Here is a 288,358-nt window from a genome sequence, read left to right as displayed (position 1 = left end):
CGGTCTTGGCTTCAGCAATTAAAAAGAGACTTAAATATTTACAAAAGAGACAAAGAAGATGTGAGAAAAAGCAGGCAGGAAAAAATGAGAGAAAGACTTTGAAACAATAGAAATCTTCAGAAAAGGTTCTTTTCAGCCAACCTTTTATTCAGCTCATTCTTTCTACCAGCACTGAGAAAGTGTCTTGGGGTTAAATTCAACAAATACTGACCACAGAAAAGGCTGTGTATGCAAACAAGTTTCTTCAGTGAGAAGAATTTCACTCACTGTTACCAACAGCATGATGTTTCCCCCTTCAGCTGCAGCAGAGAAGCAGATGACAACAACCATTTTGACCTCACTTTCCTTTTTCACCTTTTTTTGTAATTAGTCAGAACGATACTTCACATTACTGCAGTTCAGCAGACACATGCACGAGCTACTTAAACAAGTTCTTCCAGCAAAATTCAAAATCCCCTCCACTAACCTAATTACGGACAGATTCAACAGCATTTTTCTGCACAAAATTAAGCAGAAGCTATGGGTTAAAACCCTAACATCAAGAAAAGCCAAGTGTTTTTACACACTATTTGAGAACAGGTGTTACGAACACCACTACTAAGACCTTAAAAATTCTTTGACAGAAAACAGGTAAGCTTTCAGAAAGACAAGCAGCCTCTTGAAGCATACTGAAATGCTACAGACATAGCAGAGAGATAAATGAAGAAAATGAAAATAAAAAACAGAGGAGGCACTGGCCTGGAAACCACAAGGCCTGTGAGTGTTGAGGTAAATCAGAGCCATCATGGAGAAGTGTAACACAGGAGGAAATGAGAACCATTTAAATAATATGGCAAGAGGCAAGACTGCTGAAATTTGCCAGGACCATTGGTGAACTTTAAACTCGGCTCATTGTTTGTCCACTACTGCCCTTTTCTAAGGAATTGTGCTGACAGTAAGAAAATGTAGCTGAGTATAAACTATCTTGATTTGCAGAACATCCCCAGTCTTCCACAAGAAACTTTTGTGCATGTACAAGCAGAGCAAGAAGCACTCCTTGTCCCAAATGTGACTTCCTCACTCAGCAGGCAAAGAAAGAGAGGGTGAGATGAGACACACAGAAGAAAGCGTCCCTGAAGTGCTTTCTGAGGACGCAACAGTCTCTTCACCAAAAAAACATTTTTAACACAGCTTTATATCCACTCACAAGGAGGCTGAGGCCTAAGGCCTATCCAGATATAACATGAAAAGGAGAGGGGGAAATCAAAGGCAGGGGGAAAAAGAAAGATTCTCCTGTTTAAAAAGCAGGGACCTTCTGTCTTTCAGTACGTTTCTTCGCTGGACTCCAACAGAAAAGGCATCAAGACTATGCCTAACCTATCAAATAGCATTAGACTTGCTCTGGCAGAAAAGGCTGATAAACGATAGCTCACTTTGGATGACAGCACTGCCCAATTCCCAGAACTGCACCATGAGTTTGCCTATGTAAATATTACAAAGAGCTTTTACGCATCCCTCAGCACCTATGGCTTGACAATTTCTATTCTGTACTTAATTATTCCCCAGCTTTCAGTTTTTTCTCTTTAGATCCCTGCTTCACTGAAGACCTACCTCAGTGTGCAGTTATCAACACTGCAGAGTGTAGCTTATAATCATGCACATAGTCCATTAACTGTTTTCTCCATTCTGTCACCCTTATCTCTATGAAAAATCAGTGTACAGTTATTATGTCGCACAGACTACACATTCTCCCAACTCAGACTGCACACGCAGGGAAGCAAGAGTCCTCTGCAGTCCTTGCAAGTCAGTTACTATGAGCACTCAACTAATAAAAATAATTTTTTAAAAAAAGAAGTTAAATGAACCACAAAACCATGATTATACACACATCAAAAGTCATTCAGGTGTGCATGACTGCAGACCCAACTGACACCAGTACAGACCTAGAGTTAAAAGCAATGTGTCTATTCATGTGCTCTTTGCTAGGTTTGCACCGCAGCTTCTCTGGATTTCAGGGTGAAATTAGTATTTTCACAAGGTACTTTTTCCTTCTCTTCTGCTTTATTTTCCTAGTAAACTGAAGACAGTATTGAAAATGCTCTCTAAACATTGCTCTCTTTTGGTCAACTACATACAAAAGTGTTTATTAAAAGAAATTGTTACAAGTACAGTAAAATTTATGAAGAATGGAACAAATACATTCTTACGTGATAACTGACGCAGCAATTATGAACTCAGGCTTTTGCTCTACTTCAGAGCTACTGGATATTTGTTTCCACTTTCATTTAGGAGTGTCAGTGCGCAATCTCCCACCTGATTTGCCTTCGACATGCAACAACCTCACAGCAGCTGACATTTACTTCCATGCTAAGTATGGATGCTACGTATTTCTTTCAGAAACCTCTTTACAAATATATGTTTCCAGGAACTTCCCAAAACAGCAGTTAGAAAATATATTTGCCATGTCTACAGATTTACTTAAGCCCTCCCCACACACGCCTGGGTTTGCAAACCAACTGAAAAGCAATATAACATGACTCTGTTCCAACAGTGATACACCTGCATATCTGATAGGTAAGTCTATAGACACCTGTAAATTTAGATCAGGTTTCCTGTGTTCTCCTTTCTACCTTGACAGTGCAGTTTATTAAAGCAAATGTTTCAAAATGGGGCAAGTACTTTGGATGCATCAGTGCCAACTGAGACATTGCATCTTCCCAGCAACACAGGCTTGACTTGATCAGTCCCTGTACTACTGAGTGTCACATTTCAGACCTACAGTGGGGCTAAATGACCCTCTCTGGAGTCTCCAGATGCCTGTGCTCCCACAGGCTAGCAGGCGACAGAGGGCAGGCAAGGAGCTGGCCCCAAGCAAGCCCTGAAGGGCTTCTGGCCAAGGCCCAGCTCTCAGGCTGATGCCCTCCACTGCTCCCTTCTGAACCTTGACCACCTTCCTGACTCCCAGCCCAGGTGTGAAGTGCACCTGGTAAAGCATTAACTTTGTTCTCTGTGTTAACAAAACAAGAGCTGCTTGGGTGCACCTGCTTGTGCACGGTTACTGGCATCACAAGGCCAGTATAACTAAGAAAAGACCAACTATGCTAAGGGGCAAATTCTCGGCTGGTATTGCAGTTGAGTGAAATAATACACAGTCCAACTTTCTCATGTCAGTTAGTCTTTGTTGTGGTGGATTTCTTCTCGCAATACCCGAGGTCTCTTACTCAGTTCAGTTTGCAGTCCCTGATGTTACGTGTTATCTATTAGACTTTCAAAATTAGTTTTTCTAACACTTTTGAAGCTTAAATTTTTCTGAGTTTTGTCTTTGTCCTCTTACATATAAACTGTAGCCCCATCTTCCGTGCATTCTCAAGTCCTCAGGAATCGATCTCAGTTTCAGTGCACTACCTAAGAGGTCCACGTAGTACCTGCTGACGCCTCCTGGAAAGTTAGGACTTACTTTACAGCTACCTACTTACTCTTCATGAAGCAAAACCTGCGTATCCGTATCCTTCAGCGCAAGTTGAAACAAAGCTAAACAATCAGTATAACGCAGAGACTACAGTCAAAAAAGGTGACCGTTCCTTCTCAGGTTTTCTACTGCCTCTGCATCGTGACCTGGGAGTGGGAGACATACCCACCTAGCACACAGCCAAACAGCAGCAGAACACAACAGCTAGGTACTGCCGACAACGCAGTTCCGCTACATGACCATGGAGACAATGTACAGATCCAGACCAGAAGCATGTTTAGTACTGCACAGAGATGAATTAACCATTCTTGCAAACCAGTTCTAAAGGGGGAATTAACAATTCCCATCTCCAGCACTGGAATTTATGTATCTTGTAATCACGCACAGGAAGAAAGAGCAGTTCAGGAAGCTTTTAAGAAATGCTATGGAAGATGTTCCTGCTCACTGCAGGGGTGTTGGACTAGATGACCTTTAAAGGTCCTCAACCCAAATTCTTCTATGATTCCATTCTATGATTCTACAGACTTAGCTTGTGTTTCCCAGATTAAAAACAAATTCCATTACTGAAAATACATATCTTAATAGGCCAAACTATGAGCCTTCAACTCAAATGTATTTACACCTTTAACCACAGAGACATAAAACATGGAAATCTGTCATAGATGCAAATACTTCAGAAGAAATCTAACCTTTTCTATTAAATAGATGCATGTTAAAAATTCAGTAGAGTGCAACAAATACTGTCTCTCAAGTCATCCAGGAAAAAAGCTGAAAAAATTCCAATCTGCATTAAGAACAGAGCCAGATCCTTGGCAGGAGTGCTCCTAGGCAATCAGTGCAATACACAGTCAAAAAGAAAAAAAAAAAAAGAAAAGAAAAAAAAAAGGAGCAAACATCTAAGTATCTCCATCCCACACTCTTCAAAAGGAGAAGACTAAACACTTTCACAGATGCAGAAAACAAGCAAAGAACAGTCTGTAACCAACAGGAACTCTGTAGCCTTATCTATGCCTAAAATCACATCTGATAACATCAGATACATCACTCCTGCTTGGTCTTCCAATATGGGTGACAACTCTCATTTTTGCCATGGATAACGAAGGAGAAGATATTGAACTTGGGTCAGAAGAAAGTGAGTGCGTTGGCTGGTTGGTATGGCAGGACATACATCCATGTAACTGCTTTTGTAAAAAGGACAGAATGACAAGAGTAACAAGAATGCGCATTACTAACAGTTGTAATTTCACCCTTGTTTGAAAGGCCATTGCTTAAAAGGGAGATGAAAGCCTCCAACTGTGGAATGGGGATGGAAAAAAATCAGACAGAAACCACATTCATGGTGTCAGGGGAGCTGAATCACATGGTTCGTGAAGTTTTCCATTTGGCTGAGGAATCATATTGATTTACAACACGCTCTGAAACGACCCGGTCAAAACCATTTTCATCTGCCTCCGGATAGCTCCTGGAACACGTTGTGTCAGAGGACTCCACAGCAACAGCATGCCTCCCTCACATCAGCATCAGGAACCACTATTAAACAATTCTTTTTAATTCATCTGATGCTAACAAGCATAACCCAGATCCCACTGTGATCAGCGACAGTTTCACAACCAACTCCTACAGCACCCAAATTCAACTGTCCAAGAACATGGAGTTTTAAATGTCATTAACTATTGTTAGTATAGTAATGACAATCAGCTCCTGCCAGGGCCCTGCCATGACAGATGTTATACAATTACCTCACAGCAAGTCACTGCCCAATTTGAAGGGAAGGGCAGAAATCAAAGGCAGGTGGGCATGTTTCCACCCCAGAACTGAAGGCAGCCTGGACTGGCAAAAGGAGGGGAGAAAAGGACCAAGGAAGGAAACCTGGAGGAAGGAGGAACCAGGGTATCAGGGAATAACCATGTGTGAGGGCAGGAGAGGGAAAGCAGAAAAGTTACCCAACAAAGACCGTGTGTTCATCCTTCCCTAACCAGACAGAGCACAAGAGCTGCAGCATTTCGTGACCATCATTCAGAGCACCCAGGGACTAATTAGAAAAAGAGGAGGGGGTCGGGGTGTATGTGGAAAGACAGTTTTCTAAAGGAAACATAAAAGATGCACAGCATCAGACTCGCACTCCCTGAACATGGGATATAAGCAAGAAGTACTCCTTACAGCTCTACTTGCTGTTAAACAACAAAACCACTGTGACCTATGGAACATGCACTACTGTTTTTTTTTCTAATCCTGAATAACAGAGCAATTATCTCCATTAGTTTAGATTATATTCTTTGACTGGAGTTGTTTATTTGATCATCTACTGCTGTAACCTTACATCGCAGATAAAACCTCACCACTGTAGATTATCACAGCAAGAACCTTTGCCAGACACATTTCGCAGAATCACAGACTGGCAGCAGTTGCAAGGGACCTCTGAAGATCATCTAGTCCAACCCGTCTGCTAAAGCAGGTTTCACCTAAAGCAGGTTACACAGGACTGCATTCAGGCGGGTCCTGAATATCTCCAGAGAAGGAGACTCCACAACCCCTGGTGCAGCCTGTTCCAGTGCTCTGTCACTCTCAACGTAAAGAAGTTTTGCCTCACGTCGAGGCGGAACTTCTTGTGCTCCAGTTGGCGCCCCTTGCCCCTTGTCATGTCCCTGGACACCACCGAAAAGAGTCTGACCTCATCCCCTTCTCAGTCTTCTCTTCTCCAGGCTGAAGAGCCCCAGCTCTCTCAGCCTTTCCTTAGAAGAGAGATACTCCAGTCCCCTCATCATCTTCATAGCCCTCCGCTGGACTCTCTCCATAGTTCCCTGTCTCTCTTGAACTGGGGGGCCCAGAACTGGACACAGTACTCCAGATGAGGCCTTGCCAGGGCAGAGTAGAGGGGGAGAATAACCTCCCTCGACCTGCTGGCCACACTCTTCTTAATGCACCCCAGGATATCAGCTTCTAGGCTGTTTTTTCAACCTTCTGGAGAAAGCCCAGTAACACATTACAGAACATGAATTAACAGCCAGTTGTTTCCTTGCATAGATGATTACAGAATACAAACGGAGAGCTGATCCCAAATTTTAAGCATTACCTAAAGCACTAAAAGACAATTTGTGCTTACAAAATACAAAGACACGAAAGACTAAGCCAAAGTCACCAACAGTACTGTTTCTGGTATACCGCTTTCTGCAATGACTGGATCCAAGGCCCTCTTAGTGCTCAAATGTTTATGAGCACACAAGTGGATATTCATTAAACACTATCATACATCTTCCATAGAAGTAAATTCTCACAGCATTTTCACAGTGCAAATTGTGACCCTTCTAGTTGCAGTGATGTGAAAAATAGGTATCTTAAACATCAAGGAATGTACATATACTACACAAGAAAAACAGCCAACTTCATGGAAAAAGGTCTGATACCTGGAGTTCTCTCCTTTGACTTATTTTCAAGCTGAGGAAGAGGAGCAGGATTGTTTTACCTTTGGTATTTCAGTGTATTTTAGGTTAACCATCTGTTTTCTCTCGTATTGTTTTATTTGGCCTTTCTGGGACACTTACATAGTTGTCAGGAGTATATACGCCAACACATACGCTTAGAAGAATTTCAGCAAAGCAGATCTGACTCTCAAGTGTTTTTGTACAGTGCAGTTTATGATCCAAGACAATCAAACTGAAAAAGGTTATTAGAACAACGATGCTGACTGAACATCATAAAAACAGACAACAATAAAGTCATTAAGCATGAGAGGGCTACGTCTAAGAAACAGGCCACAGGTTCTGAGAAAGCAAAGTAGGGTAGAGTTTCTCATACGCTGTCAAGAACCATTACTCGAGCACTGCAAAAACACAGTGATCGCATGAGCGACACATCTGAAGAGAAGTCTGTTCCCAGCACTGCTGCTAAGTTCTTATGGCACGACGCAAAATCATTTTCACTGTCTCTTAAAAGGAAAAAATGGATCCCTTCTCTTACTTACAGGAAGCTGGTCAAAAGTCATTATGATCTTTTCTGACTGTGCAATAGGGATTAAAAAGGGCTTCTGTTTGGGTTCTGCAATGCTATTTTAAGTACAAATAGACTGGTATTTACAAGTGTTGTTATTCATTGAAATTTACATTAGCTTCCTTCAGAAGTTGACCTGTAAAAGACTCCGTTTCTCATAGTTCTCTCCCAGACAGCTCATTACACTATGTAGTTCTATGACTTTGCTCTTCACAGTGAAAACTGTTTCCCAGATAAAGACCTCAAATTGGAGACGTGTAAAATATACTTCCCTCCCTCTCTGCCCCACCTTTTTTTTTTTTTTTTTTGTCTTGCCAGAGGAGCCATTCAAACTTACATAGTGGTGAACAAACAGGCTCTGCTGTCTAGGGAGAACTGCAGTTTAAAATAAGCTTCAAACAATTGGAATTAAATTTGTATCTTAACCACTTTTGAGACGTTTACATCTAACACTAACATAGTGCTACTTACCTACAAGCAACACAAATTTTGCTTCAAAAGGAACGTGGATCAAAATGAACTCCTAAAATACGCACAAATGCTAACACCTCTCTCGCCCTTGCTTTTTCACTTGTATCGAGATACATCCTTGGTACTGTCCCATATTATTGAAGGGAAAGCATTTAATTTCCACACCTGCCTGCTGGAGAGAATTTTACAGACTGCCTATCTTAATATGAGTTTTCAGTTTCAAGAAAAACACACACAGAACACAGATTTCACAAAACACATATCCACACTTCCCCACCCTCAAAGACGGTGCGTGCTACGGCCCCACTATGACCAGCTTTTGTCCCAAACCACACTGCCTGATCTTGTGAGTCAACCCTCAGAGCAGCCCCAAAGGCAAGAGCCTCCTTCAGAGAAGAGAGCAGTGGAACCAAACAGGCACAATGACAGTCCAAAGCTCTTTGAAAATAGTCAACTAGGTAGAAAATGCTCCTTACGAGTTATTTGGGGGTTGCAAAACCTTCAGAGTTAACAGATCTGCTAGAAAAGCAGCTCTGCCACACTGGAATACCGTCTCCCAGCAACCCCCTCTGAACTGAGGTTTTGGCTAAGTAGGAAGGTCAGCTACTGCATAACACAGTGCTGTCACATTAGAAGCGAGTTCTCAAAGAAGTGCAGCGTATTATTTATAACATATTCTATTTCAACTGCCTCAGCGTGATTTCCGCATGAAACGCTCCCACATATGGCAGCGTCACCACATTTCAAACTCCTGTGACATAAAACCAATATACGTTGTCTTTGTCATTCATGGAGGGTTTCAGTTGATGCACGTGGTTGACCTCAATTGTTTCCTAGCTCTACATGAAATGACCTGTAGGTGTACCTTACGCATGTGCTTTATGCATTTATTACTCTACAACTCAAAAAGTCTGTATCGTAGCGAAAGCATATGCTGTATTGACTAGTTCTGTAATGGTTTGAATCAGGAGGTCGCTGGGTAACTGGTAACCATGAGGACAACCACGTGACCACTTGTTGATTCAGTGTCACAGTACAAGGTGGCGATCTCAGTAAACATTCACAGTGACTTGCTTTGTCAAAGAGTGACAATTTCTGCTCGTAACAACCCCTGTTCTCAGTGATCTCCAACAGTCCACAAGCATGTACAAAGTACAGCTATAAAGTTGTTCACATTAACAGGCAAGGTGGCCAAGAATGTCACTCCAACAGGGAGCCAAGGAGGGAAATGTTCAGGAATATTGCATGTAACATACAGAATGCTCTTAAAGCCCAGTAGTTCTCATTCCAGCTGTCATCTTATGCTTCTTTCAGTAATGCTTTGGATGTCTTCTCTTACAGATGGTTTTCACTGAGTTTCACTTATCAGACCCTTAGCTAATTCAAGCAAATTATATGATCTGTTGACAGAATAGCTGTGTGTTTTATTCATTTCCACTAAAAGCTTTAATACACCAGCTCCTTCTGTCTTTCTCCATTGCTTCTTTTACTGGTAATTAATTAAATACCTTCCTTTAGAGTTAAAAAATAATTTTAAAAAACCCATGAAAGTCATTGTGTTTGGTGAACTAGGCAGCCAGGTGGTTGGGAAAAGAGAAATACTCCCATTGTAAAGGTTCAAGAGCTGAAAATACTAATGAATATATGTGGGCATAATGATTTTTAAAAGGCAATGACCAAAAAATAAACTGTTTTTGAAAATACTGTCATTTTTCTATCAGTACCATCATATTTCATTGAGCTTACCCAGGTATCTTTTTACCACACCGCTTATTTGTTTTAAACTAATATTATAAACCACATAGAACCTGAAATATGATGCCTAAGGACAAACACTGATAAGCTTTTAGAACACATGAACACTGTTTAAGAAAATTCCAGTTAAATCAGATGTTATTACTTATTTACTGAGAACTGAAAATATGCTTCACAAAGGTTCATCTTTTGCATGCCCAGGAGTGACAAAAAAAGCATCTTTGGAGTTACACGTACCAACTTCCAACTGGGATCTTGCGTGTAACCGGTTTTAACTTCTGTAACGCCCGCTGGGCTTACATTTACACCTACAAAAAGCTACTACCGAGAACACAAGGCAAACTAAAGATCAAATTCAGCTTCCAGTTCAATATAGGAGGAACCCATCTGACAGCAAAGAGAAATACCAAGATCAATATGGAACCCAAGGTCCTTATCCACAATGAAGATTCCCCCCCCCCCCCCCCCCCATTAAATAGTGCCATCTCAAGGAAGGCTGTAACTTAGCAGTACACACACAAGGAGATGGGGTTCTGGCTCCATTTAGCTCAGTGGTGTCAAAACAGCCACTGACTTCTGCAGGGGCATGACTTCAACCTCCATTTCCAAACAGACAAAACACTACATCAACAGATGGGGTGAGCAGCCGACTAGTACATGTTGTCTGCTTTCCATAATGATCCTACAGAAAAATATCCCAGAAAACATGCATGCTTCCTTAAGGTAAACTTGTCATTTCACGATCCGAATTAAAAGTTTTCAAACTGATATTCTCTGACTTTGAACACAGAGGTTTTTTCAGAATACTTAATAGGCAAAGGGCTACTGCAGAAAGCAAATTCAGGTTAGAGAAACAGATTTATGAGCAAGTTGATGTCAGAGACCAAGAAAGCTAGCTTTAAAAACGAGACAGACTAGCCACTTGAAGAACATTTACGTATGAGAGAAAACTGCAGCGGTTCTGCCTACAGCAGCCATGCTGCCATTCCTCACTGCAGAAAGGGGTTAGAGTTGTCGTGCTGTCAAATCGGGCCTTTGACTCTACAGCCGCCAACGCTCGCCAAAATCCCTCCAACATCCAAGTAAGAGTGAATCCTGGGATCACCAGGGAGTGCGAGCCATACATTTGAATCACTAAACAACCACTTGAGCTTTCAGAAGACAAAACAAACTCTAGGGAATAAAAAAAAGTGAGAAAGTCCAAGAGAGCCAGACAGTTGGAGTAGAGGCCCTAAAGGCATGCCTCATGAAGGTGCTACCTCCAAGTTTTGCTGCCCCTCCTAAGAAAGAGTAAGACAGCAGCTCAAATGCCTTTCCCAGGGAAAGAGGAAATTATGGATAGTCACTCTCCACCTGGAGACAGCCAACACAATACATGACAGACTTGGGCTTGTTTTCCACACGTGCCTAGAAAATGTCTAACAACCACCTCCTATAACACTACCTGAACCCTCCAATTCTTGATGTCTTTGCTAGAGGAAAGGCCCTGTTCCCAAAATTCATCAATACCTCTTTTCAGTCACTTAGAAAACTGTAAGTCTCACAAGAGTATGCTTCAAGACTGGAAAACAATCAGAGTTCTTCTGTTAGGTAAGAAAGACATTTAGCTCTTTTTTTTTTTTCCCCCACATGTATTTTAGTCAGTAATTTAACCTGAGTATGTGGAGCCTCTAAAAACATATATTTTCTAGCTAAAGCATTTATATAATCAGTTATATTCACGTTCTTACCCCTCCTTTTTTTTTAAATTCACAATTTGAGAAGAATATGAATGAACACTTGACAAAATTCCTCCCCATCAACAACTTGTGCACACAACTCTGACATTCTTGGAAAACAAAAGGAAGAAGTCTTTAGAAACATTTCTTATGAGTTGTTAAACTATATTCATGCAAGTACTCTGATGTTGAGAATCAGTCTTCTGAACTGGCCAACTATGGCTAGTTTAGGAAAACAAACCAGTAAGTTTGGTTTAATTTATTTCTAGTCTGTGATTACCTGTTTGTCTATGTTTTAGTGATGCTCTCTGATAACTCAGCAAAGCATTACCTGCTTCGAGGAGTTCTCTTCCTATTGACAGTTTTAATTCTTCAAGCTGACAGGCCACAACGGAAGTTTTCCATCACATGTGCTAACATTTAACACTTCCTACTGTTGCAAATACAGTAAGCTGATCTGGAACATACATTTGCTCGATATATCTAAAACTGCACATGTAATGCCACCTATTTCCCCACTAAGATTACTACTTTCTATTGGGTTGGCTGTATTTAAGAGATCTCCTAAAAAGCAAAAATTTGGCCCTCATCTAGGTCCTATTCAGGAGAAATCTCAGGCTACATTTGTGCTGGACAATCATGCAACACAAAGAGCGGGACTTCTGGAACAAAACAGAGCCAGAGACCCCACATCCCAACAACAGGCTATCTGTAAGAGGATGGTGCCCCTGGAGCCCAGCTTCTTGTTTAGTGTCTCTTTTATTCCAACTGAAGACAATAAGTGCATTCCAAGGTCGCTCTGAGATGCAAGACCAAGGTGTGGTAAGTGGGGCCCACTGAGAGAATTGTTTCAAAGTCACCCTCCACATCCCAACTTGAATGCTAACATAGACGCAGCCTCACATATGTGTACGCAACCACTCTTCAGTCCCCCTCCAGCCATCTTTAAAAGGAAGCCAAAACTCCTGCTGAGACAAGTAAAAACAACAACAGAGTCTTTAAAGTGAGCTTAATTGGTCTTGAATTAATAGCAGTTAATAAAACTATGCATACTGATCGGAAATCTAGGTGAACTTTGAGGTCTTCTGATGATAACTAAACCATTCAATACACCCAACGCCTTGCTGTCAGCTGATCCGAAATGACCATTTGCCACAGCACAAGTAATCTGCAGTTATTTTGTCATTATGTCACTAAAATGATACAATTCATGTATTCTATAAAATGTACTCAGCTCTCAACTTTTGCTTCACTTTGAGTAAATCACAGAAAAGAATGAAAAAATAAAAGATGCTCTATATTTCTCCTATTTTTCCACATGCTCTTCTACACAGAACACCGGTTTTGCAGCCTTCCGATGGAAAACAAACACTACATCTAATCATGCAATTCTTAGGCATTTCAAATAATCTACAGTCCACACTTTGCAACTAAAATAGAATGATTTTCCCATGATACAGTACCTATGACTTACAGAGAAGGAATCGGGGTGAGGCGGGGGGAGTAATATTTTTACTAATTGGTCCTTTCTAAGATCTACTTCTCCAGAACAGGTTTGATAAACACAGTATGAAAATATCACACTGAACTTAAGAGCTGCCTTAGTCTCCTATATAACATTTTAGGTAACATTCTTTGCTGGCTTTCTTATGCCTTTCAGTTGTCAGTACTTCGTGACCCTGCAAGTGAAATAATAGAAATGAAACTACACCGTAATTGTACAGCCAGCTCCCTAACAGCTGTTTTTGAGGTTCAGAAGACTCTGGTTCCAACGGCCCCATTTCCAAGCGCTTTTATACTCCATTACACCTGCAGCCAAACATGTATCAGCATATAGTACATGAACAGTAGCAGACAATCATGCCTATGATCTCTGGAGATAAAACTTACGGGAAAAAGTTCTGATTGTCATCTGTGCAAGAAGTCTCAGCAAGTAACATGATTTCCACACAACTCTACCCACTTTTAATTGGGAAGAAACACATACTAAGCTTTCAAGAGACAAAATAAAAAGATTATATGTAGGTCCAGGAAACAGTGTGATTTCATTCCTGCTACACTCTTTCCAATGACAGGGGGAGGAAGGATGAATCCTTAGCTTACTAATGTCCCTAATTTCCATCAACAGATTCCACATAATTATCTGAAGTGCCTAAAGACTTTTGATGCTGGCACTGATGCCTGTGAGAACATAACTTACTCCAATCGCCATGAAATCCAAAGACAAGCTTATAGAGTACCTATGTCTTCAGATACCTCAGTGTAGCTGTAGCCTCTCCCTCTGCCCCTTCCTCCCAAAAGATCAAGGTATTCACACAGTAACTGACAGATTTGCTCTGGGACACAAAAAGGAGTTCCTGACTATTGCATAATTTCCTCGGGCTTTTGTAAATACAAACTATGATATCTACAGAGCCCTTTATCATCTTGAATACACAAGTAATATTTAATGCATACCAGAGCGTAGGTGAGGGCTAGATAGAGTAAACATACACCTGTGTAAAGAAGTTGAGACCTGTCTGCCTGCCAAGTTCATCTGATCGTAAGACTTGCATTGCATTTCAGGCAAGTTCTCATTTATGAGAACAAAGAGAATTCACCAGTACTGCCAAAATCCATCAGCAGACCCTTGTAACCTTAGCCTGCAGCCCTCGCTTATTTTTTCAAATCTTCTACCTCATACATCTTATTTCTCACATAACTTTACTGAATCAAGTTTTTGAATGGAAGTGGTTAATAGGCAACTATATGCAACACTTCAGCCATAACAAGGCTCCTTTTGGAGAATTAACCTCCCACATCAACTTCATATACGGATAACCTGCAAAAGCCAATGTGAAATGGAGAGGAAATCAGAACCTCAGCTAACCAAGCCACACAGAGTGACCAAGCACAGCTGACAGAGGGGTTTTTTCCCCAGGCACAGTAAAGTGCAGTTTTCCAGACCGGATGTTTTTTTAATTCTCCTCCTCCTCCCACCACATGTGAGAGAAGGAAGAAACTTTTTACCCTGCTTTTTTGTTGCTTTTTTTCTTCAATTGGGTTAGGTTTTTTGTTGGTTTTTCTTTGACTAGTTTTATTCTGGTTTTGTGGTTTTTGGTGTTGTGTGGTGCTTTCTTGTTCCTTTTTTTTTTTTTGTTATTGTCATTTTGTTGTTATTGGGGATTTTTGTACAAATAGGACACACCGACTATATATCCAAAAAAGACAAACAGAAAATCATCTTCTGGCTGAGGCTGACTTCTAAGGGTCCAGATACACCAGCTGAGCTCCCACGAGCAACATCAGGCAAGAGCACTGACCCTGTTCACTGCATCTCCTAGATGTAACATCACTGTCACTGTGACATGCAGAAGTGCTGCTAACCCTTAAACAGGGGGCTAAGCTCTGCTATGGATAACGCTACAGTAAAGTAAGTATTACAAAAAGCTTTGTTAAGACCACACTCATTCAGCTTCTGTCAAGTGTTTTAGATTCTTTTCTTTCTCATCTCCCATTTCTGCAGCAACCCTGAAATCTACCTCTGAAGCATGTAATCCCACCAGGTAGCATTAACTCCTGTTGTGTTGAGGACCACCACAGCAGATAATCTCATCCTGACAATGCTGTCGCACATGTGCGGTGACTTTTGAGGTAATCCACAAAGCCTTATACAGGCTTATCTGGATGGACTGAGCAAAGTTAGTCTTACATTGACCATTTTTTTGTAAGGAATCCCAAGGATTTAATTAAATTGTTCATTGGCTCACGTTGCTATTGTCATGTGGTGCCATTGAAAGGAAGATGGGAAATCATATGGTGACTCTCTACTGTGTCTCTCATTTTTATTAGTCCAACCTGTGTGACTTGGAAGCAAGTCCCATGGCTTGCACTCCATCTCAAAAGGAGTGTGCAGGTTCTAGATACCACATACTGAACAGAGAAGCACAGAAACCATGCAAGTGCCTCACTCAGACAGGATCCTGCAACATAAGCAGTGCTTGGCAGTATTTTTAGCTTTCCAAAGAGGCAATGTTTCCTTTGGGTAGGCTAGTCTTCTCAACAAAAAGAATACACAGTCTTAGAGCCCAAGCACAACCCCTAAAAGCATACAGAATTGTCTGCAGCCCTAGTAATAACACAGGTGGCACCATCCAGATTTTTAAAAAATTAAAAAAAAACAGTTTCATAAGCGAATACCTTCGCTCTGTTGGTTCATTAGGTACACTACAGTAAAAATCAAAAATGTCTTTTGTGTGCATTTATAATTGCAGCCAACAGGTTTATGTTCTGAATCACTATTTGAAATGCATTCCCACATTGAAGAGTATTAAGAAAACATACGGGGTCTCCTGTAGACCAGCAAACTGCAGGACTGTCAGAGCTGAGGCTGAAGTTGCACACTTGATATACTTCATTATATCTAGATATGTACTGAATAGCTTTTAATAATACTTACTGTTCAAAAAAGTTTCAATACATAACCAGAGGCTGTTTTGGAGCCTTGAAATTGTATCACCACAGGAGGCCTGGGAACTTGGGAACTGAGACCAGCTGTCTTCATTTTGATGGAATGCTTACTATTTATTTTTTATTTTAATTCTAAAAGCTAACCCATAATTTGTCTTACTTTCATTTTTTAGAGCCCCACATGTAACTCGCCAGGCAGAGCACTAAAAACCTTACTAGTGCTTTCTGAATCCAAGCTCTGCTTAACACAGCTGTGGTGGGTCTCACCTCGTTGTTTCAATATCCTCTGCAACAGCAGTGTAAGGATACACAGCACAAGAGCAGAGAGGGGAACCCAACTAACTCTGACATACAAGGATATGCCTCAGATCATCAGAAAAAGGAAACAAAAAAAATCACTCCCAAAACTGCTTTGGTTTAGTAAACCAAAGGAGTTTTAAAAAGAAAAGAAAAAAGAAAAAAAAAACAACCCACAAAATTATTTGAGGCATATGAACCTATTCTAACTCTCTGTCCAGGTTTCTCAGGGTTGAGTTTCACTGGAGGAAGGGAATGTCTAGAAGAAGCTTCCAGGAGTTCCCAGACTGCACTGGAGCCAGTTTCAGGTGCTCAATGAATGCTACTGCACTGTGTCCACAAGACGGAGAAGTCTATTACTGACCTCAACTCTTCCCAGTGCCCTCCGTAGCTAAGCCCTCTATAGTAACAGAACTGGTCCTTTCCCACCCCCAGATGCACGCAGCACCCCACAGCACAGTGAGGGGACTGGAATAAATCTGCAGGGAGTTCTCAGCCAGCCCGAAGTGGTGGACTAAGCCCTGCTGCCTTGACATAAAGCCAGAAATACCTGTTAGTATAACCGACAGCTCTTTTGCGTGCTTAAAGGGTTCTGCACAACTCAGTAGTGCCCCCACCTGTAGAATGAAGAAATTATATTTCCTTCATAAGGCTCTGAAAACTACAGCCAGAAAAGGAACTACAGGAGTGAAGTGCTTCAATTAGCAATTGCTTTTTTAATGTGACAGTGAGTATGTGGAATAAGTCACAGAGCACTCCCATTTTCAAGACTCAACCATCATGGCACTGTTCCCCCCTATCTCATTTCTGCCATACCTTTAACCTTTTGTGTCCTATTTCTCCTATAGAAATGCCTAAATACCCCAAGCAGCACAGTTCCCAAGATATTTATCAGGCAGCTGAAACAACAAGGTGTTTGAAGCTTCATGAGAAAACTTGCTCATGTATGTTGTGGAACCACACTTCAGGCAGCATTTCCTCTGCAAATTCTAAGGTTTAACGAGCTAGCCATAAAAGAGTAAGTATCAATCCCAGAATTATGGGAGGGAGGGGAGTTATGCTTTTACTGCAATTAAGAAAGTTGAAGGAAAGCAGAAAAATCATTAGTGTACACCTGATCAACTTCCTCAGCAAGCAGAACCAGGAAAGACCACCACGATCACTTCCAGAATGCCCAGCGCTGCCTTTGCAGTCACTTTCATTATTTCTCTTTAACAGGAAAGGCAATCTAACAAGACAGAAATCCAGGCTCCTGCTACCCCATAAAGGCAGCAAAACCCAGCACTATTCTATCCAAACACAGCAGTAAGACCTGGATGGCCATTCTGGACTCACTTTCAGTTGTGTTATGAAGTTTAAATGGAAACAGATTGAACTTAAACCGTGAAACTCAAAGCTTCCCACCTTGTACAGCACATGGGCACAAAGCCTTCTTCGAGCAAAACTCAAGCTATTAAAAAGCCAAGGATACATGACCAGCCTTCCTTTACATTGAAGGCTGTTGATCTAACAATATTTACAAGTGGCAATTTAAACTTCAGCAACACCATCCCCCAAGCATACCTACATGAATGTGGGGGAGCAACAGACAAAGCAGGAGAGATTACCAAGTGGCCTCTGCCAGCATTATCCTGGTCAAGTAAAGCACCAGCAAGCACAGTGCACAGACAGCTTTGCTAGTGTGTACAAGCTGGCCGAGTCAGGAGGCACTGTGGCCATATTCATTACACTTTCCTATGTTAGACCAAACATATCAAGCACCCCTCCAAAACTCAGCAGGGAAACTCCAATAGCACCAATGTTAATGAGATTCTCATTATTCAAGTGATTCTCCCAACAATCAGGCTGCATCTTCTTCCCCTATTTAAAGCACACACGGGAATGAATTTCGCAAGGCAGGAATCTACAACTTCTTATGAAATAAAAATACATTTCCCTAAATGTTTCTCCCCTTGTATCCTTCAGCTCATCACTTACCTTTTGCAGACTCCTGGCAGCGTTTTCATGTGCTTTGCTTATTTAAAAAAGAAAAAACATCAACATCAACAAATTTCTAGGTTTCAAGAAATCTCTTCTAAATCAATCTTTTTCAAATGTCCCACCTGAAGTTTTCCAGCAAAATACCTCATTTTCCTATTCAAATTCATTTTTATGCTGTTAAGAAGATTGCACAGGTACTCTCAGAAATTTTTCCAGTATGATTAGCTTCCTCTCTGTCTGCCAGGGCCTGCAAAAAGTTATCTTTCAGTTCTTTTCCTACACTTGCTAGTGACCTAGGAAAAAAAAAAAGTTACAATTAATACTATTAATTATTTCCACAGACTTTGGGTTCACTGTTGGGTTAAGTGTTCTGTAAATATAAGTCCTCACCCTATCGTAACTAACTTGTTTATTGACTGTTCTGCTTCTACAAACCCTTAAGCCACTCTTCAAAATTCATCACTACTGCAAACGTATAATACACGGTTTCTTAGAAGGTGACTTCTACTAACATACATTTTCAATTATATATCCAGAATAATCTAAGCACTTATTTTATACCTCCAGAATTGTGGCCAAAGTCACGTTTAGTTAAGAACACCAAATTTTCACAGTGTACCAATATAAACTTGAAGAGATTTAACACTTTATTCTTCAGCCAGCAACTAATCAAATGAACTACCACATAATTAGACAGCTTAACGTGGTAGGGTCAATACAGTATCTGCATGCTTAAGTACAAAGCACAAAAAGATAAATCAATTTTGCACCACAAAAAATGGCTAGAAGAAAAAAAAACAACGAACACATAGTGCCCTAGAACTCAAAACAGTCATTAAAAATAGAAAACACATATCAGACGGACAAAAGCACTGAATATAGGACAAACCCTTCAACAAAGATGCAATTCTTTAAAACAATTTCTACAAGTCTCTAAGGCTAATCTAATGCCCTTCTCCATCTTCAGGGGCCGTTATGTTCACTCCAGAGTACTTTGCATGCACAAGAAAGAAGTGTAGACTTCTCAAATCCTACACTTAACTGGCTTCACTGGGAACTTTTCTCCTCTTAATGTCTGAAGTAGTGAATGCTGCCTGCGAAGTTCGCTCTCAGGCAACCCAAGGCAAACCAGTACCTCTGAGTCCAGCACAGATCTGTCTGAGAGAGGAAAAGGATTATCGTCCCCCCACTATCTCAATGTGAATGAATATTCCAACAAAAAGCAGCAGCAAGTAGCATTTGTCAATCTATGAGACAGAATAAAGCATCACTAAAGATCTTTCTATCAAGGGTATATTATATCAAGTTTCAAACAAAAGAGCACCACAAATCCTGAAAAATTCTCTTTGGTAAGTTTTTTAATACAGACATGCATGGTAATGTCCTTAAACTGAGTGAAAAGCCTGCATCTAACTTCAAAACTCTGATGTAGAACTATCAGGTCAATCTCTGCCCACTTTACCAGCTGTTATCCAGAAGTACATTAGTTTGAAGGTGTTTCAGAAGTGAATCTGCTGCATTGTAAAAAAAATAACCAAACTGAAAACTAACGTAACAGATTAAAACAACTCAATTAGATTTAAAAGATGCATAAGAAATGGAGTCCTAAATTTTCCTTTTCCTGTCCAGTTAAGAATTCTAGGTTCCTAAAGGCTTCTTTTCTTTGGCAGAAGTTAATATTAAATCAAGAGTAAATCCATGTTTGACAGCTATTCTAGCCAACTTCACTTGAAGTTTGTGGCTCCTGTTTTGAACCAGAAGAAGGGTCTGGGCGCCTGAAAGGTTATATGTTTTTATCCTCTTAAATCTTGTATCCCAACAAGATACTTCACCCTTCCTTAAAAAACTAGTCTTCCTCCATTCTTCAATCATCAGCAAAATAATCAGACTCACTTGCAGAAGACTAAGATGTATAAGACTTCTTTTTTAGTAAATACTTGTACTTCTGCACTAGAACACACTGAGATCAAACCAGCCTGAAATAGAGTTGCACAGTTTCTGAAAGACATGAGGTATGACTGGGTCACCCCATCTAGGTCAAAAATCACAGTGTTAAAACACAGAGCTAAAATATTTCAGGTGCACCACAGCTGTAACGCAGCAGCTTTTCACAATCCAGGAGGAGATTATTGTGCCTTACTTGCTGTGTTGACAGCACAGGGTCTATTTCAGCAAGTCTAACTTCTGAAACGCGCAAGACAAGAAAAGGCATCATCTGATATGCACTTACTGCGCATACACTGTTCTCAGTGACAAAGATGCTTCAACATCTACAAAATGGGGGGGAAAAAAAGTCTGGATTTGTCTAAAACAAATTCATTCTCCTATGGGCCCGCAAGAAAAAACATCAACAACGATAGTATGGTTGAATAAAACATTAGAAATGCAACACATCATGGCTGAAGTGACATAGAAGCAAGATCACTTGCAATAGAGCTTAGAATTAACTGGCTGCATTTTGTAATAAACAAGGGGGTGGGACAGAAGACCCTCCCAAAAAAACAAAGCAAAATTATTCGAGTCATATCTGAGAAATGTGTAAAACATCTGCTTATTTGGAGAAACATTTTTAGAAATATATCAACATCATTTTACCCTCACAACAGTGTCCCTAATGGCCTAAAAGTATATTAAAAAATTTCATGAGACCAGTGAGTACAGAAACAAAACATGAGATGTGTCCTCTGTATCAGACTCTTAATCTCTTTGAAATCCCCCATTTTAAGTTTCTACTATTGCTAAGCATACTATTACTGGATAAAGAATAATCAAAGGTATTGCTGTTAAACTTGAATCACAAAGAAAGCAGAAATCAGCTCAGGGTATTCTGAGGTAACCCTTTATAAATTTAGAAAACAAGAGTGTTAAAGAACAGAGAGCTTAACAGTTAAAGCCTGAATTCAAAGACTCCAAGATCTGGAAGCATCCCCCAGCATCTCAGCAACGAAGTCCTGAGGTACAGACAAGGAGCTGCTTGGTAGACCTTCCACTTCTTTAAACTGTCATGAATTTACTCCTTTGTTTCCTGCATGAATGTGTATGTTATTTCTTGGACTCTTGGTCTTTTTTCACTTCTTTGCCCCTCCGGAAGTCCTCTGCCTCCCTCGGAGATCTGTCTGTCCCCTCGGGGCTTGTCCATGCAGGAAAAGTGCACCTGTTCACCTTAAGGGAGATTTTCAACTATGGTAGTTAAAACAAAAGGTGACATGAATATTCTTAAGACTGGCTTAAACCAGGCTTTTTCTCAGTATCAAACATAATCAATTACTAACTGACCTTGCAAGGTTCTACACACATAGATTTGCACTGAACTGGTTTAAAAAAAAAAATAAAAAAAATCAGTCTGACTTTTAACAAACTATTCACACAGAACTGCAAGCTTTTGAAGAGTATGTGTGCACCGAATTGGTTTTTAAAAGTTCCAATTATACACGGTTCTCATCTGAATATGGCCACATATTCACTAGGAAGATGCAGCGTTCACAGGAACATTGTATGAGCATTTGTTATTAACTGGTCTTTGAGAATGAACGGAGATTTCTCTCCCTGCCACAGTAGCATGTACATTCTCCACATTCTAGTTTACCATCACAGCAGAAGACTGAGAAGATCAAGGGATTCCACTTTGCGGGGGTCTCCCCCCCCCCATAAATGGGCTGAAATTCTGGGGTGTGACTAGTTCCGAATTCATGATGGCCACATAAATGTTTATTCCAGCTTCCTGCCAGGCAACATGGGGGAGTTCTCAGAGCAGGAAGGCGCCACGAGGAGTTCTCTGTCACCCACTGAACACTACTCCTGTCTAATGAGGGTTACCTAACTTGCCATGACCTAAAAATTGCTGTTTAAATGATTTTTTTTTTTTTAATTACTTCCTGAAGTGTGTACTAGGTCCTCCACAAAGCTAGATTAGAAATTATATACTAGTATCGAAAACGTGCTTACAGATTACAGCAGCCCTTGAAAAGGAAAGCACAGAATGTTTCCTTATTAGCATAAATTTATGCATCTCCAGCATCACACATGTAACCATAACATTCATGCACTGTCTGAAACAACTCCTACCATTCAGTTGATGCCTCAGCATACTTACTGAAGGATACTTTAGAGTGAAAGCCCAGTTGACGAGGCAGCATTATCTCTTTACAAGGGACTCTGATGCTAACTGCAGTCACTTGTACTCATCACTGACATTTTTTCTTATCTGCACCACATGGCAGAGGCCCACACTGAGAGGAGGATGTTACTGTGCCAGGTGCTGTACAACCCTCCTGTCTTAGCGAACTTTGAAACCAAACACCCAGGCACAGAAAAGCCTGGTGGAAAAAGTAAAATACAGGACACTGTTACTATTCACATTTTTTGAAATGGGAATCAGAGACATGCAAAGATTAAGCAACATATCCAAAGACAACACAGAACGTTTCTTCAAACATGTTATTATTGTCAGCAACCTATTACATTGAATTGAATATTAATTTCTATATTAACTTCTCCCCTTCTGAAGACAGGCTTTTCCTGCATTCCTGCATGAAGAGGAAGCAGTAACAATTAGTAACGTTCCTCACTACAGTATCCTTCAACATAAGCAATACTGAAAACAAGTATTGTATTTTAGCAAAAATAGAAAGGATACTTCTCTAAAGGAACTTGTTTGTGTACAGAAACTCCTAGTGAGTGATGTTAACACTATTAACTAGAGGTTGCTGGTTTTAATTCCATAAATACCATTCTTTCTTTATGATGCTCAAACTTTCACTGATGAAACTGTACGTTTCCATGCTATCTTGTACCTTCCAAGCTGCTCTCCTCCTTCCAAGAGCTCCTAATATCTTCCACCATTCCACACACCCTTCTCACATTCCCAGGTCAGACACCTTTTGTTTGCAGCATGCTTTTTTGGTCTTCACTGATAGGTCGTTGTGAAGCAGAAAGAAGGAAAGCTCTTTTTGAACTGGGGTTAGGACTCCTTGATTCTTATTTTGACAGGCTACATTGCCTTTTTTTTTTTTTTTTTCCATTTCGTTACAGTTCCCTAGGGCTTCATTTACTTCGTTTTCCTACATCTTCTACCATGTGGCCTTTTCCTGAGAGCACTGGAGTTACAGTTGGAAACAGAAAAATGTAGTTTAACTTTTGGAGAGCCCTGCTGACCTGAAGAATGTTTTTTATCAAACTGAAATAATGGGAAGAACATCTAACAGTCACACTGAGTTATTCTCTCAAAAGTACGCTCCATGTTCCAGTTCAGCAGAAAGCCGGACTGGAATGTATATTCTCACCCAACTTCTGCAAAGCAGCTGTGTTTTGCAAACACTTGCCCCAGGATTAGTGGGGAGACAGGCATAAGAATTTAGTCCTAAAGTCTCTCCCTCATCTCAAGATACATAATTTTTATTTTGAAACATTTGATGGTTCAGCCTACCAGTGCCACGCATTTACAGCATTGTGTCCTGAGGCAGGACTATTACCTGAGCACTGTTCCAAGACATCAGATGTGTATTTTTTTTCTCCAGGAGGTATGCATACTTTAAAAAGAAGGGAGACACTACAGTACAAGACCATACCTTAGAGACCAGGGTGTAAGCCTGGGACTGGAAAGATCCAAGTTCATTATCTCACTATGTCACAAATACACCACGCAAGCTTGGCCAATGCTCAGTTTTCTCATGCCTTAGTTTCCAGTCTGAAAAGCTGGGATGACTGCTCCTCCACTTCAATACAGCCAAACGCAGTAAGGCCGCCTGTAACTCCGCAAGAGACACAGCACTTAGAAAGGAATTGGGACGCATTCGGATGCTGTAGTAACGTGGACAAATCACTCTTGTTTATGTTCAGTCACATGTAGTGGAAGCTTGGTCAACCCACTTTCCATTGGCAAGTCTTCTCTGCAAGGGTGAGAAAATGCACTGCCTCCACAGTAAAATACTACTTTCGCCAAACATCAGTGTGGTTCTGCAGTCTGCCTTGTGGAAGATGATTGTCCTGAGACCTATTAATTCATCTTCTCAGGCCTTCCTCCCTTCCCAACAGACCTAACACTGCAAGCGTACTTCCCCCTTTCAGCTAACTTACCCCAAACAGGATGCAAGGTTAAAAAAACCAACAAAACAAACAAACCACACTCATGCAAGGGTAGCAAACATCCATCAAAATCCTAGTAAAGAATAGAGAAGTAAGAACGCAGTCTCTGGCTGACCTACCACATGCAGCCAGGGTAAGATAAAGGAAGAATGAAGGCAGTATATGAGCGTTGCCAAGACCGATACACAAGGACATATGTATGGCTTATTTTCACTGCATGGTGCGATCTTTTTTTGATTTTAATGAAACAAGACACAGAGTGTTTTCAAACTGCAATGACACCAGATAGTGAGAATCATAATCCTTTGAACCATGGTTACCTGAATATACCTACAAGTTTGCCTTCATTTCTAAAATCAAAAATTAAATGGGACAAAAAGAAAAAAAAAAAAAAAAAATCTGAGTTGCTTAGGCACTTCTCCGGTACACTTTCCAGAGCTACTGCAGATTTGGCTTGTGTTGCGAAGCCCACACCTGACAAAACACCAGCACCAATATTTCAAACTGTCCAAGCTATCAGTAAAGTGGTCCTGTCATTTATCCAACATTCACCATCTGAAAAAAAAAAAAAAGTAAGTTCCTGTATCTGGTCTGGTTAAGGCCCTAGAATACACAAATTGCTGCCTGTTTAAAACAAGGGAGGGAGGAAATTCAGAGATTTTTCCTAGTGCCACTGTCAGAGCTCACCATTTATGAGAAAAGATAACTATGTCCTTCCTATATGTGGCGCCTTTTGCATCAAAGAATTGGACTTGCAGTCTTTAACTTGAGACAAAGCTCAGCTGACTTTGGGAGGCACACAAACACACAGGCCACAGCTCACGACAAGATGATGTGTTTCAGTTGGGCTCTGCGACATCTTTTTGTGCATTCCAAGTTGGACTAGCAGCAGGCCAAGCCAGTCTCCTCACATAAATCAAAGCCCTATTGTGTGGTAGACAGACAAGCAGGACTGCTCAACTCGGGTTACAGTAGGGCAGGTGAAGGGCTTTTCAAGCTCAAACAATGCTTACTAAGATTTCAAGACAACACAGCGGTTAGACTTGGTCTTACAGCTGAGAAGAAATAAACCATCAAATATTACTGAAAACACAGCATTTATTACGGCTGCCACTATGCACCCAGCCACTTTATGTGCGAGAAAAGAATAGGCAAGGTCCAAACCCAACAGGCCTACCATTAAACACAACAAACAAGTCCAACTCTGACATTAAACTACGCTTACACACAGTATGGTTTGCTGTATCAATGCTTTACATATTTTCTAGTACAGTTCATAACGTTAGGAAGAACATTCTTCTTGCATTTTGGGGGATCTGCTTGACCGTAAAAGCTGTCCCAAGGCTAGGTCTTAGCTGTTCTGATTCACTATTATTTAAAAAACAGCTTCCATTTCATCAGAACCTGTCTTTTCAACAGGCTTACAATAGAACACTGATTTTGCCCTGTACATACAAATTATTCTGTATAGAGCTGAAAGCCTGCAGTAATAACTTCCCAGATTGGAGGAAACAGTATATATACACCATTACACGTATTTGAAAGTTTAGATCCTGAAGCAGCGCTTAGCAGTTGTACGTCTACAGGTCAACCTTACAAGTAACAACCTTAAATAAAAGAGGGAAAGAAAAAAAAGAAAAAGAAAAAAAGAAAAAGTAGAGCTGGAGTTCCAAAGGAGTATCAACCTGACCCTCTAATTTGGAAAAAAAAAAAAAGTTTGCAAGAGACATCTTATCTGTGCCAAGACAACAACAGAAAGGCTTTGGAAAAGACAGAGATTAGAAACCACTCAGATAATACAGTGTGTCACCAAACAGCATTTTGTGAAGGCGTATAAGACAGTTCACTGAAAACTTGCTCCTACTCGAATCCAACAGGCAGGAATAAACAAAACACCAGGTATGTCAGAGCTGTAACATATAATATATCAAGGAGAAATTGAGATAGTTTCAGAGAAATTTAAAAAAATGTGGCTGTGCTGCTGGAAGGCTAGTGAGTATGGACAGAAAGTCATGGGGAGAGCAGCGATGCCCTGGCAACCAAGGCATATCCCAGGCCACAAAGGAAGATCCTAAACAGTAGATTCCAACTGGCAGGCACTACTCTTGGGTCCAGCTGTTTCTCTAGGTTACTCTCAGAACTGGGGTTTTTGGGAGAGAGGAGGAGAGGAGACAGTCTGTTTTGCCTGAATCCACCTGAAAACTTGCTAGCAAAAGACGACCAGAAGCATGACCAGCAACAGGCAGCATCTCAGCTTTTCTGGGCAGTCAGGAGGTTAGACAGTTCCACTTGGCTGTAGAACTGTAGAGTGATTTTCTCCAAGTGCTGCTACCAGGGCAGAGTTCAGGCGGACAGGTATTCCTTTTTCTACTAGATGACATTCCTTCAGCTGTTTGTTTTCGTTTGAGCCTCATTTAAAAAACATGTTTCTGGAGAACTCTTACCTCTAAATTACTAATATGCTGCCTCAACTTTCACCTATGTGCAATTGTTTGGCTGTGAATCTGATGATTAGGGGATTTCCTGAAGTCTAGTGATGGAGAAGGAGATTAAGAGGTCTCTGGAGACAGTGAAAAAGAAACAGGCTTTAGCCTAAACTTAAGTAAACCTACACTAACATCGGCAAGCATCTCCTAAGCAAAACTACACTACCACAGCATTTTGAACATTTCACAGGACTTTATTTGCTTACAGGTTCCAACTTCCGTGGCTCCAAACCATTTTATTTCTTAGGAGCTTGCTGATGTTTTTATCAAGATGACCTGGTTTCATAACCACTTTAGCGAAGGTGATTTAAGCTGTCAACACTAATTAATATTACACACACTCTTGCACTGGTTTACTGGTGAATTGATATTTTGTTATTGGTACTATGAAGAAAAAAGAAACCACTAACATAAGGGATAAAATCCAAACACAGTATTGAAAACTGCTGTGTACTGAAAAACCAAAAGACCTGACCTCAAAGTTCCCCCCTCCTCCTCACTTTCAATATGCCAAGGAAAACAAACAGCTTCTGGACTCAGGAAAGTCACTGGTTAAAGCCCAACTAAGGTCCTTGATGCACACAGACTACCTCACCAGTACCAAGGGATCTATAAATTTTGTAACAAATGTACCAGCAAAGTTGTTACGAAGTTTATTGTCTGGAAAGCTGGAAGCCATGCCTTTTTCTTGTCTTCTGTTTCTTTTCATATAATAGAGCAGAATTTTTCAGTGTTTCTGTGAAAAAAAATACTCCACAAAACTACAAATACTCTATTTTTTAGGTGTGGGAATTAGGAGGGAATATTGCATCACCATGTTTATGACAGGAAAAAATAGATTAAAAATTCAAATCAGTAATAACAGAACTTGATTCCTTCCTTTTCCTCCTCGCTTCCAACAGGAACACTTTTAGAGCTATTTTAACTCTCAGCATGAGGAACAAATAGAGCTGGCTTAAACTAAATCCTTTGTAGACAGGTACTGCACAAATTTCCTAGTGACCTCTGTTCCATATTTCACAGGTAATGCCCAAACATCTTCGCTGGTTCGCTTTTTGGCCTTTCTTACACGGGCAATTGCCAATACTGTCAAAACAGATAAAGCTGAAGGATACTACCATGTCGAGGGTGTGCCATCACAGCTTCCTTGCAGTACTTCTCAAAACCCCTGCACATTAGCTGCAACAACATGCACATTGCCCTTTCCCCGAGACATCAAGGGTCTTTCACCTCTGCTGAAGGCTGGCTGGTGGCAGCTGGGGCTGCAGCGGGCAGCTATGGTGGTGCTGATCAGGATGCTGGCCCTGCTGCAGCTGCCCACGTGTGCCCACAGTGTCCAGCAGCCAGCCACCTGCCCTTGGCACCCCTCAGCCCCCATGGTGGGGTGCCCGGCTGCTCCACAGCAGGCAGCAGGTCAGAGATGGGCATGGCCAGCAAAGGCTGGCTGGCTTCCACGGATGAGCAGCTCTCTGCTGTCATCAAACCTTGGCATTCCAACTATGCTGAAAATTGCACACACCACTGGTTACTCCTATGCCCTGCAGGCCACACAATCAGGAGGAAACAACTTGGAATCCACCTCAGTGGGCCAAAGTTACACTGCCAGACGATAGCAAAGCTTTTCTTGTCCCAATATATACATAGGACCACAGCCTAAGCATGAGGGCAGGAGCATAACTAACACCAAGTAACAGCAACACACAGAACATACAGTGGTATTTAACCACAGATATTTAATGCTCGAAGAAATGATCACAAATGCAACATCTGTTAGCAACAAGGTGATATGCAACCACCTAAGCACGAAGTCAAGCCCTGACCACAGTGACCCTGAGTTAAGGAAGTTGTTCCCTAAAAAACAGTGAGTTTGTTTGCAAGCATTCATCTAGTTGTTCAAATGAAAAATACCTAATGGGCTGACTGGAAGCTGGGTAGAGAAAGGCACAGGTGTGTTTCTTTACAAATAAAGAAGTTTCATTATTGGTAGCATAGAGCAAAATTTTTAAATGACTTACTAGCAGCTGAAAAAGACATTCCAGATCATCGAAGGTGATGAAAAATATCCCAGGGGAACAGCTCCGGAGACAAGGATGAAAATGCTCAGGCTTTGACTCCTGACTATAAGAGATGCAGTCACCCACACTGCAAGTGTCACAGATTTGAGGCCAGACAGGACTAGCAGTATCTGCGCTGTGCCTGACATTCCTCATCCTTCTACGTAACACAGAATTACCCACAGATTCCTGCATTTATCATAGTGCCTCTCTCAACCTTAACTGTATATGATCGACAGAAACCGTCTTCTTTAGAAAGTGTTCTCCATTTCTTGTATGGATTGTAAGGAATGAACAAGGGTGATGCTGGAACCAGCCAACTGAAGGCGCTCTCTACTATCACGACACCAAGGTTTCCAGTGACACACACTTGTGAAAAATGAAATGCTTTTATTAAAGTGGTATTACATTTTTATCAGCACACTTACACCAGTAAGTGAGAAAACCAAGCATTTTCTGCATGTGTCTGATGACAATTAAAGCAGTTTGGGGATGATCTCCAGCTATAACTCACCCCTCTGAGTGTCCCCAAGAGCCTGCCTCCATCCTGACCTAGCGTATAGAGACACCACCTTGTTCTTCCATGGCTGCTGCAGTATTTCAAATGGAGATGCCTGAAGGAGCAACAAACCTTGACAGAATTTGTTTTCAGCTGTGTGCACGCTCTTATGGGGCTCTTTTTAACACCACTGAAACCATAAGCACTAAGAAAGGACAACTCCTCAAGAGGTTCATCTAGAAGCCTAAAAGAAGATGCAAGGAAATCTCCTCCATGCATCACACGTACTCGGTCCTTATCCTGCTCTCTTGTTCCAGGGCATCCCCCTGCATTACCACAGAGAGATAGTGAAGCGGTCTGGAAAAGGCAGGCCAGGGGGCACCGTGTCTGCATCAGCGAGGCCCCCTCCTCATGAGCACCAGCAGCACTCGCTACCCCTCCGGTAGAGAGGGACACTGCCCCTACAGTGAACCTCACGTGCTTGGACAGGCATTTACAGTTTGAAATAACGTTCTTCCCCTCCCCAAGCCACATCCCCAAGATAGACACAAGTGGAAATAATAAATAATCAAATAAATTTCCCAAATGTTACAGACATCATGCTTTGCTCAGGCTTTTCAAAGGCATGTGTTTTTCTTGGGAGTAAAAATCATCTTGACAGAGATTGGGGGGGTGGAGGTGTCCATTTTGGAGTGGAGTTAGCAGCTGGGCTAGAATACACCCTTGAGTAAAAAGAGGATAGAGTTTAATTTTGAAATGCTGATACTCATGTTAATTAAACAAGAAGAAGTTCTATGAAAATATTCATACTTATTACCTCACTGTAGGTATCTCCCTCTAGGCAAATGGAATTTACAGAAGTAAAAATAAACAATAACAGAAATAACACCTCTATATGGACCTGCAGAAAGTGAGGCAAGTAAATGCAAGCAAACCCCTAGTGTTCTGGGGACAGAAGGGGCTAGAGCATACTTTATCCACTTTAATCCACTATTATATAGTCAATTATTTGTAAAGTCTTAGCAATTATACCATTAAACAGAGACTGAAAAAAGTCTAAAAGCAAGATTACGCATATAATTTTCTAAAATGATAGCTGATACTGATGAAGTGAAGTTTTCTACTTTGGTATGAATTTTGGTTTTGCTAACATTTGAATTAGGGGTCATGAAACTCTGCATAGCCTGTTTGCTGATGAGAGAGGAACGTATGGAAACTGCAGGAACCCAGGAACAGCAGGAGCTCCCTCAAAGCTATCTATACATACCAGACAGACATCAAGGAGAGAAAGCTCCAGATACATCCACACGACTGATTGTTACAGTTGCAGAACAAAGAACACGTTGCATCAGAAAAGGGGCCCTGGCTTGTGCTCAAGAAGGGAGATTCAACTAGAGGACACAGAAGAAAATGAATGTATAATGAGAAAGGTCTGTAAAGGCTGTAACCACCGACCAAAAAGCGTGCTCACCTTTGCGAAATGATTCGCATGTGCGCCCAGAGCTGCAATAAAGAATGCCTTACTTCTAAAACCTAGAAACTGGTCTTAAGAGGCTGTTGATCCGATACTTCAGTAACAATACAATTACACCTCACTTAGGCTAAAGTACCATTTACTTAAATCCAGTGGGATTTGCAATGAAACTACAGGCTCTTATCTAATCAATAATACTGTTGCTATTTTTACTACCTTGCTTCATAACCATTAGCATACGTCATTCTTTTTTTCCAGTACTGTCAGTCTATGAAAAAGCTAATTTTGCACATTCTCTCCAAATCTCCAAGCTATTCCTTAAGTAAAGGTTAAAAATAAACACTCTTAGAGGCTACAGGAAGAAGGGGGTACTTTTAACAGCCTTCATTTCTGACCTAACAACAGGAACTAAGACAAAAGCAAGAGCAGAAATCTCACTTTAAGACACCCACTATCAGCAGCCTGAAGCAAAACACGTCTTTTTGCTTTGGATAATCTAGCCTTTGTTTCAGCCTCATGCAAGGCAACTATGACTCAAAGACCCAATTACGGGAAGTTCCTCTGGGCCAGCACAGAGATATTCTGATAGCAACTGAGAAAATGGAAAGCACTGTGCACAAGATGATGTTTTCATGTAACAAGTCTGCTATGCAGCAGGCTTGTAAGCTGTGAACAAATGTTACTCATAACATCACACAAGCTGACTGGAAAAACCTCAATAGCAGCGCACTTAAAACCAACCAATCTAGTTATCTTTTGGCAGCATGCTGGGATTTAAAGCTGCAGCAGACAATTTAGCAGCATATATTTCTTGAAGTGACTACAGATCGTTAACTCAAGTTGTTTCTTTTCAAGTGACCCTGATATTCAACAAGTGCTGAGCATCCACCACGTAAAAATCAAAAGCCAAGCTATAAACATTTTAAAAGAATTTAGGTCGCCAAGCCTGTTCACAAAACTGCATGCACCTCTACAGCCAAGATCTACACAACCTAACTAGCATAGCCAAAAAGATAACATACAGCTGCTAATTTTTTCCAACCAGCACCAGGCATGTCAATCCTTGTTACTGCACAAAATAGGTATTTACGACAGGGTTTGTGCAGATTACCAGGTTATCTTGAAAGAGCTAAACCCTGGCAATCCCTAAAGCCTCACTGTGATTTGTTTAGTTGGGTCTTTGTTTCCCTGAGTTTTCCTTCCCCCACAAGGATGTTTTAGCTATTTGACGAGCAAAATTGGTAAATAGATAACATCTTGCCTAACACGTGGAGACAAAGCTCCAGATATCAAGGAGCCATTAAGGAGACATCAAGAAGACAAAGCTCCAGACATCAGGGAAACACTAAGGAGACACCCAGCAAACATCTACACGCCCAACAAACATCTACAGGATTGCTCGTTACAAGAGGAATTTGCATCAGAAAAGGGGCCCTGGGCTTGTGCCCAGGAAGGAAGATTCAACTAATCTGAGGAAGATTAAGAGAAATCACCGGAGGCGTAAATGAATCCCGGGTATTTATCACCATAAGACTGCCCTTCTCAGGAAATTTGATTAATGTGTATGATTTTTTTTTTTGTATATAAACGGATGTGCCTCGCTAGCCTGTTGGAGCACTCATGGTGGAGCATCCCCAGCGCTGCCCAGCGCCGAAATAAAGAATGCCTGCTTAATTATACTCTGTTGATATTGAGTTTTCATCTCGGAAACCTTACCCAGCCGCACACTAGCCTCCCACCTCGGTGAGGAGGGTTAGAAAGCAAGGGGGTTTGGAAGCTCCGAATTTTGTATCAATCTCTGGACCTGAGCACTGAAACCCCGTGCTTCTACTGTCTTATTTCTCTAATCTATCAACACCACAAGAAATCTGTCTTACATACCGAAAATGGTCAGAAGACATCAAATCTCCTTTGTACCACATTGAAATAATTTGATATTTGGAAACCAGTTCTCCATAGTGACAGAAAAATAAAAATCTGATCTTTTATTATTTGGATCAGTAACCAACATATTTGCTAATGACTTAGCAATAAAATACAGCTCTAGGGACTGCCTCTTCTGCCTGCAATGGAGAAAGGTTCAGCGAGTCTGCTTCTCAACATCAGCTGCCTTATCCATATAAGCAAAATGAGAGACTGCTGACAATATACAAAAGTGCTGCAGTCATTCCTGTCTTCTCCCCCTTTCTCCCAGCATGTGGGGTTTGGTTGTTTTGGTTTTTTTTTTCCTCTTCGAACAGACAAGCTTTCAGATTCAAAAGAATTTCACATTCTCATTCCAAGCCCCTAAGGCAGATGGGAAATGCAACGGCCTAGTCAGAGAGGCTTAAATACAAAAGTTGTGACCCTAGAAGACACAGAGCTGAAATAGGCTCAAGCACCGCAACAAGCTACGAAAAGTGCTCATAGCAGCAAGCCAAAAATGCAACATGAAGAGCTGGACAGCAGCGTGCTGAGGCACCAGCAGGAATCCTGTCTGGAGTTGTCGCCCAGGAGGATGGGGGAGAAAGGGAGAAAAAAATAAAAAAAAAAAAAAGGACCAAAGGCAGTAACTACCGTAGCAAACAGGAGAGTTCCAGTAGCCAACTGGTGCAGTGACACATATCACCATGGAATCCACGTGGCTTTAAGGAGTGGGTTGTTGCATTCAAGCTGCCAACTGGAACTTGTTTCAGGATCAGCGCACCTCCAGAACTGGAACTGATAGATCTTTCGGCCAAGGACCAAAGTACCAGTACCAAGGACCAGTCTAACATTTCCACTACAGGATGATGAAATTTCTGGGCCAGCATGCAGGCTTTGGCACTGTTTGATTGCTTAGCACAGAGATAACCAAACACAGACCGGGCCAAACGGAGTATCCTGAGGCACAAGGATGCCAACAGAAGTTTGGGCTGCCAACATGCAGCAGAGCTAAACCAAAGCAGAAGGATTTACTTCCCTTGCCAAGAGGTCCCGGGTCCCCAAAACCCCTCTAATGAGCTGGCATCCTCTCAGAACACCAAGGCTGCTTAGAGAGTCCGAAAACTGCCTGAAATCCTTGGCTCCCTATTTGGATACTGTTAAGGACAACAGTTTATTTGATGAATTCTGGCCTACCCAAACTTCTTCTGAGGCCAGTGGTCACACTGACAAAGATAAGTCATGACAGTCAGGTGGCAACAAGTAAAAGCATCTGCAGCTTGTCTAGAAATGCTCAGGACCACTACTATGCGTGGGATACATGCTTGAGGCTTTTGAGATAAAATATTAGAGCTATTTAAATCTGCCAAGTGGGAAAAGCACTGATACCCTCAGCACATGGACCTAACACCATATCAGCAAAATACATTATTTCATTTCAGAGAGTGGGCTAAATCCTGACCCCATATACAAGTAATTCCATAATACATCCACATTTTAGGGCTATGAGCAGTAGAAGATGTTTTCAAGCACTGCATCAGTTAACAGCTAAAGAAAAAAAAAGGAAAGGAAAACCAGAAAGAACAACAAAAAAAAGCAGTTGATACCTTCTCTGCTGGGCAAGTGGACCTAGAAGGAATTGAAAACTGCGAGCTACAACTTGATGTAATTACCACTGCTACTCAAGGCTCACAGCTGCTGCCCAGAATGTTCCAGCAATTTCTGAAAGCTTTAAGACTGCTGCCAAAGCAAATGCCATACACTGCAAGGCTCAAGAGTGGATTTCTAGGCAGAATACTTATTACAAGGGAATTCAGAGCAGCTTGAGGTTTCTTTGTTACTTTTTTTGTTTAGATCTGAATTCCAAGGTACAAAAGCTTTTGGCACAAATTGACTGAAAAAATTTATTTCTGTGTGTGCACTTGAGAGAGGATAATAACAGTTACTTAGCTATTGCAGAGTTTTCCTCCAACAGCCAGAGAATGCTTTGCTTACAGTAAAAACAAGGCTTTATATTTTCTCTTCTGCCAAGCTACCGAATCACTTCTTTCAGTTAACTCTACTATATTCCCAAGAATTAAAAACCTCATTACCTGAAAAGCATACTGAAGTTAGACCAAGTCACAATCGTTACACTAAAGCTTTGTACAACCAATTCATCTGTCAAAGCTAACGACTAAGTGGACATCCTACCTGTATGAGCCCACAGAAGTTATCTCTGTCAAGATACAAAATGGAATTCGTCATTGAGTTTAACTTTTCAGGGTGACGAAAGACTGGTTTTTTGGTTGTGGGTTTTTTGTTTGTTTTTTTTTCTTTTTCCCCACAGAAAAATGGATTTAAGTGTAAGAAAATAAATATATATTAGCTGAAGTGACATGGTATAAACATCGTTACAGCCGTACTTTAGGAAATATGGATGAACAGTTTTTGAAAACATGTCCACACATAATGAAAAAGATTTGTAGTAGCTAACAGAGGAAGATGGAGAGTCTGAGTATAATCTTCTAAATAAACTACCAGTGTTCTCTCAAATTCAATAATATCTTTATCCTGGGATAATGAACTTCTTAACCTTTGGCACTTGAGTTTATTTCACTGACAGAAAACACTCGTGTTGCAGCTTACAATTATTTAAATGCTTTTAGTCCTAACTGCAGGGAAGAGGGGGGAAAAAAAAAGGGGGGGAACCACATTTCCAGCTCACAGAGAGATGTCATGCATCTCAGTAAAGCTTCATTAACTTCCATAGAGTTTCACAGATGACAACAGTTGTGGGTCTGGACCAACATCTTCAATATACAACGATCAAAAAAGACTACATTAAACTAAAATTCTATTATTAGGAGTTTACATGCTGCTACACATGTGCTTGCAAGTATAAAATACTACTTTTATTATGTTTGACAAAAGGTAGCACAGTACTCTGCTTCCATACATAGCCTCAAACAAGCTCAATGGCAATTGGTTAATCCAAGAAACTGAAATTTTGCCAAGAAGTAAATCTTGCCCTAATATAATACCTTATACCTCATCCATCTTAATGTGACCGTAGTTCTGAATTGCTAAACAGTAGTGAGAAGTGCCCTGTAATTTAGAAAACCTGTAGCATTTTTTAAAAGGAAAATAAAAGTTCTAAGTTAAGGTTTTGTAACATATGGTTCCTGTTTACAGTTCTTCAGCCTTCCTGGACCAATTTACAAGAATCATAATGAGGTTAAAATATTTAAGCAGAAACCAAACAAATAAGCACTGCCCAGACAGCCACCGTTCTCTTTGGGTTTACTCTCAGGTTACTTTTTCTTTCAAAACCTAACATGATACTCGGAAGTGCACCATTTTATGATGAAACCAGGGAAATTCATGCTCTGGGAGCCATACAGATCCAAATGTAGCCACTGCCTGTTCATTTATGTAATTTCTATGAGCTTCTCAAAGGGCCAGTTGAAAGGAATGACAGGTTTCCACAGTGACAGAACTAAAGGAGGAACCAAGGAGACAGTTACACTTTCACAGCCTCACAGATTGCTGCAAAGCACAAGAGAAGTTTGGGTAGCACAATGCAACCCCTGCACTCATGGGAGCTCTGTAGCACGAGCTGTACACCATCACCGCTTCATGCTACCTGGGCATTATGCAGAGATTTTTAGAAAGAGAGTTTTAACTGTCTTAGCCCAAAAAACAGTAGCTGCAAGTAAGATTTGGGGTTAGGAATTACAGCTTTAGCTAGGCCTGTGAGAGGATAAAATGAACAATTGCTTTATGACTTCCCATGTTTTGTCTTCAAGGGCTAGCTAAAAAACCAGTTATATACGCCAGCTACTTGTAACAGTCCAATAAATTAGCCCTTCAAAGCAAACTACCCATGCGTGCATTGGAACTGGATGTTGACAAATAAATAATTACTGGATTACCTGATGAAAACAGGCTGGAATCCTGCCCATTACTTGATCATATACCTGAAAACTAACAGTCCTATACACTGTAACACCTGAAGCAGGAAATCACAGCTGCCTTGCAACTTCCAGAGTGAGAACAGCATTAGATTATTTTTTCCTCTAAGAAAAATAAAGTGAAAATATAGATAGAAGCTTGTTATTTTCCAGGTGGTTTGAGCTACAAAGTTTCAGACTAGATCTCAATGTATCACAGAAACTCTCATTCCGTTATAAATTCAAAAAGGGTCCACAAAAATCATCTAAATAAACAATGTAATGTGAAGGCAAAAAAAGTAATTTCTTACATCTTGCTGACATTGTGCGGAGTTTGTACTTCCTAAACTACTTTTGAAATTTACATCAAAATCAATTCAATTATTTTGTTTACTTTCATCATGTCATTAATTATGATTTTTGAAACTTCCAAGTAATTCAGTTAAGATGTTCCTTTGAAGACCTTTTGAAATAAGCCTCTTACTTGCTCTTCATAAATCCTTAAGTGTTTTGGTCATGCGCTGCTTTTTTTGCCTATGTATTTTAAAGTAAGTGTGAAATTAAAGTAAAAAGTAAATATGAAGACTTATTGAAACCTGTAAAATAATAGGAGAGAGAAAGTATTTATCGGATGGTGAAATAGTTTATTTTTTCAAACAGGCAATACCACAACTGATGTTACAAAGTCATATCCATTAAAGCATTCAGTTATAAGACAGTTAAGGCCACAGAGATTTGCATGTATTTTTTTGTTTGTAAAACATGCTATACAACTGCAAATGCATGACTACAAAGAATCTGCATTTCAATTGGAGTTGCTAACATCATTCAAGTCGTGAACCTCGACCCTTGAGTGTGAGCATTGCTTCAGAAAGCAGTTCATCAGATCATAAATAACTGGAGGGACATTTAATTCTATGTGGAATAATATTAATTACATTCCTTAGAGAAGTACTGTTGCAGATGTTAATATCAGCAAATCAGCTACAGAGCACTCTAAATATTTTGAAAGAAATAAAAAAGTTCTGCCAGTTCTAGCATGTACAGTTTGTTTACAACAGAAGATGGCTTCAAATCAGAACTAGAATGAAACCCCCACAAATTCCAGGACCTTCCAACATTTTGTTAACTGACCTATGGAATTATGAGGTAGGTGTAAATTTGGATTTTAATATTGCCCTGATGCCAAATGCCAAGGACAGAATATCTGAGTTTATGTTTCTGGAGCCCATCTCTAGCTTTCACACTCAGCCCTCTTAAGTGCTTACACTGCAAAAAGGACACATTCACAAAAATAGTTTTAACAGTTTCGTGTTTCAGTAGGGGTTTTGTGCATTTACTTCCCCCATCCCCCCCTTTTTTTTTTTTCCTTTAAATCACTTACATTATACCTTACATGATTAAAAAAGCTTTATAAGGGTAAGATCTCATGGATCTAATGAGGCTGTATAGTTCAAAAGTCAAGCTTTACAAATCTAAACAATCAAAAATTAATAACTATTTCCCAATGGCTCCTAATGTTTTTCTACATTCAGGTATTTTAAGGTGCTGTACTGACTGCTTACAGTATGTAGTTGCATCCAACACCTACTAATCTGTGCCTTCGTTTAAGCAGCATCAACACTCCACAAGCAACATCAATAGCTGTAAATGTTTTCTCCCTCAAGATTAATTTTCGAGCATTTCTGATTTGAAGAGAGTCAGCTGTTTTCAAGAGAGCAGCTAGTGAAAGAGACTAAATCCTGGCTGGGTTTTTACTCACTTAAAACAAGCAGAGAGGGTTCCAGGAAGGGGGAAACGCTATCAGAATAACTGCTTTGTGCAGTATTCAGCATTCAGAGAATTATTACTTTGAGGTATACTGCACTTAGAACAGTATGAGGTGTCCTATGGTAAGTTTTTGAAAGATAATTTCAGGCCTAAGCACTTTAATCCCTGCAATTTAAGACTGACAATCGCTCAAATATTACAAAGCTTCGCCAAAAAAAGGAATAGAAAGAGAGAGATTACTGCTGTGAAACGCACGTACACACAGGCTTTATGTATCTTGAGGGGGAAAGTCTGAAACATGCCTAGATTATGCCAACCCATGTATTTGGTCAGAGAGAGGACTCCCTCCACTCCTAACCCGTGCTATGGTTTTCAGAAGCTCTGTCTTATAACTGAGTAAGTAATAAAGACATACTTGATAATTAATATAGCCAGAGAATGCCAGACCTGACAATTCGTCATCATTACTGAGAAACTGTTTTCTCCCTAGAGGCTGAGAAGTGGGAACGTTTGGATTGGCGTTTTCTCAATGAGTAAAGACACAAGACGTGCAGATGAGCAGTATCAGATCTGAGCTAGCTTCTTGCTTCTCCCACTGGTTGCTCCTCCCCACAGCACATGCACTGACATAACGTTTGGCTGCATCTTACGATAATCTCAAGCCTCACAACAGTAAAGGAACAGTGCACAGTAGCAAACCCTCTCCACCTTTCCCCACTGAGGAAAATAGAGCCTATTGAATACAAGGTGTTCCCTAGCTCCGCGAGAAGGTGTAGAAGGTGTTTGCATTATCCGTTCCCTCCAATTATTACACAATTGTTCAGGTTACTCCAGGTGTGAAGTTTTACATAAGGAAACATGAAACTGACTGCAGGAGTCGTAACCAACACAAGAAAATTTTCCACCTGAATTGCAGCTCCAGCACAGACAGATGCAATGTAAACAGCTCCACTAGCGACCGCATTGTATCTCGAGGCAAAAACGAGTTCATCTCACACAATTAAGTGCCTTTACTGAATAGAGATTGCCACTTGTATTCATCTGTGCCAAGCCACACATGACAGTTTTGGGACAATTCTAGGGATGGTAAAGACCAAATTCTACCTAAACTATATTTACAGTAAAATTACAGCAATTTTGTTCTGTATCACATTCTGGAGTTTCATGTAATGAGATGTATAAAGTAGAAAGCCTGAAAACCATGAAAAAACTTCTCAGATTTTGATACTGAGACTACTATCAGAAACCCAGCTCAGAAAAGTACTTGGATTGAAGTGCATACTAAAGTAACTGTTTTCCTCAAGTGAAACCACACCACTGGAAATGCCTTAGTGGAACACATGGCAGCACACAGCTTTGATGGAGAAGAGCATAATTCAGTTTCTATTTTGCTCAGTTGACCAAAAAGCCGTATTTCTGGACCAGATTCACTCACCCTGACTGAACAACGTTAATTCCCCTGCGAGTCCTCACTACTCACTGCTTTTTACACTATGTTTTCTACACAAAACTATTTGGAACAGTCACCATACAGGTGAAAATTTTTTCTGAAAAAATAAGTTAAAAATACAGGTCTCCGATAAATAGGCATTGGATCCAAAACCTCGTATGTTTTCAAATTCTGAGCAAGAGCTCAAGCAACAATAGAAAAGCACAGAACAAGAGAGAAACCCTCTTTATCCCCAATATCCTCAATTCAGTAAGTCAACAGAACTCAACAGTTCTATCTGAGGGCAAAAATCCACATATAGTTTTAGCTAGTATATTTGGAATAGCTTTTTCTTCCCACTTTTTGGAAAACACCATATAAACAGTAGACAAGCTACATCAACCAAATCACCTTAATTTACGTGGTTGCCATTTTCTTCAACTAACTCTGACAAACCCATATGGCAGGATTTCTCTCTACAAACACCATGCTTGCTGTTCCCCGGCGCACCACACTTACCTGTACCCTCTAATTCCATTCTTCATTACCATTTCTAACAATTTGCCTTGCACAGTTGTCACAGCCTTACTAGCAAATAGTCTGCTGACTCTCCCCTAAGATATGTTTTAAAAACTGTTGTCCTATTTAACACCTTGGAGTCCTCAGGTACTAAAGTACTCTAAGCAAGAATAGTCCCAGCAATATAAGCAAGCTAACAGTTTTGTTAAGTATTTCCTTCAAGGATTCTGGGAGAATATAATTTTCAACTGTTTATCACATTAAAGAAAAAGGTAAACAAACCAGCTCTGGGAAATCAAACAACAGCTATCACTAAAACTACACTGAAAACCTCATTTAGGCTGAGCCTAAATCATTTGTGCCCCCACAGACTAAAAAAATCCCTACTTCTAATTTAAATAAAACAAGAACAAAGAAATACAAGAGAACATTGACTGCAAATATCTGTGGTAACATGTCTCCGAAGTTGCCACATGGCAAAACCAATTTTTCTGTAAGACTAAAAAGTAAGCCCACAAGCAGAATTTTTATCTGAAATTTACAGAAGAAATGACTACAGCAGTCTCCAATGCATCAGGGGGGAAAAAAAACAAAAACAAAACAAAACACCAAACAAAAAACCCCACCAAAACACCCCACAAAACAAAAAACACCACACACACCACACCACACACCTCTTCCTGAAACAGAGCAAGTGGAGGAAAGCTGCTGTGGCCCCTAACTTGACCTAATCTTCTAACAGCAGGTGAGATGCATCTCTAAATCATGCAGCCTGTTGCGGGGCAAACCTCTTCACCTGTACCGGTGGCCAGAGATGTGCAATAGGCTTAATGAACTCAGGTATTACCTTTAGAGGTTTCTGAACAACACCCACCCTTTTAACAACAAATCTAGCATCCTACTTGGCACAGGTAATAAGAAATTACTCCTAAACGTAATACATTAGTTATTTACCTAAAGTTTGTGTATCAGTAAAACAGCCAGGCTTGACTTAATTATGAAAGTTAACTGCATATTCATTATTAAGCCACTAAAAGGTCAATTATCCTTGTTAGAAACTTGTGCAGATTAACACAGATTCCCTCTGTGTTCTAGTCACTGAGATATAATGCTCATAATCATATCGGTAAGTTACATATAGCATGCTTTACATAAACATATTGTCATCTACCATTTAGATTGAACTGAACTTTTCTTAAACTTCTTCAATCTGTCCCATACAGTCGCAATATCACAGAGACTGTCCTATTTCTTAGCAGCTGAAGAAGCAGCAAACCCCAAAGGGCATTTTCCACTCTTTCTGTTTACTCTCTTCTTGCCATTTTCCCAGCAGTCTTACCATCATTACAACTATGTCTTAGGAACAGTCATGGGGCTAAAAAGTCATGGCTGACAAGTCCAATAAAGCTGTCAGAGAAGCTAAAAATAAAAGCAGAGCCCAGACATGAGACTAAAGGCTGTGAAGCTTCTGTATTACATTAGCTATAGACACAACCATTGCTTACATCAGCTGAGTTGCAGCCCTTCTCATCACGAAAGGAACTAATTACCATCACTAGTCAGGTTCCAATCGCAGGGATCTGAGAATTCCCAGCAAGCACAAAAAGAAGGTCAACTAGGGTCCAGTGCCTGTAAGTTACAGGGTGGAGGTGGGGGGGGAGGAGGAGCAAACACAATAAAGCTTTAGCACTCAACACAGGTATCTTATCACTGACACTTCTCTGAGCAGAAACTTAGAAGAAAATTCCAGGGCAGGAACCTTATAAATTAAGAAAGCCATGTGTTAAAAAATACCATCTTACTCAATGAACCAGCTAAAGAGACCAAAACAAGTGGGAGTTGCAATGGGACACCAAGCAGCTACCATCAGCACACAGAACACCCCCTAGCACTCCTCCATCAGCAAGCAGTTACTCTTGGTGAGAGAAGTTGTTTTCACCTTTGCACAGCATGTGGGAGATGACAAAACCCTCTCTCCAGTCCTCTACTGCTGCAAAGGGTCAGGGATTAAATAATACAAGCCATCAGCAACCTCCCAACAGCCAGCAGCGTGGGACCAAAAAACTCCTTTCCTGTACAACTGTATCATTTCTTAACGTACACAATTAGAGTAAAATCAGAAAAAATTGGGGTGGTAGCTTCAAGGACACTGGCTACTAGAAGTTACAGTTCACCACCTTCACAGAGCAAACATTAGGAACCAAGGCAGAAAAACACAAACTGAACAAGGACTGGCAAAGAAAGGCCCTTCTTCAAGAAATGTTTCCTCCAAGTTTAACAGCCAAGTCGCTGCCTCAGAGGAAGGAGAATAGGGCTACCTTTCCAACATCGGGATTGTCACCAAGAGGCTCAGTACCACTGTCTTCTGTGTTTGGACAATCAGCATCTCTCTACCAGATGGTCCACTCCAGCAAATAAATTGCTTAACTACTCTTAAGGACTTGATTCTGACTTTCATGGAAATGTTACCATTAAACTTGTTGCATAAATCAGCCAACAAGATAAACCTCAACGGAGGGGTTTTTTTCTGCTATTTTTTGCAAGTTAGAAGTTAATTAACAGCTTCGCCATAAAGCGCAGGCCAGCTGCTTTGTGGTATCATTCACCCGACTCTGGCACAATGAAATACACATTTCTGATCCAACTTACTCTGCAATTGCTGACAGCTAAAAATTTACTATCTAAATATTTTTACTCATGAAAAATTCATTAGTATCTCTATCAGAGTATTTGTGCATATATACTTTAGCCCACATGGTTATAATGTGAAATTCCTTTTGAGTACACGGAATGATTACTGAAAGATATCTAATTTTATCATAAATAAATGGAATTAATCATTCTTGATTCTGCTTAGTTGACAGTCAGTTTCATGTTTTGACTAGTAAAGCTCCGTGGCTTTGCAAGGCTTAGTTTCTTTAGTAAGGAAGGACTCCACAGCTGATCTCGCATCATTTAACTATACACTCCAAAATCTTAACGCTGAATACCCATACGCAACTTGCAGTAGCCCATTTCACTGAATAAAGGGTAATACTTGCTAAAGCACCACAAATCAAAACCAAAGTGTAGAAATTATTTTACAATGAGAGCTACATCACAGAATAAAACAAATGTTTTCAAAGCATGTATTCTAGTTAACAATACCCCTGTTCTTACCTGGAGGTACAAACTACACATCTTTCACCTAGGTGTTCCTATACTTACCCTGATACTCATCACTGCAACATGCAAGTACTTCGCACACAAGACTTTTCGTAACCACAAAAGCTCTGGCAGACTCCACGGTCTTGAACTGCCTTGCTGCACTAGACTGCCTTACTATTTCACAGTTTGAAACTTGATTATACCCAAATGCAGGTATACAGTGCCATTATAGATATCCTGAAGCATTTAAAAGACACAAGGCTGTGAGATACAACACAAACCTCACAGAAACTTGAACTTGTGTGGAGCAGCAGCTCGAATCCAGGATCCAGGCAGGGACTATTCCATTAGCAGACATGGTGGCGGGAGCTTGGTATATTACAGGACTGTACCTATCACCCGACTTCAAAACACTGGGCAAAATACTGCCAATTTGCTTCAAAGAGCAACCCAAATACTTACAGGGTAAGAAAAAACTTACCATTTCTTTATCATGTGTGAATTATGCAAAACTGCTGGAGCCCTGGGAAGTTCTGAGCATCTCTTTGACATCAAGGAGCTTGCAAGGGAAGCAGCACTTTGTTTGTCACAAACTGGGAGCAGGCCAGGTTTAGTTTGTGAAAAACAAGCTTCTCCACTGGCTTCACATTGGAAGCATTTCCTAGAATTATTATTATCACACGATACCCAAGACAGCCAATCAACTACCGAACACAACGGAAAACCATTGTGGAAGATAATGCCTGTCATTTCTCTACCAGTAACAAACCTGAGTTCTGCCTTCTACCCGACCAAATCGATTAGACAGGCACTGAATAAAAAAAAAATGGGCTGATCTTAAGAAATAATTTATTATTTACTAAAGCTTCAGCGACAATCGCTATATGGGGTACTAACATTTTTGTAAAACTGCTGTGAACCACTTACTCTCTGCTTTTTTAGCTCTTGGGAGCCTTGACTTGAAACATATGCTACAGATCCTTGATGTTGGAGAGACGGTCAGATTTTCCTCAAAACTGGGGGGCTTTCTACAAAGCAGGCAGTCCGAGGAGAGCAGAGGATCCAGCAAACCCACAAGTGGGAGGTGAATACCATTTTTCAGCACAGACCCACAGCGAGGCAGTCTGCATGCTCCCTGCAGGCACAGAGATCTGCAGGAGCACATGAGGAGATCTTGGAGGCCAGCTTTCTCTGAAGCCACTGCTGCCCATTCCAGCTGCATTCCCTCAATGGGGCAGTATTTGCTAGCGTTGTAGTTAACTCTGCTGCTGCTCCAAGCCTCTTACCTCCGCTTTCCATATTTCTGTGGGCTAAACGTCCACAGTTCTTCGGCAGACCATCTTCAACACTCCCATGTGTACCATAAACAGAACTGGACAGCTGCAGCATCACCAGTACTTTTACTGTCTTCTCTAAAGGCACTGTGATCCATTTTAATTTGTTTTTTTCAAGAAAATTAAACAAGGCTTTAAAAAGGAGCTCCAAAACCTAAGGCACCACAATAAGCATTGGGGGGGGGGGGGGGGCGGGCGGGGAAAGTAAGAAGGGGGCTCAATTGCTTCCTGTGATTAAGATGTTAAAATCCATTCCAGAAAAGTCTGGCTTGATACTGTGGGTTTCGCTGCTACCTTATTTATGAACATTGGAAATAAACTTCCATGTGTGCCCTACTTTTGGTGGAAAGCACGTGTTAAACAGATGGAACACTGTTTTATTTCCATCAAATATAATTCAAGATTCATACTGAAGAAGCTGCCCGATGCCACAAAAACAGTTTCCAGAAGAACAGAATTTGCTATTGCAGTAACAGCACTTTCCAACAAAATAACAGGCTATGCTAACAAACTGAAAGAATTTGGCTATCCACAGAGATCGATCTCTTACTAGAGTCATTTATAACTTCTTCCTACAATCAGATGTCCATTTATTCCAAGTAATTTATGGCAGATATATTAATAATTGGGTAAACACTAAGCCAGATCTAAGGCTTCTTTAAACACTTCCACAAATTCTTTCATTAAAGAACAGTCAAAAATAGAATATACTCAAACTGAGATGGTCTGACATTCACACTGGCTCCGCACTGTATTGCATACCTGTTACCTGGACACACATGAGCCAGCATTACTGTCAAAGTCAGATATTTCACATCTGACCTTACTATGCAACAAAACACCTTAACTTTGGCTTTTTTATTTTCTCATTCTTGATCACACATCGCTCATTGTTTTTTATGTTGTTCAGATCTTTCCTCATTCATACTACCTGACACCAATGAAAACGGTCAAATATAATGCAATTTGCACTGAAAAGGAAGATTCTAGCTGCTTCTTATAAACACAGAGTAACATCAGCCCCCACTGAAAGAAGCTGGAGAAAACCAAGGTTATTCCTTAATTCCAAATGCTTCATGAGATATTAATAAGAGCTGTGAACAAAAGACAGTAAACCAAACTTTTTGTGTGGTAGCAAATCACATTACTACAGACCAAAAAAGCAGCCTACTGCTTGTGAAAGTAAATAAAAGCACATTCTTCCATATTCCTGCATAAACATACATGGGTATCCTGTCAGGTCACCATTGTCATCACTGAGGTGCTTTGGTAAAGGATAAACCTGACTTAAGGAAGCTGGCTTGCAGCAAGGGAGACCCTGCTGGTAACACCTTCCAAGTAAAAGCATCCTCGACTGCTAGAACTCAACTTTCTAAACATACTGAAAACACTGCTTCCCTCAGGTTTTTGACAGAGAGGAAAACGGATAGAGGATACAACTGGAGACAAGAATATAACGCCATGATAAGCAAAAGAGTCATTTACCATTACAATTGCCAGACATTATTATACGTATTGGGATTAGCCTTTTATTTCACATCTCGTAAATCTTCTATTTAAGATTGTAAAAACATCTGGACTGAGGGAGGTAAGCAGACCTTTATAAGCACATGAAACAGCAAAGGAACTCATTATTAATTACATGACTCTAGCAAGTACTGGATGAGCACTGAAGGACCCCGATAGCCTCCACACTTCCTCTGTCCACAGAAAACCCACTGAAAAGTTAGCGGCGGCCAAGAATATCTCACATTGCCAAACTAGGAAGCATATGCCTCGAAGATGTACTTCAAAGCCTGGTACACGGGTACGGTTGGAATCACTTATCAAAAAGATGAAGAGGTGACGGAATAATAAATATTTTCATGTGGAGAAAATGTCGGATATTACCAAGCTCATTAATTTAGCAGGGAAGGACCTATCCAAAACCAATGGCTAGCAGCTGAAGCCAGACAAAGCCAACAGAATTTCAACAGTACAGTGCAACACTTCACCAAAGGCACTCATGTCACTTCCAGTTATGAATTTAGACACAGAGCCAGTTGTTTTAATGCAGTGTATTTAGCTATGTCTCTTTAAGAAGTAAATCGACATTTTCCCATCAAAAACCCCTCAAATTTCCTGCTACAAAGGACAGGGTTCAAATGCACCAACAGAGCAGACGGCTGATCCTCAGAAGACTCAAGAGTATTTCTCACCAACAGAGAAAAGAATTCCTGAACTTATCAAGTAGAAAGGGATTCAACTTCTCCAGGCTTAATCAAAATTGTCATTCCATTACAGTCATCAGTATTGAGTTCATACTGCACTTCGTATACAATAACTGAAACTCTCTGAGAGATACACAATTATCACCTAACAGCATTGACATTAAATGACAAATTACTCAGGCTGATGAGTGAGTAAGTAGTATTATTTTTACTTAGGCAGGTGTGAACCCAAATTTATGTTTGTCAGCCTTTAAAATACTTGTACCCTCCAGGCCGTGAATGCAACTGGAAACTTTAAAAAGCAACTTGCTGAATCACTGAAAAAGCAAAATGCATTCCTAATGCAACAAAAGGTAAATGTTGAAAATCCATGTGTTCAGACATCCCTCAGTCTTACAGCCTGTCTCTATAAATCAATTCTCCCTTACTCTGCTAGGGTGACATACTGAGTTCTCTGTAAAACCAGACAGAAAGAAATCATCTATGAAGGGTAATTATCAAAGCAACAAGCTTATGGACAGGAGGTCTACATGAAAATAAACCTGCTTGTTTTGTTGCTGTTTCCTTTATAATTCTAGCTGAAATGTTTTAGGAAAAAAAAAGCTTGCTTACTATATTTTCAGTGGGACTCTTTCTTCCATGCAGAAAGAGTGGCAAAAGGCCCATATTTCCTTCATGATTTTTTTTTTTTTTAACCTAATTATTTCCTCCTAGTAAAAGAATGGGAAAAGGTAAAAAACGCAAAGTAACACTTTATGGAGTGTTATTTTTCACTTTTTAAAAGTAACTTTTCACCTTTAAGCACTAACTGGATGCTTGAAAGCTAAACGAATACATTCCTCTCATGGCACTTGCAGCACAACAAAGCAGACTGCTATTAATAAAGTTAAGACTCCTGTGGCAAAGTCATGAAGCAAAAGCGGTCACCTCAAGTAACCCAAATGGTATGCTGGGAAATCCTTACAAACAGGGCACCAGCAGTTGAGCAACAACTTTTCCTAAGTGTGGAAGGGTAAAAAGTGAAATTCAAACCACTGGCACTTCAAAAATTCAAAATATTTCTTGCAAAATTTAAGATGTTTATGCAGATGGCTAATTCAGAAACAGGGAGAGATTCTATCGCAACTTGAAAGCCGACGATCCAGTCATCTGCTCATATCAGATTAAACTGGTGGGGGGGACGGGTCACAGATGCCACTAGACTTCAATGGTAACGTGGCTCGTTTGGTGCTTTCACCCTTCATCTCACCGCAAGCTATCTCTGTTTCAATCTTCTTTGCATCTCATGGACATATCTCCCAAAACAATAAATTCAGAAGGAGCGCTCAGAGGAACCCCTAGGCCTGGCCCACGAAGACAGAATTTGCTGAGAGTGCTCGGTTTCGGAATGCCTGCACGCGCACAAGGACACTGACTGGCACCCCAGACACCTAAGGCCGAGTCGGTATGTGCTGGTGCCTTCCTCAACAGACTGAACGTCACGCTCCAAGTACGTGAGCGGTGCGTGGACAGAATCTTATACCAGTTGCACTGTGCAACCAGTGTGACAGCCCATAGGCATGTAGATGGCCCAAGCCCTGAGATGCTGTGTATAACTGAAATAACCTCATCATCATGTTGAATGTTATTATATATAATGATCCTCATTCTGGAAGATCAACTTATTTCCTAAAAGTGCAAGTATAGCACAATGTGTACCTTTGCCGATATCATTTTGCCATTAAAACTGAACTTGGAAAAAGCACATGGAACATCTTAATTTGGCTTTATATAATGGTTGTCTTACATGTTATGTTTTAGCCTGCTTAGAAAAAACAGGCCAAATCCAGCAACACGAATGCTTTGAACAATGTATCAGGTGTTGTGGTTATGACATAAGACTTCTTGGTAGATAGGAATTGTGGCTTTTGATCAGAGCTAAAACCTATTAAAAGCAAATGTTATAATGTGAATAGAAATTCAGTATTTTCACATTGCCTTTAAGCTTCTTTGAAGGAAACAGTGAAACCTCTGATTAAGTGAAGCCATTTGGAGAGATTACACTGCAACACTGAGTGGCCGTAGTTAGACACAGTATACTGTATCTATCCAGTTTTGGAGATCTGCCACCACAAGAATTCAAATCCAAGCCATCTAGCTATAAAGTGCAAACCTCTTGAAATTCAAATATTTAATCTTTGTCTCCTAATAAATCCAGCATAAATGCTTAAGGAATATGCAAACATCATTTTGTCTCTTATCACTACTGTGAAATTGTATAAGAGATTTGATTTTCTTACGTTTTCAGGTGGTGCAATCACCAACTTGTCTCTTGATTTCCCACAATCAGCTAGCTACATGTACAACGCAACGTAACTGAAAAATGAGAAAGGGACATACTAGGGATAAGTTAAAACAAAAAATTATTCAACGGTTCCCTAGAGCTAAGGAGCAAAAAGACTGAATACTGTGACATAAACAGTCATATAACCGACACGACCAGGGAACAAATTCAATTCCAAGAGGAGATGAGAGCAAACAGCAAAAGGACAGATGCTGACCCTTAGGACAGATGCTGACCCTTCACATGCTTAGTCACAGTGATTCTTCACCTTCTTCAATGATCAAATCCTTTGCTGGGCCTATGATTTGCACAAGAAGAAATGGCAGATATTTCTGATGCCTGTGGGCAGCTCAGAAAAAAAACAACAACAAAAAAACCCACCAAACAAACAAACAAAACCCCACAACCACAGTCATCACAAGTTTGTGTGAGCTATAGCAATTTCACACAGAATTTCACCAGTAAACTTGCGTCACACTGGTCTCTCATGGTTGACAAAGTAAAATCATGCACGTACACAGTATTTCACTGCTATATCCTATCTCCTTTTTACGAACACAGATGACCAAGGGCCGGGAGACAAGAGTGGGACAGGACATCTGCCAGCTAATTTCTGCCTTCAGAAGCTTAGGGCGTGGTACTCAAGTGGTGCGTCCACGTCGGTACCTGTTCACCCTGTCCACAGTAAGCATCAAATGCTCCAAGTGTGGCAAAGAACTCCTGACTCAGTAACTAAGAGAGTCACAAATGCATTTTATGATCAACTCTATCCCCAAATAAAGCTCCAAATCCTCACCCTCCCTCAGACACATGTCGCTAAATCTTGCCCTCTGCCTTGCAAACAGCATCTTCCACAACCTTTCCCTCAATCATTTTTGCCGAAGGAATACAAATTAAAAGAGATCAAGACCCCAGGTCTCAAGACTGTGCCTCACTACTTTTCTTTACAGCTTCATTTTATTAATTTGTGCTTAGTAAGGGCGTACAGTATTTCTGCTTATCTCAAACATTTTCAGAAGCTTTCTTATTAAAAAAGGCACCTTCTAGAAGAAAACTTTTCCTTAAATTATGAAATCTTTAAGTCAAGGGGTAGAACTGTCTTCAGATGGCTTTGCCTGAATGTCAGACACTTCTCTCACGCAGATGATCCTAAATGTAATTGCAACCGGCAACATCTTCCAAGGATTCCAGGTAACCATCAACTGCTACTGCATGACAATACCACCTATATTATTTTCTTTCAACGAGCATGCACACTGGTCTGCAGCTCTTGCTTTCCAACGACACGTTCAATCTCACCTCCTCCTCGTAGTTGCATTTCATGCTACGCCCTATCCTCTAAAACCCTGCCAAAGTTTTGAGTATAATCCACTTACTGTGCTCACACCCACTTACTGGTTTGCAGTTTACACTGGTTTTACAGTACTTGTTGACTGTGGCTGAAAGCCTTTAAGCTAATGATTTCCAATTGCATATTGGTTAATTTTTCAAAAGAGAAAAGAAGGTGATGTCATCTTCAAAGATGCAATTATAGGAATTTTTGTGGCTTGCTTAATATTAGTATCTGGATTTCTGCCACAGAAACCAAGGCAGTCATGAAAGCAAACAATCCCAGGTAATACTGGAAATACAGAGGGGAAAAAATTGAGATATATATTAAAAAAATTATCATATAGGAAATGTTGTTGAAACACTCTCCAAACCGTATGCAACTCCTTCCATTTCACTAATACAGTTAATTTGTAATAGTACTTAATCCTTATAAATGCTGGAGGTAAAATCCTGGGCTTATGTCTTCGTACAGATATCATCGTTTATAAAACCTGCACATATTTTTCCATACATATGCAAGATTCAAAACAGCAACATTTCTGGTACTACCTACCTGTAGCTGTATGATTAGTCATTTGTTATAAAATAGTCAGAAAACTAACAGCTACAATGTCACAGTTTTCGCTTTTTGTTGCATATTAACATACAACAGGAAATGTCTTAGTCTTGATCTTCCAACTGATGGCCTACAACAAACTCCGGAACACAATCTGAAATGTTCTTTTGGTGTCACCAATAGATTTTAAGTGAAATTCAAGTTTCGCAAGGTCCAAGCAAACTACCCAATCCTGGGCTTTTTTGCATAAGCTTCTTGAGAAGCTGATGTTCCTGGGGTTTCTGTAGAGCTTTCGACTGCAAGTCAAATTCATAAAAACTCCAGTTGAACACCTGCTCCCTTCTCTTCACAGGATCCAGTCTTAGAGGAAAACACTTTGTGTCCGCATTTATATTTTAATCTGTCTTTGACCAGCTTTGCTTTCTCAGTACATCACATCTCCATGACTGTTCATAATACTCACCTTAGCAGGACCACTTCACTACACTGGGAGGTTTTAATATATTCAATTGTCATTGAACTGGCACACTTTTAATATTATCCTGTGTCAACAAAACTATTCTGCACTAGTCTTACTCCAAAGGAAACCTGCTCAGTGCAGTACAGACATACAGATTTTGTATCTCTCAACTAGAGCTGTGTTTCCAATTTCCAACATAAGCCAGAAAAAATATCTACAGACAAGATCTCAGTGAAATCTGTAGATCACACTTCGGCTGAGGTACCTGGCATAGTCAACTGCAGTGTAAGACAACTGCATCTGCCAGTCCAGCCACCCACATTTAAGATCCTAAAATGTTCTAACGTTAGTTGCGACAAAACCTCTGCAGGGCTGCCTGTGAACAGTGATGGCCATAGCTCCAGAAAGGAAAGGATAAAAAAGGAAAGAGAGAATGGACAGGCTCAGATGAGAATAGGAGAAAAAAAAAAAAAATAAATCACCAAAAACATACACACAGATCCACAGAACATGGAACAGAATTCGCATTGTTTGCTTTGTCTCATCTGCTCAACTCCGAGCTCCTGAAAGCAGTTACCAACTCGTGCTAAATTTTAATACAGCACCTAGCCCAACTGCGATATTAACAGGACATAAAAATTCACTTGGCACGAACTTGGAGTTATCACGCTTAACCTGTTTGTCATAATAAGCTGAGCACCATTTTTAGAGAGACTGCTGTAACAAAGCGTTGCGGGTTATGCAGTCACATATCACTGCCCTAGGACACCAAAAGCTACAGAAAGCACACTTGGCCAGAACTCACCAGGCGTGCCTGATGAAAACTGCCATCAGAAGCACCTGTGACAGGCCGCAGAGTATCATCTCTGTCCAAGAAGCAGAGGAAAGAACTAGCTCCACAGCAAGCAAAACAGTGAAAAACACAGTTCAGAAAAAGGGCTAATGAAGCTAACAAGGTATTTGAACAAACCAAAGCTATTAGATGTTTATATGTTCTTCAGTTGTTCACAGTACTGTATCAGTTACTTGAGCTTCAAACAGAACAATTAAAACATGTCTGAGAAGTATTACAGAATTCTGGTGCCCTCACAATTATCTCCACAGCAAAACTTGGGGCTAATGTGTTGCAATATGCTATTCAAACACCAAACACTTCCTTTCCTATGATAGAAGATAATCCAGGAATTTAATTTGTGAACGCCCAGGTGGCTGTCTTCCACATTACATATGCCTGAGGGCAATGAATCCTTTAATACTTTTTGCAGCCTCAGGTGAACGTTCCAGACATGTTCCAAGAAGAGCTCCCCTTCATGTAACCACATCATACAATAACAAGCAAGAATTCTTCCTGAAGTCAAACTAAGGTTATATTAAGAGTTATCTCAACACATCATTAGTTTCAATATTTTACATGCATTCAGTACTCTTCCAATTTCTCCTGGGCATGTTTGAAAACATAAAATGGGTAAATTCTGCAATCTGCTCCTACAAAAAGGATGCTACTCCAAACAGCAAAGAAGCACTTCAAAACAGCAACAGAAGCCAATACTTGGTGCTGGAGAAGAAACTTCTAAGTGGAACAAAATGCCTTGATCGGTAAAAGGGATTTTGTGCCTGTCAGCATCATTTGCAGTACTGCAATAAACCAGGTCTCACCTAACACCACAAGTGCAAAAGATGCTCTTAAATTATCACCTAGCTTTTAAGAAAATCATCAAGCCTGATGCGGCCAAAAGGTTTTGATATTGGTACAAAATGAAGAAAACAATGAAACACCAGCTTGAGCAATGAAGTATACTGAAGCTCAGAGTAACGTTATCTCAAGAGAGCAAAAGGTTCCTTAAATTATTAAGGCACACCAAAAAAAAAACATCAAATGTAAGAGGCCTTCAATCAAAAAGAAGTGGTGGCAGTGAAAAAACCCACCATTTTTAAAATTTTTTTATAACTGATTGACAGAACTCCAGCTGTTTGTTTTTTTCTTTTGGCTTGCTTTAGGGGTTTTTGTTTGGTTGGGGGTTTTTTGTTTGTTGGTTTTTTGGGGGGGTTATTTGGTTTGGGTGGGTTTTTTTAATATTATTCAGAGTACAGCCCTTATTTTTTTCCAGTAATGCCAGTGTATCTAAGCTTCAGGTATTTTTTTTAAATACACACAGTACATTCATCCTCTAAAAACAGACACCAAAGAGGAAAGCTACTCTGCTGTTCTTATTAATATTTAACGCACCTACCTTTCATACATATACAATTACTCATTTCTGCAAAACTAAGCCTAGCACAGACAGGCACAATATCAGTACTCAAAGGACTTAAATGAGTTGTTGAGCTCTGTGCTGGAAATTTCAGTTGGGGGCAGCCGTTGACCTCTCAAAAAAGCTAAGACAAAAGTTTTATTTTTTCACATGAATTTCCTGGGAAACCTAAGCAAAATACATTCTACGAATCTGGCTGATGCTATGCATGCACTGTACCTAACCATACTGGGCAGAGCCAGCACAAGGCTTCGTGGATGCTTTGGACGCAGTGCCCACCTTGAAGATCTACCTGCACATACAGAGCTGCCAAGAAGGAATGAAGGAAGGCACACAATACTCACTCTACCCAGACAAGATGTCCTGCGAGAACAAAATGAGGTATGTGGAACAGCACACTCTACAGCAGCTCTTGCACCCAGAGAGCATCCAAAACCACAGCTGTGCTAGAGCAGCGATGCCCACAGAGATCACTAGTGCACAGAGCTGACACCTTAACCCTAAAACCTTATTTCTGTCCCCACACAGAAGTGTCTACAAAAGAAGTCTCCCAGACATTGCTGTGTTCTGAGACTTCTAGCCTACACTCTCGAACTGTATCACCAAATTATCTGGTTTAGTGCAAGCCTCCCTCATCCCAAAACAACTATAAACTCTTAACATTCTAGCAGCCCCAGAAAAGAGAAGTTGTGTTACGCTGTCTGTATTCACTCTAAGTAACACTCATACACGTTACAACGTCAGCTGATTTCACAGGAGTGGCAAAAATAGCCCACAACAAGCAGTCTATTTCAAAAGTCCAGAGACGAACCTTTGACCATAAACAAGAGCAAGATGAGATTTACCAAGACTGTCATATTTTAAGCTCTCAAAGTGCAAACAGCCAGTGAAGACAGGAAAAACCCTAGGGCTGTGGTAATACAACATGCATTTAACAGCCTAGCACTCTTTCAAGGAACTACCATTCATAGCAAAGTTGAATTGACAGTTCATGCAATGAAAGAGCCTCATTAGATGTCAATCTCAAGTGGAGACACAATACTGTGTCCACTTCAGTCTGCCTTCTATTAAGTGTTGTGGCAAGAACTTAATTTTTAAGAATTCTGAATTTTTCTCTTGTGAAAGTGTCACTGAAACAGCTAAAAAGCCCATACTATCTTTTTTATTTTTCACAGTGGTTTCACAAACTGTGAACTGACAGAAAAGCTTTTACATGACTGATCTTAACTATCAATTTTTCCTTATCTTGTCATTGTTGCCCTTGCATATTAGATCTGAAGTAAGTCGAGCCTGTTCTTCAGCCATACTGTCTTATTTCACAAGTACATTCCTAGACAATCATACATACAGAGAGATTACATCAGGAGATTCAGAACTCCACAAAACCTCCCATATGTAAGGAAAAGTTGCCCAAGCTTGGAGTAAGGAAACCTAAAGTAATGTCTTAAAATCAGATACTTCTTAAATTTCTATGTACTTCGCTACCCTTCTTGCCTACAGCCTGATACACCCACAAATTGCATAAACAGGCCTGTACACTGGGCTGCTGTTCCACACATTGCCACATATGTTATCATCTTGCATCAGTTCCCAAGTTTACCCCATCAGCAGCTGGAACCAGCTTTTTTTTAGTCAGCTTCTCTCAAGGTTACTAGATCTTCTCTTCAGCGTAGGACCCCACAACACCACTCCACCTTTGTCATCTCTGGACTAGATTGGCCTAGTGGGCTCTTCATCAACAACCTACTGAGCCGTCTCAACCCACAGCCATGCATATAGGCAGTAAACAAAACAGGATTCATCTGAAGTGAACGTGATGTTCACATCAAGTGAAATCCGACTCCAGTGAAAAGCAACAAGGTCATCATTTCACTCCCAAAACTTAAAACCGGTTTCAGGATTCATTCCTGAAAGCTGTGTCAGGGTCATGCGAGGAGTAAGTGAGGGCTACAATAAAAATATACACAACAGACTTCAAGGAACCACGTGGACACTTACTGCAGAAAAAAGGACCGAACTGTCACATCTGCTATTCTCAGGATCTTACTCTACAGCTATGAAAAAAAAAAAACAAAACAATTGAGTAATAACAATTCGCAATAATTTCTTTAAAGAAGATGGAGATAATATACAACCTTAAAGAATCTATACAGCGTTGACTTTGCATGTGACAGGCTCATACCTATACAGTTTCATCAAAAGGGATTTAGAGCTTTTTAAAAATATCACCTTCCTATTTCAAATTTTGTCTGAAAACTATGCAGAAGTTTATTTTTACTGATCTGAAAAGATCTTGAACAATGAAATCCATAAGGATAAACCTCGCTCTTTGAGTTACACTAATCACCAAGTACTTGAAACAATCACTAAATTAGTTAAATTAGAAAAAAAATATCCATCAATTTAACAAATAACAAACGAGTCATATATGAAACCCCTCTTTCTCAGGAATGCAAACTGAAATACACCATATTCCATAAAGTTCCATGGAGTAAACAGACTCAGCATTCAAACCCTTCAGGTGAGAACTACTATGCTCTGCTAAGATTCCAGGATGAAACGCAACTTTGGATTGTAAAAGAGAAAATAACAGACTCGCAGGGAGTTCTGCAGCTATCAAAAACGTTTTCCAGTAGACACATGGATAAAAATCAAGCACCAGAAAGGCTTCTCTTCCATTTTCCTTATTAAGAGCAATGTATTGACAGTACACTCTTCTGTAATTCATACAGTACAACACTGCATAAAGCCACAGTATCACCATCTGTGCCCTCGGAAAGGCTATTTGCACTATTCTTGGACAATACTCAAGAGCCAAGAACTGGATCCGCAACAGCTCGTTCCACGTAACCACATGACAGCTGGGACAATGGTTTTGTATTCCTGTCCGGACTTCCTGCACCCGAAGAGCTACGTTTGGTGGACACCACAGAATGTGATTATGCTTTTGGCTGACTGTATTCACACACAGGCGTATGCCTGGCATTGTTCAGCAGTAACAAGTTAAGTAGTTGCTGCTTCGGTTTGCTGCAAGCTGGTGCAGACTCACCACCTGCTTCGCAGCTCAGTACATGTGTTTCTGACAGGAAAAAAAAAAATAAAATAAAATAATTCTCAGCATTACAAGTCCACCAGAGCCCTTCCTGACACCACAGCAGGACCCAGCTAGGGTTAAGCAAGGATGCCAACATGCAAGTTCATCTAAAAACTAATTAAATGGCAGGCTGATAAAGAAATAGTTTGCTTCTCTCAAGGATAAAACAAACCTAGAAATCAGTAAGAGAGAACAGAGAAGAAAAATAACACATGAACATTCTCTGCGTTTGTTTTGCTTGCAGCTTGTCCCTAAGTGGCAATAGTTATAAAAAAAAAATCAACTGGCTTCCATCTGCAGGTAGACCATAAATACAAATAGACTGGCCCAGCTGGCTGGAGCTGCAATAGAAAAGAACCTGGAAATGACCACTGACAGATGGTTGGCAAGGACACACAGCCCACATTCTGCTTACAGGCTGCCCACCACTGCCTGTGGCCCTTCCCTGTTTGCTCATGTCAATGGTGTGCATACTGCTGACAGTCCAACCTCTACCTTCAAAGAGGTCCAGCTGAGGAGCTGCTTCTACTGAAACCACAGACAGGTTCTGCAGTGATGAGCTGTGCACTTCAAGTCTGATCCATTCTGCCAGAACATCTGCAGAGATCCAGGTTCCTGAACATCTGTCTGACTGCCGACTCGCACAACATGCTGCAGCAACAGGAAACCAGTGCCATGTAAACATATTCAAGCTTGTTCATGGCACTGTATTTGGAAGGGTGCAGGTAGATCGTTAAATTCTTAAACTCCTACTGTGTTGGTGACCAAGTGAAAAGAAAAGCTATGCAGCTCACAGAATAGCCATACATCAAAGTAATTTTTGTATGGTTTGCCTTATCAAGCTCAATGTGGCAGCAACACAAAAACTGGGACTAAGAACATGAAAACCTCAGAGCAGACAGCCAAGTCAAAAAAGACAAACATGGGTGTTTGTGGAATGGAATGCCAATGGAGAGAGACCCTGAAACAGTAGAAAAGATAAAGTAAAAATATTGATTAGGGAAGATAAGGATTGATATGGCCACTACCTGTAAAGGTAGTTTCTTTTTTCACACTGTCACTCTAAATCTGTCAGGCAGTCATGCCTCATCCATGCTGGATGGGCCTGTGGAGTGGCAGGAGCCAAGGGTAGCTGCATTCTTCAGAGCAAGTCCACAAGCAAGGAAGTGCAACTTCCCTTCTTACAGAGCCTCACAGCCTACCAGGTCTGAAAACTCTAACCCATCCTACCCCTCTGATGAATGCCAACATGCAAAAGCTAGGACAGCAGCAGCTCAGGGCAGCTCGGCCACTGGAGTCCCCTATTTCAGTTATCTGTTCTTTCTTTTCTTTATTTCCCACTTTTTTTTTTTTTTTTACTGATAAGGAGGAAAATTTGACCCACTTGTATATCTTTCACTGCCTTTTTGTAACAGCTTTCAAATTTTATCTTTCTCTCTACATAAACCTGACAGATGTCGGGGGGAAAAATAAACACACAACAGAAAGGCTGTCCAACAGAATTAACAGACAGAAAGTCCCATTTGAAAAGAATGAGAAAACTTTAACACTAGTCCTAAAGCATAACTGATTTCAGGTCATCATTTCAAGAGACAGTTATACCACACTTCCAGTATAAGGGACTATTCAGCAAGTTAATTTACATTACCTTCCAAACCAAAACCTCCCAAATCACTAGCTTAACTGTGTTTACTAGTAAGAATGTGGGAAGAGCTTTTCTTGCAATGGCTGAAAGCAAACCAAGAAGGTAAACACAGGTGTCACAGGAAATCATAAGTAACATAACCACCACAAGTAAGTCAAAGTAGAATTCCATTAATACTTTGTTACAACATCAAGTTTAATTCTGTGATTTAGAAAAATAATCCTCTAAGAACGTAAGACAAATTTTGTCTTCACTGATCTTATGTTCTTAGAAATTAAGGCATAGCCCTTTTTGTATTAAAAAAGGTTTTGGAAAAGATTAGCATTTACCAGTATCACACCAGGCTTTTCTAACTGCAAATCCATCTGAGAACAAGTGACTTGCCGTACAAGGAAACGGTCCCATCTACGAATTTTGTCTGAAGTCACTGAATCACAAAAAACCCAGAGCTACCACACTGGAGGAGATGCGGAACATACTTGGCAGAAATCTGCTACAAGTATTTTCTTTTAAAATAAAATTCTTAGTACATCTGGCTACATGATCAAAATAAATAGGTGTATTGACAACCCTTAGAGGAAAGCTTTTTCAGGGAAAAAACAACTCACCTTGAAACACCTTGAGAAAAAAACCCCAAAATTATCACTTAACTCCTGAGAAGATCCCTTGTGAAGAGTTAGGTCCTTCTAGTGACATGTAACACAGGAGGCATTTGAAAAAGAAGAAAAAAAAAAAAAACCAAACCACAAGCTTGTAGTGGATCAAATAGAACAATATAAATATATAAGCATTTAAAAATCCATCACATTCCAAAAGCAGGATACTGTGTAATTTATTGTTTTCTTTAATATTTATGTAATCATAAAAACCAAATGTAACTGAACAGAATCCACTGAAGATGAGCTAAGATTTTACAGGTCTTAGTTTTGGAAGTTTTAATGAAAAATATTTGTTCCTGCGATTGACACCGATCACCATCTACCTTACCTTTATTCACCTCCTACCTCACACTTTCACAGTTCTTCTCAGGACTTTGTACCTAACACTATTTTCACATGGCAGTGGTATGGCATCATAACACATCAAGATTTTGGCTTGAACTCATTGTCTCAAGGAAGATTTTATAAGAAACTATTCTGCTTTTCAGTGCCTTAGCCATGACTTTTCTCATTAAAATAAGTATTTTCCACAGTGAAATGCAGGTGCAAGTGAAAAAGTCAAGTACAGCACAAGAAATATTTGTCCTTAGCCTGAAAAATAAAGTCTTTTAAGGTTTAGGTCATATTCTAGCACATCAGAATGGTTTTGGGCTGGTCAACAGAAAATGCTTTATCCTTCTGACAAGCCTGTCTTTGTCATAAGTCACAGATATAAACCCGCAAACCCGATCTGTCTGTTTTGGCTCTGAACTAGAATATCAGCAACATAGAAACCAAGCTGCCAGTGTGAAACGATCTTGCTGTTCATACACCTCAGAAACAGAAAACCCAGTCCTTTCAACAACGTAGCATTATACCCACACAGACAAGGTGCAGCATGTCCTATCTTTGCACAAACACCCATACTTCCAATCGCTTGGACACATGCCACCATCACAGGACATCAGGCTTCTCTCTCGGAAGATCTAGAGCCATCCTGCACTAACATACAGTCTTGTGCTTCCTTTTAAAACTAACTTCTCTGCCTCATAATGCACTTCGATGAGCAAGGGCTATGCATTTGGAGACAAGACACTTTAAAACTCTAAGCTCGTAAGTCCACAAGCCGTTGCACCAAAAGGCAGATGAAGTTCTTAAAAGTACACAACTGAAAAACTCCCCTTGATATACATCAGTGTGATTTCCAAAGCCTTTTCTCAGAAGTCCCACAAAGTTTCTGCCACATTAGGCATTAAACTGCTTTTAAATCTTAGGGTTCTCACAGAATACAAAGTGAAAATTCAATTTGCCCTCTCAACTCAGATTCAAGATGAACTCTTCCCCCAGTGCACCACTCTAGAAATGAGGAGGACCACAGAAAGGATCCTTCTGCAGCCACTGTTAGTTAACACGGCAAAGACTGAACAAAATAGGTTTGTTCCACTGGAAGAAAGCAGCAGCCCTGAGCAACACAGGTAATCTCATTATGCAGCTCTCTTTGGCTAGAAGCACTCCAAATGAAATCAGTCTCGGTTCCTCAGATAGTGCTTTATTATGTCCTACACTACTATGGTTCTATTTGCCCATCAAGATTCAGCCATAAAAACTGTCACACAAACATCCTTGAATATTCCAACTTCAATGCAAATATTGTATTAACCTTCTTGATTGCTTTCTGTAGTGCAATGACAAGACAAATTGTTTAACTGCCCTGTATATTTCTAAAATAAAGTGCAAAGTTTCAAACAAGCCTCCTGGTTTGAGATTAACTGTGTTCAAAAAGAGTAACTTTGTGCCCAGGAATGACTAACAGATGCACAGACTACTGTCCACTTGTACCTGCAATTAACTCCATTTCTGACACAGCATTAACATAGCAACAAAAAAAAAAAAATTGGCCTAAAGATCTCATTAAAAGAACACAAAAACCTATTTAACACCATTTCTAGAAGGCTTCAATATCATTAAAGGTGTGGCTCAAATAAAAAGCAAATCCAATAAAGCCCACAGATAAAAAGCTTGGGGTTTAGTTTGGGGTGTTTTTTTTTTTTTTCCTTTAAAAAACTCAACTATCTGAAATATGTTTCAGTAATTCAGATGAGTTCAATCTGCCAGTTTCTCTGGAAAATAAATCAAGTACATCTACGTTCTATGATATAAAGAGCAATATATGAAGGAGGTGGGACACAGAATATCATTTTCAGGGCAGGTTTTGGCAGAAGATAGCAAAACTTCAAAATAAAAAACAAGAAGTCATTCCAACGTCATTTAAAAATAATAGTATATTAGTGATTGAAGATTCTGGTCAGCTAAGTACTAGCACAGTAATGGATAGCTTAACTAGCTTAAATTTTCTGCAGTACATGCACCTTTGTTTTGGACTCCAGGGCACTGAAGTACTTGAAGCTGCAGTAGGAAACATATGTAAGCACAGGCCAATGCCCAGGCCTTGCAGCAGTACTAGGACATGTTCAGCTTTCTTGTAGCTAAACAGAAAAGGCAGTTTTAAACCCAAAATACTTGAATTACTTCCAGATAGCATATTTGTAAAAATAAATTTGGTATAAGATCTATTTTGTCTTTCAGAAGCATTTCATTAATTTTTAAAGAAACATAGAGGGTACAAACAAACCTTATTTAATCCATTTGCAAATAATAATCCTGCACCTTGCCTTCATTCTTCTACAGTGACAACACACAGCTTTGATTCCCGGATTGCAAAATTGGGCAACTCCAACTTTTCTTAAAGTTTCTTTAACCTTCAATGTGGTAAACCCACTGTGTTTTTCTTTTAACTAAGAAAAACCCCAAAATAACACAGGTCAAAAGTTATAAAAGATACTCAAAGTCATATAAGGAAACACAAAAAACATTTGAAGTTTTAAGCAAATGTCAAATATCCACATGGCTAGTCACGCTGTTGTCCTCCTATACATGGAAGCTAGTAATGAATGCCCGACAGTGGCTCTTGTAAACAGCATCTTCCAAAGACCTGGTCGTTGTCACCTACGCTGCTTCCTAGATCTAACCCACTTACAGGCATTTGCACAACAGTGGATACCACCACATCATCACCCCCCTTCTCAAACAAAAGCATTTAAGCCATGAACTACCACTGTTCCAAGAACCATAACTGTGGATTTTCGTGGCTGTCAACACAAAATGTGGCAGCTGAACAGCGTCATCTGTCTTGTGCCACTCAGACAAGACATTCTTCTCTCTGAAAAGTGACTCAGCATGCAATACTGCTGCTTCTCAGTCACATGCTTAATTTAAGCACTTAATTAATTCTTAAGCACTTAATTAAATCTGTGAGAGTACTTACAGGGCCTCAAGTCTAATGTGGCACACACACAGTATCTCACTTTGCGTCTACACAAACCGTTATACTATGCAATGCTTTCTTCTAGAAAAACCACCCATTACACTAGTCATACATCTGACAAAAATGCAGCAAGTTACCTCAAAACCCATTAATTATCCACTTTCTCTCACCACATCCTTACCATTTCCAGAGAAAAACAAAAAAAAAAAAAAAAGAAAGAAAAAATGTCTACAGCTATTGGAGTAGTTCTTGGAAATACAATAAAACACCCTTTCCTGGGAACGCACATGGCTAGGTACTGAGGGTGCAACACAGCTCCTGCCCAAAGCCACACACCACAGCCCTAAAAAGAGCACAGCTGGTAAACACAGCCAATGCCATCTCCGCGAACAACTGCACGTAGCAGAGGGCTCACACTGCTTGCTCCTGACAAACAGCAAAGCGCGACTTACCGTGCGTTTCCCTCTAACACACCCCAGGAAAACCTGGCCAGGCAAGCAACCTTCAGCGTCGACATGACTTGCAACCACGCTTCCCAGAAGAAGGGCTGGTCTCCTACACACAGGTATTTCTGTGGCTCTAGCGCATCTTCACAGAGCTGACAGGAGAGCTTCCTCATGCCAGTCAGCAAGACTGTTGCAAAATTATCAACATGAATGCAACACTTCTGCTTTCTCTTCATTAAGGAGAATTGCCTGATCCCTGCAATCAAAACAGTCCCTTGAGTTTAGCGAAAGCTGAATCAACCTCTACTGCTGTGGAAGCTTATCAGTAAACATCCTTTAAATACCTTCAACACCTGCAGCCTTCAGGTAACAATCAAGTTGTTCTAGCAATTGCTTGTACCCTTCTACAATATTTCCCCTAAGCAAGCAATTCAGTTAGAACCGTGGCAGCTCAGTCAGAGCCTCTTCCTTGATTCTTCTCTCTGGAATCCCCTGTTTACATGCAGAATGTTTTGTGAGCACAGGTGTATGAATAGGACAGCTTCAAGTAATTGCCATGTTGCCCACAGCATATCTCTGACAAGTGGCTGTTGCACACCTGCAGTAGTAAAATACCAAGAGAGATAACATACTTAATTTTAATCACATGTTGCTGTGTTACATATTACACTGTTTGAAAATATTTCTTTTACTCCTGAGCTGTTTGTAAAAGGGTGTTACCAGTTAAGCAGAAATAGCCTGGGGAGTGATATTACAGTTCACACAATTTCGTTACAGTGACTAAGTGGAGAAAAGCAGCTTGATAGCAGCTGATATTTTTCTTAAATGGCTAACGTAATAACAGGGCATTTTTTCAAGTGCCCTTGCAAAGGGAAGGGAGCTGGGGTGGTTTGAAAACTCTTGCCACATTGTAATGTGATATTATTGCGCAGCCCAAAATGATTCACAGTTCAATATAGAAGCTAAAATGAAAACAGTGTGCAGGGCAAACAAAATTAAGAGGTGCATTAGTGGCAAGATGTTCCCAGGAAAATAGTGAGAAATTTCAGTCCTGCTTCTTTGGATATTCAGGCAGACAGCCCGTGTCACTGCACGCAGACACATAACCTGAAAGAACACATCAAGGGCAAAACTACACACTGGCTTTAAAGGCATTTCTTCTAAAATACCGCCCCATTTCTGCCAAATGCTTTTCTCCTATCAACACCAAGTACATGGATTGAATTTAAGGAAATTTGAGTGTGCAGGAAAAGTCTTTACTGAAAATAAAGTACAGAAGGAGAAAAGAAGCACACGTTTTAGCATCTGGCCATATATAACCAAGATCCCAAGCTCTACACATCCCATCAGTTTCTTGGGTCACTTCCAAAACCTCAGTGAACCCCTGGGGAACAGCACAACATGTTGTCATGCTTTGGCAACTTTGCTGACTGGGATAGGAGCTTGGGATCACAGCAGACCTAGCACTGGCTCCCCAACAGCAGGAGAAAATGTTATCATTAACAGCCTCTGCAGGAAGATACTTCAGAGCAAACTCCCTCAGTGCCACAAAAGGAGGACCTTTAAGTATTGCTCTTCTGTTTGGTTAACCTGCAAACCAGAGTGTAAAAGGAAACACCCTGTGCCTCTCCCTTTCCTGCAGGCATATGATGAGCAGGTACAGGTTGTTCACCTGCAAATGGACCCACACAGAAGACACTCTAATGCTTGTGAGACTAGAATGCCATGAACAGCAGTCAAATTGTAGAATTTGTATCCTCTTCAACTATGACAGTGCCAAATGGAAGACAATTCCAGTAAGGTTCCAATCTCTCACATCTTCCACCACTGTAATATAATTGGTTAATGTAGTTTCACTTCTAAACCTACGAGGGGCTTTCCCTTCAATAACTTGGGTCATAAATGTAAAAATAAAAGAGCTGCTTGACCAGAACAATCTGTTTGGACAGCAATTCTTGAACCACATATGCCACTCATTACAAAGTATGGTAAGCAAACAGACATGTGTTTCTATCCGCATACATCAATACAGATGTGAAAACAACCTTTTGCCATCCACTCCATTACACTGTTGCCAAAATACAGTCAGCAGGAAAAAATGGCTAAGAACAATGCTGTGGGATTTGTAGAGTACCTTATTTCCTCTATCAGGGGCTTCAGAAGAGGCAAATACAAAAAATTAACAACTTGGAAAGCATGTTAAAAATGAGCACGTAAGTGAAAAAGGACAGTGAACATTGGCAGCAATGAAAGCAAATACTTCAGGAAACAGCAGATTAAATAGGAAGACACTACAAAAACAAATTGGCAGAGAGAAAAAACCACATAATCCAAGTGTCGAGTCAAAGAAAATGCATTCATTCCCAACTCGATTACTTGGGCAATAATGATGAAAGACACTCAAGAACGCATTTCTCAGAAGCAACTTTCTTATCTGTTCGACAGTGCAATGGCAACTTGGAGAAGAAAAAAAAGCACGCAAGTGCTTCCCAGCTTAGCAGCCTGATTTAGTAACACTGATTTGGGTGGGACTGGAGCTACTGATGGAAATCTCCTGACAGTTCTAACCATGGTGTAGAAATAGCTGCTCATAATAAATTACAACCTTGCATTCACTAGAAAATGGGAAACTTCTCCAGTCGCAAGGTTTCACTAGATACATGTGGTGCAAGACACTTCATCACAACAAAGGCAGACTGTTCTTCCCTTGGTTCAGTTCGCTCTGGATATGATGCAAGGCCACAGAATAGTAAGGGCATCTTCATCAGAAACACCGATAAGCCATCAGCCCAACATACTAAGAGGGATCAAGACATACAGTATCAACTATGTCCAGAGTTCTTCATTTTCACAATCATTCTTGCCCTTATTGTTACCAGGTTTCTCATTTCCCAGGCCAGTGTGCAGATGACTATTGTTTACTTCCAATCTTCTCATATCCATCTACTACAACAACTCGCAAGTCAGCTACTACAGACAGTTAACCTTCCTTTTGTACCAAAGACTTAATACTGTTCTGCACACGCTCTTTGGACCGAAGTACACTCTAGAAGCTTTAAGGTTAACTTCAGCAGAGTAGCAAAACTAACTCACTTTACCAACAAACGCTGTAACTTTTCATTATTGTTACTATCTTCATGTTTAATCAACAACCTAGAACCTCCTCCCTTTAATGACATGTAATGTACGGCCCATCACGTTACTCCATAATACAGAAAATCATCATCTTAAGAGCACAAACACTCTCCCAAATGATGTCTTTTTACTCCTGTCATTTGTGTGGCAACATCACATCATTCATTGATTTCAGTCAGTGCCTGGATGGCATATTAAGGAACTTCAATCTGTAAATAATATCTGTACCTCACACAATACAGTTGATTGCACTATCTAGTAGATCTACTGACACCTTCCTCCTTCAGAAAGGGCTAATGAATATGTATGGAAATTAGAGGTATCTTAACATTTCTACTCTTCTCCTTTTCTTTTTCTTTCAGGATGTCAGAAATATCTGTGCTGTTCCCTGCAACTTGGCATTTTTCAGCACTGAATTTCACCAGTCACTGCAGTACCAATCCATACAGACTAGTTGAATTCCTTAAAAGTATTTTAATCTTTACAGGAATTAACAGATGTAAATAACATTGACCTGAGGGAGAAGGACTGAATCGCCATGCTGTTTATCTTTTGCCAAGATGAAAGATTCTTACACCTCAGGGTTTTTTTAAGCTAGTTTAATGCATACCAAGACAGTCACTTACTTTACTAACCCCAAGGAGAATTATTGCCAAACACATTCAGAAAGTTTAAGCACATTGTGTCAGACCGTTTCCCTTCTTCCCCTCTTAGCAATAGGTTTGAAGAGTGGCAAGAGCTTAAGGAAATGCTTGTCCTTTGCCAAAATCGCGTTACTGTGATTTTCCAGATGGTTACCAATTAAACACATTCGTACATAAACACTCACTAATCTGCAATTCTCTGTCTCTCCCTTAATGTACTTCTAAAGAATGCAGTATTTACTATTCCTCCATAGAGGCACGACAGAAGCAGCTTTTAATGCTGGATGCCATAAACTCCATCGCTTCCTCACTGACTACTCTAAGACTCCAGAGCTGTCACTCGTTTCCAGCACATTTTTTGATACCATTGCCCATCTTCACTGCCAAGAAAAGAACACATCTTTCCCACTGTATTCTGTAGTGAATCATCAATGGAAAAACATCACTTGGCACCTAAAAATTACTAGCTTAAGTCACTATTCAAGGTGTATTGTTCTGTAGGCTTACCATATTTTTTCAGTATACTAGTAAGACACATTGTTTTCATCTTTGCCTTTGGCTATTCTCTTTCAAGCTCTATCAGCCTTCCTCTGCCACACCGACTACTACAATTAAAGCTTCCACTCACCAGATTCACACATCCAAATTCGGATGATTCTCCCTACACTGAAAAAGCCGTCAGATAATGAAATAAGCCAATTTTGCAGCCACTTCAAGCCAGAACGCTGCAAGAGTCTTCAAACAAGTCCAGGGTCTTCTCAAGCTGCTACTTGTACAAGTGACAATTCCCTAGATCCCAAAGTGAAAGAGCAGAGCGTTTCCAAATACTCCCCAGGCTTCTGTAACCTCTCCTCACTTTCAAGCACATTCCAAAGATACTTATTGCAGCTAAGCGGAGCAGTAGATTCCCCCTTGGCAAAAAGGACAATTATAAAGCACACTTTTCTGACGCGTGCTACAGAGTAAAGACATGTAAATGCTAAGTCTGAAGCTACCATACAAATTAACTGTACTTGTAAAAACATTCAAAAGCCTTCTCATGGCATTTAATACAAAGACATATAACCAGGAAGTTCCTGAAACACTTGCCTACATGGCATAAAATATAAGCTTGCTGCACTGTGAATATACATGAATAATCTGTATTAACCAACATTGACACAACAATACTCCTGCTGTTTAAAAGGAAATAATTACATTATTAATACCAGTGTGTCAACTGTTAGCTCCCAGATCACTGGGAAAGACAGCCAGCACACATGTGGTCTGTTCATACTGCACTCCTTTGGACTCAAATCTAGATTTCAGGTCTCTGGGAGACAAAACAGCATGAAAAAAAAAAGTGGGCTACTCCAGCTAACTAGTTACTGACTAGTTCCCTCAGGCAAACATTTCCAATGCAGCTGTTTCAATCACAGCAAAATAGGAGCAACATCAGAGAATTACAAGTAGTACGTAAAATTCACATGACTTCTCATAGACAGTAGACAGCATTTAGTGATATACACACACACACACACTGACCTATTTCTCAATGAGCAGCAATCTTAAAATGGGAACAGACATCTTTTCCCAACACTGAAAGATGAGATCCACTTACAGACTTTCATGGAAGTTAGCCGCAGTAAGACTATCTCACCCTGACTTCTCCATAGGACCTTCCTTAAGTCATTATATGTAGCTCACAAGATCATCTAGCACTTGTAAAGAAACACCATCAAAAGCCAAGAGAGTGAAGGGAAAACGTTTGAAGATACCTATACGGAACAGAATTCAGGGCATGCAAACACTAAGCTATGAAAAAGACTTCTTGCTAAGCGTCCCTGATTCCACTTCACAGCGGAAAGCATACTGAAGTTCAAGTGTGCCTGGTAGGTAACAGAGATGCAAAAGCTGGCACGACACATCTGCGCGCAAAGCAAAGGGGAACAAAGCAGGGTGTGCCAGGGCCGCGCTGCACATAAGACCATCGATTAACAAGCATCAACTCAGGCCACCTTTCCAATCACACCAACTCAGCTCCCCATCTCTTCACAAAACTCGGCATCTTCTCAACCTCTGGTATCTCTGCCATCTAGTTTGGACCTGCTCACACAGACATGTAAATAACTCCACATACAGTCCCTTCTCTTGTTCAGGGTTCCCAATATGCTGTCAACCCTGTCACTAAGCAAACTAAGCATTAAGAAGGTCCTGAAGTTTACGGACCTCCAGACCTGGGAGCACCATTACCTAAGCTACAGCCAAAAGCTGTTCAGCTCGTTTCCTGTAATCAAACCTATTCCCCAACAAAGTACTCATACACAATGTACAGCATCCCAATAATTCCACAGCAATCCTCAGACACTGGCAAAGCGCTGGAGTTGTGACCTGAGGAGATGCAAAAATCACCGGGCCTGTGAGCTTACAGATTAGAGGCAAAAAGATACTAAGGCATTCAAGTTCAGTTAGCTCTCGTACACTGCTCTGCACCAAGAAGTACCAACTAAAAAATAAAAACCAATACACACATATTGTTTATACTAAAAATTCTCTTATCTCATCAGGTGATTATTTAACAGATGAGCGCTAAATGAAAAACCTACCTCTAGGAAGATCCTTAGCAAAAAGCCTGAAGATGGATGCCTCTTGCTCCATAACATACAAGGCTCCTATTAATAAACCACTGTCTCTGAATATCAAAAAGAAAAAATTAAATATAAAGAGAGGCCTCTCCTAGGCTAAGTAGTGCTACAAGTTGCAGGCTAACAAGTACTTCCTCAGGTTCTGAAAACCTACACAAGCAAAGATAAAGCATGCGACGAGTGCTTTTAGAAACTGTACTGTTTTAAGACCAGGATTAGGCAGATACAGCAATAAAGGTGACCAAAAGAAAGCATTTACAGCCAAGTACCACACCACAGAGAAGCAGGCAAAGATCTCTAGCTACAAGCCACATGGGCACAGGCTCAAGTAAAGAATTTGTGAACAAGCGCACAAACATGATCTACTTGAAAAGAACCAGTGCAGCTTCTGTCAGGGGAATCCTGCTTTACAGACCCCAGAGCGCTCTGAGACAGCGACCAGCCTATTGTCCTGGGTTACAGTGTAAAATGTGCCAAAAGAAAAAAATATATTCTATTACCATCTTCAGGAGCTGTTGAGACCAGGTGGGGCGGTGCTCCCTGCCTCCCCCCCTCTGGACTATCTCCTGTCAATGGGCACAACAATGCCTTATCGCCTGACCCATCGGTAACTCGCTCCTGGGCTATCTCCTGTTAATGGCCCATCAAGGAACTGCCTCACGACTCCCCATCCCATTGTGAGATGCTCCGCCCGGGGAGGGGGGGGGAAGGAGCCAAGCAGTCCATGCCAAATAAAAACGGAGATTTTGAACACGCTAGCCGCCTTTCTTCCACTGGATTCCCAGAGGAGCTTTCCCCCCCCCCACTGGAGTTCCAGAGGACGAGAGCTACCTGCCGACCACTGGACCTTCGGAGGAAGACCAGACTCTTTTACCTGATTGCTGCTTCCACAGAACTACACCCATCACTTCAGGAGGACTGCAGCCAGCATCTTATCGGACTGCTACTGCCACCCTAACAGGGTGTCAGGTTGTATTCCTGACTCTGTCAGTGTAAACCAGTGGGTTGTTTGTTTTTTCCCTGCCTTGTGTTATATATATATATATATTAGTAAAGAACTGTTATTCCTATTCCCCATATCTTTGCCTGAAGGCCCGTTAATTTCAAAATTATAATAGTTTGGAGGGAAGGGGGTTGCACTCTCCATTTCAAGGGAGGCTCCTGCCTTCCTCCACAGACACCTGTCTTTTTCAAACCAAGACAGATTTTGGCGCCCAACGTGGGGCTCGAGGGCATCGAGAGATAAAAGGAATAACGGTTCTTGTGCGTTGGATATAGATTCCTTGTTAAGTGGCATCATGTGGGCTAGCTTATCCCGATTCGTGTGGCATGTGGTGGTGGCTGTATTTCTCCCATTTGCAGGCCCTTATCTAAACATGGGTCCTATAACTAAGGCTACCGTGACTGTTATCCAGTTTGTTTTATGGATTAATAAGGTGAGGAATTCATGGCTTATTAACTTCCTCTGGAAGGCGGGCACATGGATTCGGAGCTATCAAACACACGAGAGGTATGTTAGGAAAGACTGTTTGGATTAATCCCACATCAGGCAAAGGCACACCCCTCCGTGGGGTTGTTTTTGCTCAAGGACCTGGTTACACTTGGTGGGTAATGCAGAAAAATGGGGAAACCCGTTGTGTACCACAAGGAGACCTAATTTTAAGTGAGAACTCTGTGTAAGGTTTCATTGTGTATATATGTATATATGTATCTGTAAGGGGGCATTGGGTTGGGTATGGTGTAGATGGTAATAGAATAAGGGGTGGATTATGTCCTGGGTTACAGTGTAAAATGTGCCAAAAGAAAAAATATATTCTATTACCATCTTCAGGAGCTGTTGAGACCAGGTGGGGCGGTGCTCCCTGCCTCCCCCCCTCTGGACTATCTCCTGTCAATGGGCACAACAATGCCTTATCGCCTGACCCATCGGTAACTCGCTCCTGGGCTATCTCCTGTTAATGGCCCATCAAGGAACTGCCTCACGACTCCCCATCCCATTGTGAGATGCTCCGCCCGGGGAGGGGGGGGGAAGGAGCCAAGCAGTCCATGCCAAATAAAAACGGAGATTTTGAACACGCTAGCCGCCTTTCTTCCACTGGATTCCCAGAGGAGCTTTCCCCCCCCCCACTGGAGTTCCAGAGGACGAGAGCTACCTGCCGACCACTGGACCTTCGGAGGAAGACCAGACTCTTTTACCTGATTGCTGCTTCCACAGAACTACACCCATCACTTCAGGAGGACTGCAGCCAGCATCTTATCGGACTGCTACTGCCACCCTAACAGGGTGTCAGGTTGTATTCCTGACTCTGTCAGTGTAAACCAGTGGGTTGTTTGTTTTTTCCCTGCCTTGTGTTATATATATATATATATTAGTAAAGAACTGTTATTCCTATTCCCCATATCTTTGCCTGAAGGCCCGTTAATTTCAAAATTATAATAGTTTGGAGGGAAGGGGGTTGCACTCTCCATTTCAAGGGAGGCTCCTGCCTTCCTCCACAGACACCTGTCTTTTTCAAACCAAGACACCTATGTACAAAGATGATCTCGTTGACACCGTCTACCTAGATTTTTGAAAGCTCGTCAGTGAAGGCTTCTAAGGAAACAAACTAGTAACAGAGTACAACAAAAGGCCCTTTTGTAGATAAATGTTGCAAACATTCATCATTTACCTCTATTCGCTATTTTCTATGTTTTGAACAAAGGGACAGCAGTAGACTGCTGGCTGGAGGTGTGCCGTTAAACCTATGGAAAAGGGAAAGAGCAACCAGGAGAGAAGGCCTAATGATGATCAGAAATTACTCAGCATAATGATGAGTCTGACGTCCTAACAACAAGATATAAAATGACCTCATAAAACTTTCTGACTGGATAATAAAGGCCAAAGGACTACCAATGTAGAAAAATATAAACAGATGTCTATGGTCAAAAAACCAATCCTACCTTCACAGATGAAATTATAAGCTTCAAACTGGCTATTATCATTCAGGAGAGAGATCTCTACACTATGATACACAGTCTGGGCTGTTGCAATTACTTCCAAGTCAGTCCTATTTGTTTAACTGTTTTCATACAAGTTTCAGATTGTTATTTCAAAACCAAACTAAAACAAAGAACTTGCTGTCCGCTGCATACCACACCCTTAAGAGTCCCAAGAAATGTGCAACTCAGCTATTTACAAATTTATTATCCTGATGGAATATGGATATTCATGCCTCGTTGCTTCTCAGTTACCAAACTGAACATAATTTTAACAGATGCACAGTTTTAGCCTCGAAATACCATAACTAAAAAGAAAAATAAAATATTATGAACACAGAAGAAATAAGCTAAAAATGTTTTGGAATTTAAAGTTGTCCTGCTAGGAGAAAAGCACAGCATTAAAGCTATAGACGGCTTCCTATCTTTCTTTAGGAAAATAAAGGTAGCAGGAATGTGTTTTTTCCATAGCAATAGAAAAATTTAAAGTGTTTGGAAATGACAAATTTACTCCCTAAATCCCAAAGACTTAAATCCCTCAGTTGCCTCCTGTCTTCACTGAAAAGGGCACGGTGAGATCCCAGGCTTTTAACACCACACCAGACAGAACTATCTTCGTAACGCAATCCTTACCTGGATTCAAAGAGAACAACAACAATAGCAAAAAGACAATCTAAAGCAACATGTCTAGGCAAAACTCAGTTGGGGCATGAAAACATGCAAGGAGGAAGAATCCAGCTGTAACAAACACTCTGCTGCAGAGCCCTCTTCCCTCTACCTGGGAGGAAGCTGATGGCCTTTAACATTGTTCAGCATGAGATGAGAGGTGTGCTAGCACTCAAACAGCAGCTTCACAGAGAACCTCTGTACAGCACAACTCAAAAAGCAGGAGAGAGTCTAGTCACTGAAGCACCAGAAGAAAATTCTCACACTGACCTGTGTCAAAAACTTAAGATCAACAGGCCTCCTAAATCACCTACTCCCAGCTCTTGTCTACTACAGTTCAACAGTTTCACACTCATACCCTAGCTGCTCTTTTCTTGTTTGTTTTTAATCACAAACAGCTTTAACAGCAAATTTTGGGTCTCTCTTTAAAATCATTCATCATAGTACCTTTATTCTTTTACTGAGCTTAAAGATAAGAACCCACATGCTGATGCCAAACCTGATGCTTGCTTAAGAGAAGCTTGCACACAGTTACATCTTGGATATGCAAACAATTATTATAGTTTGCCTTTTAGGAACCAACATACCAAATTGTGTGATGATTCAGCTGGAGTGTAGAGAACAATACTATGTGAAAACAGGGTGTATTTGCAGGGCACGGTGTGTCTCAAGTCTCTACAGAGTCTAACACAAATAGTCTCCATTTTGATGTGACTGTATAGTTCGGTACACACATCTTCCACACACGAGCCAGTCCAAGCTGACAGTTCACGCTGTTCCCACCAACTTTGCAATCCACGACAGGGGTGTAAGCCAGAGAAAAAAATTGGCCTTGTTAGCACTCCACTCACACACACAGAGTCTGAAGAAAGGCACCAGAATGTCTCGGAGCAGAATCAGATCCTAGAAGATGAGCTAGACAAACATGTTGCACACATTCCCAAAAGCATGCATAGCTACATTAAAGACATATTTTCTACGTCTGGAAGACACATGAAAATGCAATGCAACTCCTCTTCCAGCAGGCAGCACTAACCAGCAGCCTGAGTTGTCAGGTGAGGAGGAAGCACTGCTCAGCCCGAGTGCTCTATCTGCGCGGTGGGAACCCAGTGACACCGGCTACTGCAACTTTACAAGTATGTGCCCCAAGCAGGTGCCAGCTCCCGCACAAAAAGAATGCAAACACACCATCAAGCTTTACACATCAAAGCCTCTCAACATGAAAACGCTGACATCCCTGCTATCCTTAAGAAGATTTGCACTCCAAAGAAATTTGGGGTTTGTGCAGCCAAGAGAGCCAGACATTGAAACATTTAAGCAAGTAGCCTTGGCAGATCTTTAGCTTCTGTACAAGCATTTGTGAAAGCCACTTCCTTACCACAACAGAGCTCCCAACGAGACCTTTTTCACCACTTCCCATTCACTGCGCTGGAGGTGGCCAGGCAGAAAATTCTGTCTAGTCCTTAGTGCAGGCCTGCGGTTCTCACTTTACTTTGGTGCAAAGAAATATTTCAGCTCAGAACTACTATTTTGCGAAAAGATTGCAATCCTTGATATACTTCAGAGGAGGAAAGCTGCTTTGTTTTCACTTAATATAGAACACACGAATTTCAGCGCTTTGAAGATGTGTGTTCACACAGCACATCAGCAGGAAGAATCTGGAAGAAGGTGCAGACATTTGAGCATCTCTGTCTTAGGCAAAGTTATACCAAAAGGAAATAGGTCTCAATTTTTTTTTTTTTAAACTATTTCTCTTTCCTAGGTACTTAGCTCACTTACCTAGTTTGCACTTTTTTAATACCTATCTTGTCCAAAAGAAATATGAACCATCAGATTACAAACTGCAGGAATCCACAGGCAAAGCTATTTCCCGGACTCTGGTTTCATTTCCTTGAAGATTACTAGCAAAATAACAAACCATCCCTTTAGAAAGGAAATACTTTTCAGCACCTACTTAAACACATTTAACTTATTTATTCTAAATATTTTCCCCAAACTACCCACAATTTATAAAAAAAAAAAAAAAAAAAAAAAGATGAGGACCAACTTCTTAAGCAAAGAATGGTGATTATTGCAACACACTTCCAGGTGAAAAAACATTTCTGCTAGTGTAACAAATTCACTGCCTAGAGTAGAAAACTATACAAACACACCTGGACCTCTTCAAAAAACATTTAATATTGTATTAAGAACATTAACGACATAACGCTTTGAATTACCAAAACCTGCTCAGGTTTGTGTGCTACTTGGGGGACAACTTGCACACATGGTAAACTGAATAGTCCCCAGATATAAATATATGCCACTCAAAATTTATATTACATATTTGTTCAGCTACTCAGTTTTTTCAGAAGCCTACATCATAGCCTGTATAGTTACGGCTGAAAATCCTTACTTATTCTTTCCAGGTCATATTTTGATTTGCTGGAAAGCACTCACATACACTTATGTCTGTGAAATGTCAGTCGTACATCATGTGACCTATCAACTTGTTCCTCACTGTACCACTTAAAAATTTAAAAAAAGCAAAAAAAAACAAACCGCAAACTAAAGAGTTCATGCAGTACCACCTCAAAATTCTGCCCAGCGATGGATGGAAAGATGGAGAAACCTTGTTCTTCCAGTTTTCCCAATTCTGGACTAGACAATTTTAATGACCTTATACTGTCCCTGCCTGGAGCCGTCAAGGCTTCTCTCCTTAGCTTCAGCCTTGCCGCCTGACTTCTGAAGGACCAAAGGCGCTAAGCAACCCAAACTTTCAGTACTCACGTACCCAGTATTAGTATGTACACCTTAATCCTATATCTTCAGCCAAACATAACCATGTGGATGTTTTTGTTTCCCCGTCAGGTTTAGGAAATTTCGTTTACATTTCTCAAGGCATCCCACTTCATACATCATACACAACTAGAAGCTGTCTGATGAGGGAAACAAAAATTCATCATTTTCTCACTTGCCATGACCCAAATGTCTCCCATTTGGGAGGCCCACCCTCAAGAAAGGAAGTTATTGCTTTACCTGTTCAAGAGACTCATGCAGAAGAGACCACTTGGCACACTGATTTCCTGTGATGTTAGATACACAAAAGGAAGTGTAAAGAAACTCATCACTAAACCGACCTCTAGTCTCACATTGTCTTCCATGCCTTTTTTATTTGAGTATGTAGCCATTACAAGTTTGCAGAAAGTCCAGAAAGAATGACTGGAACTAATTTAAGTGTGTACTTATGCCTGTGGAATGCTTAAGAACTTTATGTATGTCTGCCCTATCCCACTCAACTTGGGTCTAATTAAACCAAAATAAGGACAGTCAATAAAGCATCAGCAATTCTTTCTTTCCTTACCAGAACATGTAAGAAAAGCAAAACGGGGCATTATGGTTACATGGCCATTTACAGATTTAGAGTTGCTATTTGCACGAAAGCAAAGACTGGAGGTAGGTGAAAGGGGTTTTGTTTTCCTAAAGAGAGTTTGAGTTGATAACAGTGTAGAAAAATGCTAACAGAGAGACAGACGTAGGTGGAAAGATGTAACAGGAAATGAAGAAAAGGTTTTTAAATATGAGCAGGGGAAGAGTCCAGAATTATCAGCACCAGTGTTGATGCTACCGACTAGTACAATTCTAAAACTTACCCAACTAATTCATCTCCTAGCATTTTCTGCAAAATATCGCTTTGTGGGTAAGAAGCAATTCTCAAGCTCACTCCTTTCTACGGTTAAACAGAAGCAGAGAGAACTACCAGATCTCTGTATCATCAGCAAACAACTCTCAAAGAGTCAGCCTTCCAACAGGAGTAGGAGTTGCATTTGTCTCCTTCCTTCATTAATCTTGAAAAAGCACCACTTCACACTTAATTGTTGAGAAAAACATCCTGCTATTTTAACAGTAGAACAAGCAATAAAAATTCAGAGAGGGGAAAAACCTGGTCTCAATCCTGCTATTAGGCTTAGGGTCACAAATGGGTCATTCTCCTCTTCCCACTAAGGTACTCGTTTAAAAGACTCCAAGGGAGGCAGTGGGGGAGAAGGAGAGAAAAACAGAGAAAACAAGAAGATGTCCAAAAAAGCTATTTTGCTGGGCCAGAAGGGCCACCATGAAACATTCTTAAAGCTGTTCCAATTTGCTCTGTTTACCTAATCTTGAATTACCAAGACATGTGCAAGCTTCAAAAAAATTCAGCTCACAGAAGCCTTCCAACATTGATATCAATCTAAATGTTATCTATACATTATGGGCTTATAAAAAAGGGGGCAGAAAAGCCCTAAGATATTCCTGCCATGGATTTTCTTGCACATTCCCCAATCTTACTCATTCTGGTTGAGCCAAAAAGCAGACTGTCAGCCACGTGACTCAAGCTGTTCAGCCTCTAGTCCCAGCAAATGCTAAGAGCACAGAGGCATGTTGATATGAAACATAATTAACCATACTTTTTCCGTAACATCACAGAAAAAAATTCTGTTGGAGCTCAGTAATACCTCTGGGAGAGATTTGACAGGGGACAAATCCAGAAGCGGCTCTACCACATCTGCAGTGACTTGGCTCTTCAAAGCCTTGGAGGAAGTTAGCTGGTTAATTCACTGGAAAACGGGTGCCCAGCTGCCTTTGGCGCCCTTCAGCATTTCAGCACAGTAGGCTCACTCCATATTTTTAATGCTACCTAAAAAGTCACCAGTGTTTAAAACAGCTATCCCTCGATCCATCCATGGCTGTAAAATGCTGGCCCACACAGCAAACAGAGTATCACACACTCCCCACATGCTTCCACTGAAGCAGTTTGATGGACTTGCTGTACCATTACCCCTTCTCTCCTCAGTGAAGGTATGGTCCATGCCAAAGTCGAAATTAATTCATGAGCTAAAATGGGAAAGGCAGGGACTAAAATCATGCCACTTTACTCCAAGATCCTCAGGTGTATTAAGAGAAGGTCATTTCCTACAGTGCTCCAAGAGTAAACAGATTCAACCCTTCCTACACACTCCCTCTAAAGGCGTATCCATGTAACTCAGCCACAATTTTATTCACACGAAGAAAGTACTCTCAAAGAAATTTCAACTCATAGGATGTCATTTAACTGTTGAGAGTCCTCCCTGCAGTCACTGCAAAGTCCATGAGGCCTGTACTGGTACAGGGCCACTCCAGCACAAGAACCAGAGAGAAGATTTGAAGGAAGACTCAAACTGCAAATTCACATCCCAGATACTGAATTGAGCCTTGTCTTTCTGTACAGAGGAAAAGCCTTTAGACCATATGCACACACATACGAAAACCCCTAACTTATGATTTTGTTTCAGAGGTGTTGCACTTGACATCATAGACACGTAATTCCTTTAGGATTTGGCATTTCCTGCCTCTCCAATTACTGAAATGCATTAAAAGAACTAGGTTACCACTAAGTGCAGTGTCCTGAAGTTTAATTCTTTCCATTATATTTCAGTGGGATCATTTGCAACACCAAAATCCAAAGTAATACCTTAAAAAAAAAAAAAAAGGCAACATTTCCTCCCTCACTTTCAATGTTTTGGTTTAGTGGCCTGCTTAAGAGCACATTAAATACAGAGAGGACAGCCAAAGGCCTACTATTGACCCATGTACCAAAGTACCTGTTTTCCATACGGTTTGTAAAAATAATAATTTTAATTAGACCCGATTGCTTTTCTAAGAGAAACATTCATACGCATAAAAACACATCCAGCACACAGAAGTGTTTCTGAGCACACACCTCCTGAGGAAAGGATCAGAGGAGTGGCACAAAAGGACCAGGGGCCAAAGAAAGACAAGTTAAAGTTAACTGTGTTCGTTAGCGCACTCACCCAACATTTGAAAGCCAAATGCTCTTCAACTGTCTCAAGCCTAGAGTTTGCAGAAATGAAACGAGCTCCCCCTTCTGCTTCACATGAGAGAAAGCAGGATAAAGGGGCAGTCTACACACTTACAAGGCACCTCACAAACCATGTTATGCGAAAGATAAAAAAGACGGTACCATCTGACAACGGCTTAACACATGCTCCCGGGACGGCTGGCACCAGGGTTTCATTCCCTCCTCTGACTGATGAAACTTGAATCTAGGTTTTCTACGGCCCAGGAGGAAAGCCCAGCCTTGCCATTTGCTGTTCTACTCCCACCCACATTTTCATGGCAGAAACACTTCTGAGTTCTTGTCCCTGCTCCAAAGGCCAGCGCTGGTGCCTTAAGCATCAGAAAAGCAGCCGGGGGAGTGATGTTGTACACCCTCCCATTCTCAGGCACGCACCCTGACTGATGGCCAAACTAATCACCCTCACACTCCTCCCAGGCCAAAAAGTTAAAAAAAAAAAAGGTATTTTACACATGAAATGAACCCATTTCAGAGGACAAAGACCCAGCACTCCATTCCAGAGCAGCTGGTAGCTGAAAGTCATTCTTGTAGCCCCGATACTCTGAATGGAGGTAGCAGCCTTTCCTCCAGATGAAAGCCTTAACAAGGACGGGTCCAGTTTGGTTGGTTGGTTGGTTGGTTTTTTTTTTTTCTCCTTATTATAGTCTACTTATACCACTAAGCAGCCAGACCAGAGCTCAAGAGCTGTGAATCTTAAGCAGAGGGAGGCCTCTCCTGGTTACATCAGGTAAGACATCAAAACCCTGAAGCTGAGCGAGATACAAGCTCCTGAACATCCTCCACATTTCAACCACTGCTCCTTTGACTGCAGGCCTTACGAATTCCCTGCGCAGGGGGCAGAGACGACTCCCAGCTACGGAAACCGTGCCAGTGAACAGCACAGTACCAAGGACACCTCTTCAACGTGGACATCAGTAGAGCAGGAGTTGAAATGGAAGCAATTCACAGTTTTATTGGTGTTGCTTCATACTAAATCTTGTGGGTAGGGAGTACTCCTCACGTGCTATTCGGAACTCACTGCAAATCCACGTCAGACAGCATAGTTCCCTGGTAAGCAGAAGCCACAGTAATCCCCCAGTAAAACATAGGCATAGGTGCTGTACAGATGCCAGGACATCCATGCAGCCTGGATCCAAGCTTTGAAACACAAAAGCAGTTAGGAACTGCTGCTGCCTCAGATCATTCAATCAGAAGAGGAGCTTAAAGCATCATAAGGCAATACTGCACCTCCAGTTGAGACAGCTGACATTAAGTTTCCTGTCCTGATGTCAACCAGAGTTTTATTTATTCTGTGAATGCTCAGCTGAAAACAGACAGCTCTTAAACATCAATGCTATGCAAGTTACAGGACACTTAGGAGGAAAGGCTGAGAGACCTGGGGCTCTTTAGCCTGGAGAAGAGAAGACTGAGAGGGGACCTTATCAAGGCTCATCATTATCTAAAGGGTGGGTGTCAAGAGGACAGGGCCAGGCTCTTTTCAGTGGTGCCAGAGACAGGATAAGAGACAACAGGCACAAACTGGGGCACAGGAAGTTCTGCCTCGACATGAGGAAAATCTTCTTTGAGGGTCACAGAGCACTGCAACAGGCTGCATGGTGGGGTTGTGGTGTCTCCTTCTCTGGACATATTCAAAACCTGCCTGGATGCAATCCTGTGCGACACGCTGAATGAACCTGCTTTAGCAGGGGGGTTCCAACCCCTACCATTCTATGATTCTGTAACATGAGATTTTTCCACCTCTGTCCCTCTGGACAACAGAAAGAAAAAAAAACATCTTGCACTCTTTTAGACATGACCTAATTTAAAAAAAAAAAAAAAAAAAAGAAATCTTTATTTCAAATTTGCCTCTGTTTAAGAAAAAACACAAGCATTTCAGATCCCCAAGTAAGACACATACATCCTTGATGCAAAGAACAGATGGTGTGTTGTGCTTCTATCTGCCTCTCCAAGTCTGTAGTTCAGTTTTTTATTCCGTTCCTTTATTCTTGCCAAAAAAAGCCTAAACATTTCTCTGATGGTGCCCCTTCTTTGTAGAAAAGGACAAAGTATTTTAAAGGAACTAGCCTTACTTCTATTTACTTTCCCCTATCAATTTTCATTTGACTTCAGATGTGACTCTAAGACCAGAAAAGTTTGAGACTGCCTCACAAAGAGAAGAAATAAATGCAATGCCTCCAGCCCACCCAAATCCATTTTTTGCCACATGTACTCAGTTTATTTTTACCATTTGTAAAGGAGTCCCACCAATCCTACCAAGCACAAGCACTGATAACGCTATTTAACGAAACAAGAGGCATTCAGAAGGCAGAGGTAAGCATTCAGAGCAAAACCATGCTACTATCTGAGGAAAAATAAAACTGTCCCTTCTCATCAGAAGCAGCTTTGCAATATGGTGCAGTACATATTTACTCTGATGCTAGTTTTCCAAATATTAGTCAAGATGAGCCTTACTACACATGGAGATGGCTCAGTTCTCGAGCAAACCCTGACCATTACACTTAAGCAACAGCTACAAAAACAGAGAAGCGTCCTAAAATCGACATCTTCCTTTGTGCTCACCTTTACTACTGTTCTAAATCACCTACTGAACAGGAACTATGCTTTAAAGTATTTTGTTGCGGCTAAGAGGCTGTTTCCCAGTTACTAATCTTCGTGTAAGGCTTTACATCTCCAATAAATTACAGCTTTCTGTGATTGCGCTGCGATCCAGTTGCAGCAGTAAAAGGTGTGGCAGTAAAAGGTTGCCAGCTAATACAGCCTGCATAAATTCAGTGTTTCTGAGCGTCGACAGACGAACCCTAAAAATAAAATGAGAATTATGGAAGCTTACAGCAAACACAGCAGCTATACTTGACACCCAGTGGCATGCCATGGAGCTGAAATGCAGCAGAGGTAATGTATATTATGGCTGTTGGCTTGTTTTAGTACTTTATACCAACTGGAGCTTGAAGCTGTTGTTGTGCAATACCACAGGGTACGCCATTCCTTAGGGCTCAGTGTGCTTCTATCAGTAAGGAACAAGGGAAGTGCTCTGCCTGGGGGAACCCCATTGCTATGAATATCAGCCACTTGCAGATACTTACAAAATCATTCAACACAAGTTAGGTGCACTCACACAGCAAATGCAGGACATACAGGCAATCAGGCCCAGCCAGCAGGGGTTCATGAAAGGCAGGTCCTGTTTGACCAACCCGATCTCCTCCTATGATCAGGTGACTCGCCTAGCAGATGAGGGAAAAGCTGTGGATGTTGTCTACCTGGACTTCAGTAAGGCATTTGACACAGTCTCCCACAGCATCCTATTGGACAAGCTGGCAGCTCATGGCCTAGACAGGTGTACTCTTCGCTGGGTTAGAAACTGGCTGGATGGCTGAGCCCAGAGAGTTGTGGTGAATGGAGTTAAATCCAGTTGGCGATCAGTCACAAGCAGTGTTCCCCAGGGCTCAGTTTTGGGGCTGGTCTTGTTTAATATCTTTATCAACAACCTGGACGAGGGGATCGAGTGCACTCTCTCTACAGCTACCTAAAAGGAAGCTGTAGTGAGGCCAGTGTTGGTCTCTTCTCCCAAGTAACTAATGACAGGATAAGAGGTAATGGCCTCAAGCTGTGCCACGGGAGATTTAGACTGGATATTAGGAAAAAATTCTTTACTGAAAGAATGATTAGGCATTGGGACAGCCCACCCACGGAGGTGGTGGAGTCACCATCCCTGGAGGTGTTCCAAAGACGTATAGATGTGGTGCATAGGTTCATGGTTTAGTGGTGGGCTTGGCAGTGTTAGGGTGATGGTTGGACTTAATGATCTTAAATGTCTTTTCCAACCAAAATGATTCTATGATTCTAAGTTTGTTTCCCAAAGCAAACACAAAAAGTCACTTACCAACTAACTGCTCTGTTTTGATCCAGGTAACACCTCACTGTATGAATGTTCTGAGCTATACAGGCCAGTTTTGATGGAAAGGACTCCCATCGTTTTTCGTTGATGGAGGAGATTATGGTGGAACTGAAAGAGCCTTGCCTGTCCTTTTGTATGGGACAGCAGTGTCATGACAATAGGTGGGGGATGGAGAGGAGCATCAAAGCTGAAACCCTGAAGGCACCTAAGGACTTCCACTCTCATACGAAAAAATCATCTGGGCAGTCAAGAGTCAAGTGACAGTTTCTGAGACCTGTGCAGCCAAGTCCAAGCCAAGGAAATCTTTCTGCTCAGAAGAACACACTGATACGTTATCGCAAGCAGACAATTCAGAAGCCCTGACAGCAGCAACTCTTGATACAGACTGTTGTATAATCTGCCTAACCAAACACAGTTAAAATAGGCCACTTAACCCTGTGAGTAACCCTGACAACTCCACCTAACAGGAAATCAAACTAAGAATAACCAAACAAAAAAGGACTGTAGGACAGAATACCCACTCAAGACATCACAGAGAGAGACAACTGCACTGAAAGCTCTGGCTTTAGCTCTTTTTCACTCAACACTGCACACAGTATCACTAGAAGAGTAATTAATAGTGATCCGTGGTTTAGAAACATATTTTACAAGAACATTATAGGACCAGCCAGTCAGCCATTTGAGTTCAGTGCTTACTCTCCTGCTGTCGTCAGCACTGCCACCATCAGCTTCACCTGGCTGCAGAGTACATCTGGGCAGGAGCCACATAACATCGTTACAAAGCTGAACACATATGAAAAAAATCGATCCCTTTTGTCTTTATTCAAATACTTAAGCATTGAGTTTTGCAAAATTAATTTCTCCATATAGGGAGATGAACACTTGATTTTTTTAACTGAGAACACCTTTAAGTCACCTTATGCCTGAAATAGGAGTATGGCACAGCTTAACTACACAGCATACGTTCTTGGCCCACAAATGCTACAAAAGGCATTTGATACATGCTGTTAAATTATTAAGTGATAATTTCAGTATAGCACAAAAAGAGAAAAGCACCACAGGAGAGTAAGACTGCTAAGTGGCTCTACTATTCACCAACCATGTGGACAGAATTCCCAATAATGTTATTTAGCTTCTTGTAACAGGGCAACAGAAAAAAGTTCACTATTTACAGAGGTTGTTCATTTAGTTTTCTCAAGAGGCAAAGCAAAGAAGAAACAAGAACAACAAACACCTAAATGTTTTAAGACCTGCAGGCTGGTTAAACAGAGAGCAGAAGATGCAAAAATAAAAAGGCAGGGAGAACCAGCTACAAGATACGACAAAACTTTTTGGCAAAGCACTGAATTCTCAGCACAACATGAGTTTTCATGGAAAGTGTGTTCTGTAGCTATACACACTGTAACAAGTATCGAGATGGCAGAAGCCAAAACCAAACAGAAGCCTAAAAAAAAAAAAAAAATGCACTTCTTGAACTTCCTTTGTCAGACACTGTTAGAAAGTACATCAGCTCTTGCCACAAAGGCTTTTGGAAATGCAGGTGAAACAGTCCACGCAGAAGAGCACACACCTCATGACAACATCCAAAGAGGCCCTCATCCAGCCTGAGCCATTTAAATCCCTTCCCAAGTGCTAGTTCTCGTAGACCTTCATGTTATTTGCTTCAGCTACCTGTGGTGGTTTGGCCCTGGCCAGATGCCCACCAAAGCCACTCTATCACTCTCACCCCCTCAGCTGGACAGGGGAGAGAAAATATAACAACAGGCATGTGGGTCAGATAAAGACAGTTTAATGAAGCAAATAGACATGTGCGGAAGCAAAAGCAAAACAAAACATCTTATTCTCTACTTCCCATCAGCAGGCGATGTCCAGCCACTTTCTGGGAAGCAGGGCTCCGGTACGCATAGTGGTTGCTCCGGACGACAAACACGAAATGAATGTCGCCCCCTTCTTCCTGTTTGCCCCAGCTTATATTGCTGAGCAGACATCACGTGGTATGGAATATCCCTTTGGTCAGTTTGAGTCAGCTGTCCTGGCTACATCCCCTCCCAACTTTTTACCCACCCCCAGCCTACTGGGGAAATGTTGGGGAAACAGCCTTGGTGCTGTGTGAGCCCTACTCAGCAGTAGTCAAAACACTGGTGTGTTATCTAGCTACCACTGCACAGCACGGTGAGGGCTGCATCTCGGGCAGACCCATTACGCTACATAAAGAGCACACTCCCACAGCATTCCCAGTCTCCCTGACCCAGGGAAACCCGCAAGGAACCAAGGCAAGCTTACCCATTACTGTTGACAGGAAAGAATTACCTTACTCAAACTCAGGCCTTGAAGCCTAACAACTGACCAGCAAAGACAGGATATTTTTCCTTCTCATATGCCACCTCTTTTCCATCAGCATGTTCCCCATCTTGTAAATGTCAATCCCAGATGTCTTTAGTGTTGAAAACACACAATTTCTTGGCTACAACTTCGAAAGGATGAAATGCATTATTTTGTAACCACGTAGCAGGGTTTAGGTGTCTCAAACACGTCTACCACCTAAGAAACATCATTGCCTCATTTCTCTTACACCGGTATTCGAGTCTGGGGAAGGGTGACAAGAACGAGCAGGCAGACGCACACACACACACACAAAAAATGAAGTTATGAAGCAGCCCGGACAGCCAGGACTCGGCTTTTAGGGGCGGGCAGTCGATGTTACAACGCCTGTTTTGACCCGGGGAAGGAAATCTGTGGAAGCTGCATGGTCGTGGCACAGACATGGTCCCCGCTCCAGAAAGGTGCGGGGCAGCGCCTAGCGAGGTGTGCCCGAGGGCGCGGAGGGCCCCGGGCAGGCAGGCACTTACTTCTGGGGGGCTGCCGCCGCCGGCCCCGCCGCCGCCCGGGCCTCGAACGCCTCCCGCCGCAGCACGTCTCCGGAGCTGCGGAGACCCAGCTGCACCAGTTGCCGCTCCACCGCCTCGACTGCGGGAAGGAAAGGACGGGCAGGCAGCCCGCTCAGTGCCGGGACGGCGAGGACGCGCCCGCCCGCCCCCGCCCCGCCCCCCCCCGTGCACCGGCAGCCGCCGCGGGCGGAGGGCGGCGCCCCCGCGGGTCCAGCGCTGCCCCGGCCGGCCGGACGGTGCCGGTTCGCCCCCGGCGGGCCCCGGCCCGGCCCGGCCGCTCTCTCGCAGCCCGCCACTCCACGGGAGCGCGGCCCCGGCGCGCCGCCGCCAGCGCAGGTGCTGCCGGCGGCGCTGAGGGATCGGAGAGCGGAGCCCCGGCAGCGGAGGCGGATGCCCCACAGCTCCCGAGACCAGCCGCAGGAGCGATCGGAGCTGCGGACACCCACCAGCGCTGCCTTGCTCCAGCCCAAGGCTGCCGAGCGGGACCGCGATACGGGAGATACGGGCGCCGCCGGGGAGTCCGGGTCGGCGAGCGCTGCCCCGCCGCATCCCCGGCAGCAGCAAACACACCTCGGCAACTGAAGCCCTGCAGCTTTCTCGCCCACCTCAGCCCAGGAAAGGACGTGCGCTCCTCTTCTCCTGCCTCCAGCTGGAAACCTACTCCTGAGTTTAAATTAACATCACCGCGGGACAGCGACGCTGACGAGATCAGGGCGGAGGCAGGAGGCGGCGGTGCTGGGGGCGAGGTATTTCCGCCAGCCGAAACCGCGTCCCCTGATAAGCCCTGACAGGCAAAGCACCCCAAGAAATACCCCCTGCCGCTTCCACCCCAGAGAGGCTCCCAGGCCAGCTCTTCCCAGGCTGCAGGCCAGAAAAGCCAATCAGGGATAGGTCACTGTCTCCTGAACGCAAACCTGTGAGCAATACTACCCACCTTCTAAGCGGAAGCTAGAAAACCTTTTGCGACTTTCCCCAAAGTGTTTTCCACCGAGCAACGTGCACTATCATTTTTAGAGGTCAAAATTTCAGCAGTCAGCACCCTTCGAGTATCACTGTGATGTGACTTGCTCGACCAAACACATCCCTGGGAATGATTCAGCCTAAAAACTGGGCTTTGCAAGCACTAGACCCACGTAAGATCTTCCTCCCACTTTTGGTTAAGAACCAGGCCAGCACTAGCTTGAAGCTGCCTTCGCATATCAAAGTCAGCCCCCCGTTGTCTTCACCTCATCTTATACCTCTAGACAGACGGGGTGTTTGTTGCCACGTTTTGTTTCTCTGGGTGGATATCAACAGCAAAATACTACAAAACAAACAGCTGCTCGCATGAAAGGCTTTCTGCGCTTTGAAGCGTGCTTGTGAGCAGCCCCCGCCCCCCTCCGTTTCGGCTAGCCCCGCCGCGTTTCTCAGACCAAGACACAAACAGCCCCGGTCTGCCCCTTCGCCTGCTTCACAGCCGCCCCGCCGGCGGCCCAGCCTCAGGGGTAGCTGCACAAGGCCGGCGCCCCCGCCCTCCTGCGGGGGGAGAAGCGGGATGGTTACTCCCCGAGGATGGGAGTTTTCCTAACGAACCCCTCGCACCTGACAAACACCACAGACTCCCCAAGCTCACAACCCGCCCGTTGCCCCTCCGACCCGCCACCCCGGCCTCTCCCCCAGCGGCTAGATCCTCCCAGAGCACAGGCCCGAGGCCCACAAAAGGGGCCTCCCCACTCCAGGCGCGCCGGCCTACGCCGCCTGCCCTCACCGAGAGAGGCCGTGGCCGGGCAGGGAGCCCCGGGGCGGCGGCCCGCCTCCTACTGACCTCCAGGTACTGCAGGTCCCGCGCTGTCGCCTGCGACCTCCGGACTCCTCGTCGGTGCGGCACGGCGCGGGGTGGAGGGGCGGCCGCCGCCATCCCGCCCGCCAACCCGCGTCTGTGGCAACGGTGGCGCGAGCGACGGCGAAACGCCTGCAGCGGCACGTGCCGCCCGGGCCCGCCCAACAAGCAAGCGCGCGCGTGCGGGGCGGGGGCCGGGCGCGCGGCGTGCGCTGGGGCCGGAGGGGCCGCGCGCCGCTGCCCTGCGGGGGAATGGGGAGGGGAGGAGGACACACCCCCGGGACACACCCCCGGAACAGCCCCTCCGGAACCCCCCCGACCGGCAGCCCTGTGCCTCCCGGAGCGGGGCGCGGCGCTGCTTGGCTCTCCGCTTTTGGGGTTTTTTTGGTTGCTTTGGGCATTATTTTTAGCGGGGGGGGGGGGGGCGGCGCTGCTCGTTAGAGCGGTGCGAAGCGGGCGCGGTGCTGCGCCTTTGCCCGGCCCCGGGCAACGGCGCAGCTGCAGCCGCCGCACGTGCAAAAGCGGGGCCGAGCGGGGAAAGGCAGCACCCGCTGTCCCCCCGCCCGCCGAGGCCGGCACCCGCCGACGTGTGGTCGCCTAATTCTTGGTGACTGTTCCCCGACAGGTTCTTTCGGCCATCCGGCTCAGGAGAAGTAGAAGCGGAGCCGCGACAGGGCTCGGAGGGACGGCAGGGGGCTCCGCTGCAGGGCCCCGAGCTAAGACACGCCGCAACCCGGGAGCGCAGGACCTAAGCAAATATTTGTGGGGACTGGGAAAACGATGTACCTTTGCAGCGGTGTCTGCAGAGGTTAAAAACAAGATGTGATGGGGAGAGAGAGAACGTGGGGGCGTTTTTCCGTTTTCAAAATTTTAACAAATGCACCCACCAACACAGAGCTGGGGCACAGACAGCAGCTCAGCGCACTCCACCATGCTCCCCCAGCCCCTTTCTCAGCTCCCCGTGGATTCGCACCCCCTTTGAAGGCGGCAGTTGTATAGAAAGGAATTCGGGAACACACACGCACACACACACACCCCCGTTTGTTTCCAGGTTTTTCTCCCCAGCAATACAGTGGTAAGTCAGAGATGGTAGAAGAGAAAGAAAAAAACCCCACGAACCAAAAAATGACACACCATGCCAAGCCCAAACTTCTCAAAATACGTGGGGTTTAAGCCAATGCTTTCCCCATGAAGTGGCAAGTTCAGTTTGGAGTTACTCCCTTGGGGGTGGCCACGCCAAAAGTGCAGCCCCTGGTGCCACCAGCCCAGCCTGCCCCAGGGGAACTCGTGGCTAAGTGAGCCAGCTGGGGCAAAACACCAGCTTTGCAGAGCTGAAAGGAAGCTGGGTGCTCCCAGAAGACTTCACATTTGTTCCAACACTCGCTGAAGTCATGCTTTGAGATGAGCCTCCAAAGGCACCATGTTTTTCCCCATGCAGTACTTTGCCTAATCAACATCTGAGACTTTTTATATCTGCAAAGCCTGCAGGAAAAGATGACTCAGAAAGCAAATGCGAGAGAAAAAAAGGTCGAATTTTAGGTATTGGTCCACATTGTGCAATCGCACCATTTTTAGCCTTGCTGACAAAAAGCTTGGAGGCATCATGCTGGTATCCTAGGACTGTTAACTTCATACATCTGTGTTATCTTCATACATCCTAGCTCCCTGGATGCCACCCACCGCCAGGCTGATACCAGCCCTCCTCTTGGTCTGGTCCATGATTAAAATTGCCCGAGAGGCCACTGGTCCCTCACCAAAGGCCACCCTGCCAGCTGCTGCACAACCCTCCTCCCTGCTCGCTTTCAGCAGCCAGACCTCCCCAGGACCCCAAACGCAGAACCCCCTTCCCAGCATGCCCCGCTGCCCTCAGCACCCCAAAATGAGGGGTAGGAAAGGCCCCCCCCAGCACTTGATTTTTCCCCAAAGGATTTTTCTGTGTGCACAACAAGATTTAAAGACAAGATAAAGAGCTTTTATGTAAAGTAAGTACAAAAATCTGTTTGAGTCCAGCAATTAGTGCTGTTGCTGTTGAAGCCAAGATGATAAATCCAGTCAGATGAAACAGGAGCGGCTGACACAATAGTTTGTCAGAGTCTGAGCTTTTCTTCTTTTCCTGGACTGTCACAGCAATTTTCCCTCAGTCACAATACCGAGCGTACCAGTGATTCCACAGGAGCAATACTCCCACCAGCATGGAAAACTAAGTGCTGCCAAGAAGCAGGAAAGAGGAAGACAAGCCTTTTGGTCTCACGTCCTTTCTCCCACTAAATCCCCACCTGCTGAACGGGCAGGAAGGCTTCCCCTTGACCTGGGAGCAGAACTGGAAGAGGCTTCGGCCTTCTCATCCCGCTCAGGGAACAGTCAGCCAGTGCAACGTGGCCTCTGCTCTGCTTACAAAACCAGTAGCCAGAAAGGTTTAAATGCAATCAACAGCTGTAAATAAAAGTAGGCCAACACCAAAACTGCTTTTGAAATGCAAGAAACATAACACACCGAAAAAGTTACCTTTGTTCCTTGAAACTCTCTCAAGTTGTCCACAGGCTGAGATATTTACCCATTTTTTAAATGCCTTCAGTCTCCTCCTGATAAGCAAACCTATTTAATTGCCTTGAACAAGAGTGTCCAGAAAGGGACAGCAACTTAGATTAACTTGCATTAGGCTATCTGCTGACGTTGCTAGCGGGCTGCTGTCTGCCATGGCACAGACCTCTTCATTGCAATAGCGCAACTGCACGTGAAGAATTACTGTAATATTAAAGCATCAGCCTCCTGCTGCAGCTTCCCATGCCTGCTAGCACCCCTCAACTGTGTTCTGTGGGGCTGCTCCTGGCTGCCAGAAACCCCAAGTAAAATGTCGGTGTTTCAGCAGCAGCCCTTGATGTGCAGCACAGCAGCCCCCACACCCTTGGAAATGGGGTGCAAGGGGGAAAAGCACCTGCACCCCCTCAGCCTGGCCCACTCCTCACCCTCCCCGGGTGCAGGTTTCACCAGCTACTGGAGGGATGAAATGTCCGGGCCGCTTCCTCAGCCAAATTTCACCTGACAGCTCTGAAACACAATAAATGCTCCTCTTCCCCTTGGTGGGAACAGCAAGAGGCGTCAGGAGAAGCAGCTCAACCAGACCCACAAGCACGAGGTGACCACAGCACTCATCTCCTGCAGGCACTGGGGCTGCAGGAAGGCTGGCTCGGGGGCGGGGGGGAACTGTACCACCAGAAGCACCCCTCCTGCCTCGGATGAGTCCCAGGGGTGACCTGCTCAAATAGTGGTCCCCTGTCCTCACAGCAACCGCAACAGAGCAAGCGGCGCTTCCCGGTAGTTGCTGTGGCAAGCACCGGCTGCTGCCATCACAGCTCAGTTCAGGATCAGCTTTTGCCCAGAAACACATGGATCAAAGCATTTTTTTGTTATACAGGCTAGTTACCACAAAAATACCTTTTCCCTCTGAGGGAAAGCAGTGGCAACAATGGACCAGCCCATTCGCTCCTCTCTTACCTGCCCAGGGAGCTCCAGGCACCCACCCCAGGCTGAGGCTGAGGACAGCACCCTCCTATGTGGCTCCTCCAAACATTTCCATTCAATTAGTTCATTTAGTGGCCCCATGCTTCACTGAGCATTAATTACACCTACTTGTGCCTGGCCACTGAACAGCAGATAAGCAGCATTATTTGAATTTTGTAAATCTGCGGTCAGGCTGTCTCACGGGAAGGGGCCGGGGCGCACAACGCAGCCGTGTTCAGCTTGCCCTCCCCTGCTGTGGCTCTGGCCCAAACACCTGCCCCAGAGGAGCCATCGGGAGGTTTGTCTGGGCTCACGCTGTGCGCAGCATGGCATACAAAGGCAGCACATACACCAATTTTGCTCCGCTCTACCCTGTCACCGATACCATGCCAGCCAAAGCCTCTGACAAAAACATGCATAGCGGCTAATTTAGCAACACTTAATTTTTCTCCTTCAGGGGACAGAAAGGAAAAAAAAAACACACAGACAGCAGACAGGCAAGAGATTACACAACGAGGTTATAAAATGAAGCACGATTATATTTTATTTGGGCGTCCCCATCCATTCTGGACGTGGAGCACGCGCCCTTGTGCAAAAGCATTCACTGCTGCGTGCAGCAGATGCGTCCAGCCAGGGGCTGTCCAGAAGGACGACAGGCAAAGAACCACAATTTCAATGGAAATAGCCATTTGTACCATGATCAGATTTGGACAAAAGGCCCGGCAGTGCCGCCTGCCCTTGTTATTGCTACTCGACACTAGCAGGGATTAGGTTGGGAAGGGCTTTGCTAACATGAGCCCTCCTGGGCTCCTATTAAGGCTTAATTGGTGAGGTTCAATGCTACTGTTTTCTGTACTTACGCAGCACAGCTAAATGCAGATTAAAAACTCCACACGCACAATGACTCCACAGATAACATCACAACGGAGAAACAATTCAACAGTTGGGGCTGTAGGGCAACCTGGGTGGGAAAAAACACTTCCAAAGGTACAAGTAGCTGTAACAGCATTTATTACCACGTCGCCACACCCACTATTAAATAAAACCCTCTTCCGCCACTCTGTAAGTGTATAGTGAATGATAAAGTAAATCAGCAACACAAACTGTCGGAAGAAACTGGTAGGCACCCGGGGGCCAAAAGGTCCCCATCCCTGCAAGCAGCAGCACGGAGGACCTCCCCCCAGCCACCCCACAGGAAAGGGTCTCTGCATGGCTCCCTCCCTGCACAAGCAGGAATACCACGGAGCCAGGGCAGAGGTATTTTAAACACAGACATTGAAGCCATACTCTGATGGACAACAGAAGACTCACTTCTCCAGCTGCCCAGGGAAGAACGAGACCGCTAGGAGCAGGGCTGCAAACAGCCACCCTCCTCAAGCCTGCAAACTGTACCAAAAAAAAAAAAAAAAAAGTATTTATTATTGCCAACAAAGAGTTTTAAGACCACCTTGCACCACAGATAAGGTGAATGAATTTGTTGGTCTTGGTCTCGTTGTTTCGTTGTGGAAGGCAGAAGCTGGTTTGTAAGAGAAGGGGAAGGGGCAGACCTGGGTATATAGTGTCTGAGGTATGGTCGGAGGAAAAAAGTGCAGCAAAACGAGATGCAAAAAAAAAACCCAAAAAAGAATAAAAGGACTTAATAGGTTGGCTCTGAACATATTTCTTGTATGAAAATGATTGTCAAAAGAGTCACTAGTGAAAATAAGTTAAGAAAGTATGTTCGCCATAGAGGTACCTTTCTGCTTCTTTCAACAACAGAAAATTAACCCAAGGTCCATCAAGTGTTTTCTGTTCACCACAGGGATACTCTTTGGAAATCCCATGTCATCCCAGCGCACACCTCCGAGGATGCCGTCTGGTTTGTGGGGTGAAAAGAAGATTCTGAGCCCAACACAGCTACACAGAGCATCTGTCCAATAAAGGGACACACGGGTCTTCTGCAGGGCCACCCCCAAAAAGCTGCCCAGGAGCCTGGTCTCTCCCATGCTGGCGTCCCCACCATGGTGCACTACCCAAAGCGAAACTTCAGACGGTACTTGACGGGGCTGGGGTTTTTCCAAGGTGGGGATGAGGCAACCTTTGGTTTTGGTGGTGGTGGGGGCTTCTTTTCAGGGAGGGTGACAGTGAAGGCGAGCTCCGGGGGCTGGGGCTGCCGAAAGCGGGGGAGGAAGTGCGTGGAGACGTGCTGGGGCCGGGCACGGGGGCTGCAGCCCCGCTTGGCTTTGCCCCGCTTGTTGAGAGCCACGTACCACTGGCGGCCTGAGCGTGGGCTGCGGTGGATGGCCGAGGCGTAGGTGTTGTAGCTGTTCTCCTGGAAGCGCTCCCGAAACTGGCAGTCTGCCGTGAACCGGGCCTGCGGGGACAGAGCCGGGGGCACTGTTAGCAAAGGGCTGGTTTTACCCATCACCTGCCTCGCGACACTTGTTGGGTTTTTAAGTCTCCCCGAACCAGGTCCAAAGCGGCAAGCAGCAACACAGGGAACCTGGGAAACTCACTCTGAGGCCACTGGGTACCCAGGAACTCAGAAAACCCCAAGCACAGATACTTCCAGTAGCTGCTTGCCACCCAATTTTGGACTTTCTTGGAAAAAAACAGGCTTGGCCTGCCCCAGCAGCACCCTTCCCTCCCACCCCAGCTCTCCTCCTGCCCTTCCCACTGACAGGAGGGGGGACACAGTTCCTGTAACACACCCCCCCCCCCCCCCGCCTCCTTGCTGCAGCTCTGCCAAGGACCCTGGGGTTGAGCTCCTGCTCCATCTCCATTCCCACTCTCACACCCCTTGCTTGCGCACTGAATCATCACTTAATAATCTGGAAAGGCAATTTGCATGCAGATTTTCATTGCTTCACTGAACATGGCTTTGATTGTATTGGAATTTTCTTTTCTTCTTCATCTTAAATGAACTCTGGGCACTGCGTCCCTTGATAATCTGAAGAAATTACTTTCAGCCCAAGAGCATCACTGCTTATAAACATGGCAGCCACACTGGCTCCCAGACAGGCAGGGGGAATGGCTTCCTTCCCATCGTCCGAGAGGACAGGCTGAATGCTGCCCATAACAGCTCCTTGTTGTTGTCAAGCGGGAGGAGGGGAAAAAAAAAAAAAAAAAAAAAGCATGTAGAAATACAAAAATAGAGCCATAACGCCCCAGCTATGTACCCACTGCCCTGGGACACCTGGCTGCAGCCTCCAGCGGCCCCCATGAAATCCTTTGCCATGCTTTAATCTGACCATGGGCAGGTTACCCAGTGCCCTGACAGTTTCTCCAGCCGTGCTTGGGGCACCACAGCCCAATTGCAAAGCAATTCTTCAAAACCGTTGATGTGAAAGGGATGCTGAGCTCTCAAGCTTTGAAACCCCCAGGAATGGAGAAGAAGACAAAACACCCAACCAGTGCTTTATAACCATGCAGAAGGCCCAACTGGCCAGAATCATTTTTAAATTCCTAATTTAACCAGAGAAGTCGAGTCCTACAATACAAGTGACAGAGTCCCCAGCCTGCCATGCGTTTTCATCCTCATAGCACTTAGAATTACGTCTCCTTTTTCTCTTCGCTTGAAAGAAATGTCACCTTGATAACTCATTTTTGCTTTCCCTCTCTTTTATACATCCTCAGTGCTGTACTGCCCATGCACGAGTATTCACCTTCCTGAGGCAGGGCTTTGCTGACTCCTCGTTGCTCTCTGATCCCCAAAACGCACAGCAGTGCTCAGGCCAGATGCCCCTGCATCGGCCTTTGCATAGGGAGGTTTTAGGATCGACCAAGGCACCAATGCACGCCTGAAAGAGTGCTCAGTGCAAAAGGCCCTGAAGCAGGCCCTGTTTCCCAGTGGGATCTGGGTAAATGGCAAGAGCAAGCTTTTTTTGGTGTAGGAGATGAAGTTGGCTGCCCACCCTAGGCATCGAGGCTGGCCATGGCCAAGGATCTGATACTGAAATCGGCTCCAGGGGCCTTTGCAAGCTCTACTGTGAGTAGGAGAAGATGCTCGTGCCCCTGCTCATACACATTGCTGCACGGACAGGTAAGCTCGCCACCACTTTGCTCATGAGTAAGATGAATCAGTGTTTCCAATCGGCGTTTTAGGGTCAATGCCACCCTGCAAAGGGAGGTGGCAGTAAGAAGGCTGCCTGGCTCATCATCTGGAGTATCACAGGAAAAGTTACTGCTTAAAGTGGTTTGAGTGGAACTTCTCCCTAAGAATCAGAGCGGCATCCCCTCCAAAGTGGGATTTTGGGAAGTGGGGGTGGTCCCCAGCCCTGGATGTGGAGGGATGCCATGGGCTCCCACCAGCAGCACAGGAAAGGAGGAGACCCACAGCCAGCACACGGAGGGAAGCCCTCGCCCCCAGATGGCAAACTGCCCTGGGAAGCACATCAGCTGCTGCTTTGCCATCACTCTGACAGGCTTCCCCATGTCCCAGCCTCTCAGCCCAGCAACCACACCGTTTCAGTGGGGGAAAAGGTATTTGCCCCGGCACAGGGCAGGCAGCGCAGCCATGCCATTGGATTTGCTCTGCAGCAGCAGCTCAGAGACAATCAGGAAGAGCAATCCTGAAGTCAATTAAATTTCAAAATCCCATTCAACAGAGATTCGCCCCAGTGAGGACCGTGGCGTTCAGGTGACTCGGGATAACTCCTGCAAAGAGAGAACTACCTGAGCCCCTGCGGACAAATCTCTCCTCTGAGGTTCCTGCCAGCCCCTGCCCAGACCAACAGCAAACCTCCTCCCGCCCATTCCATGCTAAAAATGTACAAACAGGGGACCGAGGATTTATCAATGACGAAAAAGCCATCTGTGCTTGCAACTGATAATTGCCGGGATTACTGTCATTTTCTGAAGCTGGTGCCTCTAAAAATGAACCGCTTGGTAATTTAATTAAGTTGCCATCAAAAAAAAGCAAAAGAAGGAGGGTTGCTGTAAAGCACCGAGCTGGGATAAAGCCGGGCCCTGAGAGCTGGTTTCGAAGGAGCCCGATTCCCTGCAGGAATGACTTTTATCTGCGGTTCAGCACAAAGTCACCGGCGTGACTCCCATATCAAAGCGCTGCCCTGAGTGACGGGCGCAGGACATGCTTTGTACTGCTCAAAACTCATTAGGCCATGAAATAACTTTATCCTGCCAAGGCAGGAAAGAACAACAGATGCTGGGTTTGCATTATCAGTGTTATTTAGCCCAGCAATCTTTAGACATTTGGGTCAAGTTTCTACAAATTTGTGGCTTTCATCCGAGCAGGGCATCGTGTGTCCTCACCCCCCACTCTGACCCGCCTAATTGAGGTCCCTCTCTGGCACTGCCCTTTGTGTGCCGACAATTAACCATACACTGACGAGGTTTGATTTAATTTCTGCCTGCACCAGGGCATAAATCAAGGCTTTAGCTCAAATAAGGGGCCCATTGTACGCCGTGAGGGAGGGGAAGCTCTGGAGGGTCTGGGGATCACGCTCTGCCAGCTTCCTTCTCCTCTCCATCCTTCACCTTTCCACTGCTCTCCTCCTGCTCTGCCTGTCTCTTGTCCCGTCTCCTTTCCTCATGTTTTCCTCTGTGCAGCCATTCCCCCTTTCCCTTAAACACTGTTCCTGCTCCTACTTTGTTTCCTAAAATAAGCAACCATGTGCTCACCCTTTAAGCATCATTATGTGTCAGGACCAACACTCCAACAAGACTCAAGGGAGAGAGAGGAGAGTTCATAAATCTCACTTGAAGGCAATCTGCGGGCTCAGGCAGCATAAGCACATAAGTAACATTTACTGTGTGATTTTGAGGTTTGGCTCACAACCATGGGGCAGGCAATTGGATTTTCCCTCTTCCAGGGTATCAGCCCTGAAGAGACTCCCTGGGAACAAACTTGGGTGACAGGATGTCCAAGATGCTGCCTTAAAAATGCCCTTCTTTGGGTGTTGCATTTATATGCACCATTAAAAGACAACTTTCATGTACGCACACTAGTTACTTTCATTTGCTTAAATGATCTCTAGAACTAACAGGAAAAAATTAAAAAGCAGCATTTTGAAGTTGAAAAAAAGAAGCGAAATCAACTTACAAGTTCATTCAATGCAAAAAGCCCGGAAAAAGCACAATTAGACCTTCAGGAAACAGCCTGCAGAAAGAAGAGTTGCTGGAATTTTTCCTTTTAGCTCCAGCGCTCCTGGACCTCACCTGCCTGAAACCCTGCGTGCAGCTGCACGCTCTCACCGGGGGACGTCTCTCCCCCACCAGCAAACCCAGCTATAATTCCAGGGCTGCAGCCCCTTCCCCACACGCACAGGCGGGCTCCCGGCGCCACGCGTGCCACTCTCTGGGAGACATTTGGCTAAAACCGTCTGCACGATCTGCTGCAGAAGGTGCTAAAAATAAACCAGCAATGCTCAAAGAACAAGTCCTTTTGATGCAAATACCCAACTGCAAAAAAAAAAAAAAAAAAAAAAAAAAAAAAAAAAAAAAAAAAGCAGCACTTTTCTTGGTTAAATGCAGTAAGAAGGGATACGGGCTTTGGGGTTTTTGGCTCCACCTGTCCCCTATCTGTCTGTGTGTTGCCGATGCTACCCAGCATGGAGCCCTCCCGGCAGCCGAAGGGGCTCGGCACGCCGGGGCCCTGCCCGGGACCATCCCTGCCGCGTGCACATGAAGGTGTCACAAGGCCTTTAATAAACAATACATACTGATAAGCAGCGGGTTTACTTACACTTGCATGGAGTTTTCCTTTTTTTGACATCGCTAAAAATTTGTTGCTGAAAACTCCTCGTATTCCTACAATCCCCTGAGACACAGCAAATATTTCCAAAATACCTAGGATGACAGAAATCCCAAAATAAATCACAGTTCTTTTCACATCAGCGTGACAAAGAAAAAAAAAAATTAAAAAAAAAAAAAAATCAGTCTCGTAGGTTTGCATTTCCTCTCCACATGACCCTGCTCCTCGGCTGCCTGTCTCCATGCAGCACTCCTGCTCCATCCCTCTGCCCCGCAGAGGGACCTACATTGACTCTAGGAAGGCTACAGGGCAGTGAAGGTTTTTTAAATCTGTGGTTTAGAGGACAATTTCTGACTCAGCTGCAACAGAGCAAGTTCACCCCTGGGGAGATCCCGCTCAAGGGTGTGAAAAGGCCCTTGTGCCTACAGCCAGCCTGCTGAGATCAGCCTTGCCCATCCTCCTCCCATACACGCCGGACTCTGGAAATAAAGGTGTCACAAACACATCATTTTGAGCTAGAAGTACCAGTAACGGTTTCTTAGTCTCCTCCTCGCAGCAGAACTTGGAGAGCAGGGTGCTACACAGCACAGCCACAAGAAAACAAGCCATTTTTCCCTCAAACAGGTATTCTCTCAACAGAATAGCACTCTGGCCCCTGGCAGGACACGTGTGACCTATGACTTGTCTTACAGAAGAGCTTCAATCTCTGACCGTTGTTCAACAACAGCATCAACAAGTTTTGCTTCCCCGCACAGCATGGTGTACCCCCCGGACAGAGGAAGGGTGGCAGCAGGGGTCAGGTGTTCCCCTGTCACCCCCACCAGCCAGAGGAAGCTGGTGTAAGCACCACATCTACAACGTGCCCTTCCCACCCTGGGAACAAAGCACTGCTACCACGGGCTGCAGCCCTGGGGTGGCCCAGGGGATCTCGGTGGCCACGAACCCGGAGGAAAGAGCCCACGAGAGCGTCTCGCCCGGCCGCAGTGAAGGGCCGTGCAGATTAACATGCCAAGAGCAAACATGAAGCCGCTGTTAAATCCCCGAGGCCAGAGGATCGTATCACTACTTCCCATGTTTATTTTAAGGAGGAAACGCAGCTCCCAAAGGCACCCACCACCTGGCACCCAGTGCCTGTGGGGCACTTTGGGGGGGCTGGTGGGCCACTCCTCCTCACCCCACATGCCTCAGTGATAGCAACAGCAAGGAGACATGGGGTTGCGCAGCCACACAGCAACACAGCATGCACCCTCTCCAGCATGCTCCTTCTCTAGCATGCTCCCTGTCCTCAAGGGCACCCCAAAACCTGCTGACCTTTGCAGGTGGCGGCCAAGCTGGCTGGGAGACATACTCCTGGTCAAGCTCAGTTTCCCAGAGGCCAAAGCTGGGGTTTCCCTGACAAAATCCTACTTCTTCCCCACACAGGATAGCTCCTCGAGGCAACACCCCAGCACACACACCCTCCGCCCCCTGCCCCAGCCAGCACATGCTCCCCAACCGGGGCTGGCTCCGCTCTGAAGTGCGGAGCTGGTGCCACCGTCACCCTTCTGGGGAGAAAATCTCAAAGAGGAAGGAACTTCACATAACCCAAGTCCTTGCAAGACAGCTGTGGCATCAAAGGGTGTGCACATCTCACAGGGGAGAGCCCCCCTGTGATGCTGATGCGGGACACGGTCTGGGGGGGCACGGCGCAGGCAGCCCCTCCAAACTCACATCTCCCAAGACAGTCCCAGAGCGGATGGCCCTTTTTCCCATCCATCCCCTTTGCAGCCCCTAACCTCCTCCTGGCGACTCAGCTGCAGTGCTCCTCGAAACCCCAAGCAGGGTTTCTGGCCTCCCAGCACCCCTGCCTGCAGGCCACCCTCCTCCACAGGGCCGTGGCACAGGCCAGACCCGAATTATTCGGTCCAGGCCAGATGCAGCCATGGATCCATGAGCATGCCCAACAGCTGCAGCTGCTGGGTCACCTCAGGCCCAAGCCCTCAGGCTCTTTAAGTAATTTTTCATCCCCGCCTGCCATTTCATTCCCTCTAACAGGATATCACGGCAACTCAGACCTGAAGGATAAGCCATGAGTTAGCACAGCTTTCTCTCAGGGGAACGTCAGCCTCAGCCCTATTTTTAAACTGAATATATCCTATTGCTGTGTACTGGAAGAATGAGAATGCAGAGGGAAGGATGGAAAAGTTACACAGGGAAAGGAGGGAAAAGGGGCACGAGAGAGAGCCAGGTGCAGCATCCGCCCCCCCAGTACCCCGGCGAGGTGCTGTGGTGGGAGCAAACCTCACACCTTCACATCGGTCCCCACAGGCTCGCTTCCTCAAGGTGGGCGAACCCCGCGGGGTGGCACTTCCCAAAGTGAGTGGGGCAGAGCTTGCTCCACTCCCCGGGGCAGCATCCCACCCAAGCCCGCGGGGCGCAGCACCCGCAGCACCTCCCCGGCCGCAGCCTCCCGGGGCAGGCAGCACCCCAAACCCGCCTTTCCCGAGGCCGCCTGGGCTGCGGCTCACCCCGGGGGAAGGCGGCAGGGAGCGAGGGGCCCCGTCACCCCGGAGCAGACACCCCGGGGACGAGGATGCCGCAGCCCCAGGGCCGCACCGTGGGGGGTGTGGGGTGTGTGCCCCACTGCCCCCCGCGCTGGGGCACGGCCAGACGCCCCCCCACCCGCCCCCCCCCCCCCCCCCGGCACTCACTGAGCGGGCTGGCGTCGTGGGCGCCGTCCACCCGGCCGTCGGGGTGCAGCTGGAGATGGAAGCCGATGCCCACCCGGCAGTACAGCCGGCCCCGCCGCCGCCCCGGGCGGCTCCGCGGGAAGCGGCTCGGTGCCGCCGCCGAGGAGGAGGTGGAAGAGGAAGAGGAGGAGGAAGGCGCGGGGGCGTTGCGGCCCGCCGGCCCCGGCTGCGCCCCGCCGGGCACCTGCTCCCGCCGGGCGCGGGCGGGCAGGGCGAGGAGGAGGAGGAGGAGGAGGAAGGACGGGCTCATGCTGCCGGCGGGAGGGAGGGCGCCGCGCCGCATCCCTCTCCGCCGCGGAGCCCCGGCGGGGGAGACCGGGCACGGAAGAGAGGGGGGGAACGGGACGCCCCTCCCTGCCAGCGCCGCCGCCGGGGTATTTATAAGCGGGCGGCGGCCCCGCACCTGTGCCCGGCCCCGGCAGCGCCGAGCACCCCCCGCACCGCCCCGGCCGCGCCGCCCCCCGCAGCAGATGCTGGGGCTCGGGGGGCGCATAAATCTGGGGAATTAACTTGTCCGCCCCGCCGAGACGGAGGGGCTGGGGCTGCGCCTCGGGTTACCGCCGAGAAATACCTTGTCACGGCTTCCCCCGCGGCCGGGCAACGGGGCTCGGCGGGGCCGGCGGAGCCCTTGGGGAAGGGAAGGGATTGGGTTGCAGCCCCCCAGGCCAGGGCCGCGGGGGGATGACAGCCGGCAGCTGCACAGCCAGCCCAGCCCCAGCCCCAGGCAAGGGGCGTGGGAGCGGGTTTGGGGCTGGAGGCAGCACCCCGAGTAGGAAAGCCACTTTCCCTCCTGCAAAGGGCGGCCATGCTGTGCTCGGCCCCAGAGAGCAGCCCTTGGGGGTCGTGGGGGGGCTCACAGTGCTGTCACCACCATAAATCCCCTGACAGCATCTTGAGCGCGCACGGAAGAGTTGGCCCTTGTCTGTGCACAGTGCCCACCACGGTTCCCAGGCAGGGGGGACAGGGGAGACGGTGGCCCCGCAGCCTCCTGCTGCCAGCCTGCTAACCCCGACACGTGCCTTGTGCCCCACCAGCACCGGCGATCGTATTTCTTCCCAATTACCAAGACAACTGCCACGCAGCACCATAACCCAGGAGGAGACCCTGCAGCGACAGCCCATCCATCACCCCAGCACAGCACCAAGCATATTCCACTTTTTTTTGGCTCCTGGGGCTGCTCGAGGCTCCCCGCACATCTCTCAAAGCTACTGGGAAAACATAAACTCTACAAATGCCAGCATCAGCCAAACTCACCCTGCCCAGCACGCAGCCCAAACTCTTCACATATATGCCTTTACTGCTCTTGCAAATCTGTGTTTTCCCTCTAAACCCTACCCAGAAAACCCTTTGCGGCTGTCACCAGTGTCGGCTCTGACCAGCTCTGGCTTGGCTGGGCTGCACGCCCGGGGATCCGGTTCAGCAGGAAGGAGGCAGAGCGGGTGGCACGCTGGAGGGTGACCTTCGCCTTCAGGGGAAGCTGAAGGTCAGGGGCGCAGAGAGGGACACACGCTTAAGGAGCAGTATCCAGCCTGACTGACACCTGGCACAGTCTGGTGTGAACAGAAACAATCTCTCAATAACATTACTGCAATTTCCAACTATTCCTCAGCGCATATATATATATATATATACACACACAGATATATGTACACACATGGTTATATATAAATGTGTATATACAGATAGCCCTATATATAGATACACATACCTGAAGGAGGGTCAGAGCACTCAAAAGCTTGTTTACTTCTTCCAGCTGTAGTGGTTGGCCTGGTGAAATCTATGACTTCCATTTACCCACCTCATCTTGTTTATTTGATTACATGCACATACTGACTCTCAACCCAGACCCGTGAGCAAGACAAGGACTTAAAGGGGTTTTGAACCTCTCCCATGATGTTTGCACTGGACCTTACATATCAGCACAGCCGAGGCACGCACATAGGCATAGTCACATCCCTTAAGGACAATTTATCCTTTTGCATCTTTTTTAAAGGCTAGAGCTGCCAAAGGATTTGCCCCTGGGAAATCTCTGTTCTCCATCCAGGTCAAGGAGTCCATAAACCATTTCTGCCACTGCTAAGTTAAGGTGAAGGTAAAAACATTTAAAGTCTTCATCATGGGGGTGACTGGGCACAGCAGCAGCCCAGGAGCAGTAAGGAGGCACATGCAAGTCCTAGGGGGAGTTGCCCACCCAAAGCTGCCATGCCCAGAGGTTCACCAGCAAGGCCAGCCTCCCAAATTTTGACCCTAGTGTCCATTTCCATAGCCTACAACAGCTTTGCCAGTACCACTCTGTCTGCCAGGCATCCCCCTGCTCACTCACGCATCTGGACTGATATTTTCCCCCCAATTTTTTCGTTAACACAAGGCAGTAACTTTAATTCCAAATAGTCCAAGTGCCTACGTAGCTTAACTCAAAAAAAAAAAAAACCAACCCAAACAAAAAAACCAAACCAAAACCCAAGTCCTAAATCCAAATAAATAAGTAGATATAAGAATCAATTTCCTGGAATAATCCAGTGTAATTGCCTTTGGCAGTAGCAGCCCCTACAGACACACCAGCAGCTTCTGAAGCCTAATGCTGATGTTATGTTACCTAAATTATGCAAGGTTTGATTACAGAGAAAACTTCTAGCAAAAGGAGTGTATAAGTTCGGTTTCAAATGTAAAATTTCTTGTCTGAAGAGGAGAAGGGCTCTTCTGAGCCTCTGCTTGATGTGCTGTGTAACACGGGGCAGTGACACACTCCCTCCTCCAAACAGCAGCCTGGCACTGTTTTAATTGCCCCTTGAAAATATGCAAGGCAAAATATGACAAGACATAAAGCAAACCAGCAAAGTTCTGTTCAGCGAGCTCATGTGTGAAGCCGTAGCCCTGGCTGTACCTGAGCTGCTGCACTCCACCAGCCTTGTGTTTACAGGAACCACCCCTGGTTCCCCCAGGGTGTGTGGATATGGGCATGGGTACAACAGCCTGAGCCAAGCAGAGCCAGGTTACTGCAGCGCCCTGCCAGACGGCCTTGCGGGGACAAGCATGCCAGGCTTTCAACATCACTTGTTTTTTCCGCTCACAAGAAGGTTTATTTCACAGTAGTAGCAAGTAATAACACGCTGGATTCAACCTCTGGCGGGGACTGCAGAGCAGCACCATGTCAAGTCGCTGTGCTCATGCAGGCACAGGGTGCCCTGGGGCCAGCCACTCCCCGTCACCCCAGGAGGCTGTGAAAAAGCCTTTGCAATAAGGAATTGTGTCCTGAAGGAGACTTACCTGCAGCAGGAGTGGAGTGGTGGCGATGGTGGTGGCTGCACTCCAGGTGGTGCTGCAAGGACAGTCCCATGCATTCCTCCAGGAGCAGTCCCCACTCCTGGGATAAGGTGTAAGCCTTGGCCACTGGAGCAGCTCTGCGCAGAGCTGAAAGCAGAATATGTTACCACAGGCATTAAACCAGCTTAATTTAAGATAACCCAGGTGCTGTGAGAAAGCCAGGTGCTGCCAAGTGACATGTACCCCTTCCCCATGTGCACAAAAGCGGCCTGGGTCACTCAAAAGCCACCTCACCAGCCTCGCCACTGGGAAACACCAGCCTGGCACGCTGCTGCTCCTGAGAACCACTGCTGCAGGCAGCTCTAGGAAAGGGCAAGGCTGAGCTAAGGCCCCAAGATGCTTCATTTAAGAGGACGACAACCACAAACAGCTGCTGCCCTAATGGATTAGTGTGGTCTATTAAAACAAAATGTAGTGTAAATGGTGTGGCTGGAAGTGGACATTACACTGAATGCAATAGACTGTGGGCACAGGCTGGTCCCAGGTGCGCCACAGCCTTCGCACACTGCCTTGAGCAACTCTCCTGCACTTACCCCATCTTGCTATCACCACAGGACACACTGGTGCATCCCCAGGCACATGCAGTCACCCCAACACCAGCGGAGACTCCCTTAAAAGAAGGCAAACCCACAAGCCTCCCTAGATCATTGCAAAGGGATTTCTGGCACCGAAGGGGGAACTGCACCAGTAGCACGGGTGTATTTGCATGTCAGTGCACGTTCATAGACACCCCACATTACTTTTGCACAGCAAGGCCTCTCAGGACCCTGAAGACTGTCCATGCCCAGGACTGCAGCACCTCCCTGGGGTAAGCGAAGCTCTAAAGCCGTCACTGCAGGCAAGGGCTATGCTGAGGCAAAGGAGAAGAGACAGGCAGTGCCACACTCCTGGACAGCTGTGCCCATGCTGGCTGTGCCCTCTTCCTACCTGTGGGATAGGGCAGAGAAAGCAACCTGTTCACGCTTAAACCTTGATGGGCACAAAGTTCAGCTGTTGCAATGGAAAATAGGTAAGGAAATTAAAAAAATATGAACAAGTGAAAAAGGACCTCTCCTGGGAAAAAAAGAAAAAAATTGAAAGCAAGCCAGGTATTTTCTAGCATTTTGCAGAACAGCACCGTATTTGTCAGAAACTTCCCCTATGCAATTTGCTTTTTGTATGCATTTGTTTTAAACCCATCATCAATACCTTCTGTGTTCGGTAAGGTCTTTTTCCCCCTCCCAAAGAGACCTTAGCTGGTCTTTGGCTCCAAAGTAGAGAACAAATACTGTGTAGCTCATTGTTTTCAAAACAAGTAAATTATCTCAGTCTTTTCTCAGATATCTACTGCTGATTAACTCATTTTTAAGAGCAGAGTATTACAATAAATCTTAATAGCTGCTTTTTCAATTTTAGCAGCTTGCTTAATTACAGGTTAACCAGCAATACGCACCTTGCAAAGAGGAGCCCAGCCTACTCCGAAAAACCACAGCAAATTGTATCAGGGACCCAGCAGCAGGTCCCTCCATCATGCCTGTATGCTGCTTTGCATCTTTGTGCTTAGCAGAAAACCCAGCAGAGGTAGTTTTGGGAAGCCTCCACAGGCTGTGGTACAGTGTGCAGGCACCTCACCAAGGGCTCTCCACGAGCCGGGGGGATGCTCTGGGGAGCTGGGAGGGGCCTGATCCCCATGAAAGCCTCACCCAGACACGTCTGTCCAGGCCTAAAGAAAAAAAACCTGGGTGAAAGCATCTCTGTTCAGCTTGCATCCACGCAGCCAGGGAGTTCAGCTGTCTGTGCCTGACCGCATGGGTGCTAATCCATAGCTGAACCTGCTGCTGCATGAAGCCAGAGGCAAAGCTCCCACTGGCTTTGGTGGGGGCAGGATCAGGCCCCAAGGCAGGCAGCTGCTCTTGGCTTCAGCTTTGGGATTGACAAGCTGCGGGTCTGCTGCCTGTGGCCACCTGACTGCTGTTGTGTTAAAACCAAACAAAAACCCTAAACCATAGTTTTGCCCATGCATATCACAGACTGTATTAGAATAAACACAGTTCAGATCTGCTTTCAAAGATTAACTACTGTGGGTGCAAGCCTGCCTGCTGCACCCCAGTGACAGCATTAGTATGGGCATTTGGAATTATTATTTGCAGTCTGGCCTGGCCACAAACCAAGCAGCTCTACCTTGAGCACTGCAGGGAGTAGACAAGGGGCTCCCCTGGCAGCACCAGGGCAGGGGCAGGCAGAGGCCTTACTCGCTCCCAAGGCACTCCGCTCCTCTGCAGCAAGTTGAAGATGCATCTCACTGAGTGTGTTTCAGAGACAGATGCAGCTGTGTGCTGCTGTGTGGGCTCACAGAAGCAGCATGCTCCCAAACAAACGCCCAAGCCGTGCCTTGGTGCTGCCTTTTCTGAGCTGCAATGCTGGGAGGGGATCCTACGCTGGGGAAGATGAGCTGGTGCCACAGCCCAGCCGGCCTCTGCCTTCCCACAGGCAGTGGTGGCTGCTCACATTTGCTGCCATGCAGAGATGGAACACAGTGTCCCCCCACAGACAGGGAAAGACATGTGGGAAAAAATTAAAGGGAGATTCCCTTCCTTCCTCTTTCACATGCAGCAGTACTGTTAATTGACAAAAGAGCAGTATTTGGGCAATGGCAGTTGCTCTGACCCCAAGGAAAGCCAGCAGGGCTCTGGGGAGCAAAGGACCTGCTGTTGCCGAGTCCTGAGCCCCACTGGCCCAAGGGAAACTCGTCGCCTTCCTTCATACGATACCCAACTGTACAGGCCCAAGGGTGCTGCCTGCCCTTACATGTGATGTCCTGCTTTCGCAGATAGCATCAGCTGGGTTTTATTTATCCCTTCTGGTCCTGATATCAGATTTTGCCAGAAGAAAGTCTAACATCTTTGATAAGATTTCCTGCCCACAAGTCCTGTACATTTTTGGTACTTATGCAGAGAAACACAGAAAGCTTTGTGTCCCAGTAACGGTACAGGATTCCTGCTGTGCCGTATGTGCACTGTGTCTCAGTATTTTTAACAGGCTGAGTGTGTGGGCAGGTACCCCTTAGCCCATACAAAGCCGTGGGGCTCAACACTGCACCTGCAGACAGGGGCAAAATGGAAAGGTGGAAGAGCAGGGTGCTGCAAGGTACTGCCAGGGCAGGACAGGGTCCCAGCCCTCTGCAGAAGCACACACAGCCCCTTGGCTGCGAGAGGCCATAAAGTATTTAGACTTAATTTAAGAGGTGCTGTTGCTCCGAGGGGCCTGAGGCCCCGCAGCTGTGAGCCAGCCCCTGCGATACACACCCGTGGGCAAGGCCAAGGTGCCAGGAGAGGAGAAGCGGCATCTCTCCATCAGCACCGGACCCCGAAAACCGGAGTGAGTGCACGAAGCCGGGGACAGCATCACTTGTACCTCCTCCGTAAGCCTCCCCGGGCGCCAGGCAGACGAAAGCGGTCCCGGGGCTGCTGGAGCAGCGGAGCTGCCACGAGCGAGGAGCCCGCAGCACCGCGCACCCCCGCGGCCGAGCCCGGCGAGGCGGCCGAGCATCCCCCGGCGGCGGCCCCACTAGATGGCGGTGCCCGCCCGCGGCACCCCGGCACCCCCGGCGGCGGGCACCGCGCCTGGAGCCCGGCGCGGCCGCGCAGGGACCCCCTCACCGCCCTCCCTAGAGCAGGGCACGCAAGGACCGCACCGCCTTTGAGGAAAAGCCCTGGGCAGTAATTAGGGCCTCGCCCCCGCAATTAACTGCAGGCAGCTGGAGCCGCGCGTGTTCCTGGCTACCATGGATGGCAGTCTGGGGGTGCCGCTTCAGCACCTCGCCGGGTTTGGGGGTTATTCCTGCAGTCCTGGGGGCCAGGCAAATTTTTGCTTTCAATGGCAAGCGCGCTGAGGGAGCGAACAGCATCGGCGGGAAGCTGGGGGGAAGTGATTCCAGCACGGCGTACGGGGGGGGGGGGGGTGTGTGTGTGTGCCATCAAAACGGAAAATGTACTGTATGGAGGAAAAACCTCCAGACTCTGACAGGACCCACCTGTGCTCTTCTGGCGTACGGAAGGGCCAGGGCTGGTTATCAGTTTCAGATAACGTCAGGGAGAGACAAGAAGGCTCAAAGGATGCAGAGTTTTTAAGTGTGTCCTACCTGAAGCTCCAGTCAGCTTTCCCCAGAGCTGTAAAAGCTTTGCAGCAGGTCCAGGTGCTTAAAGGCAAACTCCAAAACGCACGACAGCAGGCGCCGGTGGTACCCTGAGCCCCATTTGCACAAAGCCATGGGACTCCCGAGCTCTGACTTGGGCTTCTGCCTTGCACCCCTTCTGCTCTGGGATATTTTCCCTGCCGGCGGCGCGCCGAGCCACACGCAACCTCGTCCCTGTGACAGCCGGCCCTCGCCAGAGTCACGCCAGCCAGTGTGTGCAAGTGGGTTTTCAGCTGCTGCTCTCCCTTGAACCCCAAAATACACTGGTCTGGCACGAAATGCACCCGCATGCACGGGTGGTGCCTGTAGGACCAGGCTGTCCCCCTGTGCCCAGGGAGGATCCCTACTTTCCGAGCCCTCTTGTGTCCCTGGCTGTGGTCCCATCAACCCAGTAATGCCCTGGGACCCACCCTCAGCTCCCCAGGCGCTCCCTGCCCCAGGGCACCCCAGGCTGGGGGCTCCTCTGGGCTCTCTCACCCCAGGTCCTGTGCAAGCCCCGGGCACTCTGCCCACAGTCGGGGTCCGGGCTCCCCCCACCCTGCAAGCTGCGGACCACGCACAGCCCTGGGGAGGGGGCAATAAAGGCTCCTGACAGGGGTGAGGTGAGTGGGTGGGTGGCATGGAGCAAAGGTAAGGGTGTGCCAGGGAGTAAGGGGAGACCCGAGAGGGGCTGGGAAGGAAAAGGAAAAGGAAAAGATTAAAAGGAAGGGGAAGGAGAAAGAGAGGAAGAGACAGGAAAAGAGAAAAAGAAAGAAAGGCAGAAAAAGACAGAAACGCAAAAAGAAAGAAATTAAACAAAACCAAAACCACCAAAGGAAGACGAAATGAAGGGAAGGACAAGATGAAAGAGGAACAAAGAGTGAATAAAACGCGGGGCATAACCAAGGATGAACAGACGGAAGGATGGACGGATGTAAGAGAGACCGAAGGAAGGAAGGAGAGAGGAGAAGGAGAGCAGAGGAGACAGGGTGGGTTCTTTCCCCTTCCCCGCAGCCCGGCCTGGCCGGGGGCACCGCTCCCGCCCCGCAGCCGTGGGGCCGCCCCGCTCCCCACCGCCCACCCCCCCGGCATCGATTAACGTCCAGGTGCTTTGAAGAAAATAAAGTCATTTATTGTCAAAGCATCCAACATACCCAGATAAACTATAAAGTTTAATAAATCTTTTCGAGAGGGAGGAGAAAAAAAAAAAAAACAAAACAAAAAACAAAAAACCAAACCGAAAAGGAAAGGTAACACGGAACTATCAAGACTCCATTTCACGGGCACCAAGTGACACTCTGTAGTAAAAGGAACGCGGGCGGCGGGGGCCGAGCGGGCAGGAGGCGCCCGGTGCATGCAGGACCCCGGCCCGCCGCCCCCGCCGTGCTCCTCCCCGCCTTTATCTTTATATCTAAAATAAAAATTTACCCTGACATATAATTATTATTACATCTAAACCATAAGTGCTTAATAATTTAAGTAGAAACGTATGACAAATGCATCAATATGTTGCAATATATGACATTTTAAAAAATGTATTTTTTAAGTCATTTGCTTTTTTTTTCTTTTTTCTTTTTCCCCCGGTGCTTTTTTTTTTCCCTTCCTTTTTTTTTTTTTTTTTTTCTTTTTTTCTTTTTGTTCCTCCTTCTTTTTTCTTCTTCTTCTTCTTCCTCTTCTTCCCTGCTGCCCTCCCCGCCCCTCCCCGGAAAGTGAAAATACGTGCATCGAAAGGAAAGGAAAGAAAGCGGCGGGCGGCCGCTGCCCGCCGCGGAGGGCCGGGCGGGGGGTCCCCGGAGTGGGGGGTCCCCGCTAGTTGTGCGAGGTCATGTGGCGGGAGAGGTGGTGGCGCTCGCGGAAGGACTCGTTGCAGATGGGGCACTTGAGCTTCTCCTCGCGGCGCCGCTTGACAAGGGGCTCCAGCGCGTACTCCTTCTTGTGGTGGGAGCGCATGTGGTAGACCAGGTCCGAGGTCATGCGGAAGGACGCGTTGCACTTGGCGCACCAGTTCTGGGCCGGCAGGCACAGCGAGGTGAACGACGGCGGCAGCAGCGTCAGCGCCGACGGCAGCTGCAGCTGCAGCGGCCCCGCCGCCGCCGCCGCCACCGCCGCTGCCGCCGAGCTCTTGGGCCAGAAGGCGGTGGCGTAGAGGAAGGGGCTCTGCTTGGGCAGCCCCCCGCCGCCACCGCCGCCCCCTCCGCCGCCGCCGCCCGCCGCCTCCCCGCCGCCCGGCAGCTTGACGGCCAGCCCCTCGGCGGCGTAGAGGCGGGCGGGGGCGGCGGCGCCGTCGGGGCAGGGCTCGCCCAGCCCGCCCAACTTCTGGCCCAGCACCAGTGGCGGGACGTGGGGGAAGGAGCGGGCGGGCTGGGAGAAGGCGCTCTTCCGCTCCTCCGCCCCGCCGCCGGGCCCGCCGCCGCCCCCCAGCTGCGGCACGGAGGTAAAGGCGCTGCCCCGCGCTGGGCTGCCCCCCTCCAGGCGGGCGGCCAGCGGGCCCCCGGGGCCGCCGCGGGGACACAGCCCCGGCTCCCCGCCGCCCGCCCCCGGCGCGGCGGGGGAGGCCCGCTCCTGGCCCTCCTCGGGGCCGCCGCCGTCGGGCTCGGGGCCGCGGGCCGCCTTCTTCACCTCCACGAAGGCGCTGCGCTTGGCCTCCCCGGTCTCCGGGCTGGGCGGCGCGAAGAGGCGGCCGCCCTCCTCCAAGCCGCAGTAGGAGCCGGCCGCCCGGTACTGCTGCTGCGGGGCGCACACCGGCTCCTCCTTGGGCGCCGAGGGCAGCCCCGGCCGCTCCGACGGGAAGCGGCCCCGCGCCGCCGCCCCGCCGGGGCCCCGCTCCTCCTCCTCGGGGAACCGCCGCTTGGCCTTCCCGGCCGACGCCTCGGGGCCGCCTTCGGGGGGCGCCGGCCGTCCCGGGGACCCGCCGTGGCCGGCGCGGGAGTTCTCCAGCTCCCGCGCCAGGTTGTGGAAGTCCGTGGAGGGCTTGGTGCTGGCGGCGCCACTGCCGCCGTCGGCCCCAGGGAAGGGGTGATGGAGCGGCCCGCCGGGCTTGCCGTACTTGCCGGCCTCCTGCTCCTTGCCGGCGCCGTCCTTGCCGCCGGGGGTCTCGGCGGCGGGGCCGGTGTCGGGGCCGTGCAGCCTCTTGGGGCAGCGGAACCGGAGGTGGGCGGCGAAGGGCAGCTCGAACTGGAAGCGCTGGCTGCACTCGGGGCAGGCGAAGGGCGGCGAGCCTGCGGCCGGGTACACGCGGGACGGGACACACACACACACACAGACGGGGGCACCGTCAGCCGGGGCCGGCGACATGGCTTCCCCACGGGACGAAGGGAAAGGGGGCGGGGGGTGCCGGCGCCGGCCGCCTCCCCCCGTTACCGCGGGCGGCGACCCCCGGCCACCCCGGCACGGCGGCCCCGGAGCCGTGGGAAGGGGGCGCGGTGCGGCCGCGCGGGGCACCCACCGTTGCTGCGGGCGGGGGCCCGGGTGGGGCTGAGCAGCAGCAGCTCCGTGAGCTCCTTGCCGTACCACACCAGCAGCTCCTCGTCCTTGGCGATGCGGCGCAGGGAGCGGTAGAAGAGCTGCCCGCTCTTGATGTAGGCCTCCAGGTTCTGCTCCTCCCGCTCCCGCGCCGACTGCACCAGCCGCAGCCACATCAGCCCCTCCGACGAGCCGTTGGCCGCCGACGTGTCCACCTGCAAACCCCGCTTTAATAACCGTGCACGGACGGACCGACCGACCGACGGGATGGGGATGGGCAGCCGGCAGGAGCGGCGGCGGAGCGGCTCTGCCCTCGCCGCCGGTGGCGGGGGAAGGCATCCCGGCGGCGGGAGGGTCCCGCCCGGGTCCCGCCCAGCTCGGCGGGGCCGTGGCAAGCAGCGGGCGGCCCGATGGGGCTGCGCTCCGCGGCGGGGCTGCGCTCGGGCATCAGCCGTCGGGGCGAGCGGCGACGGGCCGGCTCCGCGGCCGCGGGGCAAGCGGCTCTGCCCGTCAGATGAGCGGCTCTTACCCGGAATATGTAGGGGACAGTGCGCTTGTCGGTGGACTTGAGAGCGATGAAGGCAATGCTGTCGTACAGGGACGTGTGGCTCAGGACGCAGGGGCCAAAAATGGCATTTTCCGGAATGTCGCAGGTGGTATAAACGCTGGTGAAAATGTCAGTCAAGCACTGCTGGACCGTCTTGGCGTCCCCGTCCCATATTCCTCTCTGGACGCCGGCGTCCTCCATGCCTGCAGGCGGAGAGAGGGGCAAAGCGGAGACGTTACAGCGCGGCGGCGCCCCGCCGCAGCGCTGCGCGGAGATGCGGCCGCGACCCCACAGGAAAACCAGAATTAAAAAAAATTATGATTAACAAAAACCCTTAAAATTAATCAAAATAAGAGGCAGGCGAGGACTTTCACCGGTCTGCCAAAAAAATAAAGGTGGCGAGGAGCTCCGTGAGCGGGAGGCAAGGTGCGGGGAAGCTGCCGCGATGATTTATCAGCAAGCCCGGCTGCGAGGGCGACGGGAGCCGACTCCGGGCAGCCACCGGGCAGGCGCGGGGGGGAAAAGCCGGGGGCCGGCCCCGGTCACGGGCAGAAGCCGGACAAAAAGGGGCAAGCGCTTGCGGGCCTCCGCCCGAGGCGAGGAGCGGGGCTACCGGTCGGTCCCCAAGCCCTCCCGAGGCTCCGGGGCCCCTGCCAGAGAGGAGCCGGGCCGGTCTCCGAGCTGTGACAGAGGAGAAGAGCGAATGGGTTTCAAGTGGCTTGTCATTGTCGCTGATTGCATGTCAGCTCACCTCCCGCTCCGCTCGACAAGAGGGAACGTATGTCTGCTCATTACCATAATCCAGCACTTTCCCTCCGAGACTTTAATTAAAAGCAGCAAGCAGAGGTAATTATTTTTACCTCGACACGCTTATTTATGGAGGAGGGTGAGCCTCGGCTCCCGTGCTGTACGCGGGGACGGATACAGGCGGAGGCGAGGCGGGCAGGGTGCCGACAGCGGGCTGCGGGACGGCGACCGCCGGGCTGTCCGTGCCTCCCGCCGCGCTCCGCCGGGCCGAGGCCGGGGAAGGAGCTGAGCGCCGGGCTGCGGCTGCCCTTGCCCTTTCCGACCCGATTAGTGCAGGGCTGCCTTCCCCCCACCCCATCTGGCATCGAAATCGTTCGTTTGGGGTTCGCTTGGGAATAGATTTGTGCTTCTTTCGGTCCGCCTGTTTACACCCGAAGCCGCTCGCACCGAGCACGGCCCCGCCGAGACGCCTTTCCTCCCGCCGCTTTCGGGAGACAACCGGCTCCCCGGAGCCCCCGGGAACTTCGGCCCCCGGAGCGGCGGCGTGGGCGGCAGGGTGTCCCGGGCAACCCCCGGGAACGGGAGCCGGCGGGTGGGCGCTTTCGCTGCCTCCCCGCCGCCCTCCTCGTTACGGTGCTTCCCGGCGCATCCCTTCCCCGAAGGGATTATTTCGCCAAACGAAACAAACGGCAGCGAGTGGACCCCACCAAACTTTCCATCCGTCCTCGCCGGGCCCCGCACGGCTCCCCACGGCCCCACATCTCCCCGTCTCCCAGGGTCCCCCCCGGCCCCGCGGCGCTGCCTTCCCCTGGCCGCCCTTTGTCCGGGCCGGGCGGCGCCGGGGCCGCTCCCGGAGCCGGAGCCGCCGGGCATCGCATCCCGCCGCGCCCCGGCCATCTCTCGGCATTGTTCCCTCCTCCGGGGCTACCCCGGCGGCGCGGCGCGGCTCTCCCCGGCCGGGCGCTGGGCCCGGCGGCGCCGGGGGATGGCGGGGCCCCTCCGCGGGTACTCACCAGGGAGAGTGAGAATATAATCCTCGCCCCGACAAGTGGCACAAAGACGGGCTCCTGCCTCCGCTGCCCCCGGCGCTATTGTATCAGTGCCGCTCCATGGCCGGGGAGGCGGCCGGCCGGGGGCCGGGCGCGGGCGGCGGCGGGGAGCGGGAGGGCGAGGCGGGAAGGCGGCCGGGGAGGCGAGCGGTGCAGATGGACCCGATGCAGTGAGTGACTGGCACACAGACACACACTTTTTGTTTGCTGCACATAATCTGCCCAATGACGCGTGACAGCCCACGTCCCCTCCCTTTAACCCCTTCGGGGGCTGCCCGTTCGCTGCCTGCCCGGCCGCCCGCCCCTCACCTGGCCCCGCCGCTACCGGGCACCTGCGGGGCGGGGGAGGCCGGGGCGGGCCGGGGCGCATCCCCCCGCCGACTCTTTCCCCTGGCAGCGTGCCGATTTGGGGGCCACCGCTCCGGGCCGGCCTGGCGGGGGTGCGGGGCGGGGAGCTGGGGGGGGGGGGGGGGGGGGAGGGCAACGGCCGCTCCGCCCGGCGCCGGGATCCCAGCGGCCGCCTTCCCGCTCTGCCCTCTCACCTGCGGGGCAGGGGGGAGCCCTCAAACCTACGAATAAAATCCCTCCCCGCCGGGCTGAAAGCAGGCAGGGATGCCCGTGCGGAGGGGGATTAACCGCCCGCCGTGCTCCGCAGACCTGGCCCTTGTGGGCTGCCGGCGGCCGAGGCGGGGAAGGCGCCCAGCGGAGGCCCGACGTGCGGCCGGGCGGAGGGAGCGGGCAGCCGCAGGGCTCCGCGCCGGAGCCTCCCCCGGGCCGGGGGCTCCGCGCGGTGCGTGGCGGAGAGCCCCGCCGATGGGGCGGCCCGACCGGGTTGCCCTTGCCCATCGCGGCCGTGGCCGTTCCGGGGCGCGGGTTTAGCGCACGACTCGGGCCCCCGCAAACGCGGGGCTCGGGCACTGACGGGCATGCAAGCAGACCTGGTAAGCGGAAGCATCCGCAGATGCTCTGGGCCAAAATAAGGTTTTGCCGCACGGAAAAGTGTTTACCGGTTCCTTCCTTACCGCCGTCATTTCAGACACAAAACAGATTTCGGAAAAAAAAAAATAGAATTGAAAGCCCCCTAAACTAAACAAAAGAAGAGACAAAGCGTTTTCCACAGGCGAATGGAGCATTGTTTGCAATCAGAGAGTGGGCTGATGTTTGGCTTTCAAATTCACTTATCCTCTACATAATTACGATTTTCCTTGCATTAGGATTAAAGGCTGCATATAATATGCTTTCAACATTTATCTTATTAATTCGACAAAACACAGCGTCTCCTAAAACGGAGATTGTCATAACATTAAAAATATGTGAGTCTGTAAAAATTTGGATCTCATTTCCTGCTTCAAAGCGGTTTTTCCCCCCTTTTCCTTTTTTTTTCTTTCTTTTTTTTTTTCTTTTTTTTTTTGTTTTTTTGTTTTTTAATGCTGCAGCTCTCACTGTGTGATATAAATTGTCCGAATGACTGTCATTAGTAGGGGGGAAAGAAAACCTACGCGTTATTTTTATTCGCGAGAATTTTAAGGGACACCACGGTACATAAACTATCTCGAAATTGCTTCGACATTATCTCAGCTACCGAAATTCCTCGATACTAAAAGGGACCGTAGCGGCATTTATGAGCATTTCTTCAGCCTCGGATGCTACCGTAAAAGTAAATCCGAGGCAACAGCGTCGCCTCAGCCCCACAGAACGACACTTTTATGTACGCGGACTCCTTCCTTTTAAGTTTATGCTTCCAAGTGCCACTACCGGCGAGAGCCCACAGCAAACCCGACCGACCCCGGCTCCCCGGCAGAGCCCGGCGCCGGTGCCCGCGGCGCTGGGAAGCGCGCCGTGCAAAGCGAGCGGCACCCAAGTCTGCGGATTTGGGAGGCAGCCGGTCCCCCGGGATCACTCAAAAGCCGCACCGGCATTTTTTGGGCGGAGGGGGGGACACACGACAGGACGGTGAAGGTGCGGCCGGGCCCGATCCGGCTCCAGCCGAGGCGATCCGGGCTGAGGAGCTCCCGCCGCCCAACGCCGCCTCCCTGCTCGCTGCCTTCAGCCCCCCGACAGCGCGGCCCTGGCCACGCCGACAGCCCCCGACGGCACTGGTCCGGTACGGAGGCGCTCACCGACAAGCAGCTCCCGGGGCAGGGCTGGGACTTGGCCAGCCGGAGTCCCACGGACACGCGAGGGCCGGCGGCCATCCAGCCCCAGGGGGTTCCCGGGCTCGGCCGCTCCCCAGCCGGGATCCCGCTGCAGAGATAAGGCAGCAGCAGGGGCCGGCGGGGTGGTGATGCTCGGCCACGGATATCTCTTAACCTCTCAGGGGAAAAGCCAGTTTTCTGCCTGTGATAAGTTACCGTGGGGACAGCTGCAAAGGACGGAGGCTCTGTCTCTCTGAGGACATCAGGGCACCCTCCCCGCTGTACTGGAGGAGCCTCCTCTTTCCTCCCCGGATTTCACCCAGGAAGGCAAGGGGGAAAGGGGCCAGGTGAGGCTGCGTATCCTGTGCTCAGAAACTCTCCCGCATCCCTTGGGAAGCGCTGCCTCAAAGTTGGGATGCATGCCAGGCCTGCGGATATATGGTTACTCCTCTGAGGAGACACGTATGCAGCCGAGAGTCAGCTCACAGGTGACTCTACTATAAAGTCACTCGTGAAAGAAAATCACTGAGAAAATATGCAAGTTCCCTGAAGGGTGCAAGCCCAGCCACGATCGTTCAGGTGGTACTGGGGGACCACGGGGAGGAGGGTCGAAGGGATGTCCAAGGCTGCCTCGCTCCCCTCTCTGCTGGCTGCTGTCAGAGGCAGGGCTGGCCTTCGGTCCTTGAGGGGGAGCACACGAGGTGCAACAGAAAAGCGACTCAAAACGTGGAGCCACAAGATTTCCTGGTGCCTGAAGAAACACAGGCAGAACGGTTCCCTTCCCCTGAGATAAACACGGCAGCTAGGCTTCTGTAGTGGAAATAAATCAGGGCCTCAGGTGAATGACAAATCATGCTTTCTGCATTTAACTGTTACTAGGCTTGTGGACAGCACCTTTCCTCGGGAGGTCCTGTGCCAGGGCATCAGCAGCATCACTGCCACGCTGCAGACCAGCAAACGGCAGTACGGAGAAGCAGTATTTCTCCTACTGGTAATCCTTTCAGGCAGGCACGGGGATCCTTCTAGGACTCCTCAGCCCCACAACCAGTCAGAGACTTCCCTACCACTAGGCCCTCGCCAGGGCCGAGACATGCCAAGCAACGGCTGATCTATCCTGTTTCCAGCTCAGCTCCCAAACAAGCCTGCGGCCCCCGTCCCTTCCTATTTCCATTGACCCTTCAGCTGCATCTCACTGATGCTGGTAGCAGCACCTGGGACTCCCAGGTCAAGTCACCACCACAACACCTAACTGTAAAACCCTTTTTGCCAGACACCAGTTTTCGCTGTGGCTCACCCCAAGAAGCAGCAAACACTCCTGCCCCGCACCCCCCCCCGGAGCCTCAGGCATCCAGAGCAGGACTTGATGTCCCTTCCCCATCCGTTTTCTTATGACCCAAAGATGCCATAGGCACCTCAGCTATTTCTTCAGCCCCTGATGGTGCCTGTACTTCTTTCCAAGCAAGTGCAGAAACTAGTTAGAAACATCAATTTGTACATTCACTGAAGGGTCACAGATTTTTTTTTGTAACTGACCAGAAAACGGACCACTGAATGTAATATAGGGTGGTTGGTTAAATGGTTAATATATAGCCCCAAATGACTTCTGACTTTTGATCCCAAAATTATTTTTCTGGGCCACAGCTTTCTGTTTCTCCTTCTTGCTTGACCTGATAGTAGCACCAAGGCCTAAAACCTGGAAAGTTTTCACCTAGTTCTAGCTTCCTTAAAAATGTTTAACAGCCTGATTGAGGATGTTACAGGCTATAGAGGACAGCAAAGAGAGAGAAATGAAATGGTAAACCCCTCTAAGACTGAAATCCACTTCTGCCTCCTGCATGCCCTCGGGCCTTTCTGTCCTTGTGTGCCACTACCAGTGTCCCATGCTGAGGCCGGAGCCCACCCCACTGCATGACCCTTGGTCATCCTCCAGCTTTGGCATGAAACCACGCAGAAACCAAGAGTCGGTGGCCGACAGGCTGTGGCTAGCGGTGAGGGCCAAACCTCTGCGGGGGCAACCAGGGTCGGTGTAGAGAGCCGCTCCCCGGGGGTATGGTCCTACAGCCCCCGGCCTGGGCGCGGCTCAGCATGGGGTGCAGTGGAGTTGGACAGTGCTGTGTTCCCTCTCCTTCGGGGATCTGAGCTCTGCAGTGAGCGGTGGGCAGCCTGATCTTTCAGTGGCCACACAGCCTTGGTGTTGACAGGTTGATGAGGATGTCACTCAAAACTCCCCACCAGGACCCTGGGTAGCTGCTTTGTGGGTTGCACTTGGACTAGGCTTGGCAGGAGCTGGCTGCCCCGCATATTCCCATCAGGCGGATGATCCGCATCTGGGGATGGTCTTTTCCTTCCCTGCACAGCCTGCAGGACTGTGAAGGCCTCCGCTGCTCCAGTGAGCGACAGTCCATAAAGTTTGCAGAGGTTTGCTAAACCCTGGCAGAGAGGGGGTGGGGAGAGCAGTGAAAGGACAGACAGACAGGGTAGGGGGTGGGTTGGGAGGACAGTGGGAGGAAAAAAAAAAAGAAAGATGCAGAGGATTTCAGCTCTGTCTCTGCTACAGTGACTTGACATGGAGTATGTGAAGGAGCCTGAAACTTAAAAAGATTTATTTTCTCTAGTCATAAATCTCATCCCGTTGTTCCTCTGACCAACCAAGCATGATAAAGTCCTTTTCCATAAAGTATTCAGTATTAAAGCCACAAAGCTCACCCAATCAGTAGCCATCTGCTTCTCCCATAACTGCTGCTCCAGAAGCAGGCAAAAGCAGCCAGAAGAGAAAGGGCACCACTGTTACGGCTCCGGGACAAATGAGGAGGCACTGAATAGCAGTCGAAACCTTTAGTTTGCCTTGTATATCTGTATCTATAGAGACAGAGAAAGAAAGGAAGCATTATATTGATACAACAATCGTAAACAAAAAAAGGAAGAGGCATCTAAAGGGCAATACAGAAGGCATCAGAGGGCCCCACGTAAAAGGGTTACTAACAGATTTATAGAAACCTTTAATTGGTTTCCAATTGAAAGATAAAGTGACCGAGTTAAAAAACGGGAAGAGCAGCCAAGTGATATGCATTACACTCGTGCATCGGCGCCTGATCCCATGCAACCAGAGCATTTCTTATCTCGATGCGATATCCCCAGTATTGCCCTCCCCCCCCCCCCCCCCCGCGAGCATCCCAACCAACCCAGCCCAGCCAAGCTGCGCTGAACTTGACTTTCAGCCGGCTGGGAGGGAACACCCCCCCCCCCTCCGCTAAACCTATCTGAACGACCCCCATCCCCCTCCTCCGCCCCCCCCCCCCCCGCAGGGTAATTAGAGGGTTAATGACCGAGTTAACCGGTGCCGTAAAGGCACGGTGTTTGGCTGCAGACCCCCACCGCCCTGCGCGGGCCATCGCCCCCGAGGAGCCACCGGCCGCGGACGCGCTCCCAGCCCCGCACCCGGGGCGGCGGCGGGCCGGGATTAGCGGCCGCCCGCTCTAATGCCGCTTTCCGGGATTACGCCCGGGATTAGGAGCAGGGGCGGCGCGGCGTGGCGTCCCCGTCCCTGCCCGCCCGGGCGCCCGCTCCCCCGCAGAGCCGCGATGCGTTTCGGGGGTGGCGACTGCCCCCCGCCCGCCCGCCGCGCTGCAGGGGCCGTGCTGCCTTCCCCCGATGGAGGGCAGGAGAGGAAAGACGAAGCCGAAGACGTTGCCGGCGGCGAGACTGGCGTCCCACGCACCTTCCCGCAGCAGACCCGGCTCCCGGGGGGTGTGCGGATGGGGGAACCTCGCTTCCCGGGCTCGGCCGCCGCCCCGTCCAGCCCCGGACTCGGCGGGGAGGGCGAGGCACAGGTCCGGTGGGGCTGGAGGGACCAGCTGGAGCCAGGGCTGAAAGCACAGGGAAAAAGGGTGGGTTTGTTGTTGTGTTCTGTGTTGGGTATTTTTTTTTTTTTTTTTAACGTCCCTGGCACATGAGGGAAATCAGCACAAATATGATTTACGCACAGATTAAAAACACGGGCAAGGAGTGGGAGACACTGATGTACAACCCTCCCTGGCGTGGGTTTTCTTTCTCTCACAGAACTGTGAGCGAGGTCAAATGCTGCGTTGAAGGCGCAAGTCACACCGTGGCTTTTCCCAAGCACTGTCGTGTCCAGCAGCACTGTATTATGTCAAAAATCTGGCATGGCAGCCAGTGGCACATCTGCTAGGTGTGGATGACATTCATTAGCCAAGGTTCTCTGCTAAACGGCCTGCCAGAGTCTCAGCAGTAATGCCCAATGCCAATCACTCGTCTGCTGCCAGCTCTAAGGCAATCCTGCTTCAGGGATGGCTTCTTTCCATGCTGGCAGGAGAAACAGAGGAAACAATGCATTTAGATGTCTGGGATGTGAGTGAGGTTGCACATGGGAGCAGTAAGCAGATGTAGCAGAAGAGGAGATGAAGTTGTGAAGTGTCACTTAATAATTGCAGCACGCAGGAGATGTGCTGGTAAATCAAGATTTAGGAAGGGAAAGCGTTAACCCCTTTCCAAACCACAGGGCAGACAGTGGTGGATGCTTTTTGAAAGGAAAGGTAGCAAATCACCTGTTTATGCCCATAAAGCACACTTATCTTCAGCACTGTATTTGAGACTGTGTGTCAAGACAGCCTGGAAAGAAACTCAGGCATGTGAATGTGTTAGTGTCACACCTCCTGGCATTCACAAGCGTGGGTTTGAAGTCAAACAGTGAAGCAGCCAGGGCAGGGTTTAAGATGCCATTGTAATCGCGTTGTGCAGATGCTTTCTTCCTCATTTTAGTGGGTTTTTTTTTTTTTTTTGGAAATAAACCCATGCAACTTTGAAGCAGATTTCCTGCCTGTGATCTCTTCTAAGTTCCATGAATGGGGAGGCAGGGCAGGTCCGCAGCATCTACCTCTCCACTGCCTGGGTGCAGCAAGCCCAGAACTGTCGTCCTGCCTGACGTTTCAGGCACGACCCGTTGCCTGCACAGGAGAAGGAGCTGCATTGGCCTGCGCAATAGTCAGCCTGACTCAGGCTGTCCTTCCCCTCCGGAGGTCTACCTGCTGCGATCTGGACAACCTCCCCGCTCGTGACTTAGTGGGCTCGGGGCTGGTTTTGACATTTTGGTTCACAGCCTAGAAAGGGCAGCTGCATAACTGGGGCAGGCTGGGCACTCACCGTACTTTCCTTGGAGCCGTGTGGAGGTCAGAGATGGAGGGAAGGAGCACCTGCTCAGCACTGCTGCTACCATCTTTCTCTGGAAAGAGAGGCTCCATTTCCCTCTGCTCGTAGGTCCTGTGAGAGTCCTTGTTCCTACAAAGGAATTAAAACATTGGGATAAGATGGATGTGAAGATGTTAATCTTCCCCTCTTATCACTTACATAAAATTCCAGCCACCTAATGAGATTTGAATTTCGGCCAGTATTTGTTTTTCAGTGAAGCCAGGAAGCAACCTCAAATAGGTGCTCAAGAAAGCTTCCCTCATCCCTCTGCCTGCCTTCCTTCAGCTTCCACTCTTACTTCTATTTCTGTTTACATCCATTCATTTAAGTAGTGGTTCATAAAATGTGTAAAATGCTACCTACACACAAGAGCATACAGTCCTTGCCTCACAGATGAATTTCTATGATAGCCTCAGCATCTTAAATCTTCCACCGCTTTTGCTCATGCTGTGGAAGACCACTGGTAGCTCACAGTGCCTTTTCTATGTCTTTCAGCCAGTCAAGGAATTACAGGATCTCCCCTCCCTGCTGTTGGCCTTTGGCCTCTCTGCGATTACCTGTGCTGCTAAACCTCCACGCACACCTTTCTGCCATCTCCCAACAGCCCCGTGTCTGTGCTTCCTCCACCAGGCTGCCATGCTGCACCATGGCGGTGCCCATCTCTTAACACCACGTGTGCTCTGTCCAAGGCTTATCTGACAGCTCTTCCCATAGCCCTTGCTTGTGGCTCCCCTGCCACAAGCCATCTGTGGTGCAGGCTCAGTTGTAAGCCCTTGTCCTTTTAGCCTTCTGCTCCCACCTCCCTGGGAAGTCGCTCTGCTCCAGCTGTATTCGGAGTTGAGTCTTATTCACCTTCTGGTTTTGCACTGGGCTTGTCTCTGTTATGGCCAGTTGGTTGGCCTCAACCAGCTACATGTCTGAAAATTACAAGATATTTGCCCAATTTCCTACTTTTTGCGGTTTAACGCTTGCTGTACCACACCAACATACTTGTGGCACAGGCTGTGTGAATCCCATAACGTACCATCCTCAGGCACTGGAATTGGGTGGGGTTTAAGAGCAGGAACCAGACTGAGAGGTAGTGACATGATGCTTCTCCCCCTACCCGCAAACATTATACCTTTGCTCAAATATGCAAGTAATCCCATTTGATCTACTGTGGTGCTTAAAGTTAAGCCTATTAAGTGTTTACAGGGTAGCGGTCTCCACACAGAGGAGTCAGAAGACGGGGGAAACATCATCTTGCTCTCATTCCCACCAGGGCCATGTTCTCCTTCATCTGCTCCTGGTGTGCTACAGTACTGGCATCAGGCTCCCCTCGGGGTTTGGCGTTTCCACCAACACCAGCTATGTGAATGTAGTTATTAGGGCTGTCAAGACAGAGGGAAAAACGTGTTTCAAAAACTTGTCATCACAAAAGCCCCATTTTATTTTTTAATTCCAGGTTGGACCTGATAGTCATTGTGCTTGAAACCATATTTCATTGTATTTTCAAGGTGTTTCTCACACAACTCATTAAAATTGTGTTCATTGTCACTATTTTCAGACAGCTACGTGGGAGAGAACGGAGTTATCGCTGCTCCTACAATGAGGGCTCTGTGCAGAAAAGCACTCGTGCATGTGTTTCCTTCACTCTCAAAGGATTTTAAGCATGCGCTTAAATTTAAGCCTAAGTACTTTTCAGAAAAAGGAACATCTCTTAGAACTGGGACTTGCTTAAAAATCCATACGTCCATGGAGCCATGTCTCCTAACTGTTTGCTTTAAGCACTAGAAAATCTCCTGCCTCAGCCCTACAACACCATGTCACACCATTTGATACATTTCTGGGCACGAGCACATTCTAATTCACAATACTACTGTTTCTTTCCCTTTTTTAGTTTGCTTTTCTTTGAGTGCAATGTATTATGTTTTAATGTATGTACTACTACGTACTGCTTGCACAATGTTTTGCATGATCTAATATTCTTTGTTCAAAACTGCAAAAAAATCTAAATAAAGACTATAGTGTGTCGCATCAGTATAGGCATCAGCTAACGTTTTCTATGGCATATGGTACTTCAGAAGCCATATGTACCACTGTTTAGTGATTCTGGCAAAGAGGCACAGAATGGTGAAATCCAACTGCCAGGATTTCTGAAAACAAATATGTAAATGCTCCAGTGCTTTTGTTATTCATAACATACCTCTAACACAGCACATACAATATGCTGTTCATTCTGTAACTAGTATACTACTAAACTATATTTGCTTCAGTTCTCTTTTTAAAAGATTTTTTTTTTCCCCTCTATATACAATTCCTCCACCCTTTTTATCAAAATCAATTTAAACTGCAATTTAGAAAAGGCATTTTATCTATTTTAAAGGATGCACTTTGGGGGGGGGGGGGGGGGTGTATCTACACAAGGGTCTCGTATCAGAACAAAGGCAGACATTATTCCAGCAGTTTGAGAACACCCATTATAACTAGTGGAATGAAAGCAAGAAAGGAAACTGCATTTAACAAGACCAGTTGTGCAGAGCAGAGCCTGTTCAGTCAGTAATAACCTTCCAGGGAAACCTGGCTGGTTGGCCCCGCTCACAGGCTAATGCAAAGCAAGTAGGCTGACAAATCCTTTGGGAATACGCTCGAGGAAACAATAGTTGTGAAGGAAACAGATGATTTCAGACACGTGGTCAAAGGTAGATGGCAGCTGCCAGACTCTGACCTGGGCTGGGATCGGAGCTGGAGCTCCGCCACTGGCTGAGGAACCAAGGAGATGGTCCATGGCCGTGGGTTTCTCCCCAGAAGTGTCAGCAGCACCAACGCTGGCAACTTTTGTGCAGCAGCCTGAGAAGTCAGAGCACAGGCATTAGGGCAATGCACAGAGCTGCACGGTCTCTCTCATTTGGGTGAGTGTAACTTTACTAGAGTCCATCCCAACACTCACGTAGAGCATCTGTGAAGGCACTTCAGACCCCACCAGTGAAGGCAGGAGCACTCATTCCAGAGCCAGCACAGGGAGGTAAACAGGAGTCAACACCTGATTCCCATTAACCATTTCTGGCAGTGCTACACCATGGTGCTCCTCATCTGCAGAGAGCCTGTCAGCTTTGCCTGAGATTTTACTGTGATGAATTATTTCAGAATGTTGCTATTTAACATTCAGCTTCATTATTCACAACAAACATTTTGAAATTCCCTGTTGCCACGATTGCCTCTGCCTTTCGGTTTATCAGTGAACATGGAGACTGAAATTATGGGAGTGATCAAACATGTCAGCAAGTCGTTCTGCGGCTCACTCCTGCCTCATCAGAAGGAAGGCTGCGGTAATTCACTGCCAGAGCCAGCGCTTGGTACTCCTGCAGCTCCAGGCGACACCAGCAAACCAGGCAAACCTCGAGCTGCCTGGGGAATGGGGGGGGGGGGTGTGTGTGTGATGGGATGGATATAGCAATGTCTCTGAGCATTGACTTGCTTTTTCAGTCCTCGCTTTTGTTATTTACATTGTTAAACAATGAAGCAATGACTCCCCTGCACACCTTTTCAGCAAAACCTTGTCACTCGCCAAATACTTGAAAAATTTCCTCCATCTCCAGACATGACAACATTATGCAAGACACACACGTGCCCTTCTCCCAAGAGATCAAGGACTGCTTTTCTTTTCTTTGCTAGTCTTTAACTACAGTATCCCATTTCAGCAAGCACAGCCTCCCTCACTGGGGTCTCATGCCAACCACAGTCTCTACTTAACTTTCTTCCTATGCACGTAACAGACCTCCTCGTTGCCTAAAATCTCCTGTCAAGTCCCCACTATATTATCCTGAATTGCAAATAGTCTGGGTGCCAAAGCAATTCTTTTTCGGTAGTGTTTTTCCCCTGCAATGTTAACTAGGAACTTGCTTTCCTCCTCTCAAGTTAAAATAAATACTCATAAAGCTTAAGCTAGAGCTTTGCGTGCAGCCAGGTCTTTTGCCTCTAAACACTCACTTTTTTCCTATTCTTTTGTAGAAGAAAACCTTTATATCAGCCTTTATATTTTCCTACTTTCACAGATCCTTAAGCCAGAACCTGTTTTTTTTCTATTCAAGCCAGCAAGTGATAGAAAGACGCCATAAGAAATTTGGCTGTGAGCATAAGAAGTGCCTGGATTAGAAAAAGAGACAATTAGAAAGCGAAAAGTGGCAAAAAGCTCCCAAGAAGCCAAAAATAAAAGAACAAACAAACATACAATCTGGCTACCAAAAAAGCTACATTTTTCCCTTACTGCAGTAAAAATCAACGACGCAGTGATCACAAAATACTTTGAAAGATAAGAAGTCTATGAGGAGAGGAAAAACCTGACTGTCCAACACAGCTGAAAAGCTAAAGCTACAAACAGCCCTGAAAAAGCCATCTGAATAGCTGAAGGGGCTACCCTGCGATCCAGGGGCATGCCAAGCTGCCGCACAAAAGGAAGCAACAAGGAAAGCTAAGGGGCTTGCACCGTGCCACTGCCTGATAAGACATTGCACTAATCATGCGGCCACGTGATAAGACAAACTACACGTCGGGAAGGGAGCCAAAAAAAAAAGCACGTTGATTGAACTGGTTCATGTACACTGGCATTTATGGCAGAGCAAAGGTCAGTCTTGTATTACCTCTTGTGAATCCCTCTTGAATGAGTAGGCTGGCGATTTAATGGGCTAAGAATGAAGATTTATCAACATACTATGAGTTGCTGGCCCTAACTCTTAACCCACTGGCAGTGGTGGGTTTTTTTTATTATTATTAAGCAGGGCTATACATGTAATAGTTGCTTGCTTATGTTAAGAGTAAACGTGATCTCATCCCACAGAACTTGCTGTTGCCTATCAGACAGACTGTTTTATTTCTTTAAGCGCAAAAGTTAACAGAAAGCTTCCTCACTTGAAACTGTCTGAACAGTTGATGACATGGAAGGGAGAGCGAGGGGAAAGCTGGAAGGTGTGCCATATAGTTGCTGGCACATCTGCATGGTTTGCTTTATTAAATCTGTGACCTCAAGATCAGCAGAGAACACCCAAACCACTGCTAATCAAGAACATGACAGGTATTCCCTTTCTCTGTAGGCACCCTATTTCTTGACCCAGGCAAACACCCCACAGCCCATGCTAAGTCAGACGCCTTCAGAAGGCTATTCAGAACTCACATCTGGGGTCTCCCTATCACCATCGCAAAAGCTGGCCCATTTTTAGGGGAGAAGAGTCCTTGTGTGGGATGTAACACCCTCAACAGACTTGCTCCCTCTCCTAAATCACCATCTTTGATTGCACAGCAACAGTGGCTTAAAATGGTAAGAGCAATCTGAACAGTTCTGTATTTACAAAAACAGTGCCTTGCATCTCTTCTACCAACAATTTTCATCGAGGTCCTCATCCCTACACTCCATGTCCCTCCATCTGGTGCATTGCCTCTGGCTGCATGTATGTGAAGCAGTGGGTTACTTCCCCCCCTGTTATTCCTAGGATGTTCCTGCAAACCCTGTCCTATCCAGCACACTTCTGTTTTACAAGATCCAGCTCAATTTTGAAACCCCCTTATATCCCTGGACTTTCACTGGCAGCTAAAAAAAAAAAAAAAAAAGAAAGAAAGAAAAAATGGACTCTGCATCCTGTTTTTGCGTTCAGGTTCTTGCACACTTCGCACTTGTTTCTACAGTCTTCCTGTTGCAAACTGAATTCCCTGTGTTGCCAGACGGGAGCACAGGGGAACTAAACTCACTCCCTCCTTTCTTTCCTGGTGTCTCGGGCAAGCAACTCAGCTGTGCTTCCTCTTTCCTTTTGCAAGGAGAGGCAAAGCTTTCTTACCTCATAGAGGCGCTGTTAGAACAAGCTTCCTCGCCAGTTTGGGGCACTTACACACCCAAACCCCTTTGGGTGCCTGGGCTGCAGCAAGAGCAGATGGGAGAGCCATGTATGGACCGGGAGGGGATTCCCAATATGTGCTCCTGCAGAGTGAATGAATAATTTCTCTTCTGCAGCTTGTGCCAGCACTTGCTCTTTGCCAGTTGGCAGGGGGTACCGCTTCCTTTTCTGAGGAACACTTAACATCCACCTTTCTCCCCACCGAGGAGTGCCCCAGAGGCTGGCGCAAGTCTTTTCAAGCAGCCAGGCATCTGCAGGAGCTGCAGGCTTGGGGAAGAAGGAATCCAGCAAGGAGATGGTTCCTGCTTCAGGCACTCCTTTTAGCTGAAGGGGAGCAGCTAACACGTCTCTTCCTTACCTGAGAGTTCCCATGGGAACGCAGAAGGGCTCTGTAACAGCAAATTTTGGAACAGGCATGTATGTGAAAAACTTCTGATATAATATTTGAGTCCTCAGATGTTCAACCATTTGCACATACTGCACGAATGCCTTATTTGCATAGAATTTGTATTTGTTGGTATTCACATTTGTAGGAGAATGCATACATTAGATTAGTGTCATCACAGTTTACGGAGATCATCTGTGCCACAGATCAGCTCGAGGCTCTGACTGCATTCAGCACCCCATGGCACATTGAGATCCCTCCTGCCCTCCCAGGAGGGCAAGGCAGGGCCATCAAGAGCCAGGACCACCGTCAAAAGGCTGCAAACCTGGAAATGGCCACACTGAGCCCGAGGCTGCTTCTGGTGGACTCTCCTGTTTATGAGGTGGTGCTAACTTTTCAAAACAGAGAGGCTTGAAGATCATTAGGAGCAGCTGGCCATAACTGCTTAGCCCACATTTCTGAAGGTGAATTGAACTATTTAGATTTATTCTCTTCTATTTGCTTACATGAGCTTATATCACATTCCCTGCTCACATCTTTAGTGCCTGTGTAGGGACACTCAGCTGTGAAAGAGTCTAATTAGGTGGTCCCTTTCCATCTTGCAACAGCATCCCTCCCTCTGTAAAATGGGAATGGTTATTATTCACTCCGTGGTTTACCATGGCACCTGGGTGCTCTCGTCTGCTAGACAGCTGGAAACTGTCACTAGAGATGCTGTTCTCACAGAAGCGTTGCTAGGCTCAGTCAGATATTGTTTGTAAAGCAGATTGAAAACCTCAGAAGAACAGCATTGCAGCAACAGAAAGCTCCTTTTCTGCTAGGAAATTTTTGTTATTGGGCAATGTTTTCATCAGGTGACTTCACGTCCCAGCAAGCCCACATGCCAGGACAGTCTAACAACCATTTTGTTAACCTACTTCCACTATTGAAACCCTAAGGCTTTACTTCCCAAAGCTGGCCAACAGCCTCAGGTCATTTCACCGTCTCTGCACTCCCAAATTGCACAGCACAGAGAGCACCCGAGAGCAGTGAAGATCAGGGCTCACACCCCCAGTGATAGCCAAAGTACTCCTGGCTCTATCACCCAGAAAGCCTTCCTACAGATGACTGCTCCGTCCCTGTGCAGCTGCTCACACATGAGCCTGTCATCTTGGCTTTCAAACCCGAGTCACTCTTCACAAGCAGAATCAGTTGGGTTGCCATCGGAGGCCACCCACAGCCCGAGCAGCAGCAGCTGGCAGAGCCGCCTAGGAAGCGGGATACTGCGCTTCCTGCTGTGCAAGGACATAGTGGGACCAGCCTTTGGAGAATGCTCAAACAGCCCAAGCAAAACTAGATCACTTTAGTGGCCATTTCAGAGAAACTCATAGAGGTCAGCTGGCAGGACAGTCAGATTCTTGGTGAAAAGCTGATGCATTTACTCAGTGTGCTCAGTCACAGCTACCACCCTGCATGGAATTACAATGGGCTGGAGGGTTTCATGATGGTTTTAAGACTTCCATATAGCTGTTCACACTACAATACTGTTGCTCTTCCTTCTCCCTTAAACTGTGTGTGTCATCTCCCACTTCAAGACACCTGCATGAACACAGTCACCATCAGCTGCTTGGGGGAGAGGTGTGGTAACCAAGAGCCAAATCCTGCACCAGCAATGGCACGTTACTGCAAAATCTGTCTCAGTCTTGATGCAACCGAAAGGAAGTGGGTAACACAAAGGAAAAGCGTACATCTCCAAATTTGTCTTTTAATGATTTCACGCTTACTCCAGCAACTGGCCAAGTAACATAATTTTGGCAGTGATTAATAGTTTTGCTATTAAGAACGCATGCTACCAGCCTACGCTCTAGCTAAGTGAGCAATCGAGTTGCTCAAGTTCCTCCTTTACGCAGGCACAGCTCTCCCACCTCGCAGCAAAGGTCCCATCCCCGCTGCATTCAGGGCACAAAGCTACTATGTTATGAATAACTTGTTTAAGAGAAAGGCACGCTCGACTTCAACAGGTTTTAGTAGATGTGACTTGAAGTTATACCTGTTACAAGCAAGAGTAATTTCTTGAATAGTTCCTTTAATATTTAAGTGCTTCAGTCTTATTTTCCAAGTGATTTATGCACTAAGAGACTTAGACAGAAACTTTCAAATCATAATAAAAATCCTTAAATGGTTCAGAAAATTGTCCCGAAATCTTTTTGTAACTAACATCCTTGTGACAAATAGCTCTCTATTTTTCTTTTTGTTGGTTCCTATTTCTCACCAACATCTGCCACTATGATTATGATCTCTAATGAGTTTCTAAATTATATCATGGCATTCTGCATTGATGAGCTACATTCAGTAACTGTTTCACCTTGCAAGACATTAAATGCCTCCTACATGATACTGAATGCTCTCAATTCCCACATCACAAAGTGAGAAACTGTTTGGGTTTTTTTGTACACATCTTATTGAAGTAAACATGGAGACTTTAAGAATGAGAGACAGAGATTCAAGCCTGCCTGCTTCACACACTGAAAAATTTCACATGAAGCTGGGGGGCTTTCTCTAGACACACAGCAGCAAAGAGATGGCATGCGTTTCTGTAAGGTGGTAGGACAATGGAGAAAAGCATAAGACAAGGCCCCAGAGAAACTTACCATTATTTTTACATTGATTTTAAGTTAAAAATGAAGGCTAATTCGTGCCATTTACTGACTCAGTTCCCTCGCGCTGCCAGGATCCATCATTATGCTCCATACCTCCACACACACACTCTTTTTTCCCTGATGACCACACTGGGAGACTTCAACATTAGTGAAACTAGAAAGGTTAATATTAACAAGCAAGGTTTTGCTACCTTGGCTATAAGAAACTAGTTTCACAGCTGCGATTGCACAGCCCTACAAATGTATGCCTAGCCTAGCTGGCAGTCTCTAGATGATCTGGGTCTCAGATCCATAGTCCTGTTAATTCATGAGAACCTGTAGTCCAACAGCAGCCCGGCTCAGCTTCCTTACACAAACTTGCTCTTAACATGTGCATCCAGTCACATCTTGCATTACTGTCACTTGCCCTGCCTGGAAAGGAGGGTACTGTGTGCTCAGACCTGTCTCAGGAAAACAAGGACAGAAGATGACTGATTTTTTTGACAGAGCATACAAATAATCTTCCATGAGGTAGGCAGCAAGGTGATGACTCCCTGCTGGTGACTCAGCTGTGTCTTTTGCTGCCATTCATTGAAGTTCCTGTGACAGGGCTCATAAGGGTAGAGATCAGTAGGGTTTGATTTATAGGACATGATTCATGGGGGTTATTCCTTACTTCCTGCAGATAAGGATGTGCGTATTGATAAGCAGTTGCCACATTTCAAGCTCAGAATAGCTGTGCTTTCCTTGCAACTCCTGCCTATGGCCAGCCTTCCACTTTGTGTCTGCAAAGCAACTTCGAATCTATAGGGATGAAATGTGCTGTGCATGGTAAATATGGGAATAATTATCACCATCGCTGTGCCACTCCTGGGACAGCTGGACTCCTAGACACCACAGTGGAGCGGCTTCACAGACAGGAATGCTGCAGTGGGACCAATGGCAAGCTGTACTATTTCTACAGGTGGCAATCATCCCACCGAACATGAACATCTTTTTTGCTGTGTCTGAACACAAGCTCTGCATTCTAGGCACTATTGTCTGCAGAAGCAATTGAACCTATCCAGATGAACTGTCTCTCCACCTTCTCCGTCACCCCAAAAGACTAACTCACAGTGGATGTTTACCATCTAGGACAGGTCAAGTTCAGCAAGATGATGCGATAAGCTACACTTCAGTCCTCTCTGCATACGCAGGCATGCACCTGATTCACCTCTCCTAGCTGAACTCTGGAGAACTGACTGTCTTTTAACATAGTCTCAGCCTCAGCAAGTGCTCAAGAGCTAGGCAAGTAACAAGATGCTGAAAACATGTGCAGAGATCACAGTGCATTCCTGGAAGGGAGAACGCTGCTGTCACACATCCAACCAGTAGTGAGTTCCCACACAAACCTTATTTGTAAAGGCACAACAGCAAAAAGCAAGGGGACAACTCTAATTTGAGTAGACTGGTCCCAAACAAACCCTATTCAACTGAAAGATCTGCCTGCTCTTGCCTCAGCCGACAACATCTCTCATTTTGCTCTGTGTGCAACAACTACCTTTCAGAGCCCATGATGACTCTGACTCACTCCCTGAGGTGCAGCTGGTTCCGATGGTTCTTGTGAGATCAGGATCATGAAAGCCTACATGAATAAACAGAAAAACAAGTAAATGCTACTGAGCAGAGGGAGATGGGACAGCACAGAACTGGCAGGGAGCTGCTAAGGGCCATTTGCATCATAGCTGGTCTGTGCCACAAGACACATTCGCTGATGTCTAGGTAGGGTGTCCATGAGTCGCTCAGGTGAATGCACACTGACTCATCACTGTCTCTGACTCGGGAAATGAGTTAGTGAATTAAATCATATCTTATTTGCACATCCTCAGCAGGGACTGAAGCACTTCCCGCTTGGAACGTGCTTCATTACAGGTGTCTTTTTTGCTAGGATGGCCTTGTATTGAAAGGAACAAGCTGCTTCCATGGGGAAACTGAGGAACACTTCTCAAACTAGCCAGGGGAAATGCAGATAGGCACAATAAGCACAAGCCTCCACTTGCACTGGCTAACTGCAAGCAAGCCTGCTTTTGCTGCTGTTAGAGGGAGAGCCGGGCAGGTGCTCACTGGAGTCTGTATGAGAAGAGATGCTTGTGCTGAGGTGCTGCAGAGCCATCACAGCAGGAGTTCTGCAGAGGACACAAATCCACACAGGAACTGTGTGCAGGACATCACTGCCGAAACATACGGAAAATAACAGAGATAAAGGTGTCTGTCCCCTAGTGCTACAGAAAAGTCTAGAGAGATCAGGTCTCACTGGGCACTGTTTTCTAAACATCCCAGGCAGCAAAGGAATAGCAGAAACCAAGTCACCATCTCACAGGCTGCAAGCTGAAAATCAAGTCATGGGATACCTGCTGGATATCATACAGGAAATAGTGGTGGGTTTCACATTATCAAACCTTCCTCTGCAATCAGCTTTTGAGCCTTAACCACAAAGTCACCCTTACCTTTCCAAAAACACTAGACGCACACACCGAGAGGGCCATCCTTGGAACCACGAGATATTTTGCTTCCCATTTGGCTTTCCTGAACAGAACGCCAACTTTCTAATGCTTTTTTTTTTTCAGCCAGGACATCACAAGAATTCAACATTAATACTAACATACTGCAGCATCAGGATGAGTTTTGTACTTTAGCTCTTTTCCCATTACTATTACTGTACGGCAACTATGAATGTTCCCCAAAACCATTGCTAAGTATACCACCGTCTGCATCCTGATAAGCTGATCCATGGAGGTACATTCAGCGCCATCCTTGGTTAACAGAGTTATGATTTCCAAGGCACTGAAAACATGAAGCCCTTATAAAGCCACTTCATCTGCTCTTCTCACGGTGAAGAGGCCCTACCCTTCCAGTCCATGGTAGATAATTGTATTCACTGCTCTGCCAGCACCACTGCTTGAAATGAAATGTGCAATCCCAGACAACACTGGTCCACCTCTATCTATCATAACTAACAGCCCAAATATAGGAAGAAAAAAAAATATCTCCAGAATTATAGAAAGTAGGACAGGAGTACTGCTGGCTGTATAGAAAAAGTTTAACTTTTCAAATGTTGAGAAATTGAGGAAAGAGTAGCCCAGACTCATGCAAATTTAAATACGAGTCAGTTAAGATATATCACAACTATCTCCCTCCTGTCTGAAGGCCAGTACAGTCACAACAATACACAAAAAAACCACTTAGCATCCAGGCAGATGGAAGAACTGCTCACTTGAATAGAGCAAGTAAGACTGACGTATGCCTGAGCTACGAGCATGGCTCGGCTGGTAAATAACCTGGCATGGCCGTGACTCACCTCCCATAGGCCCTGTTCCTGTCCAGCACTCTCTGACAGCAGATGGAACGAGAAGACTGACTGTAGTAGAAATCCCAGGCTATTGTGTTAATTTGGGGTTTCACCAAGCACATCCTCTAGAAGGGTTGGCTGGAGTTTGCATTTTGTTTGATAAGTATTCAGTAACATAAAATTACGCAAGGCAGCAGAAGACAGTACTGCAACCAAGTCTAAGATCTGCAGTCCACAGCACATCATATCTTTAAGCCAAAGAAGGAAAATAGTCCAGTCAGTCAGGTTGGAAATACTTGAAACAGTCCAACCTCCTGCTCAAAGCATGGTAAGCACCAAGTCCAGACCAACAGTCAGAGCTTTGACTAGTCAGGCCTTAAAACTATCAAAGATGCAGACTGCACCTCTCTGTGTTGCCCTAACCCAGTTCTCAGCTGGCTTTGTGGTGACAAAGCCTGTATCCTGCTGCCACTGCCCAGCACAGTGCTCAGCACAGTGCTGTCCTGCCATCCCCACCTCAAGCACGCAGCCAGCTTGTCACGCAGTCCCCTAACTCCAAACCTTGCAATCTCCCCTGCATGTGGAAGGCAATCGCTCTCCCCTTCCTTCCCGCCCCTCTTCTGGAGGGCTGATACCCACCCAGTGCAGCACTCCCTCTACCTCTCAGGTGCCCACACAGCATCCTGGGCCAGCAGTGACATATGCAGACTCTGCTCCTCCCACACTTGCCATGCCACAAGTATCTGCTCATAGGCTTTAAGGCTAGCATCCACCCGGGCTGTTTTACTCCTCCCGAGGGTGCTCGAGCGGACATCATCCTGCCCTGCCTGCTCAGCACCCAGAGCCTTACTCTGCAGTGCTTCTTCCTTCCCTTGCTTCCAGGGTAGTGGACATTAAGACCAGAAAGCAGAGGTGGAGCTCTTCCCCGGCTTCCAGGTGGCACAAGCTGCCAGCCTGCCCTACGTTGGAGTCTCCATCCTCCTCTCATGGCAGCACCACCTCCAGCCATCCTTCCTCCCATGTGCTCTGGCTCTTACCTGCAGGCAGGTCTCCACAAAAGTTCTGGCATCTCCTCCTCTGGCTCCCCTCGTGCTATGCAGCCCCAACTCCTCCTCCTCCAGCACTTTCCTCCATGGGGCTCCTGCAGGCCAGATCACGGCCACCCCTGTGTCAGCACTGGAGCTTCCTTGGGGAAGCTAGGGCCCCACCAGCAAAACCCTTTCCCCTGGGCACAGGGAAAGCCAGGTGCCAGCTGGCCACCGAGCCCCCACTGCACAGCCCTGATCTTCCAGAAGCAGTATTTCTACCTCTCCCAGCTCTGCAAACCCTATGTTCTCTGTGTGCTGAGCTCCAGGACCATAACTCCATCACAGCAGAAGCAGCATGCCCCCTAGATGATACCCAGCAAAGAAGAAATGACACCCAGGTTTCAGCCTTTATAATCACGGACCTGCAGTCAGGGAACACCAAACAGCTGCTGTCGGCTGCAAGTGGCCCCCAGAGGCAACCCAGAGCAGTTACCTCAACCTATGGAAAGCAGAACCTGAACCCACATGACAAGACAAACGACCAAATCCCATAAGGAGCTGCTGGGGGGAGGAAGGGAAGAGAAAACTGGAAAAATAATGCCAAAAAAAACCCAAACCTGCTTCCTCAAAACATTACACAGAAAAAAAGCTGCAAAAAACCTCCAAACCCACACAGAAAACCTCTCCCAAACTTAGAAAATCCCCTATCTAAAAAAAATAAGGGAAATAAAAGCTCCGTTGTCAAACTCCAAAACTGGGGAACCCCTCAAAGCATGGATGGAAAAAAAAAAAGAGGAAAAAAGCAGAAAGAAAAAAATCCAAATAAACATGGCAAAAAACATGGAAAGGAATGAGACCACCCTCCAAAGAAGACAGGGGAACCATGAAAAATTGTTGAAAAAAGCAGCGGCAACAATGTCACCAAAGAAATCTCCCCTGTGAAAAAACACAGGGGAAAGTTGGTTCCCCCCTGCCCCAAATGAACAGCCTCTTTAAGTGTTAGTCTCTGCTGAGCTCCCACTTCCCTGCTGAAGTGTCCCCCAGCAGATGCCTCCCCTTGTCAGTAGGCACGGTAACCTGCAAGCGGTAAGGAAAGCTAAGGAACAGACGTGAATCCCAGTGGGCTTTTGGTCAGACCTTAAATGAGTTATGTTTGGTCAAAGCACGGGCAAGGTGTTTCGGCATGCTGTATTCCAACAGGGAGCTGTATGTAACAGGGTGAGAGCGTAATGTACCCCTGGCTATAGGTCTGGCAAAAGCTTACACTCCACTAAACCATATTTTTAAGGAGATACATAGGACTTCAGAAGTGTATATGGCTCGTATGGGAATGAATTTCACACTCTGCCATGACTACAACAACGATGGTGAACAGGAGCTGCGTGTGGTCTGCACGCTGTTCGGCGGTGCCCAAATCCCCTGGTGCAAACACGGCCCATGGGTTTCAGACGCTGCCTGCTGCTGTTGCTAAGCACAAAGCTCTTCGTGACTGTCACTCGACCATGATTGCGTGCCGGAAGAACGATGCACAGATGACTTCATGAAACAAAATTAAGAGTCATACATAAGAAAGGACATTACCACAGCTCTGGCGTAATTAGGACCCATCATCATCAAATACAGGAAATTGGCACATCTGCTTTTCAGGCTGTTGATCCAACAGCGGCTCGTGCACGCTGTCGGGGGGAGTCCTGCTGCAGTTCGCTGGCCCTGCAAAGCTGTCTTTGCATAAATATTTACATAATTTCCCCCAAACAGCAGTATAAGCAGTTTTGTCATTTATCCTCCCAATTGTTCTTTTCTGTTTCTCTCATAGGCCTAGGGAAAAAAACCTGACTTCATGGCATAATGATCTCTTTCTCCTTTCCAGACCCAAATTGGCCAGACTAGATAGATAAACATCAATCACTTTTCAGCCAGAATAACCCCAAAGAGAACAAAAGTTACATTCATGTTTGGATGCACCCTAGAACGGGTTTGATCCTTTTCCCCTAGAGTTAATGATAGGACTGTTGCAAACTCTAGGGTTATGACCTCTTTGTACCTGCTTATGCTTGCTTTTTTTTTTCTTCATATATACTCAGAAATGTGTTGTCTTTTTTATGGGATGTGCTGTTCTTCAGGGAGAGTTCCTACCTACTTCATTCCTCTGTCTCCTCTAGCTGGGCCGTTGTTCCCTGAGAAGACCAAAAAGGGTCACTACAACTCTAGAGTTGTGCTAAAATCCCAGCCTAAGTTATCCCTCAATGCTGCTCTGAGCCAGCAGCGGCTCCTGGGGCGGAACTTCGATGTTTTCTATCACGCTTTTTTTTTTTTTCCCTCTTGCTGGCCAAGGTGGATTTATTGTTATTTTGTGATGGTTTCACCAGGACAGCCCATCTTTCCTTCTTTGTTTTCATTCCTTCTGCTCATCTGAGCACAGAGGAAACAAACAGCTCTGAAAAAGTGGAAACAAGCAGCTCTGTACCCCATGAGGGGAATCGGCCAGCACATAGTCATGCCAAAAAATAATGGAGCCCTCTTTGCCGAGACCAGGAATGAGTACCAATTCTCATCCCTGGCTTGTCTGGGCAATTAATGGTCCAGTGTGCATAGATTAGTGATATCACTCTGTGTTCTCACATTTATAGCTTCTCTCATCCAACATATTGCTAATATTTAGGTTTTCTAGTTTTTGGAGTCGAGAGGGGTTTTTTTCCCCTGTGTTTTCATGTGCATTTTCAGTGGGTACTGCAAGCTGTTTAACAATATTGGAAGGCAACAGTTATTCAGGAATTCTGAGCTTGCATAATTCCCAGATTTGTCTAGACAGATACTTTCCACCTGGATGAAACATGCAACACCACACTAACATGAGACTTCCCGTGTTACTTAACGCTATCCTTTTTATTTATGCATTTATACACGAATTTACAGAATGCGCACAGACCATGAGGCTACATCTGCAAAGGGAAAAAGCATTTGTATCGCTAATCCTCCAGGAGGCAGCTCCTGAGTAACTACTGCATATTGTATGACTCCTGTAGTCACTCTGGTTTCTCTTTCCTTTTGCAAACATGAGCCTTCCACGTGTTGTTTATATCCTGTGATGGGAAAAGGAAAATATTTTCCTGTGGGCTGCCTTGAGTCAAATGCTGTTTTAAGCTGGGATGGTTCAAGGGTTCACATCAGCATCATCCCTGTCCTTCGGACCATACAGCTCAGTGTCTCAAAGTGCTGGCTGGTGTCTGCCACCATGTTACCAGCAGCCGCTGTTCCAGAGCATGCAGGCGGCATGCTGTGTTCACAGCAGGCATCGCTGGAGCTGTGAACAGGACCAGGATGCCTTCAGCTCTCCCGTTTTGCTCTGCTCCTGTAGCATGCAGCAGAACGACAAATCCAGACCTTAATCAGAAAGCATATTTAATTAATCAGAACTGCAGCCACGTGTGCACACACACAAGTTTAATTTGTCCCAGACAAAACTTTGGCAACCATTGCGTATCCTGTAGAAAGCAATCTGTCTTACAGTTTTTGTACAGAGGTATCCTGGACCAGAATGGAATTTAACTAGCAATGAAGACCTGCCAACTGTTTGTAGTAGAAAATTAACTCTATCCCAGCCAAAACCAGCACACCAACCCACTGTTTAACTTTGGTTAAGCCCGAAGGCCCATTCTCCTCCAGCTGAGGTCTCCTTGCTACAGCAATGAAGTATTTCCCACCATCAAACACCATCTTTCTGGTGCAGCATTAACAAGTATCCAAGGGCAGGGCCAGGCTGACAGCCAGGTTACATTGAAGCCGCAGGTCCACTTTTCACTCTGGCTGCTTACTTCTGAAACAGGCTGACTGGTTTGACGCAGACGCAGTTTGCCTAAGGTCTTCCCAACCAGTCTGGGCCAAAAAGAAGGAGGGAGTGGGTGGATCTTAAGGGACAACATCTGGGGAAATCATCTGCAAGTGCTGAAGAAAAAAGAAGGAGCTGTGCAATCCTGTGTGTGTTGTAAACTGTACTGTTTACTACTTTCTCTGCAGTAAATCTTGTTCATCTGCACATCAACCTTCCACGTGAAAATTTCTGCTACTATTGCTGCATTATTTTTATCTGCATTTAGGAGTTCTGTTTTAAAGGACCATGGCTTTCCCTGTTACAGAATAGCTAACACCTTCCTTTCAATAGCTGTGTTTGCTGCATGCAGAAGAATCGTGTGTTGTGAATCTGTGATAGCCAAAACATGACTCCTCAGCATCAGGTGAGAAACCCCTAAACCAAAAAACCGCCACCTGAGTGTAGTTCTCTGTTCATTTTTCCAAGCACATAAACACAGCATTGTCTCACATCTTACAGTGGATATCGTAATCTGTCAGGTTCAAACTGGCCACGTCCTGAAGCTGAGAAACGCTGTGCAGCTATGAGATGTGTGGCGATACAGAGCACAAACCTGTTCGCTTGAGTAGATCGGTTGTCTGAAGCCAGGACGTGCATGACCTGAGGGTCCTGCAACGGCAGGAGCATGGACTCATTGCTGCAGTCTCTTCCTGCTGTGTGGAGGTCTGTCTGTGTTATGTGTCCGCAGGGCAAATAGTGCCAGACCCACCTTTCTTTCCCCAGACTGAACAGTGGGCAGAAACAAAACAAAACTCTACCATTTCTGAGAGGCAGGAAAAGTCTGAAAGTGACCAGCTGTTATTAGGCACTCCAAGAAGTTATAGATACATCCATGTTTTGTGGCTTTTACATGGCCTCTCCAAATGCTGTTAGTGTTACATGTACCGAGCGCACCCAAGGACGGTTTCTCCCCAGTTCCTCCATTTTTCCTGCTGTCCCAGCCACCGGTGAATACCGTGGTGCAAGAAACCAGTGTAAAGGAGGTCCTTGTGCAAGTGAGCTTCACTCGAGACCGATGGGATGGTCAGTGAGGGGAAGCTGTTGCTCCTCCAGATGTGGAACCAACACCCAGAACCAGCAGGAGGCTCGCCTGGTGTTGAGGCAGAGGTCTGCAGCTGGCCTTGGTCCCTCGATATAGGCAAGAGCATAAGCAGTCCCCTCATGCTGCTGCAACAGGAGCTTTTTCTGTGCACTGACACCCCATCCAGCTCCTCGGATATAAGCAAGTATCTCCATGGGCACCGTAGGGAGCAGCATAAGGGTCCAATTTAAGGAACGTCTTGCAGCATTTCTCCGCTCAGCCCCACGAGTCTGTTTTTCTGACAGTTTGTACACAAACAGTCGTCAGGGCAGTCACATTTCCCTGCGCTGCGCTTCCTGTGTTGGTGTGCACATAGTGAAAAACGCCCGTCCCACTGGGGCTGGGCACTGCCGTCCAAGTTTTACTCAGTGCTGGGAGGAGGAAGGGAAAGAGGCGAGCATCATCTAATGAATTCTGAGAACTGGGAAAGGAGGCCCCAGGGCCCTTATGCAAACGAAGCCAAAGTCATGTAAATAGCCACAAGCCACTGGCCGGTGCCTCCTCCATGCCTATCTCCCTCTCATCCAACCATTCCAGCAAAACAGGCATGATTGATCTGCTACTCCAGCAGAAACCACAGGCTAAAAGAGGAATTCACACACTTGGAAACAAGAAAAGAGCAAACCCTGGCTACTACAGATCCCCAGCTGGCAGGGGCGGCTTGTTCCAAGCACAGTTGGTTACATGCGCTTAAAGTAAAATTTCCAACAGCTGGATAACGTGACACGTACTCCCAGGTGAGGCAAGCGCTCCTAGGGCTTGGGGCTGACTCGTGCAGCTCTGAAAGCTGAAGCACAGCTTGTTTTGGAAACCCTCAGAAAACCCGCTCTGCCGTATCGCACGCCTCTACAGAGAAAGGGAGAGGCGGCACTGCACAGTGTTTCTGAGATGTAACGGATTATCAGCCTTGGCTTTTGCTGGGTCTTTGGCAAAGCACAGGCTGCCTAAACCTTCCGTGTTTTGTGCATCCATGGGAACTGTAAAACACCGCTCACTTACCCTTTAGCCTTGCTAGCTCAAAGACATTAAGAACTTCATGAGCTAGATCTTTGGCTGACATAAATCATTGTCGATCCACAGACTTTTGTGAAATTTCCAACTTGCATCATATTGAGGCTTGGCTTTGCATTTGGATCAGCGTGGAGAAGGCATTCTGACATGGATGTGTCAGGTCGGAGCACTGTTCCTGCAGGAAACCATCCAAAAGTGGCAGGAAACGGGATGAAATGAAAGATCTCCTTTAGGCCGCCTTTGACTACGCCTTGCCTAGCTCCTCTTCCAGAGGGATCCTTTTTGGAGCAGGGAATGTGTCTGATTCACCTACATAGCCTGTGAGAGCCGCATGATCCTTGTGAGGTCATTTTCTCGGTTAGAAAACAATTCTGTCGTGTTTGTGCAAATTAAACTTTCCATTACTGTTAGACTAAGATCTGCAGATACAGTATAGGACTGCATTCTAACTGCATGTACGTTTGTGTATTTATTTCACATACTTAATTTTGTGAAGCTCTTTTCAGTCCTCCCATTCCAACCTCCTGACAGAGCCACTTCATCTGACTTATTTGCACTGAGAGCAAAATGAAACGATATAGAAAGGAAAAAATACACTGTAACACTAGTACACATTCAACATCAAATTTGTTTGGGGCTTAATCTATGATACAAGACTGCACATGGGGAAAGCTGAGAGTGATCTGCAATCCTCAGTTCATTCTTTCTGTAAGAAATACTACTTGTTTAAAGACTAAGGCTGGTCAAAAGTCTACAGCAGGAAAAACAGAAGTAATTTCTTCAATCTCACAGTGGTGGGACTGTGTTGTGACCCAATTTGACAAGAAAATACTTGATAATTCTGCATGGAGTGCTGTTGTTCCAACGAGCAGTTCAGCATGGGAAACCTGTCTCTTAGAAGTGACAAGGAGAAGATGGACATTAGAGACATCAACTTTGCCAGCTTACTGCTGGCATGACCGACGTGGGATTCTTGTATTTTATCATGCACCAACAAGGAAGATGTTGATTGAGAGACGGAGGCTCAATGAGGATAACAAAGATCAGCCCCCCCAAACATATATTTTTCTCACCTATCAGTGATGCTCAAGCTGCCTGGACTGTCCCGAGTTGTATGCCAGCCCTTATACCAGCAGTATGGTATTCCACTATGGGAGCTTGCAGTAAGCTGTGCTTTTCCAATAGCCACATCTGTTCAGTTCCTGCCAGAGAGAAATACAAACAATGTGTTTCTCCTTTACACATTTCTCCAGTAACCTCTCTTGAATCAAAGACACACTTTTATTTCACCTCCCAGTACAGGGGCCTACATGCTGTAAGACACCTTGTAGCAGTTTGCTGGCTGGAGTGCTAGCTGCGCTGCTGGGAAATGTACATACTTGTTATAGAAATCCCGACAGGATCGTTGCCCTCCTTGTCACCTGTATTCCCTGTGTGTTGGCCTGCTATTGCACCTGGGGGCTGTGCCCTGTGACGCCTGCGCTGACAGCGTTCCTCGCAGGGAGGTTTCCGAAACACCCGTACCTCTGTATAACGCCAGCAGGACGGCTAGCAGCATGAGGAACTCTCATCAGATTAAAAACAGACAACGGAGCAGTGACTGTTGAAAGGGAAATGTAAATAAGATGGTCAACCTAAGAAACGAGATAGTTACTATGAGGAAAAAAAAGAGCATCTTGGGAACAAATGGTAGGGTTCCAGGTAATATCCTCTATACAGCCCCATGAAACATTAATTTAATAAAAGCCACGAGGCCGTGACAGCTTACTGCCAGTCACAAACCCACACTGACTCATGAATAATTTATTTGGCAGGTGATGGGGGAAATCAGTAATTTCTGGGGGATTTTCATCTTGGTAAATTGCTCACCCTCTGACCACTTCCATGTGAAGCCAGAACTGTCAGATTCTGAAGGAAACATGTTTTTTTGTCATAAGGCACGGGGCACCTCTGAACTGTGTTTTATCTTTCCACAGTTGGACAGCCTTATTGACTCGTTGCTCCTGTGATTGATGTTACGATGGCAGACAGGCTTTTGAGAGCTCTAGCACATTACTTGGCTAGTAAAATGTAACTTAACACGTTGCGAGAGAGAATCCTGAGTCTGGTCCTAATTTAAAGTCTCCTGAGGTCCCTGGTGCTTGAGAGCCCTGCGTCTTGTGCTTCCATGCATCATAGTGGTGAAATGCAGTCTGCTGTAAGTTAAAGCTGCTCAAAGTAGATGCTGTTGAAACAAAGCATGGGACACACATGGTGAAAACCAACTTCATTTCAAGTCCTCTTAATTGCTTGTTGCAGAGCACTTGTGGACAAAACTCCAGAAAGGGAACAAAGAAATAGAGGCTAGACATTTATTTTTAACTTATGAGATAATTTTGGTTTATGCAGCTTGTCACATGAGTGGCATTTTTCTTCACAGAAAATTCACGCATCTTTTTAGCCTTCAGATAATATTTTAAGATTATTAAGTATGTTTGAACTTCCTGTGATAATCTGAAACCACAGATGGAAAAATCTGAAAGATAATATTCTTGCAGCATAAAGTGACGCTTGCTACAGTGCCTCATGTTCACTGTGAAGGATCCAGCTTATGCTTCAAACCAAATGTCTGCTCTATATTTAGTTTTGCAAAGTCTATTGTAAATCAGGACATTTTGGTGGTTACCACGTGCACTGTTCCAGAGCAACAGTTTGGATCTATTGTTGCCGGTTTGCAACACAGAGAAAATGGCTAACATGTATGGCTCTAACATGGGTTGCGACGGCTTTTAGCTGGCTGCCGGTTTAGAAAAATGGTCAACACCCCTGGCAAAGAACCCCTAGGCGTATTAAAAAATAAAAAAAAAGGCTCCCAGGCAGTTCCTGGTTAAACCTCGTCGGAGGGGTAGCTGACACATGCTGACCGAACACAGAGGCTGAAGATCACACGCCAGCGAGGAAGCGGTTCAGAGGAACGTGCAAGGGAAGCTGCCGGCCGTCCTCAAGTACGAAAAGCTGGGAGAGCCACAGCTCTCCCAGTTAGGTGTTGTTTTAATTACGCGTTTTCATTATTAGCGCGGAATAACACAGTCTAGCGCGTTGCAATCGTTATGTCAGCTCTTGCGGGCTCTTAAACTTTACACAAGCCAAGACGATCCCGGGCAGGGCACGGCAGGCGACGCTTCTGCTCCGCCGGCGACCGTCCCACGGTGGGGGCTGCACCCGGCCGTGGCAGCCCCCGCCCCGCGGGGCGGCACGGCACGGCGAGCCTTCGCACCTCAGGAGCCACCACCTCTCCCCCTCCGCTGCCTAGACGCTGCCCGCCGAAGCGGGGCTGGCCCTGCGGGAGCCGAGATCGCAGAGCCGCACGGACAGCAGCCGCGGGGCGTAGGCTCCCGCCGGGCCCGGCCACCGGGGACGCGAACCCGGGGTCAGCCGCGGGCCGCCGCCTGTCGGGGAGGCGCCTGCGGCGGCAGCGGGGGGAGCCGGGAGGGGACGCGGAGCGGGGTCGCCATTGCCGAAGTTGCGGGTGGCCGCCGAAGCCGGGCGGGTGAGGGGGGCGGGCCGCGCCACACAGGCGCAGAGGGGCGCGCCGAGCCCGCCCGGCCCCGGCCCCCGCCTCAGGCACCGCCGCCGCTGACGGGGCGGGGAGGGCCGGGCCGGGCCGGGCCAGCCGCGGCGGCGGGCGAGGGGCGGCCACTTCAGCACCACCCGCGCCCGCTGAGCGGCAGGATGGCAGCGCAGGGCCCCCGCCGTCCTCTCCCCGCCGCAGCCCGCGTCTCGCCGCCCCGAGGCCCCATGGCGGGGCCCTTGCCCCGGGGGCGCCTCACCCCGCGCGGCCCTGCGCTGCTGCTGCTGCTGCTGCTGCCCGCCGCCGCCCCCGCCCCGGAGGGACCGTCGTGCCACGGCGCCTTCGACATGTACTTCGTGCTGGACAAGTAAGGGGAACACGGGGGGGGGCCGGGGACGCGGCCGCCTCGCTCTGCGCGCGGCTTTTGTTCCCGCTGCGCGGCTGAGGGGGCAGCCGTGGGTGGGGGCCGCGCGCGCGCCGCGCCAGCCGTTACGAGCCAACGGTCGCCGCCGCGGGCCAACGGCCGCCGCCACGGTGCGGGCCAGTGTAAGGGCCCGCCTTGGAGCGGGGAGGGGCGCGGAAAGTTTTCGGCTTTCGCTGCAGGCTGGAGGAAAGGGTCGGGGGGGAGGTGTGTTGAGGTACCCCTTCGCCCCGCGGAAATGGTGAAGTTGGCGGGCTTTGGCGGAGGTACGTGTTTTGACCGAAAGCCCGCCGGTGGACATTTTTGAGGCGGCCCGGGCGGCCGGCAGCATCTGCCGCCCCCGCCCCCCCCATCAGCAGCGGCTGCTGCTCCTCTTTTTGAGGTGAAGTTTGCCCATAACGGACCGGCACCGCCACGGGGGGGCGGGGGCTTCGTTCGCGTGGGAACCGGTACCGCTGGGCCCCGCGGAAAGGTGGTTCGTGTGTTTTTCACTACGGGGTGCTGCTTGATGTGAGCGTTTTGCCGTGCCTTGACTCGATAAATGGTGACAAAAATCACACGCAAGTACCTCCGCGAGCCGGGCTCGGTGGTAGCTTGAAGTAATTCGGCAATGAAATAGTCCTTGGCTAAATCTTTACTGAAATTGCCACCCTTCCCTGCCTGGTTCCCTTAAATAAGGCCTACTAATGTGCTTTTGTTTTCTTTTCAGATCTGGGAGTGTAGCACAGAACTGGCATGAAATATTTGATTTTGTAAATCAGCTGACAGAAAGATTTGTGAGGTGCGTTTTGCTCCTTGTAATGTCTGTAATGCTGGGATATGTTGAAAAAAACCCCACGCTTTTGTAATCTCAGTGGATATGTTTCACAAACATGTTGAGAGTTTGGCTCCTGGTGCCCAAATTGCTGAAAAACATTTCAAACTTTTACTTCATTTTCTCATGTTTGGCGCTCAGCAAGAAGGTGGTAACATGCATCTTTAAATACTTAATCTCTAAAATTACTCTCAGATGTAATTTGGTGATTTTTTTAAACTTTTTTTTTCCATAAGCCACGTGCCTCGTTTCTGTTGGAGTACTTGCTTGTTGCTGTGAGAGATCTCTGTGAAGAAGGCAATCTGAATGCATGTCTCTGTATAGGTACATATATGGTGCAGGTCAAAAGGAAGGGAATCTCTTTCAAGCGCAAACATACAGCAAGTTTATGCCATGTTAACACCGTATTTGTTGTGCATATATGTAATCAACCTTGTAACTGGCTAGCAGTATTGTCTGGCAAGTATTGCTGCCACAGAAACGGCTGTTGTAAATACTGGCAAACTGCACAGACAGCTGAGGATTACTGTGATGCAGCATTTTGCTGTAAAAAGACCTAACCAAATAGAATAAAACAAAGGAAACCACCCGAAGCGACAGACATAGATGTTGTGGTAGTTTTTGCTGAGGAAAATCAAGTGCAGTGGGCAATTACAATCTTGGCTTGCTAATAAAGGGATAGTTAGGCTTGCGTAATTAAGTATTGCTTACATTCATCTTGTAAAAAGCAGATCTTTTGTAAACCAAGTGGATGACACAGGCTTTTGAAAGTTCTTTTGTAAGCTCTAGATTTAAAAAAAAAAAAAAAAAAGAGCCTGAGGCTACCAAAATGGCACTTCTTTTCAGTGAGTGGTAAAAAAATACATTTGCCCCCACTGAAAAGGTGGTACTTGTTCGGTGTATATCTTTCAGTTTGTCATCTTTTATGGCCAAATGACGCTCCCCTTTGCAACAGTTGTGTAGTGGTCTGGCTGCATCATCTGAAATAAAGCTATTGAGTTGGCGAGTCACTCGTCTGACCTTGCACACCAAAGGAGGATCAATTATGGCACAGAGCCAGAGCGTCCAACCTGGGACCATCTCGCTCAGTGTTGGGGTGCTGAGCACGCAGCCTTGTGTGACACCAGCCCTTAGCAGCACGACGGTTGTTGGGCTCCCTGCGGGAGCCTGAACAGCACGTCTCCCCGTGCGTTTCCCTGATGGGGCTGGAGTGCCTCTGAAGGCTGGTGAGGCGTTGTCCTGCCTTCAGGCCTCAGTACACTTCCAGAATAGGGCATGGAGCCACTTGACCTTGCCCTTTCTTGAGTGGAAAAGAGTAGTTGTGGGAAGAAGGCAAAGAACCAACTGGTAGCAGGTTCTTTCAGTCCTCACCTGAAGGGTTAATTCATGGCGGCGCATCTGCTGTCCAGTTTGACTTGCTTGTAGCGTGATCGTTTGGAGTGATAGTGCTACGTGCTGATTATCTTGGTTCTGAACAGGCTGTGCCTGGTGGGGCCATCAGATCTAAGGGACGTGTTCATATCATCCTCCATCGTCACAGTGTCTGAGTGCTCGGAGGGTGGAACAGAAATAGGGTGTCTTGTGAAGAGGACAGTTTTGTGTTGTCCCAGAGACAAGTTAGCTAAATTGTAACTTTGAGGTGGTTATGTGCAGGGAGTTGCATCTCAAATAGGGAAGTCTCACATTGCTTGGACTAGGTGGTGATGTAATTACCAGGAACTGGGATTGCAAGTACTCGGTTTTTGTTTGGCAACTGCTTGCAGCAGCTAAGACGATTGATAACCCTATGTCTTAGATGATGATTTAATTTAGAGCATCTCAGAATTTTGTATTCAGAGCCTTAACAGAGAGGACACAAGACTGGATCTTAAATCCAAGATCTGTGCAGATCTGTGCAAAGACTTGCTCAGTACTTATATTCCCGTGATGCAATAATTTTGAGTTGCATCATTGACATAAGTGAACTGAAAATGTTTGGTCATTCATCTTTACAAGTGTTAACGTCTTTACTAACTTAACCTGATTAATTCATGCTGATACACGTAATACAGTGAATTATAAAATTACTGAATATATTGAAATTGTCATGAATAAAAATGAAAAGCAGGTAGGGGAGATGTTGTTACAACTTACCTTAGGAAAGTTACTGTCTTTGGCTTCCAGAGCATCAGTTCTTAAGCATTTTCCAGTGATGGTTGCATATAATTCATCGTAATCTTGTTGGAAGAGACAGGTGGCCTTCTTCGAAACCAGACTGAATTCCTTAATAGAATCAATTCATAGAGTATTGCTTTTTATAATGATGTTTCCCCAGATACTTTTGTGGAAGTTGATTTTAAGTGTCACAAATCTATGTCACCAAAACAGAAACGTACTCGTTCTGAGTTTGTCATGCTACTTTTTTAGAGGTGAATCAGTCAGAAGGCACTGTTTCCTTGACTTTGATGATTTTATGACCAAAAAGTACAGTTTGAAATTTATGTTCTGTCAGGACCAACCTTTAAAAAGGGGAAACTGACTTTTGAATGTGTCCGTGTTGAATACCCTGGAGCAAGAGTGTACCCTTACTCTGTGTCCCTGACTTATTTTTACACCGGTGACCATGAAAATACAAAAGACTGTGTTACCTTCTGTATGTTGGTAGGTCACAACCTATGAAGTTCACTTTCAGTGGGGTCGCATGAGATTGTCATCGTTAAGCTTAGCATGATCTAGACAGGCAAGAAAGAATAGTAATTCTGCTACTTCATTCTCAAAGCATCGGAGTAAGGAGTAGGTGTGCAGAAATCCTTTAATTCCTCTCTTGTTCTGGGTTTGTAGTCCAAAAGTATGTCCTTTGGAAGGCAGAGGATAAAGATGATACTAATGAAGCATGAATAAGTGAATGAAATGCTGTGCATCTGTACATTTCTCTTCATTTGTCTAAAATGTATTTTTTTTCCTCTTTCCCCTTTTTTTAAAAGCCCCAAGATGAGATTATCGTTTATCGTGTTTTCCACCCAGGCACACGTCATTATGCCATTAACTGGAGACAGGTTAGTGCACTGCTTTTTTAATTCTCCCTCTCCGTCCTCCCCCCACAAGGGCTCTTGTTAAATCAGAGGAACAGTAATGGATACTGAACAATAACTGATACCTTTAAGTGGTGGCCACTCATGAAATCTCTGTGCGGAGCTGGATTTAATTTTGTGAGTGTATCAATGGATAGCCTAGTAAAAAAGGAAGGAGAAGAATGGTGGGAAATAAATTCTTGATGTGAACTCTGCCACTGCTTTGCAGAACAGCTACAAGGAATGTTTTCATCTTTGCCTGAGTCTGCATCTTCCTTGGTGTAGCAGGAGAAATGATTCTTGCATTTTCTTTTGTACAGCAGCATCTGTAGATAAGTCTTCAGTATTTTTTCATGTCTAGGTAAAGCATACAATGGTAAATTAATGTTTCCCATAATCTCATGTAAGTTAGGTGTTGCACTTTGTATTTTCAAATCACGACTTTAAAATCAATTTTAGATGGTGGATTTGGTGCCTTTTGAAAGGTGTGAGACCTTTCTGGCACTGTGATGATATATGGATGTGCCTGAACTCTTCCTTTCAGCCGATATTTTCAAAGGCAGTGGAATTCAAGGCTGCTCACTCTGATTTCTAGAGCAAATAAGGATCAGCAGCTAGGACAGGTCAAGGATAGGAGCGAGGATACAGAAGGAGGAAACCTAAGCAAAATTGACTACTAAAATCACAGGAACTGGAAAATGATATTGTGGAATCAGTGCTTTCAGATGAGGACAGTTGCATTGTTGTTGGAGTCCTCCAGTATCCTTTCAGCCTTGTAAAAGACGACATGATCCCCTCTCTCCCTGCCTTCTGTCCAGAAGCTAACGACACTGCACAACTTTTTGGATTTTGAACAAGTGGATAGACTGTTTAGGAATCATTTTAACGAACTGTGGCAGAGTGGAAGTGAGGTAGTCCTTTCTTTCTGCTCCCTTTAGTAGAGTCAATACAAAATGTGGTCTGCCATAGTTAGTTTACTGTGTGCGTTTGTGTTTTTTTGTTGTTTTTTATTTTTAAATAACACGTAATAGCAAGTCTAAGACTTACTGAAGAGACCTGTTGTTGGCAACACACAAATGTGTCACGTTACATAAACGTATGCTGATGTCCTAGAAATAGGATGTCTAAAGGCCTAATTGTAAGCTCCTCCTGCTTTAGCATTTTAAAAAGTGGTCTGACTGAGAATGGCCAAGTTTTCACTTCCCCCCACCCGAACTTGGATACTGAATCTGCTCTCTGCGGGGAGAGACAAGGTTATAAGCCGTTTTGCCAGATGGCTTGTGAGCGGTCAGGAGAGGACACTTCAGCCTGTTCTGAGGACTTCTGAAGTCAATGAGATCCTTTCTCTTGATTTCAATAGGCCCTTAATCCCTGCCAGTGGCCTATTCCTTATCGAGCAGGGAGAGCCGGCACTGATAGCATACAGACCACTGGAAATGCTGGGGCAGGACTCTGGAACCTCGCCATGGAAACACAAGCGCCTTCTTCGTTGCATGTCTGTGGCACGCTTTAAGCCATGGAAAGAACTGTGTTTTTCTCGGAAGCCTCGTTTGTAGGGAGAACCTTCTTGACCTCTAGCAATTTCCTTTGTGGGACTTCTCTGCATTGCAAGGTTTGCGGATGCTTTTGCGAGTGTGGTAGGGGAAAGACAATTACTTCCTTTGTTGTTTAGGAGGAATTACAAGTAGAATGAAGAAGGAGGCATTATAACTGTGACCATTGTACATAGGTTAGAATGGATAGATACAGTTGGAACAGGTGTCCTTTTAAAGACAGTCAACAGGGGAAAATTACTTAGAATGTCTAACTCTCATTGTTCCAAACGGAAGATGAGGATGCTAAGCCCAGTGCAGTTTTGGGGATGGGTGTGTATGTGTGTGAGATTATGGGCTATTATGGCCTTGGTTTTTTTATGTGCATTTTGGACTTGCAGACATGTTTTTCCCCTTGCTTACTTGCTAATTCGCAAACGTCAGGAAACCACAATTCATGCCCAGCAGTTAGTTCAAAGTAGGGGAGTCTTTTTTGTTTCGAAAGCCTTAGAGTTCTGATTGTTTGCACAAAGTTCTCGCTAGTTTTTACTGTATAATAAAGCCATCGATATAAAGAAACCCACACCATAGTGCCGAAGCCCCTGGATGACCAAATATTTTGTGACTATGAACAGTGCTATGTGAATAAGTCTAGAAACAGAAGTCACTGTTAACCACAGTACACACAATGCTGTAATAAATAAACAGAATAAAAATAACACCCAGATGGAAAAGACTACTCACAATAGTTATATCCCGCTTTAGAGATACACGTTTCGCCTGTAAAGTTGAGCTGGAAACCGTACGCTAAATGGTAAACAAAGATTTGTGCGTTCACATTTGGGGCAACTAGTTTTGAAAAGCAAGTTGTTTGGAAAAGTGATACACACTACTAATGTCATCCAGATGGCACAACATCGTCCGCATTCTCTTTTGGCCAACTGTATTCAGGCCAGCAGAATTTCAGATTTCTGTAAACCTGCTTCTGCAGCATTTGACTGTGGCCAGGACTAGTCCTGCTGACCCTGCTTAGGTCAAACTCCTGTTGAAGCTAAAGAAAGATTGTATTATCTTAATGAAGGTGGAAAAATAGGACACTTAAGTACCTCCTGCATGACTGTACCTTACTGTGCTTATCCACAGTCTGGTGGAGCACTGACTGTTCCTTAACTGCACAGAGGCATGTAATCTAGTAAAACGCATGCATTTTGAGTCTCGGTCATGTGGGCTAACCCTAAGCTTTGGTTCAAGAAGTTTGCCAAAATAGAGCCATCTGCAGAGAGCATGTTCTGCTGCGTGTATAAAGTGCAGCAAAGTCAGCCACTTAACGTGTTTTCCATCTGGAGCCCATGCAGGAGGCCTAAAGTTTGAAGCAGAGTAATTCTTACAATTGTACCGAGACCTCTGTAGTAGAGATGTAGAAAGCAGGAACCTCCTCCAAATCGTGCATCTAGAGGAGGCTGATGTGCAGGATTTACTTTCACCAGTAGGACAGCTCTGTTTGTCAGGGATGTAACTGTCCCGCTTTTTGTTAAAGAATGCTTTCCCCCTCCCTGCTTTGTTTCACTAACAAGTTTGTGTGTTTCCCTGTTATTATACTTCCTTCTTGACAGCAAAACTGAAGTACCTGTTTCGTTTGCCTTTATGTGTCATAGATTAAGTACATTGCCTCGTAGGCACATAGCCTCATTCCTGAAAATAAATACATGCTCATGGGGGAATCACAATTTCCCTGCCAGCGGTCATATTCTCAACACGCTGAAAAATGATTCAAGATTCCAGCACTTCAATAGGTAGAATGCAATGTGGAAAAGAAAGAAAAAATGCTCTTCCCCATCCAGAAGAGCTAAGAACACCACGAGTTAAAACTCGTGCATGGATATTAATGGAGACTCAACATTTCATACAAAGCTAGTCCCTTGCCCAACTGAATCAGCATGACCTGAGGCTTACATGACAATTCCAGCTAGTTCTAACCTCCGCAGCACTAATGTACAAGCATAAAATTTTGTCCCTACAAAAAGAACATGGATTTTAATGTTTTTTAAGATTCAGTCCTCAAGCATGCTTTGCTTTCTAGCAAGTATAAGCCTTTCTTTTTATCTGTTGAAGATGCATTTATTTCCTTTAAGGCAAATGATGATTGTCCTTTTTTGTTAAACGTTCTTACTCTCAAAGACAATATCGTGTCTCTGAGAAACTGAGGTGGCTTGGGCTTCGTAACTGGTCTGTAGCTTTATCCTTGGTCCTCTCAAATGGGGGTGTGGTCTAAATCCTGCTGTATTGCTGGCTGTGGCCCTGTCTGTGCAAGGAAGCAAGGCAATACCTTGGTGACATCGGTAGTCTGGCCGCTTGGCCACTGTTTTTAGCACTATGTCAATTACACTTACTAAAAGCAAGAGATGATACTAAACAGTGATGAAAACAGTACCTGTTGAGTTGCCTGAATAAAAGCGTGCAGCTTGGTGCAGCAGAGCTTATGCAGAGAAGCTGCTCCTGTGAACTGGTGATAGTTGCCTCGGTATAATTCTAATTCTGAAAGGCAACCAGTCACATTTAGACCTGAAAGTAAATCTGAATTGCGGAGCATGCTCAGGTAAGGTTGCTACATTTTAATTTATGTTAAAGTGATTTCTTCATTCGTTTGCAAAGCTGGGCTTCTTTGTAATCTCTCTTTACTAAATGGTCTGTTTTCAATTCTAAATGTAGTTCCGCAGTGCCCTGCCTTGGGGAGGCACAGAAGGTACAAGACAAGCTCAGTGTGGACTTTGGCCTATGCAGGGAGCAGTGTTTGTAGATAGGTCCGTATGCCTCACAGCAAAGTTGCCACAGCCTCCTTCGCGACAAACCAGCCCTCTGCAGCTGGGGCGTCTAATGCTGCTTCAAGGTCCTGCTCTCCGAGGCAGAGCACAGCAAAGTTCCCTAGAGAGCTAAGAGCAGCGAGCGCTGCTGAAGCTGCCACCAGAACCTTTCCTGACCTCAGCCAGACTGGGATTATGCCTGCAGCCCCTGTTCACAGACTAGCTAAAAAGAAACCATGGAGCAAAATGATCAAGAGCTCGTAGACATGGTTGTGTTTGTCTGGCTGCTGCTGGAAGAATTATCTGAAGTAGTTACAAAGCTTAAAAGAGAGAATAGACAGGGTAGGTATTAAAAATTAGATGTGCCTTTTCTAAAAGACAGGTGCGATGCGGTGTGTTTGCTGAACAGGCAAGGGGTACTAAGTTTGTACTCACTGAGCCCAAACACAGACAGGCTGCAAGTTGTTGATTTTGTTTTGCTTTCTCCAGCTCCCCCCATTGTTTGACCTAAACTATGAAGCCAGTGGCCCTTTAGCCTTTATCATTGTAAGTGAACTGTACTGCGACAGTGTCCAGACACCCAGACTGAGGTCATGGCTCTGTTATTTCAGTACAGATGAGTTTTAAAACCAGACCTTCTCTGTGGATTTTTGTGGCTACAAAAAATTACTACATAAACTAGAGAAAGGAGAGTTTTGAGAGCCCTGAGGAGCGGGAATGAGGGCTTCAGAGTGCTATGGCTGGTTGACCAAAGAGCATCCCATTATCAGAATGGCTCAGGCAGACATGAGTTCTTGCGCCCACCCTCCAGACCATCTGGGTGTGAGTTTTAGCACTATTGAACTAACCTCTTCTGCTGTCTGGTGGGGCCTCAAGTCCTGCACCCACACTGTCCTTGTGACATCCAGACGAGGACTCGCCCCCCCCCCCCCCCCCCCCCCCCCCGGGTTGTGCCCTGAGGGAAAGAGATGGTGACTGATTAAATGCAGCCAAAAAAAGCTCATGCTGCCAAGGATTTTCCTGGAACCCCTTGTAGGCAGAGGCCTGGAAACACCAGAGATTTCTGCGTGACCAGGTCACAAGACATTTTAGATAAATAAAAATGAACTGATCGTACAAAAGCTATTTCTGCAAAATGAAATCTGTTTCAGAAAACTAGGGCTTCAGTTGCTTCTTGTTTCTTGGCAGCAGAACACTAACGCCTGTGATGTGCTGCCACTCATTTCTGGCAAGCACTAAGTATGTGGTTTATAATCTGCGTTCATACATAATCAGTTTCAAGTTGTTTCTATAGATGCTGAATGTAAAATATTTGGATCAAACAGATTGTATTATCTTACATAACTTGTTCTCTTCCATATATTCAATGCTGCGTTTCTCTCTCCCCCCCTCCCCAATGGTATCGGTTGATCCTGTGATTGGGAGCTTATTACAGCTGTGGATTGTACTTTGGAACAGAGCTTCTAAACATAGAGGAAGCCCATCAGTGGAACAAATGACTAGTGGGTGGCATTCAGGCAGAGCAGCATATGCATTCTTTCTCTTTTTGTTTGCCCTAAGGAAAGCTTTCACGCATCCTGCAACGTATTTTCCCTCCATCTCCTCATCCCTGCTGGTTTCCTCTTTGTCACCTATGCTTGTTTTAGTGTTCTATATATTCTGGCCTAAATTTTGTCCCTACTTAGTTTTTGCTTGTCCTTTCCTAGCGCAGCTTTCCATGGGCTTCAGCGGAACTTTGCTTGCATAAGAATTAAGAACTTCCAGATTTGATTCTTTCAGTAAAGTCTCTTCCGCCTTTTTTTTTTCCCCTGCCCATAATGATTTGACTGGAAATAATTCCTTTCGTGCTCCCTACCAGCTTCTCCAGTCTTATCATCATAGTAAAGTGAGCATCTCTCAGTCAAAGATGGCTTTATTTAAAGGCCCATGAGAAATCATGGCAAAACCTTATCCTGCTGTTAAATTTAAGTGAACTGTGACCTGTGCAAGTGTGATGTCTTATCAAAAGTCACAGAGAAAGGTAGTGACAGCCAAAAATTTAAAAAACTATCCTTAATCCTCGTCCCTTTCCTTGGATACAAGAGGTGTCTTGTGAATGCTGCATTTGCCTATTGATACTTATTTTTTAAGGGAGAAGATTTTGATTATTGCAATTCTGTCCTTCCCCATTAAATACCTGCTTGTTGACCTGGAAGATTTCTCTAGAAGTGGAACTGCTGTTTTAGGGGATTTCCTTTTTAGTTGCAGCATGACCGGAAGCAAAGTTGGTTTAGTTGAGCCAAGTAGACTTAATATAACAGAATTTTCACTGGGCTATTTAATGCTGAGGCTTTGCCACTTCTTTGCAATATCTGCTCCATCTGAAACATTTTACTTAATTCTAGCTTTTTGACTCACTGAGACATATTGTGCTATTTAGGTCTAAAATATCTGTTACCACAGTGCTACTTCTGTGGTGAATACAAAATCTGCCTCCACATGGTATCTCAGCTAAATGCTGTATTTTACAGATTTTAATTTCAGATCTCCTTTATGACAAATACTAATTTTTCCATCAATAAACTAACCCCTTTCCCCACTTTGAATCACACTAACAGTCTTTTACCTTTTTATTTTCAGAGATAAAATCAAGAAAGGTCTTAAGGATTTGGAGGAGGTAAAACCAGCAGGTGACACATACATACACGAAGGATTAAAACAGGTAGGTTTTACTCATCTTCATGTAATCAAAATATCCTCTATTCTCACCCTCCGGATAACAACAGCAACAACCTGTAACATAAATGGATTGATTATATGCCTCAGTCTGTTACACTCAAATCTTTTTGGTTTCCTGAGTGGTCCCAAGATTGCCCAGACATTACGCAAATCCCATGCAGAAGATTAGCCATCATAAAAAATTGCCATATGGAATTTCTTTGACTTGATCCTTTGCAACAGAGAGTGTTTCTTTGTCGTGAATTTAACAGCTAACACAGCATACCAATTACATGGTAAATAGTCACACACAGCTTTGTAGGGCTGCGAGTCTAACAGTGCCTTTTAGAGCATGTGCTTGCAGAGAGTTTAATGCACACATGAGCATTTTCAAGACAAATGGTCTTAATTTTGGACTGTCTTAATTATGGAGTTCCCAACTGCTTCTGTTTTCTTGAGAAGTACGGTTAAAGCGTACTTTGCAATTTTGCTGAAAGACTCAGGCCCTGAAGGTGAGTGATAAGGTGAGTATCTAAGCTTTCACTGTTACAGGTAGAAGCTCAGTTTCTCCCTTTATGCCTACAAGCCAAGTTTGTAATTGTGATCTGCGGGCTGAAAAGCTAGGCAAACAGATTTTTTTTTTGCTGTTTAAAAAAAATACATAGTTTTAAGCCTTTAAGTTTTTTAGGACTTGGAGCCTACTGATGGGCATTTGAAATCTGAGGGGTAGCAAAGGAAACCTTATGGTGGATCTAAAGAGAATTGAGCTTCACAACTCGGAGAGTATCTGTCCTGAAAGAATCAAGTGTGTCCAAGGGTTGATCAGTTAGCGACCCCAGCACTTTGGAGGTGGGCTCGCTGGTGTCTGGAAAATAGTGATGAATGATTTCCTTCTTACTAGCGAGTTAAAGGGAGGCAAAGAATTGTCATGAGAGATGGGGCTGAAGATGAGGCTAGGCGTTGCTTCAAATGCTATATTCAATTAGAAGATGCATCTTGGTTAAAAGTTCAGGTGCAATTTTAAGCCGGATAAATATTTTTTGTTTTCAGGCCAACGTGCAAATTGCTAAGCAAGGACCCGCGAGGTTTTCTAGTATCATCATCGCATTGACAGATGGCAAGCTAGATGGTCAGATTCCCTTGTATGCAGAGAAAGAGGTGAGGACTAGGTGAAAATGCATGTTTATTCTAAAGAGTTTGGGTGTTGCATGTTGAATGAAAAAATGCTTATTCCTCTGTTCTATTCTGGGGCAGGCAAAGAAATCCAGAGAGCTGGGAGCTAGAGTTTACTGTGTCGGCGTCCTTGATTTTGTGCAAGAACAGGTAAGAAGTTACTGTTTTAGATTACTAGGCAGTACCTCGTCACAGGATTTTATACGGTTAATGTTAAGTAATATAGAAATGAATTTATTTACATCAGGCAGTGTAATATCTTCTCTGGCTAAGGAAGCAGACACTCAGATGTGTACATAGACATAAATAGAATGTGTGGGTGTCACTTGCATTGCTGAGAAGACCCATCGGAAATACCCTTGCTGACAGGTAGCTACCAGCATGAAAGGATGCAGGCAAAACCCCATTCGTTAAGATGGCAACCAAATAAGGCTATGGGTCGCGTAAACAGAGTAGCTATAGACAAGCTTCAAGCAGCATGTTTAACAGCCTTGGGATAAGAAAAAGAAAGAAAAATCCATGTCCTCCATCGACTGAAAGCTCTTCCAGAGTTGCTGTGTTCTAATGAAGGCTGTAGCTACTCTTGTACCTTGAAAGTGACTTAAATTGAGGAGTATACAAAAGACTCTATAGAAGGGTCATAGAAAGGCTTTTTTTGTGGAAGGCAGAGCAAACAGGGAAGGTAATTCTGTAGAGAGTTATGAAATCACTGCCATGATACAGGCCCTACAAGGTTTCTGTAGTGTGGTGGTTGTCTACATTTAGCCTGTAACTTGGGGCTAAACTATTACAGTCTCTCTATCACCTGATGACCCCACACCAGCCAGAAAGGAGAATCATGAAAAGGAGAGCAGACTGCGGGTTGAAGTGAAAACACATTTAATGAAACACCACCAATACCAACAAACAAAATAAAGTTTTACTCAGATAAATGAATATGCAGCGGCCACAGTTGACAGGAGAGCAAGGAGAAGCTCCAGCAAGAATTCCATTGCAGCTCTTCTCAGCAAACTTCCTCCCTTTATAATGAGCATGACCCTATGGTATGGGCTACACCTGTAGTGAACTCAGGTCAGCTGCCCTGGCTGACTCGAACTGCCAACAGCCTGCCTAACATGGCTGGCCTATGACTCTATCCCAGCCAAACCAGGACAGCGGTTTAACACAATGGCTGACCACTGTACCATTTTGTTAGCTGCAGTTGGTTGTACTAAGTACTCCCATTTAGATAAGTTATAGTTAGCTGTGAGGGAATTCAAAATTTTCCTTCTCTTTGCAGAGTTGATGGGAGTTGTTTTTAGACATCTATTTACATTTTAAGGGTGAAAAGCAGTGTGACAAATTTAGTTTGCCAAGTGATTCACGTGTTTGCACGCGTTTTCTCTCCAAAGCTTGAAAAAATTGCTGACACAAAAGAGCAAGTCTTCCCTGTCACTGGAGGATTCCAAGCGCTTAAGGGGATAATCAATTCTGTGAGTATCAGGCAGTAAGATTAACATTTCCTCAAGATTACAGCATACTCTCCAGTGCCGCTTTCTTTTCCAGGCAGAACTGGTTCCTAAATCAGTAATTGTGATATATTGGGTTCTCTCCTTCTGATCTTAAGAGATGCAGTTCTGTAAATTAACGTTGCCTGCCACTCCTGCAATTATTCGTGCTCAAACTTTGTGTGTAGTTTGAGGACTCCATACAAATGTGGTGAGTTTGAGGGGGATGCGTTGAGGAATAGCTGCTATAGGTTTAGTCTGAAAAAACCTGAGATTGTTACTCCAGGAAAGCTGGGAACAATTGGTTAAAATCATTAGGAGCAAGTGCAATTTAGGATTTGCCCAAATCTCAGTATAGAGAGAAGCATTGTAAATACGTACTTTAGCCTTGACTTTAACCACTTGTTTTCCCAGTAAGTGATAAGACTTTCAGTTCCCTTTTTTCAGCATGCCATGAGAAACTCCCATCAGTGAGATGAGGCCATTCACCCGATTGCTCTGATTTGCAAGAAAGGATCAAAGAAAGGGGAACTTTTGGGTTGCTATCAGTGGCTTGACAGGATTTTAGCTGTGTGTCAAGAAGACGCCTGTGGTTGTGAGAACCTTTGCTCATCAACCAAAGGCTGTGTGTTTTATGCAAGGTTAACAGTGCTGCTGTTGCGTGTAGGCAGCACAGTGGGAAAAAGCTTACTGTCAAAAGTTAAGTCAAAACTACTAATAAAATCCTTTTCGTGAGGGAGATCCACTATAATTCATTTCCCTTTCCCTTTTTTTTTTTTAATAAAGAAAGGATAGTACTCACAGGATATTACGCAGTCATGAATTTATCACTTCCCTTGAATAGTGTTTTTTGTGGAAGTTAAAAGTCATAATGAAACAAATTATCTTCCTTCTTACTGCTTAAAATAAATGCAATTTCCGAGTCTTCCTTACACGTTCTAAAGAGATATAATTAACCTTTTCATGTGGTGACATCTATCTTTCTGAAAAGAGAGTGTACCCCACATGGTATTGCTTTTTTAAAATCTCATTTTGTGCCATTTAAAGACTTACTCTGCTAGCATGAAGTGATGCAACACTGAACCACGAGCCGAATGTTTAACCCCAGTTGATTACATTAAGTTTCCAAGGATACTGCATTTCAAAATGTGTATGTCAAGATAGAACTAGATAAAGGACTAAAGACATTTTAGTTCAGTTTCCCCTCCAACAAGGGTCACTGACCTGCAGATTGCACCCTTCCAAGGAGTCAGGTTTCTCCCTCTTCTTGCTCTTTGACGAAGTGTCAGGAATATGATCGCTTGAGATTTCTGAAGAGCGCAGTTTGAAGAGTCTGTAATTCAAACATGCAGAAGATTGGCGTAACCCGCATCCCCCATTCTCAGCCAAGGTATATTTGGGCAGTCTCTGGCTAGTAGCAATGCCAGTCTGCCTCTTTTATACCTCCCAGGAGCTTTCAAGCACCTTCACGTTTTTGTGGACATAGTGAGGGAAGCTTTTCTGATAAGATTTGGCAGATGGTGTTTGCAGAAGCCTCAATCCAGCTTCTTCTGGCACTTGTGAAAAACCCAAGCGTAAAAATCCCAGATTTGTGCATATCATAGCTGTAGAGCAAGACGCACATAATGGCAGTGCCTTGTTTTAAGATAAGAGTTTAGCACTGACAGGGACTGTACATAAAAAGCAAACTTCAAGTATGCTGTTCGGCAGCTTAAATGGATTGTCTACTCCTTTAAACTGTGACTGAACTCCTGAATTGTTTAGGGTTTTATTTAACAGACTGCAGCTGGAATAGACATTTAAAAACTTGGCTCACTGCGTATTTCTGCCCATAAAATGACTCTTATGTTACGTCTGTCAGGGCTGTGGAAAATGTTTTTGCTGATGAATAAAGGAGCACGAGAAGGCCTTTCTGATAGGAAACAATCAACTGACTTCAGTCTTACCTGCATCAGTCTCATTTGTTGGGATAAAGGATCAAACAAAACCAGTTAGTGCTAGTGATTTGATAGCTCCTGAGAGCTTCTAGAGGCTTGAATATTGTTTATGGCTTTCTGAAAAGCACTGAATCTAACCCCAGTTTCACGTAGCTGTCAGGACATGTGAAACTCTCCTCTTCTCTAGTAAGCCTATTAAACGTATTTGTTGGAAGCAGTGGGAGAATGATACGCTGCCAGCATCCCTGTCTTACCACAGAATGCGGATGGAAATACCCATAGATTGGGTTTTTTTCCTTGGTTTTGTGGCTGTCTTTTTTTTTTTTTTTTTTTAAATGCATGTGTGCTGACTGTGTGAACGGGATTTTCTTTGGTATGCTGTAGTTATAACTCAATTTTCTTTGAAGGGGTTTTGACTGATTGTGACAATTCATTCTCATTGCATTATAAAATTGATAAACAGATCTAATTGAACATGAAATAGTCACAGTTATCCTTTTTATTCTCAACTATAAATCCATTTCAGTTTGAGAGTTAGCTAAAGAATACAGGCTCAAAGAGACACTCTGTCATAAAAGGGAAAGCTAATTTCAAAACAAATGAAAATGAAATACCCATGTCACAAACATGCAGAAGTATTGCTCGAAGTGCAGTGTCAAAGGTGCGGTTGTGAAACCCGCCGTGAACATCGTTGAACACTTCTCGTTTAGGAAAAATGTACTGTTTACAGAAGTGGCAGCAACCCAGCAATTAAAACCCTCAAGCAAAACTACAACACAGAACTGCTCAGTAGGAATGATTAGAGGAGCTGCTCAAAGCCTCTGCTACATTTGTCTCTACTGGGCTCAGCTGTGAAATTTTTTGGCTGCTACCTTGTTATACTTGTAGCAAATTCCAGGAGAGCTGAGCAGTTAATCTTCATTTGTTGAGGGCAAAAAAAGCAGTGAGCTTTATCATAGATGATCTGTTAGTATCTGCTTCTGCAGTTGTTTGAAATCTAAGCAGTTATTCCAGTTTATTTTCTTTGGACAGATATGCGAAATATGTTTAATTGCGGCCAGGGATTAAGATTCAAGACAGTAGTGATTAGCATTTAGAGAAAACCTAGTTCAGATGTTGAAAAGCTTGCATTGTGTTTTGACCACCTTTTTAGTTCAGATAAAATGCCAGTGAACCAAGGAAGGATTTAAGCACCTCTGTGCCATGCTGTGTTTCTGTTGAATAATATCAACTAACAATTCAAAACTCTGTGCAGACTTCTGTGAAGAGGTGACTGTTTTGTGAAGTTTCCAGCTCTTCTGGCATTGCTAATATCTAACTTCACAAAGTAGTAACTAAACAGCGTTGTCAGGGTAAATAAATGTAAGCAAAAGTCTAGAGCTTAAAAGAAAAATGCTGAAGGCAAGTTATTATGCTATCAGGAACAGTTTACTGATGTAGTTTGGCTGATAATTTCATGGAATATGGCCTCAAGAGCAAGCCATAGCAGTGTGAACCGTAAGGGTTTGGGAGTGCAGTTCATATCACCATGTGACAGTTCAGTACTATTTAAGAAAACGAAACCCATTCTTCTTCCCTTTTCTTCCCTATATATGATTTAAGTTCATTTTTTTTTTTTTAACCCATTTGATAAAGAACCATTTGAGAACTTACCGTTTACATTGTTAGATCAGAGTCCATCTATGTTAACAAAAATAGCACCTTCGTACCTGGCTTTGGTGAGGCTGCACATCTCTTGATACAAGGGTGCCGAGCTGTAAGCAAGCAGTCTGTAAGCAAGCTAACTCCAGTGCCTCACTTGCATCTAACCAGACATAGTCCTGAACGAGTGCTTTCATTGGGAGAAACTATGGAGACTTTGTGCTTATTAAATAGCTCAGTCAGACTCAGTTTCCCTAAGGGATCAGTTTCTGCAAGGTGACTAGAGACTGTGGGGCTGACAGCCTGGAGAGAGTTGGATAATATCTCAGGTGTCAGGTAGACTCTTTTCTGTAATGCAGAAACCAGTTTTGGGTTCCCTGTCAAGGAGGGGAGCAGAAGATGTTTGTATTCATAGAAGCAGGAAATGTTGCCATTCCGAACACTGCTCGTTTTAACTGTTTGGTTGCTTATGAAATGATGAATGGAGGAGTAATGAGAAGCAGCAATTAAAGAGCTGGCAGCCAAGTTGCTGCTACCACCTGAATCAAACACGTGGATTCTTTAGAGAAGACAGTATTTTTCATAAGGGTGAAGTTTCTGTAATGTTCCCGTATCGCTCTGCTGTAAATCAGTATGATGTTTTATTTCTGATTTTTCCTGCAATTTTTTCATGTTTTGCTCACTTTTCTTGGCATGTTTCTGTGGATGTGGTTTGCACAGTTCGGCAAATCTGAACTGCTTTTATGTGCCACGTTCTGAAAACCAAAACCAGTGAAAGATCACGGCTGCCCCTTTCGCTTAAGGAAACACGAGTCCTACTGATTGTGAGTGAAAGTTGTCTGGTTGTCTCTGCAGGCAGAATTGGACAAGGCTTGTGCCTTTAATAGTTACATTAATGGAACTCACTTTAGTAACGTTATTAGAGTGTGTGACAGTTCTAAGTAGACTTAAACACATTTTTATACTAAAGTGAGTTGGCAGCACTTAATACAGGAAGTTAAAATACATTTTGTACTTAAGAAACCCCACAAAAAATTATCAGATAAGACTACAGGAACTGATACATGCAGAACTTAAGAGAAGTAGTCAGTTTAATGAAAGTTCAGTCTAGAATTGTTTTAGCTTCAGTTGTTACAAAATTTGTTAAGAACTCTACCTGAGAAGGGTTAGAAACAGAATTTTTAAGCTCTCTTTTGCTTGCTCATTTTGCAGGTGCTCAGGTTTGAACTGTTCTTTTTATGTGGGAAAACCACACTTAAACATACTGGACAGAAAAAAAAATTGATCCAAGACACGTAAGCTGAGCGGTTGCATCACCTAGAATGTTTTAAATTGAAACTAAATTGTCTCCAGGGAAACTCCTAACCTTCAGCATAAAGTTGTAAGTTTGTCCAAGAAAAGGTCCAAATTCATAGCTAATATTGAAGTCAAATAAGAGACTTGTTAAGCCTTGAATGTCAGTGTAGGTCTGGAGAGACAGGACAGAGTAGAGCAAGCTACTAATTGCCTGGGGGCATTTCCCCCTCAGCTATACTTTGACTGCTGTGTTCAGCTCTAGATGGCTCGCTGCAGGAAAGATATGGACAAGAATGGGAAGAAGGTTAGCCAACAGTGTAACCTTGAGGGGAAAGGGACCGTACGACAGGAAGGAATCTTTCTTGGAAGAATAGAGTAATACATACATCAGTAGTTCTTTTCTCAGGCGGAGCTTTTTTGTGAAAATGCCTGCACTGAAATGAGTAGCACCACTTGCTACGTGGTGCCTTACCCCACATGATGAGATTTCCCAGTATCTACTCAAGTATCCACCTCTCAGTGAAAGGGTAATGTCGGGGAGAGGAGACCACAGTGTTTGTAGGATGTAAACTCAAAGGCTGACGTGGGGTCACTTAGAACCATCTAATGAGTGTACCTAGGAGCAGTAAAACTGAACAAAGGATGACATGCTTCCAAGGTCCTTTAAAAAAATATATTCATAACATACCCAGGGGCAGACTGTTGCTAAAGCGGTATAAGCAGGTAGTGCTATAAAAATCTTGCTGCCTAATTGTAAAAAATCTTTCCAGTTTGATGTCAGAGGGAAGCCTGCTCCGGTTGTAAAGAACAGTCATCAAAATCCTTCTAGCATTCAGATTTATTTGAGCGACAGTGAAGGATATCTATTGAATATCCAAGGGTTTTTCCATGTCAGTTAGATGGTTCCTGTATCAAGCACTGTGCATGACAGTGCATTCCTACCTCTAAGTTAAGTGGACTGGCCACAGCCAGATCAGCAAGGCCCACAGAGAACCGCTGCATAAAGTGTACATGGCAGTGGCACACTCAACAGCCCTCCATACCTGACTACTCACTTCTCATCTTGAATGTGGTGACAGTCATTGCCGCCACACTTGCACCCCAGTGCCTCAGCAGACAGAGGGACCACAGGCTGTTGACAAGACTTGGTGAAAAGCAGACCTCTACCTCTATGCCTTAGTCTAACAAAAAAGTCAGCAGGAAGAGAGGTCACCACCCCACATTGGACAGCGAGTGGGCGCCAGAGGGGGGAAAAGAACAAAGTCTAGCGAGTGGTAGTACATTATGTTGCGGTAGGCAAGAGCTGTTCCACGTGAAGAACAGTTTTAGCCTTTAGATTTGTAAAACTTACTGGAGCGACGTTACAAAAATATGCTCCAGCCTCTCCATGGACCTGACTCTTTCTGCAGTAGATACACTATATCAGATATACTTCCTTGGCTTGACCTGGCTTTCACACTGAGGTCGTAGTGAATTATTAAACTGATATGAGTCAGTCAACATCTCCCACTGTTACCTGCTGAAGACAACAAGACAGGTTGGCAGAGTTCATATTTATGGAGAGTGGGAAGCTTAGCAACTGTAACAGTCAGTTGCACAGTCTCTCTAATGTGAACGTTTACTGAGCCTCTTCTGTCTGAACTGCTTGTGTCTCAGCGGCCAAGTTGCAAGCGACTTGGTTATTGAATAATAATCAGGGACTGCATTGTTTTGAAGTAGTCGATACTTCTGCTCTGAGCCAGCTCAGCTCATTAGAGCTGAAATTCCTCCCTAGTCTACCTTGCTTAGAGTATGATGAGTCTGCTCCCCGCTTTTTCTGTAAATGATGTCCCTCAGCTGCAGATGAGGGGAGGAGGGTCAGTCAACTGACTGGATGCTGTTAAGATTTTTCAAGAGCAAAATCAACTTAAACAGTTCGTTATCAATTATACATCAACTTAATTGGATCATTTCCTGTAGGAAGAAAATATGCTCGGTTTATGCACTGTGAATCCAGGAAGCAAACTATTAAACATCCAAGGAGGTGGGGGGAAGAGAAATGCAACAAGTTATCATTAAAAGAATTATTCTGATAAAATCAGTCATCTTGTTTAATCCCCTTGGATGGTCTAATATTCAAGCTGCACTGGGTGCAAGGTTTAGAACTAACCTTGTGCTATGTTTTCCATGTGATTGAGACTGAGTAGATAGTTTTGGGAATTACTGCATGTAGTTGTTAAAAGGAATCAATGGCCTGGAATAGAATGCTTTCTGCTCTACCCTTCACTGCTGTGCAGCCCTTAATTTGACATTCTCTGACATATTACAAACCATATAATGTTCTCCTGGAGAACAGAGAGCTTGATAAGCCAGCAACATAACTGACATGGTTCCAGTTTGCGTGAGCATGCATGTGCCTTGTGATTTGGATTTGACTTGTCAGATATCCCTGCATGGCTATCAGTTCTGTTACATAAGGGATGCTGTAAAACTTGCTTAAAATGAAGCACTTGCAAGTCCAAATGAAATCTAGTGTTTTCTTAGCGTTTTTTTCAATCCAGATTTTCCTATAAATGGTCCTAACAACTTTTTTCCTGTTATGGAACATAACAGTTTGTCTTGATTCTTATTTACATTACTTGATAAGTAATGAGTTTAGGGTTGTTTTTAGTAATTGGGGGGTAAAGGTGTTAAATGCTATTAAAATATGCATCTCTTGGGACCCACAGTTTTGTCATCTATATTTGGTTTACTCAGTGACTCTCATTGTGCAATTAGAGTATCCTCGCTAACCTGACACTGCACCAGGCTTCTCTCTGGTGGCTATTTTATCCAATTCTGTATGTCATGGGGATTTTTTTCATTTAGATAGGGGATAGGGTAGCAACCTTTCCCTTGCTTTTTGTCTAAAGCATTGCTGAGCAGTGTCAGGAAGTAGGCTGAAATTGGCAACAAGTTGTAGTTAAGAGCACAGATTTTTAGCGGGATAGTGGTAGATCCCCTACAGTATTAACTGCTGTAGTTCCTTTGGCCTGGCTTTGTTGGAGAGAACCATCAAAACAACATTTCCTATGAAAGCGTGTGTTTGATTCCAAGTTATCTTGAATTGGTTGTCTTCTGTCTAGTTTGAGGTCGTCCTGTTGCCCAATTGCTTTCTGGACAGATTAGCACTGGGGAAAGAAATGGGAAATGATAGGGCTTGCTTTAATACGGTAGAGGCACATGATATGCAACTGCCCATAGATAGAGTATGGAATTTCATTTTGCATATGGATCCCACAGCTTTGGGGTTGGTTTCTTTTAATACTCTTTTTTCATTAAGTTCAGATCATAATGACATGGACCTTGTGACACTATCTGAAATAATGGAAGATTTCAATTTGGAAACAAGCCATTAACTTCAGAGAGTTTGAGCGTTAGTTGCAGTATGGAGAAACTGGCCTGCCTAGACCCTTAGGTGTGCTGTAAAGGGCTTTCTGGCCTAAAGATCCTGACTATGATTAAGGTTACTCATATGTCATCACTGAAATCAGGGGCTCTACTTACTCATTTTCTTTTGTAACCTGCAACCTGCTCCAGGTGTTATATCTTAAAAGCCTACCTTTTCCACAGTATAAGGGGGCACAGCTCCTATTCAGGTAAAAAAGCGCAACAATTTGTGAATGAGAAAAACCTATAAGGGTACCGGGATACCAAAAGCCTAAGTGTTTCACCACCCTGATCTCACACGTGTTCACTTTTAAACACTATAAGGTTCAATGAATTCAGTATAAAAAAATAGTGATCTGTGGACAGTCAGCATTTCAGTCTCTGGACAAAAACAGCAAACAAGTCCATTATACCAATTAAACACGTCCTGCTTTAGTTTCCTTTTTACTACCTCAGCAATAATGGGGGAAAAAAAGTTTTTAGAAAAGGAAGAAAAGGAATAAAGCTGCCAGTAGCTAGTCTAAGTGACTCATAAAAAAATAGAAACACATAGAAACATAGGTTAAGCCAGGTACAAATTCAGCCAATCAGCACATATAAAGCAAAATTATATTAGGAACTAGAACTAAGCACCTGTGTGAACTCAGTTCTGATAGGTTCTGCTTGACTCACTCTGGCCAGACAGGCTGCTAGTCCAACCTAGCTTGAAATGACTAAACCAAACAATAGTATGACACTGGTTTTGTTAGGCATTTTTCGGAGGTTTACAGCTCCAAGCTGGTATGAAGCTCAAGAAGGTATTAAGCTATTGGAGAAGGGGCCAACTCAAGAACATTGTTCCACCAGCTCAGACAGCTTCACACAGTTCCACCCCAGAGCTTATAGACCCCACTTACCCACATTCAAGCAGCTCTGACCCTGCCTACCACTTAAATAGCTGCTCCCCAAGCCCCAGTTATACAGGTGTGTGGCATTCCCTGATCAGCACTTAGTGGGAGCCAAAAGGTATGGGCAATTCCTAATCAGGAAACAGCCCACAGAACTCCAGTATTACAGCTGATAGTCAAAAGGGGCTTTGCCTATATGCACAGATCCAACTAACAATGCTAAAGGTAGTTTTAATTGCTCTTATGTTATCAAGGCCCTCTCAGACACTGTTTTGTGAGATAGCTGTAACGTGTGCCATCTCTTCCTGCCCCCCTTCTTGCAATTTTATCGAATTAAGTATCCGTGTTTTGCAGTAACAAGTACAAGGTTGTAGGTGGCTAACTTGAGCATGTTTACCACTGTATTTTGATCAAGGGCAGGACTAAAGGAGATGCAGCTCTTTGAGATACAGGTTTCATGGTTAACGGAGAGAGGCGCTTAGCACAGTACGTGAGGAAAAGCACATCCTCTTTGTCGCACTATGAACATAGCTTTTCCAGTTTTAATTATATTTGCAGTTTACCATAGTTCCTAGATCTGCTTTCCTCACGGTTGGTTATATTTTGCTCACTAGGTGTTGTGATTCTAGCATGCCTAGACAAAATGATGAACCCTGCATTTGGAAGGGAGAGAGGAAAGAAAAGGGGTTGGAAATCTCCATGGAAAAGCCACTGTCTTGAGTTTGCTGTTAGACTAGCATTTAAAGGGTTTTTTAGTGCTGTTTTGCCATCTTTCTCAATTGTGGAGCACACATCCTGCAGCAAGCGTACACATGACTGGCTGGCGGCATATCAATAGGCAGTGCTCCAGGCGCAAGCTCCGAGTGCAATGAGCAGGAGCTAATACTGCTGTAAATGTACTTTTGCACACGGACTGTGCAAGTGATTATGTTGTACCATCAGTGTGTTTTGCACATCTTGCCATATGTGAGTATAGCAAATAAGATTATTTTCTAAAGGTGAACGGTTTTTTCCTCTTTCAAACTTGGTTTTGGAAATAGCAAGTTAGATGCATTTGTTTCCTTACAGTACACACACTTTTGTTCAAGGAACCATACTGCCTTCCCGTGTAAAGAGTCAAGCCAGCCTGATTTGGGATCAGCTTCCAATGAGCAACGATGTAGACAAAGAGGTGCATGTTGGAAACTGAACCGCAGGGAGTCAGGGCCACCGGTAACTCTGGAAATCCTTAGTTGTTCAAAATTATTAGCATGCCAAGTCAATGTGTCAAAGAGCTCTCCTCCTCCAGCAGTTCATGGTTATACTAATCATTTTACCAGGAAGCAACTGCCTTACCACATCCGTATATAATTTTCTAGTTTCAGAACAGTAGACTTAGAAATTCTTATGATGCTTGAATAAAGAATCCAGCGGTGCTGACAACCTGCCCTGAATCCTGAACTCAGCATACAGTGCCAGGGAGGAACAGATGCCATGCGAGTTGTGATTTATGGTGCTGACTGCTGCCAAAAACTTCTGAACTGCATACTGGGGCTAAGCAAAATCCAATGGTGCCATGAAATAAATTGATGCTTAGCGTATTTTGTTAATTGTTGATGTACAGTTGGGTTGCTCGTGGCTCGTTACGACTGCATTGTTCTCACAATTTCTTGGAACGTGAAATTCATTAAAGTGCTGGACGGGGAAGTTGTTTTAGCCTGCATGTAACACTGCATCGCATGGTACAGCTCTGTTCCACAGTATGTTCTGAGTGTATGGTAGTCAAAATACCTAAAAACCTGCAGGAGCCATACTGCTTTACTGTTTCTGTTCCAAGAACTTTTGAGAGGCCGCAACAAGGATGGAAAGTGAGTCAAAGCAGAGCTGGGCCCAATCTGTGACAAGTTAAAGACTTACTGGAAGAGGCAGAAGGCACATTTTCTGCTGGAAGAAATGTTTGCATGAAGCAGGGGCAAGGTCTATGACAAGGCAAAACGTATAAACAAAGGTGGAGTTTGCAAAGACTATAAGCACTAGCAAGCCTTATATCATCTTGTTACTTGGCTGCTTGTTGGCAATTTATTGCAGGGACATCTGCCTTTTCTATGCTAATGTAATTATTTGTGTAGGTGCATTGTTTCTGCAGCTTAATCTAACAAAACATGACGCTGTTTTTCAATTCAGACACCTACAGGTCAGAAACTAACAATGTTTCTGTAAAACAACCAATTGAATTAAATCGTTTATTAATGACAAAAATGCTAAACCACCTATTTAAGAAGCGGGCTGTGAATCTTCTAGTGGAAAGTGCATAGAAATCCATGCTGCTGATAAGGATTGATACTGATTTTAAGTACTGATTAACCATCAGGTTGTTCACAAAACAGTTCAGTAGATGAAAAGTGGTCCAAAACTGAAAAGTTGATAAAGTGAATGGACCCTCTACAACTGTTTTAAGAAGAATTTACATGTGTACTTGTTTGTGCCTGAGGAACATTAAACTTACATTGAACACAAAACTGTGGCTCGTAAGCTTCTGAAATAGTTTAAGAGATGGAGATGGGTGACAATCGGACAATGTAGGACTTGAAATTTAAACGCCAGTTAGGTGGTTCAGGAGCTAAACAGATCCGGTTCTGATTGCTGCATGCTTCGCTGTTGTTAGTGAGCTGATAGAAAGGATTTGACAGTAAGAGTTAGGTACGTAGAGACGCCTCGAAAGGACAGAGCATCTGGGAGTGGTGTGCGTGCCAGATTCTGCAGGACTGTTGTGGAAGGAAGCTGAATCTAATTTTCTATAAGGGACATCAAAGTCTTGATGCAGCAAGGGACATCTTTAACTGTAAGCCAGGATCTTATTCCACTGTACCAAACACAATATTCATATGCTTAAAGTTGCACATGCAGATAAGGAATGCAATAACTGGCTCACAGACAGAATTGGGCAGTTCAGCTACTGATTTACGAGTGACCCTTTCAGAAAAGAAAAGCTTGTTTGGCCAAATAAAATCCCAGCATATGTCAGTGAGTTTACATCAAGGGTGCATTTGCTTTTGAGGGCTCATGGGGTCTTGGGTGCCTTTATTCTGGTAACTTCTGCTCTCAGAAGTATTCTGAAATTATTAACTTGCTAATGCAATGGAAACTGTACAGTATCCCTTCAATTAATAGCCCTCTACCTTCAGCCAACCCTCAAAAGCTGTGCTGGGCAGTGTTTTCAGCATTGAGCATAAGCTGCATTCACGCTGCTTGTTATGTGGGTAGCTGTTGTAATAACCATTCGCAGAAAACAGTGTAACAACTTTTTTTTAATCTTAGACTCTCAGCTGCTGCAATCCAGCAGTGAGGTAACAAATTCTGTATACGGAAGAGCTACAGAACAGGGTTTCCTCAGCAGTCTATTGTTGTTGTTGAACAAGAGGATGCTTTGGGGCCTCAATTTCACAACTCATTTTCTTTAGGTACAAGAGACTCACTACCATGAAGAGCAGAACTCTACTGCCTTCTCTTTTTCCAACAGCCACACATGCTTCCTAACACGTGTTACAACAGCGAGCACACTGCTGTTATCTTGATGTGATCCTCTCCACTTTGATTAGCTTCTGTTTCCACCTGTAACCAGTTCCACAATGCACAGTTCTGTCTCAGACTCAGAGGAATCACTCCATAGTTCCTCCACAGTTCTCCAATGCTGAAGCTGTAAGACGACAGGACAGAGGCTGACAGGTTTCAACTCTGTTTTGCAGGGAAATCTTTCTTTCTGGGAGAGCTAGCATTCAGGGAGGTGACTAGAAGGAAAGCCTTTTGAAGCCTGGGAGAAGAGAGCTCTGTATTCAGTGTGGAGCTATGGAAATGAAATGGATGACATCAAGTGTTTGAATCTCTCCCTGCACACTGTTAAACTAAGGCAATTTATGGTCTTACTGGAATTTATTTTATGTCAGCAGAGTATTTATCCTATCTGAAGATGGCCTTATATAGCAATTTTTTCAACCTTTCTTGTGGGCAGGAAGTTTCTAAACAATGCATTTGCAATGCCAGATCCTTCTCTTTGGTTGTCCTGAACTAAAAGAGGGAGTGTAGTACTGATTTTTGTAGCATTCACTTTGATGTTGCTGACTTTGCAGCCCAGGTTTCCACACAGCAAAATAGTTTAAAAGTTAGTTTTAAATTTTTAAAAGGACTGAGGGAAAAAGGAAGTGAAAGTATATGCATGCTTTGGTTTGTATGTTGTCATTGCTAAATGTGCTTCCGTAACAGGTTACTGACCTCCATGAAAAACTGTTACTGTTGACACTGATCAGATCCCTCCTCTTGGGCTACAGATGTGGCAAGGATATGAGATTTCAGCTGTGTGTGAAAGCTGCCACACACTGTGCATGAGCCCGGTGCTTGCCCCTTTCAACTGTACGGTAAAGCACCAGCATCTTGCAAAGGGGAACTTGAGCAGTTTACACACGCCTTGGAAAAAATCCCTCATCAGTTGAAACAGGAACAGCCCTGGTCTAGAGATGTGAAGGCGTATTAAATAATGAACATGGATCATAAGGCAAAATGGGTAAAATGCCTTCACATCATTCCTCCTAAAGAAAAGAGAGCTTTATATTGGAGTGTACTGTGTTAGCTTGGAACAGCTTGCATGGAAAGAATGAGAAAAAAGGTTAAAACAGGTAGAAAAGAGTGTGAGCCAGAGCAAGAAAAGAGTAAAGCCACAAGTTTCTGTGCATCCATTTAAGATGCAAAAATATGTTCTCCTCTGCCACATGTGAAAGAACAAGTGATGATTGCTGTCTTTGAAAATATTTTCAGGTTCTGCCTTGTGACAGTTAAATGCTAGTAACCAAATCCTTGTGAGCCAAACCATTCAAACTGATTGTGCGTGGTATAGTTAATAGGATTTGATCCTCTGCAAGGAATGCTCTGATTTTTACTTAGTTGATGGAATATTTGATTCTGCATATTGTTTCAACATTGCTTAGAGGGAGTGTTGAGAAAAACCCAGGATGTAAAAGCTTGAGCAAAGAGCTATCTACGTGCTTTTAGGTTGGTTTCACCTGATTCCAGTCAATCCCTTACAAGCCTTCTTTTATTTCTGCTTCTTAAGGTTACTTGATTGTCAAAGGGAAAGATTTGCAGGGACAAGGAAGATTTTGATACCATTTATCCTTTAAAAAAAAAAATAGACTATCAAGAAGTGTTTTGAAGGATGGAAAAGAACTACTTAAACTTAGAAAAACAAATTTTAGCTTTTTCACACAGTTTTTTTCCCTAATGTAAGCGTTGTTTGGGTGAAAATTACAATCTTAGCCAACCACTCTTGCAAAGAGACTGAGGATCTCTGAACGGTACAGCTTTCTCAAGCTGAGTGGACAATAGGACTAATTCAATGATGAAAAAATAGTGTCAAAGCAGAATTTATTTCTAGGAACAGTATTAAACCCCATTATTTTCCTGCTTTATATCAAGAGGAGCACATCTACCTGTATAAGTATTAATTCCATGCTGCCATGCGGGAAATCAGTGTATCCTGAACCCTATATTGAAATTCGCTTTTGTTCATAAATTGTGATAATTTAATCCAGGCCATATTGGATCTCAGTTGGGGTTGGGATTTTTCCTCCCCCTAGTTTATGTCTAAATCCAAAGGGAGTTAAGCATGTCCAAATACGTTCTTTTCATATTTTGTATGGCATTTGGAAATACAGTGTTAGAAAAATCAGTCAGATACAATGCAATTATAGAAATACTAATTACCAAGAAAAGACAGATCATGTCCTTCATTGTCTTCCTGCTCCCCCAGTTCATAATGCAGCCTTACTTCATCAGACAGTGGGCACATGGGGACAGGATAGGAATTGGAATGTTTCTCCCTGTCTGTATAGTGCTGCTCTAAAAAAATTCAATGAATTAAGTGGATTTTAAAGCTGCCAGCTGGTAGATCTGTACTTCATATTAAAGCAAGCCTATAGTCGCATTAACTTAAATTGGACTATTCATTGGGCTCTGACTCTTTAGAGGAAAAAAACCCACCAGAACATATTTTCCACAGTAAAGGAATAAAATGCTTTATTCTTTCTGTATTTTATTTTGCACAAAATATTCCCCTGCCCCTAACAAAAACTACATAGCACTTCCTCTCTCTACACTGAAACAGGAATTAAAAAGCTAAGTCCTTTCTTGGAAGTGAGATGAGATCCCCAGCTAATATTAACTGGCTGACTTGCACTGAACTTCAAGCTACGTTCTTTACAAAGATCTCTGTGGCTGTGTCTCATCCAAATGTATGTGCCTGCAAGGTCTCTATTTTTTTTTAAAACATTACTTAATGTGTATAAATGGGTTTTGAAGCACTAAACCATGACTTGTGTGCAACAGTTTGTGGGCAGACAGGTGATACGGGAAGTGTTAAATGAGGCAGGCTATTCTGTTTCTTGGAGCTTGGCATACTTTTTGTCATAACAGTAACATATTTGTCATTGTTTTTACTGGGCCTGGGTATGTAGCAAAAGAAGTCACTATCAAATAGAGTAAAGAGAGAAAAATTAAAAAAAAACCCAAACAAATCATATTTAAAGGAAGGAAAAAGGAGTTAAGAGTAACCAGTGTTAGTGACACAGGCCAGGTCAGGAGCAGGCACGGTTTTGGCAAAGGGAGATAGGGAGGGGACAGTAAAAGCACTTTCTACTACGCGTGTGACTACAAGGACCTGAACTGATTGCATGGAGTATTATATAAGAATGCCTGCTAAAGATACACCACTTACTACAGGGAAAGCTATATGAAGAAATCGTGAAAGGTTTCCAAGTGACAGGAAACTTAAAAGCCATTGGGAAAAATCACACATTATCATGCGAAGGTAAAAAGAAGTAAAATTGTGGATTGCTTGTGTGTATTTAACTGTGCAAGCTTCAAGAGACTCACTCCCCCTGAATTAGCAGAAATTCCATTACCTACTTGGAGAGGGGGATGAACATTTTGGTAATAGGTATTGTATCTCCTTCTTGGACAACGATAACAAGTAAGAGATGGGGCCCTGCTGTGGGACTGAGGTCCTGGCAGTGGGAGGAGAGTACAGTCTCACAGTTAGATTCCAGCAACTGTTGTAGTCAGGCAAGCTTGTCCCGCTCCTTCAGAGATGCACTGTTTTCAAATGGAAAATGAAGCCGTCTGCTGTAGTCAACATCTGGATGCTATTTATGCCTCTGCTTAAGGGACCGTGGATAACTTCATCACTTGATGTATTTGTCAATGGTAAAATGTGACTTGGCTGAAACTAAGAGTAGTGTCCGAGACCTTTAGAAGTACAAATCTGTCAAAGGCATCTAGTTCCTCCTTTGTCTTACACTCCATCCCTTGTATTTCTAAGTCACCTGTAGGAGTATTGTTTTGTGCCAGCCCTTTGGAAGAACGTTGCCTGACTAGTTGGCGAATCAAATCAAGCTGACTGATACAGCAGTGATAAAACCTCATCCAACAGAAGGCAGCGCAGTCAAGAACACGGTGCATTGTTGCTCTGCTTTACATAAGGCAGGACGCCAGCACTTGGAATAACGTGCACTTGGCTTGACCCACAGATTGTTGGAAGACTGCTTTTGACTGGATTAGGTTTTGGATCAGGCTCCTTGTGACTAATTTTTGGCTTAAATGTTCATGGAAAATTAGGTTAGGGATCTGCAGAGAAATTTAAAGACCAAAAGCAGACATCGTTATGTTTTGAAGACTGTCCCGTATTTAACAAACTAATCCAAGTCTTAGAAACTGTTCAGAGACCTGACAGTGCAGGCGTGCAGAAGTTTTACATGGTCAAGGCAATGTCCTACAAAGTCAGACGTCAGCAAATCAAACCTGTAGCTGTGCACGTCTATCTTCTAGGGTCAAGCATTTGTTTTGAAATAATATTTCTCACTGAAATAGCACTCCGAAACCCAGTTATGACTAGTTTCATTCTTTGCAATAGGTGTTGAAGCAATCATGCACTGAGATTTTATATTTGGAGCCATCCAGTGTCTGTGTGGGAGGTAAGTTTTTATAATTTAAAAATAATATTCAATTATTATAGGACTGTGGTTTCCCTGTTTTACCCAAAGGAAAGCCCCACAGGTGTCTAGAATAAAATATCTCTAAAAAAATCTTGCAAGGACTTTAAGAAAGGTCAGGTCCTTCTCTGATGACTCATTTTTTTCCCCAGAAGAGCTGTCTTCCAAGGGCCTACTTTTACATGCATTACCTAAATTATGAAAGTTTGAGACCCATTTATCTGCCTCTCTCCCCTTAACCATGCTCCGCACTTGCCCTTGTATTTGAAGCGATTATACTTATTCTGTGACACTCGCATACTGTTGTACCTGTGGTCATGGAGTTAAGTTCTGGGAATCCTGATAACGTACGTTTATGTAAATTCATGACAATATTTCTAGTGCCCTGCCCTAAATCTGTGGAGTGTAACCAGCAAAGCATTTGACTGCATTTTTGTGCAGCAAGTGGTAATACATTTATTGCACGGAAGAGTTGCACGAAATTTTAAGGGCTTATCTTCTTTCTGGGTTTCACAATCCACACATAGTTTGAGACCGATCAAAATAAGATAGTTACGAAATCTCCTTATTTTGATACTTTTGTAAAAACACGGGTCATCTCAATGAAATCAGTGGCCTTGGTAAACAAACAGAAGTGTTTTCTTCATCTGGCACTTTCAGTGAGCCTGATCCAGGTTTGAGGAGTTGTCTTGTTATGAGACCCAGATTTCTCGTTTATCAGAGCATTCACTGAGAAACTGTCTCTCACTGTGCAATTGAGCCCCAGGTCCTGTTGACTGTCAGAATCAACTTTCATTTTAATAGGGCTGCCTCAGTGATAAAAGATTTGTGAACAAGTCTTTATTTTTCCAGGGTCAATTAAAAAGGAGACTCAAGTGAGTTTGAAGCATTACTGTGTTGTGCTTTATTTATTGCAGGCTATATTGAATTTCTCTTTGTCTAACTTACTGCAATGCACTAAAGGTTGGTGATTTCGGGTTTTTGCTTTTCTCTCCAGAGGAGTTTCAGGTTGTTCTCAGAGGAAGTGGCTTAACCCTTGGTGGGAAAACAGATAGTGTTACTTGTACCTATCAAGTGAATGGAACTACGATCTGTAAGTATTGAAGTTTCAGATGATCTGCCTTTTTGTTTCCTAATAAGTGGTTTATTTTGCTTCTCATTACCTCGTTTGCTTAAAAGAGAAAAATAGCAAAGAGGAGGAAAACCAGAAAGCTCTCAGGATTCATGAAAGGATGCAAGTTATCACGCATCTTGCTCAATGGTTTGATTGTGCTACCAATTGCCATTAGCCGTAAACTGTGACTGGCGTTTGACAGCCCAGCTGGCTGTGTGAGTTGACATGGTGATAACTGTCTAGCGCCTGATGTTCAAGTAAGCAGATGTTTGCCAATAAAAAACCAGGACCATAGAGTGTACCGATCAAGTGCCCCTGCTTGTAAGAAGACCCAGGCCAAGATATAGGCTCTCATCGTGATCCCAAAAGGCACTGTTTTCCAAGGTGCATGTATCTTGTTATCCTGGAGCATCTCTGCCTGTTTTGTCTGGTGTACATGATGTATAGCCATGGTGCTGTTTATTTCAGCGGCTTGGCAGGGCGTGGGTGCTCCTCCGTGACATGGAGTCAGTAGTCTTGCTCAAGCTCCCGCAACGGTGTAGAATAAGGCCAAGTCAGAACAGTTGGTGCTGTTTCATTCCTGAATTTTGACATGGTTCATCACCTCAGTGTCCTGAGCAGCACACTTCTGGAGTGGGTCTCACTCCAACCAGATCCCTAGCTGGACTCCTGTGGAAAGGAATTCTGTTTCAGACAGAGTGACCGTGGCATATTTTACAGGCACTTTTCCCTGTAGCTTTATCTGTGTTGTGTTTTTTGTTTGTTTGGGTTTTTTTGGGGGGGTGGTGTGGTGTGGGGGGGTGTTGGGTTGGGTTGTTGCAGGTGGGTGGTTGGTGGTTTTTTTATTAGTACTCACTATCGGCCAGGTGGTACACTCCTTAGTTATTCCTTTGTCAAAGTACAAGTGTCACTGGGGAAATTTTTCCTAGTGGAATGCTACAGAAGTTAGAAAAGCTCTGAAAGTGATTGAGAGGTAGTGAGACTATTTTCTTCTCACTATCGGATTGAGCAGGTATGCTCACAGAGAATGTAATTTTCAGCAAAATATTCAGGACTTGGTTTTCTCTTTCTTAGTGCATTAGCTTGCAGCAGGGCAGATGAAAAGTCGTGCTGTAATTTGGATTAGTCTCCTTGTGCTGCTCTGTTGCTAGAACTGGCACAATGTAGATGATGGCAGAAAAAATGCGATTAGTGGAAACCTCTGCCATTTTTTATATTCAAAAACTAAAGTGGACAGCTGCTGTGAGTACAGGCAACTTCTTGCTCTAAGAAGCAAGCCACACTGGAAAATGACCAAAAATTCACCTGTAAAAAAAAAACACAACTAAATTTTTCCCTATCTACTATCTGGTTTTCATATTAACCTGTCTTAAATTCCTACCTAATTGAACACGTGTTTGCAGTGTATTTTCTTCCTTACTCTGGATATCATATGTACTTGAATGGGCTGCCAATCTCTCCTGCCTGTGAAATATCCAAAGTAATTTGGAAGAATAACAGAATAGCACAATAGCTCTGCATAAAGGCAACCTCTATAAATAACTTCTGCTTGTATAAATTTCCCTTCAGTTTCAATTGAAATTGTTACCTTTGTTTCCTGTTAAACTATAGCTTGCATATTTAAATTTGTTGCATAAATTAGCTTCGTAGAGCTAGAATTTGTAATGTGGCAAAATTCTTGCTGCAGTTGTGTATTTGTTATCATGGTATACCTTTCTTACTTGGAGAAGTGGGAAACAGACTAGTGTAGTTCCTGGTGAGTAAAATCAATTTCACACTCAGGGGTAAATAGTTGAGACATGTTACATGACCTGAAGATAATTAGAACTTAAGTTTCAATTTAAGTGGCTGCTTTGCAAGCCATCAGGACTCCTCAGTTCTATTCCTGCTTTGCTCCTGCCTTGTTTACCATGAGCAGTCACTTCTCTACACCCCAGTCTGTCCATTTGGGAAAGTGAAACAATAGCACATACCTTCTTCACATAAGCATTTCGAGACTTGCATCAATATGGTTATGTTCCTAGAGGCATTCCTACCATTCAGGATCTTCTGATGGAGTGCGTTAAGGTGCTGGTGGAGATAAGGACTTATAGAATGAGAGTGAAGGAGGGATTTAGCCATTTCACATTAGCATCACAAATGTAAGCCTCCTCTGCCCTGCTGGCAGGTGCTACTATCATACTGAAAGTCTTGGAATCATTTAGTAGCAATGCTAGTGGCATACACCAAGTATGCCTATGGTTCTTCACGATTGGTCTGTGGTGGTGCTGTTGGAATTCAGGGCTGTGTTGTGCTGCCAGCGATAGCCCCTAGGAACTTTTGGATTTTGATGTGCTGCATGCTACAAGGTGGGGATGAATCCACTGTGGAGAGTGTCCAGAGGAAGCTGGCGAGGGTGGGCAGAAGTCCAGAACACAAGCTGTATGGAAGGACAGAAAAGTTCAGTTTGTTACACCCACAGGAAAGGAAGAAATGGCAAAGTAATTGCTAAGTATGGGCTGCTGCAGGGCTGAAAATAACAAACTGGGCTCTCCTTGTCCACTGAGAAGAGAACCAAGAGGCAACAGGCTTCTGATTCTGCAGCAGATCTAGGTGAGGTGAATGCTTCTCACTGTAAACATTTCTCAGGCGTGGAATAAGATATCTAGAAAGCCTTTTAGCAGCTTAGAAGAGTGTCACTAAAGAACATCTGAAGCATGCTGCCTTCTTTAAATGACCTTTTGAAATGTTTTCTGACTCTGGTTTCTCCAGTTCTCTGATTGTTCAGTCTTTTATAGCTGTACAGCATGTGATGTCTGCTTTGCCATGGTAGAAATAACTATACTTGGACAGGACGAAGCCCCCAAATACTCGCTAGCATCTGATGTGAGAATTTCCCAACTAGATCTCTGGGCTGCTTTTTTTTTTTTTTTCTTGGCTTCAGGAAAGGGTGTGCTAAAGCACATGAAGGGAGAGGAGTGGCATAGTGATGTATTTATTATACATCGCTGTGTAAAAACACAGTCTGCTGTGTGGGGTCTTGCCAGAGGCCTTCTAAAACCCACCCAGGAAACCTAAAAGAGGACAGTGCAGGTAGGATGGACAAAAAGGTACAAGTGTTCTCTGAGCAGCAGCAGGAAGAAGGAGATAGTCCCAAGAAAAGGAAAATTGTTCTTGTGTCGTTGCCTTCTCCTCTGCAAAGAACTGACTGTCTCTCAGTGGAACCCTCACCATTTGAGGGCATAACAGAGGACACTTGCATGAGGATGTACTTCAATGTTAAGTTTCCCTTACTGATAGCCTGGGCTCCACTTTGGGACCAGTCTCAGAGCAAAACGATTTTTTGCCTGTTCTTCTGGTTTTAGAAGATGCATTTGGCATGTTTCTCTTTTGCATTTATAAAGAACCATTACCAAATGCTAGAAAGGAAACCTGCCAAATGTAGCTGTGGGATAGAAAAATAATCTATGAAACATACCATTAAGACAAAAACATATGGCAATGTGCTAATCCCTCTTCCTCACCTCACAACTAGCCCCAAATCTAGGCCAAGCAGTCAGTGCAGATTATAGCACATAAGAAAAGCTCATTTATGCTAACAGCTCCTCTTTCAGCTGCCCCTGAACGACTTGTATGTCTGCCTGTTCCCTAAATGCAGGACAGAGTCATCTCCATGTTTATCTGGCAGATCGTTTATCTGCTCTCACCCCTAAATCAGGAGGTAGTCGATGCTTGCAGGAGCAGCTTCAGTAAAGAAATTACAGTCCTACCGTGGGGAAATTCAGGAGGCTGGTTCTGCACACAGGAGCAGGATTTTTCTCATCTTACCAAACGCATGAGGTAAAAGAGCTCCCTCCTCTCTTTTTCACAGCTGCAGAAAAGGAGTGCTTTGCTAGACAAGGTGCTCTACAAATGCGTACTTTATAAGTTTAAGAAATTTGCAAGCAGCTAGAGACTCAAAAGCATGAAGAACACTGGAGAAATAGACACTCCAATCACAATTGATAAAATAGTCCTTGAATGCAGGGCTTGGGCTGGAGCCAATAAGAAACAAACCTTCATCTTCCAGATGTTAGGAAACCCCTAATAATAACGTTCTCACTCTTTGCAAAAATGGTCTCGATTCTAGAAATTGTCTCTCTGGAAGAGCATGAGCTGACTCGAGTACAATAAAGTAAGTGATGTAATGTGGGCTCTCACTCGCATTTAAAGCCAACTCTGGGTTTGTACGTTCAAGGAGCAGCTTTAAAAAAGCTGCAGCTTTGATCCCTAACCGGGGCCTGCCTTGCTTGCGAGTTCCAGACATTACCGAACCAGTAACCACCATACTGTGAGAACGGAAGGGACTTTATGGCATGTTCACACATCAGCTTCTCATTTAAGCAGTGCAGCATATTAAGCTCATGTGATTTGTTTTTTCAGATGAAAAACCAAAAACGGTGGAATCTGATTTTTTGCTCTGCCCTGCACCAATCCTATACAAAAGCGGCCAGTAAGTACTTGAAACAAATGTCATCCTCTGTTTTGCTAGAATTGGACCCATTATTGCTGGTGTTAATCATGAGGCGTTTTGGCTAGTGGCAGCCTTTGTTGTTTTTATGGGGGGTGGATTGTTGTTGCATTTTTTTCCCCCCATTCTTCTGTTATTTCCCTGGTGTATTTGCCAGCTTTGGAATGGGCTTTAAATAGTCATCTGTGACCAAACCAGTTTGGACAGTGCCTTAAAAATGAATATTCAGCTAGTTTATTAAACACTGAAAAGGTCTGGCTTGTCATAAGTTTTATGCAGATTAGCTGTTTTAAGAGGGCATAATATGCTCTCTTCTGGATAATCTTTAGGCTCATTGTTAAATAGATTACATTATCACTGACACTTACAAGCTATTATTAAAATTATGTGTCAAGATGCATACCACTGCTCAACATGTAATGATAAAACGAGGCACTAATTTAACAGCAGCAGCAATCTCGTAACAGCACTGTGGCTCAACTGCAGTTCTAGCCTTATTCTATGTGTCACTGGCCATGGCTGCACATTACTTCTGGCCCTTTGAGAACTAATCCTTCCCTCCTCCTCTCAAATTCAGACATGCCCTAGGCTTTTAATATCACTTCAACTTCATTGTTCAGATTTGTGAAATTCTAAGCTGATCAGAAGTCAGAAAACCGCGTGTCAGATCTTGGCCCTGTAGGAGGGCAAAGGCTTTCAGGCTGTTGACTTTCTCCGTATTTTTCAAGTAGCTTTTCTCAGAGAGTTATTTGGGATAATGTTAATTGCAAATAGGAAGCACAGCAGTTGATTACAGCTCCGCATTGTCTTTTTTGTGTGGCAGTTCTTAGCAGTTTAAGAACTAAACATATTGCCTAGATGATTTTCAGTAATTACTTTTGCGAGTTAAGCAACAATCAACCTCCTCAGTTGTGCTGTAAGACCGACAACAAAATCCCAGATACACATCTGTTTTGTGCATTAAATAGCAACTGGGAGGAGAAAAGTTGGAAAGCAGTAGAAGACAAAAACTTCAGCGATTAACCCCAGTGGACGAGAGCAAGTGAATCAGTGCAGAGGAGCTGCATCATAGCCTCTGAGCAGCAGCCAAAGCTCCCCTCCAGGGAGCGAGTGCTGGTTTGTGGCAATGCAGGGAAAACAAGCGTGGAGGAGAGTTACGTGGAGAGCAGAGGAGGGGCATGAGTTTTTAATGCTGTCATGATTTCCTGGTACTCAAGTTGCCTTTTACATAGGTTTGCGAAATGTTGATGATGTCGTCTGTGCAGCAGGAGCTTGTTAGACCTATGTGCCTTTGTGCAGTTGCACCATTTTCAGTTGAGCTACGCTGCACGTGGTTGCGTGCCAGTTGATCAACAGAACAGCTTTAACTAACTGCCATGCTAGCAAAAACAAATCAGCACCATGCGCAGCTGTAAGAGAACTAATTTTGTCATCAAAACAACATGAATCAGTCAGGTTAAGAAGCCCTCCTCTCCATGGCAAATATTTCAGTGGAGATACCTTACAACAGAACAGTAGCAAATTAAGCACCCCAAGACTTGAAGCTGTAAATGCTTTTCCACACCCTGTTAGACAGTATATAAGCAGTCTGTCCTGCCAAATCAATGTGAAATACGTGGAATATTTATGTAGATGAAAGCACAGTGGAAATTACTTGAACATGCTGTATTTATACATATTCTGTGAAGAGCTTGTCTGGCCTATGAAGCACTATTGAAGTAGACAACTCGCCATACGGTAATTGCAGCGTAGATCAAGCACCTAATTATGGCACCTTTCTTCTCAGCAATGTTGCCAGGAATGCTTGAACAATACCCATGAAGTTATACAGGTTCACAGGAAAAATTTTTTTTCAGAAGTTACTATGTAAAATACACTTCCATAAACTGATACTGAAGTAGTTACAGCTTTGGTCCAGAGATAAACAGTTTGCTGTGCAGAAGACTGACAGCTATGAAAGATATGTACATACTTGAACTCTTTGACTTTCCATTGGCACAGCTCAGGCTATTGCTGGATAACTCCCAGTAATTCCTCACGTAGTGGAGCTAATAGTAGTCACTAATGTAGCAACAACCACTGCTCTTTTTCTAGTGCTCTTTTTCGTGGCATTAAGAGCAACACAAGCAGACAAAATTAGCTTTGTGACTTCTAAACCTGCAGCTTTGTTTCTGGGTGAGCAGTAAAGGCTCACGTAACAGGTTTCATTATCTTTTTCTAATTGGAGATACTTCTTGTTGGCTGATGAATTTGCAGTTTTTGTGTGCAGAGCAATAGAAACCCCCGTGGAACAGATAAAACGCCAAAGTACCCAGGATGTTGGGTTGGTAAACCCCTGGTCTCCTGGACTTAGACCGTCATGTATTTCTACTTTTTTCCCAGCTTCTGGCCACATTTAGTTAGGAGCCTCCAAAATGCCAGCTGTAGATTTAACCAAGCATTCTTTTCAAAGCCTATTTTTTCACAGTACCGTGCAGCAGATGGATGTGGTATCCTTAGGTTATGTTACAACATGACTGTGCCATTCAAAATACCTTCTTGTTGTGCCACTTTGTAAGTGCAAAATTACCTAGTCAGCTTACAAAACCAGCTTATTTTAAAAACCCCTGATTAGCTTACAGGTGAGAATTACTTGGGTTTTCTAATTGAGCAACTAATGCATTATAAAAAAAATGTTTAAAAGTATTGCAATATTCCAGAAAGGAAAAGTGGCATATGTACTGTGCAGGAAGAAGATAAGGAGACAAACCCATGAGAGATCACTTGTATACTGTGAGGGCAAGTGTAACGTTACAACAAAGCTGGTTTACTAAAAAGGACTTGTATTCTGTTGCATTGACCATTTAAAACTCATTTATTTTTAGGATCTTCCAGAATATCTGAGAAAAATTGGTTCCCCTTTTTAGCTCTGGCTTGAATTTCCTGGCCTGCTACAGCTCAAGGGAATCAAACTGAAACAGAGATTTCTTTGACCTCTGTTAATTTAGGTGTTTCTGTAGTCATTGTTCATTTTGAAAGTAAACAGAGACCTTGTCTTTTTGGAAGACCAGTACAGTAACAACTGATATATTTTTATAAGTCTATGTTCTTGCACAATCTTTGCTTTTGTTCTCTTCGTTTTGCTCTAAATTCTTTGAATATGCATTCAGAAAATACGTCTGTGGGCTTGATTCACAAGCAGATGCCTTCTGTTCCTCTAAGCCAGTGGTAAAACCCCCTCTGCCTTCACTGGAAGGACTATCAGAACAATATACGTTTCTCTTACTTTGTGAACATTTACGAATGCTTCTCTGATGAGTGGATGACAGTAATACAAGTTTAAACTAGCACAAAAATACAATATTTACTGAAATATTTGCAGTGAATGTTTACATGCCTAGTAAACTACCTCAGTTTGTTTGATCTGTAGCTTCTCATTGGAGCAAAAATAATAACAGTAAGAGATTTAGGATTTGCTGGTGCTTACCAAAAAAATCCAATTCATTCTTGCGCAGATACTCATCTAAGCAAAGCAAGAAAGGTTCGGTTTAGGCTAGGCAGCAAATGATTCAAAATGAACCAACAGGCTGGGCAGTTATCTTTGTTCTTAAAATAGTTCAGAGAACTACAGAAGTTTATTTTCCAATGCAGCTGCAGTGCTGCTGGCCAGCTTCCACCTTTATGTGTCCTGCACTTGAATTCATACAGCGTTTGCTCCAAGATTAGCTCATAAAATGAAGTGAGCATTTACACCTTGGTCCAACAATATATGTAAGCTTCTCCTAACTTGAAACACTTGACTCAAGTCTATCTGAGCACATGTACAAAATGTTGGTATGTGTTTGAAAACACCAACAGAAGGGCAAACATTGAGTTAAACGGGGTCACTGCTTTCATTTAAGTATCACATCATGGTTTCCACTTCTCAGGTGAGTGACATTTTGGCACCCTTGCAGTGAACACGGCCCTTGACTCTACCTGTCTGAGGGGTGTCCTAGGACAGAAGTGGGCAGTATCTTTCTCCTCGGGCTTGTAAGCTTAAGGAACAACAAAGCTGAGAAGGATAAAGCCAAACATAAACCCAAGTGCAAGTGAAACCTTGCTCACAGTTACCTTGCATTTATGATCAGATCGCATGCAGAGATGGTACAGGCTGCACTGCTGTTCTTCAATGACCTTATTTGCCCTCTATTCAAATCATGTTGGCTTCAGCTTGTATAGATCCCTTCCTACATCCTGTCCAACATGAACAGCTGGTGACACTTAAAGAGCTAAGATTAAACAGGAATTATTTTTTATGCGGTAGGAAGGAAAATCACTACGCTTGTATTCCCAAATTCTTAGTTGCCTCCAGTTTCAAAGTGGCTGATGTAAGTTTAGCCTGCATTGTGTAGTTTGCTTGAAACAAAGCACACCACAATGCATGAGATATAGACAATCGGATGATCGTTAACAGATTATGTATTACTAGTAGTAAGAGCTCTTGGCAACCACATGAGTTCACAAGTTTAGTGGTAACTTTAAATGTGCTTCCTATCCAGGCATTCCAATAAGGAGTTACTGAGGGAAAAATTAACCTTATTGAGCAAGTCTTAGAAGAGTCTGAATCTAATCTGAGAATAAATAGCTCAGACTCTGTAAGAAAAAGCAATGACTTTTGTCCTAGAAAGAAAACATAGTGGGAAATGATCTCTAGGACTAAGCACATTGCTCTCTGTTTCTGAGCTGCAACTGCTACCTTGAGACATGCTTTTATTTGGCTATTAACCAGACTTCTCGCAGGAGGAGCCTGTGTCATTCAAGTCTTTGTTCTTCCTGTTGACAACAGCTGCTTTGCTTGTTTCCCTCTCATTTGTGAATGGGATGGCAGCTCAGAGGGAATTCAGAAACATGAACAGCATTGTGTGGTTTCTGCGCTGTCACTTCTCAGGTCTTTAGATTTTAATACTTTTTTTGTTTCTGGTTTATCACCGATATCCTTTTGACCCTGTCTTTACAACTTAGATATTGTCCCTTAGCCCTTTAGGATTAAAAGATGAGTGAAGAAAGAAGTAACCATCTCCTTATTTTATGTAGCTCCTTCAGCCTTTAAGTAACCTATTTCAGGAACTAGCTTAACCACCATGCATCCTCTTTAGAATTTCTCAACTTCTCTGCATATGAAAATAAAACTTTTTTTTGGGGTTCTGTTTCACTTCTAGAAAATCAGTTGTTTTTTTTCCAAAGCAGGAAGTTAGTCCTGTAAATGCTTAATAATGCTGTCTGGCTGTTTTAAGTTTGACAGTTTTCCTTACCAGCCCTCTGTCTACTTTTGTTTGAGCTAGTGCTAAAGCAAGCTCCATTTCTTTTTTATACCATTTTTTGTAGCCTGTGATAGCCTCAATGTAGGCAAGAGTTTTCTTATTCTCTGGCCAAAGTTTTGGTAGAACCATCTTAATCTCTGAAGTACAGATTTAGGGCAGAATCAGCTGCTTTGCTTTTTGCTGTGAATCACACACAGGGCTGAGGCCAATGGGAATTAACCACAAGCTTCAAGTTAAACATGGCTGTGAGAGCATCTCTCAGTAGGGGCTTAAGAGAAGCCAAGATTCTGTCTTCTGGAAGAGCTTGTAGCTCTGTGCCATTTGAGAAGTAGACTTGTGAATCCAGTGCATGTCTTCCTATGCGCCTCTGACAAATTAACGTAAAGTCAGTTTAAAGTAAAACAGTACTGTGGGAGTCCGTCTAAAACATATTCATTGCAGTTTACAGGATGCACCGAGAAGTTCCTGCTCACTGCATTAGGGCCCTAGGGGCCTTGAACCTTCTATAGGGCAGCTATGCAGGCAAAAACTAAACCTAGCTGAAAGTCCAGGAATTCACACCCAAGCTGTCACTGGCACTCTTGTCCTCCCTTTCTGCCTCCCTGGGATACAATCTCTCAATACAAAGAGGAAGCATGTGCTTCATATGTAATTGTAGGTGCTTTGAGTGAAAGATGTTTCCATGACAGTGGAACAGTGGTACTTTGAGACTTGCTTTCCAGTTTCTAAGTGTCATTTTTGTTAATACCAGCACCAGATTTAAGAGGAAGAGCATGGACACATGAAAGCAAATAGACACAATGAAGATGAATGGATTGTGGGCTCCATCCTGCAAATTACCTCATTTGGTTTCTAGACAGCTGCTCTCATTTGAGAGCAGCTGAAAGGTGTTCTACAAAATGGTTGTCATGGCAGGCTTCTGACAAAGGATTCTGACTATTCCTCTCCTGCCTCAACTAGCCCAAAGACAGAGCATATTATGCCTTTACTCCATCCACTGCTTCTCATGACATGAGTCTGGGAGCCAGAAACTTACTTTTGAATTTCATCTCATGGGGAACAAGAGCATGTTATATTGTGCAGCAGTGTTTGAGTTCACTATGCAGGTGGAACGCCATGCAAGCGCTTGCATCTTCAGGGATACGTACAATATATGCAGAAGCAGTGGAGCCATCGTTTTTCCAGTTTGACTTGACTATACTAAGAAAAAACTTTTTCCGCTGTTAATTCCCTTTTCTTCTCCAACTCCTGCAGGTCCTTAAACAAGCCTCCCTGCTTCCTCACTTGTGCTAGTATACTTGCAGTCTTGAGACATATTGTTAAGGCAATTCCCTGGAGCATTGCATACAGCAATCAGATTCATAAATCTGTTCTTTACTGCAGCTCCTTCATGGGATCTTTCCCTCCTTTTCCTGTGGTTGATACCAGCTCTAAAGAAGTAAAAACAGTGTGTTGAGTAAGTGATGCTTTGTAAGGTGACTGATGTTTACTATGTTTGCCTAATTAACTTCTGGCTAATAATTCTAGCACATTAAGTAGCTAGTTAGTACATGTTTCGAATAAACACATCTGGTCCTGCAATGAGTGAAGGTTCTGCCTGCGTGTTGGTGACAGATGTGATGGTAGTTTCCCCAGTGCTCTCTTTTAAATAATTAACAGAACACTGGTGAAGTAGCCTTAGACAGACAGCCTCAAAGCCAGCTGCATAGTCTCAGAGCTGTGTCTGTGGACATGTGCCTCATCTCTTTAGTCTGCTGCAGCTATTACATGCCCTCCTCTTTGGTATTTCAAAAGCTGCGAGTAGCTCTAAGAAACACCCTTCTAAATAACTTTGGACTCTTGGCTTCTGGTCTGAAAGGCAGAAGGAGAAGGAGGAATAATACGTCAGGCCACCCAAGGGGCAAATAGTTTTGAATTCACAAGCCTTGCAGATTGATCTCTCTTACCACACAAAGGGCGTTGGAAAGAGTCCCGCCCTGCTGTTTCATTACTTGGAGTTGCTGGGCTAGGTTTGGAAACAACCTTCTTTTGAAGGAAATGTCATGTTGTGGTAACCTGCTTCTTTGTGTGGTCAATAGCTTCCTAGGCTGGAACAGCTGGTAGTTCTTATCAATCTCCAAACTGAGAAAAGCTAAGATTAGTTACATGCAGACGAGAACTTTCCTTCCAATTCAGCTGTCATTTTGTTTTTCAGATTTTTGGCTTTTTGTGGTGGGGCTGTTTAAAGTTGTTGGGTTTTTTTTTCTAGAAGGAGGGAGGAATGATGTCAATAAATTAAATAAACTATTTTTTGCAAGAGGATAATTTGCACAAAAATTAATTCTTAAAAATGAGACTTGAGTTCTTGCTTACCAAAGGGCAAGGTAAGATTTATTCTTGCTTCTGAGGGTGACTGAACCCCAGTCATTCTGTGTCTATACCATAATGGTTAACACGCAGCTGTCATTAGTTCTAGTGATACAGGCTCAGGCTGTGACCTTTGTTTTGTAAGGCATCAACAATAGCACAGCTGCCCCTGCATAGCTGAGATCTCAAACCTGCAATTTGGCAAGAGGAACAGAACAAATTGGATAAATATACATAAACACATTGTGAAGGAAGGGAAAACAGAACAGAATGAACCAGAGCATCATCCTACAACTTGTTTGATAGAGATGATTTAAGTAGGCATATGGTATAGTTAAATGTGCTTTCAAAAACATTGGCCCAATTCTTCAAGCAAATATGAAGTAAATATCTAAATAGAAAGAGAGATGATACAGTATCATTAGTTCTCTCAAAGGAGGCATATGAATGCCTTTGGAAGTGCGTGTGAGTGGAGGCTGGGCGTGAACAATAAGCAGATTTACATTCCCACACAAAAAGTGTCATTAACTTATTGTTAAGATTACACAGTTATACTTCCTTCTAACGCTACAAGCATTAGAAAAGCAAGCAGGCAATAGGCTAATATATAGACCTAACCCAGCACTGATTTTCACATCTCAGTAGCTCAGTGTTGGCATAACAGCCACCGTAATACCTCTCACACACGCAGCTTCCATCCAACAGTCACACTGCCTACGGTGCGCATATTTAAGAACTGAAAATCGCTGCTGTGCTCATCCTACGTTGCGACCTTTCAATGCGGCGCTATTTAGTAACTCAGTAACAATTATATGTTAAAATTAGCCTTTATCTTTCTGCATTCCTTTTACCAGATGGAAAAAAAAACCAAAACCAAACCGAAGTAGATAAGCTAAAAAATTCTGAATGTGTTATTACAAAGGAAATCTAAGCATACATTTAAATGATGCTCTTCACAAGTCACACCAGGTGTATCTCCCACATAAGCTGCATGCAAATACTCAAATACAGAAACCCACTTGACCTCCAGCACATGTAGATCAACGTATGAGATGACCTGTTTATTCAGACAAGCCCATAACTTCATCAAGTACATCAGTTTGAGTAGAATGTTTGTTTGTCTGCCTTCAGGAGTATTGTGAAAAGTGGTGTGTAACTTAATTGAGTTTTCTTGTGACACAGAAGTGAATAGCTGAAAACCAGATGAAGGAGATAATTGCTGTTGTTTGCTATAACTATGGCTAGAATTACTATTACTTTTATTTTGTCACTTTTTCCTTCTTGGCCGAGAAAGGTAAAATTTTAGGAAACACCTTGGAAGCGCAGAGAAGTGCCTAAGAAGGGAAGTTGTATGCAAGCTGCAGATTTGACTTGTCTATCTTTCGGTCATTTAAGAAGGTATTAGTATTTCATGGGGTGTGTTGAGCATTTTATATTCTCTTTCCAACTAACAAGTTACATTTACCTTCTTTTCATGGTATTATTAACTAAATAGCCTTATCACAACTTTTGAACAACTAAAACAAGAGATTAATTTGGCCGCAGAACTAAATTACTTGTTAATGCAAGGGGCAGTGCATGTGATAAGTACTTATCCACTTGGGAGTTAGACAGCTTGTTTAAACATTCAGGTGTGGTTTTAAGGACATATTTTCAAAGTCTCATCCTCAGTCTATAAACTACATCACAATTATATATTGCTTGAAGAGCACCTTGTCCAGAGGAAAGGGTAGCAAATAAAATTAGGATTCAATAGGATTCCTCTGTTAAGAGGTAGCTTGTTGGCTAAGATGCTTCGCATTCTAGGAAATACCAGTCACGACTACAAAAAGGCAAAAGCACAGTAGACCCACATGACTAGTCACCTCTCTGTAATCGGTTGTACAGCTGTACCTTAGGGCCAACTCGCTGAAGGAGGGCAGGCAGTCCGCTGTTGCAAAAGGAGGCAGCAGCCATCAGGACAAACACAGAGTTTCCTCTGCCTTGTGAGCCTTCCTAAAGCCCTTCTGTTTTCCCTGCTCAGAGGAGGTGAGCAGTTCTCCAGCACAGGGGATACAACCAGAGCCAACACTGCCACCCCCCCCCAAAAACCAAAAAAACCCCAAAGAAACAAAAAAAAGGAAGCAGGTTATGCTTTCCTCCTTTTCACTTCCTGCTGCCTTTGCCAGCCCTGGGAGTTCCTTGTGCTCACAGATGGGTAGGATGCCTGCTCCAAATCAGATTGTTTTCACCTGTTGTTCTCATTCCAGAGCCTCTGTGCCCAGGTGACTGGAATAATTCTCCATCCTGGATGTACTCGAGGCTAGTTAGGCCCATCCATTTGATACTAATGTTACCCTTCAATGTGAACAGATCTTCTTCCCCAGTAGCACTAAGTAAAGAAAGTTGCCATGGATCAGATCCTCTTCCACCCAGACTAATTACTTTCTTTGCAAAGTCACTGAGACTGAGCATTTATTTTCAGCATCGGCACTTAAGCTTTCCTTTTTTCCTATGCAAGCATTTTGTTCCAACAAAAATAATAATTAAAAAAAAGGGTATGGTTACCAGTCACTGGTTACTGACATGGTACGATCTCCCCCCTCCAAAACAGCTAGCAGAATAAACTGAGCTAGAGGGAAGCCAGAAATATGGCTGGGTTAGGCTTAATGTTCGTTATCAATATTAACTTCTGAAAATATTTTAGAAATACATTTAGTTTGACACAATTAGATTATAATGGGAACTATTCACAGATGGAAACATCCTCAATGAATTGTATAGGCTAACAGGCTCCTAAGACATATGGATCTGATGTTAAGATCAGTAGTAATTTCTAATGCAGTCCTTCACATTCCTCAATAGGGCACATGGTGTTCCCAGAGCATTAAGAAAGAGTGCGTGAGCAGAACTAAGTGCTTAATATTATGCAGTGGACATAGTATCCTGAGCTGAATTAATAGACTAATTTAACATAATAATGACATTTCATACCCTGTTACTGCAGGTTCCCATGATTCCATGAGATCAGAGCTAATTCATTGCTGGCTTCCAGGTCGTTCAAATTCACTAGCACTTCCCAGCAGTGAAACACTTACGGATCTCTGCATTTCCCTCCGTTTCCTGTGGAAAGCCAAACCCAAATAGACAGTATATAGACCACTGCTGAGAAAGCTAGATAGTTCTGGGGTAACAAGAGGGGATCCTAAGGGAACTACAATTTGAATTTATGCCAGTGCTAAGCTACACCAAGGCAGGGGTGTGGAGGGAGAGAGTTTGTACTAATTCGTTAGCAAAACCACATAATGATTTCCATAGAGTACAGGTCTTGCTATTCGTGGGAAAATAATTAAATATTCCTTTTTTATGCCTGCGTGGTTGGTGGGAGGAAAACAACTCCGCTCATTTATTGTAACTGCAGATTATGAAATGTCCCCAGTACAAGTCCCATCGGCTTGAGTGAACTGTTTCCTGTGCTTCCCACCATAGATGACCCTCGTCCCAGTGGAACTGCACTGAACAACTGCAGGCAATGTTTGTAACCGTGCTCCAAGGGAACTTGCCCGTGTCCTTACACAGCTGGCACTTTTGATCTAGGAACAGCAACAAAACTGGAAGCATGGGCTTGAAATACCTTCCTCTGTGGCTTTGTGTTGCCTCCTGTTGCTGCAGGGGTGTGTCCCTAGATGCAGAGTCAGATTTTTGGTCTTGGAGCGTTTGTTAACTGAGAGCAGGAGAAAGGATCCTCTGTGCTTTGTCGGTGAGAATGTGTGGCCAACGATTTCAAACTCAAGTTGGTCAAATGAAACCCCTGTGTCCCTGCAGCGAAATTGGTGCTGACCCCACTGAGACACCATCGCAAATCACTCAGAGTCCTACGGCTGTCTCCTCTATGTTATAGCTGAGCATGAGTTGTCTGCCTGTGTGTGCCACTACCCTGCTTTCCAGCCTTCACCTGGCACTAAAATTTTCACTTGGCATCCTGAGGTGAGGTCAGTGTTGTTCGGCAACAGGTTAAAAACCTGAACATGCCAGTGTCAGTCAAGTGTGTTCCAGTTTCCCCATCCTTCAGGTGACTGTCAAAATGAAGTGTGGTCCCAGTGGCACCCCTTCGTGCTGCCAGACTGTTGTGGAGGTGATGGTAAATTACATGGGGGTAAAGTGAGAGGCATGCAGAAAATTGTGTTTAAATCTGTAGTTCCACCAAACTGTTCTCCCACCACTGTTACTGATTTTCGAGGGTGCGATTGCTGTACACTTATATATATGTATGCAAATGCACACACAGATGCGTATGTATGTATAGATGTATTTAGAACACACACACACACACACACACACACACACACTCACTACTGGCTTACCAATATAAGTGTGTATTAAAGCTATGTATGAATTGATGGAGGTAGGTTTTTTACAAGGGATAGCGCCCTTTTTGAATACATAGATCTATTTTTTTCCTTCCTGCTATGTACAGCATTTTAGCTATTTTAATGCTGGCACTTGATTCTAAAATACCTTTGTCACCATAATTTTAGTAACTTTTTGAGCATTTGCCAGTTTAATTTTCAGTGCGTGAAAACTGGAGGCAAATTATTTATTACTTGCAGCAAATGTCTTTCACAATTTTATTTAATTTTTTCATCTTTTTTAATGGGTCATAAAATGGCAGTCTTTTATTGGATACTCATAAAGTAAGGAGCAAATGAATACTTTGCAAATAGGTTACTGTGGATTGAAATGTCAGCTGTATTTCACATGGTATGAAATTCTTTAGACCAGAGCTGTAGTGACATATGGCAGTGGGACACGTTGCACTTCTGTAACAATAAAACAGCAGTGGACATAAAGGAAAGAAAGAATTGCAATCGTTGGGTCTTCTCAGGTTACATTTTTTTGTAAATTACTTGTTAGAATGGCCAGTGGGCTGCGACTGATGCAGTTTAAAGTTGCAAGAATCTTGTGGTTAACTTTGGTTGTACAAGAACATTTGTTAAAAGCCCTTTTCAGACTAAGTTTTCCAGGATTGATTCGCATTCAAGAAGTGATACTTCACAGACAAAATATAGGAGAATCCCTTCCACATTGAGCAAGGGCTATGAACCGTAAATAAAACCCACACTTTTTCCTGTTACAGTGAAATGGCTTTAAAAGGATGGACTGAAAAATTGTATGTTAGACTGTGGTACATAAAAAGGAATAGTTTGTGAGTATCTGCACAGCATGTTAATTGCACATGCTTATTAGATCAAGTTTGCCATCTCTTTGATTACACTTTACTCAAGTTCTGTGTCAGAAGTGATCAGAAGATAGGAATGAGCTACATGCCTGACAAAGATGCTGGGTTTGGCACTGCTGCAAAAGTTTCTGAGGAACAGTGTGAGGGGCCATGCTGGCCTTTCCCTGGAGACTTGTTCCCACAGCTGTGTTATTCAAGCTAGACGCAGAGAAGCTGATCGGCTCCTTGTGTTCGAGGGTATAACAGCAGGAAGGCCTGGGTATTTGCGCACAGCGTGAGCGGGCCTCCGCTGTTAGAACCTCTGACTGTTACCCTGGGGTCTGCTTCCCCTTCCTGTGTGCACAGATGTAAAATCCACACTGTGACCCACACAGAAGGTGTCACATGGCAGAGGTGAGGTTTTAGCGGGGCATTGGAGGGTGTCTTCCTGGGTTGCTACAGCAACAATAACATTTACGCTTCCTGAGTCTTTGTGGGTTTTATTTGGGGTTGCCCTGAGGAGATGTGCTGTTCTGCAGCAGCTTTCAAGACCTCAGCACTTGGTTTTGTTCTGTGCTGGTACAAACCTAGTGTCAATCTAACCTTTCCTTGCAAAAATAGGGTTGTGTCAGAAAGTCTGTTTTACTTCAGGGACAGTCTGCCCTCAACCTGCATAGCTGTGCTGTTCGGGTGTGAACAGACTCGCAGTGAATCGAGCACAGTGAGGGTCCAAACACAGGCCTCACATGCCAGCACAGTATTTCTTTCAGTGCCAGGGTGGGACACTGACACCTTCTCTTCTCTTGTCTCGCACTCTTGATGTACCTCGGCAGAAGATGAGGCAATTTTCCTTGAGTCTTTGGAAAGCAATTAAGATAATACAAGTGTAGCCATGTAATCACATAAAAAATTGCTGGGAGCTCTGGCCGTACAGACTTATAAAACCAGGCATTTAGTGCCTGTGGAGACATTTTTTGAGGCAATGCTGAGCACCTCCACCAGGGAGACTGAAGGTATGGTCTTATGACCGGCTGACCAAAAGCCTGGCATGAAAAATCACTTCAGCCTCATAACCCTTAAAATTGTATTCCTCCAGTTTACAGAAAAAAGTATCAGCAGAGGCCCAAGGATTTAGGAATGTTATCTGGTGACAGAGGCTGGTTCAGCTCTTAGCTGATTTGAGCTTTACTAAGGAACCCGACACTCACAAAATACTGATAATCACCAGTGGGAAAGGTGCCCAAAAAATAGAATCACTGCTGAATGTCAGTTTTATTTTGAAAATATTTGGAGTTTATGCAGAGTGCTGAGCTGAAAGCCTCACACATGGGTTCAGTTACTAGTAAACACTAGATGTATTTCTGTGTATGTCTTTCTTTTGGATGTTTGCGAATGAGTGAGTAGAAGGAATAGGGCACCTGGTGTTTGGAGCTCCAAATTTGAAGGCATAGTGTTTATATGAATCAGGAGTACACATAGCCCATCAAACAGGTGTATGCTAAAGAAATGAAAAAACCTGTTTCTTATACCCTACAGACACGACAATTTCAGGAAAGAAATGACTTTGTATGTTGACAGGTTCATCCTTTTGAAGATGAGATAATTATCTGTATGAGTTCACTCTGTGGCTTCTAGAACTGAGCGAGTATGATCAGCTCCTATGAAGATCTCAAGTGGCTCATCCCTGCAGCAGTGTATCAGAATGGAAGCTGATAGGGAAACTGGTTGTTCCTACTGCATTGTATCTGCTCTGATAGCTGATGTGTTCAGTGAGCCTGTTGCTTGGGATATCTGTCAGACTGTCTGACAGCTAAAGGTTGGGGGAATGCAGAGCTTGACAGTAGCGAGGTGGCACGTGGCATCAGGGACTCGAAACCATCTCCTGCCGCAGTCCGTGGGGGTCATTCAGCTGTGGACCCAGTTCTTACTTCGACACACATGTTGCTGGTGGCCTTCTCGGGGGCTGTCTGTATTGCCAGAATGGTGTACGGAGGCGTGGCTGTGAGTGATAGTCGGATCTGTAGACCTCGCTGGTGGCAGAGTTCAGTCCCAGAGGGTGACAGGATCTTGCTCAGTGGCGCCTCCTAAAAAATATGGGCGAACCCCTTGTTGTAGTGGCTGTCAGTAATAAATGGCCTTCAGTAACTGGCCTGAGCAGACTTTGCGGTACGTTTCTGTTCAGTTAATGGCAAATTTCTTCCTGAGCATTTTGGCTGGCCTGAGATTTCTGTGCTGCTTTTGAGGATCTGTTTCCACCAGCTCATGTGCTCTAATAGGAATTGTTTTGTCATTTGCCTGGTGTCTGAGTGTGGCTGCATTCTGAAGCCAAGAAAAGGAGCTTAAAGTTACGGAGTTGTGTCTCAGTGACTCTGCTTACTCAGCACACCACCCCTCTGGGACTCGGGCAAGTCGTGTAAGAGAAGAGATTATAAACATCCCTACTCGCTGTTTTTCTCCTAAACCCCAGGTAAAATATTAGGTAAATGAATGGAGCTGGAGGGCAGCTCTCAGGCCTGTACAGCACATCAGCTGGGCTAACGTTGTTTGGTGGGGCTGGAACGTAAAACTGCCTTTTCTAGTAGAAGACAGTAGCGGTAACGTTACCACTTCTCAGTCCACCAGGGAATCCCTGTTTGAGTGGGGCCTGTCAGGGGACATCATCAACAGAGGCCAGCTCTGTGTTGCACAGTCAAGTACAAACATGGGCACTCGTCCACTTAGAAATCTCAGCTATTATACAATTTTTTCATACCACCTAGTGAGTTCAAGGAAATGTCAAGATCCCCAAGATACCTGGGCAACAATCCTTTTCTTTAGTATCGGTCAAGATGTTCTTCCGGAGCGTGCTTAATTTGCTAGCAAAGACCATCTGAAAAAATAGGTTCATTTCTTAATAGCCAATTTAGACAAACCTTGCATGTTTTAGCCAAGACTTCAGCTCGCAGTGGCAAATAGCCCAGGTGTGGTTGCTACAGAACATGGCTAGAAAAAGACTAATACAGATGTTCCGTATGAAGGCAAGAGCAAACTGTCCCTATAAATTTAAGAAAATAATATGTATCGCAGCAGGATTATGTAGTTTGCTGCATGACACAGGGAATGTACAAGAAAAAAGGGTGACTTTTGCTTCAAGCTTTAGAGCATAAGACAGACATGGAGTGAGAAGTTTAACAGGATCGACTGTTAGGTCTTGAAAGCTGGATTTTTCTAGGGAAGCCAGCAAAGCCCAGCACCTAAGTCATAGGTCCAGGAATTCCTAAGATAACTCTGTCTCTCACACACTGAAACATTTAGTGTTAAATGCAGTATTTTAGTGAGTTAGAATATCCACCTCCAGGATAAGCCACAATGTGTACCTCGATTTTTGCTGACAAACCTGTCAGTTTGTGGGGGCAGCCCGGAGGTGTAAGTGTAGGAAGTGTTGCTGCAAAAGAAGTAATTTGCTTCCTAAAGATCCAGGGGATATGTGGAAGCCTACTTTTGTGAAGATCTGTATGAAATAATTTAAATTAGCATTTTAGTGGACTTTGCAGTTTTTTGTGTAGGCTTTCTTATACAGGAGAATAAAATTAAACACAAGTAGCAGTTAGAGGTATTGCTAGCGTAGTGAGAACATGCCTCAACAGTACTTCTCTTCTGAAGTTTCAGGCATGTTTTGTTTCCTAGTTGCTCAGCTGAAAAACACGTGACATTTTAGATAGTGCCTGCCAGTGCTGGCAATGGTAGTCAGCCGCTGATGCACCTTCCTTGTCAACCACGAAGGTTTGGGATCGGTAGTAGCACGTCGCGCAAATGAACAAACTGCCGGAGGATAAAAACATTGTGAAATGGTGCTAGAAAATATTTCTGACAAGAACGCACATGGGTCAGGAGGAAGGATGATATTGCCAGGCAGCAAAGGCAATTGATTGGATAGCAGAAAAAAAAAAAAAGGAAATCGAGGACTCGCATTCACTTTTTTTTAAAAGAATGAAATAGGGAAAAAGCGAGCATCTGAAAGCTTTTTGGAAATCCGACTGTGGTAGCTGGCAGCAGCTGTAGTGAGACACTACTGGCCAAATCCAGCAGTTCTTCACTAGTGCATAGGCAGAATTATTTTTGATCTCAGTGGGAGGTTTGCCCAACGAGAAACTACAGAAATGGTTCCAACCAAGGATAAAAGAGCTGAGCGAAACCTACTATTTAGACACAGTTAAAATATGATCAGAAATAAAGTCAGTGCAGGCGGTATGTAAGGATCTAGGTTCTTAAAGAACATGATACGTTCATTTAAAAATCAAAATTACTTGGTGTACTACATTTGGATTTAGAGCAGTTGGAAAGGTTCTTACTGTGCTAGGCTAGCAGGCTTTGAACCAAACAATATAATCCCAGTTACGGCATCAGCCAGCGGGAAGGCACCCACCATTACTTTGGAAAGTTCAGGAAAAGTAGGAAGGCGGAATAGATTTTATGTTCAGGAAAGATGACTCCGGTGAATACCCTTTCTTGGGTGTAACCAAGAGTAAAACTTGGTGTGGAGCCTGTGGCATGTTTCTCCAAGTCGTGCTTTAAAAAGACAAGGCTAATGGAGGAAAACGAAACATTTTAAGAGATTAATCCTCCCTCTTGGAATTTGTGCTTAACCTAAGTTACCATCCAAAAATACTTCTGTGTGCTGTGGATTCCTCAGTATTTATGGGCTGAATTCAGTCATTTCCTTCCAACTTGAGGTATTCTATGATTCTGTGATGCAGCAACACCTGTACAGGCATAGTTAATGCAGTGGTGTGACCAGGGTGCAAAAGGATGCGACCTCAGGACACCAGAAAAAGTCACGTTGATGTAACCAGGCGATAGGTTAGTGACCTGGACAGCAAAGCACTTAGTGTGCTGTGTCCATGATGCACAAATCTTGAAAAGGTGTAAGAGTTTGAACACACAAATTTCTTCAGGGACGCGTCACAATTTGGGCTGTGTTTCAGCAGCACAGCCTGTACCTAAGTCCTTCTCTGATCAGGAGAAGGCACAGCATGAAATCCTCTTGCACTGCAGTCAGACTCAAGCAGAATTGTCATGCTGAAATTTCTCACAGCATTTCTCATTAAAGTGGCAAAGCAAAACATTGAAAACGAAAAAAAAAAGTAATAAAAAGCATCACATAAAAAAATTCATCACCAACAAGAGTTTTGGTATAGTTTGCTTTATTTAGTGCATTGGAAGGGAACTGAATTAATTTTTTATTTTCATCTGTTCTGATTCATTTATTCCAGTAATAATTAGAAGTAAATTAGAGTTATTCTTTCTGTTAGATCAATTATTCATAACACAGATCATTTAAAAATGAGTTTAGTGGAAGCAACTTACTTCATTTTTACTAAAACTGAAAAAGAAATTAGCCAAATTAGTTAACATAGCTTTGAACTCCATATTGACTAAAGCATTTGTGCCAGAATAAAAATTCATGACATCTAAGAACGGTATAAATGATTAATCATTTTAGTTCATGGATATCTATATTTTTATTTAATTGCATCTATGCATAATATAAACTGTCTGAATCTTGGGAATCCAAGCCAGAGAAGCTGAAGAGTCTTCTTATGTTTAACATTCACCATGTGTTGTTTTCTTCTAGGGTTAATTTGTAAAATGTAAACCACATACTATTTGTATGCAGTGTTTATGTACTATTTATAGAAAGTCTTGACCATTTATAATTATCCGACATTTTTATCCATAATGTCTGCCTATGACTAAAGAGATGTTCATGGAACAGATGAAACAATGTTTTTACAGCTGAACTTCAATTTATTTGATGTAAAACTTTTTGGAGTATTTTATACTATGTGGAATAGAGAAGGGATATTCTCTACTCGGCTCTCTATTGAGAAGACTAAAATTATTTCCAAATCGCCATCAACACAGTGCCTGCAGGAGACTGTACTGTCCACTTTAAGCAGCATAAACTGAGGGAAAGAAAGCTTGGTCTGAAATGCCCAAAGACTGGTTTCAAAAGCCACAGGGTCCCACCCTGTAGCAGCTAAGTATCTCAATCACTTGAAAGTCAACAGAGGTTTCCAGAACTGGTAACACAAAGCCATCACGTTAGTGTTGTGATGTCTGTGAAGTCACTTCTAACGTCTAGTGCAGCTCAGGGGCCCCGACTCCCGTTTTCCTCTCTTGAGCATTTTCTCTGTTGCACAGTGTGTACATACAAGTGCCTCTGTAGCATGTATGCGCTTTCATTGACTGTTTCATGGCTGCTGATGTTTTTTCTTCTTTTTCTTTCCAGAACTCTGGAAGTTTTGGTGAGCTTAAATGAAGGGCAGTCTTTCATGTCCAGCTCATTAACAATCACCGCTTCAGAATGTGTAAGTAAATGGCTGACATCACTCGATGTAAAATCCTGAAATCCAGTTTCTCTTGTAGTTTTAGCGTTGCATGACCTCTCAGTGCAGAGAACCTCACCGTCCCGTTAGGTGTACAGAATGCACAAATCCACCTAACTGAAAAATACACCTGTGCAGTGCAGACATCTACAGAACATACATAATTTAATGATACATGACTTCTTGATATGTAGGTGCATACACACATACATACCTATATGTCCTAAGTTGCTTTCTCTGTATTTTGAGACACGCTTAGAATCTGTTTTAGACCACCACTACACACAACAAGAGTTTTTATCAGCCATTTTGAATTCCCTGATGAAGTGTGTGTCGGGGGTTACAGACGAGGGTTTTTTTGCAGTAACAATTTCCCTAATGCTTCCCATTTAAGCTTTATTATAGGAAGATTTTTTTTGCAGGATTCCACGTAAGTGAAGTATTGCCGTATGTATCATTTGAGACTTCCTAATAACACACGAAAGCCATCTCTTACATGGCAGGCTTGCAGATCGACCTTTGCTTTCTGACATAGGCTCTGTTAGAAGGGTTTCTCCTTACATTGCTGCTGCATCTGTTCGGCTACCTGCTTCAGTGGCTACCCCAGCCAGCTCTGCCTTGAGATCCAAGCAGAGTCTGTGTGTTCCTTGTCTGTGTGGGGCATAGATTCTTCTATAGCTTGTGAATTGTATTTTGCTAAATATATTACAGCAAATTACTTCAGCACAGTGTGCAGCTGTGGCTGTCAAAATACTGGGAAGCTTCCATGCCATCAGAGACTTGCTGGCTCTAAATATAATCGTGCCTTGAGAGCCAGCTGTGACACAGTCACCTGGGGTCCCATTCCAGCACAGTTCCACTGAGTAGGATCGGTGGGAGCAGGCGGAAGCTGAGCAGGCAGAACCTCAGGCCTTCAGGCTGGGTGTGGAGGGTGGTTCTAATGCTACAGGAGGATGCTAACGCTGCGTAACTTTAGACACTGAACTTTGGTGCCTGAATAAGGAATAACGAAAGGGCCTGAATAACTCTGTTAATTAGGGGAGATGGTCTTTGTCAAAGCACAGGCTGGAGTACCTAAGGTAAGCCTGGGGTTAAGGTAGTGTGAACATCCTGCTATGTTTTTATCATAGGCTTACAGAAAAAGAGTTAAAATCAGCTTCTCAGATAAACCACATCCTTACGCAGTCAGTGACTTTTCTAAGTTAATATATAAAATTCCTAACCTTGCATTTCTGTTCTCCGTTAGTTTCTTCTGTATTATTACCCAGGCAGGACACAAAATTTTTGCAGTTAGACACAAGACCAGTGTGTAGGGATGGAGGTTTTGAAAGAGTGCTGTGCATGTATACTGTGTTGCTTTACATTTGTCTCATGTAAAGTGTGACTTTAGCACAGCATCCCTCTCAGGTATAGAGGCATACAGAACAGTACCTTCTGCTCCTCAGCATGTATTTTTCCAACGGTATTTTTATTGCTTGCAGGTAATTAACCTAAAAGAGAAAAAAATGACATTTTTCTTTTGTTCATTTAAAAACTAAATACTTGGGTAGCTGTAGAAATTACGAGTCATCTCAGTTGAGCCCTTCAGTTTCAGGAAGAAAGCCTGAATGGACTGAGAGCTGAGCTCTGTTTAAAGGCCTCATTATCACTGGGAAGCATTTCAGTCTTACACCCAGGCACGCTGAAGCAGCCTCTCAGCATGATAACATAAGGACAGTACAGTCGCAGGAGGATGCTGGTGACCAAGAGCAGACTGCTTTTCTTTTTATCTTAGTCCTTTCAGAGAAAGCATGTGAAATCTGTCCCCATGCCCCCTTACAGATTGCTAAGATTGCGCAGATAGGTAAAAAGAAAGCATTGATGCAGAGCAGATCATACCATGGTGCTGGGTACGGCTGTCCTCCCTCTGCTGTTCTCTAGCAGTGCTTCTCTGTGGTCAGAAGTTTTCTCTAACAGGAAACAGAATGAGTACAGTTGTGCATTGACAGCAAAAACTGTTGTACTTCTGATCATCCTTTTTTTTTCATCTTTTTTTTTTTTTTTTTTTCCTTTTATACATGTTGCAGCAAAGACGGCTCCATACAAGGAGAACTGCTGTTTCCATAGTAGCAGATGGGCAACTGCAAGAAATGGGTCACTGCTAGAATTGTTCCACTAATTCTGATAGCTGAGCAGCTGATGGCTAGTTGGTAGATGAGAGTTACAAGTTACAGCCTCCCCTAGCAAATGCACATTGCTGCAGTGAAAACAAACAAAAAATATGTTGCATCTAGGCACTGAGGCATGCACCTTACCTGCTTCTCGTAAATGTGTGTGCCTGACTGCACCTCCATGTGGTATACCACTTGGAATAAAGCTCTGTTTCTCCTTCCCTTTGCAATGGTGTATATCCAATACAACTTCTCTCACTTAGAATTACTCATGCTGTGCTCCAGCCCTAGTGATTCCTTGGGTGTCCCTCCTTTCCTTTTTCCCCAGCTGAAGTCTGAATAACTTCCATTGTCATAAGATCACTGTTGCATTTTTCTCAGTATTGTTCTAAATCAGCACAGCAGCACAGAACACCCAAGTGTAAGAATAAAAACACCTACAAGATATGGGTTTGAGGTGGTGGGAGATGGGCTGCTCATTTCTTCATTAAAAGCAAGATTGCTGGAAGCAGTAACACTCAAATTCCTGGAACTTCTTAGGATAGTGGCTTCAGGTTCAAATAGCACTACAGGGATTTAGTGTGCTATACTCTGTACAGTGTGAGTGCCCCAGACATATGGGCGATAAGCATAAAAGCCTTAAATATGTATTATTAGTAGAGACTCCTTAAAATTCCACCCACCCACCAATCCATACAGACCTGTGTCCTCATGGGAGCAGAAGGACACCCCTCATCCACAGACTTAGAAGGAGGCGTTCCCTGTTTGTGTCTAACAGCTCGTTTCTTAGCAATGTACCCTTTTTTTTCTTCAAGTTTGGCCTCATTCTTACCGCAAGGATATCAGTTTTACATCAAAATGAATCCACTGACTAAGCAGAAATAATCCTGGCTGGGCCTGTTACCCCTGACTGAATTGACTTAATTTGAACTTAGATTTACAGGTAGGCAGAAAAAAGCAGTTTTCAAAGTTTTGTCATTTTCAATGTAATATATGCATCAGTACTGCTGTGTTCAGCACACTGTGTTCAGACCCTTAGAATACCTGAGACTTGCAGGCCCCAGCCTGTGTAGGGAATGAGAAGCACGAAGAGCATCTTGCCATACCTCCTCCCTCTTCTTAGTGTTGATACACCATTCACTGTGATAGGCAGCTGCTGTTGAAACATCCCAGCTTACCTTCTATGTAACTTGTGGAACTGAGGAGACTTAGAACTTGTGCCAAATACGAATTTGATCCTTTATGAGGAATTTCTCCATTCGCAAGCATAGGATCCAATGAGTGGGAACAATTCATTTGGGCTTTCTGTCAGTCAGTAGGAAGCTGTTTTGGGGCCAGTGGGAAAACCAGGCAGCAGTTACTTGCAACATCCACTGACACTTTCTTCTTTCTTTGCAGTCTAGTGGAGTAGCGGCGCTTATTGCTGTTCTTGTTCTGTTACTGTTAGTAGCACTCGGTCTGCTCTGGTGGTTCTGGCCTCTCTGCTGCAAAGTGGTAAGTAAAGACTATTAGAAAAAGTCACTGGATGTGTGACTCATGATTGTAACTCATACCAGGTTTGGAAACATAGATACCAGAGGAGATAGGTTAAGTAACAGGAGAGCTACGTGTGACGTAAGCCATCTGTTGAGGGAGTTTTCTTTCATTAGTGACAGGCAATAAATGGCAGAAGAGACCAGCTTCAACACCATGGACTGTGCTCTTAGCAGTGCTTTCTGAGGCCCACACACACATGAACCAGCACCAGCATGCTGCTGTGCTGCTCATTGGCTTTCTACTGAATGAGCACATGCGTTACATTTCTGTGAAGTCTTTGATAAAAGCCTTTTCTCTATTATTTGAAAGTTGTTGGCCATAATGTTAAGCAGATGTTATCCTGAAATCAAGGACCATTTTAAAAGTAGTATCACTAAAATTGGTATTTGTAGTCCATTAAGGGCTCTCAAGTTGGAAATCCCTTATCGCCTTAATAATCCCTTGCACACATTGCATCTCTCTTCATCTGAGTGCACTCTTTATCCTTCTAGCAGCAGTCAGCAATGTTTCACTAACTCTCCTTCCATCTCCTTGCGCGTTGGGGTTTTTAAATTGGTGAAGTTCATTATTGATGTACTTTAATGGCAGCGCTGAGGACTTGGGAAGTGGAGAATGCTTCCTGGTTGTTACTGTATTCCTTGTCTTGTCTCGGGCTTGTGGAACCTGGGGCAGCAGAGGAACCAGCCTTCTCACCTGACCATGCTGAAGCCCATGTAATTGAAAGCTTGGGGGTAGTCTGTCAGGCACCAGGCTATCCATGGGCAAGAGGTCCTCAGCCCCCATCTGCATCCTTGTGGTCTGGGGTTTCTGAGGCACAAACTATGAGCTCTTCTCTAATAAAAAGATTTTCTGTCTCATTCTCCATGGTCCCATCAGAAGTCTAGGGAGGGTGTCTGTTAGTCCTTTTACTTCATTTTCTATCGCAACCCTTCCTGTGGAAAAGGAAGATTCAAGATCAAGAAGAAAGCTTCCTGTTTTCTTATTTTAAAGTAATTGGCTAACCTTGACTCACAGACCATCTTTGCACTTCTTAGTTTCTACACTCCCTGTCTGTAGGAAGCGGTACAGGAAGGCATTTCACGTAGGTCTGTCATCTGGGGCAGGGTGAGAGGGAGTTGGAGGACATGAAGAAAATAACATTGCAGCAGACTTGTGCTGGTAGAAAAGCAAACATTTTGTGTTTCAAAGTCTAGTTAGTTTAAAAATACACATGTAAAATATAATTTAAATCCTTAAGCGAAGCCAGGTAACTTTTTTTTCAGTGTCTCCTGTCAGCTACCGACAGACATACTTTGGAGTCAGTTGTTTCACTACTCGTTCATAGCTGTTGAGAGGGATCATCATATCTGTTCTCAAGAGAGAACTTTTCTGAAAGCAGCTGCTTTTCTTTTGCCCTCTTCCTGACTTCTTGAGTTTTTCTTTTTTTTCAAGACGAACCAACTTCCTTATAAGTTGGCTGATATCAGGAAACCTAATGTTCCTTTAGTTTGTCAGAGCTCTCAGAACGAGTTACCTCACGAAAACGCTGGTTTTTGTCGCTAGCTGAATATGACTGTCAGAACATAATCCATGCGTCTCCATGCATGGGAAGTGCAGACAATCACGTCGTATTCGGTTGCACGTGCAGTTTTAATCACTTGCCAAGTGGATGGGTTTTTTTTTCAGCATCAGGTTTACATGTGTACAACCTAGTGAAAAAGCTGAAATACTGTTCACATTGGTCAGTATTCAGAAGTCAGTGGTCAGTTCCCATGGTATAGCAACACTGCATGTACTGTGCATTTTCCTTCTGTTACAGTAAGGAGTTATTGCAGCATCTCCGTCCCTTGAGAGCAGGAATTCTCTTTCCAGTGATGACTCTGTAATGACAATGTAGTTTTGGGCTTCAGTGCCAGTGTCCTTGACAAGAGAGGCAGCATTTTAGGGCCAGGCAGGACCTCCTCTTCCCTTCCTCTGAGTCTGCTGCCTGGAGAGGGGAGCATCTGGTTTCATGGGATGAAGAGCAGGAGCAAGGAAGAAAGCAGCAGCCCTCAAACCTTGTAAGCATTGCATGCTTCAGGATCAAAAAGAAGAGAGAGTGGCGAGAGGTGCTGCGGAGAGAACAGAATGACGTCCAGAGCCGCGTGAGTGCATCATCCCTCCCACCTGCAGGCCAAGGGGTGAGCTTCATTCGGGTGCTCTGGCACTCCTCTTCATCCTTGCTTGGACTCCGTCTTGACAGCGCTCCTTGCTGTGAGGTCCGTGTACACTTACAAGTTGGGGTAGGGGGACTCCTTCCCCCTCCCCCCCCCCTTTTTTTTTTTTCTTAAAGGCAGTTCACTGTTGACAGTTCTTTCACTCTTCCCTCAATATCAGAACATATGATCGCTTCAAGCTGGCTTCAGGCTCTGGTGCTGACATTTCCTAATGCCCACATCATGCGAACATTTGAAAAGTGTTAATGAGCAGATCAAGGGGACTGTTGCCTGAAGCAACTAACTTTTTTTCTTTCTTTTTTTTTTTTTTTTAAGAAATCGGCTCTCCTCCAACTCAAGTCTTCATTCTTTGCAGCTAAATAAATGAGATGCAGCTTTGCCTAGTGATGATAACAATAAAGCAAAACAAACGAAACGAAAACAAAATTAGGAAGTAGTCCATCTCTGCATTGGGTTAATAAGACAGCAGCATTATTCAGTCTTCTGTATTTAAACAGTCTGAATCAAGTTCAGAAAAAGTTAATTTTCAATACTATGGTCTTCAGTATGTGCGGTTTCGTGCTACATGTGCATTGTTTTCTGCCAAAGCTGCATGGGTTCCTCAGATTTTTCTTTTTTAAAAACAGCTTTCTACTGATTTCACTTGAAATATCACACAAGACTGAAAATAGTCTTTGTGTGTGCGCGTGTGCGAGAGAGAGTGTGAGTAGCCTGTGGAAACATAAGGATGCAGGCATTTACATTCCACTTCTGTCAGCAGGGGTGAGTGTCTGCTACTCAAGGCAGATTATTTTCTCACACCAGTGTCACATTAAAAACAAGTTTCATTTTCTGAAGCTATTAGAAATAGCAGCTAATTAATGTATTGGTTAGCTTCAAATCGAGTTTACCCTGTAACTTCAGGGAGTTTAGCAGCTGGCATAGGATTAGATTCTTTGCTCAGGGAGTCAAACAAAATCTCTCATTGACTTCTGACTTTTGAAGCCCAGTGAGGTCCAACAGAGTTCTTCTTGATTCAGCGGGGTAGAAATTTTGATTCTGTAAATACCAACAGGCATAGGGCCCCAGTGAACTTCAGCATGCATCACAAAGAAGTTTAGTATGCCAAGTTGTCTTTGCTTGGGAGAGATTGCAAGACTCAAGAATTGTGGAACTATAGAAAGTGGAGTGGTATTGCCATTTAATATGTGTTGATATAAAGCCACAACCTAGATGGGCCTTTCACCCCTGTACAGCTTGCAGTCCTGGCAGCGAAATACATCTTTTTGAGATGATCGTTAGAGACAGGAAAAAGGGAAATAAGAATGGGAATTCAGTAAGATAAGGTGACCCTTAATATATTGAAAGTACTCTTTTACTGTTTCCAGTCTTTTAATTGCTTTCAGTGAGAATTAAGTATCTTCATGCTTTGGAAAATGTTGCTCAGCATCCAATTATCTCTCAGAGTCTGTCCCGTGATCCCTCTGCGGTGGTGTTTCTTGTAAAGTTAGGGCGGTAATTCCAATCTGGCTCTCGGGAATGTCTCACTAATTACATAATTGATTTCTGTTAAGTATTCTGAAAATTCCTGATGGGTGGGAAGAAACAGTATTCAGAAATATTTAAAGAAAAGTAATTTTTGGCATGTTTTTGCAACATCATAGCAGCAAAGGGACGTCTGATTAAAATCATAGTAGGCTCTCCAATCCACTCAAAGGACTCTGAGCTTGCCTGATGAATAATTCAGTACCTTAAACCTGAAGCACTGTGTAAAAACGTTTCCCAGGCTGCCATAACTTATTTCTCGTACTTGATACAATTCCTGTGTCCAGCGCTAAAAGTCCATAGCTTGTTTTGGCAGTAACTAGTAACTGTCTTGTGGCACTGTGACTCGGAATGTAAATCAAGAAGGAAAACTCTTGGATTATTGGTCAAGAAAAGTATATTTCTTTTACGTATGATGCTGTACATCTGTGCACTGACATTACTGATAGGCAGCGGCAGAGTAAATGAAACTACTATAATTAATAGCACAGAGTGAAGCCATATTTCGATTAAGGTACTTAATCCTGTATTAAAAGACTTGAGTGTTTGTCATCACGGACAGTTTTGGTTATGTTTGTATAATACTAAGGCATAGCAGAAACAAACTCCTTTATATGCATGGGGTATTTTTAGCCATTTCTATAGAATATTCGAGCACAAAAAAATGACTTGATATAGCTGAAGTACTTCTTTTTAGCTTACAAACCTGCTTTTCTTGTGGAAGAACGGCTGTGCAGTTAGTTTTCATCTTCATCAGTTAAGAGGGTCACCACCTTCCTCTTCCCCTCCCTGTACTGTTTGGAGGATCCCTGTCAGTACTGGGGAACTCCCTGAGATCTACAATACGTATGTGAGAAAGGGAATAGGAAGAAATTGTAGGTAGAGGTTTAAATGTAAGTGTAAGTGAATTATCCTAAGAGTAGGCCTTATCTAGAAACAGTTTAAGAAGCCTTGTGAACCTAACTCCCACTTGCAGGTGCCCCACACTGAACAGTCAAGGAGCTACATACCTAAATTATTAAGTATGAAAATCTGAAATGTGAGATCTGCGGAAACGATCTGGACGTCTAGAGGTGAAGCCTGAGCTACCAGAAGGCATTTCACACTTGTCATTGGGCCAGAAATTATCCAGCCGCACGGCACAAGGAAGCAGGCATCTTGGTGCAGGATTATGCAAGACCTCACATAGACCTTGGGATGCTTTTCCTCCCAGGCTTGCTAATTAACTCCATAGGGTTTCATCACTGGCTATTACTTAGAATGACTGAGTCTTATCCGGTCAGGAAGCAAAGTGGCAGACGCGTCTGCCCAAAGAGTGTCTGCCAGTCAATTGATGTTATTTTCTATTAGGCGGATGGTGTTAATTTCCAGAAGGCCTTGGTAATCGATACCCAAGGGACTGGGCAGCGGCGATTGCCAGTTTGCAAGCAGATGTGGGAGACTCAGATGGAAACAGTTCACTCTTAAAATTTTATGTTGGCTTTTGAATGCTGCAATTCCTTATGCTTTTATATGTTTGGCTCTTTCAGGTCATCAAAGATCCCCCTCCACCTCCACCAGCCCCAAAAGAGGTATGGTATGATGGTGGTCCGCTCATTGTGCTGGTTACGCAATACCACTCCTGTGCTTTCCTGTGTTCTGCGAAGCCAGCTCTTTGTCCTAGCTACTGAAGAAGAAAGAACTGAACTGTGGGAAGCCTTAAGCTGAGAGCAGGGATGGCCAAAGTCCAAATCTCTGTTCTGTCTCACTCCTCGCAGTGTGGCATGAATTAAGCCCAAATCCACAGAAGTATTTAGGGGCTTTATCCCAAGATAGTTGAACATTATTTTTCCCATTCTGCAGCAAAAGCAGAAAGACCGAGTAGCTCTTGTATGACCTAAACAGCATTTTCCCACAGCGTTGGCATTCCAGACACTGAATAACCCTTATAAGGGAATTTCTCTCCCTCTTACAGGCAATAATGCACTAGAAGATCTTCTGGTGCCTTCAGTATTTTTGCCCCTTGGTCTTGATTTAGCCAATTGCTTTGGCGTACTCAAGTGTACTCTGACAGTTAAGTCCATGGTAAGGCACGCTTCATTGAGCTGAGGCAGCCAAGAGCAAGTTGGACAAAGGTTGGCTTAGGAAACTGTGATCGGCTCTGTGGCCTTTATCTGCAGATCTGCTGAACACTGTCTGCTGAATCCAAATGAGTAGGGCTGGTGATCTGGCTCTTTGAAGACATTATCTTTTCTGTAGAAGAAGCCACTGCAAATCCTTTTCTTTGTGTGTGTTTTGCTCATTTTTATTAATGGAAAGGAAAAGGATGAGGCAAACAAATGACTGTCAGTAGGGTCCCCACTTGGACTTCTAACAGTCGCCACCAATGCTCTTCCCATGCAAAACATTACAGATATTTCCACACAGGAACAGATTTTGCAAATGCTTGGGGAACCTAAATATCTGATCTTTCACATCTAACACGGGAAAACAATCTCTGTGAAATAAACTAAAAAGACATTTAGTGGGGGGAAAAAGAAAAGTACTTTTTAAAGTAGAGGTTATTTGAATTTATTTACAGGAAGAAGAACAAGAGCCCTTGCCTACCAAGAAGTGGCCCACAGTAGACGCTTCCTACTATGGTGGACGAGGAGTTGGAGGAATCAAAAGGATGGAGGTTTGTATGATATGAAGATGCCAATTCACTAAAACACAAGCTCTCTGAGGCTGCATATGGTGGAAACAAAGACTTGTAAAGTGTACAGAAAATACAAGGGCATAATGCTTGCTTCCTTCCCAGTGACATAAGCCTTGTAAAATTTTTTTTACCCTATCTAACAATTTTGACCTTGCCTATGAAAGAACAGCTTTCAGTAGTTCCATTTGACTGGAACTTTAAATAGCTGCCTGAAGACATGCTCTTTCCATCAAGCTAATGAGAAAGAGAGAGTGAGAGCCTTTTCTGAATGTTTTGGAAGAAATTGCAGTGAAACATAAGTCCTCCAACTGTGGGCCAGCCAAATGCGCTGACAATGGTGACGCTAAGGAGAGGCTTGATCCCAAAGGAACTCTCAGTGACAACAGTGCCTGTCTTTGAAGAGACATGATAGCATCATGTTAATTAAAACAGAATGAAAAATGTGCATCCTTATGGGCATGTCCTTATGTCAGATTTTATAGAGTCAAGTCAGCCTTTATGGAATGTGCAAAGCAGTTTTCTGCAGTTTTTAACCTCCATCTAGGAGACTCTCCCTGTCTGAAATACCCACCTAGGCCATATTGATGGGTCTTGATGAAACTTTAAAGGTATTGGCCTAAGAATCAGCTTTGCTTGGGTTCTTTTTAAATACAGCAGAAGAACATGCAAGTTTAAAGCCGTGTTGCTTATATGGGTTTCCTTCAGCAGTTCAGAATTGCTAATTTAGAAGAGTTTCAGATTTTAGAAAAAGAAAACATTTTGTGCAGTGCTGTTCAGAGGCAAATCACTAAACAGTTCCCAATGTAAAGAATTACAAATTTTAACAGGCGCCATGATGAGCCTCCAGGAGAGGTTCCAGGGATTAAATCATTACTGTTTGTAGATGCGATCTTGCGCAATGAAACAAAACAGAAGACCAACAGATCTACCTCACGAACACAAGTAACATCAGTACCGTGAAGAAAGGCGTATATACAAAAATACTCCTGTCCTATGCCATAGTTCTCCTGGCACATTATAGAGTGTCCCTAGCAAGACCTGGAGCAGCCTTCTGCCTCCCTTCGGGCAGCAGAAGGAAGAGCAGGGGCATGCCTTTTTCCTGGTGAGCAGAACGATTTTGTGCCCTTTTGCCATGGGAGAGTCGTTGCCTCTCACTGGTTTTCTGCCTACTTCTCCAGCGCTTCAATCGGCAGGTAGCAAGACAGAACTGACGTACACCTACCAAACAGCGTGCAGTGATGCTCTCAGTCCTTTGCCTCAGGGTGGAAGGTCAGCCTCTGAGTTTTCTTACTTGGATTCTTCTCTTTTCATGCCTGGCATCTCCAGTCAGGTGTCCCTGAAAAAAGCAAGTATGTTGGTGGAGTCCTGCAGTTCCAGTTAGCTGGTTTCCAGTAACAGTTTCATGACACATCAGTGCGTCACATTTACACAAGATGTAACATTAGAATTTAATTTCCTGGATTTAGGTGTATCGAGTCCTCCTTACAGGCCAGACTGTAGCAGATGGCATGATTTACAAAGTCTTACACTGAAAATAATCCAGGCAGGCCAGTGTTACCAAGAACTGTCCAAACTGGAAATACGTGCTTGTCTCACCAACAGCAATAATCCAGGTTTCCTTTCTCTTTGAACCCTTTGTATGTATTTTATATACTTGTAGCACTGATAAAATACACATTGCTACATGTTTTACATTTACTTACTGTGCAGGTTAGACCGCTTCATCTACGTTTTCTCCAGTATGTATCTTCTTACTTGAAAACCTGAGCAGTTTCAAAGAGCTTCTGCTAAAACTTGCTCCAGTATTGCCTTCTATCTAAATTGGGGTTCTCAAAAAACACGCTGCTTGGATGAGGAAGTCGGGGGTGACAAAAATCTAGGCTTTCTTTGGTGCTAGATTAAGGTCTGGTATTTTAGGAAAAATTGGAACTGGAAATGATGTTTTTACATCATTAATTAGAAAAGACTTCCCAGATTTCCTGTTTCCTACAAACCTGTGTGATGTGTGGTAGAATTTTCTTTCAGTATTTCTCTTGACTTTCTGCTACTGAGAGACTCATATTTACAAATGTATTGGTTAATAACTAAGAATGCTTGTCGTAAAAAATGAAGAGGGAACATTTTCCTCAGTACCTCCCCTCTTGGTATTCAGAACTTCTTCCAAATTTAAACTTCTTCAGCTACTTCTGTTATTTGTTACACTTTCCTTGTCCTTTGCATACAGAGCATCTACGTCTGAACTCTGGCTTTATTTACTTAGGTTCGCTGGGGTGATAAAGGATCCACTGAAGAAGGGGCTAGATTAGAAAAAGCAAAAAATGCAGTGGTGAAACTTCCAGAAGAACCAGAAGAACCTTTCCATCCTAAACCACCTAAACCAAAGCCTACCTCACCAGCCATTCAGGAGAAGTGGTATACGCCAATTAAGGTAATCTTTTCAGTCTTTGGTACAATATAATTTTGTACTCAAGGCTGGATTTTGTCTGCCTTTCGAGTCTTAAGCACGCTGAACTGTACATTATTTTTCAAGCATTCCCATTGAAGTGTAATGTACTACTCTCAAAGCAAACACCTACTCTGGATGAAGAGCAGGAGCAGTTTTTAGCTCTGAAGGCAGTACTTCATCATTACTGCCACATTCTGCTATCCTTCCCCCAAAAAGAGACATATCTTATGGTAACTACCAAAATCTACAGGGGCTTTTTAAGCATTTGGTCTATCTCAATGGATATCTAATTAAGCCTAAAACTACACAGTTTGTGGCTGTGACACTGAGTTTTAAACATACATCCTCATTACCAACCAAGAAAAGCAAATACTTACATAAAACAATGTAATGCAAATAGTCTGACAGACAAGTGAAACATAATAAACAGCAGAAAATAAAGACATTTTCCTCTGTAGATGCCATGAGTCACTTGCAAACCAGAACAAGCTCGTCTTAAAAACTGAAGAAAGATCCATAAATACCTTGCTTTAAATGTGTAAGAACAGAGAACACACTGGTTTAGCTGGGAGTACAGACACACCTATTCTGTCTTCACTACTCCTTCTAAGTCCTTTCTGACCACCAGGAAGTCCTGGAGACGTGTTGTCCACACATGTGCAAACTCTGCAACCCATCTGTGTGGAGCGGGATGCTTCTGACAAGCGTCGGAACTGCGAAGCATGTTCTGCACAGGCAGCCTGAGTGCTCACAGGGAACCTGCTGCATTCACGTACCGTGCAGCACCAGTCAGCTGCACACCATGTGCCAAGCATGTCTTTGGCTTCCTAAGAACGATGAACTGCCTGTATACGTGCTGTAAAAACACATACATTTATGTGGGAGAAATCCCAGATGGACACGTGGCAATTCAGACCAAAATACTGGCAAATGAACATATTACTTCTGTGTTGCCCAGAAGTAAACGTGGGTTAGGTCCCAGCTGCCTGGCTGCCAGTGGAGGCGAGAGTGCAGTACCTAGCATTCACTGGTGGGCAAGAGCAGCCCCACAGCTGTGTGGTGTGGGTGACCCAGCCTGTACAGTTTATACTTTGCTTACCCAGCTCTGAGGAACTGGTGCTCAGTTCTGCCAATGCATTTCTCCATGGATCTCCTTGGGCAGTAACTTGGCAGGTGTGGCGTGCAGTCCGTTGACTCAGGTTACTGTACTGAACGTCCCGTTGCTCTGTTGCCACAGGGTCGACTAGATGCACTGTGGGCGCTGCTACGAAGACAGTATGACAGAGTCTCTCTGATGCGACCACAGCAAGGAGATGAGGTTTGTGTGTGGCGCGTGTATCCGCTATGGTTGGCAAAAGAGGGGCATGTTACAGCTAGGCTTTAGCAGCTGCTGGTAATTCCATGACCGTAACTAAAGAAAGCACTGCAGCCAAAAGGATGGCGCAACAAAAAAAATAACACGTTGGGGAAACAAAGTGCATTGGAAGATGCATCACAGCAGCAGCCCAGAAGTGTTGCAGAAACACAGATCTCCTGAAAGCAGAGTGAAGGATTCTGTATTTTATTTGTGTTCAGCTGGAAAACAAAAACACAGTGCTTCATTTGGTGTAAACTCTGTAACAAATACCCAAATTTTCTTATAACCGGCTATTTGTAAGAGTAGAGTCTGGCAATCAGAATACCAAAACCACATCAAATATAAGTGACCACCAATAACTTTCATGCAAACTGCTTCATGTGGCTTTGCACTTCCATGCCAAAGGGAACTTTCACAGGGAAAAAAAAAGGTGAGCAAACTCGTTTCTCAGATGGCCCTTTCTCCTAGTACACTCTTGACCCATTAAAAAGTGGCCTCCCCTACAAAGAGTGCTATGACTGGCAAGTAGAGTTATTAGTTGAACCTTTTATAGCAACGCTAGACTGTGTATTTCTGATTGTTATTCCTGAAGAAAGTATTACTTTAAATCTTAGCATTTATCTCAGGAACTGATTTATCATCAAGGTATTTCAAATCTACCAGGGCCATTCAGCTTCCCGTTTGTGGCACATCAGAAGCGGCATAGGAGCAAATGATTTCCACTAAATAAGACGGCAACTTTCTTTCAACCACCTGGCCCCAGATGGGCGTGACAGATCAGATTCTCTCGTACCACAAAGCAGTAGTGTGCAAGAACACTAATTTTGCAACGTATACCATAAACATGACATAAAAGAATTACAGGGGTTAAAGCGGTTAAAGGGAGGGAGTTACCTTTGAGAGAAGGAGAGGTAATTGGTATTTAGATTGTTCTCCTGGGATGAAGTTTGGTGCTGTTCTAAAGGAAGAAAAGGTGAGATTTAATTAAGACAAGTGTGGAAGAAGCAGAATGACAAAGGGCAATGCTGGAAGTAGGGAGCATAGTCAAATACTAGTGTTATCATTCTAGTTCTTAGGTTGGCAAGTTATTTTTACTGTTTGCATGAGTGATGCACATTACATGTAGCAGAATTAACAATAACGGATTTATGTACAAAATATAGAGTACAATACAGTTTAACACGTAAATTCAATGTAAATAGGAACGTAGACAAAATGGTGCCCGAACAGGCTAAAAACCTGTCAGTCAGGCCCTGTTTTGAGGTTTTCTGACCATAAAGACAGACAGTTACTGTAAAAATTGCCTGTCAGGGAAGGCTTTGCTGAGCTATTGTGAAATCGGGCATCTGCCTTCTCTTGATAGGAAGACACTGACCAACATCTTGGTTTATGAAAAACAGAGAAGTAGCTCGCTCATCTTCAGTATCCCCACTGAAAAAAGGAGTAGAATTTGTACTGATGAATAAAATCTAAACCAGTGGTTGTTAAGGTGTGACCTATGATGCTGTAGGAGTGCACTTTCTGTCTGGCACGGTATTTCATATCTTGGGGAAAAAAAATGAAGTGTTGTTCATAACTTGCTAGGTAGAGATCCCCTGCTGTACCCCCGACGGGCTTAAGTCTGTAAGATGAACAGTCACACGTACCTACAGCGAGACGCGCGTACACATACTTACTTCAGAAGCACTGTTACGGTAAACAGCAGCCACATAGTTGTTTTGTTTTGTCTTCTTTTCTGTTATTGTTTGAGAACTTGGCAGTTCCCATTTGTAGAAGAATTCACTGCTGAATTCAAGTCCTTCATCAAGTAATTGAAATTTAGGCATGAAGTATCAAAGCAGAGCGAGCTTTTTCTTCCTTCTCTCTCTCCTCTCCCACCTCTGCCATGTTGCCAAGTAATGCCAAGGGTGGCCCAGTTTGAGGGCTGCTCGCAGTTGAGCCAAGAAGCTTTGATTGTGGATGGAAGTCCTCTGAGTCATAAATTTTTCAGCCAGCAATCCGTGAGGTTAGGGAAGCTTGTACAGGTGTGAGCTAGCAGGTTGTCGCCGACATCTGTTTAGAGTGGAGGCACAGGTCCTTGGCAGCCTGCAGCGAGGCTGCAGGATTGTCAGCAGATGTAGTTAAGAGTGGCAGAACAGTTTTGGTCTCACATTTGCTGCCTGGGGGCTGAAACACTAAAGGTAGAGTGGGGGTGGACACAGCTGCGCTCCCAAACATGCCTCAGGCACAAATAAAGAGATCTAATATAGTTTGACTCTGTTGTGGTGGGGAGAAGAGGACAGAGAGCCACTTCAGAGACAACTTAATGCTGCAACATCTGCCGCCAAGTTTCCAGGGAGTGACAGGGGACAGCAGGTACAGATCGAAGTCCCCCCATAAACAGCCTCCATTAAGCCATGAACTCTTTTGAAGGGCTCCCATCAAACGTAGCGGAGTCCGCAGCAGGAGATTTTATTTTCAAAGCCATGTTTTGTTTTCTGCGCTAACAAGATAATTTATAAATGATGCATTACCCTGCGTTCATACTCCTATTTATACTTAGTTTCCTTTTTCTTTTTTTTATTAAAGGGGCAAAGAAGAACGAGCTGCAGTAGTTTTGGGGTACTCTGGTAAACCAGTTAGCTGTCCAAGAGTTTTAACTGAGGTTAAACTGGCAACCTGCAGCGTTGTGTTGGCTGGGAAGCCAAGGTGAACGCCTGCGCCGTTATGGTGGCATTGCGGAGGAGTGTCCATCATTGTTTCTGTACTGGAACACCTCTTCCAGGGAGATTGTTACTGCACGAGAACAGAACTTGGCACAGGTTTGCAGTGCGAGCGTTGAGGTCCTGTCCTCTTCTCTGAATCCTTGTGCTTATGTTTTGATTCGTAGTTCAGCACCTAAAGGTAACCACCAGTGTTTGTCAGATTCTTTATACGCCCTCGTTGCTTTGCGCAGTTTGATAGTGGCCAAGATTCTGATCCTGTGCACATTCACGCGCACAAATGTCTTTGAAGTCCACAAATGGCCTATGGCATTGAATTGAAGATTTTGCCCTACCAGGAAAAAAAATCTGTAGCTAATTCCAAAGAACTTCTGTAGTAGAACTATGGAATACTTCAAGCTTTTTTAATGTTACAAAACAGCCTAATAAAAGGGAAGACACTTTTATTTGTTTTTAATTTTAAGCCTATTAATATTTACCTGCTTTAAAGATTCTTTTTATAATAATGGCTGCAGAATTAATAGAAACATCTGTTTAAACTCATGTTTCTTTGTGATCATCTCTGCGTTAAACAGAAGAATTTATCTTCTGCGTTGTGACTCTGTTGGTGTCACACAATTTACAGTTAGAAACAGTTTGACAGTGTTCTGTTCTCTGAGATGAGGGCCGTGTTACCGTTCCCTTACCGTTTCTTCAGTAGTTCCTACGCTGGGCACAGGCAGAAAATATTAACTCATTACCTCAGCCTGTCAATTGTGGAGTGCAAGAGACATTGTCAGGAGGCTGAGGCTTTACGTGCCTTACAAGGGAGAGAAAGCTCGCTGTTTTGAAAGACAAGATGAACTGCAGTGCCCAGGAGTAGCTCAGCTGTCAGTTCCCCCAAAGTCTTCACCAGCTTCGATGGGCAGTTCACCACCCACCTCTGCAGCCGACCTGCCCATCCGCCAGCACCGCTGCTAGCCTAGTGCTTTGTATTGCACCCAGCAACGCTGGCTTGCCGGCAGGGTAAGTGGAACAGGAGCCAGACTGGCCACAGCAGGATTTTCTGGTTTACTCCCATATTCTCTAAAATCAGAACTGTTTGTCCATTTTCTAAACAAGGGGGACCTCCTTCAAGAAAATGAAGGTGATCTGGCTTCCTTTTTAATCGCTGCAAATTGTTGAAATGCGTAGAGAAATAACAAGTACAGTCAGAGAAAGATTACTGTGGCTACTTAGAAGTAGTGCACTTTTTATAGTTTACAACTTTCACAAATCAAACTGCAGTTAGCAGCAATTCATATTCTAATGTAAGACTTGGTTCACTGAGCTCCTTGCTCAATGATAGTATGGTACAGCATATTTTAGTGGAACATGGAAATTACTACACTCAAGAAATTGTTAACAGAGAATTTTAAAAAGAAACTTCAGTATCACTCATAGAACAGAGTTTATGTTGGATCTTCTAAATTGCTGCGGTGGTAAGGAGATGCAAAACTAGTTACAAAATGTGCGAGATTAGAAGGGCGGGAAAGCACCTCTTTTTCTTAACTGGTTTCTGCCAAAACATTCCTTCTGCCATTTCTTCCAAGTGGGAATTTGTTTGTATAGACCTGAAAGCTAAACTGGAGCCAAAGTTTTTCTTAAACTTCTCGAATAGACCCATATTACCGTTAAAATTATTAAGTTCATAGTTACAGAAAGTGGAAGAAAACATTTTAAGAGTATTTGCTTCAAACTGCCCTATTCAGACTGAATTCAGCAGTCAGTCTCCAACATAAAGCAATGCATCCCATTGAACAAAGCACGGAACTACATTTCAGGAAAAAAAAGTCCCTTGGCCTGCCTAAAAGAAAAAAAAGTTTTTTTGGAGAGGACACTTCCCCCTTTTGTTAAAATGGCGAGTGATAGCCAAGAGGTAAGCACGATTATGAATTATGAACTTAGTAGAATTTTCTTGTGCTGAAGACCCAGAAGAATATTCTTCAATTAAAGCATCTAGCTAGTAGTACTTCCTGCAAAAGATGCTCATTGTAAATGGGTATCACAGCTTCACTTTGTTAAAACTGGATTGCAGGCTACCATCCAGGAGGGTCCAGCCTGTCTGCCTCTCAGGTGTCCCATCCTTGTTCGAGCGGTTATCTTAACAGTTGGATTTGCTAGCTGTCAATCAATGAAAGCAGTAGTCATAATTTGTATTAAAAGATGATGTTCTGGTGTTAGGAGAAACAAGGATATTTTCCCATCTACGTAGACAGTCACTTTTGGCACTGCCTCCCTATGTGCAGATGAGTGGTGTTGCTCTTTTTAAAATGAGCCTTCAGAATTCCTCAATGAGATTATGAACACTCGTATGAATGAAATAGCAGTCAGAAATACATCTACGTGTCAGTCTTAAGGTCATGACATTTCTACGGATTCGCCCAGCACTCCCAGAGAGTAAAAGGGACAAAGCAGCCCCAGACCTGGGGCAGGTCCCTGGTGGCAGGGCCACGCTGATGAGCACACTGCTCCACCGGTGTTGGTACCACTGCTACAGACAACAGCAGGCCGTGTGCTGGGTGGCAGTCTGGGTGGAAGTGCTGCCGGGCCAGCACAGGGTGTACTTTTTGTGAAACCGTGATCTACTTTAATAGAGCTTTAAAAGAGCTGAGCTGTCACCAGAGCGTGCAGCCAGAAGAATTCTTGTTGCCTTTATTAGTTTACAAACAGCTATCTGAAAGATGAGTGCTTTAGGCCTTCTAAAATGCAACAAATACACCATACTGGGCATCGCAGTAACTTAAGCTGTGCTGGCGGCACGGGGATAATGCCTATTAAGAAAGGAAAAGTCAGTGTTTTCTGGGTGGAGTATAAATTTGCTACAGCTGTCAAATACCTTCTTCATTACAATTCTCCCCCCCGCCCCCAGCTGTACTGAAAAGAAAACGTTTCATTTGGCAGTGCAGTTTTTGTTAATAACGGTTTGTTTCATTGGGCGTGTGATTCAAAAGGGAAAAAACAAATTTGTGTTCTTAATTCCTGAAAACATGTTTTTTATGGAGTGGATCGCAGTAAAGCCAGTTATATTTAATCACTACCTGGCTTCCAGTGAAGAGAAGGCAGTATGTATATCTAAGCAAACCCAGTCAGAAAGCAGAGCTCCAGCTTGGGCACAGCCCTTGTGCAGTTGATGCTAATGCCGAGTATCCCATTAGTCCAGCGTTCAGAGAGACCGGCTACCTTCAAGAAGCAGCAAGAAAAAAGCTTACAGGTTCATTCGATCGCTACTCTCCAGAAGAGACATGACAGCTTTAACTGTCTTGGGTGTCCAGATTTATGAACTAGTCCTACACTCCTAACCAGATTAGTTCCTTTTCCATTAACTGCTGAAAGTAGGGCAGCTGTCCGAGCGGCTGGTTATAAATTCGATAATGTCTGCTGTGTTAATCTGTAGGCTTTTCAGATGAAGAAGGCAGCAGATAACAGGATTAAAGTTTCACGACCCAGGGTTTTCACAGCCTGAGATGCGGGCGTAGGGGGATAGAGAATGACTTCTGTCATTAATCTTAATTGATTGCCAAGAGGTTTTAATCTGGGTTATTAATTAGGAAGGTCCTTAACACACTGTCTACATATCAACATCAGATGCTCTTTTGGGACTTTTGGGACATATGGCCTATCTTATATTTACATTCACACAATTTACACATACATACATTTCTGTATGAAGAAATTCTTATATGTATAGATGCATACAAATAGCCGTAGAAACATTTGCATGCACAGAGGCATCACATGCTCTTTGGCAAAACGTGTTAAAAAGGAAAAAACCCACTTTGCACAGAGGTTAAATTTCCACACAATAAACATGTATACCTCTGTTTATGTTGATATGTATATTAATCCATTTTGATTAGATATACCATTTATCTAGATTATCTTTCAAAAGGGGATCTTTGATTTGCAGATTTAAGTCATGTTTAGCTAAAGTGCAGCACACATCTCCTTGTGCCTCTGGCCATTCAGACACATACACATGGCAAACTGAAACATTACCATTTTTATCTTTCACAGTTTTGATCAGTTAATGTTCAGGCCTTCACTTTTCCCTTTTCTTACATTTAAACAAGTTACTGTTGGACAGCCAGAATGGATAGAGGTGCAACTATCCATAGCTGCAGCTGTGTAACTACGTGATAAATCCCCGTAACACTGCTTCAACGTTTACAAAAGTACTGTTTGCAGGAGGAAATACTACATTATGATTTGAGCATATAAACTAGGCAAGAAAAGAAAATGCTCTGACAGAGTCCTGGCATTTGAATTTTGTGCAGATTCGAACTGTGCTACCAATTTCTGCAGTCTTTCCTTTCTTTACAGAGAGTATTTACATGATTAATCCCATGTATGGCAATGGAGCTGGGGCTGAGGAGACCTTTTGTTTTAAGTCTTCTGTGAGTGACAGCAGAAGATTCCTGTTTCTTGCTAAGTGTGCCAGGCCATGCTGTGTCCTGCTTTCCAAAGCAAAATGCAAACATTGTAAGAAGGCAACCATTTAGTTACTCAGGAGCTGAAAAGTCTGCTCTTAAAGTGTTCACAACAAGCAATAATGGTTTGAGATACTTCAGACTAGAGAGAAGGGAGTAACTGCCAAGTTTTAAGAACAGAAAAAAAGGCCTATAATCAGGGAAGACTTACTGACAACTGAGTCCAAGAATTTCCCAGTTTTTCCTGGGAAAAGAGATTGATCACTTGGCTCATCTAAAACAAGACTATAAAGCAGCTGTAGCGCTGTAGGGACCACTGTCAATGGAGAAGCACATGAAACAATCTGAAAGCTCTTTCATCACGTTCTTCTTCTGTATCGTCTTGAACGGTTACACACAACTCTTGCTCATCTTCTGCAGTAAACTGCATTCAGTCTCCCCTACGTAGAGGTGTGTCAACTATTGCGCCACCATGCAGAGCATCCCACAACAGCACCCACCTGCTGAAGGCTTGCTATGGTTTTCTGCTTCAACTTGGGTTTCATACGAATTAACTGCTGCCCAGTTCCAGAGTACTTTGGCTCCTAAAAAGAAATCAGTTTTAACTCATTGCTAAGGTGTTTCTCTGTCAGGCTCCCATCTGTGGAAGACTTAGAGCTTATGTCCTAATGTCTTCTTACTCTTGCAGCATGTTCGTCTCTAGCAGCTTGTATAGCTTCATTCGGACTACTGGGCTATGTGGGTGTTGGTCAAGTCCTGCCTTGTATCAGTCATTCAGCAGCTTCTTAGAATCACAGAATCGTAAGGTTGGAAAAGGCCTCTAAGATCATCAAGTCCAACCGTCAACCCAACACCACCATGCCCACTAAACCATGTCCCAAAGTGCCACATTTACCTGTTTTTTGAACACATCCACGGATGGAGACTCCACCACTTCCCTGGGCAGCCTGTCCCAGTGTTCGACCACTCGTTCAGTAAAGAATTTTTTCCTCATGTCCAGTCTAAACCTCCCCTGGTGCAACCTGAGGCCGTTTCCTCTCGTCCTATCGCTTGTTACTTGGGAGAAGAGTCCGACCCCCACCTCACTACAACCTCCTTTCAGGTAGTTGTAGAGGGTGATAAGGTCTCCTCTCAGCTTGAATCACTCTAATTTTTCACTTTGTATCTGAAATGCTTCTGCTGAGAAGGAACAGCATTATAACAACAGACGTCCCAAGAAGGTGTCTTACTGATTTGGCAGATAATCCATTGTTGAGGTGTCTCAGGAGTTCTGTCACTGAGTTGGGAATGCCTCCACGTTGTCAGATTCGAGAAGAGATCAGAATTTGATTTCAGACAATAGCATCATTTCTTCCACCTCATCACAAATTTGAAGTCCAAGGATGAAATGACTTTAATGACCATGTTTCCTTGACATAGGTCTGTGCCTGCCTTTTCCCTGTGAGTCACAGATAAAGAACAGGAACTAAAATAATTTCAAACCACACTGTAGGCTACAAACACCACCAGCAGCTGAGAAGCCCTCCACTTGCTCACACAGATTCAGCAAAGAAATTCCTTTCAGTGTGTACCCATAGCCCTGTGAATTTGCTTTTCAACAACATTTAAATGAAAAGGTTTTATTTGGAGCAAAAATAACACAGCTCCCATGCTCCCAAAGATTATGAGGAATGGGATAGTTTATCGGAGATGGAATTCTCCGTAGCTATAGAAGTGAAAGGTCCCAGTGTTCTTCAGCAGTGATCTGGCATGTTCTACAAGATTCAGACTGTTTTGGAGGGGATCAGTACAAATACTTTCTATCAACAGAGATGAGCAATGATCGAAATCAAATGATCAGGAACTAGGAAAGCTCTGGGATGGGAAACTTGGTGACAGAATGAGGTGAAAAGAAATAGGCTGCTTTTCCTTTGCCTTCATTGGGCTCTAACTCTCTAACCAAGAGGAGAGGCTTCTGAAACATCTTGAAAAGACTCTTTGCAGAAAATGAGAGTTCATGTATCACCTAGAAGGTAGTAGTGTCACCTGCAGGTAGCTGTGGCAGCCTAGACCTCAAAGAGGCTTACTTACTTAGGATAAGTTTATTATAAGCTTGTCCTAAATTGTAGCTAATTGAGTTCTGAGTGTGCTCAGATCTGCCCACCCAGATACTCACTGTACTGACACTAGAGTCTCTAAAGCCTGAAAGCAATTGCACGTGTTAATCATTTCATGCACGGAAATTTTCTCATTAGCTTTAATCCAACATTATCAAAAAGAAGGCGGGGTGAGGGAGCGGTTCCATTATCTTGACATTGATTGCAACAGCTCCTGCAGAATCAAGGAATGAACAGGATAAAAAGTTGGGAAAGGCTGCAGCACACATGCTGCTGAATGTGACAACTGTATGTTAGAGGTGGATAGCGGAGAGAAAAAGAAGAAAAATAATTAAAAAAATTATTTATTGCTTCTGATCTTTTTACTGTATTCCCATAATTCAAAGCTATTTTTGTTCTGAAATCACTTCTTGCATGTCTTAAGTCCATTATGAACTATAGATCTATAAAGAATTAAAAAACCCTAAACACTTGGGTTGTTAGCATTTCAAAATGACTGAGTCTTCATACGCCATAATACTTTCTGAAGAACTTGGCTGCAGTTTCTTTATGGAGTGCCTTCAAGTAACATACGCCTCTCATCTTCGTCTGTTTGTGCGCTTTGTCTAAAGGGGAAATTGCTACCTAGCAAAAGAAGTGACTGTGCCATAGGTTGCCAAAGCCCATTATACTTTAAGGTTCCATCCATAAATTAGAATGTCTCAATACATTTGAGTTTCGTCCCTCAACAGTGTGATATAATGCCATGCCTTCAGCCTTAACGTTTAATTTTAATATTGAATGTGCTGCTTTTTTGATGGCTTGTGTCATAGCCTTCATGTAATTTAAACAGTCTTAAAAAATGTTAATTCAATTACAAGGAATGGAGCTACTAATGCTGCTTCGTGTCACTAAGTATATATGGATGCATACGATTCTGAAATCACTCTGAAATGAATTTTGCAACTTCTGGTAACTGTGCTGGACAAATGCTAAATGAAAACAAATCACTTAGGCTTAAACGGACTAAGCTCGCTGTCTGTCTTCGACAGCTTCTGTCGGACAGCCAACCAGATGATAAGTAACAGTTTCACTGACCTGTAGCCTCTGAATGCTTAACATAACCCTCTAAGGACAGCACTCAACTGCCAGTGCACTGCTTGTACTGAACAGCTCAGGATTTCTCATTCATAGGTAGAGATTATTTTCGACACGTTTCTATCTGTAGTCTTCTCCCACAATGTTGCTCTATCTTTATTACTTGGTCTGGCAATCCAAACCCTGCAATTTAAATCAGTTTGATCAAATTAAAAAGGATAAGATTTTCTTGGAATTACCATTTTTTTCCACTGGGAACAACAAATTCTTTAATGGTCTGAAATGTAAGTTTCCTTGCTGGATGCAAAATATTACTGTGTGATCAGAGAGGGTAAACGCAGGTGGAAAGCGCACGGTAGATAGTAGCACATTTTATATCTTTCTGTGCTGAGGTAGATGGATGATATTTTATTTTACATTATAGTACAGCATAAATAAAACCTGCTAAAATTTGGAATGGTTGTAAAACGCTGGATGGGTATCTTTAGGAAGTAGAGGATGATCCCAGAAGAAAGTTGATTATTTAGGGCTGAAAATTTTCAGAAGAGCCTAAGGGCTATTAGGGTGTTACTTGGTTCTGTGGGAGGTCTTTCCCAGCAAACCCGAGCACACCCCAGTGTTACGAACTGTATCAGGTCTCTAAATCGTCTAGAAATCCCACGTACTGCCACTAGAAAAAAACTGCTTGCCCCAGGAGAGAGTTGCTACATTTCAGGGCATGTCCTTATGCCAGGGCTGCTTCCTCCTCTCTTCCAGTGTGGCCTTGTTGCCCTGTTCCTGGCTCTGTTCCTCAGCTCGCATGGACTGCTTTGCCCTCACCACTGGAGAGCTTTGGGTTGCTGTCTTAAACCTACAGTATCTGTCACAGTTGAGCCACCACCAGTCACAGGTCATTTATTTCATTTCATTAATAAAATAATAACATCTACAGACACAGGCTTCTGCCCACTAACAGCCAGTTTGCATCTCAGGCAGTTGAAGGGAATGACTTTTTGTTTGTGCCGTCATTTTCATAATGAAATTCAGGGTCAGGCCTGACAACCAATCTGCCATGCCTTAGTAGTAGACATCGGTTCCCTTTGCTAATACGACGTAGAGGTACCCCAAGCAGATGGTCAGAGACATAGATGGCTGATGAACTTGATGGGACATTTTGTTAAGATTATGGCAGCAACTAAGCAAGATTTTTCCCTCCAGTAACAACCTTTATAACAGAAAGAAAAGAAAGGTGTGTAAAGGAGCAGGACAATCTAGTGGACTACGTTTCCATTGGATCTAGGATTCTGTGAATTAGAATTCTGTGAATCCTAGATGAAGTTTCTTAAATTGCATTGCTTTAAAAGTGCAGTTGTATACACTGTCTTGTGGCCAGCAGAGCAAAAGAAACTGCTAATGGATGTAGGTACTAACTGGAGAGAAAGTGGCATGATATTGGCTCCTTCATGGTATTTTTGCTATGGACTCTGCCCCTTCGAATGCATTAGCCAAGCTAGGTATTTTAAAGCTAGTTACCATCCTTCCTGCTCTGGTGAGAAACAAAGAGAAAAAAAAGAAAGAAAAAAAGAGCGAGCAAATTTCAGTAAGTTTGACCTTGCAAACGCCTATTAAGGACTTGTGTATATAGGTGGCTCTTAATGCCTACCTGCCTGTTGTGGATTTGCATACCTTGAATCTTAGCAAGCAGAGCACAACAGTCATACGTTTTTTCCTTGAACGTCCTTCCTGCTCCTAGCACTTGCTTTTTGGGTGTACAGGCATTTAAATATTTTCAGACCTACCAAACTGAAATGCAATTTATCCTCCCTTTTTTCTTTCTGAATTGATGGTATGCCTTCATGCCCAACTTTCCCCATAAAGTTTTGGGCTAGCCTCTGTGGACCTGACTCTGAGGGTATGAAGGCCACTTGCATCTGCTTAGCAGTGCTCCTGGTCAGGGCCAAATCAATAAACAGCACAGCACCATCAAGCTTACAATAACCATCTTACATTTTAAATTCCTGCCAAGTGTAACAGATTTTTACTAAATGAAAGCTCTTTCCCTGTGCTAAATAAATATTACAGCTATGGGTCAAATTGCAAGTGCAGTTCTACTTTTTGACTTTGAAAGGTTTGAGCGGCCTGGGTCACAAGTATTTCAGAAACTCCTTCACTTCCTGGCATGTTACTCTAGTTCAGCTCATCCAGCCTGTTCACACTCAGCCTGTGTGGAGTGATGCGCTAGCTGGGGATTAATCTGCACAGCTGATCCTGAGGTATGGCACGTGCCTCCCACTTCGGATCGCTAAAAGGTACATCTAATGGTTTTCAGTAGGGACCGCAAAATATCCTCCAAGGGCTTGTCATAGGAGTAGTAAATATAACTGGTGTTCAGCTAAAATAATTACCATTATACCTAATTTGTAAGGTGGTGCCATGTTAATGCTCAAGTTTCTGGCTAATTGTGCCTGCTACCGACTTAGATCTGTGGTTGCCAGTGCTGTGCTTACACTCAGTGGTGGTGAGGGTCTAGCAGCAACTTGTGCATGTAGCACTGAAAAATACCTTTGATTTAGGCCTTCCAGAAATCCAGTTTTAATATATTTCAAGAGTCCAAAAGAAGGTGAAGTGAAAGAACTCTTCCAGTTTCTTCTAATTTAAATTTCCTACGTTGATTGTAATTAAAAGCCTTATTTTAAAAGTCAGGCACATGCTTGATTGGCACTCTCTGGATACCCTCTTCGGCATGTTCAGTGCATGCGTTATGTCAGTCTTTCCTGACTTACAAAACTATAAATGCTCTGCCTAGGCAAAGAAAAATAATACTAGGCTTTGGCTTGGAAAAAGTCAGGAGAAAACCAGTATACTGTATCACTACAGCAAGGAAGTTCTGCTGGCGAGAGTATGCTTTACTGTCACATGTTTTCACAAAGGCAGAAGTACAGAAATTTGCCCCAAATGTGCATCTCTGGTCTGGTCACAGTCAGGTGCTCCTTACTGAGTTTCAGGAAACATTTAGATGAATGAAATCTGCCCGCCTGGAGTGAGGGCTGCAGGACCAGGCCTCTCGACTGCCTCTGTAAACCCCGCTGCCATACCCAAGATGGTTACGATAAGTGGAATGCCTGTGAGCTCTTTTCTCTAAAGTACTGCAGTACTTAAACGTTACACCTATTGACATTGTGCATCACCCCTGAATGCATAGGTAGAAATGCTGAAGGTGGTGGTTATGAAATGGAAACGTGCTGTGAACCACCTTAGCACGCACCGTGAAGTGCGCGACAGCAGCTCTGCTCAGTCTCTAAGCAAGAGAGACCTGTTCCGTTTACCGAGCTGCTGTCACTTCATGCGGCAGCCACCCCTGGCACCACCTCCGCTGTTCCCGACGGACCGGCACGCATGGGCCCTGGCACCTCCTTGGAAGCAACTGCAGCAGTTCTCTCCAGGAGATGCTCTCAGCTGGACTGCATCCCTGTTGTTCCTGCGAGCACAAGGACAGCTCCAGCAGCAACGGGTCAGGCCACTCTCTGCTCCTTTCCTGCTGGGGATGGTAGGGGCTTCCACCGGCTGATGCTCAAACGTTTTCCATCTGACACCTCTTACAGTCTGCTTCCCAGGCTACTGTCTCCACCACAATCACAACAGAGATATAAATGCTGCTGACTGGAGTGGAGGTATAGAAGACACTTGAACAAAAACAGGAGGAAGATACAAGAGAAACAGAAAACAAGCCTTTCAACTGGCTCATTTTTGATTTCCACTCAGCCGTTCCCAGCGACTGGGCCACTGCCACACATACAAGCTGCAGGTTCACTAAATGCAACACGTCTTCTCTGGGCAAAGCAGCAGGATTTCCCTGAGTGACAGCGGTGGTAATTAAGACGCAAGAGATAGGGCAGCAGGTTTCTAAGGGTCACAGTGTCTGAGGAGGATGATGCAATAAAGAATGAAGCCAGTGATAGCATCTGTCGTTTTGTAGAGATGATGTGAACACCAAGTAATGAAGGCAAAGCCACCCATGAGATGGGGGAAGAGAAGCCTCTAGTGAGCTCCGAACAACAGCTAGGAGCAGGAGGCTACCGATATGGGTAAAAGAGTTCCTGTTCCATTTTTAGTGGATGAAAATGGGAGAGTTAAACTCTAAAAGCAGAAACAAGGACATTTGGTGCAGAAGTAGTACAACATAAATAGGTTTGCTCCTATTTGCAAGTATCGCTCCAAGTAATACTGGTGATATTCTTAATTTCCAGGGACCTTAGTGCAATACCAGGGTCAGCTGGTCACTAGAAAACAGAAGCAGGTACTGGTTTTAAATGTGTGATACAGCACACATGTGCAATACCATGCTGGCAAGTCTTGTGGAAATGCCTAATCAATACATTCTTATTTGTCATGGAGCTTAAGGCACAGAGATTTCTACTTTGCATACAGCACAAAAATAAAGTCAAGTCGAGTCAGATCTTATGCCAGACTAGACTGGCCTATACAAAATCGCATGTATTTATCAAAGACATGCACTGCTGAGCGTTTGAATACGATGATATGAAAGGCTGTATTCTTAGGATGGATTTGAACAATGGTTCTATTAATATCTGCTTTACCTACTGTATTAGACCTAAGCCACGTGCCTTCAAGCCTCCCTGGAGACAAGAGGGTGGCAACATTGGTCAGCCCACTTGGGAGAGGGGCAGCTGTTGGAGCTGACTGCAGCCCTTGTCAGCACGAACGACCTGCAGTTGGCGCTTCATCCCAGCCGCCTTCCTTCAGTGTAAAGCACTGCATTGGAATAATTACTGCGTGTCATCCCCCGTTTCACACAAGTTCTCCTCTTGGTCAGCCCAGGCACACAAGTGACTTGGTGATTGGATGCTAAACTAATGCTGACTCTCTGCGTCTGGGCTCCTGTGCGCATGCGTGCGTGTGTAACCAACACGCACGCAGCTCACCTCTGCACACACACACGTAGTGCTCAGGTAATATCAGTGGGTCTAACAGTCAGACTGCCCCTCGGTCGTTCCTGAACCCTGTCAGATGTAAATCATCAACATGTGAGGTGTCCAGCCCCCCGCACAGCCTCAGTAACAGGGTGGTCTGCTTTTACCAGCTGTACTGTGCTCCACAGCTCTACTCCCCTCCTGGCTGTGAGCCCTGAGAACACAGAGAAACCTCTTAATACATCTGTACCCAGTTCTCTCTGTCTCTTTGGACTTGTGGGTCCTGTGCCCAGGACATGTTGATCCCTAGAGCTATGTGGGTGCTTACATAGTCTGTCACTTTCTGCCTCCCTGCTATAGCTCCCCCTTCCCTGAGCAGCAGATGTCCTTAGCATGCGCATACTCTTCACGGAATCATGAGAGAACTCTCAACATCATTTTAGCGGAGGACATTGCAGTTTGGCATAGATGGCATGTATCTTCACAGCTCAGTTTCTCCATCCCTCCTTTTAGTCTTCTGGTGTTAAGGCTCCTGGACCAGGCACCCTTGGTGTAGATTGCATCCTGAGGTACTGGCAGGTCACCCGTATGGGCAGGAAGACACTCGAGGTACAACAGGTGTGGTCAATGTTCTCGCTCCACCTTTGCAATGTTATAGGAAGTAACCTCACAGCTATGAACCAGGTTTTTTCTTTGGCTGCTGGGCCGGCTGGAAGATCTGTATTGAAGAGGTGAACGTTTGCAGACAGGAAAAAATCAAGTCCAGATAAAAGTGCTGTCCTGGCTGGCCCCTGCAGAGGCTCAGGCTTAGACTGCATCTCGTTGCTGATGAACCCCTGGGGAGATGGTATGCTTCCCCTCCGCCTCTCTGAAAGGGCAACCTGAGGCAGGGACAGAGGCCAACTACCTCAGTGCTGGGGTCTGAGCCCTGCCTCTGATGGACAAACTTCACTCTCCCACCGTCTGTGTTAAGCGCAGACCCCACGCAAATGGTTGTAAAGTCACCAGAAAACCAGGAAAAATGTTAAGAGAAATTACCGATAACCTGGGTTTTTTTCAGTAGATGCAGAGCCAGCAGTAAGACACACCTTCCCCAGTAACCTAACGCTTGTGACACTAGTACTACAGAACCTACACGGGCAGTAGCAAAAGCAACAGGAGACAGTTCTGTTTTCCTATTCACAGCAGATTCTATTCTGTGCATTAGGATGACTTAACCTTCTCAGACTTATAGTGAAATAATGCTGGTTGGTGAGAGAGGAAGTGCTGAATTTCCTTTTGGTGTAAATGGGTACAGATCTGTTTATATCAGTGGCAAGTTTAGTCATATGCGTTTAAAGTTTTTGAGGCTGATATTTTCAGACGTGCTACTCAAATCTATTTTAAGCGTTCTTCATGCTGCAAAAGTTTGTGAAGAGCCTGCACTAGAGTTTTAAAGCACTGCTTTGGGAAGCTATTATCAGTAGATATTAATTATTGAACACTATACCTTCTGGAAAAGTTGTTTCATCACTGGAAAAGTGACCTTGTTAGAAGTGGCAGAGGGAAAGAGAGACATATAGTGCCTCCTGAGATGAAGTGGAGTGATGCGTATCAAGAGAAGACACTAAAGATTTATTGTCTGTGGCAAAGGAAACACAGATCTCTGCTTGTGCAGTAAGTGTTTTTGACATCATGCACTGTAAAGAATGATTGGATACTGTAGGTTAAAAAGTGTTTCACTGAAGGAAAACAATAGACATTTTCACAGTGCTGTTTATATTACGAGGTCTGACGGCGTGGCTGTGTAGCCTAGCTGCTCCTGAGAATTGGATGGTGTCTGGGTTATGCCACTTTTCTGTTGAAAGGCAGATGAATAATCCTAAGAGAGGATACTGAGAATTTATGTAAGTAAAAAGAAATGTAATTCAAGGGAAGACTCTGACGAGTTTTTTTTATTTGGCCTTTTTCAATGATGTTTATCGTTAGTGAGCAAAACTGTAGCCTTTCACAGCTGCTGTTAGAAACAACGCTGGGAAGGTTTAAGTGATTGCGTTGCTCACGTAGGCAGCACAAACTGTATTGCAGCGATGCTCTTGCGTATGGCGTTCGTGACATTCTCTGTTTCACAACAAAAGCTGCTATCTTTGCAGCTCCCGTTTAACACTTACTGAAAGAAGATCCCTTTTGAGCTTGGTGATTGCTGGTACAAGTTCTTACTGCGTGACATCCACACCACTGGAGAAGTCCAGCATAAGCATTGCTTGGAAGCCTTGCACGGAAGTTCCATTTATTAACCTCACCCTGACCTTTTCCCTAGAATTCTTTTTTCACAGCTGTTTGTACAGCACCATGCTTGTCTTCCAGTAATACGGCTGTTTGGAGTTCTTCCATTGCTCAGTCAGCTTGAATTGTTTAAAAGACCCAAGATAAAATAGGAATTCGGTTTAAAATAAAAGCTCGGGAAAAGCAGCCACCACTCAAACTCATCTCTCACTTTTATGAATACCTCTGTTAGACTGGAGAGCAAGGCATTATGGCCAGAGAGCTTTTAGATAAATCATAATTAGATACATGTGCAAATACATCAGCTAGGCCTAGGCGCACAATTAGGCACCTAATTATGTCGAAAATGCAATTGCACACTTAAGCTAAAATGGCCACGGTTCCTCTGAAGCTGGCCAGTTGTTTTTTGGGCCGTCCTCCGGCGAGGCTCTGTGGGGCCGCCTGTTGAAAACGCCCCTGCGAGTGGCGGTGGAGGAGTTGGGAACAGGCCGCGTGCCCACCAGCCGCCCTGAAGTGGGAGCGGCTGCTGGGGTGAGGTTTTCAAGACAGGATTCCGCCGCGGTTTGCCCAAGCACATCGTGTGCTTTGGGCTGGCTTCCCTGCCGACACGGAGGCGATGGTGCTGTGCCGTGACGGAGGGGGACAGGCTGCAGCATGGATGTGCTGACTGTCTGTCAGCTGGGAACGAGCCTGGCACATTGTACAGCCAAGTAGAGGTTTCACAGGTGTCACACTGCCTGTAAGCATCATGAAAGAAGTGGCCAGGCAGAAAAAGAAGATGTTACAGTGTTTGCTGGGAAGGACAAGCTGTAGCACAGGCAGCTCCCTGAGGACAGGCTCGGTATCCATGCTGATGTGCTCGCAAGGTATCAGTCCGCAGGGAACCAAGCTGCGCCGAGTCCATTTCTTGTGGAACTGCTTGTTTCTGAGGAAGTGACTGTGAAGTCATCAGAGGGTATGGTATGAGAGGAGGAACTGGTAGTTCCCAGCATCTCTGGCATGAGGCCATCCTTGGCTTTTATTTAGCTGTTTTTTTTCTCTTTCTGCTGTGGCTTCTTTTTCATTCTTTCAACAAGGAGAAGAGGGGGAAACACTCAGCCAACTGTAATTTGTGATTCAGCTGACAGACAGCGTGTGATTGAAACTGCAGCAAGGTTGATTCCAAAGAAAAAAATGCAGTTTAAAATAACATAAGTCACTGTTCTGGGACAGCATTTTTTTTATGGAAATGAGTATGTTGTCAATGTCACGATCTGCTCGGGGACTAATTGTTCAGCCACTACATTGTCTCAAATGACTTCTCACTGGCAAGGATCATGTGCGAGAATTAGATTTTCAAGTAACAATGTGTGAACTGGAAGGTGAAGCTGAAAAGTGTTGGGGAACAGCCTTAGCCTTTTCCGTTAATACTGCACAGGTGACAGGCAATTGTTTGGCTTTGTTTCTGTTCACTTCTGCTAAAAGTTTTCAACCTCAGCTGAGGGCAACCGAGTGAGGGGCCTGCTTCTCAGATTAGGAAAACCGCATTGTATTTATCTGCGTCTATTCAACATGCTGCGACCCATTTTCTTTATTCTTAGCCTTTTCATGATTTAATAGAAACATGATGGCTTCACAGCAAGTGCTTCAGAAGCCCCTCACGAGCACAGCACCACAGCAGCATGTTAACGCCACAGTCTCCAGAGGTGTGTGCAGAATGGCAAGAGCCCCTTCTGCGCGGTACAAAGGGGATACCCGAGACATAGTTTTAAAAACAGACAGAAAACATAGTATGACTGCCTGGCAGCTGAGAGCCATAACCAGCAAGTACTAGTTTATAAACTGCTGGAGACAAATTGCCATGGAAGGGCAAAAGCTTTAAACCAGCATTTGAGTCAGTAACGCAAAGAGCCCTAGATAAGCAACAGCAGTTAATTTTGCCTGTTAAAAGAACAGCAAGATGACCAGAACTGCAAAGTTATGTATTCACTGAATGATCTTAAAAGTTCAGAAAGGAAAAAGCTAAATATTTATAAGGCGGCACGTTTATATACACGTCTGCATGCACACACAAACCCCCGCTTGCCTTTAAGGAGAGGAAGAGGAGGACTGAATGTGCATAGTTCTCGGAGGTCAGTCCCCAGTGGGGCCCCAGAGCCCGGCCAGGAGCAGGGAACACTGGAGTGGCAGAGTCAAAGACCTGAAAGAATTTGCCAGCAGTGGCAGATAGGCTTAATGCGTTTAAGAGCTTAACGGCCTATTGAAACTAAACTGCACGCGTATTGTGCCAAAGTCGTCTGTCTGCCAACAGGCCAGTGAACTGCCTTTCCAAGCTACCAGTTTGCTTGCCTCAAAGTACAAACCTGGCCTGTATTTCTCCTGACCAAATATTTTAACCTTACCATTCACCAGGGACCAAATGTTGATGGAGATGTGTACGTGTGAGGATGATTTTGCCTGTGTTTAGAGATGTATCTATTTTTCCCCCCTTTCTAATCCTTGAAGTGCAGCGCTGTAAAATGTAGAACTTTTTTCTCTACTGCAGCATTTTCTTTTACTGCTCAGATGATACAGTTTTTTCAATGATTGTAATATGAGTAGTTCTTGTTGCATAGCGCTCAATTTATTAAGCATCCTGACTAAGAAAGATGTAGCCCTTAAAATAAAGCAGTCACTTCTCCTTTTTAACACTATGTTAATTCCTCTGAAGGAATATCTGGAATTGAAAACTTCCTGTTAGAAGTCTAAGAGTAAGACTTTTCAGAGAACTTACCTAGCCAAGGAGCAAAGCTATGTTCTCCCCCGGTCCTTTTTTTAAAAAAAACACTATAAAATCATAGAACTACTTTTTAAAATTAGTGTGTTTTTTACTTTAAAAATTTGTATCATTTGTACAAGCTGAGGTGCTACTCAAAGAAACTGTCTGCTTCAGAGGATCTTAATTAGGTTGATTTGAACATAGAAAAAAAAGGATTTCTGCATAGATTCTGGAAGGCAGGCTGCCTTCACCTCATTCCCCGCCCCCTCCACTTGCAATGATTAGGCCATACAGCTGAGAAGAGTTTGCATTTTATTCTTGTGTTTACAACCAGTACTAAATGCTAAGGAAAGTTATCATTTATTTTGCTTGGAAAAAAAAATCCAATGTTTCACATTTTCCTAATTTCCTGTCTACAGTTCCAAAGAACTTGTCCGTGTTCCAAAAACCCACCAAAAATTCTAATGGTTCTTCTGGTTCTTGTTAGCACTAGAATTAGGAATTATAACTGTATTTGAGAAAGCAAGTTTTTCTGCACTTAATCCAGATTTTGTAGATGTAAACATAGGGTTAACTGAATTAGGCAACCATCTGGACCTTCAAGTGCTGGTCAGAAATAAATACTTACACTTTTGTTGACTTGAGAAGGAAATGGTAGGATTTGCAGTAAAATACATTTCCTGCTTTTGGTACCAGAATTAGCTGAGCACTGCTGTTAGGCATCACGCACCACAGCACCCCCACATCCTGACACAGGGGTGGCTGGCTGCAGGGGAGCAGACATCTAGGAGACCTGCTAATGCTCAGCTGAGCTGGAATTAGTCCCACCAGAGGTCTGTCAGCACTGTGCATGCGCTGCCCCAGAACGCTCGAGGGAGCGCAGCATTTGTGTAGTCAGACAAGTTTGGGATTCCTTTCTGATGTGGCTGTCACTTGGCACCCCCGTTGCCAATCTAGGTGCAAACGGGGTGTTGCTTCCTGGCTGCCATGGGACGGCACTTCCCTGGCAGTGGGCTGAGCGAGCCCGGTGACCCAGCACACCCCACTGGCACGTCTGAGCTAACAAACATGGGAGCTGCTAGTAGCAGCTCTGAAGTTCTGCCTGCATGCAGCTGCTAACACGCTGCATCTCTTAGAGCCTCTCCAAGGCTATTTTCGTTAGCTACTCGTTGACAGTCCCCCATGGTGGTATGTTGTGTGAGCTCCTGCTGCATTTAGAGCACCGTATTAAACCAGGACAAGCTCATGTCCATTTTTGAGATAACGTGCCAATGCAGCTGGCTGCTTAATCCCTTACAGAATTCAGGCACATCATACAGGACCTATTAGCTGCTCTTTTTTCTCATTTCGCTCAAACAAAAGCTGGCCTCTTCCTCCCCTACCCTTTTGCATGTTCTCAAGCCTCAGAGCAGCCAGCTCACAGGAGAAAGAAGCACGTGAGAAAGGAGGAGTAGTCTTTTGCAGACCCTATGTATGTGTGTGCCCCAGCAGGGGACACAGGACCCCACCTTGGAAGCACAGTTACTGCAGGTGCTGTCATCCCACCGTGACTGCATCGCGCCTGAGGGGGCTCAAGTCTCACTCTCAGAGGCTCTTGTGTCCCTTCCTCCTCTTCAGGCTTCCTCAGCATTTGTTATTAGGTCTATTAAAGAGGAATAATAGGCACTGTATTTTCTTATTGTCACTATCAAGTCTGCAGTGATTTATTCAGTCTGTAACTGAATTAAAATCTTAATTAAGCTTATGCCACCTTTTTCTTCCTTTTAATTAGGTATTGCCAAATCACTTGTCTGTGGCAAAAAGAAAAAGATAAAAACAGAAATATTTTTTTCTCATCTGTACTTGTAGTAGTGAGGCCTCAGTGAGAATATCCTCTCAAAGAGATATCAAAGAGGTTTTTTTCTTTTTTATTGATGTTAAGATTCTATTCCTCCTGAAAACTTTTAGCCTGCTATGCAGTTATATCTCAGTGTCTTCTACCTAGGGAATTCCTGATAAAGATTTGGTCTTACCCCGCTGAGCCTGGCAGTGCCAGCTGGTGACCTGTACCTCAGGTGGACAACAAACACAAGCAGAAGCATCACAGCAAGGTCTGTCTGGCGGCAGAGTGCTAGCTGGCTGAAAAGAAGCTACGCTTCGGACAGGCTGATCAAGAAGTGCTGTACAGGAAGGGGGTGGCTATACTAGCCCAGAGGAGTAACAGAGCGCCAGTGCCCGTGCTTCACACACAGACAGATACCTCTTTCCTTGCTTGCCCTCCAAAACTGCCAAGATGCCACGGCATATTGCTGATGAGGAGAAAGCAATCGCCAGTGGCGCCCCATCATACTAGGTGCTTCTGCTTCACCTCCTGTCCCTGTCGTGCTCACAAGTTAAGAATGCACACTGTCATTCATCAGCAGTTTAAGCAAGGGAGCGTGGATGAGTGCAGCTACAACTAGAGTTTGCATTTTCATCCCGAAAAGAATGGGATACACACGAAGTAACATCCTGGCTATTCTGATTTTGAAAGCTTGCAACCACCGTGGTGTGGTACTTGGGGAAGGGGCTCAGCAGCCAGCTGAAAAGGCAACAGCCATCTCTCCAGCTGAATGCACTGTCTGGGCTTAGCCGTGTGCCGCAACTTGATCACCAGCGCCAGCAACTTTCTAGTCAGCTTCTTATCTGGGCTCTTACCAGAGTAAAGATAACACCTTAAAGAGTGCTGTTGTACAGGAAACCTCAGTGAATAGTTTTTTTGACTGTTTCCTGGTGTTAATTTCATACCCGGCTTCTACAGTTCGTTCTTACTTTAGTAAGACACCAGGAAATGACGCATTGCAGCAGTGAGGTTTGATGCCTTAATAAACACCACTTCCATCTAAAACAATAAATCCTAGTGAAATGAAGAATTTATGGCAGATTTGGCCCATGGTACACTAGAGATGTCCATCCCGGTTTTGCAGATGCAACTACAATCTTAAGCGGGTTTGGTGGAAAGTGTGAGCTCAGCTGCACCTCCCCATGCTTCCCCCAGGTGCATCGCTTCTCCTTCCTGCTCGTGTTTCACCCACAGCCAGCGTTGAACAGATCACAAGGTCTTCCCCAGGCACATTAGAAGTTTGTACTAAGGTCTCCTAAAATATCAAATGCTGCCATCATTGAAACGTAAATCCGTAACTTTTAGCAGCAAAGGGATTTTTGTTTGGTCTTCCTTCAACACTACCTATTCATTTTACCCTTGCCTCAACCAGCCCCTTCAAAGGCGACAGCTTTGTGGAAAAAAGTGTGAGCTGGCTCTTTTCGGGGAGGCTACAGCCGAGTTAATGTACTCAACTGCAGGGTGGAAGCTTTCCTAGCTTTGAGCCTTCTAAGGTCTGGATTCAGCCAAAGCTTTTCATCTGGTCTGTCGTGTGGGGGTAGGATTTCAATCCAGGTTAAATTCTGATGTTTCCTCTGTAATGCAATTTCGTTATTCCTATTTGTTACAAAAGCCAGCTTCTGCAGTTTCCTTGGTGCTTACAAAATAAGTTATTAATGAAGCCTTTATTACTGAGTCTTGGGAAGAAACTCTAAAACCTCATGTGTGCACGTTCCCTGCCTTGCCCCATGGAAACATGAGGCACTCCTTTTGCTTGAATCAGCTGTTTACTGAGCTTTTTTTTTAAAAAGCCTGTCTCTTGTCGTCACAATGAAAACCACTTCTTTCCACATTAACCTCATCATTTGAGTTTAATCTGTGCTATCCTTCGGGAGAGAAGGAGCTCTGGCATGTGATTGTTTTAATGTCCAAGTGGCAGACTTTCAAACACGCCAGCCCATCCCTGGTCTGACAGCTTACTCCAATTAAGGCTGACACTCTGTCCTTAACTCATTCTCTTGTGCATAGGTATGGCAGCACATATGGTACGTACCATCACGTGCTGATCCGAGACCTATGCCATGCCTCTGCATGGAAGGGAAGGGAGGCGAGCGGGGTGGGACTGATTCTGGTCCAGCTCCAACATGATTTTGCATCTGAGTGTGTGCACCAAGCTCCGCGGACATCCTCTGTCCCACAGGCGTGTGTGGAAGAGAAGCGGCCGTCCCCAGAAATGAAGTCTAGGCTGAACGAGAATGTACTTCCACTAGCAAATCTGGCTATTTCAGTGCAATAGGGCTGAGATTTTCAAAGGGTTTTACGGGATGTGAAGCATTTCAGTGGCACTTGGAGACTTTTAAGTTCTTCTGTAAATCTCTTGCCTAATATTTGCGTGTTGACGTTTTCTACTTAAGGGGCCTTTTGGCATCTTTTGCATTAATTTATAATGCTGTGGTAGTTGGGTTGCAAGCACTGCAGGAAGACTGTTTATTTTAAAAAGACTTTGCTTTGAAATCAGATTTGATTCAATACAGAGACTGACCACATTCCAACTTCTCATGTCTGTTTTTGGTTTTGTTGTTTGGGTGGTCTGGGTTTTTTTGATTGTTTACAGATGTATTTCCTAACAAAATTTTCCTGTATCTTTACATTTCATATGTTTTAATGAAGCGTTATATGACACTGACAATATTTTGTACACCTTCCGAAGTTAATGGTGTCTTAATGTAGCCCCGTGGATTTTAACAGGATCAGTCAAGGCAGAAACCCACCTCACTGATGGCAGCTCCTCTTCTGTTTAGCTGAAGTATTTTGGTCATACCATTCTCAGAATTTACACCTTATAGGTGCAAAAAACCCTGAGCTGTTAATGTGTCGATTGCAGCAAGAAGACTGCCTAAGCCGTATCCTTCTCATCCAGCAGGGAATAATGCTAGCAGTGTGTGTCCTTAATCCGGCCTTAAGTGACAATAGCGGGCCGGGACTTTTTTGTACTCGTATGCTGTATGTAATTCACAAACTGTGAAACCTCAGTTGGTTTGCAATGTATAATTAGAAGCAAAGATTTTTAGACAAGCAAAGTGAAGCTTAATAGGGCTGTTTGCTTCAGTGAGGCCTTACGTATGCAAAGGATAGACTGGCTTGATTAAATTCTGTTACAGCTGGTACAAGACCCCTTATCAACATGCCCGGGTCATTTTAAAATTGTAAAAATCATTTAGTTTAAATCAGCCCTTTCCTAACTGCAGCTACATAGATGTAAGCCATTTTAAGATGGTTCACAAAGCTATCTACTAATTTAACTACACTTGTTTGAAAATAGAATTTGAAATTTGCAACTAATTAGAATAATTAAACCTATATTCTATTTTTGCAAGAGAATTTTTATTTATAAGTTTATAATTTAACAGTGTAGGCTTTTGTTTTATTATGGTTTCAACTAGAAAGAGCTGTTATTCTCATCAGTGATAGGATTTAAAAAAGGCACCAATCTACCTGTATTATAATGAAATTCATGCTTAAGTATGTATGTGTCTCCAGCTTAGAAGGTAATTGTGCACACCTCATTGCTTTTTACTCCTGAATGTTGCTGTGGTCATTTACCAGGTAATTTCAGAGACAAGTTCTAAATTACCAGTGATTTCATAAAGTTTAAAATATTCATACCTAGCCAGAAGATGACTGAGCATTTCCTCCTCCCCTCTCAAACAGCAAATTAAACATTCATGAAAACGACCTAAAACAATGCAGGGAAAAAAGTGCGTACTTTGAAGCGCTCTCAGGCAGCAAATTTTCACAGTTTACTCTGCTGTATAATAAACACAGTGTCACCATAGCAACAGCCACATAACTTCAGGTTTATGTAACAAATGACAAACCCCATTTCCTTCCCTAAATTCGCCAATTAGATTTAGCACAGGATTTTTAAATCTGTCCTTGATCTCAACATACTGTACCACTTCCCTGCTCTTAAACAAGGATCTTTTTGTGGCAATTGTTAATTTTCTTTTTACCAATTAAAAAAATTCAGTACCTCAGGCAGCAATCTTGAAATAGACTATGAGGATGATAGTAATTTCTTTCAAATCCCCTAAAACTTTGTTCTCCTCCTCTTGCTGGGATTTCCACGTGTCTCTTCACGTGGGGCAAAGGGAGCAAGCTCAGAGCAGAGCTGCCTCTCGACACCTCGGCCGGCACAGCCACAGCAGCGCAGTCTGCTGCGCCCGCAGAGCCCCTCCACCTGCCAGGCCGGCAGAGCTTGCTGATCTGGCTTACAATGAAGTTGTGGTCATTGCCCCCATCCCCCCGAAACCAAAACGACAGGCTGACCTTATCTAAAATAATTGGTAGCACATTGCTTCACACTTCAGTACTGCAAGACGGGTGACCCCTCTTGCGATGACTGTGACCTGGCTACGCCAGACACAGACCTAATGTTCAGCTGGGCCCAGGTCTGTGCTGTGTTCCAGTCGCGGCCGGTACGAGGTAAGCAATCGAAGCGGAAGATCGATAGGAAAACCCAGACAAGGAGGCAAGAGAGAAGGTCTTTTCGGTCAGAAGGTGGGACCCTACAGAGATGTCAGACGCTGGTCATTTTTAATTTTTGTCCATGCAGCTTGTCAGTAGAGGCCAGTTTAAGTATTATCCAGGTATTAAAAGGCCAATTCCTAAATTAAGTGGAGGGGCTTCCTTCCTTAACTACAAACCTGACAACTCAACCACCACCTCTACATGGCAGTGTATAGCTTTAAGCTCTGACAAGCCTTATGTATGCTGCAAATGAAGAACCAGATGTTCACTCTCTCCACAGCTCTTAAAAGTTAGTTTCACATTCTGAAATTGTCCTCAAGCATGTTTCCCTCTGCATGTGTTAAAAAAAATAATACAAAAACCCAGAAGCTTTTGATAATGAAGCTAACATATTTTTGTGGTGTGGGCTATTTTTTTCAGTCTGCTGCTAGTTTTTAAATATAAAATATAGCATATGTTTAACACAGAACATATGGAAAGAAAGAAAAAGCAAGTCTTGGATTCCAAATATCATACTCTTATTAGAAAAGATTCGACAGTATGAAAGTGGTCATTCAGAACAAAACTAAAAAAAAATGTATTTATTACCTATAAATATTCATAAAACTATCTCTAGTTCTTCTCTTACATATCCTGATGCAAATCTGAAAAGAGAGTGCTCAAGACAGCACAAAGCGTACAGAAGGCCAACACGTATTTTTGGGGAACAGATCAGTTCAGTACGCCTGTAAGAGCATGTCTGAAAAACTGACTATCGTGCAACAGACTGAGAGCGGCGGCTGTTCTTGTATACCTTCTGTGCTATCAGCAGGCCACGCTCCCCAGGCTGCTCCCCCCAGGGCAGGGTTCCACAAGCACAGGGTGCACCTTCCTCCCTGGTGCCAGGCTGGCGTAAGTGGGCAGGGGCCGGTGCCCCGCAGGGTGGGCAGGAGGCCCGAGGCCAGCCACGTGCGCCCCTCACGCCCCAGCGCCCGCAGAACCTGCCATCAGCGTGGTCCAAGTGACGGCTTGGCTTGGCGAGGCTGCTGCTACCGACCGAGAGTCCTCGTGCTACGCGCTACAGCAGTGCCACAGCAAAAGGCAGCCCAGACAAATTACGATTATGCCATTAGTTTAGCCACCAATTGCCTTTACCAAAGAGTATCTTGGGTGAAAGGATGCGACTCGTGTTCCCACATGAGGACACCTGCCCCACAAACGCATGTGCCTAAGCAGCGAGAGCTGGCGTTGGAGGCGAGGCCCTGAAGGAGACATGCTGTGTATGTGTGAATCACAAGCTCTAGGCTAGAGTACCAGAGCTCAGTAAAAATGCACTATGAACGGACTGGGCCTCAATCAGCGTGCAAGTGAAACTGCCGGTATTCCAACCTCTGTGCTGAAAGGGTCCTCTGAAAGGGCATCCTAATTTCAGGGAATGCTTACGTGACAAGTAAGAGAGAGTCCTATCAGTTTCGGCACTGTCCAGGCAAACACAAAGGTGAGTCCTTTGGAACAGAACATTGGATGCGTCAGCCTTGGTAGGAACTGTGTTCAGGTCAGAGGTGGCTTCTTCGCCCCGCTGCCAGAAGCTTGTGTGCTCCTCCTCTACAGCAGGTTAGGCTGGGCACGGCACAGTATTTTGTTGACAGACTGACATTGCACTGATTTAATTAAAGAGATATTTCTCTTTTAAGTTCTTAGCAGACAGTTACCTTCAGTTTAAGAACTCTTTCTTTTGTCTTTATATCTGCTCTTTGTATTTTGTACCTACCTACCGAGAACAAATTGATCCAAGCTGCTGTCAACTAAGTGTATGTACAAAAGTTCTTTTTCTTGGGTTCAGTGAAACTGATCTTAAACCAAAAATACAGTAGAAAGAGGAAATCTTTGCTTTTAGTTCACTATCTCTTAAACGACCAGACACTATTCATCTGGAACGAGGGATCTGCAGAGCTAGGAACAATTTACGTCATAATGCAGATGCAGCTGTACTGGGGAAAAAAAGAGACTAATATCAGAGGGGTGTTCTGCATGCTGCCTGTTGGGCATGGACAGAGCTGGACCATGATGCTTTCACTGGCTCTGCCAGGAATTCCCTTCCCTGTATTAGTGTTAAGACTTTCCTTGTCTCACAGATACACAGAGATGTACGGCTCGGAGGCCCTTCCCACGAAGCTGCCACAGCCAAGGCAGGCAACGGGGAGAGGGAAGCCAAGGCAGGGTGAGGCGGGAGGTGGAGGCTGGCTCTGGTCCCTGGCCGTCTATGAAAGCACGGCAGTGGTGTATCGCTTGCTGCTGTAAGATGGGCAGCAGTAAAGCTTCGGCCTGTGCAGAATTCACTGATTTCTCAGGAATCCTCGAAGAAGGGTACTATGCAGCTGCTTATCAGCCCTCTCTGACCTCCAACAGGGAGCACTTTTTGTTTATTACAATGAACAAGATGACAGATGTTTAAAAGCAGTAACAGAAGAAAATACTCACCTCCCCTGTTATTTATCGGAAAGAAACCTTAAGAGGCTATTTCACACAGAAGTTTTTTTGACCAGCACAAGACTCTGAGTAGAAAGCAACATGATAAACCCAGCATGGTGACATCTGCATGCCTATATGCAATCAATATTGTAAATAACCTTCAATACTAGCTGACAGATGAAAGGCATCACTCAGTCCAAACTCTCTCTGACCAAACTGAAACAAGATGCAATAGAAAAAGACCATCACCAATCCAAAACTGTCCCTCAGACTGCAGGAGTATTTTCTCTAAAGTCTTGCCAGTTTGTCTTTCCTTTAGAACACAAGCATAGAGAGAATTTATGTGAGTGCCACAACAGGATGAAGCAGCTAGTATTCAGAGTGAAGGACTCAGAAAGGGCATGGCAGATTTCATCAGCAGTTGAAATTGGGAACATCAGTGCAGGTGTTTGTGCTCACCAGTGTGCCTTCCTTCCTGAGACCCATTAGTGCAGCAGCAAGCATAAAGCTCTAGGTACCATCCGTACTGTCTCTCTTCCCCCCCCCCCCCCCCCCCCTTTTTTTTTTTTTTGTAGTGCACTTCCAGATAAATGCCAGTCATTTGGCCAGGGCTAACTCACAGAAGGTACAGCAGGCACAGATGGTACTAATGCATAAATGTAATCTAGCAAAAGGATGCCAACACCAACCCAGAAAAGGTTCCAAGTAACTGCAGTGCACTTACAGGAATATAGTGATTGGCAAGGTGAAAGCTGAGATTCACAAGAGCTTACTGTTCCCAAATCAACAATAGAAACTCTACAACAAATGAACATATTTATTTATTAATTTATAAAATGCACTTAATAACAATATCTCTGGGCATATGTATAGTAAAGCCTCACCAAAACCCAAACTCATTATACAAATTATACTGATCAAAGTAAAAGAAGGGTGAAAGGGAGAGGTGGCAACTGAAAAACAGAATAAAATCCAGCACTGCATACCCATTCCCCCATATTTCTCTGGAGAGCTCCTAGGAGGAAAGATGGGCAGCGCAGAGGTGCACCTAAGTCAAGTGATCTAGACAGTGTCTGGGCAGAGACAGAAGCGAGTCCCATGTGGGCAGCTCTGGAGACCATAAACACCCTCTCCTTCCTCAGGACTTTTTCCTTTTTCTACCTACCAAATCCTTTTTCCAATAGTAGCTGGTAACATACACTTAGGAGGAGTATACAGGGAAGGGAATAAATGCAGTTTGACTGTGTCCCCACGGGACACTTCTTCCAGCTTCTGGAGAACATTAACATCTCCACTAAGCACATCTGTAGCAGTGATTTCCAATGCAGAAAAAACATTTCAGAGAATACAGACTTCACCCCACATACCCTAGTCCACAAGGAAGAGAGTGCAACTGCTGCAGGACTCAAGCACTCTCTCTTTGCAGTGCACACATCCTAGAGGCTGCCAGCACCACTCGTGATGGGCCAGCTGCTTGATAGCCCTGAAAAGGAGCCCATGATCGACACCATGCTGCCATAGCACAATCTGAGACCGGCTTCCGATCTTATTTCCATGAGCTTTACGCTGCTGACTTCGAAGGAACTACTCCTGATTTTCAGCAAGACACATGAGATCAGAAGCAGTGCCTCAAACTTAACAGAAGCGGCTAACTGTGACACCAGTACATCCAAGTGAATTGTTAGCAAGTGCTTTGGTAGTAGGAAATAAGGAGAGTACTGCTCACTGTCAAGGTAACCCAAGACAAAAGTCTTCCTAAGTTACAGACCTCTTGGCAAAGAATTTCTACAGTAACTTGCTGCATGTGTGCTGCCCACTCTGTCTTGCTTGCTGGACAACTCTGTGTACGAGGAGAACTCTTACATGCCTCCTTTCCTCTGCTGGCTACTGACTGATGCTCATCTTCCATCAGTGAGAGCTGTCATTCAAAGGCTGCTCTGACCTGTGCCTCCTGCAAGCAGCTGCAGTTCACCAGAGCACTGCAGCTCCTAGCAGTGTCTCTCTCCTGCAGTCTACACTGTCCAAATGAGAGATTAAGCTTTCATTTTGTATGCACGGGGGCCAGACACGGCCCTCACTTGTAATGGTTTGTGTTCCTGGACAGAAACACCAACTCCTAATTTAAATGCTAGATAGATATGAAATGCATATTGGCATTTCATCTTCGTCCCCCTTTACTAGCATCAGAAATCAGCACTTGTTATCGTAACGGACTAGTTGCAGCAATCTCTTCTGTATTCTCTGAGTATGGTGGATTGTGGGTCAATGGCTAGGGCTTCAACCAGCAGTAATGCTAGCAACAATCACAACAAATTAGCGCCCTTTTAAATATGCCTGACATACAATTAATAGACACCTTTGCAAACCGAGAGCAAGGCAGACTGACAGAGATGTGTATGAACCAAAATCAGACAGCTTCACAAATTCTCCTCTCTCATAATCCAAAAGGTCTAAATCAGATGTGGAGCAGGCCACAGGAGAAAATACATTCTGCAGTCATTTTAATTATGGTGTGGCATGAGGGTTTGGCTTTCAGGAAGGATTTAGGCCTTGGTCCAAGGTAGAGCATTCCAGAGCTGCCACTTCTAACACTGCTCTGAACAGAGAAGGGTTTTTTTTTGGGGAAGGGGAGGGATGTCCACATGTCTGTGAAGTTTATGATTACTAATTAATTTGAATTAAAACAAAAGCCTAATGATGTGCTGCAGGGTTTTGTCTGCAGGAAGGAGAGCTGGCTTATTGACATGTAGTCATTGTACTGGGGGAAGCTGATACGGGTTGAGGGGTGGGGAAATAGCTTGGCACCTGCATTCTCTAACCGGGTCCAGTGGTCAGCGTCATTAATACTGAGTTCATTATCGCTGTGCAGGATCCAGCTATCGGGTATTGCTGTAAAGGCTTTGGCTGGTGAAGTGACAGCTGGATCACAGTGGCATCTAGAGGGCCTGCTACATGCTGTGCGTGTGCAGGCACTCGCGTGGCAGAGCGAGGTTCCTGCTGGGGCTCTGTCTTCCCATCTACAGAGCCATCTCAATCTAAGCCGTCACAGCTGTGGTAAAGCTGCAGCCCCTGGCCGTGCCAGCGACCTTCTAGCCTTCCTCTTAAAAGAATCCACTTAAACCTTATCTACATCTTGGAATAGATTCACGTTTTACCACAGAATATCTTAAGTGGAGTTTTTTCCTCATAATAATTGCGTGTTGATTATTTTAAAATAGTTTACATAGCATCCTAAATGCTATATAATCAGAGTGACTTCTCTCTTTACAAGTTATCACATGCCAGTCAGATACCATACAATCAAATGGGCCTGTTTTTTGGCTGGGGTATGAATGCCACCTTATCGCTCTGTTATAAGCCAAGAACTTAACCCCTGGATGACTTAGGGACTTTACGGCTGTAGAGCATCTGCTTCCTAATATGTGAGCCATTTGAAGACAGTAACACCTCTTCAGAAACGCCTGGGTTATGGAAGTCAATCAGCAGAAGGAGACTGGGAAGTCTTCCTAAAGGAAGGAGATTTTTAGGAGAGGCTTGAAGGGGACTTTCCTGAGTTGAGGTCAAGATGGAGGGGAAAAGGAGTTTGGTTCTTCTGACAGTTAGGGTTTATCTGTTGTTACCTCTGATTTCCGAGAAAGAGAAATTGCATTCTTCTCACTCTGAGTATTTGCAGAGAGGGGAGGAAGGAAGAATAATGGGAGATGTCTGACTTTGGCTTTAGAGATGCCATCCCTGGGATCTGTGAATTTCTGATATTCTTTGCCTTGTTAGATGAAAAAGGCCCCAAAAGCATCAGGTTTTGATGATTGTTGGGTTTAATGGTCGTAAAACTGGGCTCTGTTTCTGATTTTACAAGGCTTGAAATGTGATGCATCTAGTAGGTTATTCTCTTTCTCTTCGTCCTAAAAACGATGTCGAGGACTCGGGGAGCCATTTAGGATGCTAACACGAGGAAACCGTTTGGCACTAAAGATCAGGCCTGCCGTCAGTTTGGCTGGAGTCCTCCCATAACATAAATGGGATCCCCAGTAATACTCCCGATGAAGATTCATCCCAGAAAGTTTTAGAAGCGTTCAAAGAGCTACAACACTTTGCAGGGAAAATGTCTCTCCTATTCTTCAGCACCCTCACCCCACCACAGCGATGCACGTGTACCGCAGAAATTTAAGGAAGAGCTTTTGAAGCTTCATCTGGAAGTGAGTGTTACAATCCCACCCCTCCAGTTTCTCACTGGAGAAGAGGGAGCTCTCCCAGTGACAGCTCAGCGTACCCCTGGGGACAACGAGAGAAGGAATGTCCCGGTTCTTGTGCCCACGTGAGCAAGCATCAGCATGGGGTGAGGTGTGTGCTGGGATGGCCGCCAGGATGGAGATCACTTTCCCTCTGGCACTGAGAAGAAGGTTATCTGCCTTCCGAGGCATAATTAGATCTGAAGGAGAAGAGCCCTCCATTGGCAGGTGCTTACCATGGGAAAACAAGAATGTGTCCTTCAGGAAAGAAGGGTCAAACCTTGCCAGGCCATGGTGTATTTCCATGGAGGCAGAAGCGCTGCAAGTGAGGGAGGCTTACTGCCAAGGGGTCAGATGGAGCGCGTGCTGGGGCCCTCGCTCCAAAGAATCTGCGGTAGAAAAACAGGGACTCTCCAGGCCATTTCCACGTCCTTTCCCTTTGCATAAGCAATGCTTGCCTTCTATGAGGAAAACAACAAACTCCTGCCCTCTAGAGACAGGAGACCTCCAGCTCTGCTGAATAAAATATTTGCCACAACCTCCTTTTGAAGCAGATGCTACAAATGCATACAGTTTTATTCTCCCCTAAGGCCCACACAACTGGCTCAGCAGCTCATCGTGCTCTCTTCCCCCAGACCTGGAAGGCCAACTCGCAGGAGAGGCAGCTTGTCACAATCACTCTTTTTCAAGGCAGTAGTTTATTCAGAGAACTGCTGAATAAAGCAATCACAGAAAACTTGGCAAAGGAAGATAAATCCCTCCCTTCTTCATTACCAAAACCTGTCTAGGCAGGACAGCAAATGCTCACTCTAGTTGAGCACTGGTTTCCTTTCCTTTCCCTGGCTGCCTGCGTACCTCTGCAATCCACTTGCCTTCTGTCCTTCTCTGAAAACTCATCAGGGCAAGAGCTGCCTTCCTGGTGTACAAATGACAGAGCCACTGGCACTCAGGCACAAAGGTGTGCGAGAACAACTGTAGCTCTTCTGCTCGCTCACATCGATGGTTGCCCCGCTCCCAAGCAGCCTCACAGACCACAGGTCTGTGCAGATGCAAGCGAGAAGCTGTAGGGAGCCTGTGCTGTTTGTGTTTGACTTGATTAGCAGGAGTTCAGCGTGGATGGAGCTTTTCAGATCACTCTGTGGAAGTTACTTGGAATTCAAAAGTGGGAAAACTGCGTTGGATGTCTGGCCCTGCATCTTTGCTCTCAAGTACCGGGAGTCTTGGCAGAAGCACTCCTTTCAGTGCCACATAGCATATTGAGCCACAAAATCCCTTCAGTCCTGGGTTTCACAAGGTTACACCACTGGTAAACACGTACTTCGAAGATTTTGTTCGCTGCAGCAACTGTGCCGAAATGTCCATATGTCCAGTTACAAAATAAGCGCTATTAGTGGGGTGAAAAGCTGTTCTTAATAGCATTTTCTCAAGCCACCAGTGTGCTAAAAATACTACAGATAATACCCCTCGACTCCTCGCTGCAATGCACCAAGTATTTGCATTTACATCTAAGCAAAGTGTGTACAAAGCGGATACCAAGCCCTACCCAAACGTTTAGCAAACCATGTCAACAGGAGATTACCGAGACATGCCCCTAAATCACAGGCACTCGAAAAACAAACCAGAATTTAGCAACTTTGTTCAACATCAGTGAACTGCTGAATTAGGACTACGTCAGATACATAAAGGGGTTTAAGATACCCGCAGGGTTTCTCTCCACAAATTAATATTTATATTAAGGTAAAAGTTTGAGGCAGATGGCAGCAACCAAGCTGTGTATTTTTATGCAAGAAATACTTGTGTGACACAGCAGCAACAGACTCCTGGCCATCCATTACACCTTTTCTGTTTTTAGACAACATCTTAAAAAAACCTATTTTGAGCCTATTAACTGGCAGTTCTGTTTTGTTGGCCTGTACTCTAAAATACAGTATGTATTTGGTGCAGAGACAGGAAGTATCTTTTAAAAGAAATAGTCCTGTCCTCCTTTTCTGCAGCTTACTCCACGTTCACTTTACTTGCCTATAACTAAAGCAGGACCAAGAGAGGAAAGGTGGCTGTGAAGTCAGACTCAGCTGCTGAGGTACCTGTAATTGTGCTGGCACATTCTCCTCAAAGCAGTCTTTTTTCTGAGGCAGATAATGCCAGTTTTCGTTGTAAAACTACTGTTCTTGAAATTCGTATTACACGACTATTGAAAGTTGACCTGCAGGACTGCTAGATTGCTTGGAAAGATCCTGAGGTTTGTGCACACATGCTAAGGAGGCCACATTACATAAATATGAGGATAAGAAGCTATATGCCTTTTTGCTTATCTCAAGCTACTGGCAAAAATTGCTAGAATGAAAAAAACAATATTCTTAGGGTAAAATAATGTAGTGCCATTCATTTGTAGTTTATTTCTTTTTATTATGTTGTTGTTACTTTAGGACGATTTTGAGCCCATCCGGTGTTGTTCTTGGGGCTTAGAACTTACTCATCTCTGTCAATGCTGTTTCAGCCATCAATTAAGTAATTTTGGGGAGAAAGCCTCCTCTAGAAATGATCCTGATGTTTGCATCAGTAGTGATGGGTTCTGGAGCAATAATGCCAGTTCAAGATCGAATATTCCTCTGAGAGATTCATTGCTCATTTATTCCATGAAAAATGATACTTCCAGCAATGTACAGCATTGCAAGTCATCTTTCCCCATAGCGTGGTTCATGGATGCCAGCTGGGACTTCTTCACTTGCAACTTGCGCGGCTGCCCAATGGCACTGCATTGAGATGGCAGTTGGTGAGCATGCAGGTGCTGAAACCAGTTGTGGGTGCTCTTTTGTAGGCAGTAAGGGGACATATGCGAGGACAGGGAAACTGTGACGACTTAAAATGGATTTGCTGTATGCGAAACAAACATGCTGGTAGCAGCGCACATCTGCAGGGATGAGATTTGAGCGCTGAGAGCTTGGCAATGGAGCACACAGATTTCTCTTAGCAGAAGTGTAAAGCCAATTCCAAATTCTTACAAAGTTCTGAGCTACTTGGGTCACCGAGACGAGGGATTACCTGATCGTCAGGGACAAAGAGCAAGTGTGAGAGAGATGTTAGGTTAAATCTCTGAACGCTGCCTAGAGCTGCACAGGACGTGGGTGTGTTAGGCACCCCTCTCCAAAGTAAACATATAAACAGCTATCTTTAAAAAAAATATATAAACTTAACTTCAGTTGTAAGCTCCAGCTTGTCAATGGATATTTATGAGACGAGCGTAATATTATAACGGTTATAGCGGTGAAATACATTCCGAGCGGGGTGCTAGTAAAGAAGCGCATGGATGTTAATGCCAGTAGAATTTTAATGCCCAGGAGACAGGGGCAAGGTGACACTAGCTCTAGCTAATGTTGCTTTTGCTGGCTACAGCGAGGGAGGATCACCGAGGGCCTTTTACGACGGCTGTAAGACAGCGGGGTTGGCTCCCGAGCCCGACACAGGCGTGTCGGCGCAACTGCTGTCGTGTTCCACCCTGTGGTACCAGGCTCTGCTGAGGGGAAGCAGTGGGATTTTTCCAGTCAGGAAACAGCCACCGCTGTTCAGCTCTTGTTCCAGGACTTTGAGGAAGCTGCTGCCAGTACTGGCATCTCAGCGCCTAGTTTGAAATCCTGCCGGTTTTATTCCTTTAGAAGGCCCTTTTATTGTCACAACTGCACAAGAGTGTGCAGGTCAGGAGCATGTGTAGGAGTTCATTATCCCCAGTACGCTCTGTACTGGGAGTTAATGATTCTAAAGAGGTTTGGAAAGTAGAAAATTGCCTGTTCCCTTGCATTAGCAAAGAAGAGGAGGTTTACACAGTCTCGTCCCTTACTGAAATGGCTACTCTCAACTTTGATTCCTTATAGAGAAGCAAACTGCAGGCTGGGCCACAGGGAAAATAAGTGTAAGAAGAAACAGAATCAGGTAAACGGGATTCTCATCTGGTAATCCAGACTGCTGTGGAGAGTTGCCATGAGAAGACAGCTTCCCGGGGAATGACAAAGCTGGGCTAACAGGGACGCACCGGTCACAGAGATGAAAGATGTTCTGATAACGCTGCGAAGACAGGGCCAACATAAATGACATTGCTGAATACGTGTCTTGGGAGTGACATTATTCTAAAAACTCTCTCCTTCCTCATGGCTATGCGGGTACTGATCAGTTGGGTTGGAGGGCACAGAGCTCACGTGTGCCATATAAATGACAAATCCCAAAAGAGTACGTTCTTTTTATGGGGCCACTGCATCTGTGGGTAGAAGCACACGATTCTCGGCTTCTGCTGGTATGTCAGCAACAGACAGTGGAGGATCTTGATCCTCCAAGGCCAAAATGAGCCAATCTTTTATGACATTGTATATTATAGGGCGTAATACAACTGTTCTGGAAAAAACAGAGCTGTAAGTGCTCCTCTGGAAAATGCAGTTGTTCTTATCTGTCCTAAGCTGGATGCCAAATAACTCAGCAGTTTACAGGGAACCTTTTCCTATATATACGGTTACTCAGAATGTTAAAGAAATTAAGTCATAGGCAAGGACAAGGCTGAGTGACAAAGTACTCGAGAACAGACGGTGCACCCTAGGCTGGGCAGCTGGATGTCATCACATCCCATCTCCACCTTCCATGAGTTTACAGACTGCTTCGCCTGCCCTTTCTGAGTTACTGAAGAATACTACAAGTGAGGCCAAACACAGCAAAGCAAACAGTAGCCAGAGACAGTGGGTTGAAGGTGGTATGTTAAAAGCTACCTGCTAAGACCAATGACTACCCAGCAGGAGCCAGATACTTAAATGTGAAGTGAATGACTTGAATTCCTGTTCCCAGTTGAGGATATTCTGTCCCTTCAACTTCCCATGTCATACTGGTTACAGTTCATAGGTAGCCTGAGCCTGTCTGCTCAAGTAGCATTTGGAGGAAGGCTGTGATGAAGGATCCACAGCGTCAAAAGAGATCCCCTCTCACTGGGACCCATGTGACACATCCAGAAGTTGACGCTTAGTTCAAGATTTTATGTAGAGAACCTGACTTCCTTTAGTTGCATCTTTTTAGGCAATTACACAACTCAACAAAGGAGAGCAAACCAGAAAACCGAAAGCATTTGTTATCCAACCCATGATTACATACTTATTTTGGAAAAGTCCTTTCATGCACCAAGGCCCTTGGGTTGAGAAGATACTGATTAGTATAGTATTTCACATGTGAGTACAAAAAAGCCTATCACACACTAAAAGAAAGAGGAACGGTTCTGTTGCCAAATTTCAGCTTCGGAGGTGGTACTGTGAGGATTGCTGTTGCTGTTTTGGCAAACCCAGTCCACGTTTGAGATACCAACAACAGATCCCACAGATATATCTGTATCTGTGTCTTTGTCTCTCCTTTGCATATATGTCATATACTAAAAGAGATGCTTCTCAAAAAGCTCTAGGCACTCCAGATGGCACTTAATAATAGAAAAAATTACACTCTAACACGACTCAAGGCAGTAAAACTCTCCTCAGCTGAGCAGGCAGCTATGGCATTGGCACCCAGCTCCCCACCAGCCCGTGCCCATCCTGCAGTGCGGTCCCACCTAATGCTGTGATGTGGGAGAAAAGGAAGGTGAAGAGCTATCTCAGCCTGTGACCTCAGTAAGGGACTTCTGCTTTCATCTCAGCAAACACAGCACATACAACTTCCGTGATGGCCACTTACCATCCTGCTACTTGTTCGAAATCTCTTATTAGACCTTTGTTGCCTTTCATCAATTTCAGTTTGGAAAGATGTAACAAATTTTATTAGTTGTCTCCAGGAGAGCACTGCCTCTCATTCTCACTCCTGCACATTTTGAAACTCCTTTTACTGAGCAGTGTGTCTTCTGGCTGTGGTACTCCAGGGGAGGGAAAACCCCTCCTCAATAGACAGTTTTAAATGGCTGACCGGGAGATAAAGTTTTATGGCAGTACGCGTTTGCAGCTTGTAACTGAAACAGCAGAAAGTCTGTAGTTCGGTTTGAAAAAAAAAGGCAGCAGAGAAGCAAAACCTCATTTACCCTCTAGATTACACCAGAGCTGTGTGGTGAGTATTTGCACGACGCTTTGAAGACGGAAGGCCAGCTCTGGCCGTTCGGGCAGCAGGCTTGGTGCCAGACGAACCCATGCAGTTTCCCGCTGCCTCCACCGAGGAGCCCAGTGTTACGTTATGGATCGCTGGAAGGCAGCGCACTTTTGCTCACTCAGGCACATGTACAAACCCAAGGGCTTTTCATACCTATCTAGCCAACATCAACAGCCGAGCTCCGGGCTCTGTCAGACTGCAGTCCAAAAGATATTCTCCTCCTCCCCCATGCACCCAGGGCGCTGTCCCAGCAGAGCTGTACGGGCTTGCGGAAGCTCATAGCAGAGGAGGAAACACGGCTATTTCTGCAGGCACCTCTTGATGCCGTTTTTCTTTTGGGCCTTGCCATGTGAGGCTCTAATCTGCAGTTCAGTGTGAGCATCCACTTCCCTTGAGATCGTGTGCTCCGCAAGGACTTGACCTTGGTTGCCCCGTAGCTTAAATTCAGCAAGATATTCAACCATTTAAGAAGTGGCTTTCATGTAATATAAAGTGTTCCTTCATAGGTAAAAACCCTTGCCCTAGATCTCTTTCCTCTTTCTTTCCTTTTTTTTTTTTTTGTTAAATACCTGCCGTATTTTTCTCCTGTAGTACTTGTGGTGTGCCTTTGAGAGTTAAGGGTGGGTTTTTTCTGTTGAACCTGGTGCATGGAGACAACTCCCATATTCCACATGAAGATCACAGAATGCTTGCATAACTCATTTTTTAATTACTCTAGTCCTAAACCACTAATTTAGTTCAATTTTCTACTGACTACATGTTGGTATTGTAAGGTTTATGATCCAGTGATTTACAAGGTGTGATACATCTGATTTCAAATTGGTTGTATTGATTGTTTAATTGAGTACGGGGACATGAGTGTAACATGAACTCACTCAGCTGGTGGATCATGGCCATACTGCTAGGATGGTAATTCACTGGTGTAATCAGTTACATAGAACAAGCATGTTTGATTACTGTTTGGTAAATAGTGCTTCTATTTAAGTAAATAGTCCTTTTCGTAAAGTTCAGATTAATCAGAAGAAAAATTTAATATTCTGTTTCTAAAAGCTGGTCTTAATGATGAAATCAGTATCACTGTGTAGGAAGTTTTGGATTCATTTAGAGGAATGACTTACACAAGTGCTTGTCTTTTTCTGAAAACCGACTTGCATGAAGACAGCGATACTGGTTACATCACATACGACCTCGTTTTCTACTTGATGAAAATGTACAGTTCATATTGGTTTAATCTACAGTGATAAATCCTTAACAACTGAAAATTAGTCTTTTATCTTCTGCCTACTTCACTTTGCCTGTTTAGAACGTGAATGGTTTCAAATCTCACTTAAACTACTTACAGTGTATTTGTTATTATCTGTTATTGTCTGACATGGACAGTGTTTTGAAAGTTGGTATTTCTTAGGTGCTTTCAGATTCTCCCGTTAATGGTGCTTTGTCTGCCTGTTGGATGAGTTACGCGATCAGGGGTCTGGCTGACCAAACAAATCCTTCTTTATCTCCTTCCTCCCCCATCAGTTCTCCAGCAAGGAGGTTGGGGGCAGAGACCATGGGAGATGAGGGGGACCCATAATAGTAGTTGTTGATTTAATGCTCTCCTCTGTCCCTGCTATGTCTGGAATCCAGGAGGAAAAACCCTCTCAGCCAGCATTTAGGGGACTTAGGTAAACAGACCAAGAGGGAGGCTTGCCGGTGCACACGTTATCTATTTTTGCTAAAAAAGAATAGTAATATGAAAGATATATATAGTATATATGGTAATAGACTCAAATTGCAAGCATGGTGAGAGCTCAAAGCCCTTCACATTGGCTTGAAAGCTACTTCTTAATGCATTTCATGTGTAGGTATTGTGAAACCAGGCACCTTGTCACATCCTATTACCTGAACGTAAAAGCTGTTCTCTACTATGCCGGCGTGCAGGATGTGCTGTTCCGTTAATGACACTACAGCATTCCTGACCTTCTCATTAATTAGCACTTTCAGGGTATTTTCCAACAGCCTGATTTCAGCTCTGGCCTCTGTGAGTATCACACTGTACACAAAAAATGGCTTCTTACAGGAAGGCTTTGTTTTCATTTCAAACCTCTCATCCTCCAGTGTTCTTAAATCGGAAAAGGTAGTCAAAAGTGCCAGTACAGAAATTCACGGAAGTTACAGCACTATCTGATCATACACCAGATGTACTCACTATCTTAATGCCTACGGGTAGTTTCAGAGTGGAAGTGACTCTACCTCAGGTAGAAAGGAAGAAAAAAGAAGTATCACAGGAGCATATCTTCCAAAAACTTTCTAACCCTTACTACAGGCTGGCAGAGAATGCACGTTTAGAAAATGGAACATCTTTTTCTTCATTCTACTGAAAGCTATGCCCTGTAACTCCTAAGATACCACCTCTAAGTTTTATTTTAAGGTTTCACAATTTCTAGATTTATTTTGGAACAGGTTTATGTTCCCTTTCCTGCTCAGTTCACCCCTTATATTGTTGAAGAATCATCTGCCGCTTGTGGTCAGCCTTTAGAAGGCGATGGACACTCCAGAACTGCAGGGCACCCAGGAGAAGGCGCCCGGCCAGCGGAGCAGGCCCGGCGCTGCAGACCTACCGTGTCCCACCTGGCCCCAGAGCAGCAGGAGCAGCTCTAACTGCAGAGCGGTTTGGCCATCGCTGCTGGCGCAGCTCGCAGTGGGCTTGCGGTGACGGTTACATTCATGCTACCTGGTAGGATCCCAGTGAAGGCCAAGGTGGAAACTCGTGCTCCATTTGCTAACAAGGTTTCAAGGTGGAAGTTCTCCCTAATTTTCTATACATGGCTCTTCAACTGGAAATCCTTCCTAGGGCCACAGAACACCATCTTCCCTAGAACTAAGGGGCTGGTTTGCCCCTTGAACAGTGGTTATCTAGTTCTTTAACGCCATTCTCAAGAGCTCAACCCACACTCTTAATGCACTGCACTCGCTGACTTTGTGCAGTCAGACCCTGAAGAACTTCTTTTTGATTGTAGTGATTATTTCAGACCTCAGGTAAAGCACTGAGCCGCTAAAACGCCTTCTAAACGCAAACAATGCAAACAACAAAATGAGTAATAGTCAAATAATTTGCCCAAAATTGATATAAATTCTTGCACTGGTAACTGTCTTTAAAGAATGGTGAGAAGCTACAAACAAAAGCAGAAATTCTGTATCAATGGGTACATTGCAATATTAATTACATCAGCAAGGAACTACTGCAATTCTTCCACTACCTGTTTCCTCCTAATGTTTTGCAGTCTTGTTTTTTCATTGTGGCATGAACCCGGATGTAAACATCCCTGCTGTCAGCGTGTATTTAACATTAGCTCTGTCGTCAGAAGTGCTCCGGTTGCACAGCATTTCTGGATATTATGCTCAAGAAATACTTCCCTTCTACCTCAGAATTCATTTGATATGCCCAATTAAAAAAAACCAAACAACTGCAAACAAAGCAAGCAAACGGAAAGGCGCATAGAGATGTCCAGGCCTATTACGCTTTGCCTTTCAAGGAATGTCTTTGCACTCCCAGCTGATCTCTGTGCATCTCTTCTGCATTTACAATACAGATGGTAGGAGCTAGAAGTTACTGCAATTACTGTTCCCACCTATTCACCAGTTCTATATTTATTACACAGTTGACAGAAGCAGAATCTTTAGAAGAGCGTTAGCAAAAAAAAACAAACCAACCCTTGATCAGAACGCTGCCCCTTTCGTGCCAGTCAAGGGCAGGTGCCAGCTGGGCCTTGCCTGGGTAATGCCAGATAACAATGCGTGCAATCACCCTCCCTGTTCACTGGTAAAACATTCAGACCAAAATAAATAAACGAAAGGAATATGAAATTCAGACCTAATTTCATTTGATAATTCCATAATCTCCTAGGTTTAAGAGGAAAGCAGTAATGTTCCCCCAGCCATGCATCTGTAAAAGGATTCAAAGCGTAAGCACAGCTGCCTGTTCCAAAACCAGCACAGGTACTTGGCATCCTCTTCTACCAGCCTCTTATAAACTGCTTCATAGATTCAGCGGTTTCAAAGCCCTCAAGTATGAATCGAAGGGGACAAAGAAAAGAAAACAGGCTCAGCTTTCTTCCTTCTGAGGAGACTTCCACGTAAAGTGCCTCTGTGCTGTGGAACCTGCACCCGCCGTGCCTGTGAGGCTCTCCCCCTCCGACTGGAGACGGCCGCAGGCCCAATGCGGTCCCGGGCTGAGGGAGTTGCCTCACGGCCGCCCGGGGCGGGACACAGCATTACAGAGCTCGCTCCAAGGGAGAGACTCTGTAATTAGTGAAGAGCCTCACGCCAAAACATGCAATACTGGCTGTCATTCACCAATCGTGCCGCACGTGTATCTGTACAAGCACTTAATGCTTCCTTGTGTACCTCAGAGATTTACTTTCTCCGGGTGGAGAAGTCCCGAATAGAGGCTCAATGTAAGCTGCCTTTTTCTGTCACCGAAAGGAGAGGTATCGCTGCTGTGCTGAGCTGTTCTGTTGAGAGTATACCCTGCTTCAAATTGAAACCTAAGATCAGTTTGGAGCTTGGGCATTTAAATAAGCTCTGAGAAGTGACTGGCAATTTTTAGCGCTTACCCCAAATGAGTAAAAAAGGAGTAATGATTTTTGCTAGTGGATTTGTTTCATTCAGCTACACCAAAAGCTGTCAAGATTAATCTGGGCCCATTTATGGGAGAAAGGTATTTACTCAGGTCTGACACCAAGGGAAACAGCTTCTCCTGTTGGTGCACAGCAATTTTAAAGCACATAACTGGGTTTATAGATGCAGAGCTTGGGTTACTGCTAATCAAAACCCGTTTCAAATCAGCAGCAGCTCTGCTAACTAACAGTCACATTTATCTGCACTGCATGAGGATTTGGCTTGGGGGAGATCTGTGGGGAGTATCTGCCTTTGCTGTGATCTTCCTTTACCTTACGTGGTTTAGATAGGTTTGAGTTTGCTCACTACAGTTACTGAGAACTTGTAAATTATCCTCGCAAAAGACCTGAGAGTGTTCAAAATATGTCTTCTGTGTCATTGCTGCTTTCCTAATGTCATGTATTTCTGAGTCAAATGCAGTGCCTCACTCTGGGTAATTTCCATTAATTCTTAAGAGGTTTTTCATGGGTATGTTATTTTCACAAACATCTGAATTGAAATTGCAGCCACCTTCTAACATCTAATATTCAGCATCCCAAAATCTTGGTTGTATGTACTACTCCACCAATAAGAGCTTCTCTCTTCTTTCCCCCCTCAGGGCCGATGTATCAACTTCACCCGAGTTCAATCTCAGTAGAGGAGGAGAAGAGGATACCAGGAGGAAAGACAGCCACATTTCCACTTTTCAACCAAGCAGAGAGAACCGAGCCCTTCCTTGCATTTCTTGGATCATCTTCAAGCCCTAACTCAGAAGGTTTCTGCACTCCCCGCTCCCAGGAGCCAGCGTCACTGTGCCGAGCTCCTGCGTTTCACCCCAGTGCGTTGATACTCTCTGATCTGCAACAGCAACCAGAAGAGAAGCATTGACTTGCATGCCTATGCTTTTATAGAACACAAAAGGGAGAATACAGACACCAAAGATGATGACGTTTTTCTGGTTTTGTTACGATTTTTTAAGGACTACAAATTCTCAGGACGCAGTGTGCTTTTAGCAGAGATGCAAAGTTTCTCAGATGCAGAGATGGCACGTGTTATTTAAAAAGGGACTACTAGCCAAAGGCAGAGGGTAAAAATTCCCACCAGGCTAAGCAAGCACAAGAGCTGAGTGCCTTACAGCGATGTCAGATCACAAACCCCTTGCGAGTCTCCCATTGCGTCGTGCCTTACGGGAACCTTCTGACTGGAAATCTTGTCATTCTAACACTGAAAAGTGCACACGCATGACAAAATGTAGACAGGATGCCTCAAGGTATTGGTAGCAAGCAAGACTTTGCCCTTTAGTTTTTGAAGACACCTTTCTTTCATTATGCACCCGGGACAGGAAGAAAATTAATAGAGCGTTATTCCACGGGAAGACAGCCTGTAACCAGAGATCTTGAGCGGAGTTTGAGGGACTGATGCTTCAAGACCTTGACACTGTGGCTGGTGGTTTTTTCCCCTTTCCTGCATTCAGAGTTCAGTAGCGCATAAAACATCATCCTCTATAAACATACCTAGCAGTCGTAGGCTTATGTATTTTTTTTTTAGATTAAAAAAAGCAGTAGCCACTATGCTGGTATCTCAGGGTTTTTTATCCCCCCCAAATCTCCAAGGGCTCTTCGGCGTCACAAGCCAGCAACTCTCTTTGCATGAGAATTTCAAAGTTTAATTAATATAATTAAAGGCAACAGCAAGCAGCAGCCTGTGAAGATTTTGTTCATCTTTTTTATGCCTTTTGACATTGAATGACCTATTACTGTATGTGCATTACTCGGTTTTCAAGGGGGCGCCGAGCATTGGTTAAGATTCAGCAGTGGAAAAAGACCTCCTTCCACCAATTTAGAAATTAAATTTATGGGAGCGTCGGCCATCACAAAACATTGACAATGTATGTATTATAATTTTTTAGAAAAACCAGTGTCGTGTCACGTCGACGATGCCAAATTATGTTAGCGTGAGCGGAAACACTGTGGGGGAGGAAGGAGGGAGCAGCTGAAGAAAAAGGCTCAAATGATCCAGTCACTTTCGATACTGTACTTCAGATGCAAAATGGATATTCGAGTCGAAACCTGACAAAGCGCGCCCGCTTTGATGGGAACTGGTATAGACAATGACCAGTGGCTGGGTCAGTGGGATGTCTCTCTGCGAGCAGGGAGGCTTATCAAATGACACTAAAAATAAGTTCAACAACCATCACGTTGGAGGGGAAAAGGCGAACATTTCACATTTGGTGGGCATGAATGTGTGCAAGATGGAAAGAGCAATGCGAAGCATCCTGGTCTAATTATCTCCTTTGTGCTCTTCATTGAAATCGCAAGGGACATAAATAATTCTCTTGGTCGATGTCCAAATTCGTGGCACTGCCCAAAGAAGCCTTTACATATATCCACTCGCTTACGTCTTTTGCTTGAGTTTATTTATGTCACTGGTAGCCTCATCATCAACAGCCATGTGTGCACATTAGACTATAAATAAAATTATTATCTAAGTTTCAGCAATTATGTCCTCCTTCTCCTCCTCCCCCTTAGCCTCCCATCCTCTTCACAACTTACACCTTCATTTTGCCAGCCACATGGTCACCCTCGATACCGGTTTCAAAAGCCAGCCCGCCTTCCTGCGGCCCCGTGTGGTGTGCCGAGAAAGCCTGCCAGAGCCCAAGTCAGGGGCTCCTAACTGTCCCACGGCTCGTGAGAACCTGTCAGACCCTGGCTTGCACAGTACGTATTGTCAGTCACGTAACCAGAATGACAAAGCGCCCGCCGAGGTGGCTTGGTGGTCCCATACCTCGCGAAATCATGGCTTCGATACTGCTGGCCGTTGGTTGGGGACGTTTTCGCCCCGTTGCATACGAGGCCGATCTTATCCACGAAGGCCGACCATCAACAAGTCTTTGGCTTATTTCGAGCCACTGATTAAGCCTCTGTGTGCTCTCCAGCTTAACTGAGATGAAGAACCAAAACTAGGCAGGTTTCCTGGGACACGTGAGGTTCTGTACCTCTCCTCAAGATAATGAGGTGCTACAGGCAGAAACACTGATCTCATCAGACACCGAGTTAAAATAAACTCTGCTCTGTTTTACTTCTTCTTCCTCACTTTTTATGTAAACACAACACTCTTTCGAGATATCGTTGGAATTGTCAGCTTGCATTTTGAGCAGTGTGTTGCGTAACAGGAAAACATGCAGATGAAGAGGATTTCTTCTTCATGTATATCTGCTGTCTCTCAAAGAATATTTGTAACAAACAGAGCCACAGAAATAGAAATCCACTAATAATCTTTTGTCCTCTCTAGCTATCTATCCATATTCATTAAAAACTGTGGAACATGCAATTTTGCACAGAGTGGCTGATACCAAGCAAAACCGTATTTCAGATATCCACATTGATTTTCCCTTCTAATTGGCATGATATTACAGTATGTTAAACTTTTCATTTAGCTGAAGATAATACCCTAAGAGTTTCATTATTATACAGTGTGGAATATCTGTCACAAATAATTTGGGGCTCAAGAGACATAGGGTAATAATACTTTAAAATCCACTGATTCAAAATGACACCAAGTAAGACTTCCTTGGCACAAGAGCTCAAATTGCTTGAGAAAACCACGATCATGAGGGTTAACAGAGTATGTCCCTTGCACAGTATCAAACCTTGGGCATCTTCTTACAAAAGGCCATGTCCTGGTAACATTGTTGGTGTCTGTTTTAGCCTGCATAAGAAAAGTAACGGTCTCTTGAAAAATCACATGAGCACAGAAGTGTTCCAGAAAACATTGTACTTAGAAGTATGTATAAACCCCATGGTTTGAAACGACTCCTTAACAAGATACCTGCTCTTCAGTAACTACAGGCCCTGGGTGGTGTGACCCTTCAGTTTAGGAAACCTCTGACCTGCTCAAAAAACAACGGGAGAAGGAGCATCTCATCATTTCTCTCAGGAAACAGCAGCATTCTCCAGGAACGCGTGCTCAGGGTTTCTATTCCGCGCAAAGCACGCAGTTACTGCCACGGCCCTGGTGAAGGGAGCCGGAGACGGCCATTCCCCGGCAAGCCTCCCAGGCACTCCCGGGCTGCCCTGCGGCTGGCATCCTGCAGCCAGCACGTGGGACGCTGGTTTGGTCTCTAGAGACTTTCCCCTGAAAACCCGAACATGCTTGGGGTTTTTTGTTGTGAGCATGAAGAGTAAGTAGAGCAAAGGAAAGAATAAAACCTAAAACACGCTGCGGCATGGCAATTTACAAACGCCCCGGAGGGTGACAAAAAGGACCATTTTTCTCCTGAGGGGTGTGTTATTTTTCTGCTACCTGCAAATGCCTCGCATTGCACAGCCGCTAAGCGTTCCTTTGCTTTCATTAGAGGGGAACTACAGGTTCTGCCTCGGCACCAGCTTTGTAAACGGTACAGGCTTTGCTCACAACGACAGTGCGCTGGCAACTTAGTACGGCAAAAGGCAAAGTAATTACGGGGAAGTGAGTATCAGTTCCAGGGGATGAGAAATCTAAATGGATTCTCACCCAGATGCCACCAGCTACACTGAAACCTGTTTCATGTGCAGTAAAACCAAGCAGAAAAAAACCCCTGAAGTGTCAGGGAAACGGAAAGTTGTTTTCCCCGCCTTTACGCTCGATTCCCTGGTAATCCTGGGTGTCTGCAAATGCTGTTTGCAGGCAAGCTGTTGAAACAAAACTGGGTCTGCATGAGACATAAACAGCACTCTATAATAATCTCTCAATTTTTAAGAGATTTATTAATGCTCCTTGCAAACTATCAAGCTGAGAAACAGAATGCAAACCTCACCATGTATGCAAATATCACTAGCAAGAAAAGCACATTAGTGGAAATGTTTTTTTTCTCAATAGCAATGTACAAAATGCATAGAAATACCACCGGCCAGTCCTTGAAGAGCTCCTGTTACGACGGAGTCAAAGCAGGACTTACAGGAACAGGAGACATTATTGTGGACAATAGGATATGCTAAATAAAACAAGGCTGTTTTTATTTTATACATTTTAATAGCAGAAATGAATTGGCTGGAGTTAATATGAAATAAAAATGAAAATTAGTTTTTCAGTGTTCCCTTTCAGTTGTTTTTTAATTTAAGAAGAACTACAGCTTTCATCAAGCATTAATCCGCTGGGCTTAAACCAAAGGAGACGGGTCAGGCTGATCTAAGGTGAAAGGTAAGGGAATTTTCTCGAGTGCCGCGATGCGGGTTCATTCCAAGTCACGAGCACTGCATGGAAGCCCGGGCGAGCTGGTCTAAATTCATGCTGCTGTTTTCCCTTCAGGAAATTACTGTGCTGCATCTCTCCTAACCATCCTCAATGCAACATCGCAACTCCGGATTTTACATACCGATGTTTACTTAACGTCATCCTATTAAAACCTTCTAGCACGCCAGCATTGCGGGTGCAATCCTAATTCCTGTGTGTGGTGGTGGTTTCTTTTTTAAAGGCAAAAGATAACACTGTTTTTTAACTGTCTCAGTAAACGGTACCTCATGCAAGTCATGTTTACGTCCCTTCCCCGTGATTTTGATAGACTCCGAATACAGAGTTATCCAGCCTCTTCAAAATCTGTGGTGACATAAGACTGCACTGTTCATTGTTTTCGCTTTTAAGCATGTCCTTACAATTCAAATCATGTTGATGTACTCAAGGAAAAAAAAAAAAGGTGAAAGCCATAAGTAGGGAAGCCTTACCTTTTGCTTTCCCTCTCTGCACATGGAAAGGGACTAAGGAATTCTGTTTTTTAGTCATTCTGCCGTTTTAGTAAACACATCCCTTTCCAGCTGCGGGAGAATTGTCTCTTATTTGTCACAATTTAGGCTGCAAGGAAGGGTGAAGTAACAGAGCTCTCGATCACTTTTATCCAGATGGGAAAAATACACATTTTATCCTGTGGTTCTTGACCACTACCTCATGACTAAACTAAACTAACACCGGCCTGCTGCACAACAGTTGTCTTCTTCCTAGCTCACTGGGAGAGCTTCTAGCAAAGGTGCTGTCACCCTTGGTAGTTCCTTCAGTAGTGCTGACATTTTTCTCCATCCTACGCCGGCCGTGGCTTGGGAAGCACCCAGCAGCCCAGAGGGCCTCCCAAGAGATAGCACAAGGAGTTGGGAGAAGGAAGGTGACGTAACAATGACTTGACCTAGATAGACAGTAGCCGTCTTCAGATGGGAGTGCACAGGTTGGGGTGCATCTAGTTAGAGCCCCCTTCTCTGCGCATGCACACTGTCAGGCAGAGAAACGCACAGATTTTCAGGAGCTCTGCTTTGCCTTTCCCCACACACAGAGCTCTGCTCACCCGGACTGAGATTGGGCAGGAGTGAGGATGGCCAGCAATGGGCTCCGCAGACCCTGTCTTCTGCAGCAGCCTGCAGCCAGCACAGAGGTCTCCTTTTCAAGAGTAGGTTTGCTCGGTGGTGGGTGGCACAGGAATGCTAAATGTTCCTTCCATGTCAAATATTTCAGCCTGACACCACCAGCAGAATGGGCATAAATAACAAGGTCATCTGCTGTCGAAGCCAAGCTCCAACGTTACAAGAGAGAAATGTTCCCTTTCAGACTGCTAAAGGGGGTGGGGAGGTTTCGCCATTGTCTTCAGCAAAGAGAAAAGGATCCAGCCCAAAGAGCTGGATTTGAAAACAATACCATTAACATGGCAAGCCTCACATGTCAAAAGGAGACAGACAAATTATACCAAGGAAGAATGAAAGCAGGTAGAAACTGACTGATGAGGAACGTAAGAGATTACAGTACGCAAGGGAAGTAAATGATACATTTGCTAATGAGCATCTTCTAAATACCTCTTACAAAACTACTTAATGTCAAAATTTCTAGTAAGAGCCTTATTAGACCCGGCATGTACTATTTTATTTCACAAATCTGTTTTGCATTGGCTCAATTAAAATTGTTATATATTTTTGGGTCTTGTGTAGGTGCCATCTGTTTAACAGTACAAGTGGGTCCTGTGATGCACTTGGAAGTTTTCTACTGCGATAATTTTTTTAGTATAATGAGGGACTTTGGATACAAGAAACTGCCTATACTCAATAATTTTTTATTTTTTGGCAGTAAACTTGCAATGATTCTTACCGTGTTACAAGGACGGCTCTATATCCTATGGAAAAGCAAACAGTTAATCTACGTGTTTGCACCGAAGTCATATTATTTAATTCACACTTATTTTTTTCATTGGCTTATTCTGCCTTATTTTGTACATGTGCTTATTTTCCCAAACTGGAATCCATAGGCTTGCTCTCAGCTGGTTTCCTATGGCTGTAGCTGCTGCCTTCCGTGGCGCTACTTGGACCACGTGTTGCTTTACCCAAGCAACAGTGAAGTACGAGCATTTGCAGGAGCGGGCCTGTCTGCCTTACAGACCAGGTCCCTGATACCTGTTTCAGCACAGATTTGCCTTTTATTCAAGTCCTGTGTAACGGACAAACTAAACGTATCGAACCACAAAGAGCCACAACAGTCACTTCCAAACCCCAGCAGCTACGCAGTCCTCACCTCGCCAATATTTCTGCAGGAACTGACTTGATGGGGTGCTGTTGTGGTGGACAGGGAGCCCAGAGCAGACTTCCCATATGGATAAACCAGTGCTTCCTGCTGAGCAAAGTTAGAGGAAGGAAACGTTCACCAATGTCACATTTGCTGGCGAGTTGCTGATCTGGCTTTTCAAGCCAGTGTGCCAGCCGAAGCAGCAAAAGCAGCCAGGCCCAGAACCTCTGTTACCAACATGCTTTGGAGAACTTGACTCCAGGTGTCTCAGGGAAGGAGGACATGAGGTAAAACACAGACACGCAGTGAATCTGCAGGCTGGGATGGCACAAAGGACCACTGCAGACCCGCTCAGGGATGCCTGAACTCCTTGGTGAGAAGTTCCCTGTGCCCAGAGCTGCACCGGCTGGAGCACACCCACCACACACGGCTCACTCTCAAAACGGGTGAACCTGCTGCCCAAGCCTATTAAAACAAACTGCATGAACATCTCATGAATGTGACTGTGAAAACACGCACCTTTTTGAGGGAAGAATCCCATCTGCACAGAAGCACTTTGATGTGCTCTACAGCAGAGCAAGATCTGGGGAGAAATCTGCTGGGAAACAGAACTAAAACTTTTTTTTTTACACTTCTGGGGTTTTTTTACTATGATTTTTAGCTCTTGCTATTATGTCACAAGCACTGAAATGCTGTTCCTACATCACAATGAATTACAACAAAGCCCCAAACCCAATCCATTACTTGATCTTCCTTCAAAAAACGTAGTCTCAAATTCTTCTGCTAAATTCTTCAGTATGTTCTAGAACGAAACTATTTGCAATGGTAACAATTCCACAGCTTATTTTGAAGTTCTCAGTTTTGCTCTACAGTCAAGAGAGAGATACCAGGTTTAAGCACACAGCACATAGAACTGCTTTTTTTCTGTACAGTGGATCAAGCAGTTCATGAAAAAGCACTCAGCTGCCCGCAGTGCTGCTTAGGATGCTCAGCAGGACAGTCCCCTCAGCAGACACCAGAGATCGGAAAGAGAACTGGCTCGTTACAAACTCCTCAGAGGGACTGTAGTACTTTGGTCACCATCAGGGACGCTTGTTTTTTTTTTCTCTTATATTCCATGCATACTGACTGAGGCTCGACTTGCTTAAATGTGGCAAACCCCTTTGTTCACCCCCAGCAGACGGCTGGCTGAGGACTTGCGAGGGCACCAACACCCAGAGCGAGCGGCACTCCGGAGCAGAGCCTTCTGTGGGAACCGGAAGTAAAGAAGAGAACTTTTGCCTAACACCACGCTTCTTCTAAGACATCTTTAGAGAAATGCGCATACCCAAAGTACACTTCTTGGCTATTTCTGGATTTTACTTACAAGACTAGAATCAGCCATGGAGACTCCTCCTTGACCAAATCACTCGCTTTAGCATTTACTCAAGACCTCAGAAGCCAGGTACCACGCCGGCCCTGGCCATCTGGCTGAGCACCGCCAACACCTCTTACTCCTCCAGATAATCTACTGGCAGCACAGGGAATCCTGTCTGCTCTGACCACAGTGCTAGAGCACAGCATTTTATTTACCAGGTAGGTGGATACTACAGCAAAGAACGCGTACCCCTACGACATACCGAAGTGACAGCATTTAATGCAGCAGCCCAAGATGCCTTTACTCCTTCCAAAAACCTCTCCACGTTATCCACACACCCAGCAATGCCTCGGTACTCAGGACAGCTGCTCAGGGTATTGTCAACACCCGGAATGTACCGTGTCTATTGACAGAACTGCAAAACGCTGATTAAATTATGTGCTTTAGCCAACCTGTGTAGGGAAAATTAGCTGAACTGCAAAACCAATGGGTTCAGCGTTACCTTGTTGGAATGGGGAGGCTGGGCTATGTAATGCTTGATCTCCTTTTATTTGATTAGGCAAATTAGGAAACAACAGTGTGAAATGCATTATTGTACTAATATGATGTCCAAAACGTGAATCTCATTAGAGCTCTGGCCTTGATGCTTTTTATTTGGTTTCTCTGTAAGCTGAGAAAGAGTAAGTAGGCCAGAAATACATATTTTTCAAATTACAGTGGAATTGCCCAGTAATAAACATCATATTCTGTACAGGCTTTAGTCACTAGAAAATCTCATAAAAAGCATTTCTAAGCTTCTGCAGAAATTTAGTGCAAAATGTATTAGAAATGGAGGAGACACTGTAGGTAGACGAGGTGGGAGCCAGACAGCGTTATCTATTGACATTAAGTTCACGTAGAGCTGAAAGCTGCCTTGGAGAAAAGGAGCTCTCTGGGGCAAGACCTCAGGAGAGCAGGGACACTATAGCTCCCCAAAGGGACGGCTGAACGGTCAAAAAATGTGTTTTGCAAAACTTATCTTGGCGAAGGCAAGTGTTATTTGGGAAGAAAGGAGGAAGAAGGAAGCAAGGATGATGGACTGCCTCCAAGATGAGCTGAGGGGCCAGCCTGCTGCCATGCTGCAAGACCAAGGGAAACTGGGGTTGGCTCTGGCAAGAGCTTTGCTGCAGCAAAGCCTGCGCTGGTGCTCTCAGGGCTTGCTGTAATACCCCTTTGCAACTCTGGTCTCTTCTAGGAAAGGTTTGAATTCAAGGTCATTCCGTAATACTAGGGGAGAACAAACATATGGTATAAAAGTACAACAACACTACATTTCATCTGTAAAGGCGTTTTATGAGAAGAGCCAGTTCAGATACAAGTTGGTAAAGGGTCACTTCACAATATAGCCCTTCCAAATTGCAGTTCAAACTCAGAATTAATTATCCTTTCACTGTCTTGGGTTTTCTTTTCTTCTTTGCTTCACATTAACTGCAGCTGAAATTATTTTAAAGCAATGATCTTGAACATCATGTCCTTCAGCTGGCCCTGAAAATCCATTTTCTATGGAAAGCCACCTTTCTTTTCCAAGATTTCTGTGAGTGTATAAAGCTCATCAAGGCTCTGGTTCTCTAGGGGTGTCAGATGCTTGAATAATACCCAGGTGTCTGCCTGCTGGACCAGCTCCAAGGTACTTTATTAGCATGAATAGGCCGATTTGAAAGCAGTTTAACTCCTTCGGTTTGCAGGGATCCAGCTTTGCACATGTGCACAGCTACAAATACAAATTCTGAGTCATCAAGTTGTGAGATAAAAACAGAACATCAAGGGCAACAGGCACAGGCTTAGACATGCCAGTCTGACAAAAGAGAAATTTTTTTCAGCGATGATAACTATAAAAAAGTATCTTTAAGGCCAGAACTGCTCAGAAGCTCCCACACTCTTTTGCAAACAGTATTTTTCCTCCTTCCTGCATTAACTCTGGGCACAGCAGAGAAACAAGGTGGCTTTCCCACGTGAAGCCACCGCAGCTGCATTTCAGGGAGCTATTTAGGTACTTCAGCTGCTCTCAGTGCGCAGTGAGAGGTGCAGTTCAGTTATGGCTGGCAACAGAAGCAGAGGCTCTCAGGGCCACGTTTCTGTGCCCATGAGGTTGTCACAGGGCTGCACGGTCTGGCGCAGCTATAGGGTTCCTAAGTCTACACGTGGCAGGCTGCCATGACACCATGCTGCACAACAACACACCACAAGGCAAATCACTTGCTCAGCACACGAGGGGCATGTTGTCTCCCTGTTTTACCTTCCGCATGCGTTTCAAGGGAAGTGAGAAAACATCCCCTTTTATACATGTTGCATAGGGGATGGTCCCAATCCAAACCAACATCTACGGAAAGAGAGTGAAAGTGGGTTTCTGAGTTGACTTCAGACTGGAAAACCTGCCTCTCTCCCTGCACCTAAGGAAATGCTGCTCCTCTGTTTCTTCTTGCGAAACGCTTTTTGTCTTTTGCCCCATGTCAGGGTTTCCCACGGCACTGCACGAGGCTCAAGCACGCACAGCAGGCCTGTAGGTACTGGTATAAGCAGTGGGGAGGTAACGCTCCAACACTCTCTGGCCCCTGAGCCTCCAGAGCTGCCTTCATTCTGCTCTTGAAACTCCCACAATGCCTGGGCTAGAAGGACAGTATGAGCAAAGCTAAGACAGAGATAACAGGCTGCACCTTCCCCCTTTCCGCCAGCCCACCTGGCTAAACTTACACCCCCAGTCCATGCTACGTCCTACCCAAAGCAAGCTGAAGGACGGGTCAGACAGGCTGCAGCTCCTGGGAGTCACACAGCACTGAGATTTCCCTTTCCCTTCTACACCCCAACAATCTGTTAGTGGGTGTTGATGAAAAACTGCTTCAGGCAGGATTTTCAAAAGCTTTTCACCAAAGCTTAACACAGCAGCTTGGAAACAAATGGGACTTTATTATTGACATCACCCCATGGCCAAACCAGTGCCAATAGCTCTTGAAAATGACTCCCCATGAGCTCAACAGTTTTCAGGATTGGAAACAATCCTGTTGCACAGGGACCAGCCAAAATTTGGTGCAGGGGGCCTGTTTCTTATGAGGGTCACTGCAGGCCCTGGCCAAGGGGCTTGCCAAAGGAGTGGCTGTGAAGGATGGGGGGACGCAACCCGCCGAGGCGTCATGGAAACAATCCAGCTTTCAGCTGAAGCGATGCAGCCCCGATGGCCAGCAGGCTGGGAGGGGTTTCCTAAGTGACCCACAAATCTCCCCTGTCTTAGGGCTGATCTTGCCAAGGAGAAAAGTCATTGGCGTTGGCCGTCGCTGCAACACATTAGCTGGTGAGGAGTGCCACACTTCCCTGCGACTTGGGCATACTGTGAGTGCTGGCATTACCTGCCATCCTCTGATGAAATATGCGGGAGAAAGCGGTGCCAAACAGAAGAAACTGAGACAAGGCTTAGCTGCGGGTTGCTGTGGTTGTGCAATACATGGCTGACACTAGAGCTGGCGAGGACTGGCCACTTAATACTGACCTTTCCTGTTTACATTCTCCAGAGAATAAGAACAGCAACATGTGAGGAAAATAACAGCATAATGAAGCACTGAATTCTGGGAGCTCACAGTGATCTGCAGGTGCCTAAACTATCCCTAGAGGCATACTTTTCCTCAAATAAGGCCCATATATCCACGGCCTCCCTGTTAAACAGAACCCTGATTTTTTTATTTCAAAATCAACTTGCTGGACATTCAACCCAGGGACTTGAGAGTTCCTGGAGCCTGAAGGAACAAGGGCATGCGCTCGTTTATTTTGAATGATGATATCCCAATGTTCAACTCCTTTGCTGTTCCGTTTTGTTCTCCTGTTGTGGTCAGGGCTGCATTGCCAAATTCCTCTGCCTCCAGCCCATTTCTGATGAAGCTGGGGGGGAGGTACTTAGTCACCATGTTCAGCTGCCTCTTCAGCTCCTACCTGTCAGAAAGCCGTTCACAGCACCCCACTACCCGCGGCTCAGTAATATGGCAGAGATATCCCTCAAGTTACAGGCTTCCTATTTGCTTCCCATTCTGCCAAGCAAGTCAGCATAACCCTCCTACACCCATAATCCTCTTACAGCAGGAGAGCATAATTTCTTCTGCAGGGTGTGACCTGCCGTATGTTAACCCAAAAACCCAAAACTCATCTCTAACGCAGGAGCAGTCAGCTTGCACTCAGGAGCGGTTAAAAGTGAAGGTAAGCCCAGGGAGATGCCCCAGTTGCAGGAGTGAGTAGAGAAAACCCTTGGTAACTGTGCCTCTCCAGGCTTGCTGCCTTATGGAGGTTGTCCGCACGTACGCTGCAGCCGCCACCGCGGCTGCTGCTCTCCCTTACTCTAAAATTTCTGCAGGAATAACTCCGCCACTTTGGCACATATTCCCTGTGGACACAAAGCCCTGTGTACCGGCCCCAGCATGCGGAGGTACCACAACCCAGCACAACACAGGAACACAGGTCTCCAGCAAGGGCCAACTGGAAGGCTGCGCAGCAGGTGCTGCCCAGGGATACTATCAGCAGGATGGCTGAAACCACGCGGGGCTATTTTTACTAGCTCTGTTTAGGTGCACAATAAAGACAACAGTAAATAACACTCTTCCCCCTTCCTTCTCCATATCCATTTTTCTTCTCTATCATCTAATTTCTAATTATCATAAGTTGGCTTCACTGAAGAAAACTTTGCCTGGAGCATGGGATAACTTCCCCTAAAACTGTGTGATAGTGCCAGCATCTCTGGGCTCTTTTAAACTCCATCTCCTCCAATAAATGCCCAAGGGAACGACTGGGTTTCCACAATTTCCTCAGGAATAAACAGGGAGGACTGAGCACAGTATCTCATGCACCGCTGTGCGGCAACTCAAGTAAACGTTGACCTCTCGTGATGATTGGTTTCCTTACCTTACATCAAGAGAAACAACATCTCATCATATCTAGAGTTTTAATTGGTGAAAAACTGTCTTGGTAATTTTGCTATCAGCAATATCAAGTCTTGAGTATTAATGGTTAAAAATGACTGAAGGATGCAAAGATATGTGGTGTAGGAAGCTTGTTAAGGGTAGTGAAAAGTAAATGCACGAGCAATAGATGAACTTAAAATACCTAGAAAATACAGGTTAGATATCAACAGAGGCTTCCAGAAGACCCAGGAGGCACAGATCGCGCCTTTTGTTCACTCTTTGGGTTGTGCTGCTTCACCCCAGCAAGCATTCGCCGCTTCGTACCGCTGCCAAAATGCGGAGTCCCAGCCACATAAAGAAAGGAGCATTGCATGGACAGCACAGGACACAGCTCTGAGGCCTGCTGCTCCAGGCCTTCCCCCTACTCAGGCACAAACTGCTAAAACTGGCAAAACCACTGCAAACTGGCAAAACCATCCGCGTGATGCCGCTTCCTTCCCCACACCGATGGCAGCACGAGGGGAAAGAACGTGCTGATTGTTTTTCAGGTGTGAAGTCGTCGACCTCTTGATGCTCCAGGTGCGACACGGGGCTCGACGTTCCCTGCACAGGGAGGAGCCGTGAGGCAGTGACTGCCCCGGGGGAGCGGGAAGGCAGCTGTAAGGCAGGGACCTCACAAGATGTCTGTGCCCGTCAGCGAGCACGGTGTGGGCAAGAAGGGCCTTTGCCATGCCCAAAGCGACCTGACACGGCGAGGCGGGGCTCTGTCCCTGATCAATCCACGCAAACATGAAAGCAGCAGCAAAGCAACGGAGCATGTGAAGATCCTGTCAACACACACTTAAAATAAGATCTGTGAGCAGATGCCATTGGCTTTCCAGGGACTACAGAAAACTTAAGCTCCTTGCTTGGAGCTCCAGCAATTTGCTTCAAAAAAGGAAGAATCAGAAGGGATCGCCGGTCCCACAGCGGAGAGCGTGCCCGTTGGGATGCTGCACCCCCCGCTCTAAGGCTGGCTCTTCAGCCCACTTGCCACAAAACGGCTGAACTGAAATGAGGTCTCTTGTTCAGCTGGAAAATGCCATTAACGAGCTAGTAGTGTGGCACAAAAAGGCACGCACCCATCTGTTCCCTGTTGCCAGCACAGCTAGTAAACCTGGGGAACTAGTCACTCCCCTTATAAACCGAAGAGGAGCAAGGACGTATCAGAGCATCTTCCCCATGCCATCTGGCCCTTTTGCAACAAAGGTGTCCTGCCAGCCCCGTTACAGGTAGCTACTGCCGATCACTGCGTATGCTTGACAGAGATCTCCGTTACATTTAACCAGAAAGACCTCCTGGAGCAAGATGTGGCTAACCTACTTCCTCCAAATGCTATGTAGCAAGATATATTGCCATCTACTGAGTCAAAGAAACTGGAGAGAGATGATGACAAGTGCTCTGGCAGGAAGAGAATGAGCTCAGGGACCGCTCCATCACCTCTCATCTTCCAAGTTATACAGACTGGTTATTATTAAGACCCCCCAAAATACCACTACAGCAGTAACGGTTCAGACCAAACATCCATCTAGTCCACTTTCCTGTCACAGTGACACACAGCAGGAGCAGCATAAACATGTAACACTATGAGAACAGTGCCAGCGTATATATTTCCCTGCATACTCTCGCAGGTCACAGTTAGCAGCTCAGGGATGCCCTGACCCAGAGACAGGATTTTTTTTGTCTTGCTGGTGAGAGCACATGGTCTCAACCACACACTTTAACATGAGATATTTTCTTTAATTTTCAGAGCGCAGAATTGGACTATGCAAAACAAAAAAAGTAAAAAAACCCCAATCCCCAGCCTTAAAAAATATCAGTTTCCACTTAAAAAGCAAAGCTTCTTTTAAACTGCACCATGTATTACTTCAAAGATCGCAGCAAAGAGCTAAAAATCTGAGCCACCAAGATATGCAAGATTTGAACAAATACAATCCCAAAGGCACTCTTTTAAAGTTTTAAAACCCCAAGTTTTAAGTTATTTATCGCCTCCTTGAGGCCCTGTTACCAGGGTCTGAAAGCAAGGGACTGACAGCATGGCAGCTTTTCTAGGAGAAACTGGAATTTCTTCACAAACCACAGAGCAAGCAGGGGCAGAGATTGCTTAGGGTCAGTGTTTGGCACCCAAGCCCCTGAGGTGACACTTAAATTCACCTTCCCTTCTTCAGTGCCAACATCTTCCATATCCTTTCCACAAGGCTCAGCAGCTCTGCACACAGAGCCCTGCCAGCCTTTCTAGCAAGGCACTTGCACTTATTTAAATAGATTTATTGAAGTGCTTTCACTTTGTGGTTAGAAACTCTGTGGAATAGATTCCTTGGGATTTGTGTAAACTATTCACTGCATCCCCTGGTACTTCCTCTAGTAGTACACAGGGAAAGCGAGCACGGGGATGATGGCAGCTGGGGGTCATTGCACTTACTGGGAAATATTTTCAACTGCCATAATCAGTTTTTAAGGAGCACGTGGTGGCCACAGCACATCATAAATCCCAACCAAGCTCTGTAAGTACTTTTCCTGCCTACAAAATACAGGTCAGAATATCCAGCGCTTTGTTTCACCTTCTCCCTGCTATTTGCCAGGGAGTCACACAGCCATCCCCCTGCAGCACCATCACGCAGGGCACGGAGCACAGGAACAAGCTGCACAATGCTTCCTGGCCCATACAAAGTTTGGTTTCTTCCCGGACATGCAAGGTTTGATAATCCCCACATTAGCATGTTAAAATAATACCGTGCATGGAATAACCCAGTCACTAAAATGTTGCTACAGCTGTTCTCCTTTGGCTGACTAGCCACAGTACAAGGGACTGAACTTGGCTGTCCAGCGCATCCTCGCCAGGTATCCGCAGTGCCCAGTGAAACCTTCAATTCAAGACCACCCAGTGCTACCTCTTCTGTTCCAGCTTGCCCGATGCAGAGATCAGGTCCCTCTGTTTTCTGCAGGAAAACCAAAGGAGACGCAAATACTGGGCCAAGGCCCCCTGGCCTCAGCCCTTTAAGGTGAGGCTTGTGAGTGCCAGTACAGTCTGCAGTCACTGCACAAAAAGATCGCAGTAAGCTTCCCCGCTTCCTCTAAACCAAGCCATAATTCTCTCTAAAGCTACAAACATATGGACTGCAGGACTTCTCTGAAACTAGCCACTAACATTTCTGGATCTGTAACTAAATCAAACCAGCTGACGGAGTGGCTTCGTTATTTCAAACAATTTCCTCTGAACAGGCCATCTGATAACCACCAAAAGTTCTCTTTTTTTTAATTTTACAGGGCGGTGTTATTTGACACAATGTTTCTGTCCAGTCCAGCCTGTGTAAGCCAGCTGAAAGACTTTTACTCCTTCCTTGGTTGCTGGACTTAGCTTTCAAAGCTTTAGAAGTGCTGAGGTTAAAGGCTCTCTCTGCAGAAAGGGAAACATGCCATATCTACTTCTTCTGATGCATAAAAATAGTACAAAACCTGTTTTCTCAAACCATTTTGTTTTCTTTACGTGAAAATTCCTTTTTTTCTTAAAAGCAGCTGGAGAAATAGGTGAAGTTCTGCTATTATGTGTAACAGGAGCACCTGGGAAAAAAACCTGAGCACCTGAGAAAGTAAACACACTTTGGCCTGACCACTTAATAACCCTTTTAGCCTTTGAGGTCTAATTTCTTGGTTTTATAAGAAATGTGCAAAGCCATTGCTTCAACCCCCTGCAAAAAGGCTCATCCCTTCCTCTGGTTTGATTAGAGAGGCAAACATTTCCCTTGAAGTTTTGTGTGCTTCCAGGTGAAAGTCAGCAGTGGCAGTAGACAGTGACCCCGCAGCTCAGAGCTGTTCCTTGCCATCACTATGACCTGCACAGCCCCTGGTCCTCACAATGAAACACTTGCCACTGACAATCTCCTTAATCACTCTTTGTGATGAGAAGCATCCCTAAAGACACTGAAACAGACCCGTGATGGGCGATTCAGTCTCTGGCAAAGCCAACTGAACACAGCATCTTATCCATCCCCCGCGGCAGCCCTAGTCCCAGCTCGGCGCTTGGGGGATGCAGCGGTTTGGACTCACTTTGCAGTCTGTTTGCTCTGCAAAGGTGAGGTCTAACCTGTGCCCAAAAGGCCCTAAGTGCAGGAAAAAAGTGATAGCTTGGAGCCAGCCATGCTCTCTTCTCCATTCCCCACGCTACTGACCAGGTCACAGGAAAGGACATGTGAACCCTTGCCTTGGAGAAGCCTTACCCCTTTGATGTTGCAGCTACAGGCCATGTCTATGCAACCAAAGAAAACATTTTATGCTGCCAAAGCATTACGTAACGTGGGGAGGCTGGTAATATAGAATTAGGGGAGAGCTGGCAAGTGTGAGGTTTCCTGTAGCTGGGCTCCCAAACAAACTGAGGAAACACGAATCTTGGGAAAAGTGAAAGGAAGTTCAAGCCCTCTGCAGAACAGGGGCCCACGGCAGTGGAGAGAAGAGGAGAAAAGCCATTAGCTCTGCATCCCAACTGAAGGGAATAGCAGTGTCACTGATAGGGCCTGGAGAGATAAATTAAGTGACAAGGAAGAGCTCTTGCAATGTTGTTGCAGCGTTTTACCTAACAAAAGCCACTTCCATTCTCTCATGTCCTCACCGCCCAGAGACGCCCCAGTGTTGATGCTGGGCCAAGAAAGGGGCAGATGTCTTCTGTGGAGCGTTGGCTGAGCCCATGGATGTCTCCAGCCCTGCCAGCACCTTCCAGAACTGCTGTCGCACTGGCTAATGGGAGCTGAAACCACTCATAGTGTTCCTCTTCCTGCCAAGACAGGGCTGTAGCAAAGAGGTTTACTTGACCAGGACCTGGAAATCTTTAAGGTGAGTTGCCCAGACAAAGCCAACGGTGAGTGAATTCGCACTGGGTGATGTCTTTCAACACCCTTGCAGAACAGCTGGAAGCTGAGCCAGGACATCCACTGCCGTCACCCAACAGGGTCAGGTCCACCGAGCTGTCCAAGATGAGGCCTTTTTCTCCCAAAGCAGCCCAAATTCCATTTTACTCCTCATTCTTCTAGGGACGAGGCTGTGCCCTCTGGCATATGCCACATCTAGAGGAACTTCTCCACCTGCACAGAGGCAATGATGACTTTTTCAAGTGGCTGATGTGAATCCAGGTACCTCCCTCACCCAGATGTTTGGTTTGGGGTGACTGGTGGCACCAGCCCCGCCTTCTCCTCTAGCCCCAAACACACCCATAGGGTCAGTATTAAGCAACAAAGTGTTTGCGGGACAATGGGACTCTCCTTTTATTTATTTTATTTCCCATTATGTAGCTGCTTCAGCCAGCAGCTGAAGTTTAAATAGGACTGGCTTAAAAGGTAGACATTTCTCACAGCTTTCTCATCAACTATATGAAATATAGTCATAAAAAGAAAGCCCCACAGTATTTTCTCTATTTGCTGAAGGATGACGTCCTCCTTGCCTTAAGCGTGTGCCAGATTACTCATAAACCTGGACCATATGCCACTGCAATTTACTGATGGGCCCAAGCTGTTTTGGTAGATACAAAATCCGAGGGGATTAGGGAGGCTCGATCCATGCTGAAAACAGAGCAACAGCGGTGGGCAGCTGCTTGCTCTCTTTGCTCAGTCTCAATTTAGGTCAGTAGCCAACAGCCCGCCCAAACGCGACGCTCCAGAGCTGGGCTGCACTGTGCTCGGGTACAGGCAGAGGCCGGCCACGGGCATCCACCCCCTTCAGGGTGCTCGCCCTCTGTTGGGACTCAGCATCCAGCCAGGACTGCGCGGCAAGACAAGCGTGCAGGAACCAATGAAACGGCCCTGACTTCTTGGGTTTAGAGTTAGGCTGCCAGACCTAGCTGAAGAACCCTCGATTCAAAGCAAAGAAGGGGTTGCTTCCCCTGCATTTTGCTTGCCTTCCCATGTGAATACACAAAGCACAGCTGCATGGTTATATACCCTTGGGGTGGTGTGGGTGGGAAAAGCTCAAGTGTGGGGCAGTGGAGCAGTCCAGTAACAGCTCTAGACCTTGCTGGTGGCCTGTCTGGAAGGTGGCTGGTAACTGGCAGGTCACCACAGCTCTATTTTTGTGTTCCCTGGCCTAAAGACAGGTCTGCTTGTTAAGAAAAGAAGGGGACAGCTCAACTGAAAGTACTGCCTGAAATGAAGGCCTCTCCCGGGTGGTAGTTATTCAAAACAGAGGTGCCTGCAGTCAGCCAGACCTTGGCTCTCAGTCTGGTGCCTTGGCTGATACATGCAATATAAAGTGACATAAATGATCCGCTGATTCAAGAAACGCCTATTTAATACCTAGTCATACACGTACTTCAGTTGGAGCAAGCAGCTACATACTAAACAACTTCTTCACTAGATCACTAGAATCTCTTTTCCCCTCCACAGCATCTTAAGTTTCTTCTTTCCTAAGTAAAAAGATTAGCACCCCCATCACCTTGAAGAAAGGCACTGCACGCCATCAGGTAACTACAAAGTATTGCAGAGAGTACGATCAGAATGAGGATCAGAGAGGGTAAGTGTGAACGCCCTGCATTTTTACATACAGATGAGAAGCACTCCAGACCATGGCTGCTATGTATGAAATATCAAACCTAAATCATGTGAACGGTCTTTTCAGAGTGTTCCTCCACTGGGTATAATTTGGGACTGTAACTTCTCATCACTTATAAGATGCTCATGATCATCACACCCCAGCTGAATTTTCTGTTGTCAGAGCTAGCAGACTGCTTCACTGAACACAGCGGCTTTGTACCCTTGCAAGGATAAGTCACCCCTAAAGATGTCACCGTTTGGCACAACTAAGTAGGTTAGGGTCCGGCCATCATTACTTTCAAGTAAGAGTTCACAACTTTAACCTCGTATGCCTCATCTTGACAGCTGAAACGCATCAAAAAGCTACAGAGTTCTATCTATCCGCTGAGCTTCAGAGGTAGGCGCAAGAGTCTGACAACAAAAGCTTGGCTCAAGAAACATGCGCTCTAAGTACTTGCGAAGGGTGAGGCAGCGGCAGGCTTCTAGCTGAATCGCGTGGCTGCGCCCTCTCCTCCAAGAGATGAACTCCTCCTGCACCTCCCTGCCTTTGCTCTCAGACCCTGATGTGGAGGCAGGAACTGGCATGCTAGCCCCTCTAAACCACTTGTCAAACGTGGACATCTTCCTTTGCCTCTTGCTTACTCCAGTGAAACTTCATTTGTTTCACACATATTGCTCCTCTCGCCAGGACACTCGGGCCCTGCTACGCTGTGTCCCATCTGCTCTAATAAACATTGGCCCTACATCTTCACTGATGTTGAAATCCTTTTGTACCAATCTAGCCAAGCAGAGAGTCTACACGGCTTTGTGGAAATGAGCCCCAAGCATCCAGGGATGGGCTGCCAGGAGGCGAGAACACTGATGTCTGGCTGGAAGGGTATTTATTAGGCTTTTGCTTATTTTACAGATTTGTACTCCTCAAGTTTCTTCGTCATTGCTGCGTCCCAGAGTGACCCCGAAACAAGCATGCCTCCTCTTCTGGGCCAGGGTAGCTGAGATCAAGTACAACTACTCCCTGCTTTGCCTGCCCAGATGCGCAATGCAGATGGAGTTTGCAGAAAGGGACAAGGTCTGCCTGATGATAATTGCTTACAACTTTTATTAAACCCATTTTCCTTTTCTAATTATTATAATAGTTTCCGAAAACATCATCTGTGGACTTTAAATGTTTGATGATTGTGTGTTTTAATGAAAGTTGTGGAATTATCCTGTGCTCAGTGCCACATGGCCCCAGAAAGCAATGGAGATGCTAAATAATTTTTAAAAATTTATAGTTTACAAGATGTATTTCCCATCTGTGGCAATGCAGTAGTTCCCAAATGCATTAAATTTCACTACATTACCAACACCTCTTAAAAACAATTGGCTTAACTCCACAGGATGGTTTTATAATGGCCCGAGAAGTGCATTATAATGTATACACATGTTGAAGATTAACATCACTGAAGATCAAACGCTACCAAAGCAAATAAACTCCACGTCCAAACCAAGTGCTTTTATTCTTCAAAGTAGTGCGTTGCTGTTCAAAGAATTAATCCCCTTAACACAGAGAGAAAGAAGTTCCTTTTGGCACTTTGCAAAAGCTCAGCCCAACAACCAAAGCTACGACAACAACAAAAACCTGCAGAGCTTCAAGTGTAGTATCTATAAAATGGTTAATCCCTGGGGTGAGATTAGTAGCAACTTTTCCTTCCCTTCTCTCCCCAGAGACACTCTCTGTTACAAAGAAAAAATACACGAACTGTGCCCAACTTAAAAATTGATTTTGGGATGTAAGCCAGACCAGATGGTTAGGAAAGCTAAATACCGTTGATTTATTTCTTACCCTTTACGAAGCAATATTAGAGACAATGGACCTTATCAGAACAAATGAGAATAAACATGGGGATGCAGACTCAATAGAGAATTAACAACCAAAGCTACCAGATTCTATTATGCTATGATTAATTCTGAATTTGTGGAAGTATTAGCAGCAGCAACCATCTAGCTTTATCTAATGAAACCAGTGTCAAACTAGACAACCTCTTAGTTAGCGCTCTTTAATGTGCAAGATACTTCAGTAGGAAAAAAAGTGCAGAAGATGCCAGGCTTTGTGCTGCGAAGTCAGCTGGAAAATTCGCTTGAACACCACTCCCCACCCAAACCCAAGAAACCAACACAAAAGCCCAGACCCTTCACCACCATGAGCTGAAAGTCTCTGAGTAAAGGAGGCCTGAGGGACCTCACCAGGTAAACCTCGCAGATGCAGCCAGAAGGCTGTCACCCTTCCTCACCTGCTCCCTCTGAAACAAGCAAGTGGCCTTCAGCCCCTTGCTTCCCACTACCCTGTGAGGCCAAGGGGGTAACATCACCACAGACCACCCATCCTTTCTCCTCACCCACTGTGGCTTCCCATGGCTCTGAATTCTGCTCCAGATGAGACAATGGCCTTGGTCACAGGGCAAAGAACTGCGGCCTGCAGTCACAAAGTTGGCGAGGCATTCTTGCATCAGGAAGCAGCAGGTACTGAAATGCTTCTGCGGCTCTGCCTTTTGCTCCATGTGTCCCAGTTTCCCCATCCACAGTCCACCACGACCTCCCCGTTGGGTGCTGCAGCACAGCCGACGTTTCCGCTGCAGAGCTCCCCCTCCCTCTGGCTGAGACAAAAGGTGCGAGACACTATTTATTGCCTTGTGACTGTTGGGTACTCCTTGTAAACAGGTTATATTAATTACTTAACAAATGTTTACCGCTGTCCTATATCACCCTCAGGTTCAACCATCTCTGCAGAGAGAATATTCAGCGCCTGTTAACTGCTGCTGGCAACAAGAGGAAATGGACTTTCTGATGAAAATGTTTAAGGCCTGTTATTTGTGAGATGCAGCTGAGATGGGACGGAATGAATTTAGCCCTGTTTCGCTTCATTTACCATAGCTAACGCATACAATAAAAGTTTAGTTTATACTCCGGTGCTGCCATGCATGAATATCTCATTATAACTGCAAAGACTTTTTATTTTTATTGGGGCCTGTAACAGCGCTGTGCAGTGTTAATTACCAACCACGTAACGAAAATGCAGCAAGGTTTGTTTCCTTCCTTCCTCTTACATAGGCATAACGACAGGTGAGGGGGCCTGCAGACAGGCCAGTTTTTAAGCTGGCACGTGTTATTAGATTATGGCTGCAGTCAATAGGGACTAGATGCAGAACACGGGGAAAGCACGAGGAAGTCAATCCTGCCTTGGTGTGCAGCCACATCCGAGCCACCTGCCAAGATCGCCCAGAGCTGGGGCCGCTCTCCCACACTTAATCTCCAGCAGACCTGTGTGCAGGGCTTGCTGCTCCTCACTCCCTCCCCTTCTCGCCCCACCACGTGGGCCCAGAGCAGCACTGCCACCACGTACAACAGGGGAAACCTGCCACTTCACCAAGAGCCGCTGCTGGGCTGGGGCCGAGAGCACCATGCAGGCTCACCTGCCCTACGACCTCTTCGCTACCTTTCCACTGTCTGGAGTGTGATTTCTATCACGGCAATAAACCTGTATTAAGAGTCCATTTGATGAAAGAACAGGTTGCTGTGCCCCACCTGCCTTGGGCAGTGTCTCACCACCCTCCCACAGCTCACAACATGCCAGGAGATGTACAGAAGATGTGCTTGATAAGGGGACGGCCTTTTGGAGAAAAGGGAAGTAGGACAGGGCTAGCAGGTCAGCAGCTGAGCAATGACTGGCATCAGGAGCTAGGAAGTGGGCTTAGATCTATTTCAGGACATCCTGGTCTGCTGAACATCCTGGCTATCAAGAAAGTCAGGCTGCTGCAGTCCTGCATGTCAGACTCATCAGTGGTGAGACCACAAAGGTGACATCATGTCCTAAAATGTGGCTAGCAGAAAAAAATCTCAGCACATAATCACATCCTGCCTTTTAAAGAAGTAGTTTCTTGTGACACTTGACCATTTTGAGGAATAGGCACCATTGATAGTGCTACTAAAGCCACATGTACTGGCTAGACAACGGTTTCTTAGGGAGGCTGGGATTTTTTTTAGGACTTTGCTGAAAGCTGGGACTTTGTTTCACCTTCATGTCCAGGCAGAGAAAGCAGCTGTTTCCTACCTCTGCACAAAAGGACTTCTCTGACCACAGCTTATCTGCTTGCAGCTTCAACAAGGTCATATTTCCCAGCTCTTCTGTAACACCCTAAAGCAGAGCCAAAAGAGAAAGGAGCAGCTGGAAGGAGGTGGGGAACATTTAAGGAGTCCTTGCAAAGGGTACAAACTTTTATTTCTGAAAAGCTGAAGGCTTGCTACAAAAGGGACAACAGTGAACGCACACAGGAAGGAAATCCAAACGCAGAGAAAAACTGAGTCAGTGTATGTAGTGAAATACCAGCACACAAAAGATCTCGGTATTTATTAGGTAACATAATCCTCCAACCCAGATGTCTTTCACAAAACTGAATCCTTAAAAACACTCAGTGTCTTTTTTTCCTTTCATGAACATTCATATTTTGGAAAACTCCATGCTGGAAGTGGCTCAAACTGTTAACACACCCAAGGCTCCGGCCACAGTGAGTCACTCTGCTACATGCAGTGACCTTTTAAAAACCCTCTGCAGAACGGAGCAACTGGCTCCAATCATAACAGTAAAAAAAGATGTAAACTGTTATTTTTTAGGGGCTCCTAAGACTGAGCTCTGATCTGACCCAAACAAGTCCAACGCCACTGACAGTGGTAAGTTTTAGCCCAAGATTTTTCCGGTTTTGTGCCTAAAAGAGAAACAACGAGCAGTGGCTTGTCCTGTGCCCTCTTCACCCATGAGAAAGGATTCTGCCTCTCCAGGTAACAACATTCGTCCCTTTTATTCCTGAGAGGTTCATGCAAAGGTTTGCTTGGTATCAAGATTGCTTTCTCCTTCCCTGCCAAGTTTTGCTTATGAGTCCACGGCCTGAGAGAAAAAAAAAAAACTCAAAATGCATTAAATCAGGCAGCTCCACCTTGGTCACTGGCTTCAGACTCCAAAGTCCGTAACTACCAGCTGTAGGAACACGGCTGCATGACTGGCCAGGGAACATAACTGCTATTCTCATTTTCTCTTTCACCTCAAGACAACAGCGAGCAAGGGGACAATGCTGCTGCATCCCCAGCCCTGCAAGCATTTCTTCCACTTCCTCTTGATTTTTGAGAGGTGGCTTTTTGGCAATTAGTGTTGATGGGGCTTTGCATTACCCATCTGGTTACCTGCATACAGCAATGAACCCTTCCCTAGGTCCACTGGCAAGGTCCTGATTAAGCCTGTTCACGTGCCACAGCCTTTTAATGCTGAGATACTGAGGGCCACAGAGCACTGACCTTCTGAATTATGATGTTTCTAGAACTGCTCGCTTTGCACAAGGCCTTAGCACTCTGCCACTGAAGCTCAAGTCCACATGCTCACCCAGTCAAAAATAAACTAAAATAATATGCAGGGAGTGATTGCTTGGTGGTTAACGGCATGAGCAGGCTGCCAGCTGGATGCAGAAGGGTTAGAAATCTTTCTTGTCTCTCTGTCTGAAGACGCACCAACTGCCAGGCCAGACCGGGATGGCTGGCAGGCCATGGGTCATGACAGGGCAGCGGTGGAGCAGGTCCTCCCCAGGAGCAAGAAAGGACTGCCGTGATGCTCACAGTTTTGGCATTTGAGGGACCAGCCTCACTGTTGAAGGGAGAGCCACGATTTAGGTCATGCTGGCAAGAGTGAGACTCTGAGCCTGCAAGCATGTGTGGTTTGTCCTGCTCCATGCCAGGTTCGAGAGCTGAAACTCCTCCAGGGCGCAGGGCCTGGAGCAACAGAGAGGACACAGGGCTGCATCCCGAGACAGGGAGCAGCGGAAGGCACTTGCCAAGGCTGCTGGGATAGGAGCCTTGATAAAACTTCTCAGCTCTGGACAGCAAAATAGGAATGTACTTTACTGCTTCTAAACTCTTGCAGCCTTTTCATTGCTCTCCTGACTGTTACTGCCACTGTGACTTGTGACTAAGTTGCATTGCTATTTACACTTTGTCTTCTGCAGTTTGGCTGCTTTAACAGGTCTCTCCCAAAAAACTGAGCAAGGCTTGAGCTGTCATTTGGCTCTGTCTGACCCTCTTCTTTCCTTCCTCACTTGCAGCTCTCTTCATCAGAAGGGCTTTCTAGTCTTTTCAGCTCCTACATGGTCTTGAACCTGGTCTTGGGCTACACGTCTGGAGATAGGGTGGTACAGCCAAAATGCACTTACTACCTCCATTTTCATGGGGCAGGCTCCTAACCAGAGCACCACCTGGCAGAATCGGGTCACCCAGAGCAATCTGAGAGACTGTCCTGGTCCCATTGTCTGAGGATGGCATTAGCAGTGACAAAACAAAAGCTTTGGCAAACCCCATTTGGTTGAACTTGATGATCTTAAAGACCTTTTCCAAGCTAAATGATTCCATGATTCTATGAAACACAATCCTTCACAGTCTTCTCAAGCTCGGACTGCTCAGCAGAAGTGCATTACTTTAACACACTGCGCTCATTCAAGTATAAGGCCCAGGCTGCAACTGCTTGGCCCCAGCAGCACCTAATGCTTTGTAGTTTAACGTAACTTTACCTTTCTAGTGCTTCCAGTTCAGCCTTGGCTGGTTAGCAAGCCGAAATGACTTCTCTGTTGCTTACCCAGGCCAACCAGGGAACTTTCCTGAAATTTCTCCAGTTTTGCTGGACTTGTAGTTTGGCTCCAAGTTCGTACTGACCTGTAGCTACATCAATGAGTTTGAAGCCAGATCTTTGATCTGCCAAAAAGCCAGGCAGTCCTCTACCCATACATTCTGTACATGGTTTTATACAGCAGTTACTTCACCTATGGTCAGCTGTAATTTACACTCGGAAACTTGCCTCCACACCCACACTTTGCAGCTTGTAGCATTCAAATAGCTTAACATGAGACATACAGTTGCTTTTGTGATCTATGGTCAGAAAAGCTCAGGAGAGATGATCTGGAAATATATTCTTTTGGCATGACTGCAGAAAACTAGTGGTTCAAAACTTCATGTTTCTTGACTCTTTAAAGGGAACAGTTAGCACAGCTCTTAAAATTGTACATGTACAGGTGGGAGGGAATGGAATTTCTCCCTACAGCCTGTAGCAAAAAAGCAAATCTAACTCGTACCATGTGAAAGTTAGTGCCACGTCACTGAGAAATGGTGATGGGATACACACTCTGAGCACTGCTGTAAAGACGCTTTGAACTGGAAGCCAACAGTACTTCCATAAAGGGAACTATCAATACAACTGAAGGTAGGTGTGGCTCTCAGCCTTCCAGGACACTTGATTCTGTAGCAATCATTGCAGAATAATGCATCGCCCCACTGGCGCGCTCCTGGCCACATTCATAGCGTTCAGCTCACCTCACTTTTAGTGATGTGCAAAGCACCTTCCTCCTAAACTGCTGACATGACAGGAGCTGCCCTATGGCTGCTCCTTTTACTTGTTACAGCTCATCTTCCATTCAGTTCTGAGCCATCTTGCACTGAATCAGCTCGGTGACTCAATGCAGGCATGGTCTACCCCTCTCTGCTGCTCAGATTCCCTGTAGCGACTCCATAGGGGAGCAACGCTTTTCTGTCTGTATCACCTACAAAGCACAGAGGCTTTGTGTAACAGCTGAGGCTTGTTCTTGTTCTGCGCGCCTCGCAGGCTGAAGGCTCGTGCGAGTCAGCAGGCTGCGAGCTGGGGACCTTTACCTCCTCCCAGCTTGCAAAACCAAACAAAGCAACCCCTCCTCAAGAGGCAACAATGTCAGTGGAAAATGGGAAACAAGCACTTCTTGCTGCATCTGCTGTTCAGTGTTGAGTGACAATATGGAAGTGGTGCAACATAGCTGGTCACGCCTAAAAAGATTCTCTTAAGTGCACAGGCAGGTCTCATGGAGAAGGGGGTTCATGCCCCGTTACTCCAAAATCCCACCTTCTGTTTCAGACAGCACTGTCCCCCACCCCTCTGCAGTGGAAGGCGGATGGATGTGACAACGTGCTGGGAGAGGAGACCATTACACATCTGACTCTGTTAGCTGGCTCTGTGTTTTATTTTGGCCCTGACAAGACACCAATGTCCAGGCTCTCTTGTTTCCAAGAGTTTGTATAATGAGAGCTGCCCTTTGAAAACTGACAGCGTGATTACAAATGAAAGGAGAGCACTGAACTCAAACCTGAGCTCTAGCTCACAACAACAAAAAACCCCACAACTTCACATAAAAAGAGAGGTCACGTTTTAGTGCCCACTGGGCAAACCAACATCCTGAGGGCTTCCTGTATGGGCTCAGCAAAGTCACCTAGTCACACTACATTAGCAAGAAAAACAGAAGTAGCAATGGCACCAACTTATAACAAAGCCCTGCCTTTACTTACAAAAGAGTTCAAGGTGCATTCAGAACAAAAAACAAATGAAAATAATGCTGGCTACGATCCTGGAGTCAGAAAGCTCCTGGCTGGGATGCTGCGTCACACGTGCATCTTGCTTTGAGGAGGTGTTCGGTAACTCAGGGACAGGGTGCTTGTGGGCAAGTCCCACACACGAGCAGCTATGGCTCTACTTCTCCCCAGCAGCACTTGACAAACCCAGGAGGCCACGGTCCTGCTCGCCTGGGGCTGTGTGCCGGCAGGGAGCACTCACTGCTGCACTGCGGCAGGGGACTGCTGCCTCCATCTCCTCAGCATCAGCCAGCCCCACCACCATGGACCTGTGGCACCAGCAGCATCACCCCTGCTGCTGGTGCTCGGCATGAGACACCAGAAAGGGCACCACTGCCACGTGCTCCAGTTCTGTCAGTAAAGCTAAGACAGCTATAGAGGACAGAGACACCTCCTGCTATTAAGCACAGACTGAGGCACACACACTTAATGTCAGCTGATACTTATGGTAAACAACCTGATCACTTTTGGTTGGGATTCCACACGTTGGTAAGTACCATACAGTGGTCCTCTCTGTTTCTCCAGAGGGACTGGTGGTATTTCTATTTCACCACCCTGCTGACATACACAGAAGAAATTTTTCTGCGTAGAGCAGGAACAAGACAGGGGAGTAAACCATTAAATACTACAGGAACTGTAGTTACATCCAGTGCTGTATCTTTTGGGTGCGGAACTTGCCAGTCTTTTCTCCAGCTTCCCTTTTATAAAGATTTTATCTAACCAATTTCTTTCCTTAAGTAGATTTGGATATCAAAATAAATAAAATAAATGCAGCTCTGCTGTAGCCTTTGAAAGATTCCCCGCTAACTGTGGCAACTGATGTAGAGTTGGTATTCCTCTTTAAAAAATACCATTTTTAATTTCTGCTTACGTGATTAGGTCCTGAAGCATAGCTACATTCAGCCGCCATCTCCGAGTGCATCATAAGTCTCGCCCAGTATGAGAGTAATAACAACACAAAAGAACCTAAAATGCTTTAGGCAGAATATTCCCACTTGCTGTGCTTTGAGTAAGGTTTGTCTTCCTACAGAGTGTGTGTTGGGTTACCCAAAGGCGCAGAAACAGAAGGAAGTTCCTCTCAGGCCAACCAGGCTGTGACGTAGTACCCACCAGCTATGTTGGAGTGGGTGCCCAGGTACCATCCAACATCCCTCTTCACACGCTGTCACCTCAGGACTCCTCAGGCACCACAGGTCTCGTCCCCATCTCCCCCAGCTTTGTTCGAGAACAAAGAACCCGTGCCCTAACATCACTTTCAAAATTGAGCTAGTTAAATTCCTGGAAATTTCTGTGTGGGTGAATGGAAATCAATTTCCCTCCCGTTTATGCCAAGTACAGCTTAAATCACCAAGGGATCAGATTAAGTTACATCAGCACAAGACAGGTTTAAAATAAGTGTCCACAGGAGTTTCCCTACCAGTGCAGCGAGACAACTAAAACAAGTTTATACCAGCACTACTTTGTCTGAATCACATGTCTCTGCCGCTGACACTTGTACTCCTGCAAACTTATGACCGAGAACAAGAACTTGGGGGGAACGCTCAGGATTTGGCTCCATTAACTCCACAGAGAGGCCAACTGTGCCAGGAGCATGGCCCTGCACCAACCAGCGTCCTGTGTCTGTTCTTTCCTCAGTGCCTTATCACAGCTGCAAGTTTAGGGCAAAACTCCCATCTCAGCTACTCCTCTCCCCCCCTGCCCCACACAGCCTCTGTTTCTAGATCTGTGCAGACAACAGCTTGACAAGGTGGCCCAAGCCCTAGACACAAGTAACGTCTGGACTGAGCTGTTTACCTCTTGGTCTTTAAGGCTCCAGGTTATTTATTACAGGACACAATGCTTCCTTCTCTATTCATGATAGGAAACGGCTAAGCAAACGCAATGGATGCTGAGGTGACATGGAAGCT

The 288,358-nt window shown here is 44.8% G+C and overlaps 3 protein-coding genes across 3 annotated transcripts; 1 reads left to right on the top strand and 2 right to left on the bottom strand.

Moving 5' to 3' along the window:
• Window positions 1-93,047: 93,047 nt before the first annotated feature.
• FGF5 (fibroblast growth factor 5) lies at window positions 93,048-100,742 on the bottom strand. The gene is made up of 3 exons (XM_086464355.1): window positions 100,421-100,742; window positions 97,722-97,825; window positions 93,048-93,392 (listed from the first exon to the last, which is right to left on the bottom strand). The coding sequence occupies exons 1-3, from the start codon at window positions 100,740-100,742 to the stop codon at window positions 93,048-93,050; spliced, it is 771 nt and encodes a 256-aa protein (XP_086320481.1).
• Window positions 100,743-109,745: 9,003 nt separating this feature from the next.
• On the bottom strand, window positions 109,746-112,146 carry PRDM8 (PR/SET domain 8). Its single transcript, XM_086464545.1, has 3 exons — window positions 111,928-112,146; window positions 111,382-111,613; window positions 109,746-111,154 (listed from the first exon to the last, which is right to left on the bottom strand). The coding sequence occupies exons 1-3, from the start codon at window positions 112,144-112,146 to the stop codon at window positions 109,746-109,748; spliced, it is 1,860 nt and encodes a 619-aa protein (XP_086320671.1).
• Window positions 112,147-144,044: 31,898 nt separating this feature from the next.
• ANTXR2 (ANTXR cell adhesion molecule 2) lies at window positions 144,045-258,556 on the top strand. Its single transcript, XM_086463933.1, has 17 exons — window positions 144,045-144,184; window positions 144,948-145,019; window positions 148,016-148,087; window positions 155,055-155,136; window positions 156,183-156,290; window positions 156,387-156,455; window positions 157,697-157,777; window positions 174,898-174,958; window positions 175,974-176,069; window positions 180,492-180,561; window positions 199,676-199,754; window positions 203,321-203,416; window positions 208,707-208,748; window positions 209,738-209,833; window positions 212,115-212,282; window positions 213,538-213,618; window positions 258,293-258,556. The coding sequence occupies exons 1-17, from the start codon at window positions 144,045-144,047 to the stop codon at window positions 258,329-258,331; spliced, it is 1,452 nt and encodes a 483-aa protein (XP_086320059.1). The 3' UTR covers window positions 258,332-258,556.
• Window positions 258,557-288,358: the final 29,802 nt, after the last annotated feature.

This window comes from Leptosomus discolor, chromosome 4 (assembly GCF_034619465.1).
Source record: "Leptosomus discolor isolate bLepDis1 chromosome 4, bLepDis1.hap2, whole genome shotgun sequence".
Taxonomy (NCBI): Eukaryota; Metazoa; Chordata; class Aves; order Leptosomiformes; family Leptosomidae; genus Leptosomus; species Leptosomus discolor.
This window is presented reverse-complemented; position numbering and strand designations above follow the sequence as displayed.

Bases quoted from the DNA above. Each gene is read 5' to 3' on its own strand.
- PRDM8 (XM_086464545.1), bottom strand. From the start codon at position 112,146: ATGGAGGACGCCGGCGTCCAGAGAGGAATATGGGACGGGGACGCCAAG. The intron at 111,614-111,927 runs GTAAGAGCCGCT...CGGGGTTTGCAG, and splicing joins CTGTCCCCTACATATTCCGG to GTGGACACGTCGGCGGCCAA. The intron at 111,155-111,381 runs GTGGGTGCCCCG...ACCCGGCCGCAG, and splicing joins GGCCCCCGCCCGCAGCAACG to GCTCGCCGCCCTTCGCCTGC.
- FGF5 (XM_086464355.1), bottom strand. From the start codon at position 100,742: ATGCGGCGCGGCGCCCTCCCTCCCGCCGGCAGCATGAGCCCGTCCTTC. The intron at 97,826-100,420 runs GTGAGTGCCGGG...CTGTCATCCTAG, and splicing joins CCACGACGCCAGCCCGCTCA to GTATTTTGGAAATATTTGCT. The intron at 93,393-97,721 runs GTAAGTAAACCC...CTGTCCCCGCAG, and splicing joins AAGGAAAACTCCATGCAAGT to GCCCGGTTCACGGCAGACTG.
- ANTXR2 (XM_086463933.1), top strand. From the start codon at position 144,045: ATGGCGGGGCCCTTGCCCCGGGGGCGCCTCACCCCGCGCGGCCCTGCG. The intron at 157,778-174,897 runs GTGAGTATCAGG...TCTTTGCAATAG, and splicing joins TTAAGGGGATAATCAATTCT to GTGTTGAAGCAATCATGCAC. The intron at 208,749-209,737 runs GTATGGTATGAT...ATTTATTTACAG, and splicing joins CTCCACCAGCCCCAAAAGAG to GAAGAAGAACAAGAGCCCTT.